Below are 276550 nucleotides of genomic sequence, written 5' to 3' on the forward strand. Positions count from 1 at the left end.
CATTTCTGATATCTGATTTGTGTGCATTTATTCTTTTACATAGAGATTGTCCAGTTTGTCTGATGTATATAGCAGAAGGGCATTGCTGGCACATGATGGCACAAATTATATTTGTAGATGTGCAGCTGAATGAAACCACGATGGTGTGGCTGATCTGGTTAGGTACTACAATGGTGTTGCCGGTATAGATATGTGGGCAGAGCTGGCAATGAGGTTTGTTGCATGGATGGGTCTCTGAGTTAGAGTGACTGTGGTGCGGTGTATAGTTGCTGGTTAGGATTTGCTTCAGGTTGGCAGGTTGTCTGTGGGCAAGGACTGGTCTGCCTCCCAAAGCCTGTGAAATTGGTGGGATCATTGTCCAGGATGGGTTGTAAAGCCCTGATGATGCGCTGTGCAGAGGTTTTAGCTGAGGACTGTAGGTGATGGCTAGTGGTGTTCTGTTGGTTTCTCTCTTGGGCTTGTCCTGTAGTAAGAGGCTTCGTGGCACAGGTCTGTCTCTGTTGATCTGTTTTTTCACTTCCTCAGGTGGGTATTGCAGTTTCAAGAATGCTTGGTAGGTCAGAGGGGGTTGGAGCAAATGCGGTTATATCGTAGTGCTTTGCTGTAGACAATGGACCGTGTGGTGTGTCCGGGATGGAAGCTGGAGGCGTGAAGGTAGGCGTAGCAGTCAGTGGGTTTACGGTACAGGGTGGGATTGATGTGGCCATCGTGTATTAGCACCGTGGTGTCCAGGAAGTGGATCTCCTGTGTGGACTGTTCCAGGCTGAGGTTCATGTTGGGGTGAAAATTGTTTAAGTCCCCTTGGAATTCCTCCATAGTCTCTCTAGAATGGACTAAAGGTGAAAAAGCCTTTGCAATCTACATACTGCACAGACTACAGTGAGAGATTATGCCATACGCTCTCGAAGAAACTGAGGAACCACCTAATCAGCATCCTGTACAACAAACAGGAGAACATCAAAAAAGAGCTCTGAAATCTGGAGTCTTTCATAAAAAACAAACTTCAACACAAACTTCAACACTACTGAACTTTACTAAAAAAAGACAGGAGATTTACATTAGACACTTCACTACTTTACATAGGAAAAAGGAGTGCAAGCTGTTTAAACTCCTGCCTGCCACACAGAGCCACAGCAGTGGTACCCCTAACTCAGCCAGCAATATTGTCAATCTGTCCAGCTACACACTCAGCTCAGCAGAAGTCATGCTCATGCTCAAAACTTTTCTGTTAGTCTATATGGAGCCACAGGCCCCTTCGTTGCTGTTATCTTATCTCCAGATTCCTCAGCGGGGATTGGAATGTGGTAATTACCGCTTCCCCGCTAGGAGCCCTCTCACAATAACTTGCCTCCCCTCCTATTGTGCTCTCCCAGAAACTAACATTTCAGATACAAGCCCAGAGCCTATACTTGTAACGCCACACATAAAAATGATACACACACGAGCAGCATAAGCAGATTCAGTGAATCACCAGCTGTTACCAGACACCTGACTTGCCACACTCGGCGCAAGATTGGTGCAAACATACGACAGTGATTGCAACGGTTTCCCATTCATCTTAAAACCCAATAACATCACATCCTCTCCATGCCCTTCCTGCCCATATTTGCCAGGGCAGCTGGCCATGGCGTCAGTGAGCTGGTATCTGGGGGTGGAAACCCCTGTGTAAGTGCCAGACATTACTGTGATGTATGGCCCCTGAGGTGGATTGCAATTTATTGGGGTTCTGGGCACAAAGAACATTTGGGCCCTCCACACCCATCGGACCCAGGGACACTGGCATGACTGGGACAAGAGAGGCCATGGGCCCCTGAACTTTTAAAATGGGAGGGCCATGCCTGCACGTTTTTATCATGGGGACAGCAGGCTGGGTTGGGCACAGAGCAGTTTGCAGCAGGGCAGGTAAGTAGGTGACCAGCTCCCCTGCCATGCAGCAGAGTCCCTGCTGGAAGTGTCATCCTCTTTGTGGTGGTAGGAAGTCTGGCGGGGGGGTGGGGGGTGGGGGCTGTAGACCCTCCTCACTACAGGGACCGGTGCCCCATGGAGCCCACCCTCTGCCAGGCTAGATGATAGAGTGGGCCTATGGTAAAAAAGCTGCCTTCCTTCTGCCCTGGGCAGTGCACCCCAGGAGGCAGGGATATAGGCAGGGCAAAGCTCTGGGTGCACCTTGGCCCCCTGCCCAGGGCAGATGGAAACTCCAGGGTTCCCCCTAGGCTACCTGGCCGGGTCTTAACATCGCCTGGCTCTGGCTTCCCGGGGGCAAGCCTTGGGGGGCATGAGGAGGCACCGGGGTCAGGGCCAGAGTTTCAGAGCCAGTGACTTCCCCACAGGCCTACACAGGTTCCAGTGGGCCTATGGGCAGGCCCTTGGGCTCTAATCTCCAAATGTCTACACAGGAGTGAACCCAAATGGAGCTTCCCCAGAACTGGCTCAATGTAACAACAGCTATTTTCCAGCCCCTACAGTGCCATCCAGCTCCCAGCATGCCAAGGGGAGAACCCGGGAGCCGAGACATGCCCTGGTGCTCTACCTCCTGGTGGCCATTTGCTTCCTCATGGAGCTAATCATCCTCATGGTCATGGTTGAGAATGGTGAGTCTGCCCCCAGGAAGCCCTGGGCACCCATGTGGGCTGGTGACCATTTGCAAAGGGTCTCAGAAGGGAGCTGTGTCGGGCTGTAACTTCAAAAACAAGAAGCAGTGTTATGGTACCTTGGAGACTAACAAATGCATAAGGTTGTGAGCTTTGGTGGTAAAACCCACTCCCTCAAAATGGAAATTACAGAATCCAGGGTATGTCTAGCAGGCGGGGAAAAAGGCAAAGCTGCCTCTCCTCAGTAGAACCAGTTAATGAACCTGGGGGTATCTCATTCATAACATATGATGCAGAGGTATAGATTCCATATTTAATATTCGCACTTCTACATCACGTGCTATGAGAAGACACACACCGCTTAATTTCCTTCATTAACTAGCCCTGTTTTTTCCTGCTCTACATAGCCTGGATTCGATAATTTCACTCCGTATGTCTCAGGACATTGCAATCCAAAGTACTTTCCAAAATAAGGATGAAAGTTATTAACTGAGCGTAACAAAATCAGACACGCTAAAAACAAATAAACACTCCATGGGGCCGAGTCAAGGCTCCAGTGTCAAGATGAAATACGTGTGTCCCAGCACTAGGTGTGATCGGTGGTTTTAGTGTTTCTTATGTGGCTGGGCTAATTAGATTGTGTTCAGCTAGGCAGTCCCTTGCTTAGGCTTGGTTGGAGTTTGTAAATGTCATGCTAGGTGAATACGACTGTCACTGCAGCCCTTCATTAGTAATCTCCCATCGCCCTGATTAACAAAACCCTTCAAATTTGGGGCAAGTGCAGACAAGCCCTCACTTAAACTGGAAGCTGCCTGAGGCAGGCCTCTAGGACCAAGTGGGCACGGAGCACTTGAACTACAATTCCCATGAGACATTGCGCTATCTAGCGCAGAGGCTGCACCCTGAATTCCCAGCCTGCATCTCCACTCCATTACCCTCAGTCCTCTCGTGGACTGTGCAGGTGGAATATCAAACCATTCTTAGTTCTGTGCCATTTGGATCTGGGATTGATTCATTGGTCCCATCTCCAACAGAAGCTTTATATACATTTCCTGGAGTTTCCCTGTTGTGAGTAGCCCCTCCACGTCTTCACCTCTCTAAGCAATCCCCTCGCAAATCAGTTATCCACAGCCCAGGACTTCAGCCAGGCTAGACACACAGGCAATAAAAAAAAAAAACAGCAAAAGTCGTGCCTCTTTAACGCATCACCAGCTCCAAAGCTATGAGCCCAGACCCTGGGAAATCAGGATATTGGCTGAAAATTCATGAGATCAACAAAAAAACCAATAATCACTTTGGTCTGTCTTTCTTTCTGGATTCTGAGCCTTGCAGAGTCATTTTTCCAGCTTTGCTCTGCTCAGGAAGAAAACATTCTTAAAAATATAAGCCAAGATTTTCCTTAAAACTACCATGACTCATGGAGCTGGGGCTTTAACACCAAACAGCATGAGGTTTGTTATGAAATCGTAACAATGAGGTTGCTTAGGAACTGGGATTTGCCGCTTGGGTCCAACTCTAGAGGAAACAAGCCCTGAGGGTGTGCCCTGGCTATTTCCTGGACACTTCTGTGCTATTGGAAACCCTTTTGAATTCACACCTTAACAACACCTCCCTGGCCCTACCCATCATGCCTTCTGGACAGACAGCCTCCAGGACTTGGACTAGTCCAGTCCCCTGGGGATTAGCATTAATTTTCGGTGCACTACAGTACCACTCAGAAGATCAGTCATGACCCCAGGCCCCATTCTGCTAGGTGCTGTACATTATTTTTTAGGTGTATTATGGTAACACCTGTGGTGTTGCAATCTTTCAATGTGTCCTGGCAGGAGATACTCTGGGCCTGGAAGAGGTGAGCCAAGGTGCCCAGACCAGGCCCTTAGAGCACAGCTACTTGCAGAAAAAGGATTTCCTGGTGAGCTCTGGGCCTCCCAGAGAACTGATCCCACATGGCTGAGATGCTCTTTCCCCCTGCTTGGGGACCTGTGAGGGACACACAGCCATTATTGCTGCAGGGAACTGGAAGTGCTGAGGGAGCCCTGCCCTCTGTGCACAGAACGCCTTGTGAGGGTGGATGCAGGTTCCCGTTAGCTTTAGTGTTAAACACCAGGACACCCAGGACACCCAATGGGAGCTAAATTCATGGGAACAAGGGACACCAGAGCATGATGGGAGATAGAAAGATTGTAGGTGTCACCACACCAAGGTTGACCACTTCCAACCTTACTGGCAGTCAGTGATACTCAGCACCTGGCCTGGATCTTACACGATCCACACAAGATCACACAGCAAGTGCAGAGCTCTGAGCTGGACTAGGGTCCGACAAGCTCTCCACTAGCCCTCTGGATTTTGCTTAGACTGGGGTGGGGAACCTATGACTGGCAACTTACCTCGATCCAGCCTGCTGTTGTCTTCATTTGTCCCACTAGACTTGGGGCTTGCACCTTGCCCCTTGCAGCAGGGTGACCTGGTGCTGGTCCTCCTGCGCCCCACCCCCCCTCCTACCCAGACCCATCACCCTCACCCTGCTCTTGCCCCCACGCCTAGAGCCCTACCCTCAGCCCACTCCTGCAGCCTTCCTCCCTCCTGCCCAGACCCACTGCCCCTACCTCATGCCTGCCCCTTCCCTCCCGCCCATAGGCACCATCCTCGGCCTGTTCTCCCCTGCCCATGCCCAGAGCCCCACCCTCAGCCCTCTTCTGTACCCTACCTCCCACCTAGATCTCACCCCCCCAACCCAAGCCCCCCACACAGGGAGCCCCTCATTTTTGCCCCACCCCCAGGGTCTGAGGGGCTCCACAAAACCTGCTAGTCCCAGGCCCCCAAAAGAGTAAATCAGGCCTCAGGACTGGAGGTTGAGGAGTGTCTTTTCTTTCTTGTATCTCAGTTTGGGGCCACATCTCTGAGGGGTTTTCTCCCTCCTCCTCGTTCAGGGGCCAGTTAAGCGAAGGTTGGGGTGATGGTTGTTTTGTTTGGATTTGCTTCTCACTTGTGCACGGTACCTGGCTGATTTGTTTGTGGCTCAGTGGGCCCCGCCCCCATAAAGGCTGCTCACCCCAGGCTGGACGGTTTAAGTCCTCTAGTTTCACTGTATTCATTAACTCAGGGCTTGTCTACTCTTGTGACCCAACTGGGCCACTGTAGCGCTTAGTGAAGATGTTAACTACTTCGATGGGAGAGTTTTCCACACCGCAAATTGGCATAGTGACATGGACACCATTTGTACAGGCAACCCAGGCTCAGACTCAGCCCCACTGTGCCCGAGGGGAGCGCTCGCCCTGGAAGGCTGCCAGATTGCTATTCGCTTTCAATGGCTGCTCAACGGGAAAAAACTAACAGCAAAAAAGACACAGTGTCCTCAGAGGTGCCAGTGACCTGCAAGAGGGCCCGGCCCTTTCACAAATAAGAGCTAATGAGCCTTGCACTGTGCACCATTCTGGTGAGAGGGGTGCAGGTTTCAGTGTTAGAAGAGGGGGCAGACCGAGAGCTGAGAGAGAAGAAGGGAAAGTTGCCAGCGGGTAGCACAGCACCTGGGAAATCCAGTCCAGTGAGAACCCTCCCCTGGGATTCAGCTGATCCACCCCTGTGATTTACAACAACAAAGTCTAAAATACACATCTGCACCACCTGTCATCTCCCATCTGTGCCCTCGCAGACCTGCCTGTCTGTCACTGCTTGTGCCATTTGCCTCCAAACACACCCATGGGTCTCCCATCCCCCCTGCCCACCTACTTTTATAATCTGCCTGTTAACCCCCACACACCCATCTATCCATCCGCAGCTGCTGGAATTAGGAGCACTGCGGGGCGGGGGCTGCTGCACCCCCAGCTTAAAAAGGTTCCCATCATATACAGTATTTAAAGTTTGATTCAATGGCTCTCAGCACCCCCATTATACAGACTGTTCCAGCCCCGACCCACCCCATTCACGCCTTCCTGTTCATCCCTATCCGCGCCCATAGAATCATGGAAATGTAGGACTGAAAGGAAGCCCTTTAGGTCAGTGCTCTCCTCAGGGGGAGGCCCGAGTATCCCTGGCAGGACTATGTTCTTAAACTTCCAGGGATTGGGATTTCACAACTGGTATTGGAAATGGTAGCCAGGCACAACTCTCCACTGGCACCTCCCCCTGGTTTCCTTGGGAATTAGCTCAGTTCAGCATCTGGACCATCCCCTTCAAGCTGACATCTCACCTGCTGTTACCTACTATCCCTTCTCCACCACCTTTTATCGGGACCCATGTCCCTCCCAGACCACAGTGCCCTCCCTTCCAGGCAGTGCCCCACACTCTGGGGTTCTCCCCTTCAAGGGAACCCCAAATCCTAACACCCACCTTGTCTCAGTGATCCACTGCTAGTCCTCATCTAACCCCTTACCTCAGGGGCAAAATGCCATCTGAAATGGCCACTCATCATTGGTGATGGGTTGTGGACCTGCTGCCTTCTGCTGCCCTGGTGGCTCTGCTGCAGCCCTGGTACCCTCAGGCCTTGTCTCAGGCCCTGCAGCCTGGGGTTTGTCTGACCAGAGCTCCCCCAGCTCTGCTGTGTCTCAGGAAGCCTCTGCAGCTTCCCTGGTAGCCAGGTCCCTCCTGTTCCACAGCTGGAGCAAGAGCCATCTCCCCTCTTCTCCTGCAGCCCCTATTTACACAGCCCCAGCTGGACCCTAATTGACAGCAGCTGCTGGCTCCTCAATCTCAGCCCTCTCCCAGGACTGGGAAACCCTTTATCCTCCTGGAGCGGGCTGACTGCCCCACTTACAGTAACCCAGTCCAGTGCTCACCCAGCTTTAAAATTAGACACTTTTTTCTTTCATTTGACCTAAACCTCCCTTGCTGCAGGTTAAGGTCATTACTTTACATCCTTCCTCCACGACTGAACAGTGTCCTCTTTATAGAAAGTCACTTAACATATCTGAAGATTACTGGGATGGTTTCCCCCAAGTTTTATGAAAATTGGCTTATGACTATAAATATGCATAATTTAGAGATGCTTTGTATAAAATAACTCATGTAACCTATCAATTTCAATGTCACCCTCATGTAACCTATTCATTTTACTGTTACAATCTACCGGGTCTGTGTATTCTATTTTGGAGCATGTATCATTCTTCTATGTGAAGTTAGAAATATGACATATAAGTCTGTTTATAGTTTTAAATGTGCCAGTGAGATTCCTGCCCCGAATCCCCACGACTGGGTGATCAACTTAATTATTTGTAAACAGCCTTGTGCTTCCTGTAAGTCTAGAAGGGGCTCAGCAATCTTTCCAAGGCAGAGTGCCAAGATTTGACCTTTTAACCTCTATGTACAGTCCAAGTGCCGGTGATATTTTTGAAAGTCTCTAAGGCTCTGGCCACACTTGGCCAAAACTTTGAAATGGTCATGCTAATAGCCAAATCAAAGAATACTAATGAGGAACTAAACTGAATATTTGGTGCCTCATTAGCACTCGCATGCTGCCGGCCACGGTGCTTTGAAAGCGCCGCTTTCTAATGCGCACGGCTCAGCACAGCTACATGGGGGTCCTTTTCTAAAGGACCCCATGCATTTCGAAATCCCCTTAGTCCCCTCAACTGAGAGGAGTATTCAATTCAGCACCTCATTAGTATTCTTCAATTTGGCCATTAGCAAGGCCATTTTGAAGTTTTGGCCAAGTGTGGCCACAGCCTAATAGTCATACTTACAACAGCTTCATTAATAAATAAATTAACATGCAGAGCTTTACCATGTAGGTGGTGGTTGGTAGCATTAGCTGGTCTTTTGTTAATCCACGGGCAGCCTGGTTTTGAACAAGCTCTTGGCTGCATGATGGAGGTGGGGTGAGGGCTGAGCTCCTGCTTTGTGTGCTGATGAAAACTGGCTCACATGCCACTGTTAGCACCTGTGCCGGGGGGTTGCTGACCCTGGTCTAGAAGGTGGTTGATTCTAGAAAGACATGTGACCATGCCACCAGGTGCTGAAAGTCGTTTTGATCCAGTGCTCTTTCATGGAAAGCGAGGTTATAGAACAAAGGTTTCCCACCCTATGGGAAAGTAAGCAATGGGAAGCTATCAGTTTTTGTCTTCAGCCTGCCTTGGCTGCTGCTTGACACACCCAAAGAGGAAACAAAGGCCTATGATAGGCTGTTGACCCAAATCAAAGTAAAGGAACAGCTCTGGTTTGAACATTTTACCTGACATGAGACCAGTTATTTAGAGTAAGAATAGACATGGGATAAGCTTCTTAGTGAAGTTAGAACTAGTTATGTATTTTCTTTTCATTGCAATTTAGTAATTTACTTTGATCTGTCTGTTTTCAGTTCTAACCACTTAACTCCTACTTTTTATGCTTACTGAAAACTATTTGGTTTATGATCAGATACAATGTAAATAACTGTTAGCTGGAGGAGGGGTGCCCACCACTGTGCATATCTTTTTTTGTTGATAAAGGGGACTTACCTTATGAACCATTTTTCTATATGCAAAACTTTTGCAGAAAGAGATGGATTTATATGGGGGTTTGATCCTCTTTTTGGAGGTTGGTTTCCTGGGTGCTGTGCTCTAGAACTGCATCATCCCAGACCTGAAGTGGATCACTGTCTTCATTGCTCTGCAGGGGGGTGATGACCCCAACTCTGTGCCTTGTCTGGTTGAGGAACTAGAGGATCTGGCCCAGTAGAACAGGCAGGGTTAGGGGAGCACCACAGAGCAAGAAGGCAGGTGTCAGTGGCATAATCAGCTCACCAGGGAACAATCCTTCGGTGTCTCCTGTGATCTCACTCCATCACAATTACTAACAGGACCCTTCTCGGGCTTCTTTTCTCAAGAATAAACTCGCCCAGTTCTTACATTTTTTTAAATGGAGCAGGCTTTCCCCGGCGCATAGAAACCTGTGCTGGTAACACCTCTGCACCCCAGCCCTCACGGGTCGGGTTTTCTAACCTCGTCCAGTTTTGTTGCTCTCCTCTGGACTCTCTCCGGTTGTCCCCATGTTTCCTAAGGGATGACACCCAGAACTGAACACAGTGCTCCAGCTGAGGCCTCACCAGCTCCTCACAAAACCTTTGATTTTTTTCTTCCTAAGTGTAGCGCTTTGCCCCTTTCTTTACTGAAGTTCATCTTGATTCCAGACCAGTTCACCAATCTGACAAGGCTGCTTTGAATTCTGATTCTGTCCTCCAAAGCCCTTGCAACCCCTCCCAGCTTGGTTTCCTCCGCAAACTTTGTACATATGTTCTCCACTCTGCTACCCTAGTCTTTAATGAAAATGTGAGCTAGTATGAAACCAAGACAGATCCACTACGTACATTCTCCTAGCGTGATGGCGAACCATGGATAAATACTCTTTTGAGAATATTTTTTCAACCGCTGAGTAGAGGGTCTTCACTTTCTTTTGTCTTGCTCTGGCTCCTGATGTGTTCATAGAACCCCTTCTTATTGCCTTGTGTGTTCCTTGCTAGGTGTAACACCCTTTGTGCCTTCGCAGGGGGCTGGTGGAAAGTGCAGGAGGAGCAGGAGAGTGGGGATGCTGCTGCTCCAACTCCTCCAACTTATTGTTGAGTACAGTCAGGTCTCCACTGTGGCCAAGGCACAACCTCCTGGCCTTTCTCCAGGTCATCTTTAGGGAAAAGAAAAAGTAGCTCTTCTTCTGTGCCTCCTCCCAGTCATGCGAACAGCACGGGGAGTCTGTGGGCAGCACAGGAACCCTGCAACATGGGGAGCAGGTTCACCCCGGGTGTAGAGACCTGAGCTGGTAACACTTCACTGACTCTGCCCAGGCTGGGCTCAGTGACTGTAGAGGCCAGTGGTTTGATCCCAGCCCTGTGGTTGTGCAGCTCCCAGCTGGTGCTGCCCACTCATTGGCTGGAGGTTCCCTCACTCCTGGCCTGGGCACAGCCAGTTACAGCGCCTCCACAGAAGGACCAGCTGGGAAACAAGGGCTTCTTTCAGTGGAAGGTTTTGACATTTGTTTTCATTCCAGTGCAAAGTGAAGCCAAGAGTGGCCCCGAATAACCAGTGGTACTGTGGCAAGGGCACCAACCAGGGACAGGCCTCTAGTGTGACTCACGTAAAGCAGGACTAGACTCAGTGCCCTATGTTGCCTGAGCACAAAACCTCAGTGCCCAGCTCGAGTCAGCGCTGGGCTGAGACATTCACTGTCGTTGCTGGAGCTGTGCTGCTGTCTGTTGATGAGCAGCTATTCCTCAGCCCTTCCAGGCAACCAAATAGGGTGACTGACTCGAGGGTCCCCTGGCTCACGCACTCACCTGTGTGGTAAAGAGGCCAGTCTGTGTCACTGCTGTGCCTGGTTTGGTGTAGCAGAGTGCCCCATGCCACAACCAGAATAGGGTGGGACTTCCTGTTGTGGGTTCCAACCAGTGCTTCCACCCCTGCCATGAGAGAACTTCCCATGGGACATTTAACCCAAACCGACCTGTTTCCGTTCGGAGGAATCGACATTCTCCTGAGTTAAAAGGTTTTGTCCAAAAATCTCCTGCCCAGCTGAGCCTTCCTCCAGGTGAGAACCAAGCCCCAAGTCTTCTCCACCAGCCCCCACCTCCCACAGTATCTGCCCAGGCCCTTTGGGAGCTTGTCTCCCTTCCCCAGTGGGAGGACCATGTGAGCTGTGATTGCAGAGTCCTGCTCTGAAGCTAACAGCCACCCTGCCCCTTCCCCAGTCACCATCTGGACACATCTGTTCCTGTTCTGCATCAGTCAGCTCTTGAGAAATTGGGATCCCAAGCAAGAGAGAAACAAGAAATTGTAAATGTGAGAAACCGGATCAGACAGAGCAAAACCACCACTGGGTAGGACAGGAGCCACCCTGGGGCGCCAGCCAGCCTGACTAATACCCAGGGTCTGGCAGCTGTGGCTGAGCTTGGTCATGAGCAGAACTGGACATGGCAGCATGAATAATACCTCCAGTGAGGAGTTAGACCCAGTGGCCATCAGTACCCTGCTCCAGCCAAGCGAGCTAAAAGAGATGTGGTGTTAGCCAGTGACAGTAGGAGGCCATTATCCTCCAGGCTGAGCAGGTGCTTCAGATGCAATGCAGGCAAAGGCAAAGTGATTTGGCCAGAATCTAAACGTCCCATGAGTCTGTCTGCGCCCAGGCTACACAAGAGTCCTGATCCAGGTTTCAGCTTTGGGTCTGTTGCAGGGCAGCCAGTCCTCCATGGAGACAACACTGCTCAGTCACCACCCCACCCTGCCCCCACCAAGAACCACCAGGCAACCAGCCCCAGGCTGGCACTCACACTTCAGGAGTATTAGCAAAGGGGAGAGAGCAGAGACGCCACCACCAGGAGGTGTGGGAGGGAGACAAAGGACCTTCTTCCACAGCCTCTCTGCTCTGCTCTGGCCCCTTAAGGGTGGAGAAAGGAGCAAAAAAAACAGTAACATCCGTGGCTAGAGCAAGAGTCAATCAAAGGACGACTTGTCCAACCTCTACTTACCGGCTGGCCCAGGGCAGGAGGAGGCTCTACCTGTGCAACAGCTGGTTGGAGAGGGACCTAGTCGGTTTGGGCAGGAGTGCACAAAGTGGGGAGAGGGGCCTTCAGGAGGCGCGACATTTCTGGGCCACCTTGAAAGAATGCTCAGTCTCTGGATCTCCCTCCCGGAGGTCTTCTGGCCTCCTGCATGACATCAGGGCTCCCTTGGTCTGGGTCATCTCCACAGAATCAGTCTCATACTAGCAGGGAGTGACCAATGTCTGTATTGTGCTGTGAGGCTTCTCCACAGTGGACTCAGGCTGGGCACTTGGAAAGCTCTGCCAGCTCCCCTCTGTCTCACAAACCACCGGGGCTAAAGGCCCCTGTCTTTAACCCCTTCTGTGCCATGGGCACAGCTCTGGCTCTTTAAAATCTCCACTGATTGGTGGAAGGAGATATCCAATACCACAAGGGTCGTGCAGCGGAGATGCGCCCTTCTGGTAGGAGGCTGGGGACATTGTTGTGAGCCGGGTGAAAGGAGAGGCTCTGTGACCACCTATGCTCAGAAGGTGGTGGAAGGGACCCTACCATTGATGGGGGGGCCCAGGAGGGGGCTCCCCAACCCCAAGGGAAACAGCACTATTTACAGTAATGGGCGGGGAGTTAATGATGTTTTACGGGAGGGTCCATACAACCTGCAGTGGCTTTTCTTTGTTTGCCCCTCTCTACTCGGTGCTATCACGATACCACCACCAAAGATCAGGACAGTCGTTGTGTCAGGTGCTGCACAGACCCCAATGGAGATGAGAGCTCTCATCATGCCAGGCACCACAAAGTGGCCCCCTCCCCGGGATGGGGCATCCTTTGGGCCGTTGGTGCACAGGCCGCAGCTTGGGGATCCCACGGTGCAGGGTGTGGCACAGCCCAAGAGATAGTCGTGGCCCTGAAGTGTTCCCTGTCGAAATGTCTCATGTCTCGTCCTACAGAGGTGAGGGCTTTTGGGGCTGAATTGTTGGCCTGATTGGAGAAGCAGCCGGTACCCAGGGCAGCACACGGAGCAGCCTCAAGTTGGTAGCATTTCCCCTGGTACTTGGCTGGCAGGGGACAGTGAGTTGGGGAGTGGACCCAGTTGTGGGTGTTGGTGGGCGTACAGCAGGGACAGCAGCAAACAGGTCACATCTTGCAGCGCTTGCCTTGTTTGCCGCATGGGATTGTGTCATTTAGTAACTGGGGAAGTACCTGGGGGTGCGGAGAGATGCTAAGATAAAACACCACCCTCTGACCCCCACCCAGGCCAAAATGGCATTCCCTGCCTATTATTTGTCTATTATGGTCTCTATGACCCCCAAGCCATGGGCCAGGGGAATCCCATTGGACTAGGCATTGTATATTATTAAGGGTATTACGGTAGCACCCAGGTGCCCCAGAAGCCAGGCAACTATTGTGCTTGGCGGTGTACAACTATAACAACAATCTAGTCTCTGCCTTGGAGAATTTCCAGTCTAAGCACAAGCTGATCCTCTCTAATCCAGAACCGTCTCGTCAGGCTGCGAAGAGGGTTCTGACTAAGCTGGGTCACTGTCCAATGAAATTCAAACTTAACAAATGCAAAACATTGAAAAACATAATCTCAGCTGTCTCCGTCCAGTGATGAGGTCTGAATTAGCTATTACTGCACGAGAGAGGGATCCTGGAGTCACTGGGGAGAGTTCTCTGAAAACAGGCCCTCGGTGTGCAGCAGCTGTCAGAAAAGCAAACAGAATGTTAGGCACCATAGGAAAGGGATAGATGCTATTGCTACCTATGCCTTGTACTCCCTGTGGAGCACAGGTCATCCACAAGTCTCTTCCACTTCACTCTGTCTTGGGACAAAACTTCCAGCTGGCTCCAGGAGCACCCCGCTTGTTGACCTTCAATCTCAGTACATCTTCTACACATTATCCAAGGTCTTTCTCTTTTGCGTTTTCCTTGTGGGTTCCATGTGGGAGCTTGATGGGCAATGCTGGACGATGGTTTTCTGAGAATGTGGCCTGGCCATACCCCCAGTCTTCTCTTGATTTGAATGTCAGTTGGTTCTCGTCCTGCCTGTTCCAAAGCTCCTCATTTGTGATCAAGTCTGGCCATCTGATGTGAAGGACGTACCTCAGGCATCTGTTTATGAATGTCTGTAGCTTGTGATGTGAAGACATTTAGTACTACAGGTCTTGCATTCGTACAAGAGCTCACTCTTCACACTTGTGTAGAACATTTCCAGCTTTGTCTTCAGGGATATGATTTGTGAACTCCATATGGGATGGAGAGTTTGAACGCAGATGTTGGTTTTCCTATCCCGGCTTTGATATCCTTATTTGTTCCTCCATCTCTGCCCATAATACTACCCAAGTAGGTGAACTGCTCCACATCTTCCAGGTCATCCCCTCTCAGTGTGATGGTGGTGGTGTTGGACTGGCTGATCCTCATTGTCTTGATCTTTCCCTTGTTAGTGCTCAGTCCAGTCATTGTGGCAGTTTTGTCTAGTGTTGTGACATTTTCTTCCCTGCTTCATGTTGGTGTGACAGGAGAGTGACACTGTCAACAAAATCAATGTCCTCTAACAGTTAGAAAAGTGTCCACTGAATGCTTTGTTGATGGCCATCTGTTGTCCTGCTCATAATCCAGTCCACTGTGATCAAGAACAGGAAAGGTGACAGTAGTCACTCTTGTCACACTCCTGAGAGTATGCTGAAGGATTCTGTCAAGAAACCATTGTGAACAACTTGGCATGTCCAGGGTTCGTACGTTGAATGAATCAAGTTAGTAATTTTGGATGGGATGCCATGGTGCTGCAGCAGTTTCTGCAAAGTATCTCTATCAACACTATCGAAGGCTGCTTCAAAATCTATGAAGGTTATGTACAGCAGGGAGTTCCACTCAAGCGACTGGTCTATGATCATTCTGAGAGCTGCTATTTGGTCAGTACAAGGTCTCTCTCTTTGGAAGCCAGCCTGTTCTTCCCTGGGCTGTCGATCGATTTCTGTCCTCATTCTCTCCAAGAGAATCCTCCTGAACACTTTTCTTGGCATAGACAGTCATGTGATGCCTCTCCAGTTCTTGCGTTCCTTCAGGTTGCCTTTCTTTGGAATCTTGATAAATCAGCCATATTTCCGATCTTGTGGGATCTCTTCAGTGTCCCAAATTTTCCCAAATCGATTATACAGCATGTTGACTGGTGTCTCACTACCTTGATTGCTTCTGTGGGAATGTTGTCTGGACCAGGTGCTTTTCCGCTTTTCAGATGGGCAATGGCTTTTCTGATTTCTTCTTCTGTAGGTCTGCTGCTGTTAATTTACAAAGGGGCATTTGCAGGTGGTAACTTGGAAAGTTCCATGTGTACAGGGTGGTTCAGTGGCTCTTCAAAGTGTTCCTTCCATCTACTGAACTTCTCACTTGGGTTCATTAGCACCCATGCCTCCTTATCCTGTATTTGCTGATCCACTGTACGCCACGACCCACCTAGCTTCTGTGAGATGCTATAGAGCTCTTTCAAGTTTCTGTCTTGCGGTTTGTTTGGCTTGTTGTGCAAGGGGATAGATAATAAGACAGAAAAATAACAACACTGTAGATTTTAGGACAGCAATTGATCACATTACTAGAAGATATTTCAATGACAAATAATAATTGATTGCAACTTTGCAATTTGTTTAAAACTTATTTTCTATTATCATTTTTATTTTTTTTTATATTTTTCGCAATCCCCATTGGAAGCCAGTGGCCTTGTGTGTGTGTGAGAGAGAGTGAGCAGGTGTGTCTATGTACATATGTGTATGGCAGTGGGTAAATCAGAAGTGGGAGCTCTGGCTGCTGTGTGGTTGTGGGTATGTGTCTGTTTGTCAGTATGCATTGGGGCGCGTGCTCTGTCCTCCCAGATCTGGGACCAGACCCTACCCATGTGTCACAAACCCTGCAGAGCTGGAGAGTCTCCATTAGACCATGTGCCCACCTTGGGCTACCCAATCAGGTGGGTTGGAGCCCCGGGCTCAGAGATGCTAACTGACCCTCGGAAGCCAAGTGTAAAGCAGTGGATGCAGGTGCACCTGGGCTAAAGCAAATTCAGTCTCATGACAGGCCCACCGAGCTGCCCACAAGTGGGCAGCAGGGCTCAGGTTCTGGGGCGCTCGGTCCCACAAGAGGGATACTCGTTCTGTCCCTGGCTGTGGGCCTTGCCACGTGGAACGGCCACAGATCCAGCAAACTCACTCCACACCCACCAGCCCCTCCTCCCCATGACGCTGCGCTGTTCCTGCTAAGACATAGCCCCAGTGTCTGGTCCTGGGAGCAGATTCTACCTCCTCCTGGTCCTGAGCCGCAGAGCCTATTACAGGACACAGTCACAGTAGGGAGGGAATGGAGTAATGGAGAGTGAATGTGCAGGAAAATTGCCTTCCTCTCACTTAGGGCCAGATCCTGCTGCTGCCAGCAGAGCACTGCCCAGGAGCTGTCCAGCACCGCCTGCGGCCCAGGAGCACCCACAGAGAGGCAGCACCTGTGCAGTGGAGTGAGGCCTCCTGGGGTGGCAAATGCAAGTGACACGTGGTCATTCAGTCTCTGCAATGACCATCTGGCTTCCAAGGATCTGAGACCAAAAGGTACCCCAGTTACCCCGGCTGTGCTGCTTCCTCAGGCTGCCCAGGTGACTGCCCTGGATCCCCTCCTGTCTGAACTCATAGCCAGCTGCCCCAAGCACCTTACAGACTAACAAATGAATTTATTAGGTAATGAGCTTTTGTGGCTAAGACCCACTTCCTCAGAACTGGAACAGAGACCTGAACTGGGGCAGCTCTGCTGGAAACTAGCCAGTCTGGGGTCCCCTGGGGAGTCACCACCAGTTAATTCCCTGCCACAGATCCGCACCTGACTCCCCAGCTGGATTTGTCAGGCTTCAGCTCCCAACCCTTGAATCATGTTAACCCTTCACCTGCCTGACTGAAGAGCCCGGCATTACCAAGGAGCAACTCCTCCAGCCAGCACGTCTGTGGGGCTGATTAGAGACGATCCCAAGTCCTTCCAGAGCCCTTGGCACCTGTTAGGGCTCTCAACAGCTCATCACTAAGGATCCTGTTTCATTAGGGAGTACTGGACCCCAGGGCTTCAGCCTCAGCTCCGAGAGGGAAAGTGACTTGCCCCAGCAGCCCAAAGGGGACAACCCCTTCTCTGCCCCCTGTCTCCTGTCTCTGGGCACCAGGCTGCAGCCAGCCAGCCTGCAGGGCTGATGGATGGACCCTATTCTAGGGCTCAGCTGCACCAAACCTGGCCCATCTCTCACCTCTGGCCAGCGATGCTGGAAGGACAATGTGCAGTCTGCTGAGAGCCAGGGAACCAAGGGGGATAGAATGGGAACTGCTGCAGCACCTCCCCTCCCCCACACCTCTAGCTCCAGCACCTGTGTGTACTTCCCGCTAGCCAGCTGCGTGGGGACCTCCAGCTGCCCCAGCCCAGTGCTGGAGCTTGGCATTGCAGAGGCCCTGCTGCCTGGCTGGGCGCTGCCGGATTAAAACCCACCGGTCTCTTTTCGTCCCTTCGTCTCACAGCAACAATCACCCCCCACCTGCTGCCTGGCACTGATGGGACCAAAACCTGGCACCCGGCAGGAGGCGGAACACACAGTAACTTCCTGTCTCGGGGCGAGAGTCACTTACACGGCAGCTCTGCCTCCCTACCCTCCGCCAGCCCTCGGCTTTCAGCCACAGCCACTCCACTGCCCAGGGCTCCCGGAGCAGCCCTGGTGCTGCTGGGGTGACACCCCCAGTCGGTACCGAGCCCCCCCATTCCATGCCCAGTGATTTGATTGAATAGGGATGGACAGAACAATGTGGGGGTGAACAGGAATGGAGAGAGCAGTATGGAGGTATAGGGATGTTTAGAACAATGTCAACGTGAACAGGGATGGACAAAACAATCTGTTGGGGGGTGAACAGAGCAATACGGGGGCACGGGGATGAACAGAGTGACACAGGGGTACAGGAGGATGGGTAGAGTGATTCAGGGGGGTAGGGGTGGATAGAGCAATACAGAGGGTGTGGAAAGAGCAATATGGGGGTGTGGAAGATTGAAGATTTGGGGGTGTTGGGGATTGTACGGGGGGGTGAATTGGGATGGATAGAGTGATATGGGGGTGAACAGGGATGGCTAGCCGGACGATGGGCTTTATGGTTAGTTAAGACTCAGAGAAAACAAGACAAATCTGCCGCATGCCCCCGCCCTGCCCTGCTCTGCGTGAGAGGGGGTGGAGGATGTCTCAGCACAATGGTCCTATGAGCTGCTTTCAAGCACCTTCCTGCCTCTTTTGTGCTTGTTCCTGTGAAGCCCTTGAGAGGCTCTGGCCTGTCCCTGAGGGCTGGCTCAGATCTCCTCGAGTTCGGTGTGTGCTGCGTGCTCGGCTGTCAGAAATCTTCCCCGTCTGCTACCCACTGAGTCGGCTGGGGAGCCCCCTGCAGTGATGCTGGTGCTGAGCCCTATATATGACCCTCCCGACCTTCCCACCCCTCAGTTCCTTCTTGCCAGCTACTCCCACAGTTGGGCAGAAGGCGGGAATCGAATAAGATGGGCAACACACCTCGCAGAGCAACAGTTACAGCAGTACCGAGCTGTTTTTCGTCTGCGAGTGCTTGCTCAGATCTACTCGAGTTCAGTGATTCACAAGCCAAACCCAGGAGGGGGTCAGAGTCCACACCTGGCGGACTCCAGGACAGTGGCCCCCAAGGCTGCGTCCCGCCTGGACAGCTGCACAACAGCACAGTGTGACACGAAAGTGCATCCAGAAGGCCACGTTGCAGCTCGACAGATTGCCTGCAGAGGCACATGAGCAGGAGGGCCGTGGAGGAGGCCTGAACTCACACAGAATGTGCCAGTGGCTGACCGTAGCCAGGTCGCAGCACGTTCCTACACAGGACGTGATCCAGGAAGAGATGCACTGCAAGGAGACCGGGAGCCCGTCCGTCCATCAGCCATGGGCACGAAGAGCTGGGAGGCCCTGTCCCACTGGACGCAGAGGCAGGTGCCCGGCTCACATGGGCAGAGCCCGGTCTCTGCTCTGCCGGGAGCTGTAAAATTTTCTGCCCCAAACAGGAAGGGAACTGCTCTGGCCAGTGTAAGAGCTGGAGACCACGTCTGGCTGGAAAGCTGAGTGAGGGCAGAGTTGAACCTGGTCCTAATGGAACACTATGTCTGAGGGCTCCGACATGCAGGCCTGGAGCTCAGAAACCCTTCTGGCAGAGGTGATGGCCAGTCCCCTGCCTCTCCTCTGGAGCCCCATCTGTGCTGACAGCCCCAGTGAGTTCAGCCACTGACGCTGCGGTCAGAGCTCCCTCACTGGTCTGTGGCTCTCACCCCACTGCCTAGCCATGGGGGATGCAGCAGAATGCGTTTGCTGACCCTGGGACCAGCCTGGTAAATCACACCCTTATTGCAAGGTATGGAGCAGAAACATAGGGCTAGATCCCCAGCTGGTGTAAGTCAGCTGTAGCTCCACAGGAGTGAATGAGAACAGATCCCCAGGTGGTGTAAGTTAGGTGTAGTGCTATGGGAATCAGTGGGGCCAGATTCCCAGGTGGTATAAATCAGCTGTAGTGCCATGGGAGTCAACAGAAACAGATCCCCAATTGGGGTGAGTTAGATGTAGCGCTATGGAAATCAGTGGGGCAAGATTCCCAGCTGGTGTAGATCAGCTGGAGTTCTATGGGAGTTGTGGGGGGGGGGGGGTGGGGCAGATCCTGAGCCGCTACAAGGCAGCTGTACTACCAAAGGTGTTAATGGGAACAGATCCCAGCTGGTGTAATTCAGCTGTAGCGCCCTGGGCGTCTATGAGAGCAGATGCCAAGTGGGTGTAAATCAGCTATAGCTCCATGGTAGGTAACTGGAACAGATCCCCACCTGGTGTATGTTAGCTGTAATGCTGAGGCAGTCAGTGGGGCCAGATTCCCAGCCCATCTAAATCAGCTGGAGGTCTATGGGAGTCAGTGGGGCCAGACCCCCCTCCCTGACAGTGGAGGCCAGGCAAGGAGCAGGCTGCTGCTGTCTCCCAGCCAGGATCTCTACCAACCCCATTCCCTGCCTGGCCCTCACAGAGAGCTGCTGATGTGCCAGGGGGACCCTCAATAGGGCCAGAAGGACTAAGCCCCTTTCCCACCCCAGCCTAGCTGGGGGATCCTGGGGGGTACTTGACCCTCCATGCCCTCCCCCCACACATCGCCTCTGCCTGTGGGGCTGGGCTCACCCACAGTGTGGGCTGGGGCAGTGGGGGAGCAGCCAGTGGGGAGAGCTGCAGGGATCAGCCTGCTGCAAAATCTGTGTGAGGGGATGAACGGCCTGTACCATCCCCAGGCTGCAAATGGCGTTTGGAAGGGGGCCCAGCTGCCCTCTTGGCTGGGCTCCTCCTTCCCCTTGCCACCAACTTTCCCTGTTCTCTCCCAGACCTCCAAGCCATGGCCTGGATGCCAGGGCTTTGTCAAGGGAGGGGCTGGCCTGGCCATCCAGGCCCCTGCTGGTGGTCTGGGGCCCCGGGGAGGCTGAGGTGGGTGACGGCAGAGCTGGAAGGATATAAAGGGCCAGGCCAATCTCATTCAGATCTTTATTCGGTTTCGCCAGCTAATGAGGAAGGGCCCCCAATTGCCCCTCCCCCTGGCTGCTGCAGGATCCCCACTGCCTAAATTCACACAGACCCCAGTGACCGCTGGGCTCTAATGGCTCCGTTGGAACCTGTGTGCTCCACACTCCCCTGGTCACATGGCCCCAGCCAGGGACCCAGCCGGCCCACGGCCTAGGGGAGTTCTGGGAGACGGGGGGTCTTTAACTACTAGCTGGTTTGGGGATCAAATGCACCTGCGGGCTGATGATAAGGGACTGGGGAGCTCCATTTCTGTGAAGGGGTAACCGAGTCAGTGCCCAGAAGTGCACCAGGCGAGACACGGTCGCTGCAGGCTGCTGAGAGCCAGGGAAGCTCACAGCACTGGGGGTTCTCTGTCAGAACACTGGCAGGGGCAGCCGGACCTGACCTGGGACAGAGGTCTCCATGGGTGAAATGGGAGGACGGTGGAGTTCTGCCCCATGGTCCCAGGTACCAGAGTGCTGGCGGGAAGGGGAAGAACAAATCCAGAGAAGTCAATCAGACCAGATCTGAGTTTATTGATTGCAGGGTGTGAGGGGCACAGCATGGGGCTGTGTCAGGGCCCAGAGCGATGAGGCAGCAGGGGCAGCAGGCCAGGCAGGGCTCTCTGGTACCCAGGCTATGTCACGAGTCACTCCAGCCCTACCCTGCAGCAGCGCGCGGCCGTCCAGTCCATGCCACGGCACTGGCAGTGGCAGATGGAGTCGGAGCGGATGTCCCAGGAGCCGCAGCCCATGCCGCAGGCACAGCCCGTGGGCTTGTACCCTGTGGGGAGACGGTGGAGGGGCAGGGTTAGGGGAGAGCTGGTGGCAGGCTGGGAGCCAGGGGGGCTGCAAAGTGCCCTGATCTCTGCTCCTCCCCAGCTCTGGGACTTGTCCCTGTGTCTCATGCAGATGAGCCAGTGACCAGACAAGGGAGGCCCCACAGACCCTCCAGGTCCCAGCTCTGCAGCGGCCAGTGCTCCAGGGACTCAGGAGTGGTGCACAAGCCATTGTACTGGCACTAGGCAGCACACGTAAAGAGGGGCCCGTGTAGGGTGGGGGACCATCCCTGCCCCAGCCCCTCACCTGACAAGGATAGCAGACGGGGTGGGCTCTGTGCACCGGGGTCCCTCCCTCCCTGGGCCTGTGGGCACTCAGGAGAGCGCTCTTACCTGCTGGGCAGGAGACAAGATCCCCACGTGCGAAAACATCCCGGCAGAGCAGCTTGACCTTGGCCAGGGTGGTGGACACTGCAAGGCAAGAGGCAGGGCCGTGGGAGCGGAAAGGGTTCCTCCTCCCCACCCCCATCCCCCTATGGGTAGAGAGGCTGCCCCTGCCCCAGCTGTTCCCGGGCCAGCTGTAACCCACCTTGGTTTGGCTCCCCTGCATGGTGGCTGGGCAACATACAGCTGGAGCTGGGTCCTGGAGCTGAGGCTATAGAGACCCCTGGCCTGAAATCTGCAGGTCTAGGGTTTGATGCCTGTTGCCTGGCAGCAGCAACCCGCCCCCCAGGCTCTGAGCACAGGGCAGGGATGGAGGCAGCAGAAACAGCTCCTGGCTGCTTTCCCTAGCCAATATACCCCTCAGGGCTGGAACTGGGGTCCTGCTGCACCCCCCAGGCCCCAGCTTGGAGAGATTTCCATTCTATGCAGTTTCCAGTTTGGGTCAGTGGCTCTATCTCCCCACAACACCCCCTCCCCATACAAATTGTTCCAGCCCCACTGAATACACCAGCCACCACCTGAGAGAGATGGGCAGAGTGCCCCTGAGTGAGCCCACCCAGGCCTGGGAGGAAGGCGGCACGAGCTGTGGAGGTGGCACCTCATGGACCAGAGGCTCCCATGGGGTCACTGAACAATCCAGCAGGTCTGTGGCTAAGGTCCAGGAAGGGTCACAGGTGATGTATGTTTAAATCCTGCCTCTGCCACTAACTCCCGGTGTGACCTTGAGTGAGTCACTTAGTCCCCCTGGGCTTTTCCCCTCTGTGTAATGGGGATGATCTCCTTGAGGCAGGGGGTGTCTCACCATGGCCAGTGCAGCTCCTAGAACGATCGGGCTCCAGAGCGCAGCTACCGTCCTAGAACTAACCCTTCGGTGTGCTGCATAAAAATAGCTCTGTTTGGGGTCTTTGGTTTCACAAAGTTTAAGAAACGCTGCCCTAAAGCTCCGTAGCGTCACAGCTTGGGGCACAGATAATGCTGCTTTTGTACGTGGCTGGTTCCACCTCCCTCCCAACTCTTAGGTCCCAGGACTTTTTGCGTAACATGCAGAAGATGGATCAGCCCCAGCCGTGGTTTGCTCTCAAGCCGGCTCCTTACACCCTGTGTCGGGTGGGGAGGGGGGCGCAGTGACAGTTACAACACAGAATGGGAATCAATCAGTTTGGAAGGAAAACTGCAGCTTGGGCAGCTCCCAGCATGAGGAGCTGTGAAAGCAGCATCCTTGCCCCATCGCGGGGCTCAGGTCAGAGCTTTGCCTTCCACAGTGAAATCCTGCCCCTGCCCCCCAGCTGTGAGCCCCATTCCTGGGGCAGCCATCCATGGTCCCACAGGCGGTACCTGTGTTTCTAACGGCTTCCTGCACCTTCGCATCAACCACACTGTCAATGATGCACTGAGCCCCAGTGTGATACGCTGGCACCAGGAGGGTGAACAGCAGGAACACGGCAGCCTTCATCGCGCCGAATGCTGAGCCACCTGCAGGGCAGAGACCCGGCCAACGCATGAGAGCCCAGGAGGGAGCCCTCTGGAGCCGAGATGCACACAGGGCAGTGGATTGGGGCCAGGGCAGTGTGTAGCACAGGTGAGGAGCGGGTGTGGGGGTGGAAATTGCCTTCCCAAGACTGCCTACGCTCTCTGGCCACCCAGGGAGGGCTGGGGCCATGTCCTGGCAGTGCGGCTCTCAGGCTACCCGGAGCTTTGGCCGGCAGGGAATGGTGGGGCCATGCTGCCCTCAGGGGCAGGGAACACTAAGGGAGAGGTCAGAGGATGGGGGCAGTAACTTGGGCAGGGGCTGGGCTGGGTTCCATGGGGTGGGGGGAGAGGGAGGTCTTAGAAGGGGCGGGGCCTTGGGTGGGAGTGTCAGGGCTGTGACCTGCCTTTCCCACCTGGGCCTTCATTCACCGCCCATGGAGTGGGGCCCAGCCATGAGGGAAAGCCCCAGTGCCAGGAAAGTGGGTGAGGCTCAGGGGAGGGGGACAGGTGGGCCCGAGGGTGCAGGGGATGTGGGGAGGAGAAGGCCGGGGCTGGAAGGGACACGGGGGTGGGGGAATGTAATGGCAGGGAAGAGGGAGGAAGGGTTGGGTGTGGGGACCCATGGGTGGGGGGTGGGGAGGCAGGCAGGTTGGTAAGGGGGCGCTTTGGGGAGGGCTGGAATGGCACCTCCATCCTAGGGGACAGCAGAGCAGCTCTGCCTCCACAATGCCGGTGGGGACCGAGTGCCTGGGGGCTGCATGTTCACACGCACACCCAGGAGGGGTTCCCAGTAAAGGTTTACACCCCTAGTGAGCTGACCCCCCGGCCCCTCCACAAAACCAAACGAAAGCCCCACAAATAGTCGCGTCTCTCTGCTCCGCCCTGCGGCTCTTTCGCTCCCAGCGCCTGGCAACCAGCGGGGTAAAGCCGTGTCCATTGCACGGCCGACACTTCACCCAGGAGCCTCCCTTGGGTAAGGGATCGATTCCAGCTAACCTGCCGTCCACGTCGCCTTCCACTGAGTTAACCAGGAAGGCTGAGCTCACTGGCCCCCGCCCGCTGGGGGGATGCAGCTCTCAGTGGTCCCAGATTCAAGGGGGTCTGGGGCCTCCAGCCACCACCACTGCTGCTGTGACAGCGGCCAGAGCTCCAGGCCCTTTAATCACTGCCGGAGCGTTGTGCGCGCTCCTTACGGCTCTGAGTGCTGGCGGGCGGGGGCCCTGCTTTGGACAGCCAGGAGGGCTGGCTGCCCTGGCCACACCCCTTCCACCCAAGGCCCCGCACCTTCCAGCAGTGCAGAGCCAGCTCCCTCTGCCCCACCGACACCTTGCCCAGGGGCCTGCAGAGGCTCTGGGCTCCTCTGCCCCCATTGACGTTCATTGAGCCAAGGCTCCTCAGGACCAAATAACCAAAGGCATTTAGGTGCCTCAAGATGCACATAGGCACCTAAGTCACTTTTGAGAGTGGAACACTGGCTCCTAAGTCCCTTAGCTGCTCTTCAGAACTTTACCTCCAGCTGATCCCTTGCTATATGGAGAGGAAGTCGCTTTGCCCTGGATTCAGAGCCTCCCCACCAGGCATGGAACCAGATGATGCCATTGGAAGTTACACCACAGGCACCCTGCTTACGGCCCAGGCCCTGGGAGCCGGGCTTATGTGGGAGCCATGGCCCCAACCTGCCCCCAGGCTCTGGAGCCTCCTGCCCGACCACTGGCACAAACTCACCGACTGACGCAATCCTACAGGTCGCTGCTTCCCCGTTCACAACCCATCCATTAAATAGGAGCCACCTGGAGATGAGGTGGTAAAATCTTCCCTCCCATTGGCTGCTTTGCAGTTACCTCCCTCGTCTGGGAAGTGTGGGGAAACTCTAGGGTTCCGCTTAACAGCTGTTTCTAAGACAGAATGTTTCTTTTGCAACTTCTGTGTTTGCCCAACTCCCTCCCACCTGTTCATTGCCAGGGACAAACAATCCCCTGGCCGAAGTCCATTTTCAGGTGATGTTTCACCTGCACAGTCTTTGTCTCCAATGGGCTGGACAGCGCTGGGCTCCTTCTATGCGGGAATTTCCTGGTTTTGTAAGAGGGCTGCTGGAAGGCAGGACAGCCTGGGTGTGCACCGGGCACCTGCGGCTAGGAGATTAAGGAAGCCAAGGGGAGGGCTGTGCTGAAGCTGCAGGGGAAATGAATTTGCTGGCACGAGCACAGTAAAACCAGCAGAGCAGCCAGGGTTGCACAGTAGGTGGGAGGGCCCCGTGCATGTACGCTGGGTCCCCAAAAGAAACGTATCCATGCGGCCAGCCCAGCTCACCTCCTGTGCTGCTGGAGCTCCTGAGCTGCCTTAGCCCATTGGTTCTGTGGGTCCCTGCACTTCACGTTCCACCTGTGGCTATGAGGCAGAAGGAAGTGGCCGAGATTGGCCGAAATGCACCAGCAGGACCAGCAGCCCAGCATGGCCCTGGGAAGGGACAGAGGCAGTCAGAGGCCAGTGTTCTGTGCTCTCTCTAGTTGCTGGTGAGAGCTTAAGCAAGGAGAGTCCATCAGACTATATAGTCTGTGTGGTACAGGCCATTGGACGTCACCCACCTGTCCCTAATGCTCACATTGAGGTGCCACCAACGACAGGCCCCTGGAAGGCTGGGAGGTGATTAGGAGAGATGCCCATGAGTCTTAGCAGGTGATGCACGCTCCATACTGGAGAAGAGGCAAATACACTCTAAGGTCCTTGCCGTTCTGACTTGGGGGGAGTTGAAGAGAGTCCAGTGGAGGGCAACCAAAATGGTGAGGGGGCTGGAGCACATGACCTAGGAGGAGAGGCTGAGGGATTTGGGCTTATTTAGTTTGCAGAAGAGAAGAGTGAGGGGCAATTTAACAGCAGCCTTCAACTTCCAGAAAGTGAGGCTCCAAAGAGGATGGAGAGAGGCTGTTCTCAATGGTGGCAGATAGAACAAGGAGCAATGGTCTGAAGTTACAGAGGGGGAAGTGTAGGTTGGATATTAGGAAAACTACTTCCCCAGGAGGGTGGCAAAGCACTGGGATGTGTTGCCTTGAGAGGTGGTTGAATCTCCATCCCTAGAGGTTTTTAAGTCCCAGCTTGACAAAGTCTTGGCTGGGATGATTTAGTTGGGGTGTATCCTGGTTTGGGCAGGGGGCTGGACAAGATGACTTCCTGAGGTCCCTTCTAGATCTAGGATTCTAAGGTGCACCGGGCCCTGCAGCGCAGACAGGTCTCTGACCAGGTCTCTGTCTCAGGAGGACTCATTCTTCCCCTATAGCCATTGAGACATGTGCTTGAGGAAGACGAGGGCCCCTTGGGAGAGCTGGCCCATGGCAGGGATTCCTTCCAGGGACTGTTTAAGAGCAGGGGCCTAGCACAGATCCTGTGGACCCAACAGATGCCCACTCCAATTGCACAGCTGGGAATGGAACCCAGGAGTCCGGACTCCCAGCCCCCTGCACTAATCCAATAGATGCAGGTGCCCTCCCGGAACCAGTGATGGACCCCAGAGGCCCAGATCCCCTCCCTGCCCCCTCACTCCAATGCACTAAACCTCACCCTCTTCCCAGAGCTAGGGAAGAGGGCCCAGGAGTCTGGCACCGACCACCAGCCCCTGCTGCCTTAAACCTTGGCCCAGGTGAACTCCCAGGAACTGACACTAGGCCCGGGCCACAGTCGCCGCTGAGAGAGAAGTGGGGGTGTGCACCTGCCCTAGACCTGCCAGGCGGTGCTCTGTGGGAGGGGTGGCTGTGCAGGGCCCCCTTCACTAGCGCTGAATGCGTAGGTCTCATTCACACAGACACCAGCTGGTCTCCTGCTGGACGAGGGAGGAGGAGGGGGGACAGGGAACACACCCATCCCCTCAGGGCAAGAAAGAGACCCTACGTTTCCCCAGCCCCAGGAAACAAAGCAAGGAGCCCTGTCACTCCTGAACAGCTAACCATGTTATTTATTAGGTCAGGAGCTTTGGTGCGTAACACCCCCTTCATCAGACCGAAGGAGCAGAAATGCAAATGGGGGAGATATTAATCTGAAGACGGGGGTGTTACCCATGAAAGCTCATTACTAATACATGAATTGTTAGTCTTTAAGGTGGGACAGGACTGCCTGCTTTGTCTGGTGAAGCTACGGGTAACATGGCGACCCCTCCGAGACTCTTTCCCAGCTCCAGGGCAGCCCCACACACAGCCCCACTCCCTCAGCAAACAGACATCACCTGCCTTGGAGCAGCCACAGACCAGCTGGAGCAGGTGTGGGATCGGCCCTTTCTGGCAGGGGCCATTGACAGCAGCAAAGGCCTGGGGCAACTAGCAGGGGAACCTGTTGTAACTGACACACAGGCCAGACACGCTCTTAGCTGGACATGGGAAAAGTAAACACTCCCCCGGGGTTCCCCAGCTGGCAAACATTCCTCTGCCCGAGCCAGGAGTCCTTGCGAGAAACACAGACGCTGTGTTTGGGAACTAGGCGCAGGGCTGGCCCTTGGGGAAACACAGGCACCCCAAATCACCTCAGTGCGTGCACCCCTTGTCCTCCTGCACTGCTCTGCGGCCCAGGGAGGGCCATGGCTCACTCTCCACGTGTCCCATACAACGTGTGCCTACAGCTAGTAACTAAACACTCACCCCACTGCCGGGCCTGTGGCCGGGCCCTTCCCTGCCATGTCCCTTCTGCAGGGTGAATGTCCGAGGCTCCCTACACTGCATAGTTTCTCACCTCTTTCATCTCTTTCTCTATGTCTAAACTTTCCTGTGGTGTAATGATCAGCACTCAGGACAGTGAATCCTGTGATCTGGGTTCAAATCCCAGTAGGACCTTGGTGTGGTTTATGTGGGGAGGGATAGCTCGGTGGTTTGAACGTTACCCTCCTAAACCTAGGACTGTGAGTGCAATCCTTGAGGAGGCCAATTTAGGGACTGGGGCAAATAGATGCCAGAGATGGTGCTTGGTTGTGCCAAGAGGGCAGGGGACTGGATTACATGACCTCTCGAGGTCCCTTCCAGTTCTAGGAGATGTGTATCTCCAATTACACATATGATTCTGTCCCAACCTTTGTTATCTGTTCCAATTTCATCCAATGATCAACACATCTCTTCCAGCATCTTTGTCAGGTCTTTATAGAATAACTTGATCTCTTCCTCCGTACTTTCCGATGTGGGTGCGGACTCCTGAAGGACCAAGATGTTGAATGGTTTCACTTTGAATCTACCATCATTCTCACACTCACCAATTTGTATCCTAACAGTGCTCCTCCAGCTCTTTTGCTAAGAAGGAATCCAACTCCTGCCTCGTGCTTTGTTTTGTTCCCTGACTAAATGACTTTGCAACCACACATCTCTCTTGATGACATTCAACACATCTCCACCAGTCCAAGTATATCACATCTGTATCTCTCCACCTCCTTTTGAAACAGCTCTAGCTTTCCAGTCACCCACAGCATTCAGATGTTCCATGTTCCGACTGACAATTTTCTTTCGGAAGCCAACTTTTCAATCAATCACTCAATTGGTGCCATGGATGTTGTTTATCCGGGCTACATCTGAAATGGCATCTTTTATCAGTTAGTCATACTGGCATCAGATTTCATTCATATTGTTGTTTTACAATCAGCACATTGACACTCATCTGACCAATCCTCCTCCTCTATCCAGGCTTGGGACTGGCATGCAACCCCTAGAGGCTTCATGGTAGAGTTCTTGAGCTCAAGGAAAGAACTGGGCATGGGACATCTACAACTGCTTTGTCAATTTTCAGAAGACATTTGACAGTACAGTCATACCCCAAGATACACCCATTCGGGTTATGAGAATTCAGGTTTACAAGGAGTTTGATTTAAAACCTCTACCCCATCTTACGAGGCATTTCCTCGAATTTATGAGGACTGATTTCAATTTCGTGCGCCTCAGCGGGACGCGGACGCCCTGCAGCGGGAGAAAGGCTGCGACTCCACGCAATGGCTGCCCGTAGCTGCATCCCACCTGGCGCATCTCTCCGCAGCGCCCGGCGGTGGTTTCCCAGAGCCCCCGGCCCAGCCTTTACCTGTGGCTGGTCTGGGTCTCCGCCTCGGCTCTGCAGCAGTGGCGTGCCCTGGCCCAGCCGGCGGCTGAGAGCTCCCATGTGCTCCTGTGAGATGTGGCTGCTGGGCGCACAGCAGCCCACCCCTGCCGCTTGCTCCCTGGGCGGCTGGGAGCCACTGCTGGCCGCCCTGCACAGCTGTGCCTTGGGTGCTGCTCGCTGCCTGTGGCGTTCCTTTGCATTAGTGCCTCGGCCGCTGCTGGGGGGCCTCTCCGCCATGCAGCCCTGCACGAGCGAGGCATCGCCCCTCGCCAACTGGGGGCCTCCTGTGCCTGCCTAGCTCCCCGTGCAGCCAGCACCTGACACCACCCCCTCCCTGCTTAACCTAAGCTGCGTTCAGGCCGGGCTGCCTCCCGGTGCCCTGCTTTGCCCTGCTCTGCCCTGCCTGACCCCTTGCACCAGCCCCGCTTCTGCAGCTGCGGGCAGCTACCCGGCTTTGTGCCCCCCTCACAGGCGCTCTTCAATTTCCATTCTCCTGTCTCTGCAGGTAAACAGACACATTGTAGAGTAATTAATGAAGGGGAAATGCCTTGTTAGGTTGTGTTATGATAACTAATGTTAACTATTGAAGTAATTGTGTTCATTTTAATGGGATTTGGTGTTGTTTTAGCGTAAATGGGTGTAAATTTTGGGGCTCAGGAATGCATAAAATTTTTTCCCATTGAAATTAATGATAATTACATTTTTGACTAACAAGAATTCGCCCTAAGAGGAGTTTTTCAGGAACGAATTGCCCTCACAAGGTAGGGGAAGACTGTATAGCTCAGAAAGTGACTTAGGCGGTGTTGGAGTCGTACAGAGGACTGACACATTTGTTGAAGGATACCAACGACAATGCCGAGGCAGTGGTAAGAACATGCAGAGGGTTGGGAAGTTAATTTAGAATGAGCAGAGGTACAAGACAAGGAGATCCAATATCACCAAATATCTTCATCATGCACCTAGACAGAGTGATGGATAAGACCAAGGAAGAGGTAGAAGGGATATCAGTGCATGGGACGAGAAATAACAACCTGAGGTTCACAGATGATATTTGGGCATATCTGCAGAATGAGCAATGAGCAAAAAGTCAAGACCCTGGTATTTGGCATAGTGAATGGCTCAATTAGGGGAGAGAGACCCCACAGGGAATGGGTAGGTGATATAGTAGATTGGCGCAGAGTTAGTCTACAGAAACTAAGCTGCTCCACACTGGACAGGGAAAGATGGAAGTAAATAGTGAGGGAAGCATTGGACACCAGTGAGTGCTGACCCTCTGGTTGTTGATGATGATGATGAAAGATGTATTGCAGCAGGACACGGCAAAGCCCATAGACTCAAATGAGAACTTACATATCTGAGAAGGAAAGCTCTTGCCATGGGAGTCTGGGTTCAGCCCTGCAAACCAAGCCTCAGAGAAGTCTCAGACGAATGCTGACTCCTCACTCAGTCAGCCTTGCATGGACTGGTAACTATGCACCATCTGCGGGATGTGTGTGTGTGTGTGAGAGAGAGAAAGAGAGAGAGACAGACAGACAGAATCACAGAATCAAACACCTGGAAGGGACCTCAGGAGGTCATCTAGTCCAGCCCCCTGCTTCAAGCAGGATCAACCCCCACTAAGTCATCCCAGCCAGGACCTTGTCAAACCAGGACTTAAGAACCTCGAGGGACTGAGAATCCACCACGTCTCTAGGCAATGCATTCCAATGATTCTCTACCCTCCTGGTGAAGTAGTTTTTCTTAATATGTAACCTTCACCTCTCCCTCTTCAACTTCAGACCATTACTCCTTGTTCTGCCATCTGACACCACTGAGAACAGTTTCTTACTCTCCTCTTTAGAGCTCCCCTTCAGGAAGTTGAAAGCTGCTATTAAATCACCCCTCAGTCTTCTCTTATGTAAACTAAACAGGCCCAAATCCCTCAGCCTACCCTCATAGGTCTTGTGCTCCAACCCCTTAGTCATTTTTGTTGCTCTTTGCTGAATCTGCTCCAGCACATCCACATCCCTCTTATACTCGGGTGCCCAAAACTGGACACAATATTCCAGATACAGCCTCACCAGTGCTGAATAGAGGGGAATAACTACTTCTCTAGATCTTCTTGAAATGCTCCTCCTAATGCACCCTAGTATGCCATTAGCCTTCTTTGCTACAAGGGCACACTGTTTACTCATATCCAGCCTTTCAGCCACCATAACCCCTAAGTCCCTTTCCATTGTACTGCTGCTGAGCCAGTCGGTTCCCAGCCTATAACAATGCCTGGGATTCTTCCACCCCAGCTGCAGGACTCTACACGTCTCCTTGTTGGACCACATCAGATTTCTTTTGGCCCAGTCCTCCAATTTATCCAGGTCCCTCTGGATGCTCTCTCTACCCTCCAACATATCGACCTCTCCCCCTAGTTTTGCGTCATCCGCAAACTTACTGAGGGTGCAATCCAGTCTCTCATCCAGGTCATTAATAAAGATGTTGAACAACACCAGCCCCAGAACTGAGCCTTGCGGCACTCCGCTTGAAACCAACCGCCATCCAAACATTGAGTCATTGCCCACTACTTGTTGGGCCCGACCTTCAAGCCAGCTTTCTATCCATCTCATAGTCCAAGAATCCAAACCATATTTCCTTAAATTATGGACTAGAATGTTGTGGGAGACTGTATCAAAAGCTTTGCTGAAGTCAAGGTCTATCACATCCACTGACTTCCCCATGTCCACAGAGCCTATGACCTTGTCATAGGAGCTAATCAGATTAGTCAGGCAGGACTTGCCCCTAGTGAATCTATGTTGGCTACTTTTGATTACTTTCCACTCTTCCAAGTGCTCCAAAATGGATTCCTTGAGGATCCCCTCCATTATTTTCCCAGGGATTGAGGTAAGGCTGACTGGTCTATAGTTCCCTGGATTATCCTTCTTTCTTTTTTAAAATAAGGGCACTACGTTTGCCTTTTTCCAGTCATCCAGAATCTCCCCAATCTCCAAGAATCTTCAAAGATAATGGCCAAAGCTTCAGCAATGACATCTGCCAATTCCCTCAGTACCCTCAGGTGCATTAAATCCAGACCCATGGATTTGTGTACATCTAGTTTTTCTAGATAGCTCAGAACCTGTTCCTTCGCCACAGATGGCTGCCCTCCACTTTCCCATAATGCATTGTATAGGACCGCTGTGTGGAAGTTGACTTTGTCCATGAAGACTGAGGCAGAAAAAGCATTGAGTACTTCAGCTTTTCCTACATCATCTGTCACTAGGTTACCTCCCTCATCCAGTAATGGCCCCACACGTTCTCTGATAACCCGTTTATTGTTAACATGCCTGTAGAAACCCTTCTTGTTACCCTTCACATCCCTTGCAAGCTGCAGTTCCAATTGTGCTTTCACTTTCCTGATTACTGCCCAGCATTCTCCAGCCATATGTTTATACTCCTCCTTAGTCAACTGTCCACATTTCCATTTCTTGTATGCATCTGAGTTTAAGCTGACTACAGATTTCCCTGTTAAGCCAAGCTGGTTGCCTACCCTCTTTGCATTTCTTACTATGCAGTGGGATGGTTTGTTCCTGTGACTTCAGTAAGACTTCTTTAAAATACTGCCAGTTCTCTTCAACTCTTTTTCCCTTCATCTTCATTTATGAAGGGATCCTGCTTATCAGTTCTCTCAGGGAGTCAAAGTCTGCTCTTTTGAAATTAAGGGTCTATATGTTACTGCTCACCTTTCGTCCAGATTCTGAAATCTACGATCTCATGGTTGCTGCAGCCCAGCTTTCCACACACTTCTATTTCTCCTACTAGTTCTTCCCTGTTTTGAGCAGCGGGTCAAGTTGTGCACGGCCCCTTGTCGGTTCCTTCAGCACTTGTACCAAGAAGTTATCCCCAACATTCTCCAAAAACTTCCTGTATTGTCTGTGTGCTGCTGCATTGGTCTCCCAACAAGTGTCTGGATGATTAAAGTCTCCCATGAGAACCAGGGCCTGTGATTTGGAAGCTTCACTTAGCTGCCCAAAGAAATCCTCATTTACCTCATCTCCCTGATCTGGCAGTCTGTAGCAGACATCAACTACATCACCTGTTACTTCCGCCTCTAAGCTTAACCCAAAGACGCTCAACTGGATTTTCTCCCTCCGTATAGTGGAGCTCTGAGCAATCGTACTTCTGCATCACATAGAGCACAACTTCTCCTCCTTTTCTCCCATCTGTATGTTGAATAGTAACACAGAGGTATCCCTGTTAGTCTGTATTCTAACAAAACAAACCAGCAGTCATGTAGGACTTTAAAGGCTAACAAAATGATTTATTAGGTGATGAGCTTTCGTAAGTGGGTCTGTCCCACAAAAACTCATTGCCTAGTAAATAATTCTGTTGGTCTTTAAACTACTACATGACGGCAGTTTTGTGTGTGCATGCGCGCGCGCATGTGTGTGTGTTTGCCTGTTAGTAAACTGCATATATTATATGCATATAGTATGACGGTGCTGGATTCCTAATAAACGCAGCATTTTTGCCTTATCCCTCTGAAGAGATCCTGTGTGCTTCTTAGAAGCATAACATAGTGATTTCAACTATACTCATGCTGGCAGGGGGGCGCTGTCCATAACCACCCCACCACCTCACCATTGCCCTCCCTCCACAGCAGCTCCTCAGCTGAGGTCCGCTGCGGGGCCAGCTACAGCAAGTAGAATGCTAGCAGCATGGGAAAAAAACAGCTCTCCGCACACAACCCGTGTTTCCACACCCTCACCCCTACTGAAAAATGAACCTGCTTGGTTTGTGCCCATGCACTACTCAGCCAAGCGAGGCAAAGCCTCTGGCTATGGCGACTCCTCGTGCAGGGCTTCCCAGGTGCACTTCTGCAGCAAGCTTGTCACGCAACAAGGAGACCCAGGTTTCGTCAGCCTGGCACCCACGCCGTACAATAATCGTAAACAAAACGGGCAAAATGGTCCCTGCGGGATGATGGGTAATAGACATGCAAATAAGGTCTGGCTGATTCTGTCTCTTTCTCAGGTTCATCACTCGGTGTCAGCAGAGGGATGTTCCCCCACCCCTACATTTTAGACCAGAGGTTCTCAGCTAGAGGTACACGTGACCCTGGTGGGGGATGAAGCTCTTCCCTGGAGTGCCTCAGTGCATCTAGATGCTTGCCTGGTTTTACAACAGGCTACATAAAAAGCACCAGCAAAGCCAATACACACTAACATTTCATACAGACAATGACTTGATTGTTCTGCTCGATAAACATTGAAATATAAGTACAATATTTGCATTCCAAATGATGATTTATTTTATAATTACATGGGAAAAACAGGAAAGTCAGCGCTGCGTCCGTAATGGCGGCTGAGACACATTTGTATTTTATGTTATAAGAACATAAGAACGGCCACACTGGGTCAGAGCAAAGGTCCACCTAGCCCAGTGTCCTGTCATCCAGGAATGGCCCATGCCAGATGCCCCAGAGGGAGTGAACAGACCAGGTAATCATCAGGCAATCCCTCTCCTGTCAGTGTCCTCCATTTCCAGGCTTTGGCAAACAGAGGCCAGGGACACCACTCCAACCCATCCTGGCTAATAGCCGTTGACGGGCTGATCCTCCATGACTCTATCTAGCGTGTCTGTCTGTGTCAGGTAGTTGCTTTTCAGTGACATGGAGCTATGCCAGACAAAGGGCTCCTCAAAGGGGTACAGATGTCTGGCAAGGGGAGCGGGCAGGCTGGCAGAACTGCTGGGCCCCCAGGGGATGTGGAGAGGGCAACACCATGCTCTCAACAGGGGTGGGCACTCTGGTGAAACGGGAGCTGGGGGCAGCCAGCTCTCAGCACTACCCAGACTGTACGGCACACACACCCCACAACCAGTCCCCAGTTCTCTCCTGTACCCTCCCTCCCAGCCCACTCCAGCACCCTACCTCTCACCCAGACTTCCTCTCACCCCCATCCCTATCCCACTCCCTGGCAGCACCCCCCTGCCCACACGCTGAACCCCTCGTTTGGCCTCACCCCACAGCCTGGGTGGGGGCTGACAAACTCTATTAACCCCTGAACCCCAAAAGAGTTAATCTGGCCTGTGGGAACCCCTGACGCTTGGCCCGTCTCCTTTCCCCCTCCCCTCCGTGGAGCTGGGGCACCAGGGGAGTGAGGTATCTTAGTCGGGGACCACATCAGGGTGGGTTGGTTTTTCGGTGGGGAGCCTCTCACCTGTGTGGCCTCTGACTGATTTTTCAGTGTTAGTGTCCCCCCAACCTAAAAAAGGTTCCACCCCATACAGCTTCCAGAGGTGCCTTCTGTACAACAGGTGGGGAGGGGGTTGGGCTGGGCTGAGTACACAGTTACTAGGTAGGGTGTTTGCTGCTTTGCTATTGCCCTAGAGTTCAAGGCTAAATACACTGACTACTATCTGGAGTTGTTTGTTAGCCTGAGGCCCAGTTTTCGGTCTGACTTTTGATATTTTTATATCCTTATTACTATGTGTAAACAAAGCCTGAGAACATTTCCTGCAACACGATGAGAAGAGTTACCGGGTAGAGGGAAGGGTAATAGATAAGAAGTCATTCTTCTGCTCTACTCTGCATTGATTAGGTCTCAGCTGGAGTATTGTGTCCAGTTCTGGCCACCACGTGTCAAGAAAGATGTGGAGAAACTGGAGACCGTCCAGAGAAGAGCAATAAGAATGATTAAAGGTCTAGACGACATGAGCTATGAGGGAAGGCTGAAAGAACTGGGTTTGTTTAGTTTAGAAAAGAGAAGATGGAGAGGCAATGTGAAAGCAGTTTACAAGTACCTATGAGAGGGTTACAAGGAGGAGGGAGAAAAATTGTTCTCCTTGGCCTCTGAGGATGGTACAAGGAGCAATGGGATTAAGATGCAGCCAGGGAGGTTTAGATTGAACATTAGGAAAACACTTCCTGTCAGGGTGGTTAAACAGTGGAATAAATTGCCAAAGGAGGTTGTGGAATCTCCATCACTGGAGGTATTTAAAACCAGGTCAGATAGACATTCTCAGGGATACTCTAAATGGAGCTTGGCTCTGCCATGAGGGCAGGGGATTGGACTCGATGGCCTCTCGAGGTCCCTTCCAGTTCTAGCGCTGTATATTTCCATGCAACGGCAAGGCCTTCCTGTAATTCACTTGGCGTGCAAACGAAGCTATGGGGGGGCCAAGTTCAGGGTTTGCAAGAGCTGGTAACAACCTCCGCTTTGGTCCTCGTGCCAGAACGGAACCTATGGGCAGGGCGACACGCAGCAGGGCACACGAGGGCACACGCCCCCCAAAAAATTCCATGGGGAGGTGGGGCAAGAGGCCAGCCAGCAGCCAGCAGGGCCAGAGTCCCTGAGAGGACTTGGGGGGTGGGGCAAGGAAGGCATCTGGTACCCACAAAATGCGTCCAGCCCTCCCAGACTCACTGTCAGAGTCAGGGCAAGAGGAGCAAGGCACCCAGCTCGCTCTGCTGCACTGAGCTTGTCACTCAGGAGAGGGGTGAGACCCCCCCCAACGCTCCCTGGGAGGGAGCAGAGCCATGAGGCTGGAGGAGCAGAGCAAGCTGGGGCCACGTTTCTTTGCTTCCCTGGCAAGTCCTGGGGGGAGGAGGTGGACTGCCTGGTCTCATTGCTCAGGGGAGAGGATGTAGGAAGGGGCAGAGCAAAGGTGGAGCAGGCTCAGAGAGAGGCCTGTAGCTATTAGCACCCCAGGACCCTTTACAGCTATTCTGAAGGAAAATGGTCCCTTCCCCTCCCCTCCCCGAAATGCTCTGTAAATAGCTGATTGAGACTTGCACATGCTGGGATGCAATCTGGGGCCAGCTGGGTAAAATCACTGATGCGACGCAGGGGATGTCAGGAAAAAGGTGGAGTGTGTGTGTGCACGTCTGTGATTACCAACCTGCAGCCCGAGGGTCACACGTGGCCCCTCAGGGTTCAATCTGTGGCCCAAGAGATATTTTGTTCGCTGTTGCCTGTGTGCAGAGCTGCCAAACACCACTAGTTTCCGTTCACATGGACTTTTCTTACCAGTATTCCCCAAGTGACACGCACATAAAGCAAGGGCACAGGACGTGAGGTGTGTGAGGCCTGCACACCTCACACAGGGTACGTCCACACGTTGAGATTAGATCAAATTTATTAAGGTCACTTTTTCAACACCCAGTTTCCTGATTACTGCCCAGCATTCTCCACCATGTATTTATACTCCTCCTTATACAACTGTCCACGTTTCTATTTCTTACGTGCACCCTTTTTGCGTTTAAATTGACTACAGATTTCCCTGTTAAGCCGAGCTGGTTGCCTACCATGTTTGCATTTCTTATTATGCAGCGGGATGGTTTGTTCCTGTGCCTTCAGTAAGTCTTCTTTAAAATACTGCCAGTTCTCTTCAACTCTTTTCCCCTTCATCTTTATTTCCCAAGGGATCCTGCTCATCAGTTCTCTCAGGGAGTCGAATTCTGCTCTTTTGAAAGCAAGGGTCTGTACTTTACTGCTCAGCTTCCTTCCTTTTGTCAGGATCCTCATTCACCTCTCCTGCAGCGTTGTTTTCCTCCATTCATTTAACTGCGCCCTGGCCACGTGGGCAGACTGCGTTTGCTCAAGGAACACGTCATCCCAAGTACATTTTCCCCCATTCGGATCTGTGATAGACAAAGAGCTGGAGGAGCCAGAGGCATGGGTAATGGGTTTGGTAATGTGCCAGCTGTAACAAAAAAGTAAATGAGAAGAGATACATTGTGAGCTTTATTGAGATGTATAGGGAGGGTTCCTCCTCCATCTCCACACATGTTAACAAACTGTTCCTGGGAGTCCCCATTGTGTAGGCAGAGCGACTGCTGCAGATCACACCTAACTGCATGATAAAAAATGTGAACTCACCAGAAGCGCCCTCCCCATCATCAGAGTCCAGCAGCAACCTGTCCCGGGAGGAGGTGATTGGCTCCAAAATTAAAAAAGGTCCTGGCTGCCGGTGAGATCTGCTGACCATTTTCCTCCTCCCGCTCAAAAGGCTTCCTGAAGAATCTCCGGAAAGCTTTGAGACTGTGGTTGGATCCCCCTCAAGAATCCTGTGCAGTTGCTCGTAAAAGTGGCATGTTTGCAGCGATAACCCAGTCTGTTTGCGTCTTTTGTCTTCTGGCACATTTGCCTGAGCACCATTTTTTTTTTTTTTTTTGCACAACACTGATGGGCATCCCTAATGTATCCTGCTTCCACCATGCACCATGCCATCTTGGCATAGATGGCTGCATTTCTTTTGCTGCTCCCTAATTCTGCCATCACAGCTTCATCCCCCCCGACAGAGACATCAGGTCCAGAATCTCATGCACACTCTAAGCTGCAGCTCATCTGCTACCCAGTGCATTCATGGCCAAGTATGCCACTGAGTGCTTTGCCTGCTCCGCTTACCAGGCTGGCCAAACACGAAATAAAATTCAGACTTTTCCAGCCCTGTTCCTGTGCACCTGGAGAGCAGCGGAGTTGGAAGTGCTGGCCAGAGCTGTCACATTGAGGCACTGTGGGACACCTTCAGGAGGTACGCAAATTCCAGGTACGCAAGCCCAGTTGGCAAAACTACACTATCCCAGGAGATATTCTTGGTTACAACAATCTTGTGGTCCACTGACATGAAGGAGGACCATACTTGGCCTTTAGCCTAGGTTGCCCATCACTGACCCATGGATGGTAAAAGCCTGTTTGTAGGCATCAGAGAACTTGTTTTTACAAACCAACAATGCCGCTAAAAGGCCATTTGAATATCTCAGTCAAATGTGCAGCACTGACAGGCCCTTCTGACTTTTGAGTTTTGCATTTAACCCTTTGGACACTGCCAAGGTTTTCTCAAGTTCACTGTCTTTTTAAATAAGGACCTGGGGCAGCCAGGACCTGGAGAACAGAGAGAAAGTGTGGACACTTTCTTTGGTAATAAGTAGCAGCTGAGAACATCAGAAAAAGAATAAAAGTTAACAGACAGGGATATCTATGAAGCACCGGGGTCGGGGCGGCGGGGGGGGTGGGTAATATATAAAAGAGGCAATCTCAGGAACTTGGAGTCATAAGGTGGCTCTAAGTAATCTGACTGTCACAATATGAAACCAGGGAATAAATGCTAGAATAATCCTGTAATGATGTGTAATATATATGATTCTGGAGAGCAATTTTTTAAGCCTGCTGAAAGTGGTAATTGAAAACAAATCTCATGCTTAAAGGTCCCATGGTAATGCTGCCTCTCAGTTATTCCCTGAGAATAATCTTAAACCTTGTCTGCTGCATAGGAAGGGAAGCAGGTACGTACACCACCTTGTGAATTTCACAGATGAACAGAGGGATAGTTCACCCTTTCTCTGACGAGTGGAGGCCATTCAATCCTGGGCCACCTATAGAACAGGAGCACAGGAAAGTATGGTGGTAATTTGTCCATTTTCCTGCAATCAGGAAGGAGATTAGTAAAAGTGAGGGGTATTTTAAGCAATAATCTGCTGCCTCTAAGGTGGGTAGAAAAATGGTCTTTTTGGCTTTCAGATTGTTCCCAGGCAATGGCCTGCTGAGGTGAACCTGCCTGGTATGACCTGCCTGGGGAGCACAATTGACCCAGCTGGCAGTCCAAGTGATATACGGGACTCCAGGAGAACACTATTCATTCCCCACTCCTAAATGGCCAAGCCCTAACCTCCTCCTTGCTCAGCTGGGGTCCAGCCTGCTGCTCTTGGGAACAGAGAACAAAGAGTGGGAATGGGCTCATAGTGCACAAATAAAAACGGGTTCCAGAGGGGGATATATACATTTTGTGGCATGCACCTCACAGGTGGAGCCACAAAGGAAAACAAGGACCACCCTGCCCTCCCGACTCAGGGTGGAACTGCTCGTCACAGTGTCACAGTCGTATGTCCTACCCAGATCCCACAAGGTGAGGTGGCCTGAGGATGAAATACGAGGACTTGCTACACCCCCACATTGCAGCAAGAAGGCAAATGAGGTCATTAAGGAGGCACCCATGGAAAATTGTACCTCTGAGCTTCCCATGGGAATCTGAGAATGTTGGAATGTGGTGTATGGATGAAGGTGGAGGGGTCGCGGGGAAAGGATCCCAACCTGGTGGAGAATATCAAAGATATCTGGAAACATTGCATGGTATTCCCTTGCTAAGGCCCATGTCGATGACAGTGGGAGATGATCATCCAGATGTGTGGTTTGCACTGCAGGGCCCCCAGGCCATGGGTTATGGGATCCCACAATTAGAGTGTGATGTTGTTATCACATATAATCGTAATGGTACCCCCCGGAAAAGCTCTGTGTGTGCAATTATGTCTGTGTGCTGCTGGGCATGAAATCTTCTCTGGGATGCTGAGGGCATGACCGTTTAACCACTTTGCAGAATGCAACCTTCCAGACAGGGTGGAAGCCAAGCCGGGAAAATCCAGATTTAAGCTCACCCAGCCTGGAGCCGGAAATATTCCCCAAGAGAGGAAGGTGTGGGGACCACTGCAGGGGCAGGTGCCATCAGCACTTTTCACTGTATCCTTTCAGTCCTTCACAGGAGTGGGATACCCCAGAGCTGGGGGTGGACGAGTAATCCCACCTGCAGCACCTATACAGAAGGGTTGAAGCAACAATTCCATGGCAGGAGGGTGACGGGACATGCCTGGAGTCTGCTCTGGAAAAGAGGTTTGTGGGCAGCGGGAAACACAGGGTTGGATGTATGGGATCCGGGGGACAATGGAGGAACTCAGCCACTGAGAAGGCAAAAATGTGAAATTTCCCCCCAGCAAGTTAATGACTGACTGACATGGCAACAGCAATCGTGATGGGACAGAGGAAGGGCAGAGGGGCCAAGCTGTAGTTAACTCAGTGGACACTGATGTGGGTGGGGGTTAGCTTCCAGCTAACCTGGGGAGAGGGAGGCATGGGGATACAGCACTCTACTAGCAATGTTCACAAGGGCAGGATGGGTGCGGCGATGGCCTTCAGTTTGCAGTCCTGACGTGCCCATATCCAGCCCCACTTGCAAACACCTATTGGCCCAGAAAATCACGTTCCCTGCCCGGTAGGCTAGCAGACATGTGACCGATCCTGGGGAGTTGTGGAACAGGCTGCCAGCTCCCGGCTCCAGAAGTCATAGAACGCGAGGACTGGAAGGGACCTTGAGAGGTCATTGTGTCCAGCCCCCTGCCCTCATGGCAGGACCAAGTACTGTCTAGACCATCCCCGACAGACACTTATCTAAGCTGGAAAAACTTATAGAACAGGGAGGTTGCTAAATGCATTCCACTCCCCTTTGAGCAGAACCAAGCACTACGTTCCCCCCTCTTTCTCTCTGTGCCCCAGATCCCTAAATGACCCCATCAATGATTGGGCTCACAATGGTGTGTTTAGAAGGCCAATGCACAGACCACTGAGCTAACCCTCCACCCCAAATCCTCTGGGAGAAGTAAGGAAGGAGTCGCTCTCTGGGACTCCCAGGGTAGAAGGCAGAGTGGAATGGGACAAACTGGAGAATAGTCAAGTTGAACAACTGTATGTCCATGAAAAGCATTTGGATGTGTCCCTCCCTGTCATGGGGTGGACTAAGCCCAACACCCTCTACAGGAGGCCAGAGGCCTTGCCACACCCCATCCAAGCCAGAGCAGCAGACAAGAGATCCTCCAGGCAAGACAGACCAGCTGTCTCTGCCTCATCCAATCAGGGCCCAGCAGGCCACTATAAAAGATGCTGCTGGGTTAGGGGGAGACTGTTCGTTTCAGGGGCTTGATGCAGCTGGATCTCTGGGAGACCAGCAGCACTTTGGACAGACTTTACAGGGCACCCCTTGGCCACAGAGGGGCGCTCCCAAGTGAGTTAGTTATTCAGACTGTAGCCAGCAGGGGGCAATGGGGGGATGTATACCCCTGCCTCCTCATGCCCATACAGCTCAGACCCATGGACACTCCCTTCAGTGGCCTCTGATTTGGGTGCCAAAGTTGAGGCTCCTGGGGCCTGGATTTCAGAGGCACCTCTTGATGTCAGCTGTGCTTGGGGCACTTATTGCTCTGCAGTTATCTGGACCAGCGGACTCCAGCTCCCGGGGCTTGGGCTAAGCAGCTTTTCCATTGCAGTGAAGGCGTTGTGGCTTGAACTGGAGACTGAGCTCTGGGACTCACCACCTCACAGGAGCCTGGAGCCCGGGATCCAGCACGAGCCCCAAGGCCTACATGACAGTAGACAGCCCCTTAGCCTGAGCCCCATGAGCCAGAGTCAACTCGCCTGAGTGAATAGTGGGCGTGTAATTGTAGGCACACCCTAAGTGCCTCTGAAATTCTGCTCCAGCTGTTTCTGGGTGGGCACCGACACCTGAAACCGCCACTGCTGCCTTTGACGCCCTACCAGATCCCCGGATCTGAACCCCAGCCAGCTCGCCTGCTGGCTTTCAGCTCCAGGCTGCATCCACTCTGAGATGGCAACTGCAGCAGCCTCGCAGGTCCAGGAGGGCTCAGTCATTGGAAGCGTCTGGTTGGTTACAAGGAGCTGCTCCTAGCCAGGTCAGCAGGTGGTGCCTGTGTTTTGTTTAGGTCTGTAACAGAATTAAATCAAAGTGGCTGGGGCAAGAACAGCAACAAACACGTTGTACGAATCAGTGACAAAGCTAATGAGGCCCCGTTTGGCAGCCTCCTGGTTCCACCACTCCTCCAAACGTAGCTTCCCTGGTGCTAAGAATCCAGAGTTCATTGAGCATGAAGAGAGGGCAGACAATTCCCTGGCTTGGAGAGCCCATGCTTTGCAACATGACAGATGGACTTTCATTCACCCAGTACGGAAATCCAGCTATTTCTGGTGGAGTGTAAAACAGCGTAAAACACAGGGTTTGCTCATTCAGTGCTGAAATGCAGGTACCTCTGGGGTGGAGCCCTGCAGCAGCATAGTAACACAGCGACACTATACAGGGTCACTCATATGGCACTGAAATATGGACATCTCTGGATGGAGCACAGGAGGTATGTTCCAACATGCTGCAATGCTAAAATGCAGCTATTTCTGGGGTAGAGTACAGCAGCTTTTTTGTACAGCGTGTACCACCCCTGCACTAGGATCACTGAGCCAGCACTGAACTGCAGCCCCCTCTGGGGTAGGAATGCAGCAGATGTTGAAGCGACCCTGCTCCCCATCTAGAGCAGGACTTGAAGAAGACTCCCCTGTCCATTTGGAAGCTCTGGGGGCATTTATAGAAACAGAATGGGCTGTTAACCTGAGCTGAGCAGCAGCTAGGACATAACAGCTTGAGTCTGCACTGTGGGTAACCAGACAACAGCTCTGCCATTAGGGAATTTGTTCCAACTGACTGAGGGAGGGATGTGGCAGGGAGCCAACCAGGGCCTGGGGAATAAATCCCTTCTGCAGGCTGTACAGTGCTTGAGAGCCATCCATTACTGCTCCACTGGGCAGGAAGGGAAAGCTGGGGCAGGTCTCTGTGCTCCACCTGTAACAAACAGATGGGGCAGAACAAACCAACGCTCAGCATGAATCAATTGTACAGCCTGGAATAGAACCCAGTAGTCCTGGCTCCCAGCCCCCTGTGCTAACCACTAGACATCACTCTTCTTGGAGTCAGGATGGAACCCAGAAATCCTGATTCTCAGCCTTCCCCACTGTGGCTGATGCCTGCAGGGGACAGATGGGGGGCATGTGGAGGCACCCTATTTAGCCATTATAATTTTGGCAGGGGCATAGGGGGGCAGTGCACGTCCTGAGTGACACCATGAGTTTGCTCACCCACATCTAAAACCCCATAGACCTCACTCCACTCCTACAGCTGGGCCTAGAACCCACAAGTTCTGACACCCAGCCCCCCCTGCTCTAACCATTGGACCCCGCCCCTTTCCCATTGAGATAGAACCCAGGACTCACTGCCCTGTATGCTGGGTGAATTCTTTCAGTGAGCTGATCTTTGGGGCCTCAGTGGAGAAGGTGTGTAGCCATTGGGTGCCCTCTGGTGGCTGGACTTAGATGTACATGCGGTGCTATGACACCTGGGATAGTGGAGGTCTTACACAGGCAGAGCACACCCACGACAGCTGGCAGGCCCATCCTGATGGGGGGACAAGGCCCGGGGCCAATTCCCCCAGGGTGTCCACCCACCCACCTTGTGTGGCAGGCTCCATCCCCCATTCTACCCCACTCCTGCCCCTCTACCTACTCCCCAGCCAACCAGGCTGGGGATTACCTGCAGCAGGGTGCAGGGGTGGGCGATGGCAGCAGCCAGGGGTCACCTCCCTTCAGCCTCCCCCGCCTCCCCGCATTGTGCAGAGTGAGTGGCCGCCTGCTCTGCTCTGCTCCACCACACTCTCCTGGCCTGCTGAGCTCCGCTTCTCTGGGGTTGGGTGGGGTGGGGAGTGGAGGCTGCTTCCCACTGCCATGGAGAAGGGGGCTCAACAGGCTGGGAGGGCTCGTGTGGCAGAGCAGAGTGGTGCTGTGTGGTGAGTGGGGGGGGCCCGCTGGGGGAGGCGACCCCCTGCTGCTGTCACTGCCCACTGCTGGACTCTCCCCCAGGTAACCCACCCCCATCCTGTCCATAGGGGGCTGGGGCAGCAGCCACAGGCCCCTAGAAGTGTGGGGCCCCACCTGGTCCTATGGACAGGATGACTCTGACGGCTAGACAGCCAGAGCCAGGGGAGTCCCCTGTGCCCAAGGAAGGTGAGCCGCTGGCTCTGACCACTGGGAAACATGGCCAGGAGTTCATGAGCAGCAGTAAGGGGCAAGCTAATGACTGAGCCAAGCATAGATCCAGTGTAGGCCCCTCAGTACTTGAGACCCAAGCCTCTCCCTCTCCAGCCAGAGGAGGAGATCCCTTGGATGCAAAGGAGCCATATCCTTATCCCTGTTACCCTTAAGCTGGCCATGAGGTACATGTGCACCAAACCAGAGCTTGTGGCTTCCAGGGCAGCCTAGGGCCAGCCCAGGCTAGAGGCCCATGTAGGATGTACACCAGCCCCCACAGAGGTGTGCCAGCTGCTGCCATGTAGCTCCCAGCTGCTGTCATGCCCAGAAAGGCAGTGGGCAGTGCATTGCTAGTGCCCGTTGCAGCTGTTCCAGGCCCTCTACTAGGGGAAGGGCTGGCTCAGCTGCAGGAGCCTGGCTGGCAGGGTTCTGGCTGATAAGATTGATGGGTTCAACGGTCCTGGGATTTTCTCGGGTTAGACATGACAGCCAAAGTGCCTGGAATCTCGCTACGGGAGAGTCATATCCAGTATGTCTGCATGGCTACGTCTACACGTGAAGCCTACATCGAGATAGCCTATTTCGATGAATAGCGTCTACACGTCCTCCAGGGCCGGCAACGTCGATGTTCAACTTCGACGTTGCGCAGCCCAACATCGAAATAGGCGCAGCGAGGGAATGTCTACACGCCCAGGTAGCACACATCGAAATAGGGATGCCAGTCACAGCTGCAGACAGGGTCACAGGGTGGACTAGCGCTTCCGGGGCAACAGCTAGCCGCTCCCTTAAAGGGCCCCTCCCAGACACACTCAGCCTGCACAGCACGTGGTGTGAGGAGCCATAGGCACACAGACCCCGAGCGCCGCAGTCATGGACCCCCAGCAGCAGCAGCAGCAGCAGCAGCTAGAGGTCCACCCAGCCCTCCCGGCAGGAGCAGGGCTTGCCCTGACCCATGCCATGTGGGAGGCAGCTGAGCACCTCCTTGCCCCAGGGGAGGAGATGCCACCAGGGCAGCAGGGCTCAACCCCTACCCCTGCAGCACCCCGCTCCACCCCCCCGCCTCACACGCCGGCGGCTGTGGAGCTACCCCACCAGCACCGACTGGTGGGAGCGGCTGGTGCTTGGGGAGTGGGACGATGACCACTGGCTCAGGAACTTCAGGATGAGCCGGCAGACATTCCTGGAGCTGTGCCAGTGGCTCACCCCTGCACTCAGGCACCAGGACACTGCCATGCGGTGTGCCCTCCCAGTGCAGAAACGGGTCGGCATCGCTGTCTGGAAGCTGGCCACTCCGGACAGCTACCGATCTGTGGGGCAGCAGTTTGGTGTTGGCAAGGCCACCGTCGGGGCTGTCTTCATGGAGGAAAGCGAACCCACGGGGGGAGGCCAGGGCAGGGGGGCCAGAGCAGGGCAGGGCAGGGCCACGCACACCCTGCTCACCCCTCATTGGTGCTGTCCCATGTGCTTTCTCTGCAGGTTGTGCGTGCCATCAACGCCATGCTCCTGCACAGGCTTGTGAGGCTGGGGGACCCAGATGCCACCATCGCCGCCTTTGCCACCCTGGGCTTCCCCAACTGCTTCGGGGCTCTGGATGGGACTCACATGCCCATCCGCGCCCCGCATCACAGTGGCGGACGATACCTCAATCGAAAGGGCTACCATTCTGTTGTCCTGCAGGCCTTGGTGGACAGCCGGGGACGTTTCCAGGACATTTACGTGGGCTGGCCTGGCAGCACCCACGACGCCCGGGTTTTCCGGAACTCGGGCCTGTGCCGCCGGCTGGAGGCGGGGACCTACATCCCCCAGCGGGAGATCCCTCTGGGGGACACCACCATGCCCTTCTGCATCATCGCAGATGCGGCCTACCCCCTCCGGCCGTGGCTCATGCACCCCTACACGGGCCATCTCTCCGCTAGCCAGGAGCGCTTCAATGAGCGCCTGAACCACGCGCGCCAGGTGGTGGAGCGCTCATTTGGCCACCTGAAGGGACGCTGGAGATGTCTCCTGACCCGCCTGGATGCGGGCCCCAACAACATCCCCCAGATTGTGGGTGCCTGCTGCGCCCTGCACAATTTGGTCGAGAGCAAGGGGGAGACCTTTCTCCAGGGCTGGGCTGCAGAGGCCGCCAGGGCACACGTCCAGCCACCTGCTGCCCCCAGTCGGCAGGTGGACCCCGAGGGGACCCGGGTCCAGGAGGCCCTGCGGGCCCACTTCGACGAACAGGCCGCGGGGTGAACTCTGCCCAGGCCCCCTACTGCCCGCCCCTTCCTCCCCCACACTCCTGCCCCAACGCCCACACCATGGAGCACCCCACCGCACCCCCCCTCCCACTTGTACTGGACACATGACAGCACGAACTTGTGGCTGAACGTACATTTTTTTTTTCCTTTCCGAAACTTTTTTTTTTCTTTCCGAATTTATTTTTTTGATGTAAATAAATATATGTGAACCACAAACAGAAAACAACGAGGTACAAATATTCAAGAAAAGCAATACGTACAAAAATAAAACAATCCAAAGAAACAACTGTCTGCCATAAATAATAAAAAGAAAACCAGGGAGGATAAAGGGGAGAACTATTTACATGGGGGGGACGGGGCAAACGGGGGGACCAAAAAAACAGGGTCCAACTATATACAAGGGGGGGGGCCACGTCCCGGGCCCCTCGCCCCTATAGCCCAGCACTGGGCGTGGCCGGCCGGGAGCCCCGCTGCGCTTGCAGCCTGATCCGTGGCTGGGTGGGAGCGGGCTGGACCGGAAGGTATGGGGGCCGGCAAGTGTCAGGTGGCTCCAGGGGTCCCTCGGCGCTCCGGCCCTCGCGGGTGGGTGGCGGGGCGACGGCGGACGGGCCGGCGATGGGCGGAGCAGCTGGTGGTGGGGCTGCAGGACCAGGCAGGGCGGGCGATGGTTCGGCCGGTGCGGCATGGGGGGCCAGGTAGTCCACCAGGCGGTTAAATGTCTGCATGTAGGCCCCTCATGCCTCCTGGCGCCAGGCCAGTGCCCGCTCCGCTGTGGGTCCGTCGCCGGCGGTGGTTGTAGGCGCGGGGTCCACCGTCTAGCCCGCGGTGGGGCCGGTCGGTCCTCGGCCGAGGGGCTGGCCTGGAGTGATGGTCCCGGAGGGCTCTCCGGGACGACTGACGCCTCGCTGGCGCTCTCTTCCGGTCCTTGTGATGGTGCAGGTGCAGGACACAGGAGAGGAGGGGGGGAAGAAGAATAGAGACAGGCGTTAGTGTGGGCCCCGAGCCGTGGCCTTTGTCCCCCCAGCCCTGTGCTGCAGGTTCCCCATCCCCGTCCCTGGGAGATGCTGCTGTGATGGATGGGGTTCAGGGGTCCCCCTGCCCTGCACCCCGTCCCCTGGTGGGAGCGACTCTCACTTCACCCCGCAGGGTCTGAGAGCAGGAGAGGTTTCTTAGGCCACAGATGCCCAGTTTCTGCCAGGAGTGACAGCACCAGCTGTCGGAAGAGACAGTCCTTCCAACCTGTTGTGGGGAGAAGACCCCAAGGGGGGCCCCTCTGGGATGCAGCTTTCCCCCTCCTCAGGCTGGCTGCCTTCCAGCTCTCCCTTCCCCTAGCCTCTACCTGTGGCCCCCGCCCTCGCCCCCCAATTCCAAGCCAGCTCGGCTGCTCCCTCCTGTTTGTTCAGGGTAGAGGTGTCACCTGCCAGCTGTAGCGCCAGGATCCTCCTTTGGCCCTGGGAGCTATTCGGCTCTTGTTGCTCATATGTAGCCTGAGTCTCCCTTTGGCACTCCCCGCACTCCATCACATGCTGCTGCTGCGGGGTGTCCCACCCCCTCCTCCCGGGGGCCCCTCGAGGTTCCGCTCCCCCCTGGCCCGGGGATGGGGCATGGCACTGTCATGCGGAGGGGGGTGGGCAGGGGCTGATGGCTGCAGTGCTGTGAGGGCCATGGCCCTGGTGTCCTTGGGGCCATGGCCATGTGAGCATGTGGGGGGCCCTGGACACATATCTCTTACCCCCGCCCCTCAAGCCCAGGGGTGTCCACCAGAGAGGGGTACCTACCTGTCGGTCCGCTCCCACGGTCCGGAGATCCCCGGGGGGCGGAGGCCCTGCTGCTGCTCCGGGATGGCAGGAGGAGGATCTGCAGGCTGGATTCTGCGGAGGAGGAGCCCCCCTCCTCCTCCTCCTCCTCCTCCTCCTGCCGCGATGTCCCGGGGGTGGCCTCCGGGGGGGGGGCCCCCAGGGTGCGGGGCTTGCCTCCGGGGCGGACTCCGGCTGCAGGGCCTGCTGGGGCTCGTCAGCCGAGGTGTCAAGGGTGGCCGGAGGGGAGGAGGTGTGCCGGGAGCCCAGGATGTCCCTGAGCTCCCTGTAAAAGGGGCAAGTGACGGGGGTGGCCCCAGATCAGCTGGCCGCATCCCGGACCCAGGAGTAACCCTGCCGCAGCTCCTTGACCTTACTCCTGACGTGGTCAGGAGTGCGGGCAGGGTGACCCCGGGCAGCCAGGCCGTCGGCCAGCCAAGCGAACGCATGCACGTTCCGCCTCTTGCTCCCCATTACCTGGAGCACCTCCTCCTCGCTCCAGAGCCCCAGCAGGTCCCGCAGCTCGGCCTCCGTCCAGGAGGGGCCCCGCTGCCGCTTGCCAGCCTGGCTGCCCCTCTGGCTGGGCTGGCTGCCCTGGCTCCCCTTGGGGGGGGTCCCCTGGGGGCGCTGGGGGGGCTGCCGGGCGGCCATCGCAGCTCTGTGGGGCTGAGGGTGGTGCCCTCAGCTTCCTGCAGAGGCAGGGAGCGGGAGGGGACCTTTAAGGGGCCGCTCCACGCGGCCACCAGTGAGCTGAGGGGCTGGAGAGAGCGTCTCTCAACCCCCCAGCTGATGGCCGCCATGGAGGACCCGGCAATTTCGACGTTGCGGGACGCGCAACGACTACACGGTCCCTACTTCGACGTTGAACGTCGAAGTAGGGCGCTATTCCCATCCCCTCATGAGGTTAGCGACTTCGACGTCTTGCCGCCTAACGTCGAAGTTAACTTCGAAATAGCGCCCGACGCGTGTAGCTGCGACGGGCGCTATTTCGAAGTTAGTGCCGCTACTTCGAAGTAGCGTGCACGTGTAGACACAGCTCATGTGAGCCAGGCCACACACCCAGCCAGGCTCTAAGCCCTCACCCCAGAAACCAGAGTGCTGGAAAAGGCTGAGGGTAGATGACCAGAATCCATAGGGCTCTGACTGGAGTGAGGGAGCAGGGCCCTGGCCCAGGGACTGGAAATAGAGGGTCAGTAGCCTGGGAGCTGGCTGCGAGTTGGTTTAGGGGCTTGGTGGGGGTGGGATTTGGCTGAAAAAGGCGGGGCCTGTCTAGAGTCTGCTGTTTAGAGTTGTGGGGGTGAGGGGCCTGATTGAGAAGACAAGGGGCCCAGTGACGGTGCAAGGAGAGGCTGGCTGCAGGTGGGGGGCCAGGGGTCCAACTGAGGGGGGGAAGCTGGTTGGAGGTGGAGGACGCGGGCCAGCTGAAAGGGCAAGATTGGTTGGAAGGAGGACAAGAGGCCAAGCTGAGAGGGGCTGGGTGGAAGTGAGGGGGTGAGGGGCCCTGCTGGGGGGCTGAGTGGAGGCGGGACAGAGCCCCGCGGAGCAGAGAGGCTGGTTGGAGGGAGGGCGAGAGGCCGGACTGTGGGTGGGCCTGGGTGATGACAGGGAGGGGCACTTCTGGGGGGAGGGGCAGCATCCCATGTGATGGGGGTTCAACGGGGAGCTGTGTGACCTATCACTAGGTTAGGGCCAGGCCCTGCGGTGACACAAGCGGGGCTACGGCAGCGCCAGCAGCCCGCTCACCACAGGGCTGGGCCAGGCCCGCCGTCTGCATCACCAGCGGCTGCGGCCCAGCACCACACCTGCAGGGGGCGTGGCCGAGCGTCGGTGGGCGGGGCGAATGGTGGGTGTGGCTCGGGCTCCGCGGGCGGGGGGGAGGGGCGGGCGCCGGGGTTGATGGGCGGGGTACGGAGGAGACAAGCCTCTTGTCCCCGCCCCGCGCTCAGACCCGGAAGCGGCGGCGGCGGCGGCGGCGGGGCAGCGGGAACCGGAGATGGCCCCGTCCGGGCTGAAGGCGGTGGTGGGCGAGAGTGAGTGTGGGGTGGGTGGGGGTCTGTTCCCTCGGAGGGCCCGGCCCGGGGGTCTGTTCCCTGGGCGGGGCCGGGCTCGGCTCGGGGCGCTCTCCGGGGGCGGGGTCGCGGATTAGGAGTCCCTCCCCGTCACACACCCTGGGGGGGGTCTGCCCCGCCTTCGGGATCCCCCCGTCCCGTGGGAGCCGCGCGTCGGCCTGGCGGGGGCGTCTCTTTCTCTGGGGGCGTGTCCCGGGCCGGCTCGCTCCGCATTGGCTGGGATGCTGCAGTGCCCGATGGTGGGCGGGCGCTTTCCTCGCCCCGGAGGATGATCAGGGAGGCCCCCCATGGCCTCTGGGGCAGAAGCCCCCCCGGGCCTCGAGCCGTGCCCGGGCCTCGCGTCCTCCCCGGAGGTGGGGCCGCTTCCTGCTTCACACCCCCCCTTCACCTCAGCTGCTTGGTCTCCCACGAGCCCAGCCGCTGAGCTGGAGGGTCTCGGGCCCGAAATCTCCTCTGCCCATGTTGTCCATCAGGTCCCTGGGCACCTCACACTCTTTAGTGCGTTGGGCCTCACCATTCCCCCACTCTGCCCCCTTGTGCGGAGGGCAGCTGAGGCACAGAGACACTCAGCTGCTTGCCCAGGGTTACACAGGGCATATGTGGCAGAGCAGGAAATGGAGCCCTTGGCCTCTGAGAGCAGGGGAGCTGGATCAGTTATTCTAGTGGGGGTGCTGAGAACCACTGTAGCAAACTGTAAATCCTGTATATAATGGAAACCCCATCAAATGTGAGAGTCAGGTTGACTGTTCCTCCCTACTGGGCTTGAAACTGACTCAGTCCTGTCTTCTCTCCCTCTGTGGATGGTAAATGTGCCACTGCACTTGGTGAGGCTTTGTTCTGTGCTGGGCAGAGGTGGTTGTGCTGAGCCCCAGAAGTGGCTGCATTTTCCGTAGTTCATAAAGAAATGAAGCTCTGTTCATAAATGTTAGGAAGGTCACAGTCATGCCAGGCCCAGAGGCAAACACTCAGGCAACTTACAAGCTGTAAGTTCTGAGTTTTGCATTGCTCAAGGCCACACACACTCAGCCACTTGACTGCCAATTTCCCCATCACTGAAAAGGAGATGACGACTGCCTGTGGGGAGGGGGATACTTAATCAGCTGCTACTTCTCTCTGTATAGTGTTTGCCATGTGCATGGTCCTGCACAAGTGCCGGTTTTATTGCTTTCACTGCTGCATTTTGTACCTGTCCATGATGGACTAGCTAGGTGTGGCTTCCCATTAAGGTAAACTCCACAATATGGAAGGACAAGGATCCATCATCCTCCATGATGGCATCTACTTAAGCTCCCTCTCCCATCTTGTCCTGCTTGGCTTTGGACTGGGGAAGCTCCTCTGAGCTCCAGACACAAGCAGACAAAGCAATCTGGTGCTTTGTGGAGGCTGTGACCTGGTTTAAAGCAATGTGTGGGGAAGGGGAAAGAGAAGAAACCAACAAGAAGTGATAGGGCAGCATTGATCCTGGACCATGACCCTGGACAACTCCTTAGCTTATCTGACACCCCAGTGAGGGAGGTGGACTGAGAAGAGAGCTAGGCAGAGCCAGGCTAGGCAGAGAAGCACCAGGTGAAGTGGGTTGTTATGTGGTATTTGCAGCTGTGTGGGGCAGAGACTGTTTTTTTTGTTCTATGTGCCCAGCACCTAGCAGCAGTGGGCAGCCTGAGCCATCTCTGTGGCTTCTGGCCTAGGTGATACTGTAATGTGCATAGCTAATACACCAGACAAGGCAGCTCCAGCTGGCCAGGTCTCTTCCAATAGCTGATTCTGACACAGCCCCTTTCCAAAGGGTTTGCAGCGCACTCACCTTGTCTCTCCGCCAGTAAGATCAGCACCTGATACGCCCCTTAGTCAGCCATCTTGGGAATGCTTTGCGGCAGGACACTGCTGGGTTGCATACTTTATCACCGGCAGTCTCCTCGCCTCTGTAGAAACCTAATAGCTGAGCAGCTGAGATTGTGTACCTGACAGTGAGACAATGACATAGGGAGGGGTCATTTCCCTAAGGCCTTGTCTCTGCTCGGGCTTCAGTTCAGTGGCCAGTTAGCGGTTCTCGTACAAATCCTACAAATGTCGGGAAAAGGTGTAATTTGAACTGCTTGGAATGCAGGTAAAGCACAGTTTAGTCCCAGGTAACTTTGGCTGCTTCTGTATGTTACATTCTTTTGCCCTCTCCCCCCCTCTTGTCACCAGGGACTGTCTGCTACTCTTTGTACAGCACCTAGCACAGCACCAGTTGTTGGCTGGTCCCCAGGCGCTACAGTGCTTGTGATCCTTAGCTCTCATATAGTGCTTTTCACAAGTGGAGTTCAGAGAGCTTTGCAAAAACCACTCTCATTATTCCCAGGTAGGAAAACTGAGGCATGGAGCTGGGGCATGACCTGCTCAGAGTCTCACAGCAGGCAAGTGCTAGAGCCAGGAATAGAAACTGTCTTTCCTAAGTTAGGTCCTGAATGTTCTTCCCTAGGCCACCCTCCCTGCACTTGATCTTTTAACCTCCTGCCGGTCACCAGTGGCTGAATCCCACCGTGTGAATCAGGCCTAAAACTTAACCTTCCCAAAATAGCCTAGGGAGCGTGCCCACACGCACACAGACCGGTCAAATGAAGCAAAGGGTAGATGATGGGATGCAGCCGGCTTCAACTTTTCTGGTCTCTGTAATGTTGATACTGTGCAGTGTAACAATTAAGCAGGCTGTGATGTGCTGCTTGTTTGTAACCAGGTCAGGAGAAATGGGTCACACTTGGTTCTCGGTATAAATTTCTAGAGAGTTATACATAAGATGATTTAATGATGGTAATGATTCAATTACAGTGTCTACTGGATGGACTTAGTCATATGAACCATGGTACTCAGGACTAACATGCTTAGAACTTATCATAGAATCCTAGGGCTGGAAGGGACCTGGGGAGGTCATCAAGTCCGGGCCTCTGCTCAAAGCTGAACCAACCCCAACTAAATCATCCCAGCCAGGGCTTAAAAACCTCTAGGGATGGAGATTCCACCATCTCTCTAGGCAACGTTTTCCAGTGCTTCACTACCCTCCTCATGGAATAACCTTTTTTCTAATACCCAACTTCTGTTAACCATTTGTACATGGAACCTTAAAATCCAGGCTGTCAAGTAACAGCTACCTGCAAACCATCTTCCACGTCCTTCTAGGTTTTGCTCTCGTGACTTTAGAAGAAAGAAAGTCTTAGTGAGAAGCACTGACATTAAGTATATGCAAAAAATTGAGTAGGTAGCCCCCTAAATAATCCATGTAGTGTAGGGTCTTGAATAACAAGCCTGGGCTGTAACTTTTCATTCCCTCTGTTGGGGAAGTCTCTGCAATACTTGAGGAGCTGGGAAAAAGCTTTGTTTTCAGTTGTTTGTTCTCTTCTTTGGAAAATGCGGTAACTTTCCAACTCTGTCCTGTGTGCTTGTAGCAGCTGTTATCAGAGCCAGGTGGCAAAAGGGGAGGAGGGAATGAAGAGGGAGTTTGGAAGAACATTCTGTCCAGAACCGGGGTTTGGTTTGGAGTAGCCAGGCTGGACTTAGAAAGTATCTTGATAGGCACTTCTGGGCCCAGGCCTCTGTGCTTTTGCACTCGGGTTTCTCCTCTTCTGCTTCAGAAAGGACAGCGGGGATGGGAGATGGTTTGGGGTGAATTTAGCTGTGGCTAGAGAGCCCAGAACTGGGAGTACTCAGCCTAGCAAGGAGACTGAGTCACAAAACCAAACCTCAACCAGGGCAGGGTCACCTCTGTGGCCTTTTCCATTCCGGGGCACTGAGATCCCAGTGTATCAAAGGCCCCAGTGCTGTCTACTGGCAGGGGGTCTGCAGGGTTCCCAGCAGCATGGGACCCTGGATCAGGACCCAGAGTTGGGAATTTGCATAGGAAGGAACTTTTCTAGCCAGATGCTGACAGAGGATGACGTGACTTCATGTAACAGGATGTCAGCAGACCAGAGGAGTTCCCCTTGTCCGCACAGCGAAGCGTTGCGCGGTTGGCCAGGCCCAGCTGAGCCTGACACACTTGTCACTGCTGGAGTGGAGGGACCCCAGGAGCTGGGTCCTGGTGTGGGTAAAATGCTGGAGGAAGGCAGCGAGTCAGACACCAGGCGCACTAGACGGTCTGAGTGAAGCAGGCCGGGGTTCAGTGCAGCGCAGATTTAGTTTTTCAATACAGCTCAGACCTCGCTGCAGTAGGGCCGTACTGATGCCTTCGTCTGAGGCACTGGGTCCAGCCCAGTCGCCTGTGTTCCAGGAAGTGGACTTCCAGCTGGAGCTGGTGCAGGAAGGGCTGTGAGGAGGAACGGAGGCCGCTGAATGAGCCTGGCATGTTAGTGAAGCACAGCGCAGGCTGAGGAGGGATCTGCCCCCTCTCGCAATGCACCGGGAGGGGCGTAGACACCAGGGACAGCAGAGCCGGTGTGGGGGAGGGGGAGATGGACCATGTTCCCCAAGAACTAATGGAGATAAATGGGCCAGGAGCGAACTGGGGCTGGTGATGGGAAGCAGGTTGGTAATGATCAGCGGAGGGAGGGTCAGAACAGCCTCCCCCAGGCGCAGTGGGGACAGGCTGGCTGGCTTTGTGGTGGGACGTGAGGGGTTTCTGCAGAGGGGTGTGCAGTAGCCAGGGACTGGGCTCGTGGAGCTGGGAGGCCCCTGCCGGACTAATGTCCCTGTGTGATTCACAAGGGGCGATAGCGTGGGAGTCTGGAGAGCTCTTTCTGCCCGAGCTCAGGGAGCCACGTGTGAGCTCAGAGGCCACCAGCCCAGGTGTGTCACCAGCTCCAGGGTCAGGCAATCAGCCTCTCTGGTGGTGGCCCCACAGAAAGGCAGCAGTGCCAGGGAAAGGCAGGGTAATTGCATTCACTTGCTAAAGCTCACCCAGCTCTGATGCCCTGGGGCAAGTCCCATGTCTCTGCCTCAGTTTCCCCATTGTCACATGGGCAGAGCACTTCCCGGGGTGGGCCGCCGCTCTGGAGTGGAGATGAGGCCCTCAGAGTTTCTGGTTCATGTCTAGACCGTTAAGCCGTGGCTGGCCGGGGTGAGTGGAAACACAACGGCTAGAGCATGGATTCCCAGACTGGGGGCCTTGAAGAAATTCCAGGGAGGGCGTGAGGTGACCCAGCCCTCCCCCACATCATTTCCCCGCACCCGAAGAAAAAGCTGGTCATTGCTTCCGGCTCTCAGCCCCTGCCATTTTACGTGCGTGACCCACTATAAAAGGCGGGCAGCTGGTGAAGACCACGTGGAGTTAGCTGCCTCTTGCAAAGGGGAGTGAGTGTGGGTTGGGGGGAGGAGGATGGGGTTAGATGGGGGGTGGGGGGTGTCTGGCTCGAGGGAGGGGAGTGGGGGGCTGGTGATGCCCGACTTTAGGGGGTGGGAGGGGCTCGGAAGAGGGGGCTCACGCCGCTGGCTTGCTGGACTCATGGGGCTTGGGTGGCTGGCCCGGACACACGGGGCTCAGCTGGCTCAGAGAGGTGACTCTGGCAGTGCAGGGCTCAGGCAGGTGGGCAGCTGGCACAGGGCTCAGGTGGCTGGCTCTGCACTAGGCACCCATGGGGTGTGGGGGGGTAAGAAAAACTGTGCGTATTTTTAACTTTAAATAACATTTTTATATCAAGTTTTTGTGTTTAAGTTATGAGTTGGTTTTTGTGCTAAAGGGGGGTTGGGTGATGGTAAAGAAGGGTCGGGGGCCTGAGGGTTCCTCAAAAATGAAAAGGGAGGCGGGATGCCGAAAAGTTTGGGAACGACTGGCCTCGAGGAAGGGAATGTGGGTGTCCTGAACCCAGCCCCCACCTATGACACAAGACTGGGGCAAAATGATCCGGCTCAGGGAGATAAGATGGCAGTGGTGCAACTCAAGACATGCCGTCCACGTGAGCGGGTGGCAGGAAGCCAGTGCTGTGTGTGCAGAGGCAGCGCGCTGCAGAACGAGGGGGCAAGTGGTCCGTCAGCCCAACTGCAGCGAGCTGGGGTGTGGCTGCTCTGGGAATGCCATGGGCGTTTCCAGAGATGCAGGGGCAAGGAGGCGGTTGGCAAACTGGCAGGCAGAACCAGCCCGATAGAACTGCCCCCTAGGGTGAAGCTGGTCCGTACAGGAGACGGGAGCTTCTCCGGGGCTGGTCCTAGCCTGGGGAACTGCCTGCCCCATGAACCATCCCACATGTCTCTACCTCCTGCTCCACTGCCAGGTTCTCGCCTCGGCCCCGACCAGCCTACCTCAGTGTCACTGCAGAGCAGGCTGTGCTTTAAAAACCAAACCCTCCTGGGTATGCTCAGCTCTCCCCTGCGGGGGAGACCAAACCCCGCCAGACTGATGTTAATCGCAGCCAATGCGGATGCAGGGGTGGGATAAGAACCAAACAGAAGGAAGGCGATTGAGGTTCGGGAGCGGGGCTGCCTGTGGCATCGCTTTGGCTGCTCACTGCGCTGGGGGAGAGGGTGCCAGGCCAAAGCCTTGTGTGCGTGGCAGTCAGGCAGGGAGCTGCGAGGGGCCTGCTCGCAGGACAAAGGCAGCCGAGCTCCAGCAGCGGGAGAGCTGTTACCTGGGGGTTAGTCACAGGCGGTGGAAATTGTCCAATTATGCCTGTTGCAGCTCGGGGTGGGGGGACAGAGCCCCCACCAGCTGCTTGTGTGTGTCACCCTGACCTGCTAGTGCGTGAGGGGGACTCAAGGGGCAGTTCTGGACTTCTCCTGTGGGGCAGGGTGTGGGGAGAAGCTCTGTGCCCCGGAAGGGGCGGGGACTTGGGCAGAAGGGGCAGGGACTAGAGCCATCAGCCCTTAGCCCCACCCAGACAGTGGCACAACCCCTGCTCAGCCCTCAGAGCGGCTCACTGCCATGCTCCAGTGATAGTTCAAAGAGCCTGGGGCTGCGGCTGTCGTTGCGGTGGCTGGAAGCTCCGGGTCCTTTGCGTCTCTGGGCTTCAGTGCAGTTGTCCCACTGCCCACCGTGGGTTGTATGTGCTCAGCCTTTGGGCTGGGACTCCCGTTCCCTGGCCCTGCTTTGCAGGGGACCCTGGAGAGCTCGAGGCTGGGGCCCAGGAAGGAAACCAGCTGCCCGGAAGAGGGAGCTAAGATTTATGCAGAAACCTGACAGATCAGATGCTGGTAGCTCTGCGCGTGCAGTCTCCTGCCCCACTGCCGTTGGGGGCTGAGCTGTGTCCATGGCAGGGTTTGTCCTCCCCAGCAAATAGCCCTGTTTGCGGAGCAGTGGGTGCTGTCCAGGGTCCTCTGCTTGGTGCCCCTCTCTGGTTCCTTCATTTTACACCCGTGACCGGCTCCCCGGTCCCTGTGTTCTCATCTGTTGTCCCCCATAATCAGTGGGGTCCTGGGTCCAGTAGCACCCCCACTAGGCTGGGGGAGGGGCCTCAGCCCACCACCCAACTAATGCAAACAGCTGGGGGTGGAGGAGTGTGAAAGTGACTCGGTCTGTGGTGGTCTCCCTGCCCCAAACTGGAGCCCAGCAGCAGGTGGCAAAGCCTGAGCAGCTGTAGAGGTGCTAGAGCTGACTCCAGATCAGCATGTGGGATAGGGCGTCTTTGCCACTGTGAGGGCACAGCCCTGAAGGCTCCAGAAATTCATGGTTGAGGCCCCAAGGTTTTCAAGAGTACGTGTCCCCACCACTGCTGGAGAAGGTGGTTTGCAGGTGCTGCCTTAGACTCTGCTCTGCCATTGGCTGTGAGGATAATTGCTTGCTCTCGTCATCCATAGACTGGGGCTGCTATCACTATTGTGCAGATGGGGAAACTGAGGCACAGAGGTGTGGCCGTGCTGGCTAGGTCACCCAGCCAGCCAATGGACAAGCTGGGACCAGAAACTGAGTCTCCCAGGTCCAGCACACTATCCACTAGGCCACACTGTCCTGGCATTTTCTGAAACCATCCCCCTGGAGGCGGTGCTTGTGCAGGCTGGCCCCTGACATGGCGCCAGAGCAATGCAGCTTCTGGCTCCCCCTGCACCTGGCTGTCTGAGTCCTGCTAAGACGCCAACAGCGGGCCAAGGGGCTTGTCGGTTGTGCCTTGGCAGGGCTGGCGCAGGGGCAACTGTTCAGGGAGGCTGATTGCGCCCCTCATCTCTTGAGCAGAAAGTAGTGTTCAGCCAGCTCGTCTCCTGCTCCAGCAGTGTCCAGGGTCGGAAATGAACTGCTCGAGGAGGCAGCTGGGAGGGCTGTTGCCCCAGGACTGGTGCAGGGCTACGGTGCAGGCAGATGCAGACGATGAGGGGACAGCTGCTCTGTGAGGGCACCAAGGTACTCATGCCCTGGCTTCCCGGCCTGGCGATTTAAGGCCAGAGCTGAGCCCAAGGTGCTGGAGTCCATAGAATCATAGAATTCTAGGGCAGGAAGAGACCTCAGGAGGTTATCAAGTCCAGTCCCCTGCCTAAAGCAGGATCAACCCCAAATAAATCATCCCAGCCAGGAATTAAAAGCCGGGACTTAAAAGACTGTAGGGATGGAGATTCCACTACCTCTCTCGGTAACACTTTCCAGTGCTTCACCACCCTCCTGGGGAAATAGTTTTTCCTAATATCCAACCTACACCTCCCTCTGTAACTTCAGACCATTGCTCCTTGTTCTGCCATCCATCTACTGAGAACAGCCTCTCTCCATCCTCTTTAGAGCTCCCCTTCAGGAAGTTGAAGGCTGTTATTAAATCACCCCTCACTCTTCTCTTCTGCAAACTAAATAAGCCCAGATCCCTCAGCCTCTCCTCATAGGTCACGTGCTCCAGCTCCTTAATCATTTTTGTTGCCCTCCGCTGGACCTGCTCCAATGCGTTCACATCCTTTCTATACTGGGGGGGTGCCCAGAACTGGACACAATACTCCAGATGCAGCCTCACCAGTGCCAAATAGAGGGGGAATAATAACTTCTCTAGATCTGCTGGAAATGCTGCTCCTAATGCACCGCAACTTGCCATTAGCCTTCTTGGCTACATGGACCAACTGTTGACTCATATCCAGCATCTCATCCACTGTAATCCCCAGGTCCTTTTCTGCTGCACTGCTACTTAGCCAGTTGGTCCCCAGCCTGTAACAGTGCTTGGGATTCTTCCATCCCAAGTGCAGGACTCTGCACTTCTTGTTGAACCTCATCAGATTTCTTTCAGCCCAATCTCCCAATTTGTCATGGTGACTCTGGACCTGATCCCTACCCTCCAGTGTATCCACCTGATCCCCTGTTGGGGCGCTCTGCTGTTGGCCACTGGGCTAGACAGCAGTCTCATTGTGGATTCAATGGCTGGGTCTCTGTTCCTTTGTTCAGCTGGGGAGGTGATCTCACCTTTCATTGTGACCCTTAGCTCTAAAACATTTCTAATACAGCTACACAGCCCATATCCATAACTTCACTTACGGCCACGGCACAGGCATACAATTTGCATAAACATGCAGCAGGCTGGCGTGTTTCCATGCGGGCGTGATTCCAGCCTGCTGCTCGGTGGGGGTTTCATGCTGCACATGCTACTGGTGCCTTCCCAGAAGCCCCTTGAAGGGAGAAAGGCAGCTGCTCCACAGGGGAGGAAGGTGCGATTTGAACTCGAGCCCTGTATCAGGGCAGAGGCAAATTCTTCCTCCCAATAGAGGTGCTCCCAGCCGGAACTAGCACCAGGCAATCCAGTCCTGTGCTAATTGCTTGGTCCACCCTGTGTTCCAGCCAAGTGGTGCTCAGGCCTCCTGGGTGCCAGTGCTGCCACCCTGGGCACGTCCACTCCCCACTCTGTGCCTCAGTTTCCCCAGTGAAGACAGGTGGGGCACAGGCAGCTCTGGACAGCACTTTGGAGCAGCTGCTGCAGAAGACGTTTGGAGAAGGGCAGCCAGCCCCGGTGCACCCTATGGCGTAAGGGACAGAGTCCCCAGATGCACCTGGTGAAGGAGTCACTAGAGCTGCCAGCCTGGGAGGTCCCCTTCAGCACAGCCAGAGCCCTGGGCCAGACACAGGACTCGCAGCCCAGTGACTGGTTCTCCCAGAAGTTCTGAGCACCTGCAGCTCCCCATTACTTCTGCTGGAACTGGAGGTGCTCAGCAGCATCTCAGGATGGGCCCCAGTCAAGGGACCGAGGGAATCAGGCTGAACTGAGAAGACGAGAGGACCACAGTGGGACTGGGGAGCCTTGCGGGGGCTGGGGGGAGGTCACATGACCGAATGGGCTCTGAGAGCGACCTCAGTTGGTCCGGGCTGGGGCACAGCTGCAGGGGGCTGCTGGGGAGCGTGCACGTGCGGTGCCGTGTTGCAGCCTGGGCCATGTCCGTGCCGTGGGGGATGGAGACCGTGGTCAGCGTGGCCCCTTTCGCCTGCTGGTGCCCACCCGAGACCCCCAGTGTCCTGCTGGCTGCGTGCCGAGCTGAGCACAGCCTCCTCCCTGTGCCGCAGCACCGGATCGGCAGCTCAGGGAGCCGCTTCTTCTCTTGGGCGTGTGCCATTGTGTTCCTTGACCTGGGAGGCCCCATTCCCACTGGCTCTAGGGGCAGCAATACGAGTCCCTCTGCGTGCCACGGGCCTGCTGCTCCCAGCTGCCTGGTGTTCCACGCTGGCTCGTGCTTTTAAGACTTGGGCCCCTCCTGGTCTCTGAGCTGGGTCCCAGCAGGCCCGGGAAGCGGAGAGCTGTGGGGCACCTCTGCGGAGATCAGTCTGAGCCCCAGCGGAGGGGCAGTGCCTGGGAGCTCTTCTCCCACCTGGCTCTGGGCAGAGGCCTTGCGGGGACAGCTGAGGGGGCCTCCAGTTAGCAGCCTGGCTGGGATCCCTGCGCCTAAGCATCCCTGAAGGCTCTGCCGCTGGGTGGGGGGAAGGCAGGTTGCCCTGGCATTGCCCATGCTGCACATGCTCAGTAGCTAGCAGCCTCCCCGGCTGCTACTGTGTGCCTGAGGCTGCAGCGGGCGGGTTGCCTGGGCGGGGTCCGTGCTGCGTGAAACAGGGGGGGGTTGTATGTGAGTTGGACCAGGGGGTCTCAGCTGCCCATTGGCTGTCCCCCAGATCTCAGCGCAAGGGCATCCAGCTGTGAGGGATCAGTGAGCGGCGCAGGCCCTGAGCAGCCGGGCGGGAGTGGGCTGCCCCCCACGTCTTGGACTATCACACTGACGCAAGCTGGCGGATGGAAGTTAGAGCCGCGTGCAAGGACCATGCCCCCCGTGCTGACAGTTGGGCCCTTGCACGGTTGATGCCTTGTGGATGCGCTCAGACTCCCCACACCCTCTGTGAGGGTCTGTTTTACTGGTGCGAACAGTAAAACAGAACCAGGAGTCCTGATGCCCAGCCCCCCTGCTCTAACCATTAGACCCTGCTCCCCTCCCAGAGCTGGGGAGAGAACCTAGGAGTGCTGGTTCCCAGTCATCCCTGGGCTGTGATCCCTGGATCCTAATTGTCCGTAGTGCTAGGAATAGAACAAAGGATTCCTAGCCCATGTCCCACTGCTCCAACCTATCGTCCAGCACAGGGAGGGCAACAACTTCATTAGAAGGAGCTTAGCATCATAGAATAGTAGAGCTGGAAGAGACCTAAAAAAGCCATTGAGTGCAGCCCCCTGCTCTAAGCAGGACCAAACCCATCAGATCAGCCCTGCCAGGGCTTTGTCAAGAAGAGACGTAAACACCTCCAGGGGTGGAGACTCCACCACTTCCCTGGGTAGACCGTTCCAATGCTTCACCACCCTCCTAGAGAAAAAGATTTTCCTAATGTTCAACCTGGACCTTCCCAACCACAACTTGAGACCATTGTTCCATGTTCTGCCGTCCGTGACCACTGTGAACAGCCTCTCTCCAGCCTCCTTGCAACCTTCCTTCAGTAAGTTGAAGGCTGTTATCAAGTCCCCCCTCAGTCTTCTCTTCTGCAGACCAAACAGTCCCAATTCCCTCAACCTTTCTTCATAAATCATATGCTCCAGCCCCCTAATTATTTTCGTCGCCTTCTGCTGGACCCTCGCCAGTGTAACCACATCCTTCCTATAATTGGGGGCCCAGAACTGGGCACAGTACTACAGATGCAGCCTCACCAAAGCCGAATAAAGAGGAATAATCACTTCTCTGGATCTACTGGCAACGCTCCTCTTGATGCGACCTAATATGCCATTAGCTTTCTTGGCTACAACAGCACACTGTTGACTCATGTCCAGCTTCTCGTCCACTACAACTCCCAGGTCCTTTTCTGCAGAACTACTACCAAGCCAGTCGCACCCCAGCCTGTTACAATGCTTGGGATTCTTCCAGCCCAAGTGCAGGACTCTGCACTTGTCCTAATTGAACGTCATCAGGTTTCTTGCAGCCCAGTCTTCCAATTTGTCTAAGTCACTCTGGACCCTGTCCCTACCCTCTAGGGTATCTACCTCTCCCCCTAGCTTAGTGTCATCTGCAAACTTGCTGAGGGTGCAATCCAGCCCCTCATCCAGGTTATTGATAAATATGTTGAACAGAACAGGACCCAGAACTGAACCTTGGGGCACTCCACTAGAACCAACCGCCATCCCGGCATCGAGCTGGGACTACCTGCTGGGCCTGACCTTCTAGCCATCTTTCTATCCATCTTGCCATCCATTTATCCAATCCACATTCCTTTAACTTGCCGACAAGAATATTGTGGGAGACCATATCAAAAGATTTGCCGAAGTCGAGATAGATCACATCCATTGATTTTCCCCTATCCACAGAGCCAGTTATCTCATTGTAGAGACTAATCAGATTGGTCAGGCATGACTTGCCCTTCATGAATCCATGCCGACTGTTCCTGATCACTTGCCTCTCTTCCAAGTGCCTCAAAATGACTTCCTCAAGGAGCCTCTCCATGATTTTTCCAGGGACTGATGTAAGACTGACTGGCCTATAGTTCCCTGGATCATCCTTCTTCCCTTTTTTAAAGATGGGCACTACATTTGCCTTTCTCCAATCATCCGGGATGTCTCCCGATCTCCACAACTTTTCAAAGGTAATGGCCAAGGGCTCGTCAACAACATACTCCAACTCTCTCAGAACCCTCGGATGAATTAGGTCCGGGCCCATGGATTTATGTACGTTTAGCTTTTTTAGATAGCTCCTGACCTGTTCTTTCCCCACCAAAGGCTGTCCACCTTCATCCCACAGTGCATCACTTATCGCATTAGTCCGGGAGCTGTCCTTGTCCGTGAAGACAGTGGCAAAGAAGGCATTAAGTACTTCAGCTTTCCCTACATCATCTGTCACTGGGTTACCTCCCTCATCCAGTAGGGGCCCCATGCCCTCTCTGATCACCTTCTTCTTACTAACGTGCCCGTAGAAACTTTTCTTGTTATCCTTCACATTCCTCACGAGTCGCAATTCCAGTTGCGCTTTCGCCTTCCTGATAACTGCCCTACATTCTCGAGCTGTACGTTTATATCCCTCCCTAGACATCTGCCCAAGTTTCCACTTTTTGTAAGCTCCCTTTTTGTGCCTACGTTTTCCAAGGATTTCCCCATTAAGCCAGTCTGGTCTCCTACAATATTTACTTCTCTTGCTGCGCATCGGGACGGTTTCTTTCTGCGCCTTCACTAGGGCTTCCTTAAAATACTTCCGGTCTGGACTCCTTTTCCTTTCATGGTAGCATCCCAGGGATTCTGCCCATCAGGTTCCTGAAGGAGTCAGTCTACTTTTCTGAAGTCCAAGGTATGTAATTTGCTGCTCTCTCTCCTTCCTTTGGTCAGGCTCCTGAAGTCTACCATCTCATGATCACTGTTTCCCAGGTTGTCACTCACCTCTACCTTCCCTGTTAGTTCCTCCCTGTTTGTAAGCAGCAGGTTGAGCCGCGCACAACCTCTGGTCAGGTCCTTCAGCACTTCAGCTTGACTGCTCTGAGGTGGGCTTGTGTGGTGAAGCTGCCTGTGGTGGAGGTGGCAGGACTCAGGTGCCCTGCAAGGCTGTCCCATCTGGTTCTCATTGCTTGTTCCTGAAGTCTCATGCTGCAAGGCGAGGGCCAGTCACCCGCAGGGGTCAGGAAGGGACTTTCCCGGACATGTTGTGGGTGGGTTTTGTTGGCCTCCTTCCCCCAAAGCATCTGGCATACCCCTAGCTGGGGGTGGGACTGGGCGGTCAGGCCAGGGCTCTGAGGTGGCCCTAGGAGGTCCTATCCCCCTGCTCAGGGTGGAGCTGACTGCCCATGTCAGCGAGGGACTGAGCGTGTGTCTGTATCCAGTGGGGCCAGGGGGGCCTGGCCAGCTCAGCAGGGTGGAGCTAGCCAGGAGTCAGGCCAGTAGTTCAGTGAGTTCTGTGCTGTGGCTCCCTGTGCCACCTCTTGGCAGCTCCCTGGAGATTTGGGGGGCCGGGGTGGGGGGAGCAGCAAATGGTCTCAGTGGATGCCTGAGTATGGCCAAATTGGTTACACTGCATTGCTGTGTGACCTCTGATGCCTCACCCCCTCGGCCTCCATTTCCCCATCTGGAAAAATGGCTCTTACTCCTTCCCTGGGTCAGGTGAGACCTCTGAATGAGCCCCTCTGCCCTGCTCTCTCCTGGAGTCCAGAGATTCAGGCTGAGCTGAAAGCGGGCTGGGGCTGTTGCCAGCTTCTGGCTCCTGCTAGGGTTCCCGGAAGTCAGTCTGAATCTGCTGGGGGCACTGAGCATGGCCCTGCCATCCCAGGCAGGCGTGTGTGTTGTGGGAGGTGTTTGCAGCTCTGGGCCATTCCAGAAGCGTGGGTGGAGTACACAGCTCCTGGCCGTTCTCTGTGATAGGTCTGGGTCTGGTCTGTGACCAGCTTCCTGCCACCGCTCTGCTGCAGCAGCGGGTTGCTGCGGTGCCTGGCGTACAGGGCTGGTCCATCTGTCCCCTCCCCACGCCCTGCACCAGGGGCCTGGCATGGATGGGTGTGAGGCTGGGGGCAGCTTGTTAGATCTTAGCCTTGCGCAGCTCTGGATCCGCGGCTGTAGGCAGCTGTCCCTGTTGCCTTTATCTCCGTGCTCTGCGGACTCCCCTCACTCCCCAGCCCACAGGAAGCGACTTGCTGACACACAGCTGAGTTGTGCTGCAAAGATAAAGTGTTCCCGGATGGGAGCAGCCCTCTAGCCACAGCCCAGACCAGCCCTGCTGGTCCGTGTGCCGCAGCTGCCCCTCTGTGCTGGCTCTTGGCTGTGAAGCAAATACACTTGTGTCCCCCAGTGGGTCAGGCCAAAGCCCAGGCTGGGGCTCCCTTGGGGCCTAGCCATGGCCGGCTGGGCCTCAGCTGCCGTGGGCATGAGGGGCTGGGGGCTCTACGTCCGTCGCTGTCTTCCAGCAACCCTCTGACCTGCAGTTGAGTTATCTGTGCTGGCTGCGCTACTTCAGGGCCAGCCAACAGCTGAGTCTGCAGCCCGGCCTGACACATGGCTTTGGAATACATAGGCCAGTCTGTGTGTCCCTGATTCCAGAGGGTCTGTGCATGGGAATAGCAGGGGGCTGCGCAGTGGGAACGACAGGCGTCTGCAGAGCTGTGGGGCAGGTGGGAACCCAGGACTGGAATAGCTGTGGGTTACGAATGAAGGCCCTGGCAGAGCTGGTGGGGGCAATCCAGGGCTGGGCTAGTGGGGCAGTGGGTGAGGAATGGGGGGCACTGGCAGAGCTGGTGAGGACAGTCCAAGGCAGACAGCAGGGGATGGAGGGCACCTCCAGTTCAGAGTTGAGATGCCCGGGCAGAGCTGCATGGAGGAAGCAAGTTTGTATCGGCCTCTACCGTGTCCGACTCCGGTCAGGGAAGTTGGCGGCATACAGTAAACGTGAGCCCCAGGTGCAGGCGCCAGTCCCAGCCTGGCGAGCGAGACGCTCGCGTACGGCAGGTCTACGTGGAACCACTTTCAGGGACCGGCGGGGACGCCAGCACGGCCGGATGCGAAATAACCCCTGGAGCCTTGTCAAGGCTGAGTCCTGAGGGGACCGGAGGTGGAGTGGGCGGGGTGCGCTCATACACCCCTGCTATGGGGGTGGGGTCTAGTGGGGAGAGCTCAGGGCTGTTCCCAGCTTTGCCATGGGCACTTGGCCCTTGATGCAAGGGCTCCCAGTGCCTCAGTTTGCCCACTTTAAAATGGGGATAGTGCCCCTTGCCGGGGGAGGGGCTGAGGTTCGCTGTGTTAACGCTCCTGTAGGCCTTGACAGTGTTCCTGCAGCTGCACCTGTGACCCCCCAGGGCAGCTGCTGCTGGGGTGGGCTGGCTGGTTTGGTTTGGCTGCAGCGAGCCAAGGCCAGGGCTCTGGGCTGCCCTCCCCCAGGGCTCGCCGTGGGCGGGCGCAGTGACTCCCAAGGGCGGCTGGGCAGATGCACTGTCTGCTCTCCTTGGTAACTGCACACAGCCACCCTTGATGCCGTCGGACTTGCTGAGCTGGGAACCCCTGGCAAGGCCAGGTCCAGCCAGCTGGGGGGTGCTCTAGATGGGGTGCATAGCTCTCCCCTCCCCCCCAAAGGGGTGGGGCTTCAGGAAGGTGGGGCAAGGCTGGGCTTGTCTCCCCTAGCCAGCCCTTTCATTGCAGGGTGCTTGCTGCCCGGGGCTCTGGCAGTGATATAAAGGGCACAAGGCCTCTCCTGTCACAGGCCTGGTCCCATCCATCGTGTCTGTTGGGAGCACCTGACCCTCTTGCCTCAAGGCAGTGAGAGACCCAGCAAAAGGCTCCCTGCTCCGTCCTCGGCTGGGTTCTTGGTAGCAGAGCTAGACCTGAATAGTACAACTGGCTAGTGGTCCTGGCGGCACAGCAAAGAGTCGTTTGTAGAGAATGTTTGTGTCGTTATCTTCCTGGGGAAACTAAGGCACTGAGAGGGGAAGTGACTTGTCCATGGTCACCTGGGGCAGGGCGAGCGCTAGAACCAGGGTCCCCTGAGTCCTAGTGCAGTGCTTCACCCCCTAGGCCATGCAGATCCTCTGCTTTTCTCTTCCCCACACCTCATCCCACTGACTTCCTTCAGAGTCCGTATGCTCTGGTCATGCCCAGAGCCTGGCAGGGTCACCTTCGCTTTCTTCTGGCCCCTGCCTGCAGAGCTGCCCTCTCTTCTCCTGCCCTGCTGCTCTGATGTCTCCATCCTCCCAGGGACAGGATTGGTGCTGTGCTGCTGTGGGGTCCTTCACCTGGCCTGCCCCTCCTCCGGGGCCCAGCGCTGCGGCCTCAGCCTTTCAAACTCCCCTTCCCAGTTTTTGCAAGGCTCCCTCACTGCCCACAGCAGCAACAGTCGCGGTGTCAGCTGGTTTGAGCTCTCGGCATCAAAGGGCCCATCTTCACATCCCGCCCAGTAGCGCTGTGCTGGAGACGCTCTGACGCTGAGCCTGTCGGCCTGGTTCAAAAACCTGCGACAGAGGCAGTGACTGTGTTGATGGGAGAAGCCTCCCCACCTGTCTGACCAGCGGCCCCAAGGGAAGGATGGAACCGGTTTGGGGAATGTAGTTGAGACCACTTGGGGTCTGCTCTATGCAATGCCCCAGCTGCTTTGGAAAAGACTCTGCCCTGGCTGTGCCACCGGCTCAAGTTTAGGGATGGGGCTGCAGGTGACCCCCCCCCTCCATTGGCTGGTGTGGGAATGTCCACTGCTCACCCACAGCCAAGCCCTATGGGACCAGCCCGAATTGGGTGCTACCTAGGACCAGAGCAGACAGGACTGTTACAGCAGTGCCGGGAGCCCCAGTCAGGTGGGCCCCATTGTCTGGGACTGAACACAACCAGTCCCCAAGAGCTGGCTGTTGAATTGCTTAGCTGAGCCTTGGGAGCTGCCCAGGAGACAGGCTGGCAGTTCCCTGCTAGGGGCCACATCTCAGAGGGGTCTTTGTAGTGCTGTGCCCCCCCCACCCAGAAGGGGGTCCAGGATCCCTGCCAGTTGCAAGGTGCTGGACAGGGATGGCTCACTTGCTGCCCAGGGAAGAGCCTTTGCTCAGCTGGCAGGAGGGATGGTGGGGGAGCCAAGCCAAGGGCCCATCTAGCCCAGTATCATCCTCCATGAAGATCCCTGAGGGGGGCTGTGCTGGGAGCGTGGTGCAAGCTGGCCTGAGAGCGCGAAGTAGAACCCCCTCCCTGAGGGTCCTTCACCCCAGGGGGGCCCGGCTCAGGGAGCAGCTGTCCCCTCTGGTTCTGCCCCTAACCCCTCTCCTTCCCACACAGAGATCCTCAGCGGCGTCATTCGCAACGTGAAGAAGGAGGGCGAGTGGAAGGTACGTGGGCTGGTGGCGTCTGGCAAACTCTGCCAGGGGCTGCAGCCTAACCTGACCCCCAGCCCCACGAGGGAAGAGGGAGGGGTGGCCACCATGAGCTGTCTTGGGGTGGCCCAGATCAGGGAGACCCACCTGCCTCTCCGCATATGTCCCGATAACCTGCCCTGCGCCCTCCTGCCTCCTCCGCTTCTCTTGGTTTCTTGCCTTCAGTTGTGGCCCACCCCCGAGACACCCCCACAGCCTGCAGAGCATCATGGGCCCCTGACGGCAGAGTTCAGACTCGCCCTGTCCCGCTCTGACCTGTGGCTGCCGAATGCTAAGGGGAGTTGGGCAGGCTGGGGACCCCTCCAGGCAGGGAGCTGGGAAGGTGGGGGGAGGGGTTGCCAGGCCTGCGGGGGGGGGGGGGGGGGGGGCACGTTCAAATGCTCATGATGTTGAGGGAGGCCCGAGACCCGTCTTGGAGCATCTGCTGCCTCTTGGTCTGACCAGAGCCAGCCTGGGTGGGAGGAGTTGGGGGCACCCAGCGAGGGGTAACCTGTGCCCTCGCGCGAAGGATATTGAGCTCCCGGCGTGGGGAGGGCTGGGCCAGGCAGTGCAGCAGAGGGGGCGCAGGGCCCAGCTTGCCCAGGGGCTGGGGCTTCTGCAGAGGGAGCTGGGTGGCTCGGAGCCAGGAGCAGGAGGGCAGTGGAGCAGCTGGGCTGAGGTCTCCAGGCACCCCTCCTTCCCTTTCTCCCTGCCCCGGTCCTGGGCCTGTCCCGGGGTGGGGGCTGGGAGCCAGGATTCCTGGGTTCTGTCCCTGCCTCTCACGCTGACTCCCTACATTACCGGGGGCACAACAGGCTGGTGCCACCCCTTGGAGTGGAGGAGCTCATTCGAATGGCTGGGATGTCCCGAGTTTGTCACGCCTCATACCAGCCGCTGGGCCCTGGGGCTGTTCCCGTAGCTCTTTTTCACTTGGCTGGCCTGGCAGCACTGGGGCCCTGGCGTGCGCTGGGCCAGGAGCTGGCCGGTCACTCTGCCCACTGGCCATGCTGGGGCCCTGGCACACACTGTACCAGGGCAGGACCGGGAGGCAGCCAGTTGCTCTGTCCTGCTGGAGGTGCTGAGGTCCTACTGTGTGCTGTGCCAGGGCTGGGCTGGGAGCCAGCTGGTTGCTCTGCCCCACTGGTGATGCTGGGGCCCTGGTGTGGGCTGGGCTGGAAGCTGGCCAGTTGCTCTGCCCCGCTGGGGGCGCTGGGGCCCTGCTGTGCGCTGTGTCGGGGCTGGGCTGGGAGCTGGCGGGTCGCTCTGCCCCTCTGGCAGTTCTGCGGGTACAGCTGGTGGGCACGGAACTAAGGGCAGAGACTGGCTGTTCTGAAACACGCACCCCTCTCGCTGCTCCAGGTGCTGATCATGGACCACCCCAGCATGCGCATGCTCTCCTCCTGCTGCAAGATGTCCGACATCCTGGCCGAAGGCATCACGAGTGAGTCCCTTGGGGCAGCCCTCCCTGCTCTGGGGACTCTGCCCACCGCGGGGGCAGGCTCCTGCAGCTGGAGGCACGTCGCTGTCGGGGAGCTGGGAACAGGAATGCGGACACAGCTCCTTGTTCCCCTTTGCTGCCCCTGGACACCCTCCTTGCTCTGGGACCTGCCCAGCCTGGCCCCTGGAGCCTCGTTGCTGCTTTCCCAGGCTCCCACAGAGAAACCTCAAGTTGAGAGGCCCCTGGCTGGGGCTTGTCCAGAGCTGGAGAGAGGCTCCGGGGGGGGGGACCCCTGGGATTTGGGGGTCAGAGCAGAGGGACGTTCCTCCCACAGCCCTGGGTCAAAGCAGTGGCTACACTGGATCCTGGAGCCCCCGACATCACCCTGGCCTGCTGCCAGCACTGGGGCCCTTTGGTGTCCCCTTCCCCCAGCATGCAGTGGGTGGCGAAAACCCCCCAGGCTGCTGCTGGCCTGACCCCTGCCCGGTGGCGGCTCTCTCCTAGTTGTGGAGGATATTAACAAGCGCCGGGAGCCGATCCCCAGCCTGGAGGCCATCTACCTGCTCAGCCCAGTGGAGAAGGTACGAACTGGGCCGCTGGAGGGGGCTGCTGCTGCCTGAGGAGGAGGGGAAGCCTGGGAGCAGCCCCCGCCCCCGCCCTGCTTGGCGATGGCACTGTCCCCGGGGAGTGCGCCACGCAGGCCGGGGTGGGAAAGGCACAGGACAGGGCGTCGTGTCTTTGCCACCTGCAGCACGAGCTCTGCCCCAGGTGGCCTCGCGGTACAGGCCAATGGGAGTGGGGGGAGGGAGGCGGGAGGAGCAACCTCAGCTGAGCCCAGGTGAAGGGGAATCACTGTAGCAGAGGCTCCAGAGGGGCTGCAGGTGAGGAGGCTCCTGTGTTTGCAGCAGGGAGGCCTTTGGGGAGAGACCCCGGGGCGGATGGTTCTGGCATAGTGGTGGGGGGGTCGGGTGATGCTCAGTGCCTGTAGGGAGATGACCACGGGGTGGATGGTGCTAGTAGAGCAGAGGGGGGCTGGTGGACGCTCTGCACCCGTGGGGACGGAGACCGTGGGGTGGGTGATGCTGGCAGAGTAGAGCGGGGCTGGGGGATGCTCTGTGCCTGCAGGGGGGCTGCCAGCAGAGGGGCCCTGTAGGAGAAGGCAGTGAGCTGAGCCTGGGACACAGCAGCTGGAGTCTCACCTGTCACTATGGCCCTGCCCGCCTAGCTGGCGTGGCAAAGCTGCCAGGGCCCTGTCGGGGGCTGCTCAGCCAGCTGTTCCCTAGGCTGTTCCAAGCCTGGTAAGTGCAGCGGCAAAGCCAGTGCCAGGCCCCCTCTGTGGCTGGGCAGATGCTTCTGCCCCAGCTAGAGAAGTTTCTGGGACCTGGGCACATGCCAGACCCCAGGTGGGGAGGAAGCCCAGAGACAGGGAGGGGTTGAAGTCTCTCATTGGCATCAGGCTGGGTCCTGGTCCCCCTGGGCAGGGGGCTGGAGGGAGGCCTGGTTGGCTTTGCTAACAGCCTCCCGTGCCCCCCTTTGCAGTCAGTGCAGGCTCTGATCAATGACTTCCGGGGCACCCCCACCTTCACCTACAAGGCAGCTCACGTCTTCTTCACCGACAGTGAGTATCAGGGCTGGGGGATCGCAGCCTGGGCAGCAGTGGTGGGGGGCCCTGGGGCAGCAGCCTGCGTTGCTCTCGGCCTCTCTGCCGGAGGAGCTGGCCTCCCATCTGGCCACAGCCCTGCAAGCCGGGATCGATCCAGCCTGCTGCAGTGGCAGCACAAGGCCAGAGGGACTGTCTGCCCCCGTGCCTGGCGTGCATTGACACCCCCCACCCCCCCATGTCAGGGCCACGTCAGTTTCTCCCCGTCACAGCAGCAAGGGGAGCCAGAGCCCCTCACTCCTGTGGGCCTCTGCCCTGTCGGCATCACGCCGCGGGTGACGGCTGAGGCCCTCCCGTCTCTGCCCCCCATGGTGCTGGGGGCAGGGGGCGAGACGGGGCCTGGTTATGGGCTGTGGCCCCTTCGCTGCTGAACACGGCATGCCCGGTTCGGGGGGGCGGGAGGATGCACGGACGAGTCCTACGTGGCCCCCTTGGCCTGCCTGTTTCACCCCCATGTGCAGCGGTTGTGTCCTGGTGGGGTCCATCCTGCTCCCGGTTGGCACTGTGCTGGGGGTGCTGGACTCTGCACCTGTCACTCTCACCAGCTGCCTTTGCCTTGCAGCCTGTCCTGAGCCGCTGTTCAACGACCTGGCCAAGTCGCGGATCACCAAGGTCATCAAAACCCTCAAGGAGATCAACGTGGCCTTTCTGCCCTATGAGAGCCAGGTGAGGGGCAGCCGGGCCAGGGGCAGGCTGGGCCGGGGGGGAGCTGGCTGGGAGCAGGCAGTGACGTATCGCACCCCAGTCTGCCCCTGCCCTACGAGAGTTGGTGAGGGGCAGATGGGTTTGGAGGGAGTTGGGCCAGGGGGCAGAGTGAAATGGGACACCCCACATGGTGCTTGGGAGCCTTTCCCTTCTAGGCACTGGGTGTCCAGGCAGCAGGCACCAACTGTGGCTCCCTGCCTGGCCCCGCCTCCCTGGCTCACCAGCTCTTATTGCTGGTCTCTGCCAGGCCTGCAAGACAGCCTGATACCTGCCCTTCCCTCAGCTGCCCCATCCTCTCCTCAGATCCTCAGTGGATTCCCCCCAGACCTCTGTGGGGAGGAGCCATGTTTAGTCCTATTGCAGTGAAGGGAAAACTGAGGCACAGAGGGGGGCATGCCTGGCCTCTCAGCGGGCATAGCTAAGTGCATTATAGGCGCGCGCGCGCACACACGCGCGCACACACACACACAGAGAAAAAACGCTGCTGCAGCTGATGCACGTACATGTGTAATCTGTAAGGTGCCCCGGGACGTGCCGATGTCAGAGCTGGCCCGGCTGCCGCCCATTGGCAGTGGGAGAAGAGGGCACGACTGCTGGGGAGGGGTCAGAGCCAGACCGACCTCTGGGGGGCAGCAGGGCCAGGACAGGCTCAGTGGAGGCCAGGGCTGCCTTCTGCTGCCAGGTCCCTTTGTGGCACCCCCTGGCTGGAGACTGGGGGGGATGCAAGAGGCCAGGGGCTGATCTCCCCTCCCCCACCCCCCAGGTGTACTCCCTGGACGCGCCGCAGACCTTCCACGCCTGCTTCAGCCCCTACCGCGCCGTGGACAAGAACAAGCAGGTGGAAACACTGGCGGAGCAGATAGCCACGTTGTGCGAGACCCTGAAGGAGTACCCGGCCATCCGCTACAGGAAGTGAGTGTGCCCCGGCGGGGGAGGGGGGGTACCCAGCCATCCGCTGCAGGAAGTGAGTGTGCCCCGGCGGGGGAGGGGGGGTACCCGGCCATCCGCTGCAGGAAGTGAGTGCGCCCCGGCGGGGAGGGGGGGTACCCGGCCATCCGCTACAGGAAGTGAGTGCGCCCCGGCGGGGAGGGGGGGTACCCGGCCATCCGCTACAGGAAGTGAGTGTGCCCCGGCGGGGAGGGGGGGTACCCGGCCATCCGCTACAGGAAGTGAGTGTGCGCCGGCGGGGGAGGGGGGGTACCCGGCCATCCGCTACAGGAAGTGAGTGTGCGCCGGCGGGGGAGGGGGGGTACCCGGCCATCCGCTACAGGAAGTGAGTGCGCCCCGGCGGGGGAGGGGAGGTACCCGGCCATCCGCTACAGGAAGTGAGTGCGCCCCGGCGGGGGAGGGGGGGTACCCGGCCATCCGCTACAGGAAGTGAGTGCGCCCTGGCGGGGGAGGGGGGGTACCCGGCCATCCGCTGCAGGAAGTGAGTGTGCCCCGGCGGGGAGGGGGGGTACCCGGCCATCCGCTACAGGAAGTGAGTGTGCGCCGGCGGGGGAGGCGGGTACCCGGCCATTCGCTACAGGAAGTGAGTGCGCCCCGGCGGGGGAGGGGAGGTACCCGGCCATCCGCTACAGGAAGTGAGTGCGCCCCGGCGGGGGAGGGGAGGTACCCGGCCATCCGCTACAGGAAGTGAGTGCGCCCCGGCGGGGGAGGGGGGGTACCCGGCCATCCGCTACAGGAAGTGAGTGCGCCCTGGCGGGGGAGGGGGGGTACCCGGCCATCCGCTACAGGAAGTGAGTGCGCCCCGGCGGGGGAGGGGGGTACCCGGCCATCCGCTACAGGAAGTGAGTGCGCCCCGGCGGGGGAGGGGGGTACCCGGCCATCCGCTACAGGAAGTGAGTGCGCCCTGGCGGGGGAGGGGGGTACCCGGCCATCTGCTACAGGAAGTGAGTGCGCCCCGGCGGGGGAGGGGAGGTACCCGGCCATCCGCTACAGGAAGTGAGTGCGCCCCGGCGGGGGAGGCGGGTACCCGGCCATTCGCTACAGGAAGTGAGTGCGCCCCGGCGGGGGAGGGGAGGTACCCGGCCATCCGCTACAGGAAGTGAGTGCGCCCCGGCGTGGGAGGCGGGTACCCGGCCATCCGCTACAGGAAGTGAGTGCGCCCCGGCGGGGGAGGGGAGGTACCCGGCCATCCGCTACAGGAAGTGAGTGCGCCCCGGCGGGGGAGGCGGGTACCCGGCCATTCGCTACAGGAAGTGAGTGCGGCCCGGCGGGGGAGGGGGGGTACCCGGCCATCCGCTACAGGAAGTGAGTGCGGCCCGGTGGGGGAGGGGGGGTACCCGGCCATCCGCTACAGGAAGTGAGTGCGCCCCGGCGGGGGAGGCGGGTACCTGGCCATTCGCTACAGGAAGTGAGTGCGCCCCGGCGGGGGAGGCGGGTACCCGGCCATTTGCTACAGGAAGTGAGTGCGCCCCGGCGGGGGAGGGGAGGTACCCGGCCATCCGCTACAGGAAGTGAGTGCGCCCCGGCGGGGGAGGCGGGTACCCGGCCATCCGCTACAGGAAGTGAGTGCGCCCCGGCGGGGGAGGGGGGGTACCCGGCCATCCGCTGCAGGAAGTGAGTGCGCCCCGGCGGGGAGGGGGGGTACCCGGCCATCCGCTACAGGAAGTGAGTGCGCCCCGGCGGGGAGGGGGGGTACCCGGCCATCCGCTACAGGAAGTGAGTGCGCCCCGGCGGGGGAGGGGGGGTACCCGGCCATCCGCTGCAGGAAGTGAGTGTGCCCCGGCGGGGGAGGGGGGGTACCCGGCCATCCGCTGCAGGAAGTGAGTGTGCCCCGGCGGGGGAGGGGGGGTACCCGGCCATCCGCTGCAGGAAGTGAGTGTGCCCCGGCGGGGAGGGGGGGTACCCGGCCATCCGCTGCAGGAAGTGAGTGTGCCCCGGCGGGGAGGGGGGGTACCCGGCCATCCGCTACAGGAAGTGAGTGTGCGCCGGCGGGGGAGGCGGGTACCCGGCCATTCGCTGCAGGAAGTGAGTGCGCCCCGGCGGGGGAGGGGAGGTACCCGGCCATCCGCTACAGGAAGTGAGTGCGCCCCGGCGGGGGAGGGGAGGTACCCGGCCATCCGCTACAGGAAGTGAGTGCGCCCCGGCGGGGGAGGGGGGGTACCCGGCCATCCGCTACAGGAAGTGAGTGCGCCCCGGCGGGGGAGGGGGGGTACCCGGCCATCCGCTACAGGAAGTGAGTGCGCCCCGGCGGGGGAGGGGGGTACCCGGCCATCCGCTACAGGAAGTGAGTGCGCCCCGGCGGGGGAGGGGGGTACCCGGCCATCCGCTACAGGAAGTGAGTGCGCCCCGGCGGGGGAGGGGAGGTACCCGGCCATCCGGTACAGGAAGTGAGTGCGCCCCGGCGGGGGAGGCGGGTACCCGGCCATTCGCTACAGGAAGTGAGTGCGCCCCGGCGGGGGAGGGGAGGTACCCGGTCATCCGCTACAGGAAGTGAGTGCGCCCCGGCGGGGGAGGCGGGTACCCGGCCATTCGCTACAGGAAGTGAGTGCGGCCCGGCGGGGGAGGGGGGGTACCCGGCCATCCGCTACAGGAAGTGAGTGCGGCCCGGCGGGGGAGGGGGGGTACTCGGCCATCCGCTACAGGAAGTGAGTGCGCCCCGGCGGGGGAGGCGGGTACCCGGCCATTCGCTACAGGAAGTGAGTGCGCCCCGGCGGGGGAGGGGAGGTACCCGGCCATCCGCTACAGGAAGTGAGTGCGCCCCGGCGGGGGAGGCGGGTACCCGGCCATTCGCTACAGGAAGTGAGTGCGGCCCGGCGGGGGAGGGGGGGTACCCGGCCATCCGCTACAGGAAGTGAGTGCGCCCCGGCGGGGGAGGGGAGGTACCCGGCCATTCGCTACAGGAAGTGAGTGCGCCCCGGCGGGGGAGGCGGGTACCCGGCCATTCGCTACAGGAAGTGAGTGCGCCCCGGCGGGGGAGGGGAGGTACCCGGCCATCCGCTACAGGAAGTGAGTGCGTCCCGGCGGGGGAGGCGGGTACCCGGCCATTCGCTACAGGAAGTGAGTGCGCCCCGGCGGGGGAGGCGGGTACCCGGCCATTCGCTACAGGAAGTGAGTGCGGCCCGGCGGGGGAGGGGGGGTACCCGGCCATCCGCTACAGGAAGTGAGTGCGGCCCGGCGGGGGAGGGGGGGTACCCGGCCATCCGCTACAGGAAGTGAGTGCGCCCCGGCAGGGGAGGGGGGTACCCGGCCATCCGCTACAGGAAGTGAGTGCGCCCCGGCGGGGGAGGGGGGTACCCGTCCATCCGCTACAGGAAGTGAGTGCGCCCCGGCGGGGGAGGGGGGTACCCGGCCATCCGCTACAGGAAGTGAGTGTGCCCCGGCGGGGGAGGGGGGTACCCGGCCATCCGCTACAGGAAGTGAGTGCGCCCCGGCGGGGGAGGGGGGTACCTGGCCATCCGCTACAGGAAGTGAGTGCGCCCCGGCGGGGGAGGGGGGTACCTGGCCATCCGCTACAGAAAACCTGGGGGTGTCGCTGTGCCGGAAGGTGAGGTAAGAAACTATTTTTCACCCACTGGGTTTGTCTTTGCTGCAGGGGCCATGAAGACAACTATCACCTGGCGCAGGCTGTGCTGGCCAAGCTCAACGCCTTCAAGGCAGACAACCCCAGCATGGGAGAGGTGAGCTGTGCCGGGAGGCCACGTGGGCCACCCCCTTGCCGTGCGACAGAGCCGGGTCGCGGGGCTGGCTTGTAAGGGGCTAGCTCCAGTGGGCGGAAGGCTGCTGGCAGAGAGTGTGCCAGGGACAGGACAGCGTTGCTGCCTGCACGAGGGGCAGGCAGCCTGTCCTTGCAGGGGGCCATTGCAGAGCAGCCAGGTGAGGGCAGGACCCCAGGGTACCGCTTGGCTTGCTGGGGGATCCCTGAGCATTAGGGGCCGGGCCCCGGGGGGGAGGGGAGATGGGTTCCCCCACGTAAGCCAGGCCAGGGATCCCCCCAGAACGGGGCTGACGTATCTTCCTGTGCCCCAGGGCCCTGACAAAGCTCGCTCGCAGCTGCTGATCGTGGACCGGAGCTACGACCTGGTGTCCCCACTGCTGCATGAGCTCACCTTCCAGGCCATGGCCTACGACCTGCTCAGCATCGAGAACGACACCTACAAGTAGGGCCCAGCAGGGGGCGCCCTGCTCTGTGTTCCCCAAGCTCAGGGGGAGGGGCGCCACAGCCTGACCACGACTCCCCACCCCCCAGGTACGAGACGACGGGCATCAGCGACTCGCGGGAGAAGGTGGCGCTGCTGGACGAGGACGACGACCTCTGGGTGCTGTTGCGCCACATGCACATAGCAGATGTCTCCAAGTGAGTGCGCTCAGTCCCGCCCTCCCTCCCAGTGCTGGGGCTGGCCCCTCAGACATGCTCCTTCCTGGGGCTGAGACCCCCTGGCCCCAAAGGACCCAAGTGCTCCCTCCCAGCACCGCTGCCTGCACCTGCTCCCAGGGTCACCCCAGGCACCTCGCTGGCCCCGGGCTGAGTCCCTTCCAGGGCTACTGCCAAGTTGCCCCCACCGGCTCCCCAGCCAGCTGCCAGGAACCCTCAGAGGGGCCCCAGCTCCCTGCCCTGGGTGCTAGGGAAGAGGCAGCTCCTCTGCAGGCCAAGGCCCTGTGCCGTGGGCCCGTCCCCTGGAGCCGCAGGGCAGGGCAGGGCAGGGCAGTACTGTCCGGGGTGGGGGCAGGGTGCTCGGGCCTGACCCCTCTTCCCGCTGCAGGAAGGTGACGGAGCTGCTGCGCACCTTCTGCGAGAGCAAGCGGCTGACCACAGACAAGGTGCGCAGGGCTGGGGGAGCAATGGGGACTCGGGGCAGGGGCTGGAAGTGTCGCTGCTGCTGCTGGGGCGGGGAAGCAGCCTGGTGCCCCTGGGTGGGAGGGCGGCAAGGGGGCGGTGGTTGTCCCCTTGCTCCCAGGGTTTGCTGGCAAAGGGCTAGGAACCGTCTGTGGAGCTGCCCACGGTGCGGGAGGCCGGCGCCCCCTGGTGCAAGGTTGGACAGCGCAGCCACAGGGAGCCCATGCTGGCGCCGAGGTGCCGCCTCCCCTGGGCAAGGGGATCGCTAGCTAACCTCAGGCTCCTCCCCGGCGCAGTGCTACCTTACAGCCCAGTGGCACTCGGGTGGCGAGGAGCCCAGCTTGTTCCAGCTGCCTGGAAGAGCAGGTCTAACACCAGCTGGGGCTGCACTGGCGCCCCGATTGTGCACATGGTCTGAGTGGCCACTCCGGCTCTGGCACACGTGGCTGGGCTGCTGCAGGGGGCTCCCGGGGCTCTCACCTCCGCTTCCCTCCGTCCAGGCGAACATCAAGGACCTGTCCCAGATCCTGAAGAAGATGCCGCAGTACCAGAAAGAGCTGAACAAGGTAGCGGGGGCAGGGCACTGGAAGGGGCAGCTGGGGAGGCTCTGTCTGTCTTCTCCAGCGCTAAGCGTGATCGAAGAGGGTCCCTGCCCCAGTGATGGGAGGGGCTCCACCTGCTGAGCTGGCCTGTTCTCTGGGCAGAGCGGTTCCCCCCAGCCGCCAGTGCCCAGAGGGGCCACGTTAGCCCCAGGGAACACAGCCCTTGGGTATACCTGTGCCTGGCTGCTGCAGCTCTTGGGAGGGGGCATCAGTGGGGTTTGGCTTCCAGGAGGGGAGCTGCACCCTGCCCCCAGGACGGGGCACCCAGGCAGCTGGGCAGCCGGCAGAGCAGCCCACAATCGGTGCTTGCTGCCTGGCGCCCGCGGCAGCAGAGTCAAGTGCCGAGCCAGCCCAGAGGAGCCATGGCAAAGCCGCTGGGCTCCAAGCCCCTGACCTCATGGTGACTAACAGGCTGGTTTGTGAGCTGCTCTCCCCTCCCGCTGCCCCACTCTACCCCAGAGGTGGCTGCATGCCGGCACCAGGCAAAATGCCCCCGCGGGCTCAGCTGGTTCTGTTGATCTGGGCTGCCCTCTGGGGGGCAGGAGGGTGCGTGTGGTCGGGAGCGCCAGCGATGCGGAGCCCGGTCTCTTCCCGCAGTACTCCACGCACCTGAACCTGGCCGAGAACTGCATGCAGCACTTCAAAGGGACGGTGGAGAAGCTCTGCGGGGTGGAGCAGGTGAGTCTGGGGGGGGTGGGGGCAGGCGGGTCTGTGGGGCGTGGGGACAGGCAGGTCTGGAACAGAACCTGGCTGCCGGAGGAGCCTGGCTTAATGACACGGCCAGGAGAGTGGGGTTCCAGACCCAGAGGCTCACTGCAGCTGAGGCTGCCCCCCTCCCCCCCCCCCCCCCCCCCCCGAACTCCACATAGCACCAGGGATGCAGAGGAGGTTGTGGCTTTGATTACTTGGGGGCCCATCACCCCACTCCTCTGGGAGGAGGAAGCCCTGGCACAGGGGCCGGCCAGCTGTGGGTCTAGGGGCGGTCCCAGCTCCCATCCTCCAGCAGGCAGCACGGGGCCTGACTTGGGCTCTGTGTGCACCACCCCCAGGACCTGGCCATGGGGACGGATGTAGACGGAGAGAAGATCAAGGACCCCATGAAGATCATTGTGCCCATTCTGCTGGACTCCAGCGTGCAGGCCTATGACAAGATCCGCATCATCCTGCTCTACATCTTCCTGAAGAACGGTACTGGGGCCTGCAGCTGCGGGGATGGGGGTATATCGCTGCCCAGACAGATGGGCATGGGCATGTCCCCCGCCCCGGCATGGCGCCTCCAGGCGTCACCACCCTGCCACCCCCGGTCGCCTCGAGCTGCCGGTGTGTTGTGGGGCGGCCCGGTCTGGCTGCCCCCACGCTCATGGGCGCTGGTTCCTTGCTGCTGCCTTCTGAGCCTGGTCTCCTGCCCCTCACCCTGCTGTTCCCCTCAGGAAGTGGGGGTGCAGATGTGCACCCTGACCGCCCCCAGGCTGTCCTCTGCAGGAAAGGGGGCAGACACCCCAGGAGTCCCCAGCCCAAGAATGAGGGTGTCTCCAGCCCCCCTTACCTGCAGACACCCACACTGCGAGCACCCCCCCAAGCCTGTTCTCTGCAGGAAGATGACAGGGGGAGGGGTCCTTCCCCCCCCCCCCCCCACTGTCTGCTCAGGTACTGTGCTCAGTGTCTGAGCTCCCTCCCCACCAGAGAGGCTGACACCACCAGCCCCCAACCCACTGTCACTCCCTCATCCCCGCACTGGTCCCTGTTTCTCGCTGCACCCAGCCCCATCCCCCAGCCTACCAGGCCCAGAACTGCCCCCCACTTCCAGACGCTTGGCATGGTCCCTCTGCCCCTCTGTTCCTACCCCCTCCGGGGCCCTTCCCATAACCCAGTTCAGGCCCTGCCCTGTGCTGAGGGGGTCTGTGCCCTCATGTGGCTCCTGGGGCTGGCTGGCTCCTGAGCAGGCCCCCTCCCTGCACTGAGCACTAGTAACTGATTACCAGATGGGTGGGGGGCAGTTCTCACCCCCCAGCTCAGCATCTCGCAGCTTAGAGCCAGGAGTTGGGTCTGATGCCGCACCTGCCTGGCCACGGGAGGGGCTCCCTCTGCACCGCCCATGCCCCTGAGAATCTGTGATGGGAAGAGCAGCAGGGACCTGACTTCAGTCCCCTGTTGCAGGGGTTCTGTGAGCTGGGGGTGCTGGGGCCAGGACTCCTGGGTCCCACCACCAGCTCTGGGCAGGGTGGGAGGAGTCGGATCTCCCAGCTGGATCAGGGCACTCTGACCCCTAAAGGGCTGAATCTCCTTCCCTCCCATGCCATGGGGCTTCCTCCCTCAGGCCTGCAGGGCTCAGCAGGGGGCTTCCCAGGGGCTGCGTGTTCGTGCAGCCAGCCAGCATCCCTGGTGCACAGGGCTGAACGTGTGTTGTGGGAGGGTCACCTGGGCTGGCGGCGGTCTCCCCTGCTCCCTGTCCTGAGGCCCAGCGTGTGAACAGAGGGTTCTGGCACTGACCTGTGGGTGTGGGTGGGCACCGCTGGCACTGACCTCTCTCTCCTGGTCAGGCGTGGGCGAGGAAAACCTCACCAAGCTGATCCAACATGCCAACATCCAGCAGCAGAGCAACATCATCCACAACATGCATTTCCTGGGCACCTCCCTGACACCCGAGGTAAGGCTGGGCCCCCGTGGCAGTGCCCATGCCAGGGAGCAGATCTGGGCAGCATGGGGAGCCCAGGCTGTGCGGCAGCACCTTCCTATGGCAGGAGCCTCTTCCCAACACAAGACTGGCCTCTGCCACTGTGCACTCTTACCCCTGCTCCCCACTGGGGTGGCTTGCACTTGCCGGGGGTTGGAGCTAGTGACCCCTGCCTGGGGCGACCCAGGCCAGCCTGGGCTCCTGCCCTCAGTCGCGCATCTGTGGGAAGTGGCTCTGTTCTCCCATCACTCTGTCCCTCCTCCGTCTCTCCACTCAGCGGTCCGTTCTCTTCTCTTCTTTTCTCTGCCTCTCCCCTGCCAGCCCGGCTGGAGCGATTCAGGTAGGCTGTGCTCTGCCCTCTGCCCCCGTTCCTACCCCGCACCCACCCTCTGCTGCCCCTCACGCCGCTCCCTTCTTCCCCTAGAGCGGGCAGCTGCGGCCCGAGAGGAAGGCGCGGCTGGAGTCCACCTACCAGCTCTCCCGCTGGACTCCTGTGCTCAAGGACGTCATGGAGGTACCGGATTCTGCACCCTGGGCTGGGGGTTGCACCTGGCAAGCTGGGCCCCAGGGGGAGGGGTTGGTTGGGATCTGCCTCCTGAGGGGTTTGTCAGAGCCCTTGGGCCAGCCAACGCCAGGGGTCTGAAACCATAGACAAGTGCAGAGGAGTTTGGTCTGGTGCTAAGATGCAGTCGCTTCTGGCGGAGGTGCAGGGGCAGCTCGTAGGGGGTCCCCCACCGGGGCGGAGAGATGGATTCTTGTGGAGGTGGGGCAGAGAGTCTCGGGCAGGGGGCACCACTGGGTGGAGCTGGAAGTGCAGAGAATCCCAGCAGCTGAACAGCAGCTCATCACTGGCCCTGGAACGGGGCTGGGGCACCAGGGCTCTCGCCTGTGGCCAGCAGGTCCTTGGCCAAAGCTCCTCAAGGAACAGCTCTTTGATAGTCACCTGAAAGCTGAGTATCTGCAGGGCAGAACCTGCTGGGCACCGACTGCTGGGGGGGGAGGGGAGCGCCCCCTGGTGGGGCCCCCCCCCAGCGCCAGCCCTGACTGCTGGGGGGGAGGGGAGCGCCCCCTGCTGAGCCTCCGCATCGCCCCCTAGCGCCAGTCCTGCCTGGCTGGCGAGAGGCGATATGCTCACTCCTTCCCCAGTCCCTGCCCTGTGGGGCTGCAGGGCAGGGGGGGCACTTGGCTGCCTTCAGTCTCCCAGTCAGGGCTTAGCTCCTCCCGGTGGAGCACTCGGTCCCTGTCCCTGGCAGCCCGCAGGGCCGGATGGGGGCTGGTGGTGGCTCCTGCAGCGGGTGGCTGCACTAGCCTCAGTCTGGTGCCTAAGCCAATCAGAGCCTGCCCCAGCCGCAGCTGGGCACCTTGTGCTGCGGCGAGCAAGCCCAGGCAGCGGATTACGTGAAAGCCCCTATTATGGGGCATTAGGGCGTATCGTGGCCGAGCGGGCGCACCCCACGGGGCACGGGCCAGGCCGGGGTCTGCTCCCAGCAGGGAGGGGTGCTGACGGCAGCAGCCTGGCATTCACCCTCCTCCCAGGGCGCTGAGCGAGTGCCCTCGCTTCTGACTCCCAGGGCTGCTCCCAAAGGGGCTGTCAATCATTCGGCGCAGAGCCTCCCAGCCCCCTCCCCCATGGGCTCTGGCCTGGCCCCCAGGGCTGAGGCCTCCCTGACCTTGCCTGCCCTGTCCCCCAGGATGCCATTGAGGACAAACTGGACAAGAAGCTGTGGCCCTTCATGTCAGACCCGGCGCCCACCTCCAGCTCCCAGGGTGTTGTCAGGTAAGGCTGTGCTCAGCTGGGCGGGAGGGGCGGAGCCCTCATGTCCCCCATCACGAGGCAGGTGCTTCTGGGACTGGCCAGGTGCCTCTGGGGGACAGGGCTGGCCCAGCAGCCCCTCAGCGCTCCGGGGCTGTCACTGGGGCCCTGGGCAGGTACCACCCAGCCCTACCCCCCACTTGCCATCTGCGGGTCTCCTGTCCTGCTCCCTTGGCAGGGCTGCCCCTCAACCTCTCTTATACCCTGTCTGCGCCCCTGGACAGGCAGTGCCCACCCCCCGCCTGGCATGGCCCCAGCATAGCTCCCCGACAGTGCCCAGCCCCTGCCTGGCACTTCCCCCAGGAGCCGCTCATATCCACCCTGCCCCCACACAAACCTGCTCCCAGCAGGGCCCACCTCTATGTCTGGCATCCCCCACCCCCCCCACCCAAGCCTCTGCTGTGCCCACTTCCCCCAGCCAGCCACCGGTGTGCCCAGCCTCTGTCTCTCCCCCAGCGCCCGCTTCGGGCATTGGCACAAGAACAAGCCAGCGGCTGAGTACCGCACTGGCCCCCGTCTCATCGTCTACGTGCTGGGCGGGGTGTCCATGGCCGAGATGCGTTGTGCCTACGAAGTGACCCGGGCCACCGAGGGCAAGTGGGAGGTGCTGATTGGTGAGTGGGACCAGCCCCAGGGGGAGGGGCTGCAGTGGGGCTCTGAACTGCCCCCCTCATCCCGCCAGGACCCCCATGCTACCCTCTGTCCTCACTGTACCTGGGAACCCAGGCTGAGGTGAGCACCATATAGCCCTGGTTCTGCAGACTGCTCGCTGCCCAGGAGCCTGGGGCCCGGTCAGATCTCGCCTCTAAGCCCTGGGGACAAGGAACACTCAGCAGTGGGAAGGGTGTGGGGGACTCTTGCCTAGCCGGAGAGGGTGCAGCAGCGTGTGGGGTGCTGGGCTGGGAGCAAGGGGCAGCCCCTTACCTCTTGCAGTGATGGGGGGATGGTGGTGCTGCCCCACTGCACCTCATGACCCACTGCCTCTCTGCCACCAGGTTCCACTCACATCCTGACCCCCAAGCGCTTCCTGGACGACGTGAAAGCCCTGGACCAGCCCGCTCCTGCGGAGGCCTAAAACCGCCTCTGACCCCAGCTCCGCCTGCTCTTCTCAGCAAGGCGCCTTCTCCCTTCTGGCAGTGGGGTTGGTTCTTGGCTGGGGGTGGGGCATGGGCAGGCCAAGGTGCCTCCCTCTGGCACCATGTCCTAGGGCTACTGCCCTTGTGTGCCATGGCCACCCTGCCCCCAGCCTCAGCGATTCCTGCCAGGGGCCAAACACAGCCGCTGCCTCAGCTGGCACCCCTCTGCCTGCATTCAGCACTGCGCCGAGGCTGCCACAAGTGATAGGGCCTGAGGCTCAGTGAGCGAATCTGTCCAGTCAGCGGAGAGAACCCCCCCCTGTGCTGCCCAGCCCTCGCTCCTGCCCCCTCTCCACCCAGCCTGGCCCCTGGCCTCTCTGTCCTGCCCCAAGTGGGGACCTTGGCTGCAGCATGGGGTGCCCAAATGGGAAGCTGCAGCCTGCTGGGCCTATTCCCTGGGCAGGGGGTGCCCCTGGGCACTGCAGGGCTGCTAGGTGGATATGGAGGCACGTCTAGGGCAGAGCAGGGCTGCAGCCAGGGCCCCGGAGGACCTGCACTGGGCTCCCATCCCCTTACCCCAATGGGCCCTTGCCCCTTGGCAGCCACCTCCCTAGTGTCTTGGCCTGGGAATCGGCCATCTTCCACACTCCAGCCACCTTCAGCTCAGGGCTTGGTCCTCCCAGGCCCCCTCCCCACGGCGCTGGCAGGAGTGACCCTGGAGCTGGGGTCGGGGGGGAGGGGTGTGCAAACAGGCTCATGTCTGTCTGTTTTCCCTGCCCTGAGACACACCCGGCCCTGGTATCACACAGCTGGTGCCAGCTCTGCCGCAAGCCTGCCTGGGCCAATAAAGCATGATGCCAAGGCTACCTGAGGACACTGCTGTTGTTCTGGGGGCAGGGGGTAGGTATCTGCCCAGGCCCCACTGCAGGTCCCCGCCCTCCCGAGTCAGCGGGATCTAGCTAGGGCTGCATAGGGGTCAGCAGGTAGGGCACTGGATGGGCACTTCACTGTTGGACCAGGGCCTGCAGCTCCCCCTGCTGGGGCAGTGCTGGCTCAGCTGTGCCACTCCTGCTGCCCAGCCCTGCGGGGCTCCAGCCAGGCTCGGGAGGGGAGGGTGGTGCTGTTCTTGCAGGCCCTTGGGGTGCAGGAGAACAGAAGGGCACAAGCTGGCCATGGCCTCGGAGGGCCTGGGCTCAGCCAGGCTTGGCCCAGGCCTGGCTGGCCCCACCCTTTTTGTATGATCAGCAGGGCCTGGCCTAGGCCAGGTCAGGTTTGCAGGCCTGTTCCCCCTGCCGGGTCATGGGGGGGCCTGGCAGCTGCTTCCCAGCACAGCTGACAGGCACAGCGAGACTGTACAGTTCCCTGCAGCAGCACTAGGGGGAGCCAGTCACTGTGAAACTAAGTGTCCCCCTGCAGCCCCCACGCTGGCTGCCAGCCTCAGCCTGCCCAGGCCTGGCAGAGACAAGGGGCGGCTGGAAAATGCCCAGCAGCACTGCTGGGTGCCCCCTGGTGAGGGCCTGTGTCATGCCATAGCCGTGACTTGCAGGAGGTGGGGGCAGGGTTGGCCATGGATCCCAGGAGTCCTGATTTCTCTCCCCCCCACCCCCTCTAACCCCTAGACATTACTCCCCTCCCCTAGCTCAGCCCAGAACCCAGGAGTCCTATCTCCCCCCAACGGCTGTGCCCACCCTTCTCTCCCCTTACCCCGCATGTGCTGCCAGCTGGGGAACAGGCCCTGGCTCAGGTCAGCTCCTCTGCCCTGTAGGCCTTGTTTCCCTGCCCCAGGGCCAGTCCCTCTCCCTGCTGGGCAAACCAGCACTGCGCATCTGCTGCAGCTGGTGTGAGGACCCTGCCATGCTGCTTGGGCGCAGCCCCCCTCTGCTCAGCGGTGGGGCTTCCTCTCTCTGATCCCAGGGGGGAATTAGCAGCTGCAATTAACAGCCATTTGGATAATTGCTGGGTGGCCACCCAGCAGGTGGGTGGCAGATTGAGGGCGTGGAATTAAATCCTACAGCAGCTGCACCTGCCCGCCTGTGGGTTTGCCAGCTTCCACCAGGGCAGCCCCTACAGCTGCACCACCACTGGGGCTCCCTGTGCACTCTGACCCTGCACTGTGAGCAAGGAGGGGCCCAGGGCGTGGGCCAAAGGCAAGCACCTCTGGGGATGTTTGGTGCCAGGCAGGGGAGCAAGCCCAGCAGAAGAGCCCAGCCTCAGGCTGGGGCCAGGATGCTGCCCTGCCTCTGCCACACTGCCCAAGGCTGGCGAGGGCAGCAGGAAAGAACTGCAGCTGCTTGGGGGAGCCGATCACACTGCTGCTCCCAGCTCTGGGACGGAGCTGGAATTCAGGGCCAGTCATGGGGGCCACAGCACGGAACAGACTCCATTAGGCACCAGGCCTGCAGGAGAAGCAAGAAGCAGACTCCACTGGGCACCTGCATCTCAGGAGAAGCAAGTCCCAGGGCCGGGCCTCCCTGGGGCAGGAGCATGTTTGGGGCACAGTGGAGTGATGGGGGGGGGGGTTACAGCAGGGCTGGGGGGGTGCAATGGGGGGGGTTACTGCTAAAGTAACTAGGCTGGCTGCAGTGCCCAGGGTATGGGGTTATTAGGGTCATGGGTTTCAGCAGGGGACAGGTGGTGGGGGGTCTGCATCCAACGTGCCTCAGGGCAAATATTGTCTAATGCCCAGGCTAAGCCAGCCCTGCCCTCCCACACCCACCCATTCCCTGGGGCCATGGCCTCGCCACCCTGAGCCTCCTGCCCTAGGCTAGGCCAGGCCAGGCTGGGGCTGAGTGACGACCAGCCTGAGCCAAGCTCACCATTATGCAACCTGCCCGGGTGATGCTGCTTATCATCTTAGCGCGAAGCCAAAGCTGCTCACCCGCCGCTTTACTGGCATTTCGTTGCCTGAAATTAAACCTCATTTCCTAATTACTGGATGGGCTCCAGCAGCTGGGAGGGGAGGGGGCTGGGAAAGCGGCAGCGTAGTGTGATCAGCACCAGTTACAGACTGCGCCTGCTGGAGAGCCCCCTGCAAAGCCCAAGGCCCGTGCACCACAGCCTGCCCCCCAGGCTAAGGGGAATCCTGCCCCCCTGCTGACTCCTAAACAACAGGGGCTGACCTATGGCCCAACAGGCCAGCACCCACTCCCCCACTACGCTGGCTCAGACCAGGGGTGACACCATGGGGAGCAGCTCAGGACGTGGGTGCCAGCCTCAGGAGAGACCCCAGACTGGCTGGGGTCTAGAAAGAGCTCCACCAGCCAGCTGCAGGTGTGAACTCCCCCCTGGTGTAACAGCTGCAGTGTGGTGAATAGCTGCCCCCGTGGCACCCTGTCTGGGCAGCCGGCCTGTGCAATAGAGGGGCCCAGGGCTAGGTCCCAAAAGGCAATAGAAGCGGCTGTTCTGTGCAAACTCTGTAGGTCCTTTAGGGCAAGCCCAAGCTGAGCTGCTCAGGGATCCTTTGCTCAGGCTTAGGCACCTTGCACTCCCTGGGGGCTGAGCCCCACTGTGCAGCAGAGCTTTCTGGCCAGGCGGCTTAATGCCCTTCCCTTCCAACACAGGCCACGTGGGGGCGAGGACAGCCAGGAAAGCCTGGTGGTTCATAGAGCTGACTTGCTTTCCAGGGGCTGGCCCAGCCCACTCCACTAATTCACACTTCTTCCCTGTTGGGGAAGGCCAGGCTGGGCTACAAATAAAATCGTGTATACACCCCTGGCTGCAGACAGCTGCTGCAACAGCTGCACTGCTTGTGCATGTGTACACCTGGCTCCTTGAGCCAGAGGTGTGTGACAGCTTCAGTTGATGTACGAAACAGTATCGACGCTGACACTACGTCATCCCACCGGCACTGCCCATGACACTGCGCCGCTCGGCAAGGTGGCAGGAGGAAGGCTGTGGGGCAGGCGCGTTACGGCAGCAGGCAGTGAATTTTCGTGTAGACGTTTGCAGCGGTGGGATGTCAGAAGCTGCTGTGTGAGCTCGGCAGTGTAGGCTGGCCCCGGTTACAGCAGTTTGCAATGCAGACGCTCTGCCGCTATAGCGTAGGCTGCAGAGCTGGGGAGAGACCCTCCCTCAAGCACTTCCACAAGGGAAAACCCTGCACACGGCTGCCAGGTGGGCCAGGCTGGCTGCTGCACTGCGATTATCCATGTTCAGAGAGGCCCAAAGGCCTGGGCATGAGCTGGCATCTGGTCTGCCTATGTCACAGAACCCGTCCAACCCAGTCACCTGCCTTCTCCCTGCTGCCCCCTCCCCCAACCAGCCCACTGGGGCCATGCACCCTGGCAGCAGCTGCTTCCAAGGAAGTGCAAGAACTCTCACGTGGAGGCTAATGCTGACATAACTGGGTGGAAGGGGGATTTCCCTCTCCCCAACACACAGCCTTATGCCCTATTTTCTAAAGTCTGTCCTGACACCCTTGCCCCTGCCCCAGAATCCCACCAGGCTTATAACATATTTTAATAAAGTAATTATAATAAAAATAAACAAATACAGTAAATAATAAAATGAAATCTAAAAATGCTCAGAGACAATTTTGAATAAATTGCAAAGTTACAATCAATTATTATTTGTAAATGAAACAGCTTCCAATAACGTTATTCACAGCTGCCCAAAAATCCATGTTGTGGTTTCCTTCTTCATTTAATGAAGTGTGCATAGCGGCTAGAACTGGCTTTTTCTTCTTCAAGTGATGTCCCTATAGGGGGTCTACTGTAGGTGCTGGGCTCATCCCAGGGCAGCAGATCAGAGACTCTTCAAAGCTGTATCTGACTGGTCTGTGCATTCATGGTTGCTGCGTTGCTCCATTCGCACTCTTTTGACCACACGGCAGCCGGCTCAACAGTTCCTCTCAACCGCTGCAGACCGCAGCTCAAGCTAGCTGCCTCTCCGCGAGTTCCACGTTCTAAGACTGTTACTTTCATTCTTGTTCTCATGAAGTTTACTCCCCGTGTCGATCTATTGCTAGTGATCCAAAAAAAAAAAAGAGTTTCAGATGAAGTTTGAAGATAAAGTTCTTTAAGTTTTCACAGTTGAAATTCAGACCAAATATTTCAGTGGACGATGCGTTTCTACTGTTACAGCATTAAGCAGTTACATAACTAATAGGTGAGCCAGACTGTGGTCAAGCTGCTTGCAATGCTCACCTCACAGGGGTTCAAAAAAGGTGAGCAATGCCCCAAGGCAATGCCTGCCTCAGATGGTTGTTCTGAGTGCATAAGGTGCCCAGGAGAGGGTCATATCCCTCCAAAATGCCAGCACTGTACTAAAGTCATGGCAAGAGCATGGCACAACTGTGAACTGCATCTTCAAGTGATTTTATTTGACAGGGCTCATCAGCCCTCTAATGGAGAGACCACAAAATCTGGGGAACAGCCCACATATAGGCGCAGGGCTTCTTCCTCAGTGGGTGTACCCACCAGAAAAACCCAGTACTTCACCAGCCGGATCATTGCCAGCTATCTCACAGGGCACATCTGATACAACAGTGAAGCCTGGCATTGCCTCTTCACATTCAAAGGCAACCGTGAACTCCAAGATGGCAAAATCCGTAAGGATGGCACCAAAGTCCTCAGGCCCAAAACACTCAGAACTGAGAGTGCTGGTTTCAGCGTCTTCTAAACATCCAGCGTGCAGAGCCCTGGCACCAGTACCATCCCAGGACTGACAGCCACACCAGTGGTGGCACTGACATCAGCATGGTTATCCCCAGCACCGACGATCTCTCCGCCTCGCTCTCCAGCACCGCCTGTACATGTACCGACGGCACCAGAAAGCCCTCATGATACAGCACCAAGGAAGGCACCGGCAAAATCCCAGCACCGTAGTCCTACTCCTCAGTCCCTGTCACCTACTTTTTCCCCAGCGCTCTCTCCAGCCCCAACAGTGCCGGCACCGAGGTCACCTCCTCCATGAGCGAGCAGATCAGGAACCTCACAGGCTACCATCACTCTTCTTAACTCCTCCTACACATGACAGCAATTCATATCGTAGACATGTATCACGTTTGCCATCCCCATCTTCTAGGAAGTCCAGCCGATCTTTTTCTTTGTACCTCAGGGATCCTTCCTGGGACTGGCATAGACATTCCTATGGGTCCGTATGCTCACGCTGCTCCAGAAGCTGCTGATACCATGATTACTGATGATATCATCCCCCCCCAGGTGATACCCCACTCAGCAGTGGTCCTACGACAGGCCTCCATCACGGGACCATTCCACTGCAGGCGACGTTTCTCCTCATTGGTCGTCTGCTCGGGATCCATCTCCACCACTGCAATCTCCATCACCCCAGCAGTTGGAGTCGGAGGTAGCACCCACATCGGATACAGAAGAGCAGTGACCAGATGCTTCTCCCACTGACTACTCATCCCCATCAGAGGACGAAGTCATCATACCAGGGGACCACTTGCCACTGGATGACACTGAATAATTCAATGAGCTTTTCAAAAGGGTGGCTGTCAGCCAGGATGTACAGCTAGCCGAGGGGCAGGAAAAAAGGCGCCAGTTTCTAAAGAACGCGCATCCTGCACAGTCCTCGAAAATAGCCATTCCTACAGAAGGCGACATTGTGGAGGCAGTGGGCACAATATGGCAAACCCCTGTCTCAGCCCCTCCTACTAGCAGAAAACTGGACAAGAAGTAGCTGGTGCCCCCGAAGGGGATGAAGTTCTTATTTACACATCTACAACCTAATTCGCTCATAGTGGACACTGCACTACATACATCACAATTTATGGGTGCACCAGCAGACAAGGATGCCAAAAGTGATTTGAAATCTTTGGGAGGAAACTGTTGTTACAGATAGCAAATTGTACTTCCTAACCACAACTTTGGTAACTATGCTAAGCTGACGCTCCTTTCAGACTACCTGCCTGAGTCCAAGAGGCCAGTCCTTAAGTTGGTGGTAAAAGAAGGCTATACTACATCCAGAACAACAGTCCAGAAAGCCCTAGACGTAGCAGACGCGGCAGCATGGGCCACAGCTACTTCTGTAGTAATGCGACGTGCCTCAGACCTGCAACTGCTGCCATTCCCTTTGACAAGAAAAATTTATTTGCAGAAAATACCGATGCAATTCTCCTTTCTATCAAAGACCCTCGACAACACTATGCACTTCGGGGAAGTACACCCCTCCCTCTAGGAGGCAGTGATCCCACCCTTACCAGAGATGTTATGATGCGCGGCTGCTAGACCTTATAACCAGCCTCATCCTCAGCAGAAACCACAAAGGTGTAGAAATCAGGGGGGATGTAATCAACACCCCCCCACCCCATCAAACAGGCAGCAAGTTTAACTTGTTGGTCGACAGCAGCAAAACGTCAGCCTTCCCCTCCAACCTTCTGGGGTTTTTCACCACCGCTTGAGGCCCTTTCTCCATCAATGGGCTTCCATCACTACTGACAGAGGGGTTCTGGAGTTAGTGAGATCCAGCCACGCCATCCTGTTTACCTCCACGTCACCCACCCCATCCCTCTTCAGGGACCGCTCTGGCGAGACGCTACTTCACAAGGAGGTAAAACATTTCCTATGCCTAGGAGCAGTAGAGCAAGTGCCAGACAAATTCAGGGGCAAAGACTTCTACTCCCACTATGTGCAGAAGCAGCAATTCAGAATGATGACCCTGGCCTTAGTAATCTGAATTCTGGACCTCGGCAATGGGTTTGCTGCTCTCAACCTCCAAGATACCTACTTTCACATTACCATTCCCCTGGCTCACAGATGGTTCCTCTGGTTCACCATCAGGACAGAGCATTTCCAATACAGGGTCCTTCCAGTCATACCCTAGTGCCCCCAGAGTGTTCTCCAAAACTCTGGCAGTGGTCACGGCATCCCTTCATCACCGGGGGTTACGATATTCCCCTACCTAGGTGACTGTTTAATAAAAGAACCCTCACCTACAGAGGTGGCACATACGGTGGACACTACAAAGATAGTTTTTCACTCTCTGGGCCTTCTCATCCACAAGAAGAAGACAACTCCCCAACCTACACAGGATCTGAAGCTCATCGGGGCTCGACTCGATGCAACTACAGCAAGAGCCTACTTGCCTCTTCACAGATTCCAGGTCATTCAGGACCTTATAAACATCCTCATGAGCAGTCCCATGACCCAAGTGGTGGTTACGCCTCAGACTCATGGGCCACACGGCAGCTGTGACTTTCGTGGTGCAGCTTCCAGGCTTCATTTTCACTTGCAACATTCGGTGGCCACTATTTACAACAGCTCACATCTCAGTGTTCACCACTCCGTGGTACTTCCGCCTCATGTACTCTCGTCTCTTCCATGGTGACAAAGCAGGGAAAATCTCCTGCTGGGGAGTCCCTTCCATCCCAGGCAACCTTCCCGACATATTACCATGGACGCTCCCTTACTGGGTGGGGAGCTCATGTGGATGCCCTCTCCATTCAGGGGCGATGGTCCCCTCAAGAACTCCTACTGCATATCAACCTGCTGCACCTCAGGGCTGTTCTCAGAGCCTGCCAACATTTCCAACAGTACCTTCAGGGCACCACAGTCCAAATATGAACAGACAATGTGGTGACAACGTACTATATCAGTCGCCAGGGACGGGCTCGATCACACTCTCTCTGTGTGAAGTCGATCTGACTTCGGAATTGGTGCATTCAGAATGACATCACACGTGTGGCATCTTACTTACCTGTGCTCAACAATGTTGCAGTGGATTCGTTGAGCAGGCACTTCGCACCAGATCGTGAATGGGAACTCCATGATGGAGTTGTCCAGTCACTGTTCCCGCGTCAGCACACGCTCCTCATCAACCTCTTCTCCACCTTCAGCGTCAGAACAAGAAGTGGCGTCATTACTGCTCGAGAGCAGGAGTGGGGCACAGATCGCTAGGTGACACGTTCTTAAGGATGTGGAAGGGCCCTCCCTTGTACGCCTTTCCTCCACAGTACTCCTCCCCAGAGTACTTCACAAGGCCAGAGTGCATGGGACCAACATGATATTAGAGGTCCCTCTGTGAACCCGGCAACACCGGTTTCCCCTCCTGCAGCAAATGTCGCCATATCCTCTGTCCCCTTTGCTGGATCTTATAACTCAGAACCAGGGAACTCTATAACGTCCGCAGATGCACCCGTTACACCTTACGGCTTGGTCGCTAATTGATTCAATGACTCTGAACTCCTCTGCTCCACACAGGTGAAGGAACTCCTAGAGTTCAGCAGGAGGCAAAATACCACTTACCTTTCCAAGTGGCGCAGATTTGCCATCTGGTGCTCAGTACAGCTCGTGGAGCCACTGATGTCTCCTGTTCATGCTATCTTGGACTGGGTGGTGCACCTAAAAGATTCGGGATTGGCACTGACCTCCCTAAGCGTGCATCCTGCGGCAACTACGGCATTCAGAGGGCACATAGATGGTATTTCAGTGTTCACCCACCCAACCACTAAAAGCTTTATCAAAGGGTTCATGAACATGTCCCCTCCACACAGACCGACTATTCCCCCATGGAGCCTTGACTCAGTACTCTGGGCATTGGTGAGGTGGCCATTTAAACCTATGGCTACTGTCCCCTTAAGGTACTTACTGTGAAGGTAGCTTTCCTTATTACCATCACGTCCGCCTGTAAAGTCAGTGAGATATCAGGCCTTATGGTGGGAACCCCGTACACGATCTTCACGAAGGATGGAGCGACCTTCAGAAGTCATCTGGCTTGTTCCGACTTCCACATTAATGAACCAATAGTCCTACCTGCCTTTTATCTGAAACCGCATTCATTGCTGCAGGAAGCGGTGCTACATCCTTTGGATGTGTGCAGGGTAATCACCTTCTATGTAGACTGGAAGAAAATGTTCGGGAAAAGAGACCGGCTCCTGATTTTGCCAGCGGAGCATTCCAGGGGTGAACCCCTGTCATCGCGATGGATAGCTCACACCATCACTGCATGGATCATCCTGCGCTGCTGTTCCAGGCAACCACCTCTTCCCAACCAACCGCGGGCCCACTCCACCAGAGCAGTGGTGTCTTCAACCGCTTTCCTGAGGGGAGTCCCCTTCAGAGAGATTTGCAAAGCGGCTACCTGGACATTTTTTATGAGAAATTTTAAAACAATCTTAGAAACAATATCCCTCCCTCCTCCAGGCAGAGAGAAAATTTCTCAATGCCTTAAATGACTGCTTCTTGGAACAGCTGGTGCAGGAGCCCACCAGCGGAGAGGCAATTCTCGATTTAGTACTGAGTGAAGCACAGGATCTGATCCAGGAGGTAACTGGTACAGGACCGCTTGGGAATAGTGACCATGAGATAATAGTGACCATGAGATAATAGCATTTAACATTCCTCTGGTGAGAAGAATATCTCAGCAGTCCAACATTCTGGCATTTACTTTCAAAAAGGGGAATTACACAAAAATACAGAGGTTAGTTAAACAGAAATTGAAAGGTATGGTGACTAGAGTAAAATCCCTACAAGCTGCGTGGAAACTTTTCAAGGACACCCTAATAAAGGCCCAACTATAAATGTATACCCAAATTAAAAAACATATCAAGAGACCTGAAAGAGAACCACCATGGCTTAATAACCATGTAAAAGAAGCAGTGAGAGATAAACAGGCATCTTTTAAAAAGTGAAAGTCCAATCCTAGCGGATAAATAGGAAGGAACATAAACACTGCCAAATTAAGTGTAAAAATATAGTAAGAAAAGCCAAAAAAGATTTTGAGGAATAGCTAGTCAAAAACTCAAAAAGTAATAGCAAAATGTTTTTTAAGTACATTAGAAGCAGGAAGCCTGCTAAAAAAAACCAGTGGCGCCCAGGACGATCAAGATACAAAAGTAGCAGTCGAGGATGATAAAGCCATTGTGGAGAGACTAGCTGATTTCTTTGCTTCAGTCTTCACAGCTGAGGATGTTAGGGAGATTCCCAAACCTCCACTGTCCTTTGTGAGTGATGAATCTGAGGAACTGTCCCAGACTGGTGTCATTAGGGGAGGTTTTGGAACAAATAGAAAAACTTAACACTAACAAATCACCGGCACCGGATGGATGATATTCACCCAAGGATTTTCAAAGAACTCAAATGTGAAATTGCAGAATTGACTGTGATTTGTGACCTACCCTTTACATCAGCTTCTGACCCTCAAAAAAGATATTTTGGCTTTAGAAAAGGTTCAGAAAAGGGCAACTAAAATGCTTAGGGGTTTGGAATGGGTCTCATATGAGGAAAGGCTAAAGAGACTGGGACTTTTCACTTTAGAAAAGAGGAGACTGAGGGGGGAGGTGATAGAGGTCTATAAAATCATGAGCAGTGGGGAGAGGGTGAATAAAGAAAAGTTGTTTACCTGTTCCCATAATATAAGAACTAGAGGACACCAAATGAAATTAATGGGTAGCAGGTTTAAAACCAATAAAAGAAAGTTATTTTGCACACAGCGCACAGTCAACCTGTGGAACTCCTTGCCAGAGGAGACTGTGAAGGCTGGGACTATAAGAGAGTTCAAAGAAGAGCTAGATAAATTCATGGAGGTTGGGTCCATAAAAGGCTATTAGCCAGGGGCTAGGAATGGCGTCCCTGGCTTCTATTTGTCAGAGGCTGGAGCGGGATGGCAGGAGGCAAGTTGCTTGATCATTGTCTTCAGTCCACCTCTTCTGGGGCACCTGTCACTGGCCACTGTCAGCAGATGAGATGCTGGGCTAGATGGAGCTTTGATCTGACCCAGTAGTGGCCATTTTTACGTTCTTATCCCGTCTCTTTCTCCTTCTCTTGTTTGCCAGTGGAAAGCAGATGGGAGTGGATGGGGGGAAAAAGCAACCCCTCCACCCCAACCCCCCCCCACCCCCCCCCACTTCTTTGGTGTTTAGAAAGGGCAAAGGGTGAAATCATACAGGTTTGTTTGTGTTTCACCAGATTTGCCAGGCAGCTGGGGTGTGGGGCCCTGCTTTTCCAGCTGCCCTCCTAGTGCCTGGCATGCTGTCACCCGTAAATTCCCAGCACTGCTCACATCACAGGGAGCCCAGCCGTTGGTGGGTGACTGTGTTGGCATCAGGTCAGTAACAAAGACTTTTGGCTTTCCTTATGTAAAGTGCCCGCGGCTGGCGTGGAGGAGAAGCCCCGGAACTCCCGACCAGCAGCATGAGAATGCAAACAAATATTACAAACGGGTGAGTTTTTTCGGAAGCAAATCTCCCAATTTCAGGGCCTGACTCGTGAGTGCTGAGCGTGGGGAGAGAGGAGTCAACAAAGCCGGTCGGTGCTCCTGCTGTGCCCTCATGCCACCTGCACAGAGGCACCTGGGTGGGACCCTTGTTGTACGGCAGGGAACTTGCCTCCCACGCTGCACACAGAAACATGTGTCCCCCTTGTTGGGGGGGGGAGGGGGATTGCACCCCAGCTGTGGCCACAGACCTAGGTGTGGGTCACTGGCCCATGAAGCGGCACCTAAACCACCCGCACAGAGAAAGAATGAGTCTCCTCTACAGCCTTGGCTGGCCGGCAGTGGGCTTTTAGCTCAAACTGTGGAGGCACCTGCACTGAGCCCCAGCGGTCCGAGCTCCGTGTCTGCCTGCGGGTGACTATGCTCTGGCCCCAGAGCCAAGGGACACAGTCTGGTCAAGTGCAGAGAGCACTAAACTGGGACTCGACAGACCAGGGTTCTCTTACTGGCTCTGGATGACCTGGAGCAAGTCCCTTCCCCCACCCTGTGCCTCAGTTTCCCCATGTGTGCAGTGGGGGCGATGGCACCAGCCTCCTTTGTGGAGTCTTGTGCTGGGCAATGCCACATATGATGAATAATAATATCGTGGCCTGGCCGTGGGTGGGGTGTTCCCGCCTCTGAGGGTCACAGGTTCAAATCTGGCCGAGGGGCTAGTGGCTGCTGGCTCTGGAAAGGGGCTTATTCCCATTCCAGTTGGGACAGCAGCACCCCCATTGGCTGCCTGCTGTGAGGCCAGGGGACATTGCAGAGCCTGAGCTCTGCTCTGCCCCAGATGAGTCTGTTGGCGTGGGGGATGGGGAGCTCGCCAGGCATGGGCTCTGGGGCAGCCCTGTACATGGCTGGGCCTGAATTCAACCCCACGGAGGCCAGGCTCAGGGGCTCCCACTCCGGTACAGCCACTCGCCTTGTGCCAGGGTCACAGGCCAGACCAGGGCTCTGCAGACATTTGGACCCAGCCTCTGCCCTGCTGGTCTAATGTCTCTCCAGCCGCGTTCCCATTCCCCACCCCATGGTGCTGCATCCATCTCTCCTCTTGCTGCGTCCTTCCCTCCTGCTCTCAGGAGCTAATCCCAGGGGAGCCAGGTGCCAAGGAAACCCGCTGCTGGCTGGGGAGCCATGGCTGCGGTTGGGCCCCAGGCTCCTGCCTGGCCGTAGCTAATGAGCCCCCTGGGAAGCAGCACCATGCAGCATGACCCTGGGGCCTCGACATGAGGCCTCACAGAGCACCAGTGGCAGAGCTGGCAGCGGAGGCTCCTCCAGTGCCTGGCAGGCAGAAGGAACTGGGGCCAGTGTCACAGCCGTAGGAGGTAGCAGCCAGGTAAGGGGCAGTCCCACCGCCAGGCTGGGGGTGCTGGCAGAGGGTCCCTGTGTTCATGCATAAGGGGGATCACAGAGGCCAGGCCCAGGGGGCTGCTGGGAGCACAGGGTGGGATCTGCATTCCACTCCCTTCTCCCTGCTCAGGGCTCTGATTCAGAAGGGCCTGGATGGAACACCTCCCCTGGCTGGTGCCAAATGCTGCCAGCCCCAGACACCGGGGGGCCTGAGCCCCACAGCAGCTCACACTACACCCCGCCCCCTGCCCTGCCCTCATGGGGGGCGTGGTTTGCCAGTCTTGGGCTGCCAGCTAATGCCTGGCACGCCTGGCTGAGTCCCCAGACTGCTGTCTCACACAGGCCTGAGGGCACTGGCGGTGGAGGGGCAATGTCCATCATGCCAGGGCCTGCTGGGTGAGGTGTTAGGGACAGCGGCTGCACCCTGCACAGTGGGAATGTAGGTCTGTAGTCCTGGTCAGGAGGGTCTAGTGTGGAGACTCGGTACGGTTGAGGCACAGGAAAGAACCTGCGAAGGTGGGAGACCTATTGAGCAGCACTTCCTGTGACTCAGAAGCCAGCTGGCATGAGGGGTTCCGAGAATGGGGAGGCCTGGGGGTGGGGGGTCACTGGGCTCCCAAAGTCAAAGGAACCACCTCCGTGGCCTTGCAGCACCCTGGCCCCAATCCCTGGTGAGGCCTTGCCCATGTGACCAGCAAGGGACCCTGCAGCCCTGGTCATTCCCAGGATTAGAGTCACTGAGCGCATGCCCAGGGCTGAGATGCAGCCACCTCTGGGGTGATGTGCAGGGGCTGTTTGTACAGGGAGTTTTTGCCTAGCACTGATGTACAGCCACCTCTGGGGTGGGGTGCAGCCTCTGCTTAACAGCTGCATAGCACAGTAGATTAGGGTATGTGAGGAATCCCACATCTACTTCCACCACATTGCCCTGAGCATGGGGAGCTGTGGCTGGGCTGGACATCAGGGCTGCACTACATGTGTCTGCCTTACAGTGTTCCCCCACTGCCTTGTCGGTTATCCTGGAAAGAAGCAAGGCTAAGGGAGTAAACCCTGCCAGAAAATCCAGAGGGGAGTCCTAAGGCGGTTCTATGCCAACTTCTGGCATTGACCCAGCAACTCCTGCAGCTGAGCTGGTACCAGACGTGGAGGTTCTCCTCTCCTTTGGACTACATCAGTAAAGCCGAGAGGGGAACATTGGCGTCTGGGCAGCCCAGGGTCCCAAAAAATTGCCCAGGCTCGCGACTGGAGAGGTACTCCAGCATCGCTGACAGCGTTGAACCAACATGGGAGGTAACAGATACCGGTTATAAGCTCTTGCTCGATTGGCATAGAGAACGAGCGCCAGGGGATGCCTCCGACGGTGGGAGAGATCATCGCACCTCACTGGACAGTCACCGCCTGCCTCAAGCTGGGCAGCCCCCAGCCAATAGGGTACTGTCCTGCCACAGTTCACCTGCCTCACTGGCTGCATGAGGCTTAAGGTTCCCATACCTGACAAGTGACTGAAATTAGAGCACCAGGCAAACCAATAAGAAAATCAACAAGAAAAGGAAACCATCAAAGTTTTAAGCTTGCTTGCTGGCATGTGCGGCCCACGCTGACTGGTTTGACCGAAGATCTTCAGGACACCAGCGACACACAAAAGACCGCTGTCATCGATGAGGAACTGAAGAGGCTCCAAGTTGACATTGCTGCTCTGCAAGAGATGCGACTCGCAGATTTGGGATCTCTAAAGGAAAAGGACTACACCTTTTTCTGGCAGGGTAAAGCCCAAGAAGAACCCAGGGAGCATGGTGTTGGTTTCAGCATCAGAAACACCTTTCTACAAATGGTGGAATTAGTCATGGATGGATCAGAAAGACTCCTTCAGGTCATACTTCAAACTTACGCCAGTCCTGTCCACCTGATCAGCGCTTACGTTCCAACCCTGTACGCCACACCAGAAGTAAAAGACAAGTTCTATGACGTGCTTAGTGCTGCCATAGCACAAATACCTGCTCGTGAACAACTGTACATTTTGGGTGACTTCAATGCAAGAGCTGGAGCTGATCGTGACTCATGGCCTTCCTGCTTAGGCCACTTCGGTGTGGGAAAAATGAATGAAACCGGACAGTGTCTTCTTGAACTTTGCACGTACCACAATCTGTGCATCACTAACACATTTTTCCAAACTAAGCCACAGCACAGAGTGTCATGGAGACACCCACACTCAAAGCACTGGCATCAACTAGACGTGGTCATCGCTAGATGTGATAACCTCAAAAACGTCCTTCTGACACGCAGCTATCATAGTGCCGACTGCGATACAGATCACTCGCTAGTTTGCTCTAAACTCAAGGTGATTCCCAAGAAGCTGTACCGCTCTAAACCAACTGGAAGGCCCCGCAATGATGCCAGAAAGACAGCAAACTCAGAGAGAGCCAATTCAGATGGCAGCATCTGAGGGATACAATTTACAACACGGCCTTGTCGGTATTTGGAAGAAGAGCTAGAAACACAAATGACTGGTTCGAAGCTAACTCCGATGAGATGATTCCAGCCATCGAAAAGAAGCGCTCTGCACTCCTGGAGTACAAACGCTCACCGAGCCAGAGTACCCAGCAAGCACTCAGAGCAGCCAGAAAAACAGTACAGCAGACGGCCAGGCACTGTGCCAACAACTACTGGCTCAAGCTATGCAGCAGCATCCAGACCTGTGCTGACTTTGGTAATCTCAGGGGAATGTACGAGGGTATGAGGAAGGCATTAGGACCCACCCAGAACAAGATGGCACCTCTGAAATCCAAATCTGGTGAAGTCATCACTGACAAAGCCAAACAGATGGAGCGCTGGGTTGAGCACTATTCCGAGCTGTACTCACGCGAAAACGTTGTGGTTGACGCAGCCCTTGATGCCGTCGAGCTCCTACCAGTAATGGACGAACTGGATCAGGAACCAACTGTGGATGAACTGAAGAAAGCCATCGACAGCATTGCAGCAGGAAAGGCCCCTGGCCAGGATGGTACCACCAGAGGTAATCAAGTGTGCCACAGACACTCTCCTGGAACCCCTACATGAGCTACTGTGCCTGTGCTGGAGAGAGGGTGAGTTTCCACAGGATATGCGCAATGCTAACATCGTTACCTTGTATAAGAACAAAGGAGACAGAAGCGACTGCAACAATTACCGTGGAATCTCCTTCCTAAGCATCACTGGTAAACTGTTCGCTTGTGTCATCCTCGGCAGACTCCAGAAGATTGCTGAGAGAGTGTATCCCGAATCACAGTGTGGATTCCACACAGAGAGATGTACCGTTGACATGGTCTTCTCTCTGAGGCAGCTGCAGGAGAAATGCAGGCAGCAGAGGAAGCCACTCTATGTCACCTTCGTCGACCTGATCAAGGCCTTAGACTTGGTCAGCAGGGATGGACTGTTCAAACTGCTTCACAAGATAGGCTGTCGTCCACGGTTACTCAAGATGATCCAGTCTTTCCACGAAGACATGAGAGGAACCATCCAATATGACGGCACATTATCGGATGTTTTCAGTATCAGGAGCAGCGTCAAACAAGGATGCGTCCTTGCTCCGACATTTTTCGGGATCTTCTTCGCGCTCCTCCTGAAGCACGCCTTTGGATCTTCAGCAGAGGGCATCTTTTTGCACACAAGATCTGATGGGAAACTGTTTAATCTTGCAAGGCTGAAAGCTAAATCTAAGGTGCGGGAAGTCCTCATCAGAGAGATGCTGTTCGCAGATGACGCTGCTGTAGTGTCACACACAGAAGACCAGCTTCAGAAACTGCTGGATTGGTTCTCCAAAGCATGCAAGGACTTCGGGCTTTCCATCAGCCTAAATAAGACAAATACACTTGCCCAGGACGTTGCTGAACCTCCATCAGCCAGCACTGACAACTATACATTAGAGGTCGTCCACGAGTTCATTTACCTCAGGTCCACCATCACTGACAACCTGTCATTGAAGTCTGAGCTAAATAGGAGGATCAGAAAAGCAGCCACAACTCTTTCCAGACTCAGCAAGAGAGTGTGGAATAACAACAAGCTGTACACCCACACCAAAATGCAAGTCTACAGAGCCTGCATCCTCAGCACCCTCCTTTACAGCAGCGAGTCTTGGACCCCGTACGCCCGCCAGGAAAAGAGGCTGAACGTCTTCCACTTGTGCTGCCTCAGACGCATCCTTGGAATATCATGGAAGGACAGAGTGTCCAACACCACCGTCCTTGAGCAAGCTGGAATCCCAACCATACACACCCTCCTCAGGCAGCGGTGGCTCCGCTGGCTTGGCTACGTCCACAGGATGAATGATGGAAGGATGCCAAAAGACATCCTGTATGGTGAGCTAGCCTCTGGCAAAAGACCTCCCGGACTCCCCCAGTTGTGCTACAAAGATGTTTGCAAGAGGGACCTCAGGGAGGTAGACATTGAGCCGGACAGCTGGGAGGAGCCGGCAGATGATCGCAGCAGATGAAGGCAGGAACTACACAAGGGCCTTCAGAAGGGTGAGACGAGGATCAGACAGCTAGCAGAGGAGAAGCAAGCCCACAGAAAGCACAATAAGGACCTGCCAGACACCCATTACACATGCAACAGATGCAGCAAGGACTGTCACTCTCATGTGGGCCTTCACAGTCACAGTCGACACTGCAAATGACGATCCCAAATGGAACTACGAAGGGCGCGATCGATAGTCTACGTAGACTGAAGGATGCTACTATTACTGCTACTACAGTGTTCCCCCGAAGGTTTTTATGTCCGTGAGCAGAAGGAAGGCTGTTATGTGCACCAATATGGCAAACACAGCAAAGTGCATCTTCATGCAGAGGTGGGGCTAAGAGGTTTGGAGGGGGCTCGGGGCCAGCACATGGGGTGCAGGGTGAGGGATCTGGCTGGGGGTGCAGGCTCTGGGGTAGGGGTTTGTGGTGCACACAGCCCTGGGGGAAAGGACTAACCCCCAGCCATCTCTCATCACAGCAGCTCAGGACAAGGTGAGAGGAGCCTCTCCCCAGCCCCCTCAGGGCCATGCTGGGGGATCGCCACAGCTCTGAGCCCCTGCAGGACACTTGACAGGCAACTACACAACTCCATGGCCAGGCAGCTTAGAGGGAATTCAGGGCCAGACTGTCAGGGAGACGTTGTGGAGGAGCACAGGAAATGGGATGAAATGGAACAACGCAAGTTCCTGTATCTTGGGACCAACAAGAAGTTTTGCTATAAGCTGGGGGCTGAGAGGTTGGAGGTGCTGGAGGAGGAGAAAGGCCTGGGTGTGCGGGCTGATCACAGGCAGACGAGGAGCTGTCGCTGGGATATTCCTGTGAAAAGGCCAATGCAGTTCTAGGCTGCACCAGGGGAGGTGTTTCCAGCAGGGAAGGGGACGTTTTGGTGCCATTGTACAGGGCCCTGGCGAGCCCTGGTCTGGAACGCTGTGAGCGGGTCTGGTCTCCCGGGTTTCAGAAAGGTAAATTCAAACTGGGGCAGGTGCCGAGGAGGGCAACCGGGGGGCCCACGGGACGGAACCCAGCCTGGGGCAAGGAGACACAGAGCGCTCGGCTTGTTCAGCCCGACCACACAGCAGCCGGTGAGAGGGACAATTGCTCGGTGTAAATCCCTCAGCAGGATCACTACTGGCGAGGGAGGAGTTAGCCAAGTGACGGCCAATGGTGGCCCCAGAACAAATGGCTCTACATGGCCCAGCCCCAAATTTAGGTATGAAATGGGAGGAAGGCTTCTCAGCATTGGAGGGTGATGTTCTGGAGCAGCTGCCCAAGGGGAGCCAGGATGGTGGGGAGGCAAACACCCAACCGGCTGCAGGATGGAGCCCGATGGTTTTTGGGGAGGAGTGAGGATGGATCCCCCTAGGACGGCACGTAGCCGATCGGCGACTGCTAGCAGCAAACATCCCCAGTGGGAGGGGGACGGGACGCTCCTTGGGGAGGGCTCTGGGCTGCTGCAGAGAATTCCTTCCCAGGGGTCTGGCCGGTGGCTCTTACCCACCTGCTGAGGGTCTAGCTGAGGGCCAGATTTGGGGCTGGAAAGGAAGTTCCCTGGCTCAGACTGGTAGAGCCCCTGGGAGCCAATGGGACAGTTTATCTTCCTCTACAGCAAGGGCCTGGGTCGCTGGCAGGTTTAAACTAGTGTAAGTGGGGGGTTCTCTATAACTTTAAGTCTTTAAATCCTGAATCGGGTGCGTCGGGGTCTCAGCCAGATGTTCTGGGCCTGCTGCAGGAGGGGGTGGGTGAGGGTCTGTGGCTTTTGACATCTTGCAGGTCTATGAGCAGGCTGGTCCCTTCTGGTTCCTTTAGCCTGTGTGCGCAGAGCTCAGCCAGCAGCGGGTGCCAGTCATGTTGCTCATTGGCCCAGAGGCCACCCCAGAGACCCAACCCCCTTTTCCAGTCTGCCCCCTCCCTACTAGCCTGGCTGCCTTTCTCCCAGACCCACCTGTCCCAGGGGCTCTCCCACCTCTGGGGCATCCTCAGCAGGAGGGAGCCGGGGCCAGATCTGCTGGCACTGGTTCCTTTCTGCCCCAGGAGGTGCCCCAGGGCCCTGGTGTTGGCAGCTGCTCATCATGCCAGGCCCTGCAGACCCCAACCCAGAGCAGAGCCCCATTGTGCACAGCTACACAGCAACCAACAGCCCCTCTGGCCCAAACAGCCAAGGCAAATGCAGGTGTAACCCTCCCGCCTGGGTGTGCTGACTGGCCCACACAGTGGCACCTGGCCCACGTAAACAGAGAAAGACAAGTCCTCTACAGCCTGAGCCTGAGCCGGCGTTTAGCTCAAACTGCAGCGGCGCCTGCGCTGAGCTCCTGAGGGCCCAGGCTTGAGGCTGCCTGTGGCAGGATTGTGCTGGTAGGTGCAGGGAGCAGGCAGTTGTCTGGGACCCTGATCTGGTTTCTGGGCCTTGCACAATGGGGCTCTGAGCTGGGTTGGCGTCTGCAGAGCCAGGCAGTACCTAGCTGTGTTCCTCTCCCCCCAGGTGCAACCTGCTGTCCGTGGCGCTGTAGGACCATGTCTGCCCAGGTAGGAGCAATGTGGGACAGAGGCACGGGGGGCAGGAGGGTGGGCAGTAACTCCAGGTAGTGCACCTGGGGGCGGGGGGTATGGGAGTGCTGGGGTAGGTGGACAGCGGGGTGCCAGCAGGGTCAGTGGGGCTGTGGGGGCAGGGCCACAGAGTCAAGGCAGTGATGTGTGGGGTGGGAGCTGGCAAGGCAGTGTCTCAGGATGGGGGCACTGAGGTGGGAGCTGGGGGCAGGATGACGGGGTAGTGGGCGGCAGTGGGGTGGGGGCTGGGTCACAGGTGCTGGGCAGTGGGGTGGGGGTGTGAGCTGCAGGGGCAGAACAGGGGCACTGGGGTGTGAACTCAGGGGACAGGGTCCCGGGATGGGGGATGGACCGTGCTCAGGAGCCCCGGCCCTGCCCCACCCTCCCCTCCCCACCATCCGCTGTCCCCCGCTCAGTTGCTGAAGAGGAGGCCACGGCGCCCGCGGCCGCAGCTCCTGTGCTCGCTCCGCACCCTGGCCCTGTGGGGCCGGCAGTACCAGAGCCTGCCCACCGCCTTCCTGGACGATGAGGATGCCAGCGCCCACTATGCCAAAGCCAGCACCAGCCAGGCACCCCTCCAGGTATCTGACCCCCCGGCTCCCCCACGGGCATGAGTCTGTGCAGAGCTCTGCCTGGGTGTGCCGCCCCCCCAGGGCCCCTGTGACCCTCAGGACTCGCTGTCTCCCTACCCCATGGGGGGGCCCCCACAGAGCCAAGCAGCACCCCTGGACCCAGCCTGTCCTCCGGAGCCAGGGCTGCCGCGGACCCCTTGTGACCGCCCCCCCCCCGCCTCAGGGGGATTCGCTCCCAGCTGTTCCCACGAGCCCCATTGCTGGCCAGGGTGGGGGAGGAAGGAGGAGAAATGCCCCCTCCCCGCCCCCAACACCTGCTGCTCTGGCTGCCCCGTGCCAGTGAGAGCCCCAGCCCCCTTCACACGAGGCAGCAGTGGGCTCAAACAGCCCCAGGAGCCCTGATCCGGGCCCTCCCCCCGGCCGGCTGTGCCCTGGTTGGGATCGGGCAGGGGCAAGGCCCAGCTGTGGGCTCAGTGCAGCTGCCTGGACCTGGGTGGTGCTTTCCGCTCACCCCGGGCCAGACCAGCTCTCCCCGGGCAGGGCAGGCTGGGGCTGCCATCCTGCGAGGGAGCCCTGCACACCCTGCTCCGCTGGAGCCTGGCAAAGGGCTGGGAGCAGTGGGCTCTGAGCAGGGGGCCTGGCGGCCTCAGCCCCAGAACTGAGGGGGACGCCAGGCTGTGGACTCACTCCCCAAGCAGCCGAGCAGGTGCCAGGCCCAAGAGATGGGCAGGGAGCTGGGGCAGCTGGCTCAGGCCTGGCACCGGGGTGGAGGGGTGCTGGTTGGACTGCAGGGGCCTAGTCACCTCCTCAGGAGCTGGGGCACTATGGCTGGGGCTGGGGCCTGGGGCCTGGGCTGGGTCACACCGGGGACAGAGCTGGAGCTGGGGTCAGGGGCTGGTGCCAGATGTGAATGTGGGGGTGCTGGTGCCGGATGTCAGTGGGGGGCTTGGGGCCCACAGTCCTGTCAGCAGTGCTGACTCTGACCGGCCGCCCCAGCTGCTGCTTGCGGGACTGCCCCCCCCCGCCCCCCCGCATGCTAACGAAGCGCCCGGGTGGCTTTTCTGAGACAATTATCCGGGATAATCTTTATGCAGATTACACAGATCTGATGGAGGAGCAGATCGGACGCCTGTTTATTAAAATATGGATTTGATCCGGGTGCGCACAGCCAGGCCAGGGGGAGGGAGGTGGCCGGGGGTGGCATCGGGCCGGCCAGGGAGGGGGCAGCTGCGCTCTATAAATCGCTGTCACTGGCAGGCACTGGGGCTGTGGCAGCGGGCGCGGCGGGGCAGGGCTCTGTGGACACTCACCTGGGGGTGAACAGCAGCAGTGGGGTGAGGCGCCGGCAAGGCAGAGTTTGGGGCCCTGGCAGGCAGCAGTGCCAGGCTCAGGATGAGCACAGTAGAGACCAAAGCCGAGGAAGAGGAGAAACCAGAGCCATTGCCGGCCTCCGAGCCATCCAGTGGGGTGAGTGAGGGGCCCTGGGCACCAGCTCCTGGGGGCTTTACATTGTGCCCCGGGGGGTACTGGGTGCTCCAGAGCCCCTTTGGCGTGGGGCTCCAGGGCGAGGTTGGTCAGTACAGGGGGGCTCCAAGGGGTCAAGTCTGATCACAAGGTGTTTGGAGGGGAGCGGCTGGGACCAGGGAAGGGGTTGGAGGGAGCATTACTGGGGGACGCTGGAGAGATTTACATGGAGAAAACGTTTACACTCTATTGGCTGCACCGTGCCCCCCACTGCCTTTGTCGTGCCCCCCACTGCCTGTGCCCCCCACTGCCTGCCCTGTGCCCCCCACTGCCTGTGCCTGCGCTGTGCCTGCGCTGTGCCCCCCCGCCTGCGCTGTGCCCCCCGCCTGCGCTGTGCCCCCCTGTGCCTGCGCTGTGCCCCCCTGTGCCTGCGCTGTGCCCCTCTGTGCTGTTCCCTGCCCAAGCCGACTTTACCCTTCCATGGGCTCCAGCATAACCCAGTTGATACAGGGACTGATTCTGTGCCCAGCCAGAACCCAGCCCCTTGGCGGGTTGACACCTTGCACTACTAGTTATGTGAGAGGCAGAATCCATCAAAGAACCGGACAGGAACCTCACAGGTGATGAATGGTGACGTGGGGACCGTGTGGGTAAAGCAATACCCTAGCTGAGATTTCATCACCCCGTTGCGACATGAGTTGGCGCAGCCAGGCCACCGTCAGTGTGTCCTTTGAACACCTGCGTTCGGTTTCTTTGCCGGGGGCGGCAGGGGCTGCGAGGACAGAAGTGCCACAGCCCAGTGGGGCGTCGTGTTCAGATGGGATGTGAGGCTGTGACTTCCTGCTCTGGGGGCTCGTGGCTGCTGTTCCTAATATGGCTGCAGATAAAAGGCCTCCAACGCTACAGTGCCAGCTCTGTTCCCATCTCTGCCCTTGCCAGGCCCAGTTTACTTGGTCCCCTGCCCACCTCTGCCCAGGCTGTCCTGGCCCCATGCCCACTTTTACCCTCCCCAGCTCCCAGCTGCTCCATGGTGCTGTATGGGAGTCCATTCTGCCCACCAAGCAGCACATGGTTTCCTGCTGGGTCCAGGGCAGGGAATGGATCATGGGGCCTTTCCCTTCTAGGGGGTCACCCAGAACCCATCACTAACTTAAGCCATGTGACTTCCTCCCCAGCCATTTAGCATCCAGCCCCTCCTGCCAGGGCTCTGAAGCCAGGATCCCACTGGCCATGGCCAAGGTACCTTGCACATTTCCCACTGGAGGATGCTGACCAAGATCAGGGGCCCCTGTTCCCAGGCACCACACAGACCCTGACTGAGATCAGGGCCCCATTGTGCCAGAAACCACACAGACCATGGCTGAGATCAAGGCCCCATTGTGCAGGTGCTGTACAGACCCAGACCGAGATCCAGGCCCTAACCCCTGCACAGTTGCTCAGGGAGCACCCAGCTGAGAACAATGCAGACTGAGAACAGATAATTCCCGCCCCTGCCTCTTATGCCAACGGAAGAGCCAGGTGCTGAGATCTTTCCAAATCTGTCACTTTGAGAGTATTCTGGCAGTTTCTGGCTTCTACTGAAGCAGAGGGAAGGGGAAAACACAGTGACAATTTTTGGGGTACCCAGGACGTGCGTGATCTCCCCACCCCCCTGGATTTCAGCATGAGGGAATTTCACTTGTTCTTAGCTGTTGACAGCTCCCTGACACCGCCAGACCACCATTCTAGCTGTGCAGCCCTGGGCCCAGCTCCCTGCAGGAATACCCGTGTTGCACCCAGCCCCTGACACTGGCTACCCACGGGGGCAGTACATGCCAGCCTATCAGGTTCAGTTCCAGGTCACACCGCAGCTTGGGGACGTGTATCTATCCTGAAAGCCAGAGTCAGGCGACCATCAAAGCTGCAAGTTGAGCTGTTCTCAGGCTGCATTGCTCTCAGCTGGTCTCTCCCTGAGCACCTGTGGCCAGATAGTTTCCCAGGCCAGAACATGCTCTCTAGGCACTGAGCTCACAGGCTAATCTGTGGGCAGAACCCAAGTCCTCTGCACCATTTCCAACCCAGACTGCCTGAGCTCCAGCTTGCTGAATGGCAACATACCATTATGTGGGCTCAAGGTGCTCAGGCACCATGAATAATCAAGCCTGGGGGCTCAGCCCCAGCGGTGTTAAAAGACTGGGTGTGAATGTGATGAATTCAGGGGCAGGGAGTTTGTGTACAGAGACAGGATGTTTTACATAACAAAAGGGTCATCATTAAAGCTCTTGGCAGCCGCTGGATAACAAATAGAATATCTTCCTATTTGTGAGTCCGTTGATGGCTGGAGCCGCAGGTCTTACCACAGAATGGGCGAGTGTTGGTAGCTCTTGGGAGGGGCACGGGACAGTTTTTGCTGTTCTTTTCTCCTTCTCCACCTCTGCTCATCTGCACTGCAGTGGGATTTCTCCTTGTGCCACCCCCTCCTGGATTACCACTCTCCACTGGGGACAGTGCTGAGCAAGGTTCTCCCAAGTGTCGACACTGATGCTGAATATTTTCATGTGTGCTTTCAGCACATCCTTATGTCATTTCTGCTGGCCCCCAGTACCCCGCCATCCTTCCTTCAACGTGCCTCTTCCAGGGCACTGGTGTTCGTGCAGCTATCCTCCCAAGAGATATTTAGGAGTCACCTGGGACAGTGTTGATGATATTGTTCGAGTGCATTCAGGTGATGCTGGTCAGTTGTCCAGGTTTCACACATGTACAGTAATGTTGAAACAACTACTGCTTAGTATACAAGCAGCTTTGTCTTGGCACAGATGTCCCAGTTCTTGAAGACCCTTTGTCTCAGCTGGGTGAAAGCAGAGCTGCACAGCTCAGACAATGCCGCGCTTCTGCGTCAGTATTCACTTTAACAGAATGATGACTTCCAAGGTAGAGGAAATGCTCCACATTTTCCAGCAGGTCGCTGTTGACTTCAGTGAAAGGTAACTGATATTGTCCCATCAGCGAGGGTTGATGGAGCACTTTGGTCTTTTTGCTCTTCACTGTGAGGCCAAGATTCTAGCACACTTTGGTGAAGGCACTTAAGATGCTCTGAAGAGCTAGAGGAGGAAGAGCAGCAACCATGTTGTCATCCATGTACTGGAGCTCCATTACGGAGGTCGTAGAGCTCTTGCTTTTAGCCTTCAGTTTCCTGAGACTGAAAAGCTTCCCATTCATTCTATAGACAATCTTCACTCCCTCTGTAAGCTTGCCCTCAAAGAGGTGGAAGGTCATGGCAATGGAGACGCAGAAGAGTTCTGGGGCAATGATACAGCCTTGTTTGACTCCCATTTTGACCTCAAAGGGGTCACTTTGGAATCCAATGGCCAAACGAAGACAGAACCACATGCCAAGGCCAAGGCAGAAGTCCTACGTAAAATAAGGGCTCTGAAAAACAAATGGGGGACTGAGAAGGTGCGAGAACTCCAATATCTCACAGACATCAACGATACAAGAGGTTTCTTCAATGCCACCAAAGCTGTTTATGGACTGAGAAACCAATCAGTCCCCTGAGATCAAAGGACGGTGCCTAACTCTTGAAAGACAATGGAGCCATTACTTCTTGATGGAGGGAGCAGTGTAATGAGCTCTTGAACCACCTCTCCACTGTGATCCTAGAATCCCCTGACCAAATCCCTCAGCAACCACCTAGGGATGATCTGGCAATACTTCCTACCCTGAATGAGGTCCAAGCTGCCATCAAAGTGATGAAGAATAACAAGGCAACCAGACTAGACAGAACCCCCACCGAAGTTTTCAAAGAAGGTGGCCAGAGCTCCACAAACAACTCCACCTCCTGATTCTCTAGATCTGGGATAAGGAGCAGATGCCAAAAGAGTTCAGAGATACACTGAAGAATGGCGACAAGTCGGACTGTGGAAACTATCATGGCATCTCCCTCCTGTCAACAGCAGGGAAGATCTTAGCTTGAATCCTTGCGAACTGACTTCTGCCTTTTTAAAAGAAATTCTTCCAGCATCCCAATGTGTAGACATGATCTTCACCTCCCGGCAACTGCCACCACGTGTACTGCAAATAAGGTCTGGAATTGGTTCGGCTGTGAGGCCGAGTGCCCAGACTCAGTGAGGGTTGGTTGTAGGGAGAGGCGTGGGGCTGTGCTGGCACATCCAATAGAGGATCAAAATTCAGGAGCCCTTTGGTCACTTCAAACTGCAGAGAAATGGTCCCTCTGTCCTGGCCCAGTGCAGGCAAATCTCTTGGGCCAGGCTCCGGCTGCTGTAAATCAGCCTCACTGCCTTAGAGCCAGTGTGGTCAATCCGCTGGACTACAGCGGTAACCCCTCAGGTCCCTGACCAGCACTGCAATGTGCCTCCGGGGCCTGTGGGCCGAGCCCTCCTGTTCTCTGTCCCCTCAGTTCGCTCAGCGCTCCTGCCAGGTCCTGGCTGGAGATGGGCCTGCCTGGGCCACCCTCTGGCTGCTCTGGCCTTTTGCTGCTCCCCACAGCCACCTCCCACTCTGTTCCACAGGCCCCCGCCCCTCGGCTCAGCTGGGCCTTGAACCTCAGGTGCCTGAGCATAGCTTGGGGAGGTTGGACCTTCCAGAGAAGCCCAGCCTGGCTCTACTGTCTCCTTTACTGTTGACTCCTCTGCTCAGCTCCGTCCTCCCAAGCCCACTGGCCTCAGGGCTGGCATCTGCCTCCTCCTCACCCATGCCCCAGGGATGGCAGCGAGCTCAGCAGTTGGAGGGTGGGGAAACGGCGAGTGGTTTGGAACAGGCTCCATATGAAGAGAAATTAGAAAGCCTGGGGCTTTTCAGCTTAGAAAAGATCAGACTAAGGTGGCTAGGACAGAAGCCTATGAAATCGCAACAGGTGTGGATAAAATGAATAAGGAAAAGTTATTTACTTGTTTCCATAAGATAAGAACGAGGGGCCACCAAACGAAATGAGTAGGTGGGAGATTTAGAACAAACGAAAGGGAGGATTTCTCCGCAGCGGGCACAGTCGGCCCGTGGAGCTGCTGGACAGGAGATGTGGTGAAGAGCAGGACCTCCTCAGGGTTCAGCAAACAGCTAAACGAAGTCATTGAGGTTCAGTCCATCAATGCTTGTTAGCCGGGATGGGTAGGGGTGGTGCCCCGGCCTCTGTTTGTCAGAAGGTGAAAATGAGTGACAGGAGGAGGCTCACTCAGTGACTTCCTGTTCTGTTCACTCCCTCTGAGGATCAGGCACTGGCCGCTGTTGGAAGACAGGATCTTGGGCTAGAAGGTCTGACCCAGCATGGCCCTGCTTATGTTCTTATTTGGGGTGCTTCCCCCACGGCCCAGAGCGTTGGGGTCTCAGAGGAGTGGGGCCTGCCAGGAGCTCCCCTTTCTGCCTAGATCCAGGGCAGGATCTGCAGTTTTGTTTGCCACCATCCATGTGGTGGTGCCAGCCCCCAGCCCCAAGCTCCCTGGATAGAAAAGGAGCTGATCCACAGCAAACCCCTCTCCCAGCCACAGCCGATGGGGGGCTTGGAGCAGAGACGCCCCTTCCTGAGCTGCTTGCAGCACAGTCCTTGGCCCACGCTGTTCCCAAGGCCCAGAGAGCAAGGCCAGGAAAATCTCATGCCTCAGTGTGGCGCTCAGACGCCTGCTGCAGCCAGGCGATCTCCCAGCCTCTGCACAGCCTACTCTGGTACAGCCAGGGCGGGTGTCACGCACTCACTCTGAGAGCAGGGTGGAAAAGTCACTGGCTCAGGCGCCAACGCCCCTGAGGTGCCGGAGACTTCCCAGGGGGCTTTGCACAGAGGTGGGCATGGGAGGCAGTGGCAGAAGCAGCAGCACAGCCTGGGTGAGGTGGTTACCAGGACAGCCTCACCACAGGCCTGGCTTGTTGTAAGGGAATACTGACTTTGGCTTGGTGCAGTAGGAGGCACCTGGGTCCAATCCTCAAAGGGATTTAGGCACTTCATTGAAATCAATGGGAGTTAGGGGCCTAAGTCCCTTTGAGGAGCTGGCCCCTAGTCCTTTTTGTGTTTTGACAAATATGAAAATAAGTAGATCCCTAGGCTGGGATTTCCCACCACTGGCAAACTCTGCCGCTTCGGGTCAGCTAGCCTCTACCTGGGATGGGGCAGTTTGGCCCAGGGGATGGAGCAGGTGCCTGGGACTCAGCATTCTAACTCCAGCTTGACCACTGGCCTCCTGAGCAAGTCACAGCACTGTCCCTGCCCCAGTGTCCCCATCTATATAGTGGGGGTAATGCTACTTCCCCGCTTTGTAAAGTGACTTTAGCACAGTTGCTGACCAGAGCTGAAGCATCTGCTCCGTTGCCCAATCACCTCTCCCCTGCAGGCCAGTGCAGGATTATGGGTGTCTGTAATATGCAAAACCAGTGCAGTCCGTATTAAATGGATTAAAAAATCCTGGTCAGTCTCCACAAGTAATTGCAAATGGGGCTCAGTGTTTTTAGTGGCATGGCTCTGATCTCAGCGCCGGGCTAGTCAATGTCACACTCTGGGAGCTGGACAATGTAAAATCCTGGCTCAGGTAGCTTGCAGCTGACTTCCAGACTGTATAGGAGAGATACCATAGACGTCAGGTCAGTTATATAGGGCATGCTATGTCTCTTGGGGGGCTGGGCTTGTGACCAATGCACCTTTTAATGCTGCCAAATGCAAAGTCATGTGTAACCACCCCTGGGCAGGGTTGAACTTACAACCTCTGGAGCTCAGTGGAGGAGCATTTCCAGTAGGAGCTAAAAGCCAGATGGCACTCAGCTAAACCTGCAGAGGAGACTTGTTCTTTCTCTGTGTAAGAGGGCTAAGTGCCACTACATGGGACAGTGACCCATATCCATAGGTACCCAGGAAGCAGAGCATGCAGGGCACAAGCAAAGCTTTGGCAGGGGCATAGGTTCATGGGGGAACCAATGGGGTGGTGCAGGGAAATCTCAGTAGCGGAGGTGGGGGGTTATATTGGTGTGACCACCCGTGGATCCTGAGGGCTACTGCAGCTGCCCTGGGGTAGTGCTTTCAGGACAGGAGAGCTCTCCAGCCGGTCTAGCTAATCCACCATCCCAAGGGGCAGTGGCTGTGTGGACAGAAGCCCTCCCCAGGCACAGCACTGGCTACGCAGGGGCTTAGCTCTGTGTCGCCACGTCGATTGGGGTGGGATTTTACACCCCGAGCAACGTAGGTATCTCAGTGTAGGTCTGCTGTGTAGATCTGGTCTGGTAGCTCTCACGGCCAAAAGGAGAGGGACAAATTGGCAAGGGCTCAGACTGGAGAGACAAGTTGGAAGCCTGCCCCGGTGTAGGTGACTCAGGCCATTCCGTTTCTCAGGCTACATACCCCTCCAGGTGGAGGAGCACTAGGGGAGCCCAGGGCCCTTCAATAGGGCAGAAAAGGGCAGAATATGATTTGGGGCTAGAAGCTGGAGCAAGACAAACTCAACACTAACTAGCCATGGGAGAACCAGGGGAGCAGCTGGCCCAGGGATACAATGGATTCTCTTTCCTTCAGAGGCTTCAGCTCGAGACTGGGTGTCATTTGCAGCAATTGGCTCCTCTCCAGCTCTGGTAAAGTTCTGGCCAGGATACAGCACCTCTGGGACACAGAAGGAAGATCAGGGTAGTCCCTTCTGGGCCAGCTAGGTGGTGAGACCAAAGCAAAACCTCCACAAATGCTGCTTGAGCCGTTTGTCCACCAGCTGTCGCCAGTTCTCCAGGTTTTGTCACGAGTCTCAGGGTGTTTGGTGCTTCTCTGAAATGCTCAGCTCCAAGGAGCTGATGAGTATCCAAGTCTCAATGAGCTCTCTTGGCAGTCACTAGATAACAAGTAGGGTGCCTTCAGGGCAGTTTTTCAAAGGGACATTATTAAGGGCCCAAAAATCAAGCTATACCAGGGCCTGATGAAATGCATCCTAGAATACTGAAAGAGCTGATAGAGGAGGTATCGGAACCTTTAGCTATTATCTTTGAAAAGTCCTGGAACTCAGGAGAGATTCCAGAGGACTGGAAAAGGGCAAACATAGTGCCCAGCTGTATAAAGGGAAAAAAGAACACAGGAAACTACAGACGGATCAGTTTAACTTCTGTGCCAGGAAAGATAATGGAGCAAGTAATTAAGGAATTCATTTGCAAATATCTGGAAGAAAATAAGGTGATAGGAAACAGCCAGCATGGATTTGTGAAGAACAAATCATGCCAGACCAATCCGATAACTTCATCAATGATTTAGATTTTGGCATAGTGAGTACGCTTACTAAGTTTGCGGATGATACCAAGCTGGGAGGGGTTGCAACTGCTTAGGAGGATAGGGTCAGAATTCAAAATGATCTGGACAAACAGGAGAAATGGTCTGAGGTAAACAGGATGAAGTTGAATAAGGACAAATGCAAAGTGCTCCACTTAGGAAGGAACAATCAGCTTCATAGAGACAAAAGGAGAGAGTACTGAGCAAAGGGATTTAGGGGTCATAATGAACCACAAACTAAATATGGGTCAGCAGTGTGATGCTTTTGCAAAAAAAGCAAACACGATTCTGGGATGCGTTAACAACAGTGTTGAGAGCAAGACATGGGAAGTCATTCTTCTGCTCTGCTAGTGCTCATGACTCTTCACCTGAAGCTTGCCAAAAACCAACCGGCAACTGTCATCAGTGCTTATGTACCAGCTCTAGACGCCGAAGATGATGTGCAGGAGAAGTTCTACACGTAACTGGACACAGTCGTGAAAGACATCCCCAAAGAAGACAAGATTGTTCTCTTGGGGGTTTTCAATGCCAGGGTTGGAAGAGATTCAGCCCTCTGGCAGACTACCATTGGGAAAGAAGGAGTTGGCAACAGCAACTCCAATGGAAGTGCTCCTCCATACGATATATGTGGAACACGAGCTAGTTGTCATGAACACCCTCTTCCACCAGAAAAACAAATTTAAGACCTCGTGGCAACATCCTTGATCGAAGCACTGGCACCTCATAGACTATGTCATTATCCGCGCTCAGGAAGGCCATGCTCTCCTTCTCACACATGCAATGACTAGCGCTGACAACTGCTGGACTTATCACGGCCTTATTCGATCCACAATGGTGATTAGGATTGTCACCAAACAGAGAAGTCAGAGGAAACAGATCCAACAAAAGATCAATTTACAAGGCTTGAAGGACCCCATCAGATGAAGTGAAAAGGATGCTGCCAACAGTACACCCTGAAGATGTGGAAGAACACTGCTGTCAATTAAAAAACACCATCAATGAAGCCTGTGGAGAAGCCATTGGCTACCAGACCAGGAAGCATCAGGACTGCTCTGATGAGAATGATGTGGAAATTGAATGCTTGACTGAGGCAAAAAGGAAAGCCTTTATGGTCTGGCAAAGTGACATCAATTGCACGACAAAGAGAGAAGCACATGCCAAGGCCAAGGTGGAAGTCCAACGTAAAACAAAGACTCTAAAAAACCAGTTGTGATCTGAGAAGGCGCAAGAACTCCAGCATCTCCAGTATCAACGATACAAGAGGTTTCTTCAATGCCACCAAAGATGTTCATGGACCGAGAAACACGGAATCAGTCCCCTGAGATCAAAGGATGGTGCCCAACTCTTGAAAGACAACGAGCCTTGCTTCTCGCTGGAGGGAGCACTATAAGGAGCTCTTGAACCGCCCCTCCACCGTGGTCCTAGAATCCCTTGACCAAAGCCCTCAGCAACTGCCTGGAGACAATCTTGCAACACTTCTTGCCTTGATTGAGGTCCAAGCTGCCATCAAAACAATGAAGTGCAAAAAGACAACTGGACTAGATGGAATCCCCACTGAAGTCTTCAAAGAAGATGGGCCAGAGCTCCCCAAACAGCTCCACCTCCTGATTCAACCAGATCTGGGATAGGAAGCAGATGCCACAAGATTTCAGAGACTGTCAGTCTTTCCAAGAAGGGTGAAAAGTCAGACTGTGGAAACTACCATGGCATCTCCCTCCTGGCAACGGCAGTGAAAATCTTAGCTCGAATCCTCGCAAACCAGCTCCTGCCACTCTCAGAATAAATTCTTCCAGAATCTCAGTGTGGCTTGTGACCATTCTGAGAAAAAGCAGCTATGATTTTCACCGCCCAGCAACTGCAAGAAAAATGTGAACAAAATAAAGCCTTATATATGAGTTTCATCGACCTGACTAAAGCATTCAACTCAGTCAATAGTAGTGCCTTGTGGACCATCCTCTCAAAGATCGGCTGCCCCAAAAAAATTCATTAGCATGTTAAGGCTGATTCACGGCAACATGACTGCCACAGTATTGAGCAACAACAGGTCCCAAAGCAACCCCTTTGAGGTCAACACAGGAGTCAAGCAAGACTGCATCATTGTCCCATCACTGTCCTGCATCTTCATCGCCATGACCCTTCACTTCGTTGATGGTAAGCTTCCAGATGGCGTGAATATTGTCTATAGAATGAACAGGAAGCTTTTCAATCTCAGGAGACTGAAGGCTAAGAGCCAAGACCTCCACAACCTCGATCATGGAGCTCCAGTACGCAGATGACAATATGGTTGGTGCTATTTCTCCCACAGCCCTTCAGACCATCTTAGGTGCCTTTTCTGAAGCATACAAGAATCTCAGGCTCACAATGAACATCAAAAAGACCAAGGTGCTCCACCAACCTTCACCAAGTGGATGACCTCAATGATACAGGCAGTTTCTAGCCTTCAACACTAGAAAATGAACTTAATAGGTCAGAACCCAGCAGGAAATAAACCAGAACAAACCAGTGACTAGTTGGGAAACCTCAGGATGCCTAAGTTTCATCAATCCTAAGGCCACCACTGGGATCACCTAAGAAACCACTGGGATCACCCATTCTGCCCTGTGTGTAACAGACCCAGGACCTGCCTGCATGAATTCCTATGTCGACCAGAACAGATCCTGGCAGACGGCGCATGGTTTTGCATCTCAGTTTGTCCAGTTCAGCTCCCAGCTGGTTTTGGTGCCTGTGGCTGGCAAGGGCTGCATCTGTCTCTAGCGGTGGACAAGGATGAGGACATACAGGTAACCGAAATGTCAGCATTGCAGCACACGCCTGTTGCACAACACCCAGAGACAGCTCCAGCTCTGTGCCAGAGGGAACTCCAGTGCAGATAAATGCTCAAACGCCCTACACACGAAAATCCCCAAGTGGGTGTGTTCAAGATTCATCATAAGCCAAAGTAGCAGATCCAGCCACAGAGGCTGAGGCAAGAAAGACTGATCAGACCAGCTGCTCTGGCTTCCTGGGTTGAGCCCAGCCACCTGTTATACAGTAGTGTTTCAGCCCAGAGAAGACTACACAGCTGTGTGTCACAGGCGGAGAATGGGGGGGGGCTAAGGGGATCCCCACACCAGGACCCCTGAAACAGCAGAGAATCAATGAGGAAACATGCCCAATGGTGGCAGCGGGCAAGAAAGGGGAAAGCCATCCCCAGACTCCTGCCAAGCTGCGCTGGGGAAGGTTCTTCCTGATGTCAAAGTAGGTAATAGGGGAGACCACAAGCAAGACCCAGGCAGGCAGCTGGAGGATGTCACTGGGGAGCAGCTGTAGCAGGGGCAGCAGATACCAGCTGGGCAGTGAGTGGCAGGGGAGCAGTGGGGAGGGGGCAGCTGTAGCACACCCCCGCCCCCGGCATTGTATTCCAGTCCAGGGCCCTCATTACTGCTAAGCTTTTGGCAAAGGCTGGTGGAAGTTGCACTTGGGGGTGGGGGAGGTCAGATGCCGCATGCCAGGGTCGAAGAGCGTTGGTGCTGAGTGCAGGGTGTGTGATGGCACAAGTGAGGGCACAGGCCGGGGCAGTGGAAACACAAAGGAACAGGCACCTTGTTGGGCCTGTGACTCTCCTTCTGGCCCCCATGCTGCTGACTGCAATGGGGCAGGGGCTGGGGGCTATGCATGGGCTGCATGGGAAAGGAGATCCGGAGCAGGATGTGGACTCGAGGGGGTGGGAATTGGGCTTGCATGGTGGTCCCACCCCAGAGGGTAGGCATGGACCCTTCTTCTAGCATGGGCTAAGCCACTGGCAGCCCCTGCCCGCCATCCACCAATCACCCCCAAACATGCCAGTCCCCCGGCTGGGTCCAAAGTGACCTAAAAAAATTGGAGGATTGGGCCGAAAGAAATCTGGGGAAGTTCAGCCAGGATAAATGCAGAGTCCTGCACTTGGGAGGGAACAATCCCAAGCATTGTTATTGGCTGGGGACTAACTGGCTAAGTAGCAGTGCAGCAGAAAAGGACCTGGGGATTACAGTGGATGAGAGGCTGGATATGAGTCCATAGTGTGCCCTTGTAGCCAAGAAGGCTAATGGCATATTTGGGTGCATTAGGAGGAGCATTTCCAGCAGATCTATTGAAGTTAGTATTCTCCTCTACTCTGCATTGGTGTGGCCACATCTGGAGCACTGTGTCCATTTCTGAGCACCCCAGTATAGAAAGGATGTGTACGCATTGAAGCAGGTTCAGTGGAGGGCAATGAAAATGAGTAAGGGGCTGGAGCACATGACCTATGAGGAGAGGCTGAGGGATCTGGCCGTATTTACTTTGAAGAAGAGAAGAGTGAGGGGGGATTTAATAGCAGCCTTCAGCTTCCTGAAGGGGGGCTCTAAAGAGAATGGAGAGAGGCTGTTCTCAGTAGTGACTGATGGCAGAACAAGGAGCAAGGTCTCAAGTTACAAAGGGAGAGGTGTAGGTTAGATAGTATGGAAAACTGTTTCACCAGGAGGGTGGTGAAGCACTGGAATTCACTAGAGAGGTGGTGGAATCTCCATCCCTAGAGGTTTCTAAGTCCTGGCTTGACATCATCCTGGCTGGGATGACTTAGTTGGGGTTGAGCCTGCTTGAAGCAGGGGGCTGGAGAAGATAACCTCCTGAGGTCCCTTCCAGACCTAGGATTCTATGATTCTGCCCCCCTGTGACACAGATCCTGGCTAGAGATTCCACCACCGTAGAGGAAGGCACTGCTAGCTAGTGGTTAGAGCAGTGCAGGCTGAGAGTCAGGACAGCTGGGTTCCTGCTCACCACCCAGGGTGGGCAGTTATTCCCCTGCTCTGTTGCCACAGCTCTATGCATGGCTTATGCCACTGGCCCCAGAAATAGATGCCAGAGCAGTGCCAAGGAAGGGTTGTAGCAGGGCCATGTGTTAGCCCCACCCCCAATCCCCTGCCCCAGCTGCGCTCCCCTAGGACTGGTTTCCCTACCACTGGGGTAGCTCTGTGACAGGGATTTAACCCATTGCCTGCCAGAGGCAGAGCCTGTATTTCAAAGGAGGCGGCTCTGAGATCTTTGGCTATAAGCTGCTCTGCCCTCGCAGTCCCTGCTGGCCCCAGGGGCTCTGGGCAGGCAGCTGGAGATGCTGGAGGTGAACCATCACATCAAGGCCCTCGCCCCCACCCAGCAATTATAGCCCGACACTCACTGGTAGGAACCAGCCCAGCCCCCACTCACCTGGCCCCAGCCCCCTTGGCTGTTGCACTCCAGCCACACCTGAGAGCTCTGCACCAGGGCTGGGGGCGGCAGGAAGAGACCATGAGCCACATCTGACTCAACACCCTCCCAGAGCATCCAGGTCCAGGAAGCTCAACAGCCCTGAGTGCAGGCGTTTGCTTTTAATTGCCTCCGGTTATTCCTTGCAGGGGTTCTGCATAGGGCAGGGGCACTGGCTGGGCAGAGCTGGATTAGCAACCCACAGTCACCCCGGAGGGCCTGGAAATTAGCTCAAATGTCCTGCGGTGGGAGGGGGTGGGGGGGTGCCCAGCTGGGGCCTTTGCTCCATGCCCAGGGAAGGGAACAGAACCTGCTGGCTTTGCCCTGGAAGACAGGGCTGGGCAGAGGCAGTGCTCTGGGATGGGGATGGGGACACCCACCCACGGCCGCTATCCAGGCTTTAAGAGGGGGCCCAAGAGGCTGTGACCCCACAACACTGAGCTGGTTGCGGGGGGCTCCCAGCTCCACTCTGCCATGGGCTGCTCTGATGACTGTAGGTTTGGAGGGCCCTGGGGCTGGGCTGGTGGAGGGGGACCAGAGGCCCTGGTGGGTGGTGGCTGGGGAGGGTCTGCAGCTTACAGGGGGTGTAATCTTGGTGGGGAATGAGGTGCTGCTGGGATGGGGCCGAGCCCCCGTATCAGGTGGTGAGCTGGATCCCTGCAGGAGTCCCCTGGGGGCCTGTGAGCACCCCCTAGTGCTGTAACTCTGCAGCGGGGTGGCCCCAGGGCTGAATGGTGGGGCCTCAGGCTCCAGGGGTGCTGCAGAAGAGACATTACCAGCAGGGCTGGGGGAGCAGCCGGCGGCAGGTCGCACAGCCGTACATTGTGTCACCGGGGGATCTCTCCTCCACCCTCCATCTTGCCCCCCTCCCCTTGCAGTCAGTCTCCCCGGAGCAGGAAGGCTTCTTCAACCTCCTGAGCCACGTGCAGGGTGGGCGCATGGACGAGCAGCGCTGCACCCTCCAGACGACGCACGGCAAGGGCGGCGCAGGCCCCGAGACACGTGAGTCCTGGCAGGGGCAGTGTGGTTCTGGCAGTTCCTGGGCTTACAGCCAGAGGTCACAGCTTCCAGCCCCACACCCACCCGCTTGCCCACCAGCAGACCTGGCTGCCATCGTGCTGCCCTGGGGAGAGAGCACTAGTCATCTCTAGCACAGCATGGGTGCCCGAAGGCGAGCGACCTGTGCAACTCCCTGCTGCAGGAAAGTGAGGAGGCCAGGGCTGGGGCTGGCTTGAGGTTTGGAAACTTTGTCCCTAAGCAGAGCCCTGTGTGGTTCTGCCAAGCTGGGGTGGACAGGTCAGCAAGGAGCCGCCAGTGCCCCAAGCACCATCACACACGGGGAGATTTACGGCTCCCTCTGCAAGTAAGGGGAGGGGCATGGTTGGCACCGTTGTGGTGGGAGGCGGGTGCAGGGCTGGAGACACTCATGGCCATGTCCTGGGGGGAAGGAAACAGCCCCAGCATCATGGGCCCCTCTGGCTCACGCCTGACCCGGTCCCGCCCGCAGAGGACAGCCCGAGCCCCCCACCGGAGATGGACAGTTTCCTGGACATGCTGGCGCAGATGCAGAGCCGGCGGATGGACGACCAGCGCGTCAGCTTTAGCTACCTCCCTGGCTTCCAGAACACCGACCGCAGCGCCTCCAGCAAGGCAGCCAAGGTGAGAGCGGGCGACCGCGTGGGAGCTCTCTGCCTGCCTGTGCCTCCTGCGGCATCATGGGCAGGCCTGGGAGCTGGGTGCCCAGCCGGCTAAGCCCCAGTCGGGTCAAGCAGCGTGGAGTAGGGGACTTGGAGCATTGCTGAGCAAAGCCAGTGGGTGTGGCCATGCCAGGAGTGCCCCTGTGGGCAACACGTGGCAAGTGCTGTCCGGGGGCAGCTGTGGGGTCAGGGCAGAGAGGGCAGCGCGCAGCGGGGGCAGGGTGACAGCTCATGGGGGAGGCTCTCCAGAATGATCTGTGGCTGCACCACTCACGGGTGAGGCCCCCATCCCCTGTGGGGCTCATCCCCAAGCCAGGCCACACAAGGCCCCAGACAACCCGGCGACTCACTGGTGCCGGGAGCAAGACATGGGGGGCAGAGCCAGACTCCCCCAGTGAGTGCCCCTCGCCACTCCTGGCCCTTCCGCCCCACCTGCACAGCCCCCAACGCAAGGGCTCCTCGCCCTGCAAGGGGATCTCCTCTGCCCCACTTCAGCAATGCAATGACAGAAGGGACCCGGCTCCTGGGCAATGGGGCCGGATCTAAAGCTCCCCAGAGGGTGCAGGGCCCATTGGTGTCACTGGGTAACAGGCTCAGGGCTCCAGCCCCAGGAAAAAGCAGCTGGCAGATGCACCCCCCCCCATGCCAATTCACTCCCTCATCAGCCACAGTTGTGCCTCCCTGGTGTGGGCAGCCCCGAGTCTCTTCCCACCCCACTTTCCCTCACCCAAGCAGAGCCCAGCCCTGGTAATGTAGGCAGCCACTAGCAGGCTGCCAATGGCTAACACTCAGAGTTGATTGGCGGATGTGGCACACCAAATTGGTTCCTGGTACAGCCACATGGCATCTGTTTGTCTGTAGTTCCTTTGCCAGCAGCTCAATTGGCTAAAGTCCCTTGGAGCAGCCACGGCCCAGCCCCACCCACGGCCCTGCAGGGTGGCCCCCTCCCCAGCGACTGGCCTGTAGCCTCCTCCACCCCAAGGCCTCCATGTTCACCAGCCCATTCAGTGCCATTCTCTACGTGCCCAGAATTACTGGAGAAGCCCCCGCCCCGGCAGTCAGTGCAGTATAATGGCACCGTGCTGCCCCTGCCAGCCTGCTGGTTAACTGTCTGGCTGCAGGGGTTGCTAGCCCCACTTTGCAGATGGGGAAACTGAGTCATGGAGCATGTAAGGTTCTGGCTCAAAGTCAGAGTGAGTCAGCCAAACAGCCAGGGGTAGAATTCAGGAGTCCTGGCTCCCAGCCCCTCCCCAGAGCTGGGGATACCTGCCCCTGCCTCCCCGAGACCCCTGGGCAGCTGGTTCCCTCAGAGAGAGCAGGCGGCCCAGGCTGCGGGGAGGGATTGTTGCTGTCCCAGCCCCAGCGCCCCTGGGAGCCCTCCCCTGCCATGAGGGCCTGGTCTGAGGCTGGGGCATGGCAGTCTGTGTCTGGCGCCCCCTGGCTGCTGCAGCCCCAGACCAAAGTTCCCTTTGGGGAGGGACAGACATTCGCTTGCAGAAGCAGGAACAGACTGAGGGCTCCTAGCACCGCCCGCTGCGAGTGGCCCCCACGCCCCCCCAGAGCTGGGAACAGAACCCAGGAGTCCTGCCTCTCAGTACCACACCCTTCCCACTGGGCCAGTCCCACTTGCGTGGGTCAGAGCTGAGTGAGGGGCCCAGGCTGCAGCCCAGGGGAGTCAGCTTGGTCTCACTGGGAACCCCAGTCAGGGATACATCCCTGGGCCGGCTGGCAGCCCACCCCCAGCCAGCCGAGCGCTGTCGTGGCCTTGCTGTCCCCCGGTCCCTATTCTGCACCCCCACCCCTCCCAGGCTCTGTCTTGTGACTGCTCCACTGGTCCGTACCCTCATGTCCTGCATGAATCAGTCCCAATCCCTGTTCTCTGCCTGAAGAACGACCATGTGTCTGGGTTGTGACTGTGCCCCCGTTCCACCCCGCTTGGCACGTGTCCTCATCAGGCTGTGACGTAACACAACTAACAACAGGCAGTGAAGTAACACGACTAACACTCTCTCTCTCTCTCTCTGTCTCTCTCTCTCCCTCCCGCCCGGTTTTCTCTCATGTGCCGGGCTGGAGTTTCGTCTGCAGGGGGAAAGCCTTGCTGGCTGGCCGTAGGGAGGGGGGATGTTGCTGGCTGTGCCCATCTCTGCCACGTGTCCACATGAGGCTTCTCCAGGCTGCACGAGCTGTTGCCGTGCCCAGGGTGTAGGCCAGGAGTTCACTGGTGGCCAACACACACAGGAAGGAGGGGGCGTTAGCCAGCTCTCTGGCAGAGGGGGTGGGAGTGGAGGCTCATGTTCGGGGGGGCACAAGAGCACCTCCTGGGGGCTGGGGAACACCTTGGGGTACAGGGAGAAAGGGCTGCAGAGTAAGACAAACAAAGCAGGGTGGCTTCAGCACCCAGCCTCCATCAAGAGCAGCTCCAGTCTCTGCGAGTCAGTGAGTGGGGGCAGACCCAGCAGCTGCACTTTCCTTAGCGACAGAACCTCTCCAGGTCAGACCGACCACAGCCCCAAGGCCAGCAGGGGGTTAGCGACTTCGACGTCTCGCCACCTAACGTCGATTTCAACTCCGAAATAGCGCCCAACACGTGTAGCCGCGACGGGCGCTACTTCGAAGTAGCCGGCACGTGTAGACGCGGCCCAGGTGAGGATGTGTGCCACTGGCAGAAGGGAGCAGTGTGGGCACCAGACACCGCAGTGAGCTGATCTAACAGAGGTCGCCTTCAGGCTGTAGTATAGACCAGCAGTGAAAGTCAGCGTGTGCACCCTGGTGCACAGCTCCGGCAAGAGCAGGCTGAGCTGCGGCAAAAGCCAGGCGGGAGCTATGGAAAGAACGGGCAGGGCCCCAGGTTGCAATAGGACAGCGCCTGTAAGAAATGTTAAGTTGCTTTCCCCTGTGGTGCAGACACACCCTGAGTACCTATGTAGAGACCAGCTGCCGAACATGGGCTCTTCACTCTGCAGAGAAAGGTCTGGCACCATTGTCCAGGGCTAGCCATTGAAGTGAGGCAGTTCAGAGGAGCAGGCCGGTGCACATTTGTCACAGGGAGGGGAAAGAACCGCTGGAACAATTTCCAACGCTTCCCTCGCACAGGCCATGTTTAAAGCAAGACAAGAAGTTTTTTGAGTGGCTCTGCCCTAATTCAAACAGGAATTCAGGCCGTGCACACAGGGACACACATAACACGTGGGGAGGTCATGTAGCAGATGAGAGATACACCCAGCAGGGTAGGGGGCCCAGTGCTGCTTCAGCCCCTGCCTCTGGGAAGAAGCTTCATGTGCATGTGTCTGGAGAGCATGGGCAGGGCCTGGGGGATTTGACCAGGGTCCTTCCTCACCCCCCCACACTCCCAATGCCATCTCTTCCTCTTTGCAGAAGTGAGTGCGCCCATAGTGGGTGGAGGAGCCGACATGCCCACTGGTCACGCTAGCGCCCGGGCCCTGCTGCACCTGCCCTGCCCATTCTGTACAACCCCAGCGCCCCAATAAAGGCCTGGCTGGTTTCCCACTGGTCTGTGTCCATATCGGGGACCCACTGTGTGCTGCGGAGGGGGACGAGGGTGGAAGTCTGGGGGAAGGGGACAGGACTCTTACCAGGGCCAGGCAGGTGTCTTGTGGCACAAGCAGAAAATGGACCAGAGTTCAGGAGGGTACAGACAGTGCTGGATGTGCACAGCGAGCCATGGGCATGGGAGTCCTGGACTGGCACCAGCTGGATGGGGATGGATCTCTTATCCATGTGCACACACACACACATGATGGACACACACAAGGGACACAGGCAGAGCATGGACATGGCTCTCACCCACGTGTACGAGCACACACCAGGTACCTGCACAGGGGCTCACACACACAAGGGATATCAGTACAGGGGGATAAAACACTTGGGCTGCTGGGAGGCCAAACCAAAACGCACCTCCGGATTGGTCGGATCAGAGACTCACACACACAAAGCAGGTCGATCACACACACATCCATCTGCACAGGGACGCAAAGGGATTGCGCACTCGGGGCTGACTCCAGGGAATCTCACACAGGCAGTGGGATCACATTAGGAGGGCAGGGCAGAACAGAGCCACGCAGAGAGTAGCACACAGGGACCACACACGTGCTCATGTGCAGTGCTTTTTATCTAGGGGGAAAAAAAGTGCCAGAACTCAAGTCTGATGACTCCTCATAGGTGCTGGGGTGTTCGGTTTTAATGTCCTGATCCCCACGCTGCTGCGGGACCAGCAGTGAAAATTTTTCCGGTGTTCTAAGAGAAACAAAGGTGCCGGAGCTCCCGTGCAGCGCGTTCTGCCAGGAGAAAAGCCCTGCTCTTGGCTGCCGAGAACATACAACCAGCCAGTAGGTCAGCCCAAAGGCCCGTCTAGCCCAGTGTCCAATCTGCTGACAGGGCAGTGCTGGTGCCCCAGAGGGACTAATGCAGCAGGATCTCACACACGCTCAGGTGTGTGTCTGTGCAGTGAGACTAATGCATTTGCAGTGAGGTATTAGCAAAAAGGAGATCTCACACACACACACCTGGGGGTAAGTAAAAGTGTGGGTGTTAGCACAGGGGGCTCGTCCACATGCGGGGGCATAAATGTGCTCAGAGCACACGTCTGTGGCATAGAGTGCAGGCAGCTCACCGCCCCCCCAGCTATAAAGGCACGGGGGTCATGCTCAGACACTGACACGTCCCCTGGGTACCCCCATTTCTGAGGAGCTCCCTCACCATGAGGGAGCCTGGCTGGTCTTGCTCAGCTTCCTGTCTTCATCAGTCTCTGGCACCCCACCCCTGGCCTTCCAGCCCCCCAACCCCACCCCAGGCCACATTCCTCCTGTCCAGGAGCAGCAGATACAGTACTCCTGGGGGCTCAGCTTCGGGTGTGCACGCAGCCCTGGGACAGATACAGAGCAAACAAGACCCAGGTCAGAAGAGAACAGAGATTCCAAGGACAGATGATTTAGCCATTGGAAACAAAGGGGTGAAATAAGGAGTCCACGAGGTAACTGACAAGGCTGCCCCCAGGTGACACCATTCCTGGTGTTTTGCTCCATTTTCCCATGAGTGGGAGCCCAGCTTGTCTTCACAGACTGACAGGCTCCCAGGGGCCCTCTGTGCCCTTGATTGACTTTCAAAAGTTCGTTGTCTGAGGTTAGTTCTGCCCTCAGCCCCGGCTGCCTGTTGATTAGCATTTTGCTCAGACTGTCCAGGGATGCCATTGTGCCCTGGACAATAGCCAGTCTGCATGTGACCGGCCAGCATGAGATCAGTGTCCCGCCCTCCCGCCTGACCAGTCTGTGCCTCTGCTCCAGGGTCCGTCTCACCTCGCAGCATGAGGCTGGATGGCTCGATAACTCCTCACATACTGCCCAGCGCTCCATCTCACATGGGTAGTTGTGAGCGTCCTAGAGCCCTCCCTTGGCATTCGTTGGAGATCCCTGTACCCTGTCTGCCCCGTGCCTGCTGCTCATTGGCATCGAAGCCCTTAGAGCTCCCTCACACACGCTCAGGGAGTGTGAGCACAGGTGGAACCTCACACACACAGACATGGGGTATGAGTGCAGGTAGCTCACAAACACACCCACTCGTGTGAGAAAGACGTGCCCCTGGACTTAGAGCCCTGGCTGTAAGTGTGATCCTACAGCCCCAATAGCTGCGTGTGTGAGAGAGAGCAATGTGTCCCCAGGCCAAGAGCCCTGTGTGTAAGTGGGACCCTCCTGTTCTAACACCTGTGGGTGTGAGAGAGAACTCGTGTGAGCATCCGTCCCATACAAGGCGGGACGGTCCTGTATTTGAGATGCCAAAAAGGCATCCTGCCTTGTTTTTTTAAAGGGACAAATTGTCCCGTATTTGGGCTATCCCCATCCCACCCTTTTCTGCCAGCAGCTGCTGGTGGAAGTCACTTCCCTGAGCCTTGGGGAAGCTCTATGCGAGGGATCATTTTGATTGCTCAGAGCTCCAGTATAAGGAGGGAGAAAAGCCAGTTGAGTGTCTTTGGGTTAAGGTTAGAGGCGGAAGCAACAGAGGTGGTGTTTTAGTTGGTGTCTGCTACAGACTGCCAGATCAGGGAGATGAGGTAGATGAGGATTTCTTCAAACAACTAAGAGAAGCTTCTGAATCACAGGCTCTGCTTCTCGTGGGAGACTTTAAGTACCCAGACATTTGTTGGGAGACCAATACAGCAGCACACAAACAATCCAGAAAGTTTTTGGAGAATGTTGGGGATAACTTCCTGGTACAAGTGCTGAGGGAACCGACCAGGGGCCATGCACAGCTTGACCTGCTGCTCACAAACAGGGAAGAACTAGTAGGAGAAATAGAAGTGGGTGGCAAGCAGGGCTGCAGTGATCATATGATGGTAGATTTCAGGATCTGGACAAAAGGAAGAAGGGTGAGCAGTAATATACAGACCCTTGATTTCAAAGGAGCAGACTTCAGCTCCCTGGGGTACTGATGGGCAGGATCCCTTGGGAAACGAAGATGAAGGGGAAAGTTGTGCGGGAGAACTGGCAGTATTTTAAAGAAGTCTTGCTAAAGGCACAGGAACAAACCATCCCGCTGCATAGTAAGAAATGCAAATATGGTAGGCAACCAGCTCGGCTTAACAGGGAGATCTTTAGTCAGCTTAAACTCAAAAAGAACATGTACAAGAAGTGGAAACTTGAACAGATGACGAAGGAGGAGTATAAACATACGGCTGGAAAATACTGAGCAGTAATCAGGACAGCAAAGGCGCCATTGGAACTGCAGCTGGCAAGGGATGTGAAGGGTAACAAGAAGGATTTCTAGAGGCATGTTAACAGTAAGAGAGTTATCAGGGAAGGTGTGGGGCTGTTACTGGACAAGAGAGGTAACCTAGTGACCAATGGCGTAAGAGAAGCTGCAGTGCTCAATGCTTTTTTTGCCTCAGTGTTCACAGGCACCGACAGCTCCCACTCTATGGTACTAGATGATGCAGTGTGGGAAGGTGGAGGGCAGCCATCGCTGGGGAAGGAACTAGTTAAGAGCTACTTAGAAAAATTAGATGTACGCAGATCCATGGGTCTGGATTTAATGCACCCAAGGGTACTGAGGGAATTGGCAGATGTCATTGCCGAGCCTTTGGCCATTATCTTCAAAGACACTTGGAGATCGGGAGAGATTCCGGGTGACTGGAAAAAGGCAAACGTAATGCCCATCTTTAAAGAAAGAAAGGACAATCCAGGGAACTATAGAGCAGTCAGCCTTACCTCAGTACCTGGGAAAATAATGGAGGGAATCCTCAAGGAATCCATTCTGGAGCACTTGGAAGAGGGGAAAGTGATCAAAAGTAGTTAACATGGATTCATCAAGGGCAAGACCTGCCTGACCAATCTGATTAGCTTCTTTGATGAGGTGACAGGCTCTGTAGACATGGGGAAGTCAGTGGATGTGATATACCTTGGCTTCAGTAGTGCTTTTGGTACAATATCTCACAACATTCTTACCCATAAGTTAAGATAGTACGGATTAGATCCATGGACTATAAGATGGATAGAAAGATGGCTTGACGGTTGGGCCCAACGGATAGTGGTCAGTGGCTCAATATCTTGATGGCATTTGGTTTCAAGTGGAGTGCCGCAACGCTCGGTTCTGGGGCCGGTGTTGTTCAACATCTTTATTAATGACGTGGATGAGGCACTGGATTGCACCCTCAGCAAGTTTGTAGATGACACCAAGCTAGGGGGAGAGGTAGATACGTTGGAGGGTGGAGATAGGATCCAGAGTGACCTGGATAAATTGGAGGACTGGGCCAAAAGAAATGTGACGTGGTTCAACAAGGAGAAGTGTAGAGTCCTGCACTTAGGACAGCAGAATCCCAAGCATTGTTACAGTCTGGGGACCGGCTGGCTAAGCAGTAGTACAGCAGAAAGGGACCTAGGGATTATAGCGGATGACAGGCTGGATATGAGCAAACAGTGCCCTTGTAGCCAAGAAGGCCAATGGCATATTGGGCTGCATTAGGAGTAGGAGAAGCATTTTGAGCAGATGTAGAGAAGTTGTTATTCCCCTCTATTCAGCACTGGTGAGGCCACGTCTGGAGTATTGCGTCCAGTTTTGGGTCCCCCAGTTCAGAAAGGATGTGGATGTGCTGGAGCAGGTTCAGTGGAAGGTAACGAAAATGATTAAGGGTCTGGAGCACATGACCTATGAGGAGACGCTGAGGGATTTGGGCTTGTTTGGTTTACAGAAGAAAACACTGAGGGGTGATTTAATAGCAGCCTGCAACTTCCTGAAGGGGGGCTCTAAAAAGGATGGAGAGAAACTGCTCTCTGCAGTGACAGACAGCAGAACAAGGGGTAATGATCTGAAGTTACAGAGGGAGAGGTGTAGGTTGGATATTAGGAAAAAGCTACTTCACCAGGCAGGTGGTGAAGCACTGGAATGTGTTGCCTGGAGAAGTGGTGGAATCTCCATCCCTAGAGGTTTTTTAAGTCCTGGCTTGACATAGTCCTGGCTGGGATGACTTAATTGGGGTTGATCCTGCTTGGGGCAGGGGGCTGCACTCAGTGACCTCTTGAAGTTCCTTCCAGCTCTGTGATCTATGAAGTGTGGGAAGCTGCAGCTTCCCCGGGGCTCCGAGGGAGGGCCAGCAGCTGCCGCCTCCTTCCCGGCTCTCTGTGGCTTGGAGAAGCGACCCCTCCCCCCATATCGCCCTTCCCATATTTGGGATTGGGGGATATGGTTGCCCTAGATAGAGAGAGAGCTGTGCCTGGGCTTAGAGCCCTGTAAGTGCAACCCTTCTGCACTAGTAGGTAGAGGTGTGTGAGTGTGAGTGAGCGAGAGAGCGCTGTCCCTGGGCTTAGAGCCCTCTCTGTTCATGTGATCCTCCTGCACTAATACCTGTGTGTGAGCGAGATCTTCCTGTGATTGTAGTCCATGTGTCTGACCCCCTGCTCTAGTAGCAATGCGTGTATGCGTGTGTATGCGCGCGTGCCACTTGTGTTAATACCTTGTGTGTGCATCATCCTCTTCCACTCATTCCCCCACTTGTGTGGGTGCATGTGAGATCCCCCTGTGCCACTCTGCATGCATGTGCGTGCTCCCCAGGTACATTGCCTGTGCCCTGGTGCCCACGCTGTGTTCATGTGTGTTCCCTGCCTTTAACTCCCCTGGAGGGGACGTCATGACAAGTCTATAAGAAGATAAGAACGGCCACACTGGGTCAGGCCAAAGGTCCATCTAGCCCAGGATCCTGCTGTCCGACAAAGGCCAATGCCAGGCATCGCAGAGGGCGTGAACAGACCAGGTGATCATCAGAGCGATTCCTGTCCCAACATCCATTTCCAACCTTTGACGACCAGAAGCGGGGGAGCCCATTCCTACCCCTCCTGGCTAATAGCCATTGATGGACCGAACCCCATGGGCTTAGCTAGCTCTTTGTTGAGCCCTGTTAAAGTCTGAGCCTTCGCCACGCCCTCTGGTGAGGATTTGCCTGGGTCGACCACGTGCAGTGTGAAGAAAAACTTTTGTTAGTTTTTAAACCTGCTGCCCATTAAGTTCCTTGGGTGACTCCCAGTTCTTGTGTTATGGGACCAAGTAAATAACTTTTCCTTATTCACTTTTCCACACCCCTCATGATTTTATAGACATCCATCAACCCCCCCCTTGACCTCCTCTTTACTAAGCTGAAAAGTCCCAGCCGTTTTACCCTTTCTTCTGTCTAGCCCTGTGTACACAGACTAACACACCTATCTCCGTCTCTGTTTTGAAGTGTGATCTCCCTGCATTAGTGCCCTCCAGCTATCATTCCCCCAAGGCTCATATTCACGTGTGTTTGGGGTTCGGGGACTGAGTGTGTTAACACCCTGGTGTGTTTAGGCATGTGACCCCCTCTGCACTAATACTCCATGTGGGGGTGTGATTACCCCAGCTTACACGCCCCCTCGGTGTGTGTATATGTGTGCTCGCACACTTGTATGGGTTGGATCCCTGACACTAATGCCTGTATGGGTGTGTGATTTGCCTTACACTTAAACCCGTATGTGTGTGTGTGCGTGTGTGCTCTTCCCGTGCTATTATCCCAGACTGTGTGTGTGTTATCCCCGGCCCTGTACCGTATACATGTAAGCTATCTCTGCACTTATTGTGTGTGTGTGTGTGTGTGTAAGAGCCCTTTGTGCTAATGCGTAAGAAAAAGAGAAAGCGAGAGCCCACCAAGGCTGTCTGGAGGGGGGTGGGGTCCAGGGCAAATCCCCACACCACAGGTCCTGCTTCACCCCCGTCTGCCCCTGACCCCCTCCGCAGCCAGCCTGGCCAGGGAGAAGCTGGAGCAGGGCGCAGGCAGTGGAGGACAGCAGCAGAAGGGAGTTGCCTCCCCTCGCCCCCCCCCGGCCCCCACCTGGGCAGCCTTAGGGCAGCCCGAGGGCCGCTGTGCTCCTGCTGCGGGGAGTGTGCAGGGGCATGAGGTGAGAGGAGGTGACCTTTTGCTACTGCTGCCTCCTGCCCCACATAATCCTCTCCCCTCACCTCCATAGGACAGCTGGGGCGGTCGCTGTGGGGCTCACATGCAGGCGAGGCCTGGGTCAGCTGCCCCCCAGCATCCTATGGAGAGGATGGCTCTGGAGACCGCCAGGCGTTCACTCCTGTGTGATGGTGTGTGTTTGCGTCCCCCCGTGCTAACAGATCACTGTGTGTATAACCCTGTGTGCATGTGATCCCCCTGTTCTCACACACTCATTCCACAGAGGGGTGGGTGTGCGTCTGTGTGTGAGATGGTGGTAGTTCCCTCTGTAGGGGGTGTGGTCTTATGTTAAATCCGGAGGGGGTCACACACCTACACATATGAGGGGAATAAGTACAGGGACACAGCTCTCATTCGCACAGACACACACACAGCAAGGATATAAGCACAGGTGGAAAATGCGCCTTCACACACACACACACACACACACACACACACACACCCCTGGGAGGTCTAAATGCAGGGAGATCATACACACAGGGTCTGAGACGGGGCCATCTCTCTCACGCACACGCAGCTATCAGTGCATGGGATCTGCACACAGACCCAGCTGGGAGCACAAGCACAAGGGGATCAAACACAGAGGTGAGTGTCAGAACCAGGGGAGAACACACGGGATGGGTGTGACGGGTTGGCTCACAGAAATCTCCTTGGGGTTGTACCCTGGTGTGCCAGTGGAGCCACAGCCACCCACCTTCCTGCCCTTGGGTTTCCCCACCACCCTTTCCTGCTGGGCCAGAGCCCCTGGTCTCTCCCTGCCAAGCCCAGAGCAGGTGTCTCATCTCCCATACACAGCAACACAGACGCTGAACCAACTCAGCTCCCGGATAGCCCAGCCCGAAGAACTCAGCACCCAGGAACAACCCCCCCGCCCCCCAAAGGGCCCGAACCCCCAGACAACTCCATTGACGCCGCGTACGAGTTTTACACAGAGAAAGGTCATAAGGACTCCGCTGCCTTTGGGAGTGAGCGAGAGCTGTACAGGGGCTGCTGCCCCTCAGGTGACAGTTACTTACACTGGGCTTGACAATAAACAGAAGTGTTTTATTGAGTAGAAAGGTGGGATTTAAGTGGGTGCAAGTGAAAAACTGATCAACTTGCACTGCTCAATGACAGCAAGGAAGCCAGCGAGCTCGTCCTAATCCACGAACAAACTCCTTACATCCAATTCCTTGTCATAAACAGCTGTTCTAATTACCTCTTTCACAAGCTAACCGCCTCCGGCCTAGGCCCAACCTTTCCCCCTGGTCAGGCTTATATGTTGCCATCAGGTGTCTTTGGTGAATATGGGGCGTCTCCTGGCATCTGGCAACTTTCCCTATTGCTCGTCGCCCTCCCACTTGGATCCCTTGTGCCCAAGGCGGGAATTCTTTCCGTTCCATTCCACCTTCGTACTTTAAGTGGAAAAGTACAAGATCCAAAATGGGTTTCAGCATCAGGCGGCCTGGCCACGGCTGAGCTCCCACATGAACGGTGGTGCGTCTGCTCAGCTTTCCATGCCCTTCTCTCCCTCCCTCACCCACACAATACCCGGTGCCCATCTCCTGTGGCCGGGCGAGTTACTATCACTTAGCTCATGAGCCTGTCTGCCCCCTCGTGCTCTAGCTGGTCACAGCTCTCCCAGCCACGGTCCTGGGGCTGCCCTTTGCCGTTCGGTTTCTACGCCTGCCCCGGAGCTATCCCTCATGCCCTCAAATCCGAGCTTGACTGTCAGACATTTTCTGTGCCATAGGCCACAGGCTGTCTCTACTTGGTGTACGTAGGGTGATGTGTATCAGAGAGGGAGCCGTGTTAGTCTGTAGCTTCGAGAATAACAAGAAGTCTTGTGGCACCTTATAGACTAACAGATATTTTGGAGCATGAGCTTTTGTGGGCAAAGACCCGCTTCAGGCTAATGCCTTACAGGGTACAGACCTATTGGTAACTGTGTTACAGTGGGATATAATAAAGGGCAAAGTAGCCCAGTGGACTGCAGGACTTCTGCCCAGCTCCTGCTTTTCTTGGGGCTTGGGATGGGGGTGCCCCGAAGGAACAGGGAGCCCTCAAATGCAAAGGGTAGCAGCTGGCAACAGGCCCCTTCCTGACCTTCCCCCCATGGACACCCTGTGCGTGCCAGCTGGCATCAGCACCATGACGCCAGCGTCAAAGGAGGCGGCAAGGCCAATGGCAGCTGGAGAGCGAGGCAGCGGACAGCAGAGATGAGGGGGTTCACTTGCTAGCTGGATTTCTGGGTGTTTCAGTATTGGGCAAGGTAGGGACCCAGATTCCAGGGCCAGTCTGCTGAGGATCAGAGTCAGTCACCTTCTGCCACCTGGGAGCAGTGATCTGGGCGCACACACCTGTGGAGCAAACATCCCTCTCAAGAGTCCTGCTGGCGCCCTCAGGTCTCCCTGTCCTCTGGCAGATGAGGGACACTGGCTGCTCATACATTCGAAAGGGGGTTCCAGCCCTGGTGGCTGCGGAGACCAGCTGGGGATGGGCTCTCCGGCACAAGCCAGAGGGCAAGAGAGCTAGAACCCAGGGGAGTTCATGCACAACCACTGACTGGGGTCTGGCTCACAAGGTTTGAATGTTGGAGGCTGGCAAGAGGGGGGAGACCAGGCCTCAGCTAGGCTCGGCTCTGGGAGGAGAGGCAGAGATATACCAGGGCCATACAGATCACCGTAAAGGTTGTAAAGGAAACCCGCCGGCGTCTGGAGGCACAGGAACAGAGCAGAAAGCTGAGAGCCAGGCGGAACACCCAACACTTGCTCAGGAAACCAGTAACGTGTAAGTTACCAGGGGTTGTCACAATATCTCGGTGTGTCCCCCTGAGAGGAACAGGCTCCATCCGCCCAGCAGCCACAGCCAGCATCAGCCCTGCTGTCCTGCCTCTGCCCACTCTGGTCTGTGATGCCCCTTGGCTTCCCCGCTGCATGGACCACTCCAAGCTGCAGCCCTCTGCCAGTGTCCTACCATCACCCTCCCCACTGGGATCCTTGCCACGGCCCTTCCCAGTCCAGCTTGCAGTGGGGGCCAGGGCCAGGGTGACTAAGTCCATCCCTTGGATCCAGATCTTGCTAAAAGAGCTGCTCCCATTCAGACAGGAGCTCCTGAGTTCATTGCCAAACTCTGAGCACCAGTCTTTGGCCCGGGCAATGCAGCAGGTCAGGAACCATGACTGTGCCATCCAGACAGTCACAGCCAATGAAGGGGGAGGAGGCTCTGGGAGCTCTGGGTTGCTGGGCTGAGACACAGGCCCTGGTTTGCAGGTTCCAAGGCCAAGGGATCCATGTGCTGCTGCAGCTGCTCAGCACTGAGAATCCAGGGAGTGCTACTTGGTCCCCGGAAATGCAGACAGCCACAATCAATGACTGCTCTGGAAAATGTCAACCTGAAAGAGCAGTCCCCTGCCCCTCACCCTGGTGTCTGGGCACCTCGCACAGACACCAGTGGCCCATCATAGCCAGCCCAGGGTGTATCAGGCCACTGGGTATAAAGAGGGGCGTGAATGGATGGCAGGCATCAGGAGGTGTGCAGCCACTGCTCTCAACAGGATGCAGCCAGAATGGCCTTGCTGTGTGTTATAGTCCCTATACTGCTAACATGTAACGGAGATTCTCCTAGCTCAAGGGCCTGGGTTTTGGGTCCATGGGATCCAAGCTGTACCACGCTGGTGGTGATGTGATTTTTTGAGTGGCCACAGGCTGAAGCTCTGGGCAGCTCTGGGTACCGATGGGCTGATTGGCAGTGCCGGGATCCTGGGGAGAGCCAGGGCTGCCATAGGTCCCATAGACTAAAGCTGAGGCTGGAGCTGGGCCTGGGGCTGGAAGCTGGAGGGGGGTTCTGGTGGCAGGCCGCCTGGGTGGGGAAGAGGAGGGACTGGCCAGGCGAGGATGATGGGGTGTAGGCCTGTGGGTGAGGCTGGGAGGGGCATTAGGGTGAGGCTAGTGGCAGGGTTAGGCAGGCTGGGAGGGGAACGTCGGGCGTGTCACTCTTTGAAGTGGCTCATGGCCGGATGTGTCAGCTTCAGGGCAGACTGTCACCTCCCTGCCCTCCCCCCCCACCGCTGGTGTGGTCTGGACTTAGCTTTCACCTGTCAGCTCCTGGACTGCACCTGGGCTTGGCCTGTCACAGATAACCCCCCCTTAGACTCTCCACTCGGCTTTGTCACCCAGACAAACTGGCCTTGGGGATAGTCACCCCCAGGCAGCCTCCTGTCCCAAGACACCAGCCAGCTGGTACCCTGGATCCTGCACCAAGGAGAGCAGCTGTAGTCACCCCTGTAATAGTCAGCAGCAGCCAGGTTCAGTGTTAGGGACTCCTTTTTATCCAGTTCACACAGAACCAGCTCGAGCCTCCGCCCAGTAGCCTGGGAAATTCACACACCCCTGGGTGCCTCAAAGGGGCAATGCTTCCCCACTCCAAGCACAGAGTCTGAATGTAGAAAAGAAACATTTAATAAAAGAGGTGGAGAAGTCACACGGCGTTAGCTTGGGAACATATCACACCCAGCGTTCAGAACCAACCCTCAAGGAACTGTCCTAGCTCACATGGACCGAGCAGTGCCCTTTGCCTCTCAGGCTCACCAGTCCAATACTGTAAGGGTCCCATTCACACAGCCAAACTTTCTCTGCAACCCCCTTCAAATGCCCACAACTCGGTCCAGTCTGGGCAGGCCCTGACACATCACCCTGATGCGTTTCCTCATTGAGTCTGAGGCAATGCCACCTTTGTGGCAGTCACACATTCTGCTTGCTAGCAGCCCACAGCTGCCCTCCTGCCACATAGCGGGCTTGGTTTGAGGCAAAACCCTGTGATTTCAGCTCTTAATCTCAAAATCCAGAAACATAGATTTTCACTCCAACATCCAGCTTTTAGTTCTGTCTTTGAACGGTGAGATAAAGACTAGTCAGCCCAGATTTATGCCTCTAGAACCAAACCAGTAAACTCCATGAGCACCTACTGACCCTGGCTGCCTGAGGTTGCTCAGATTAGGGGAGCCCTGTGTGAGCCATATTGTACACTGTGATGATGACCACTGTGTACCCCCGCAACAACTTCAAGCATTGGTGAGACTCCACAATTCTTACACTGGGTGATAGCATAAACTGTGACTTTATAACAACATGTTGTTTACAATAGATGAAACTGCCATTGCTTCACCTGCTACCCATCAGGCTTTGTTTGCAAGACATTACATATGCCCTATACACTATGGCCCCTTTTTGTCTCGAGAGAGGTGTTCAGCAGCGGCGGTGAGGATCTGTGGGCAGTGTTTGAGTCTGTAGCTTCTCTCATGGCTTACCTATCCAATATTGGATTTGCATGGTTGATTGCAATAGCCACGTCAGTCTATTTCCAAATTCTTGAGTCTGAGAGTTTTTCCTCCTAAGATGAAGTTCTTGCGTGGCTTGCACACACGCTATCAAAGGATGATGGGCCTTGTCGTAGCAATCGTCACCAGGTATTTCAATCTGATAATGTAGATTCCCAGGAGTTTGGATTGATGTTGAATTTTTTCATAGTGTTTTTGCATACATCCTTGAATTTTAGCTTTGGTCTTCCTCTTGTTTTCAACCCACATGACAGTTCACCAAAGAGGATTTCTTTGGGAAGACGTTCATCGCCCATTCTTCTCTCATGACCAAGCCATCGTATTCTTCTGCTGTTGAGGATCGCTTTGAGGTTGGGTATGCCAGATCTTGAGAGGACATCTGCATTTGAAACTTTATCTTGCCAGTCGATATTCATAATTCTGTGGAGGCAGCAAAGATGGAAACTGTTTGAGTTTTTCTCCTGGCTCGAGTAGGTGGTCCACACCTCACAACCATATAGCAGGATACTCAATACACATGCCTGGTAGATTAGTATCTTTGTGTTCACTAGTAACAGAGGGTAAGCCGTGCTAGTCTATACACCATCAAAACACAAAGCAGTCAAGTAGCACTTTAAAGACTAGTAAAATAGTTTATTAGGTGAGCTTTCATGGGACAGACCCACTTCTTCAGACCATAGCCAGACCAGAACAGACTCAATATTTAAGACACAGAGAACCAAAAACAGTAAGCAAGGAGGACAAATCAGAAAAAGATAATCAAGGTGAGCAAATCAGAGAGTGGAGGGGTGGGGGGGGGGAGATCAAGAATCAGATTGAGTCAAGTATGCAGACGAGCCCCTATAGTGACTCAGAAAGTTCCCATCACGATTTAAACCATGCGTTAATGTGCCGAATTTGAATATAAATGTCAGTTCGTCCACTTCTCTTTCTAAAACGGTGCGATAATGTCTCTTCAGTAACACACATACCTTGAGGTCATTGACAGAATGTCCCATTCCATTAAAATGTTGACTAACTGGTTTGTGGATCTGGAGTGTTTTGATGTCTGTTTTGTGCCCGTTGACCCTTTGTCTAAGGGAGTTAGAAGTCTGTCCAATATACAAAGCATCTGGGCATTGTTGGCACATGATGGCATATATGATGTTAGTAGAGGAGCATGAGAAAGTGCCCGTGATTCTGTGAGTAACCTGGTTAGGTCCAGTGATGGTATTTCCAGAAAAGATATGTGGACAAAGCTGGCATATCCATATGTGGACATATGGCATGTCCATATATCTTCTCTGCAAATACCATCACTGGACCTAACCAGGTTACTCACAGAATCACGGGCACTTTCTCATGTTCCTCTACCAACATCGTATATGCCATCATGTGCCAACAATGCCCAGATGCTTTGTATATTGGACAGACTTCTAACTCCCTTAGACAAAGGGTCAACGGGCACAAAACAGACATCAAAACACTCCAGATCCACAAACCAGTTAGTCAACATTTTAATGGAATGGGTCATTCTGTCAATGACCTCAAGGTATGTGTGTTACTGAAGAGACATTATCGCACCGTTTTAGAAAGAGAAGTGGACGAACTGACATTTATATTCAAATTCGGCACATTAACGCATGGTTTAAATCGTGATGGGAACTTTCTGAGTCACTATAGGGGCTCGTCTGCATACTTGACTCAATCTGATTCTTGATCTCCCCCCCCCCAACCCCTCCACTCTCTGATTTGCTCACCTTGATTATCTTTTTCTGATTTGTCCTCCTTGCTTACTGTTTTTGGTTCTCTGTGCCTTAAATATTGAGTCTGTTCTGGTCTGGCTATGGTCTGAAGAAGTGGGTCTGTCCCACGAAAGCTCACCTAATAAACTATTTTGCTAGTCTTTAAAGTGCTACTTGACTGCTTTGTGTTTTGATTTGTGTTCACTGTTCGCTTAGGATTGTTCCACGCTCATTTTGTAAGTCTGCCAAAAATCGTAGCTGCCTTCCCAATTTTGATGTTCGGTTCTTCGCCTATGGATAGGTTTGCAGTGACAGTAGATCCAATGTAACAGAATTGTTGAACCACTTCTAATGGGCTGTTATCCAGAATGACACTGGGTCGCTGAGGTATACCTAGAGTGAATACAACAGTTTTTTTCATGCTTATGTCAAGGGAAAACAACTTGCAGGCTGTGGACAGAGAATTCATCAGTGACTGTAACGTGTCTTCATTATGAGCAAGGCAAGCTGCATCATCTGCGAAGAGGAGTTCCCTGATGAGGATACCTTTGCATTTTCCTGCAAATGATCTCTGCAGGACACATTCCTCAAATCCTTCAGCAGCATTGAGCTCCTGCTGGCACATTCCTTACAGACTAGCTAAAGGGTTATTGACTAGGAGCAAGGAATAAGAGGGTCATTTACAGCTAGTGAATAGTCCCCACCATGTAACTCCTCCCAGTGACAGTCGCAGGGATCTGTCAGTTCTTGGTGTCTCAGGGAAGTCCAGGAGGAAGCCCCTCAGGCTCTTTGACCTTTTGAAGTTACAACAGCTATAAAAAAAAGACAATTTTCCTGCGGCCTTGTTTTATTTCAGGGTGTCTTAAACTGGGAGTTGTGAGGTCACCACGTGAGGCCCATGAGGTGCGAGCCAGGTGCACAGCAGGGCTGGCAGCCTGAACGGAGCCAGCCCACCTCCACCTCAGCCTGCTCCGCTGCCAAAGAAAGGGGGCCAAAAGAGCGGTTTGCCCAGGGCGTCACTTCCCCAAAGGGCAGCCCTGGGGCAGAGGTGGCATTGGAGGAATTGATTGACAAGGGACTGGCGCACACAGCCCTGCTGGGCAACAGGGGTTGTCACAGGACAAACAGCTGGAGAACCAGTTTCATGTCCTTCGTTCTGCGCTGCAGTCAGGTGAGGTAAAGCTGCTCTCCTCTGCCAAGCTCCGTACATGTGCCCGCTACCGCGCTGCTCCCATCCATGCACAGCACCCGCCCGGCCCTTCGACTCCACCACCCGGACAGGCAGAAGGGCCAGGTCAGCACAGCCAGAGCGACGCAGTGTCTGTGCAGACTCTGTTCCCCACCTGGTGCGCAGAGCTCACCATGGGTGCCCTGTTCCCTGGGGCTGCCTGTGCCCACAGGGACTCAGCTGAGGGCTCCCAGCAGGGCTGACACAACCCCAGGAACCCCAGTTGGAGTCAGTCCCTGCACTCCTATGCACACACCCCACCAGCCACCCCAGGGACATGAAAAACCGCAGCAGCAATTCCTTCAGTGCCTGTACGTCAACCTGACATACGTTGGCCCCATTGCACCATGTACACATGGCCACAGCGTCCGAGCCCACAGGAGCCACTTCCTGGCGGGCAGCATTCCCCAGGCACGACCAGGAGAGCGACCAACCCTTTGCCCCGCAGTGATGCTGTGTGGCCCATTGCTTGTCATGGTGTGGCTGGGTGGCTGAGGCAGGGCCGGGGGCTGAGTCTGAGGTCACTAGCTGTGGGCAAACCCCTGGAAGGTTAGCCAGCCACATGTCCACATCTCGCCCGAGCCCGGGGCTGATGGTGGGCGTGGGATTATTGTGCAGCGACTGCCAAGCAGTGCAGAGGCTAAGCCCTGCGCCGAGCCAGGCCCGTCTCCAGCGATGAGTTAGACAGTTCCTAGCCAGTGCCTGCAGCCTGGGCAAGAGCTGGCATCTGGCCTGCTGCTGCCACATGGGATAGGCCTATAGGGCAGGGATCGGGGCTGCAGGCCAGCTGGTTGGGGATGGTGTGTGGTGGGGGTAGGTCTGTGAGGAGGAGTAGGGGCAAGCCTCCCTGGGGAGGATGGTGTGTGGGTGGGGGGAGCATAGGCCTGCTGGAGATGTTCGGGGCAGGGGTAGTCTTACGACTGGGGATGGTGTGTAGGTGGGTGTAGGCCTGTGGGGAGGTGTGTGGGGAACAGCTGTAAGCCCATGGACAGGGATGGGAGGAGGCAGTGCCTATGGGGAAGGATCTGGGGAGGTGGAAACCTATAGGGAGAAGATGGTCTAGGGGAGAGGCATGGGCCTGCTGGGGGTCAGGGGGAGAGGAATACAGGCCTATGGGGATGGGTGTGTGTGTTGTGGGGGGATAGGCCTCTGGGCAGGAATAGGGGGGACAAATGCCCCTGGGGAAGAGATGCTGTGTGTGTGGAGGGGAAGTAGACCTATGGGGAGAGGAGGGGAGGGGAGGGGATGGTGGATGAGGGGTCTAGGCCTCTGGGGAGGCAGTGGTCTGTGGGAACTGGTGTATGCCTTCCAGGCTGGGCTGGTAGCTGCGGATAAAGCTCCATGGGACTGGGCTGGGGGCGGTGATGAAGCTCCGTGGGGGCTGGGCTGGGGGGGGGCTGAAGGCCTACGGGCCAGGGATGGGTGGCTGTGGGCTGTCCAGGCAGAGGACAGACCTGGGCAGGGATTGGGGGTGAAGGCCTACAGAGAGGCGCTGGCATGTGGGACTGGACCTGCTCTGTGGGGCCAGCGCGGTAGGGGTGGGCCTTGGCCTGCTGGGCAGGGAAAGGGGCAGGCACCGTGGGCACCATGGACATTTCTGTTTGCCCCTGCAGGAGGGTGAGGAGCCAGCCCTGCCCGAAGCCGCCCTGTCTCCACTTGCTCCTCTCAGCCCCACGGACAACTACTGCTCCCTGGTTAACCTCAGCCATGGGCGCCACTTGGACAGCACCAGCACCGAGCCCAAAAGCCCCCAACCCGGTGCTAGCCAGCCCTAGCGCCCAAACCACCCTGCTCCCCCTGCCCCAGTATCCTGGACCCCTCCAGTGTTCAAGGCCCCAGGCTACCCCGACCCCCAAACTATCCTGGGGGGGTGGAGGTCCCAGCTCCCCAGCCCAGCATCCAGAACCCCCCCAAACTGCTCCCAGACCCAGTGCCTGGGACCCACTAAAGTCCCCAGCCCCCACAGTTGAGCCACCCTTGCCTTAGCTCCCCCCACTCTCCCCAGCCTTTCCGGACCCCAGCACGCCCTAGTCCCAGGGCCCCAAGAACTTGAGCCCTGGCCACCCCCAACTCTCCCTTGACCCAGTGCTCTGAGAACCTCCAGCCCCACTGCCCGCAAGCCCGGGGACACTCTCCCTGATCCCTCATCTAGAGCTCCAGGGCCCTCTGCCCTCAGCCCACCAAGACCCCTCCCAGGCCCCCTCCAACCCAGGCCCACTCCTAAACCCATTCAGCCCCAGCTCCCAAGATGTCCCTCAAGTGCCCCCTGCCCAAGGCTCCCAAGTCCTCACCCTATTCAGCAGCCCAACCACACATAGGGAGTCCCCATGCCCAGCAGCCCCACCCTACCCCCTCTGTAAAGCCCTGACAACTGCCTGCTCCTACGCCCCTGAGCCAGCCTCTGGATCCCTCACCCCAGCCCGCCCACCACCTCACACCCCAAGTGACCCCTCCACCTGAGAGCTGCTGAGCTCTAATGCTGGGCCCCCTCCCTCCAGGCCAAAGGCCCCAGCAGCCACTCACCCCAAACTTGCCCAGATGGGCCTAGGGCCTCAGAGCCCCTTGCTTTGGCCTCAGCCAGGACACACTTACCCCAGCCCCAGGAAAGGCTCTCCTGGGACCCCGGAGCTGCAGCAAGGGGCAGGCAGCAGGGCATGAACACAGGTGGCTCCAAGGTAGCCCCTCCATTCACCCCGAGAAGGGGGCAGCAGCCATTGGGGGGGGGGTGCATGGACTAGATCAGCCAGTCTGATCCCTGTCCCAGCTGGCAGCAGGCACCGGCCAGGCACTTGGCTTCCGCACTTGCCCCGCCCCCACCCCAGCCTACGTGTCCTGCAGCTAGAGGCAGAGGGGCCCAGTTTGTGCAATGGGTCCCCCCTTCCCCCCCGCAGGCCTCAGGGCCGCTCTGCATGGCCTGCCCTGCCCAGGCTTGTGGGAGTGTAGAACCCTGTACCCCTGCCCCCACCCTACGCCAGTCAGGCAGGGCTCCCACCAGGGCCTGAGTGATTTCAAGGGGGCTTCCCCACCAAGCCTGACGCTGCAGGGACCGCAAGGCTCCCCCTCCTTTGCTGTTCGTGTCCCTATTCATGTGCCCTGCCCCCACAAGGCACAACTGCAATAAAAAGAGCTTTCATAAGAGCAGGCCTGTGCTGGGCGCTCACTGAAAGGCCTCAAGGGTGGGGGGGGCTATAGCAGAGTTGGGGGTCCCACCCACAGGCATGGGGGGGTGAGTGGGTTCTGTCTACAGGCCCAGTTCTCAGCGGAGTCCCAGGATCCGGGGGCAGGCACTTGGAGCGTCCCAGCTGCTCGGTCTGGATAGGGCTGGTGGGTGCTAATCTGGGGGGAGCCCTGGAGAGGGGCTGGAAGAGATGTGCAGGGGCAAAGCCTGGCACAGATCGGTGCGCTAGGCTTAGAGGGACACATGGGTACAGGGTTCCTGGTGCCCAGTCAGGCGGGCGGGACCGAGGCTGGGGGGTTCTTCAGAACACCACAGCTTGGAAAGATGCCAGAGCAGCCTGAGAGCAGACACTGAGCAAGAGCCAAACCCCTGGGAGCCAGGGATGGTCAGGGCTCCCCTCACAGGGGAGGAGGAGGTCTCCAGCCATGGAGGGGAGCAGGGGGACATGGGCGCAAGGTGGCAGAAGAGGAAGCAGAGCTCTACCAGCTGCCCATGCCTATAGCGCAGGCTCTTTGACATGCTTGGAGTGGGGCACTGGGGGTGGGGTGGGGGGCAGCTCAACTGCCTCAACACAAAAGTGCTGCCTCTCCCCCCCACAACCCACCCCCCCAAGCAGCAACGCAGCTTGGTCCCGTGGGTGCAGGTAGAGTTCTCACTGCATGCTGGGACCTGCAGCTCTGCAACCCGCTCCATTTCTTACACAACCTGACACCTTCCCAGCCCAGCCCCTCAGGTGGTGGGGAGCGGTGGCCTGGCAGAGTCACAGCTCTACCCCAGCTCCACCCACAACTCCGCCCTCTCACCCGTAACCCCCACAACAGCCCACGGGATCGGCACTCCCGGAAGTGTCAGTAATGACTCTACTTCCAGGGGTTTTAGTTTGTAACGTAAATTCTTCTGCAGCCCAAGGCCTTTGCCTGCAGCCCCTCCCAGCTGTCTTCTCTGGGGGGGAGGGGGAAATCTCCTGCTTCATGGAGCGCCCCGGAAAGGTGGCGGGGGCATATCTGGAACCACCAGGTAGGTCATGGCTTTCCCAGGAATCCCTCCCTCTTTCTGCTCCCAGCCAGGAACTGGCAGAGCTCCTGCTCTCTGGGGCGTGCCCAAGAGGAGAGGTTGGGGCCACAGGACAAGTTTGGAAAGTGGGAGCCCAGCTCTCCACCTCCCTAACCACACACGACTTCAGCTGTGCCCAGGTGGCCCCAGGGCTCTGCAGAGTGAGCCCGGCTCTTTGGAACGTTCCTGTCCAGCTGCTAAGGAACAGGAACAAGAAAAAGGAAGGGACATTACAGCCTGGGTTTCCCGGGGCAAAGCAGCCAGCCTCCTAACCCAGCGGCTCTCTCCCAATCACGTCTCAAAGGCCTGCCACAAACAACAGAACTCCGCAGAGCTGCCTGCAGGCTCAGGCAGACATAGGGAGAGGGACGAGCAGCTGCTGTGGCTGGAGCCCAAAGGCAAGTGACTTGTCCACACCCAAACGGCAGGTCAGTGGCTAAGGGCAGCACAGAGAGGCTAGCACCGTGTCACATGCCAGGGCCTCAAGAGCGGTGGGAGAACACGCACAGAAACACTCCTCTAAGCTCCAGCGTTCAGCATATGTACAGCCAGTCAGGCCAATACCTCAAGCCCAGCCCACTGTCCCAGGGTTGACACAGCCCAGGGGAACCGCTGGGTATCTAATACCGTATACAGGTGGCCTCAGCCCAGAGAAGAGGGTGCGAAGACGCTGCGCCCAGAGACTTGTCTGCAGCCGTGAGATCAGGCCAAAAGAGAGGAGTCCAGAGGCAAAGCGAGGTCAGCACACAACTCACGGTCGAGGGTTTCATTAGTTAGTTCATCAAGTAGGAAGCCGGCTAGGTGAGGACAGACCCAAAGGAAGTGCCTCCAGGGGATGCATCTACTGGAGGATTCTTCTGCACACGGCGCCCCATGCAGACCAAATCGGCAGAGCTGCCACCTTAGCAGAGTCCCCGTGGAACAGGGTGTCGGCTCCTCCCAGATGCTGCATTTGAGCAGGACACGCGACAACACACAGCAGAGTCTGGCAGAGCCACATCGTCCCGGCGGGTCTCAGCGGGAGGGAACCGTGGAGTCAGACAGCACCAGAACAATCCTAGCGGCTCACTCCCGGAGCCCGTGTTCTCCAGAGGGCCTGCACATCCCTACCTCTACAGAACTAAAAGGGGCTCCGTCGTCTTTCCAGCTCAGGCCCCACCACTCTCTCCCAGAGTGCAGCCACCTGGTGCAAGAGCTCCGGCTCCCTGCCTCCCTCGCCAGCCTGTCAAGACAGGCAGCACAAGACAACACAAGGTGAAACCCAGCTCCTTGGTGCCAAGCCCCTGTGCCTGACACCACCCCAGGCCCCTGCACTGCTCATGCAACATAAGGCCTTGCCCAGACTGCTCCTAGCCAAGCCCCTCACAGAACTTTACCGAGCTGCACCGCCCCCTTTACTGGTGGAGAAAACTGGCAGTGTGAAGGGACAGTGTCCTTCTGAGCCTCCTCCCTCCCACCCAGAAGGCCTGCGAGGGTTAATTAATGAACACCTGCAAAGCCCCGACCCCAAGAGTAGACAGCAGGTCACTATTTGCTATTAACCCCCACCCCCCTCCCCGTTATATCCACAGCTCCCTTGCCCCATGTGCCTGGAGCTCTCCATGGAGAACAGCCAACTGCAGCTGTGCCAGTGCCAAGGGGCCAGCATCCCCCAAAGCCCCTTGGTGGTAACTTGCACAGAGGGTGTGTGAAGCCATGTGTTGGAGGGGGGTGTCCTTCCCCCACCCTGGCCATGGTCCCCCACCTCCCCTCAGTCCAGCTTGCTGTCACTCCTGAGCTGTGCGCAAGAGCCGCTCTTCACGCTTCTTCCGCATCCGCTCCTTGAAATCTTCCAGCTCCTTCCTCTGAGACACAGAGGGAGAGAAGAGGGTCAGGGTCAGTCAGCATCACTGTGCACCTACTTCATCTCCCTCCCTCATCTCCTCAGAGCCAGCTGCACAGCTGGTGGAGGTGGGAGAGATCCTGCTGCCTCCTAGTGATTAGAGCCTGACTCAAGAAATCAGCTCTGATGCTGCTGCTGATAATGGAGCCTGGAATGCACTTAATGTGGATCTCTTACTGGTGGAGAAGGACGGACTCCTAGAACCTCTTATGTTGGTCTGAAGCCCTCCAGGGGCTGGGCAAACTGCTTCTTCAAATACCAGACAAGTCATGGGATGGGGGGAGGGGGAGCCTCAGACTGGGACAGCTACACCAGGCAACCTCCTTGTTGCAGTACCACAGCTAGGAAGGGTCAAAGCAGCTAGGCTTTGGCTCCATGATGCTCTGAAGGCAATGGGAAGGAGCGCTTCATCTTTCTGGTCAAGGCCTCCCAGGTGATGGCACAGGCCTGTGCATAGCTAGGCAGGAAGATCTGACCCCACAATGGCTGTTAACCCAAATGACCTGCTGGGGGCAGGTTACCTGATGTCATCAGGGGGAAGGGCTCATGAGAGGCCTCCCGAGCTGGGACACATTCTCAACAAGGTTCATGTATGGGGCGGAGGACAGCACGCTTACCTGGCGGTCATCATCAGGTGGGTAAATCTCCCTCTGAGGAAACAGAAAAGTGGGTCTCAGTGAGCATTACCAACTGGGGGATGCCCAGGTCAGTGACTCGGCAGGGGAATGAGCACCATTACTGGCACAGATGGCAAGGAGAAACTAATCCAACAGACCCTGCTGGGTTGCCTACCACTCCTTCCTTCCCCATAGCAACTGCTGCTGGGCAGGTGTCTCTCCTAAGACAGGTGGGCTAGAAGCAGGGCATGGCAACGGAGGTGCACCTGCCTAGTCTGCTCCAGGAAATGCCCACTACAGACATCATCCCTAACTCCCTTCCATGAGCTTTGACTGAATTACTGTCCCTGTTGTTGTAACCTCTAGCTCACAATACACTCCTAGAGCTGGAAACAACCCTAGAGTCCTCCCCGTAGTACCTGCCCAAATCGCTATCTGGCACTCCCCTGGGAGAGGAGAACACCATGCTCACCTTCCTTTTGATGACATATTCTTCAAAGTACTCAGCTTGGTTGGAGATCCAGAACATGGCAACGGGGAAGGTCAAATACAGAACCATCTGCAGAGGAGAAGCAGAAAGAGGGCATGCCAAGCTAAGGTGCACCATTTAAACACCTTAAAGATGGCCTTGCACGAAATCACAAATAGCGTGAAGCCGCATTAAGCAAAGCCCCTGCAAAGAACATGCCAATGATTAATTCAACAGTTTCATCCACATGACAGACCGTAGGCCAGCACTGCTCCTAGCACAGAATGAATACATCAGCTGATGTTGGAATAACAACTTCTCAGCAACATTAGGTCTGATAACAGATAACAGAGGAGTAGCTGTGTTAGTCTGTAGCCATAAAAACAAAAAGACATGCATCTGATTAAGTAGGTCTTTGCCTATGAAAGCTTATGCTCCAAAAAAAATCTGTTTGTCTATAAGGTGCCACAGGACTTCTCAATGTTTCTGCTAACAGAGGCTTTCTTCCACCGACATAGCTGATTCTGCACTGGAGTTTTATGGGCATAGCTCTGTCACTGAGGGGAGGGATTTTTTTCACGTCCTTGTCAGACACAGCTATGCAAGTGTAAGCTTCAATTGTAGGCCAGGACTTCACTTTGAGCAGGTTCCATTAAAATCTATTGATCCAAGATCTTTATGTGCATGTGTAGCTCTTTTAAAGTGCCCTCCTTTCCTCTGAGTCCAGAAAATACCTAAGGATAGCATAAATAACTCACACTTTTGGAAGTGGTTTGCAAAGCTGTTGCCCAAGCACTTTCACTTAACAGGGAGGACCTGACTGCATGTGTTTGCAGGACACATTTTACGTACTTGCTGAATAGTGCCTTAAATTTGAGGGCGGGTAGGGGGTGTCCTCTGCTGCCACACTCCCTCACTGCAAGGCCACCCCTTGCAAAGGTGGAGTCCCCTCCCTCTCCTACCATAAAGGCACATGACCTCTTGGGATAAGAGGCACAGTGTAGAAGAATTCCTACAATCCTTCTACTGTGCTGTCCAACATCTCAGATCATGTTGGATCCTGACTCTCTACTACCAAACAGCCCCATTTTCAGGGTTGCCACTGAGCTGTCAGTGATTCAGCCTGGCAACATGGACTCTTTGCTTCGACCTGCAGATCTATCTCCTGCTTCTCTGGGGTGCCCCATAATGGCCACTTTCAATTTTAATGTTTTAACCATCTCTGCACTCGGCAGCAGACCCTGGGCTCCCCTTCCCTTCAGGGAGACTCAGTGCAGGTCCCTTGACTCCAGCTAGTCGCTCTGGTACCCAGCACCGCCCAGCCCAGCACTAAGGGGCAGAGGCAGCACCCCAAATGGGGGTGGGGTGTGTATCACAGGGAAAGCTCACGCTGGGCTACCTGGCCGAGGGGAGCAACCGTGCATGAGCCGGGTCTGCCAGGGCACACAGGCAGAGATGACAACAGCTGCCACCGGGGCACCAGCCACAGTCCAGACGCTGGCCAGGGAGTCACACCGCCCAGTGGGGGAGGAGGGGATCACAGCGGGCCCCGCCCCTGAGCCAGCCACAGACCCCGCCCCAATTATCGACCCGCCCACGTACCTCTCTGTCCCCTCAGCCCACTCTCTTCCCCCCACCCCGGCCGCTCGCACCACGCAGACTCCGCTCCTGCCACTGACCCGAAACACCTCCAGCTTTACCCCCATCCTGCTCGTTGCGCCCCAGCCACTTCCGCCCTCTCCTCAAGAGACAGAGGCATCCACTTCCGGCCTCCCACTCAGCAATAAACTCGATAGTTATTGGCCACCGGGAGTAGCAGCGTCACCCAGTGGTTGAAATTCGGCAGGGAGAGAAATCCTTCCCCCCGTCGCCGGAGTAAAGATGGCGCCTGGCCGGAAGTGGTCCGCTCAAGTGGGGATACACCGGAAGTACACTCATACCTCCCTCAGAGGCGGGTTCCCCCTTGTGCTGACGGGAGGTTTGTGACGCAGTGGCGTGTATAGCTACGTCATCACCGAGCGCCGTGGCCTGTCAGAGTCCGAGTCCTGGGAGTAGCGTCTGGGGCTGCCGAGATGCCGGAGCTGGAGGAGGCGCCGGTGGGCGCCAGCGCAGGGAAGCCGGACCTGTTCTTCGTGAGTGCCCGGCCCCTTGCGGCCACCGTACCCCCCCCCAGTGCAACCCCCTCGGCGCCCCCACAACCCTGCCCCTCAGACCCAGCTCCGCCCCCCCCACCAGAGCCCCCAGCGCTACCCGCATCCATCCAGCTCCACCTCCACCTCCCGACTTCCCACGGTCCCTGCGCTCCCCACTGCTGTGTCCCGAGGAACCCGCCTTGCCCCCAACTCCCCACAGACCCCTCCCAGCTGCCTCCCATGGCCCCAGCCCTGCCACCTGCCCCCCACGCACCAGAGCCCCCAGCGCTGCTCCCGTTGATCCAGCAGCGGCCCCTAACTCCTCCCGCACGAGAGCCCCCAGCGCTGTTCCCTATGCACACCCCATCCCCCTCCCCATTCACCAGAGCCCCCCATCGATCCAGCTCCACCCCCTAACTCCACACAGGCCCCCTTCCCTGCAGCTGCCTCCCATGGACTCAGCCCTGCCCCCTTCCTCCCCATGGACTCCTGAGGCTGCCCCCTAACTCCCCATGGACCCAGAGCCCTCCAGTGCTGTTCCTCATAGGGGACTAGGCTAAGTCTGTCAGCCCCAGGGTCTCCAGGTCTTCTCCCTACTGTTGCCTCCTTCTTAAGGTGGCACAGTGGCAGTTCGTGCCCGGTGTGCAACGCTGGCCCAATAACACACCGAGAGTGGAAGAAGAATCTTTATTTGTCATGCCAAGTAAGGTGCAGGGGGATCTCTCCTCAAAGCCTGCACACCTTGCAACAAGCAGTGTGCAATACTTATACCTCTCTCCTCCTTTGTTCACCCCCTCCCAACAAACCAGGGGAGAGTTTCTTATAATTCCCTTATCCACTCCCCCAGCTCAAACTGAATTCTTACTGGTCTTATGCCATTCCGCTCTGGTAATTCCCTATTGAGCAGGAGGTCAAGTACCAATAGATTATTAACAAAAAGTAAAATACAGGAAGGTAGAGTTATTCGGTCGTATAGAACATGAACAGGATCTCATTAACAAAACAATACTGAAAATTAAGGAGGATTCACTAACAATGCTAAATTCAATATTGAACCTTATGGAGAACATCAATAAGCATTCATTTACAAAACAATGTCTATGAGATCAGAATATAATAACGTTTTTCGTGCCAACACTACCATGCAAAGTAGGGTTTGGTCATCCTCATCCTGCCAGAGCTGTGGATTTGCAAAGTTGGACCCTAGAAAACTCAGGTTCCCTCAGTCTGTCATTACTAGGTGCTGGAGCAACTCTCATGTCATGATTCCTCACCCAGGCCTCTGCCTCAGAGTGGGCATTTGGCTTTTGATGTCTCAGCTTTGTTCTTTTTCTGGTTTCAGACTCTACAGCAGTAAGCTAGCATAGGTGCAGTTCTGAGCGGTTTTGCTGTAAAAACTACTGTACTGGTTCAGCCGTATCTTTCCCGAACAACCCTGTGGTGACCAAAAAAAAAAAAAAAAATGCAAAGCTCTGGCCCTTCCAGGCAACCCCACATTAATGAGCCAGTAAAGTTTGCATTTCAAGCCCCTGATCAAGTCCATGTGGACCATACAGGGTTTCAGTATGGAGGGGGCAAATGCTGAGTAAGAAAACATTGCGTTCAATACATAGAGGAAAATGTGGTTTTGGCATTTGGATTCCCTTGGTGGTTTCCCCACTAAACTGTTTTTAAGTCCTGGAAGCAGTATTGCTAGTGCTCCGAACTTCTGGGCATGAAGGAAAGGCCTGTACTCTGTCTCTAACCCCTGCCACCCATGTGCAGGAGGAAGAGGATCTGCAGTACGAGGAAGAAATCCTGCGCAATCCTTTCTCTGTCAAGTGCTGGATCCGCTACATTGAGTTCAAGCAGAATGCCCCCCGCCAAGTGCTGAACCTCATCTATGAGCGAGCCCTCAAGGAGCTGCCAGGCAGGTATGTGGCTGGGAGCACAGACCTGGAGAACTCTTCAAGCATGTCTATATTGCCATGAGAGATGTGACAGCACATGTCGAGGCAGCCAAGCTGGTGAGCTCAAATAATGGCGGGAAAGATGCTTGTCACCTGAGTATGTTATGAAGAAAGATTAAAAGGACTGGGACTTTTCAGCTTAGAAAAAATGAGACTTAGGGAGATATGATATAGGTCTATAAAGTCATGACTGGTGTGGAAAAAGCGAATAAGGAAAAGTTAGTTACTTGTTCCCATAACACAAGAACTATGGGTCACCCAGTGAAATTAATGGGTACCAAAAACTAACAAGAGGAAGGTTTGCTTCGTGCAGTGTGTGGATAGCCAGGGCAGGCTGTGAAGATCAAGTTTAACAGGGTTCCAAAAAGAACTAGATAAATCCATAGAAGTTCGGTCTGTCAATGGCTATGAGCCAGGCTGGGTTGGTGTGGTGTCCCTGGCCTCTGTTTGTCAGTAGCTGAAATGGATGACAGGAAAGGGATCACTCTGGTGATTACTCGTTCTGTTCACTTCCTTTGGGGCATCTGGCATTGGCTTCTGTCAGAAGACGGGATCCTGGACTAGATGGACCTTTGGTCTGACCCAGCATAGCCATTCTAATGTTCTTGTGTACATTCATGGGCTCGCTTGTACTGCTGTCTGCTGTCAGTCAGCCTCGTTAGATGGAAGGTAGTTCGTCTTTGTTGGCACAGTCTGCAGTCACACCTCAGATTGCAGAGTAGATGCACCCGTTAGGAGCTCAGCGCTTTTATGAGAAGCACTGCAGAGAAGTGCGGGAGCACCAGGTATCAGCAGCTCCTGGCTCCTGCACACTTAACCCCTCCCAGCAGGAGGCCAGGAGGCTCTGGGAGGGCTGGGACAGGAGTTCAGCCTATAGAAATCTTTGGTGGTGATGGCTCCATGGTGTTTGCAGTTACAAGCTGTGGTACAACTACCTCAAGCAGCGCCGGAAGCAGGTGAAGAACAAGTGTGTGACTGACCCCAGCTATGAGGAGGTGAACAACTGCCACGAACGTGCCCTCGTCTTCATGCACAAGGTATGGGGAGGCCTGAGACGGCCGAGTGGCAAAGCTGCTGGGCTTGAGGGTAGTAGATGAAGACCCCTCGCTAACATGGGAAGGGGTGTGGGCCTTCTGCATAGCCCAGTCCTCAACTGCGGGCAGCCTCTGCCCCAGGTTCTGCACACTCCTCCCCCTATAGATCACCCAACCATGGGCCCCCCCACACATCTTAGACCCCTGCCTGCCTGGGTCCCATGTGTGTCTCCAGAGCGGGCATAGCCTGGGCAGCTGCTGAGCCAGCTCCCCATGCCGTCACTAGCCAGCATGCATCAGCACTGATCAGGCCTCTTGTGCTCAGCTTGTCAGTGAGCTGAGGGGCGGGGGAGCCAGTGGGAAGCAGCCTAGGACCTAGCCAGCTCATTTCCTGCTAGCTGCTGGCAATGGCTTTCCTGCTGCAAGTGGCAGCTGGTATTTAAGCCCAGATTGCTGATCTGATGGGCAATTTTCCCTCTAATTTGTTCCATTCATGCGCAGAATAACTTTTGTTACATGCATTGGCATGAGCTGATGTGCACCACCAGCAGAAGCACATGCTGCTAGTTGTGGGCACTCTGCTGATCAGCCAAGCAGCATTTGAATCTCTCCTGAGTGGCCCCCAAGTGCTCAGCTAACAGGAAACATGGCCGGGGAGTGCAGGGGTTAGAGGTCCAGGGGCAGTAATCCCACTGGTGGCTGCCACTCACTTCTGGCCTTTGCATGGCTTGGAACCAGCCACTTGAAGAGGCGAGGCTCTCTAGGTTTTCTTGACTATCCACAGCCCTCCCTTGCGCCTGTCTGCCCGCTGATCCAATCAGCATAAAACACACGAGGAGCAGGGAAAATCTAAATACCCGGTGAGGTTCCCTTGCTGTCAGGCATAGGGCTCCCTTCTTTTGGGAGAATGGTTTGTCCTTGGGGACAGCTGTACCACATCGCAGTGGCAATACAGCCATAGTGGGAGCAGTCAGGTCTTCCCCCAGAGGCCTGCCCTGGTAACCAGTCCTGCCTCTTGCACTGGCAGATGCCACGGATCTGGCTGGATTACTGCCAGTTCCTCATGGACCAGTGCCGGATCACCCGCACACGCCGGACCTTTGACCGGGCACTCCGGGCACTGCCCATCACTCAGCACCATCGCATCTGGCCCCTTTACCTGAAGTTTGTGCGCTTGTACCCCCTGCCTGAGACAGCTGTGCGAGTCTACCGCAGGTATCTAAAGGTAAGGATGTCCGCCTCCCTGCGGAGCTGCTCCTTCGTGAGCCCTCTCCTTGGGGTTTCCCTGTCTCTGCACCATGGATCTGGAAATCAGAACAAAGACCTTGGAGCTTCTGCTCCTCATAGGGTCAAACACCAGCCCTCACCCTGCCCACAGCCGCATGGTGCATACGCAGTGGAGGCAGACGGATTTGAGGGGATGGCTTGGACGTTCTGATCAGGGGCTGAGTGACCTGCAAGGGACTGGCAGAGCAGGGAGTTGAGTCTTTGTCCCCCACTGAGTTCTGCACTGTCCTTCCACTCGCCCTTGCCCCAGCCAGCACATCTCTCCCCTGTCTGTGCCCTTGGTTCCCTGCAGAAGGGGGCTAGTGAACTGTGGTGGGCTTGGAGAGCAGGGCATGTGTGCGCACCCTGGGACAGTATTAACCTGCAAAACCCTGGAGGCAGGTTTACCGATTTAGCTGCCACATGGACATCCCTGGAAACGCCATAATTACATCTGCCGAATGGCGATGGTTCTGTGAGTGTCTGTGCAGCTGCCCCTGCTCTAGGGCAGCACCACGGAGGCAGGGGGTGCTCGGTGGCTGGCGATGCTCATCCTTGCTGTGTGTGCTGCAGCTGAGCCCCGAGAACGCCGAGGAGTACATAGAATATCTGCGCTCCATCGACCGACTGGACGAGGCCGCCGTCCGCCTGGCCGTCATAGTCAATGATGAGAGATTTGTCTCCAAGGAGGGGAAATCCAACTACCAGGTGAGGCCCCAGGCTGCTGGGGTGGAGCTGTGCCAGTTGCCCACCCCATTGCTCAGCACTGTCCCACGCAGGGTCTCCAAGCCTGGACGGTGCCAGGTGGGCTGGCAGGAGCGAATGGGGGCTGGGCCCATGGTGATGGTGGGAGGTAGCGGGGATGGGCAAAGAAGACAGGCCAGCCTAGAGGGGGAGCTGGAGTAGCGTCCTGGAGTGTGCTCTCACATGGGCACAGCAGTCCTGGCAGGTGGGCGAGGGAGGCCCCGGTGGGCGCTGAGTGGTGCACGTCGCCATACCCGGCTGCTGGATGTCTTGTCTCTCCCCAGCTGTGGCACGAGCTGTGTGACCTCATTTCCCAGAACCCCGACAAGGTGAGGTCCCTCAATGTCGGGGCCATCATCCGCGGGGGCCTCACCCGCTTCACCGACCAGCTGGGCAAGCTCTGGTGCTCCCTGGCGGACTACTACATCCGCAGTGGGCACTTCGAAAAGGTACTGCGGGGGTTGGGCAGGACAGCCGCTGTGCTGTGGGTGGTGCTAGCTGCTGGCCATGGCTTTCCCACTGGTCTGGTGGGTGCAGGGGTTAAAGGTCTAGGAGAAGGGAAGTGGGCTGGGGAAGTCCTCCCAGGGCTGGTCGTTCTCCTCCTCCTCCCCACTCCCCACTATGCTGCCCTGGCTGCAGAGTGCTGGAGATGGGGGCGTTGGCCAGGCCAGCTGTGGTGGGGTGTCTGAGTGCACTGCCCCAATATGGAAAACAGCTGGGCTTCTCCACTCACTCAGGCACCGGGGTGACTGCTGTTTGCTGAGGAAGACACCCAGGGCACATTTGCGGAGGGATGGCTGCCCTGGTTCTGGAGCGTGCCTGCCTCTGGGGTGTGAGGGGTTAAACAGTGTGCAGGACTCTATGGGGTCACTGACAAGCTCACCCCAGAGGCAGCATCCGCTCTGCGCCAGGCAAGGGACGACAGCCCCACGCCCACCCCAGAGACGGCTATGTCGGCCCTGGGCGACGGATCCCGGTATAAACTGGCCGCCATTCCCTATCCTAGCTGCACCTTGGACGTGCTTATCAGGATGGCGTCTGCATAGCTCCCATGTCTCTGCTGGGGCCTGGCTGGGGCGCCCCTTTGTGGGGCGGGGCAGGGGCTTTGCTGACAGTGCCATGTGTCCCAGGCCCGGGATGTGTACGAGGAGGCCATCCAGACGGTGATGACGGTGCGGGATTTCACCCAGGTGTTCGACAGCTATGCCCAATTCGAGGAGAGCATGATCGCAGCGAAGATGGAGACCACCTCCGAGCTGGGGCAGGAGGAGGACGGTGAGTCGGGGGCTGGGCTCTGCTGGGGTAACATGCAGCACTCTGGGGCTCCCAGCAGGGGTCAGCTGGCCTTTGCCTGGGAGGCAAAGCCCCGAGTGTAGCCCTGGAGGGCAGAGGAGTAATGCTGAGCTCTGCACTTACACCACTTACACCAGGGCTGCAGTTGGCCTCCAAACTCTGGCAGCTAATTGCTCTTCATGGGCAGCTCTAATGATGGCTCTGGAGGGGCGGAGGCTCTGCTGGTGCCGCTCGGCCCGGGGAGGGCTGGACTCATGGGCTACGTCTACACGTGCACCCAACTTCGAAATAGCTTATTTCGATGTTGCGACATCGAAATAGGCTATTTCGATGAATAACGTCTACACGTCCTCCAGGGCTGGCAACGTCGATGTTCAACTTCGACGTTGCTCAGCCCAACATCGAAATAGGCACAGCGAGGGAACGTCTACACGCCAAAGTAGCACACATCGAAATAAGGGAGCCAGGCACAGCTGCAGACAGGGTCACGGGGCGGACTCAACAGCAAGTCGCTCCCTTAAAGGGCCCCTCCCAGACACACTTTCATTAAACAGTGCAAGATACACAGAGCCAACAACTAGTTGCAGACCCTGTATATGCAGCACAGACCCCCAGCTGCAGCAGCAGCAGCCAGAAGCCCTGGGCTAAGGGCTGCTGCCCACGGTGACCACAGAGCCCCGCAAGGGCTGGAGAGAGAGTATCTCTCAACCCCACAGCTGATGGCCGCCATGGAGGACCCCGCTATTTCGATGTTGCGGGACGCGGATCGTCTACACGTCCCTACTTCGATGTTGAACGTCGAAGTAGGGCGCTATTCCCATCCCCTCATGGGGTTAGCGACTTCGACGTCTCGCCGCCTAACGTCGATTTCAACTTCGAAATAGCGCCCAACACGTGTAGACGTGACGGGCGCTATTTCGAAGTTACTGCCGCTACTTCGAAGTAGCGTGCACGTGTAGACGCAGCTATGGCTAGTCTCTGCTTCGGCCCCACGTGAGAGCAAACGAGCCCCCCCCCTCGGCATCCCTGCCCGGGGCAGCTGCTTTCCCTCTGCCTGTGCCTGTTCTAGTCAGAGGGGGTAGAAGTGGGAGGACTATTAAACCCCTTCCCCGCCCCCCCATGTGCCCCCACTGCCTTGGAGAGCTGCTGGGCCCTTGCACTCTGGGGCCAATCCAGGGCTGGTGGCCTCGGGCCTGCTGCATCTGAGGCAGGTCACAGCCCGGGTGCGTGGTGGGTGGAGAGGGGTCCCTGCTGAGCTGTCCTGAGGGACTGGGGGTTCTTGGGGACCAGCGGCTGATCGGCCGGTGCCTCTCCCCACTGCAGATGATGTGGACCTGGAGCTGCGCCTGGCTCGCTTTGAGCAGCTGATCACACGCCGCCCCCTGCTGCTCAACAGCGTTCTCCTGCGCCAGAACCCCCACAACGTGCACGAATGGCACAAGCGTGTGAAGCTGTACGAGGGCAAGCCCCGAGAGGTGGGGACGGCCAAGCCCCCGGCCACCTGCTCACTCTGCAGCCCTGACCCCTGGGCAGCCCTGGGCAGTGGGCATAGGTGCAGCTGCCTCTGGGGTGAGGCACACGGGGAGCTCTCATGGGGTGCGGAGATGCAGGAGTTTCGGAGGTGGGGGTGGGATCTGTTTTCTACCGGGATGTGCAGCCATCTCTGGGCAGGACAGATCTCTGTAGCCCATGCTCTTGGGGCTGACGTACGCTGCAGCATGGCAGGATCGCCCCGCTCCCTACAGAGCCTGTCCCTCAGGGAGAGGTTCTGAGACGCCCCACGGGGCAGGGCTGGGCCCTCTAGTGGGAAAGAGCCCCAGGCAGAGGCTGGCGCATGGCGGGGTGAGTCAGGACACCTGGGTTCCATTCCCTGCTCTGCCCCATGCAGTTCCCTCTGGCAAGTGGCAGCGTGAAGCTCTTCTTTGGGGGATGAACAGGGTGCAGCCGGGCTGCAGGCACCGGCTCTGCTCAGGCCCCGGAGCTGGGTGCTGGAGTCGCTGCTTCCTGTCTGGTCTTGGGAACCCGGGTTCCGGTCGGGGCTGGGAATGACTGCCGGCTACTCCGTCTCGTGACTGTGGTGTGGGTGGGTTTCCGTCCTTTGCCTCGGCAGTGGGATCCCCATAGAGACTAGCTTGTCCCAGCGGGGAATGGAGGGAGACTGAACTCTGCCCTCGTCCTGGGGAGGCGCCCGCTGGGACAGGGTGGGCACGTGGGGGCTGGGGGTGCCCTGCTGTGGCTGTTTGGCAAAGGCCATTAGCAGAGCTTGCCTCTCTGCTGCCACTGGGTCTAACGCCGGCCCCCACCTGCCCCCAGATCATCAACACCTACACCGAGGCCGTGCAGACTGTGGACCCCTTCAAGGCCACCGGCAAGACGCACACGCTCTGGGTCTCCTTTGCCAAGTTCTACGAGGACAACGGGCAGATCGAGGATGTGAGTGCTGGGCGTGTGGAGTGAGACCAGTCAGAAACTGCTGCTTTCCCTGCCCTGGCCCAGGGCTGGGAGCCTCAGCCTGGGGTGGTGTCCAGGCAGAGCGTGGTGCTAGCAGTGGATGCTAGTGGGCAGGAGCATCTCTCAGGCAGCTGGAGAAAGAGTGCAGAGAGCCATGGAGCAGGGGAGGCCAGGTGGGGAGGGGGCTGGACTCCCTCTGATTCTGCCTCCCTTTGCTTCCCAGGCAAGAACCATCTTCGAGAAGGCCACCAAGGTGAACTTCAAGCAGGTGGATGACCTGGCCAGCGTGTGGTGCGAGTATGGGGAGATGGAGCTGCGCCATGAGAACTACGACCAGGCCCTGCGCATCCTGCGGGTGAGTGGGGTGTGGGAGCCCATGGGTGGGGCTGGGCTGCCAGCCCGCCAGCAGCTGAAGAGCCCTGGGCAGGAAGAGGCCCATACTCTGGGGGGTTCCCCTCCCACCTCTGGAAAGGGCAGTGGGTCTAGTGGTTAGAGTGGGTGCTGTGCTCTGCTGTTGACTCCAAGTGATGGCGGGGAGCTGCCTGTGTGGTCCCTGAACAGCACTGCCTGTCCTGCGTGCTGCTGGACACTGAGTGCCTCCCCCTCCCGCCCCACAGAAAGCCACAGCCATCCCAGCCAAGAAGGCCGAGTACTTCGACGCCTCGGAGCCTGTCCAGAACCGGGTGTACAAGTCCCTCAAGGTCTGGTCCATGCTGGCTGACCTGGAAGAGAGTCTGGGCACCTTCAAGGTGAGGCTACCAGCCCCTTTAAGGAGCCAGGTCCCCAGGGGAGGCTGTGGAACTGGGCCGAAGCTGCTGACTGGGGGGACTCCTGGGCCCCCGGATTCCTGCAGTGGGCGGCCCTCCTGCCCACAATCCACCTAATTCCTCTGCCCACCCGGGGCTCTCTCCTAGTCCACCAAGGCCGTGTACGACCGCATCCTGGACCTGCGCATCGCCACGCCCCAGATCATCATCAACTATGCCCTGTTCCTGGAGGAGCACGCCTACTTCGAGGAGAGCTTCAAGGTGGGGGTGGCTGGCAGAGAGCCCTGATTGGCTGGGCACACACCAGCCACGTCAGCGCAAGGCTGTGGCGCTGGGTGGGTCACACAGGCTCTGAGTGGCTCTGTGGGGATGGAAGGGTTGATGTGCAGAGGCAGGACGAAGGGGGGCTGTGATTGCTCATGGGGTGGGAGGTGTCATGGGACTCGCTCCAGAGGGGACTGGGCAGCCACGCTCCCCCTGCTCCCTCGGCAGGCCTACGAGAGGGGCATCTCCCTGTTCCGCTGGCCGAACGTGTATGACATCTGGAACACCTACCTGACCAAGTTCATCGACCGCTACGGCGGCAAGAAGCTGGAGCGCGCCCGTGACCTCTTCGAGCAGGCGCTGGACGGCTGCCCCCAGAAATACGCCAAGAGTACGTGGGGGGGCGGGTCCCCGGTCTGAGGACGTCCGTCTGTCAACTCCCCTGGGGTGCTGACAGGCCGGGGTCCACCCCCGCTGGTGCGCAGTCCCGGCCCACGCCGCCGTGTGGAAGCCTACTGCTGTGTGGCAAAGAGGGTCTGAGGCCCTGGGCAGTGGTGGGGTCAGCTCCGTGTTCTGCCTGGCTGGCTTTGCCTCTGCCCCCGTAGCAGGGGGGTTTGTGACATGACTCCTGTGGCTTGGCAGCCCCGTGCCAGCCACCATCACACACCCTGTCCCTGCAGCCATATACCTGCTGTATGCCAAGCTGGAGGAGGAGTTCGGGCTGGCGCGGCACGCCATGGCGGTGTACGAGCGGGCCACCCGGGCTGTGCAGCCCTCGGAGCAGTACGAGATGTACAACATCTACATCAAGCGGGCAGCAGAAATTTACGGGGTCACCCACACCCGCAGCATCTACGAGAAGGCCATCGAGGTGAAGTGTGGGCAGGGCTGGCACAGTTCTTCCCCTCCCCCCTGCACGCACTGGCCAGGAGCAGTACCCCCACCCCTCTGTGCCAGGGCCATGGGCTGTCCTGGGCACCTTCCTGCTGTTCAGCAGCAGACACCGCTCCGGCGTCCTGCGCCCAAATCCCATAGGCTGGGGAGGTGCAATTGTCTGAGCGCCAGTCTGTGGGTCCGGGCTGTGTGGCGTCCTGCCTCTCCCCTGGAGCATGACGGTCTGCAAGGCTGAGCTCTTAGATCAGGGTGGGGGGTGGGCCCACGGGGTCGAGGGTTGCTCACAGTCTCCCCCCCAGGTGCTGTCGGACGAGCACGCCCGTGAGATGTGCCAGCGCTTTGCCGACATGGAGTGCAAGCTGGGCGAGATCGACCGGGCCCGGGCCATCTACTCCTACTGCTCCCAGATCTGCGACCCCCGGGTGAGGGCCCCTGGTTGAACTTGGGGGGCCAAGCAGGCCAGGGTTGCAGAGGCCCTGGGGGTGGGATCGTCCCCGGTGCCCCTGTTCCCAGGCCCGCACTCCAGCCCTGGTTTCCCTGCTGCTCTGCCCAGCCAGATGGTCAGCTGCCACCGTCACTCCTGGGGCTGGGGCTTTGGGCTCTGCCCTGTGCTGGCACTGGAGGGCTCCACCCTTTGACACCCTGGCTATGAGGGGGCTGCAGAGGTGCTGCACCCAGGCCTCCTGCCTGCCTGGCATAGGGCCTGCCAGTCTCACCAGAGCCAAGGGAGGGGGTGGGGGGCTGCCTTGCTCTGAGTGCTGGGACCTGCAGCCCTAGGGTGAGTGGGGAGCGGGTTTGCTGTGATATGGCCTCTGTGAATGAGTGCGGGGCTCCCCCTTCTGCCCCACACCTGTGCTCTGGGCGCTGCTGCATCCGCAGTCCCAGGGCAGCCTGGAGCTAAACTGGGCTGTAGGAGCAGGGTTCCCACTCGGGGTTTGTCTTGCAGATGGTGGAGTCGGCCGGGCGGCTTGGTTTAGAGGCACACGGTTGGCCCTGCAGTGGGGGAGATGGTCTTTGAGCTGGGGGGAGGGCCAGGCTGGCAGCAAGCAGGTACTGGTGGGAGGATGGGGAGGGCACCACAACTCACCTCCCCCTCCCCCCAGACCACGGGCTCCTTCTGGCAGACGTGGAAGGACTTTGAGATCCGGCATGGGAACGAGGACACCATCCGGGAGATGCTGCGCATCAAGCGCAGCGTCCAGGCCACCTACAACACCCAGGTCAACTTCATGGCCTCTCAGATGCTCAAGGTCTCCAGCAATGCCACGGGCACAGGTAAGCAGCCCCCTCCCTACCTGTGCTGGGAGCTTTGGGGCCACAGGGGGTTTCCTGGCTTCACTCTGCTGTCTGGTTCCAGTGTCGGACCTGGCGCCGGGGCAGAGCGGCATGGACGACATGAAGCTACTGGAGCAGCGGGCAGAGCAGCTGGCAGCCGAGGCAGAGCGGGACAAGCCCTGGCCCAAGGAGAAGATCCTTTTTGTCAGGTCTGTGCCAGGGCAGCTTGTGGGGACTACACATCGCAGCTGGCCCTGGCCTCTTGGTGTGCCTGTGCTGGTGGCAGGGCTGGTTTCTCACGGGTGAGCCTGTAACCAGGGGTCCCTGTGAGCTGGGGGGCTGTGCCGCTGGCTGATACGCCCCACGTGGACTTGGCTGCGGAAACTGAAGAAGCCCCTCGCCCCAGGGCAGGCCCAGCTGAAGAAAGGGGCTTTAGGGACTCTGGTCGGGCCACCCTTCTGGGGGCGGGGCGCTCTGGAGCCACAGCAGCAGTGTGGGAAAGACCTGTTCCCATGCAGCTGACACCTGTAGGCTCTCATAGGCCGGGAACTGCAGCCAATGAGAGCGTAGGTGGCATGATCCCAGCTCTCTCTTCCCCCCCCCCCCCCAACCAAACTGGAGTTGCCCCAGGTAAGTGCCCTGCACTGCTCCCACCCCCCCAGTGTGGAACGATGGCTGGTAGGTGCACTAGTGATGTGGCACATCTCCTCGCTGCGTGGAGCGGCCCTTGGCCCTGCACGGCGCGAAGGAATGCTGCCATCTCGGCCTGGAGCAGCAGCTGCCTCACCCCCATCTCACCCCCCCCCCCCCCCCCCCCCGGCCCTGTCTTGGCAGGAGCGACACGTCGCGGGGCGAGCTGGCCGCGCTCTCCCGGCAGGCCAACCCCGACGAGATCGACATTGACGAGGAGGAAGGCGAGAGTGCGGAGAATGAACCCGATGGTAAGGGCGGGGGGGTGAATGGTGGGAGGGGCTGTGGCCTGGCTGGTGAGATTCCCCCAGCACTGACATCCCCCTTCTCCCTGCAGAGGTGCAGCTGGAGCAGCAGAGCATCCCCTCGGCCGTCTTTGGGGGGCTGAAGGAGGCTGACTGAGGAGCTGGGGGTGCACCAGACCTGTTCCCCTCCTGGACTGAGTGCGGGACCCGCGCTGGTGCCCTGCGGCACAGCAGAGTGGCTCTGGCTGCTGTGTCTCACTTGAGAATGGGGCCCGGTGCAGGTCAAGTGGAACTGCACACCCCTCCCCTGCAGCAGTGCACAGGCTGGGGGGACTCCAGCGGCTTGTGAACCCCTCGCCTGGAGCACTGGGGGAGTCTGGCTGCCCTTCAGCCAGGGCTGGGCCCTGCTGCCCTCAGATACTGTCTGTCAGGCAGCATGTTTGCTATAAATGTGTTTTTTCTAACCCTGGCTGGGCTCTCAGTGCTCAGGGAGGGCCCAGCTCCAGGCTATGGCGCCTAGGGCAAGGGCAGGGGCCTGCTGGCTGGGCAGGAAGGGCAAGGGGCTGCTCATGGCTGGTTCAGGCTCCCATAAGAGGGACAGGTGAAGAGACCCCCTCTGCTGCCTCTGCCCTGGACACCAGCCCACTCTTGGCCCAGCTAGGGCATTGCTGGGGGGGGGGGGGGGGGCAGCCTCACTTTTTCTATGAGTGACAGGGAAATTTTGCCAGTTGGGATTTAAGTGAACCAGAGCAGCCCTAGAGCCCCAGGCTCCCTGCTGCTCTTCCACCAACAAATCAGACACAGGCAGTAGCTTCTTTAAGTTACTTTATTCAGTGACCAGGTGAGGGCCCTGCCAGCTCCTTACAGCATTGCCCAGCACCATGGGGGGCAGGGGGCATCAGTGCCTGAGAAGGGAGCAGGTGCTGAGGACAGGACAGGGCTGGCAGAGACAGCACCCTCAAGGCACCCCCCACTGGGAACAGCCAGCTGGGCAGGGGGAGTCATGCTCCCTAGCGCAGGGGCAAGAGACTTAGAGCCCAGTTGTCTCCCTCCCCACAGCCCAGGCCCCCCACTGCCAGGGCAAATGGGACGTAATTCACCTGTGCCAGAAGCTCAGAAAATACAAAAGAGACAAGACGAAGAGACAGACACAACCCCCAGCCCCTCCCCCGCTGGTTTATCAAATGCAATTCACCTTATATACAAATTGGTGCAAAATCATTTAAATAGCTCGATCTCTGTATAGGTATGTATAATATACACAGCTCCACCCCGCAGCGAGGGCAGGGGACACCCCTGGGGTGCAGTCTGACATTCAAATGGGTAGGGGACAGAGCAGAGTAGCCAGCCTGGGGTACCTAGCTCCTCCCCTCTGCCCTTTGACCCCATAGCTTATTGGTGGATTTGGCAGTTCCCCAGCTGAGCCCTCCTGCCTTGCTGGGGCCCAAAGCAGGGGCCCAGGGCCAAAGCTCATTCTCAGGCCCCAACAGGCCTGTGCCCCCACGGCAGCCACGGCTCCCACCAGGAGAAGTTATTTAGGGGTGCCTGGTTTCTTAGGGGTGCCCGGCTTCTTGCTCTGCCAGAGGTGGCCCTGGATGGTGATGGCATCCACACTCATGGACATGGTCTTGGTGGGGATCTGGGTGAAGCGCTTGCGGTCCGAGTTGTACTTGTAGATGCCCTCAATCATGGGCCGGGTGATGGTGCGGGGGCCGTAGCCAGTGAGACGAGTCAGCTCCTCCGTCTCCCCCGCTGGCGTGTAGAGTGCCCGGAACTGGCAGCTGGAGTCGCGGAACAGGATCAGGAAGTGATGGGCCTTGCTCTTCTCCATCTCCTGGGGGCAAGAAAGGGGTTAGAGCTGGGGCCCCTCCCTACCCCACCCCAGCAGAGCTCACACCCCCACCCTGCACAAGGAGTCAGGCCTGTCCGCCCACCCTCCCACCCCTGCACGCTCACCTCCAGGATCTTGTTCTTGTGGGGCTCATTGACCCGGCCGGCCAGGCAGCAGTGGGAAAGTGCATTGTGGATGATGTGCTTGTTGGACTTGGCACTTGGCTCCTTGTACAGCTTGGGCCCTGCCGGGGGGGAGTGAGGGTTAGAGCTAGAGCCAGGGAGGGAGGAGGGGGACACAGCACATGGTCTATGCAGTGCACTGTGCTGCCTGGGGGACAGGATACTTCTGCCATTATGACAAAGGGAAACTTTTTAGAAGCCCCCCGTACCTCAGTTTCCTCTGTGTTCTGCACGGAGGGGAGGAGGACTGCTTGGAGCGTGGTAAGAGACGGGGCCAAGTGGCACTGAGCTGGCAGCCATCAAGGGCTTAGCCTCAGCCCATCCTTAGCACCCACTGGACAGGGATCTCTCAGCCGAGGGGCCAAGCACAGACCCAGCTTGTAGAGGGTGGGTGGGTGGGGGGGGCATGCTGGCCACTGGACAGAGCCAGGGCTCCCACCTGGGACTGGCCCAAGGGTATCACAACCTGAACATGGGAGCTGGGCCAGGCCCTGGGCTGTTCCAGTCCTTGCTGGGGGCTGCCCTGGACTCCCCCAGGTGGGATCCAGCTGACTACTAAACCTGACCATTTGATGCCAGGGTGTCCCTGTGACCCAGGGGAGGGGGGCAGAGCTCAGGACCTGTCTCATGGACTCATGGGTGCAGCTTGACTGTTTGGTATCTAGCAGCTGTGTGAGCTGCCTTGGAAAAATGGTGAGTCCTGTCCCCTCCACGCCCTTGGGGGGCTTCCACAGCTGGGGGGCCTGGGCCTGGGCCTGCAGCTCCTTAACACCCGCTAGGCAGGGCTGGAGCTCGAGGCAGCGAGGGCAGCCCGGATCTTACCTGCAGACGGTGAGGGAGGGGAATGGGCAGCCAAGGCATCTCACCTGTGTACTCCGGTACAGAGGCGGGCGATGAGGCAGTTGATGTGTTCTCCCAGTCCCGCTCCCGACTCTGGCTGCCCAGCAGGCGGCTGGGGGACATCAGGCCCGAGGGAGAGGCAGCTCTGGGGGGAAGGGGGCAGTTAGAGATGGAGCAGGAGTTTCTATGCAGGTGAGAGACAGACACCCCCCCCCCCGTCCCCACACACTCCCCAGCTCCCTGGGGGGAGGGGTCACACCCAAACCTTCCATCTCTGCCCCCCAGGGGACTTTACCCCCAAAAAAGGGAGGAAGGGCCCCAGCCCAACCCAGGGCTCTCTACCCCACTGGGGTCCAGGCCACCTCCTCCCCACTCACCTGGAGGGTCTCTTGACAGTCAGGGAGTTCCCAGGGTCATTGGCCACGGTGGAGAGGGACAGAGTGGACTGGGAGTACACCTTGCTGAGCCTGGAGCCTGGGGGCAGAGGGCTCAGTCAAACAGACCCTTCCCGTGTTCCCTGTGAGCTGACTGCGGGGCAGCCACCCAGCCGGCGGCTGCATTCCTACTGATGGTGCACAGCCGCCCACGGCTGGAAAAATTAGAGGGAACACTGGACACCCCCACCCCCGTTCAGTCAGACATAGCTCCTAGGCCCTTCCACAGGGGCCTCAGCACTGTGGGACCCAGCTGGGCAAGGGGTGTCCCCCTTGAGCCCTTCTCTAAACTCCCCTCCACTGTCCACAAGCCACCCTCTGCCTCTACCCGCTCACCACTGTACCACACCCCCCCACCGCAGCAGGGCCCAGCCACCCTCTGCCTCCACCAAACCACAGCGCAGCTACCCTCTGCGCCCCACCCCCACGGCTGTACCAAGGAGCCCCTTGACCGGGCTGCGGGCCAGGGCCGAGTCGTCACAGAACACGGTCTTGGGCCGTCCCTTCTTGAGGGCCCGCACAGTGGTGGGCTTCTGCCGCAGCACTTTGTCCAGGTCCTCCATAAGCTTCAGCTGGTGGCGCCGCAAGTACTCCTGGCGTGTGAAGTCACCGCGCCGGGGGCTCGCCTCCTCCACCAGCAGCCTGGCACAGGGAGTGCAGCCATCAGGGTGGGGCTCCAGCCCAACGCCACCCAGCCGGCCCTCCTGCGGGGCTCCCCGCTGCCCCACCCCAGCTGCCTGCATCCCACCGTGGTCCAGCCCAGCCAGGCAACGCCCTGGCAACAGGGGCTCCTTCCCCAACACAATCCCCTACCTGGCTGCCTCCTCCTTCTGCTCCTTCTCAGCCTCCAGCCACTGCTTCCGCTGCCGCGCCTCCTCACTGCGCCGCTGCTGGCGCTCCAGCAGGCTGGCCCGCTTCTGGGCCATCTCGTCCTCCGGCTGCTCATCGTCCTGGGCAGAGACGGAGCTGTTAAGTGGAGAGCCGGCCGCAGGATGGGGCATGGGCCGATGGCAGCCACCCGCCACCCCTGGTAACACAGGGCAGCACTGGACAGGAGGGCACGTCCCCCTAAGGCAGACCAGGCCTCAGCCCCCTGGGCTTGCCGCAGAAACCCACCCACCCACCCACCAACTCCACTGACCTCAGCCGAAGCCCCTGGGGTCTTAGAGAGCTGCATGGCTGAGGGCAGGGCCCAGCCATCCTAGCCCATGACCAAGCTGAGCCCCCATGGTGCTGCTTCGGAGGGAGGCAGAAAGCCAGGTGGAGCTGGGGGACTCCGGTAGCAGCAGTGATGCCACCTTGACTCCCATCCAATCCTGGAGCATGCTGGGCTCCTGCCCTGGGCCCCAGCCCAAAGCAAGGTGCTCCCCAGGGCAAGCGTCACATCGTAGGCAGCCCCAAGCTCTGGCTCATGGGCGCCGGGTGCAGCACTGCTGCTGCCCGGTCAGGGAAACGCCCTGCAACGGCCCCGCACAGCCCCAGCACATCAGCAGAGCAACGCGCCCACCACCGGAGCCATCCAGACCCATAGGCGCCCGGCTCCTGGGACTCTACCTCCACCCCCCACACCACAGCATAACGGCGGGTAGATGGGGCCATGGGCTGAGAGGTGACCTCCCCAGCACTGCCCTCTCAGCTCAGCCACAGCCAGGCAGGGCTGGGGCCCAAGCAGCAGGACTCAACCCTGGGGGAGCTCTGTGCCCACAGCTTTGGCCCCAGGGTTTCCTCACACGGAGCCTGGGGGAGAGGAGACGACACCCAGCAAATGGAGCCAGCCCTTTCCGCAGTGCGGAGGCTGCACCTCTAGAGGGGAAAAGCCCCACGTGCCCTTCCCAACCCCCCAGCTGGCCAGATCCCTGCCCAGGGGCTGACTCAGGGCAGTTGTCCCAGCCCATTAGCCACCCCCCAGACAGGCCAGGGGCTGTGATGGGACCGCAGGTTGCAGACAAGATGGGCTCCGCGCAGACGTGAATGGCTGTGGCAGGCCACCAGCGCTGGGCCATGGGAGGGGCACCAGGGGCCCAGCTCTCACCTTGAAGAAGAAGCCCAGGCCAGGCCGCCGGTCGGTGTCCAGCACCTCGGCCAGCGACTCCTCCAGAGAGTCGTCCCCGTCCCCATCGCCCTCCTCAGCCTGAAGGCTGGACAGCGGGATCTCGATGAGGCTGCTCCGCCGCTCGCCCGGTGAGGACACGTCGCTGGTGCCATCGCCAGACACCCGGGCGCTGCCCGCCCCTCCCTGCACCGCCCCAGGGCGCAAGTTGCCCTGGCTCTCCAGCTCCGGGGACTCCAGTGGCGGCTCCGGCACAGGGGCCTCCTCCGAGAAGTGGATGGAGGAGCGGGTCTGCACGGGCACCTGGCTGGGTGAGAACTTGCGCAGGTGGGGCAGGGTGTCCACGTTGTTGGGGGGAGTCAGCACTCGCATCAGGGGGGGCAGCTTCAGCTCCGCAGGCCGGGCATGCTTGGGGCTCTTGGGGGGGGTGGGCGCAGCCTTCTTGGGGGTGGGCTGGGGTGAGCGGGGCGCAATGGGGGCAGGGGGCTTGCGGGAGGGCGAGGCGGAGGGGGAGGAGGACGAGAGCTCCACGGAGCGGGGCGGCACAAACTCCCGGCTGGCCCGTGGGCCGGGGCCCTTGGGCGCCGGGATGACCCAGGCCTGGCTGGGTTTCTTCTCCTGGAGCAGCCGCTGCTGCTGCTGGCTTAGGCGCTGCATGTCCAGCTGCAGGGAGCTCAGCGCCGTGTTCAGCTTGGCCACGGCCCGGTTGTAATCACCCAGGTTCTCGTCCAGCGGGGCACCTTTGATCTCTGGCGAGAAGGTCACCTGCTTTTCCAGGCGGCCCTGGCCTGGGCCCTCCTCTTCAGCCCCTCGCTGGGGGCTGCCCCCCTCTTCCTCCGCCTCCAGCCGGGCCAGCCGCTCTTCCAGCGACAGCTTGGCCTCCCCCTCGCCCTCCTCCTCCTCCTCCTCGCCCTCGCGCCGCTTGAGCTGCAGGAAGGCGCTCTTGCCCAGGCGCTGGCGGTGCTTGGCGAAGATGGCCTCGATACGCTTCTTCTGAGCCTCAATGGCACGCCGCTTCTCCTCCAGCCGGGCCCCCAGCTGGCTCATCTCCGAGCTGAGGGCAGGGCTGCGGCCGGGGCTGTCCTCAGGGGGCCCAGTGCCCACCTCGGAACTCTCACTGGTGCTCCTCTGTGAGGCCTTGCCCTCGGGGGCCGCCAGCTTCTTCTTCCGCTCGGCAAAGCTGGTCATGCGCACGCCAGGGCCTGAGGAGCCGGCACTGTCGGGCTGGGAGCTCAGGGAGCTCAGGCCCGACGAGGTGTCATCTTTGGTGCCCGGCGGGCGGGCGGGGTCCTCAGCATCCGAGTCCAGGCTGCCATCCCCCGGGGGGGTGGGGCCCTCACCACGCCCGTTGGGGGGCCCACTGTGGAAGTGGTAGACCGCCATTGCTGGCATGGGCTCCGGCGGCCGGGGGGGCTTGGGGGGCTCTGGTGAGTGCAGGTAGAAGCCGTCAGCTGCCCCCTCGGGGTGCAGCCGCTCGCTGCTGTGGATGATCTGCAGGGCCTCCTCGATGGTGGGCAGGTCGGGGTAGCCGTCCGCCAGCCCATTCTCCACCGGGGTGCCCTCGCGCTCCGGAAGCCCCTTGGCTGACAGTGCCACCTTGTGCACTGTCCGGTGCGGCGCCACCAGCCCGTTGGGAGTCTTGTCCTTGGCCAGCTGCTGAGCAGCATCCTCGGGGGGCAGGCCGGGCGAGCGGGCGGGCCCCGGTGCCAGGCTGTCGGAGCTGACGGAGCGCAGCATGCCCACGGGGTTCCCCATCACGATGTCCACATCGCTGTCCAGGCCAAAGGGGATACTGAAGGACACAGCCTGCGACAGCGGGTGGCTGCAGGGAGAGGAAGGGTGAGGGGCGGGGCAGGGATGGGTCCTGCCCACCCTGGAGGGGAAACGGCCCCGCCCACCCGCACAGAGCACAACCAGGGGGCCAGGATCAGACTGTGGCACAAGAAGCCACACCCCTTAACAGGACAGTGCCCCCCCCACATGTGCCAGCCCTGGGGGAAGGTCCCACCTCCCCTTCTCCTGCCTTGTGCACAGGAAGCAGGGAACTTTGGGCCCAACACCCCAATTCCCACACCCAGGCGACACAGCCCCCTGCTGGAAGATATCCCAAGGAACCAGGGGGTCCCTGCCCCCAGGAGCAATTAGCCCAGACCCCACTGCCCCCTCACTGCCTCACCTCAGCTGTTTCTTACTCCAGGCTTTACCAAAGCCGCCCTCCACGTGGGACATTGAGGTAGAGTGGTGCATGGAGCCTGGGGCACAGAGATACAGTCACGCCCAACCTCGCCTCTGACAGCCCCAAACACCCCACAGGGACCTCCCAGAATACTCCGATCTACCCCATCTGTGACCTCATCCTGCCACTCACCCTCTCCCCCACCCCCCAAACGCACAACAGATCCACTCCTGGGACCCCAAATGGAGTCAGAGCTGCTCCAGCCCCCTCCAGGCTGGCTTGGGGCAGGGAGCATTACGATGGGCCAGCACAGGGGCCTGGATGCCCCCTTGAAGGGTTCAAGGCCAGAACAAGCTGGGTGGGCTTTGGAGACCCGCCCCTATTTCTGCTCCCTTCCATGGGGGCAGGAGCTCCTAGCTGGGGTCCTCCCAGGCAGCCGGCATCTGTCAGAGGAATGAGACTCACCAGCTAAGTTCACACTAGGCGTGACCCCCCACCCCCACCCCAACCCCGGTAACAGCTGGAGCCTTTCCCGACCCCCCCCCCTCACAGAGAGCAGGGCACCTCCCCCAGCAAAGCTCTGAGCGGGGATTGCGGCTGCCCACCTGGCAGGAGCGGGTGCAGGAAGCTGAACGCTGGGGAACCACTGCAAGAGAGAGACGGACAGCGTGTGAGGCTGCTCAGGCCCTTCCTTTCCGCCCAGCGCCACCCAGCCCCAGAGGAGAGGGCTGAGCAGCAGCCCACAGGCAGGCATAGCTCTGGGGATGTCATGGGCAGGCACCACCCGGGGAAGCTTTGCCTGCGTCACAGCCTGGAAGTGGCAAAACCCAGCCGGGCGCCATTGGATTTTACAAATTAATTTCATCCAATTTCTGCGCTGGACTGGAGTGTGGGCTAGTGGTTAGAGCAGCAAGTGGGAGCCAGGACTCCTGGATCTCAGCCAGGGACCCGCACAGCTACCTGGGGCCAATACCCTGTGAGCAGAGACCCAGGGTAAGGGAACTCAAGCAGCAATCAGTGTTGGGCGGGGGAGGGGGTCATCTGACCTTCCTCCTCCTCCCAGGAAGGGAAACATGCAGCAGAAATTCCCCCCAGCCCCACCCTGCCAAAATCCCGCCCCCCCCCCCCCCCCCCGCCTCCTCCCCAGCCACCGTACACTAGCTGTCCCTGGAGCCAATGGCAGCGGGTGGCTCAGAGCTGTTCCTGTCCAGGTGCCACAGCCCAGGGGGTGCCCCAAAGAACCCCCCCAACTCCCCCTACCACCCCCCACAGTCACAGACCTGACCCCCTCCCTCACCAGCCCCTAGGGAGCTGCCCACCCTGCCAGGCTGCTGAGACTCACCTGTTGCTGTTCCCGCTGCCGGGCGTCAGGGCATCACTTGTGGCAGGCGGCTCTGGGAGGCAGGCAGAGCGTAAGTCTCCCCCAGCCACAGCCCGCGCCCGCCCCAGCCATGCCGCTGCCCCCGACCTGAGCAGCTGCCAAGGTCCTTCCAAGGGCTGTGCCGACACGGGCTGTCTTGGGACTGGGCTGAGCCAGCTCCCAGCATGCCCCACTCCCACGCCTCCCCCAGCCTGACCTTGTGTAGGAGCAGTCGGGGCAAGGTGGCCCCCCCGGCTGGGGATACAGTGACCCCACACGCACCCCTAGAGCAGTCAGTCAGCATGACTGTCCCCTGCCTGGGTTGCAGCACAGGAGAGGTCCCCCTCTGACAGGGCACCCCAGTCCCTGCACCCATCTGTGACCAGGCGTCTGGCACGAGCCAGGGAGTCAGACAGCTTTCTCCAGGGCGCTGGCTGCAGAAGAGAACTCACTCCCTGGCCCCCAATGGGACTGACGGGGCCTGGTACCTTTGAGTGCCCCCAGCTCCTTGGGGCGAACGAAGGCCGGCTTGAGCACCTCGAAGCACAGGAAGAGCTCAGCCAGGAACACTCCGATGTTGATCTGCTGGGGGGGGCGGGGGGCAGAACAGCTGCTGACATGCTCCAAAGGGCTGACACCCCAGCACTCCCTAGCCACCCCCCAGCACATGCAGGCGGCTGGGGGAGCAGCTGCCCCCCAGAACAAGGCGCTGGTGAGCACAGCAGGACTCGGGGGTGCTGGTCGCAGGCACATCCCAGAGGGGCTCTTCGTGCCAGGCTGCAGAGCTCAATTAGAGCAGCCGAAGGCACCAGCCAGGCTGGGTAAGGGCCGGGCAGGCTAATGCGCACCTCCTGCGGGAATGGGAGCAGGGGCGCAGGCCCGGGCAGGCCGCAGCCAGTGAGCAAGCTGGGCGGAGCCTCCCACCTCCAGAGTTTGCTCCAGGATGGGGCAGTGTCCTGAGCTGGGCTCCCCCTGCCACTGGCAGGGCAAAGGCCCCAAGCTCCCACCCCAGCAGGGGGACAACAAGCCCCAGTCCATCCCCCACCCCACCATCCAGGCAAGTCTCCCTTGGGCTCCTATGCAGGGGGCACCTGGCTCTGCCCCCTGCCCCCCACTCACCCTCAGCACCGGGGGCACATAGAGCAAGTCCTCCAGTGCCAGGGGGCAGCAGCCACCTAGGTACTTAGTGCAGAACTCCTGGATGAGCTGCAGGTTGTACAGGCTGTCGGCCACGGACATGGTCTCCTTCAGGCACACGTCTGCAGGGAGGGCAGTCAGAGCTGTCCCAGGCTCCCGGCCTGGCCCACCCCGCCCAACCCCCGGCTCCCACCCTAGCTCATGTGCCCCAGCCCCAGCTCCCATTGCCTGGCCCACCCCTGCCCCACCCCCAGCCCCCACCCTGGCTCATGTGCCCCACCCCACAGGCTCCCGCTGCCCAGCATGCTCACCCCCCTCCCTCCCCTCATTCCTGCCCCACCCAGCGGGGCACCCCCACCTCACCCCACCCCCAGCTCTACCTCACAGGTACGCTTCCCAGGCTCCCTGCCCACGGCCCCGCTCCCCCTCCCAGGCCCCCTGCCCGCACTCACCCTCCAGGCGCACCACCTCAGGGCAGTAATAGTGGATGGTGGCGGCGATGGCCCCACCGTTGGCCAGGTCCTTCATGCTAGCGACAGGCGGGAAGCAGGGCGTCTGTTTGGGCAGCGCCTTGTCCTTCCGGTAGCGGATCTGCCCGCAGCAGAGACGGGGGGTGGGTGAACGTCAGGAGATGGGGGGCCTGTCCCACAGCAAAGCCAGCAGCCCCATATGCTGCTCAGCTCTACAGGTCAGGGCCCTAACTACCTAGTGCCCCATCCCCCGTCCTGCCCCCCAGGAATCTCTATGGCTCTGCAGACCCCCCGTGTCCCATTCACCCCCAGCCTTGGGCTCCTCTCGCCCGTGTCCCCAGCCCCCCAGGGAGAAAAGTCTAACATAGGTTCCCCCACCATGGGGCATCAGGAACAGGCTTCATGCTGCCAGGACCAGGCTCCCTCAGGGCAGGGGGGCTGTGGCTGGGGTCCCACAGGGCAGAGCAGCCAGGATGAGCTGGGACCTGGGGAGGCCCCTTCCAGAGCACAGCACCCTCTCTGCCCACCATGGGGAGGAAGGAGTTTGGGGGCAGCTCAATGCAGAAGCCCTGCCCCTCAGTCTAGGGCTGCCCTATTGCCCCACAGGCCTGGCAAAAGGGGAGGAAGCAGGAAAGACAAGCTAGAAGCCCCTGCTCTGGGCCAGACCCCCCTGCACTGAGAGGCCCCAGCTGGGCAAACAGGACTCCCCTTCCTGTCCTGTCCTGGGGTCACGGCAGCACTTGCCAGTCGAGCACAAGAGACAGACAACAGCCAGCAGCCCAGCGCAGGGATGGGCACACAGAGCCAAGCAGGGCAGGCACGCACAGCTACAGCCGGAGAGATGCACATCCAGAGACAGACGGCCAGCAGGCCACACAGCCAGACAGCCTCAAGAGCCGTGAAAAAGGGGGGCAAAAAGAGGTTGTGGGATTCCATGTTATTCCTCTTGCAATGAGCCCCTGGCAGGGCCTGGGGGCGGGGGCAGAGCCGTCCCCCCTGACAACACTAAGACGAATCCCTGCCTCCTGCAACAGGCCAAGGCCCAGACTCCAAGGGATGAGAGCGATGGGGAGTGGTCTGGTCCCAGCAGCAGCTCAATCGCCCTCAGACCAGACTCCCGCACCAAGAATGAGGGGTGCCTGTCTGTCCTGTGCTGCTCCTTTACAGTGACAAAGAACCACAGGACTCTCAGTTCCCCGGCAGGAGGACACTTCAGCCTGGCTCCAGCATGGGGCAGCTCCTCCAGGGCCACCCCACATCCAGCCTGGGGTGAGGGAGCATATCGGGACGTATGCTAGCAGGGGGAATCAAACCCAGGCCCCTCAGAAAATGCGGGGGGTGGGGGGGCCACTGGTGAGATGCTGGCTCTTGGCCACCAAGCAGGCTGTAACCACTAGATGGCTCTGACACTAGGCCTGTACAAAAGCCCCCCAGGGGCACCTTTGGGGGCAAGCTGCCTTAGCACACACTGTTCCATGGGCCTCTTGTTCCCTGTGGAGTCAGGCATAGGAGCTATGAAAAGTCAAAGGTGCCAGCCAGGATCTGGAGGAAATGACCCCTCTGCCTTATAGCCAGCGATGCCCTGTAGCTGTCAGTGCATGTCCCAACCCCCCAGCCTAGGCAGCACAGGGGCAGCAGCATTGCAGGAAGAATAACCAGCCCCTTGGGCAAGGGCTGGGGCCGTGAGCCCCCCTGGGTCTGGTGGGCACGCAGGAGCGGGCGCAGCAGGGGCACAGGCACTGAGTGATACGTTACCACAGGAGGTTTACTCCCCGACTCCTTCAAACAAAAAGCGATGGCATGCTGGATGCAACAGCAAAGGAAAGAGAAAGCCTGGTCAATGCGGGGGCCCAGCGGCTGCAGGAGAGAGTGCCGCAGGGAGGGAGCCGCTGCCTGGCCAGGCCTGTGGGGGGCGCCACTCTACAGCCCTCGCCTCGGGGAGGGGAGTCCCTGAGCCTGCCCCAGAGCTGCTCTCTCCTAGCGCGCAGCCAGCGTCATTGCACGGATGCCCCCCACCATCCCCAGTCTAACTCCACTCTGGGGTGCCCTTCAAACCTAGTTCTAACCTAACCCTGGGGGGTGCAGCCTCCTGCTCAAGCCGGACCCCAGAGCACCAGGGACCCTAACCCTGGGAGAGGAGGGGGGAAGAGCAACCAAACAGAAAGGAGGTGGAGGAAGAGGTGTCATGTGAGCAGCATGCTGCTGTTGATTGGCTGTCTGACTCCCCCACTCCTGGGTCTCTTAGCTCGTTACTGAACCCGGCTCTCCCCAGTGCAGAGACAGAATGGGTTCGGGTGCCACGGGCTGGACAGTCCCGGGCACCCCCCTCTGACACACCTGCCCCAGCCCCACAGATCCTGGCCGTTGCAAGCACCAAGCACAGCCCCTCACTTTCCAGCCTCTGGGAGGAAGTGTCCCCCCGGCCCCCCCCCAGCAGGGCAGATGCCACAGACCTGTGTGTAAGAAGCTAAGAGACTGAAGAAGGGGGTGCATGGGAGGTAGGGGGAGTGGAGAGCAAAGGATGCTGGGATGCATTACCATGACTGGTTGGCCTTTAGCAACACGCACCCCACCCCAGCAGAGATCCCTCACAACGGGGCCCGACAGGGCATCTTCGGCTCTGGGCCCAGCTCTAAGCCTGGGTCACCCCTGAGAAACCCCCACCCGACTCTCCTCCCCCAGAAGAAAAGGCCTCCTCACAGCAGTCAGCTTCCCTTGAGACTCTGGGGCCACACACCCCACACCCCCAACTACCACTGCCCACAACAGGCATCACCCTTCCCACAGTGCCCTGGGGCCTGCCACCTTCCCCCTCCCCCGCCCACAGGCATCACCCTTCCCACAGTGCCCTGGGGCCTGCCACCTTCCCCCTCCCCCGCCTCCCTCCCCACAGGCATCACCCTTCCCACAGTGCCCTGGGGCCTGCCACCTTCCCCCTCCCCCCGCCTCCTGCCCACAGGCTTCACCCTTCCCACAGTGCCCTGGGGCCTGCCACCTTCCCCCTCCCCCGCCTCCCTCCCCACAGGCATCACCCTTCCCACAGTGCCCTGGGGCCTGCCACCTTCCCCCTCCCCCGCCTCCCTCCCCACAGGCATCACCCTTCCCACAGTGCCCTGGGGCCTGCCACCTTCCCCCTCCCCCGCCTCCCTCCCCACAGGCATCACCCTTCCCACAGTGCCCTGGGGCCTGCCACCTTCCCCCTCCCCCGCCTCCCTCCCCACAGGCATCACCCTTCCCACAGTGCCCTGGGGCCTGCCACCTTCCCCCTCCCCTCCCCCTCCCGCCCACAGGCTTCACCCTTCCCACAGTGCCCTGGGGCCTGCCACCTTCCCCCTCCCCCCCCTCCCCCCCCACAGGCTTCACCCTTCCCACAGTGCCCTGGGGCCTGCCACCTTCCCCCTCCCCCGCCTCCCCCCCCACGGGCATCACCCTTCCCACAGTGCCCTGGGGCCTGCCACCTTCCCCCTCCCCCGCCTCCCTCCCCACAGGCATCACCCTTCCCACAGTGCCCTGGGGCCTGCCACCTTCCCCCTCCCCCGCCTCCCTCCCCACAGGCATCACCCTTCCCACAGTGCCCTGGGGCCTGCCACCTTCCCCCTCCCCTCCCCCTCCCGCCCACAGGCTTCACCCTTCCCACAGTGCCCTGGGGCCTGCCACCTTCCCCCTCCCCCCCCTCCCCCCCCACAGGCTTCACCCTTCCCACAGTGCCCTGGGGCCTGCCACCTTCCCCCTCCCCCGCCTCCCCCCCCACGGGCATCACCCTTCCCACAGTGCCCTGGGGCCTGCCACCTTCCCCCTCCACCCCACAGGCATCACCCTTCCCACAGTGCCCTGGGGCCTGCCACCTTCCCCCTCCATCCCCATAGGGACCATACTTCCCACACTGCCCTGGTGTCCCAGCATCCTTTGCTCAGGGGTGGAGGTATCTCCTGGCATGCAGACTCAAAGCCACCTGCCCGCCCAGCAGCGCTGGCAGGACATGGCCCCGGCCGTCAGTCGGCTCGGGGGAGGGGAGAGTAAATAAACCACCCACTTACAGGAACCAGTTTCCAGTACCACCTCGTGGGACCCTGACGAGGAGGAAGGAGAAAGGCCACAGGAAGGAGGAGAGAGAGACGCAGAAGAGAAGAGTCACACAGCGAACCTCTATGGCCCACGGGCAGCCATGCCAGCTGCCTAGGGCAGCACTGCAGCAGGAGAGGGCAGAGTGCATGCCCAGCAGTGGGAGGGGGCTCCTGTCCTGAGTGCAGGAGGGGTGTATGAATACCCGTGTCTTTGCTCATCCCCAGGCAAGGGGCCACCCTTTGTGTACCCAGCAGCCACCAGGGCAGCACCAGGGGACGGGGAGCGCTGCCCAGACAGGGGAAGCATGGGGTGGGACTGAAGCGCATGGGGGCAGCACCTAGATTGGGATCCATTATCACCAAAGAGGCAGAGCACATTGGAGCCCCCTGGCCTCCCAACACACACACAGCACAGCCAAGAAAAGGCCAACCAGCAGCAGACTTGAGGATGGACAGTGGAGGCTTCCCTTCCCAGCAGAGCAGGACTGGACAGGTCTCCCCAGGGGACAGGTTTGCCCAGGACCTCCAGGGACCAGCCACAGCCCCTCCTGGAAGGAGCTAATGCCACCAAGCTCCAGAAATAGTCATGGCTCCATCACACCACACCACTCCACTCGCCAGAGTGCAGCGGCCCTGCCCGCTCACCCTGCTTCAAGTTCAAGGGCCCCCATGCAAGCTTCCCCCAAGACAACCTCAGCACCGTGCTAGAGGGACCCACCTTTGGGCCACTTGTCGGGGGCTGGGCCTGGGGCTGGCCCTCTGTGCCCGGGGCTGGACGCTGTGAGCTCTCACACTCAGTGCTCTCCTGCAGCTTGCGGTTCACCTGTGGGAGGTAGGGATGGATTAGTCTGTGCTGGGGGCAGGGAGAGCCCCCAGGCTTGGGGACAGCTCCCTGCCCCATTGCTGCAGCAAGAGGGCAGCTCAGCAGGAGCCTGAGGCTGGAGTCTGTAGGGTAGCAGGAAGGCTGCTGCCAATGGCAGAAGAGGACACCCACCAAGACCAGTGTCCTAGTGCCCTCAGCATCCCAACAGTAGGGAACATCTGGGACATGGATCCCCTCCCAGTTCCCCCAACAGCCCCAAGAACCCACCATCATACCATGTCCACCCAGCAGAGAAGTTTCTGCTCCCAGGAGCTAGCGCCCAGCTCAGTGCCAGGAGGGACGCTCAGTGAGAGGGTGGATTCCACAGCAAAGGCCATCATCAGGGAGTCGATCACTGCCAGGTGCGCACCCTGTGGGGAAAAGGGACCATCAGACACTGCGCTTGGCCACCTGACCACCTCAACTCCACGGCCAGGCCCAGCCCAGAGACTCGTCCTCTCCTACTGCCAACCTCACCCCCACATGACCTGGCAGAGCCTGATGTGTCGATGGGGGGAGGCACGCAAAACCCCACCGCTGCTTTCCTCTTACCTGAGGCACCTTTGGGGTAATCACATAATTGTTACCCTCCCACCCCAACCGAAGCAGACCTTGGCCACAACACCAGCACATCCACAGGCTCAACTTGGCCAGCCAATCCAGTCAGCACAGACTCGAAGTCTGAGCAGGCCCTGCACCAGGCCCATTGTTGGCCACAGGGCTAGCAGTCCCCACAGCTCACCCCACAGGCAGAGGCTAGGACATGCACCCAGCCCATGGGCAGGGAGCAAACAGCAGATGTTCTCTAAGAGCCAAAGGGAGGGCCCCAAGGATAGCCTCAGACCTCAAGGTGCCTGCAGAGGGGCCGGGCTCTCTGACAGCTCAATGCCAAGGGTCAAGTAGGTTCAAGAGAGGGGAGTGAGAGGTTGAATGGCCCCCAGTCTGGGTCTATGCACGTACTAGACTTTCAGGGCACTGCTGCCAGGCCCAGCCCAGATATCACTGCTGGGGCAGGGCCTGCATGTGACTCCTGACACAGCAGCACCAGCCCTGCCATGCAAGACATAGGGCCTGGCACCCCAACAAGTCTAGACCCTGGGGGAAGCGGCCAGTGGTGACAGCAGACTGGCACCAGTATGCCTGGGTTCCAGACCCAGCTCTGAGGGGAGTGGGGGTCCTGTGATTAGAGCAAGGGAATCAAAGCCCTTCTGCCTCTGTGCCTCAGTTTCCCCCTCTTCTATATGGGGCCAGTGACTCCACCCTGATCCAAGAGGGACACTCCCAGGTCTGGCTAAGCAACGCCCCCACTGTCCCATTTCCCAGAGTGGAAGCAGCTCCCTCATACCCCAGCAGGAACCATCCAAGAGGTGCCCCTGCTGTCACCCTCCCTGGAGCACAGGGAACCTGGGGCCAATGACAAAAGCAGAGCCCACTGCAGGCGAGGCTGAGGATGGGCCTGCGCTGCTCCCAGCACCTCAGGGCTGTTGGATGAGCCAGCTGGAGCCCTGCGGGGAGGGGGTGGCAGGGCCCTGGGGGGACTGGGCTCCCAGGTCCCAGGGTTCACACCAATACCACAGACCTCAAGCAGAGGAGCCCACTCGTCCCCAGCCTGACGAGGGTAATAGGATCCTCCCACAAGCCAATTATCCCTGCTCAGATCCCCAGGCATCCCATCCCGGCTAATGTTTAACCTGATTAACCCTGGTCCCGGAGCTTCCAGCTCTCCCCCAGCCCAGCCAGCAGAGCAGCTCGCCAATCATTAACATAATCCCAGCTCCCATAGGCCACCCCAGGGGCACCTCTGGGTGCTACAGAGGCCCTGAGGGCAGGAGTCTCCTGGGAGCTGGGGAGCTGCTCTGGGCAGACAGCAGGGCCCCCCCAGCAGGGCTGGATCCCAGACACAGCCAGCCACTCAGGCTCCCCAGAGAGCATGTGGGTCAGATGGAGCCTATCCAGAAACTCCCAGTGGCGGGTGGAGAATCCCAGTACCCAGGCCTGGGGGAATCCAGGGAGCCGGGGGCAGAAGCAGTGTCACACCTGCAGCAAGGAGCTACCAAGGGCACAACCGCAGGGTGCCAGGAGAGGGCGCTGGGGAGCAGGCAGCGACTGCACAAGGAGCATGTGTCTTTCTGGGGGAGGCAGGCCAAGCAGGGCTTGTTTTGCTAAGCTGGGGAGGCCAGTTAGGCAGGGGAGCTAACGCCCACTGAGCCAGCTCAGCCTTCCCAGGCCCAGAGGGGGAGAGGTCTGAGCAAGATGGGAAAGGAAGACATGTTCACCCCTCCCCCAGCACAGGACCCAGCAGGGGCAGGGGCAAGGGCTTTGGGGCGGCTGAAGGAAACGCTGGCTGGGCCCCAGGTCACCCGTGGAACTCCCTGCCACTGGCTTTCAGCACAGCAGCAGCTCCATTCACTGGGAGAGATGCTCAAAGGGTCCTAAGACCCCGCACCTACTTAAGGCAGAGTCACCCTCACCCCCAGCCAATTCCTCACCAGCAGGAGAACTCTCCCTCCCCCCAGTGTAAACAGCCCCCCATCCAATGAGAGTCTCTTCTCAGCTAGCAGCCACCACCTGGGACCTGGACAGTCTGGGCTAGGGGGACACTGACTGGCTCCCACAGCCAGGCCCAACAAGCCAGTGCCTCTCTAGGCTGAGCCATGCAGCAGGGGAGGGGGTGACAGTCTGCTCCCCCACCCTGTGGGATTTAGGGATGGACATCCAAGGCCCTGGCAGCAGGCACCTGGCCAGGCTCCACCAGGGCTGGTGACCAGGCGCTGCTCTGACTGGCCATGGGGAACCAGGCCAAGGAACAGGGCCCTGGACCAGCTAGGCTGCCTGGCACAGCAGCTGGGATTGGAGGGAGCCACTTTCCCTCCCAACAGCCACAGAGCCTAAACTAGCCACGATGGGGACTCTCAGCAGGTTCTTAGCCTGGTAACACCCCTTGGAGCTGGGCTGAACAGCTGGTGTTGGGACTTGGAGACCCCCCTCCGCCAGAACCCCAGCCCAAAGGGCAAGGGAGGGCTTCCCCCAGCAGGCACAGAGATGCCCACTGCCGGAATCAGGGCAGGGCAGGTCCCTGCAGCCCAGCCCCCACCTCCCAGCAGTGCTGTGAAATACACACACACACACGCCCATCCCGGTGCAGGGACAGCTGCGTCTGAAGTCAGCATGCCAGTGCAGCAGCCCTCGAGACAGGCACTGGGTGGGTGGGGGCAGGACATGATGCTGCCCCTGATCGTTAACCCAGTAACAAGGGACACACCTCACTCCTCATGGGCGCAGGCTGAGCAGACATCCCCATTTTATCAGGAAAAAGCCCTGGATACCAGGACTGTCCCTACACACCCAACGCCCCTGCCCCCATCTGTCTGTCTTGCTACCTGGTCATCCTACCGCCGTGGGGCTAGAACTCCCCCACCTCCACCCAGAGCCGCATGGGGCCCAGGGAACTGGACTGTGCACAACCCCGCCTCCCCCCCAGGCTCTGAACCAGCCACCCCACACTGTATAACACACACCCCTCCCAGAATGAGCCAGAGCCCTACAGCCAAATCACAGAGTAGCATTAATAGCAAATCAGCATCACAATCTCATCGGGCACTTGCTGGCAGAGCTGCCCCAGCTGCTGGGCCCCCAGCCACGCCACACATGCAGGTTTAGCATCTCCCCAGGCTGGCGAGACACCCCCACCACCACTCGCAGCCTCTGAGACCTCACCAGCCCAGATGGCAGCTGCTCCTAGCAGGGTGACCTGACTTCTCAGCGCTCCGGGGCTCACAGACCCCCTCGGGCAAGGGATCCCCCCGCAAGGCAAGATTAACCCCACATAGGGCACCAGCCCCTCTTTGCCTTTCACACCAGGACACCTGGCAACATGGCTCAGCCTGAAGCAGGGAGGACCCCTCTCCCAACTAGAAGGCCCCCCAGGAGGGACACAGACGACAGGGCTCCCAGTTCAGCACCAAGCCTGCAGACAGGCAGCGTCCTGGGGGCCATGTCCCACCCATGCCCGAGAGGGTGGTGCCAGTGCTAGCTGGGCTCCCAGCTTGTAAAGGCCCCACCCCAAAGCCAAAGTACTTCTCAGGCTTCTGCCCAGCACCTGCAGCGCCAGGTGGGAGCCAGGCTTGACAGGAGAAGGGGAGGGGGAGACCTGCCCAATGCAGGTGCAAGCCCCCTCCCCCACTTAAAAAAAATCCATCAGCCTTCCCCTGCACTGGGCTCACGCCTCCCCCGTAAGATGTCTGCTCCCACCCCCTGCCCTGGCACCTGCCCATTCCACCATCCAACACCCAGCCAGGGCCCCAGGCACCCTCCTGCCCTAGGCCAGCCAAAGCCCTGCTGGGCCCCTCCTGAAACTGGGCACCCCATAGCCATGGGTCCCTATCCACACGCTGCAGAGAAAGGTCCCTGGACAGACACACCAGCACACAGGGTGGCACCCTACAGGCAAGGCCAGTCATCAGGCTCCCCTGCTCCCCCCAGCCTCATTTATTGGCCTGGAACCTGCACCTCTGAACGAGTCCCCAGGAGGGATCCCCGCCTGGCCCTCACCATCTTGATGGGCTTCTGGCGCAGGTCAGCCTCCTTGACAGGCTTGTCCTGGTAGATGGGGGCCAGACCACGGCGCCCCAGCAGCGCCAGCAGGGCAGCGTTGTCCTTGGGAGCAGGCGCAGCCACGTCATCAGGGGGCAGCACCTGCCGGCAGACCCGGCAGTAGATGTCTGAGGAGAGCAGCAGGCGCGTCACCGGTGGCTTGATGTGCTCCTGCTCGTACTGGTCTGTGTAGAAGGGGTCACGCAGCTCCTCTGGCACATTCTCTGCGAGCAGAAGGGGGTGAGAAGCAGCCGGGGGCTCTTGCTCTCCCTAGAATCCCCACAGATCTCCCCCCACCCCCAAAAGCCCCTCACAGTTCCTCCATGATCCAGCCCACAGCCCCCTGGACCACCACTGCCTCACTGGCCTGCCCCCCCCAAATTCCCATAGCCCCCTGCTCGCCCAACCCAGAAAAACAGCCCCTGGGAAAGGAACAGGTTTTCCATCAGTCAATCCAGCAGAAAGGGACCCCCAGCCTCGAGGGGCCTCCCAGCCACAGCCCTGCCCCCCCCCATTCCCAGCTCCCAAAAAAGTGCGGCCTCCTCCCACATGGCGCCTGTACAGACTCGTTGTGGGAATGAGAAGCAGGGGCCAGCTCATCCTCCCACAGGCCATGGCCCCGCTGCCTCCCTCGCCCAGGGCCACCAGGGTGCTGGGCAGGGTGGGTGGAACTCACAGGCTTCCCAGGTGTGGGGAGGGGCAGGCAGGTTGTTGGGAAGACAGGGACACAGCAACCATCATGAGACAGACCAGAGCGGGGGGCAATCCCAACCCTCTGCAGCCCCCAAGAGGTCGCTCATGCCCCTGCCAGCCTCTCCAATGGCAGGGCGCCCATGGTCTGCAGTTTCCCTTCGAACAGCAGGCAGGAGAGCCTGTAGGCAGCCCAGCCCAGCCCAGCCCAGCGCCCCCCGGTCCCCGCCCACCAGCGCTCTCCATCTGCAGCCCTGATGCCATCTCAGCTGGCAGGGCCCTGTCCCCTGCCCCTATGCCAGATCCCAGGGCTCTTCCCGGCCCGCTGGGGCACCCAGCTCTTCCAGTCTCTGCACAGCCCATAGCCCCTCCACACCCCCGAGTCCCCATGGCCTGATGAGAGCCCCCCCCCATTCCAACCCCCCTCACATGCCCCCAGTGCCTGTGGCCTGGTGAGGGCCCCCCAATCCAACCCCCCCTCCACACACACACCCCAGTCCCCATGGCCTGACATGGGCCCTGTCGCACGGGAGCCAGGCAGTCAGAGGTTCCAGAGGAGCTGGCTGGGTCAGGGCCCAGCTTGGCTTTGTGCTGAGACCACATGGCCATGGCGTCCCAGACATGGAGCTGGGAGGATCTCAACTGCAGCCCAGTGAGGCTCCTTGGCCCTGGAGGATCCCTGTGCTGGCCCCTGGAAGCCCAGGATGCCCCCCAAAGAGCAGAGTTCAGCCCCTCCCCCCAGACTGCTCCCACACACGCACAGCTCCAGACTCTGCATTTCCTTCCCCACACACACCCCTGCGGTGAGCAACAGCCATTGGGCCCCCCTCCCCTCCAGGCCTGCCTGCTCCTTTAACCCCGGCAGTGCCAACCCACTCCCATGCCCATGCGGTTTACCCCGGGAAGTGGGCAGGGCATGGCACAAAACTAACTACAGAGCTCCCAGCTACCCAAGAGCCTTCATTCTAATGCCACCTGCCTTCCGGACACGGCCTCCGCCCCCTCTCAGTGGAACCCATTCGCCACGATGCCAGACCAGGGCCCTGGCTAACTAGGGGAGAATCCCCACTGGCAGCATAGGGGCTATGCCACTAGTGGGCTGTTCCAGCTGCCCCACTGCCAGCCGAGTCTCTGTCCCAGACGCCTCTAGGTGGGCTCCCCCAGGACTGAGGCAGGCTTTTCCAGGTCCCCAGCAGCAAGCTCCCCCCGGAGGGGCTAAGCCCCAGGGCCTGGCACTGGCCTAGGCTCCCACTCTACGCTGGGGGGAGCGAAATCAGACTGTGCTCCCCCAGTCATGTGGTCATGTCTGACCTTCTGGGTGCTGCTATCTTGGAGCTCAATGTGGGGGGGTTCAGGAGCTAAGATCCCCAAGCCCTGGAGGTGCTGCAGCCAGCAGAGAGGGAGGGCCCCCCCGCCACCGGCACCAGGCTGCCATGGCTGAGCCCCTCCGCACCATCCCCAGCAGGAAGCAACACAGGTAAGCCAAGCCTTGGGGGACTCAAGGCGAGTCCCCCATCCAAGCTCTGACCAACCTTCCTGCACCTCAAGCCCTCCTCTCCAGCCCCACCCCAATGCCGACACCCCCACCCCACAGCCCGAACCTCTCCTGAACCCCAACCCCCAGCCCAGAGTCCTTCACCAAGCCTGCAGCCCCCCGTATCCCCCTCCACATTCCCCACCCAGAGCCCACACCCCCAGCTAGAGCCCTTGCGCCCCAGCCCTGAGCCCCTCAGCCCCACTCCCGCCACTCCAAGTTTGTTATGTGCACCAGTGGGAAGGTGATGTGTGATGCGTCACCTCCATGTAAGAAAACGTGTTTCGCTCAGGAAAGGAACCCTGGCCATGAGAGAGCCAAGAGTTCCCTGCCACGGATCAGACCCTCGCTCCTGCACTGCCCCCCGCCTCCGTCCCCATCATCAACAGCAGGGCCTGCTGCCCCCTCTAACCCTTCCCCGCAGTGTCCCTTCCGGCAGGCAGATGCGAACTCCCTTGCCTGACTGGGGGCACTTGAGGTGCCCCTTGAGGGCCACGGAGCTGGTACAATTCTCCCCCCACGCGACACTCAAGAGTTCGTCTTTGCGCTAAGGGCACCTACATTCCGGGTGCTCCTGCCTGGAACCCCCAGCCATCCTGCCACGGTCACTCCCAGCGCAAGCACCCCCAGCCCCTCACACCATGTTCCCCACCACCATCACCCGCAAGGTGGGGTGCCAGGATCCTCTCACACCTCTGCAACATGACCTCTGGCAGGAGCAATTGAAGGGAAAGGAAACTGGCTAAGCCGGCTGCTCCTGGCCCAGCCCCAGCCAAGTTGTCAGCACCCAGCCCCATCCCAGGCACCCGCAGAACAGATCCTGGGGCTGGGGAACAGCACTAACCCCATTCCTTTCTTGGGGGTGGGGGGGCTGCCGGCTGGGAAGCAACAGGGAGGGGGCTCACCAAGGCAGAGAATCCCCATAGCATCTGGGAGATGGGTGCAGGGGTCACTGTGCCAGCACCCAGCCCCAGATGACTACTGGAGGAGGTGGGGTCATGGCTGGGCATGGAGACACCAACCTCACCTCGGGGAACGAGACCGATCAATAATCCAGACAGGCCCATCCGCTCCCACCAGCATCAGCCAGTGAGGGCAGCCAGGGAGCTAGAAGTGACGTGCAATCCAGTGGGCTAGAGCAGAAGGCTGGGAGCCTGGACTCCCAGGTTCCCTCCTCAGCTCTGCCCCCTCCCTGGTGGTGACCCCACTAAGGCAGCATGGGGCAGGTGCACACACCCGGACAGCCCCCTCTCCCACCCGCACAGAGGGCAGGAGAAGGGCCCTGCTCCCACCACTTTCCGTGCAGAAAGGACGTGAAACAAGAGATTTCCACACCAGCTCCTCCCCCACACGCAGGGGGAGGGGGGCATTCCTGAGCAGGAAAAGTGCCCCCCCCCAACCCGAGGGAACAGGTGGAGCCACCCCTGCTGCTGAGTCAGCATCACCTGACAGCGGAGTCTCTACTGTGCATGGGACTAGCGGCTCCACCGCAGAGAAGCCCTGCCCGCCCCCCCAGTGCCCAACACTGGGAACGGCCCGATCCCAGGACGGGGCGGGGGCAGGCAGACACCCAGCCCCCCCCCCGCCCCCGGGTGGAGTGACGCGGGCCAGGCTTAGCACAACGGGGCTCAGCCCCACCACACTTCTCGTGTCCCCCAGCGGTGGCTCTGCTCCAGAGGCGAGGAGCTGCGCATCAGGCTGGAGAGGAGGAAAGAGCAGACTGGGATTAAGGGGCCCTGGCAAAGCTGCTGGGAGCAGGGGGCCGCGGGACTCCTGATGTCGCAGATGGGCAGATCCCACCCAGGGGGCAGAGTGGGGACGGTCCCAGGGCAAGGCAGCCCCCAGGGAGGGAGAACAGGCCCGGGACAGTCACGGCAGTGACCGCCTGGCACAGGGAGAAGGAGCAGCTGGCAGGAAAAGCACGCAGGGGCTGCAGGGCAGGGCTGAGTTGTGCTGCCCTGTTCCTGCACCGTGGGGGCCTGGCTGACACCAGGCCCCAAGGAATCGGTGTGGGCTGACAGCAGCAGAGAAACAAGAGTCCGATGGGCCCTCCCGGCCACCACTGGGACCAGTCCCTGCCACAGACAGCAGAGCAGCTGCCACCTCCCACCCCAGAGGTGGCTGCCTCCCTGCACTGGGAACCCCACGCCGCTGCACCCAGCCCTGTGGATGAGGGCCAGTGAGCTAATCCCACCCCACGCCTGAGCCGCTTATCTGGGCAAGGCCAGGAGGAGACCAGGGCAGGGCTGGGCGGGTGCCAGGCCTCCCTCGCCCCCAGCAGTCTGCCTGGCTTTATCGAGAATCAGCAGAGCTGGGAGGCTGCCCCTCCCCCAGCAGGCCGACCTGCTCGTGGGAGCCCCGCACTTTCACCCTACAGGGGGGAAGCCCAGGGCCCTGGGCTTGGCACCATCCTCTCACCCCATTCCCCAGCCCCCCAGGCTCACTCGCTGCCACAGGAGCACGGGGGTGGGAACAGCTCTGGCCCAGCCCACAGCAGCGCATAGGGGGGATCCTGGGACGGCGGGGGCAGGAACAGGCTCCAAGGCCGCACAATCACTCAGTCACTGTGCCAGGGCAGGTGGGCTCATCTGCAGAGGGCCCAGGGTGGGCCAGGCTGCAGCGGGGCTAGGACCAGCGCACAGTGCGATCCAGGCTCCCGGAAGCCATGAGGCAGGGACACAGCCCCCAGCACAGGCCCAGATCTAGGCACAGCATCGGAGCTCCCTGCAGACCCCACACCCCCAGCCAGGCTAACAGGCTCCAAGGCCAAAAGGGACCACTGGGATCATCCAGCCAGACTCCTGGCTTGCCAGGCCCCGAGCCCACCTGGCTCATGCCTCAAGGCAAGGGCTGGGCCGACACAGAGAGAGAGACCGTCAGCCTTGCCGTGGCAGCCAGCCAGCACTGGAGCATCACCCACCCCCTGGGCGAGCGGCTCTCCCCAGTCAAAACATGCACGTTAGTCCCAGGCTGAATTTGTCCCATTGCAGCCTGGCTCAGTGGCGCCCCTTGTCTGCCGGACAGACGAGCCCCTCCGCCAACAGGTGCTCCCCATCCCCACAGAGAGGCTCAGCCTGGGAACAAGTCGCCCAAGAGGAGCTCAATCTAGTCAGTCTGCCACCACTGGGCCTTGGCCAGCGCTCCCCCCGCCATGGTCGGCCACTCCCAGGGCAGCAGGAGACGCAAGCAGACCCCCACAGGCCCAGCATGCGTCCTCTCGCGTCCAGTGGGTAGCAGCTTGTGTTCCTGCTCCAGGGCTGCCAATGCCTTGCATGGAGCCAGGGGCCATAGGCACAGCTGCCAAGGAGGGCTTCCGACCTCCCCGCTGCTCCATCTCCATGGGCAGGCCCACGGAGGGGTGCAGACATGGTCACTCAGAGCGTGTCAGCAGCAGGGAGACCCACACAGCCTCTTGCCCTGGGCTCGCCGCCAGCTGCATGCTGGGAACTCTCTGGCACTCACCCAAATCAGGCAACTGGAATGAGACCTTCCCGACCAAATCAGCCAACCCCGCTACAGTGGTGCCCAGCCAGCAGCCCTCCCAGGGCCCCCACCCTGCCCGGGCCCCCCAACACAGGCACAGCCCAGCCACAAAGGGGCACCTTGCAGGGTGGGCACAGCCTGGCCTCCACGGCCCGGCCCCACTGGGAAAGCAACCGCAGCAGCCTCCTCCGTTCCCAGCACCATTGCCAGGCACAGAGCAGGCGTTTAGATACATGCCTAGCTGGCAGTCTCCCCCCACCCACACCCTACCAGCCAATGCCCTGCTCCACCACACAGGCCTCCCCGCACAGCCTCCCCATGGGCCACCAGCTTCCCCGCCCTCCAGGGAGCACGTGCAGGTGCTCAGGGAGCCGCAGCACGAGACGGGGGGGGTCGCACACGCACACGTGAAGGGAGACACCCAGCCGCTTGGCAGGAACCCAGCCTGAAACTCGCTCCGAGGTGGAGACAACTGGCTCCAACATGCCGTGCCGCCCAATGGCTGAAGGCCAGCGCAACAGGGCCTGCTGGAGCCCGTAGGCCATGCAGCACGTGGGCGACTGGAACGAGGATAGCTGGCATGAGAACGGGGCATGGCCTGCCCGACCCAACGAACCTCACACAGGGAGCTGTGCGGGGGGCAGTCAGGGAGGAAGCCCCCAAGATGGGATGGGCTGGCACAGCCCCGACATGGGCCCTGGGGAGTAGGGCTCGCTCAGAGCTGGGCGCCCAGGCTGCATCAGGAAAGGGGAAAGCAGATGGCCCCAGCAAAGAGGAGGTGGGCAACAGGCATAGTATCCGGGGGGCTGGGGTTAAGGCAATGCCAGCGGCTGTTCAGACCTGTTGCACATGGCCAAGCAGCCAGGACTGCAGCAAAACACAGGCAGAGTGGCCCTCCCTTCCCCTGCCCAACCACAGAGGTCAGTGCCAAGGGGCCAGCAGCAGAGCGCCCCACTCCCAAGAGCATGCAGCACCAGACAAGGTTTTGTGAGAGACCAGGCGGACAGGGCTGGGCTATGCTAGGCAGGTGAAGCTGCAAGGACCCCCGCTCCCCCCTCCCTCCCGGTCTACCCCACTGCAGGGAGGACCCTCCAAAAGGTCCCTTGACGTTCCAGGATGAAGGACTCTTGGGCAGCATCTATCCCAGATTCCCTGGGGAGCCGCTCCGCACCTGCCTCATGCTCAGGGCAGCGGCAGCCCCATGGTGGGCTGGGGGGCTAGGGTCCCGCTCAGCTGCATGGCTTCCCATTACACCCACCCAGGGGCAATGGAGCCCTACACAAGGGCTCAGGGCTGCAGTGGAGAGACAGGTCTCTCCAATCCCCAACGCTGCTCCAGACAAAGGGGTTGCATCTCTCCCCACCAGCCCCATGGGGAGCAGCTGCAGCCAGAGCACCTCCACGCTGGGGCCAACTGGGAGGTCCCCCTCTGCCCCAAGCGGGAAGTGGCCAGGTCCTAGGCAGGGGGACAATTGGGCTCTGCTCCGGAACCTAATCTCCGCCTCACCCCCTCCAAGGACCCGGACCTGCCGGCTGATACTGAGGCCTTGCGCAGTGCCTAGGACAGGCAACTGCCCTGGTAAGCCCAATGCCCCCCCGACTCCACCCCAAACCTGGAACCAGCTGTACCATCCCAAATTCCTCAGCCCCACTCCCAGCCTGGAGCACCCTCCAAAACCCCAAGGCCCTCATCCGCAGAGCCCTCGAACCCCAACCCTCTGTCCCAGCCCTGAGCCCCTCACCCCTGACCCCAGCCAGAGCCCTCACACCCTTACATGCCAACCCTCCACGCCACAAACACCTCAGTCCATTCACAGGAGGGAAGTATAAAGGGAACACGGATGGGGGGCCTGAGAAAGGGCAAAGGGGACCCCTCCTCTTCTCCAGCCATTCAAGGGCCAGGCCAGAAGCCACAGCCGGGTAGTAAGAGCTACTTGGGGAGTCCAGGCTGCTGTGGGCCGCACCAGACCCTGGCCCCAGGCCCCACGATGGGCCTAGTGCCTCCATGGTAAAGAAGGACAGAAGCTCCCATTGGCAGGGTACCCCAAAACCCTAGAAATCCATGGTCCCGGAATGCACTGCTGTAGCCACTGCTGAGCACCAGGAAATCCTGAAGGAATGAAAGACCACTGGGATCAGCTAGTCTGAACTTCTCTACAGCCAGGGACCTGCCCCAGCTAATTCCAGACACAGCTTTCAGAACAACTCTCAGGCTTCAGCCAAAAATGGTCAGTGATGGATGGAGAAGCCACCACACCCCTCTGTGTATCATCCAAACAGCTACTCATGTTCCCCAACCAAGTCATGTGCCCAATTCTCACACTGAACCTGGCTCCACTTTCCACCCATTGGGCAGAGTTAGACCTTGGCCAGGTGGAAGAGCCCAACAGGAAAGGGCTCTGGCCATGTAGGCTCTTCCTGGCTAACCTGGTCACCCCTCAGCCTCCTCTTTGTTCAGCCCAGTGCTGTGACAGATTCTGTCTATGGCACATTTTAACCTCTCCATTGTCCCCAGGACTCTTCTCTGACCCCTCTCCAATTTACCAACATCCTTCCTGAATTCTGGGCACTGGATCCCAGCAGCAACCACCCCAGTGCCAAACACAAAGGCCCAATAGCCTCCCTGCGCCTACTCAGGATTCCCCCATTCATGCATGCTGGGGTCACAGCAGCCTCTTTGGCCACACACGATGATCTGCCAAGACCCTCCCATTCACTGCTCCCCAGGCCAGAGTGCTGGCGTATGCCTCGTTCCTAGAGGTCCACCTTCGCGTTTAGCCAGATCGAAACACAGAGGGGGCGCATGTGTCCAGTTTGACTGAGCGCGATCTGGTTCACTTGGTAGTGACGAGGGGCAGCCACCCCAGAGGAGGTCGTCCAGCTGGGCAAGACAGAGACAGTGAAGGGTCAGGTGACCCCAGCGACACTGGGACAGCCACGGGGGTGGAGGGAGCTTGTCCCGTTGCTCTGAGAAGATGCCCAGGTCCCACTCCCAAAGGAGCCAGACAACATGGAGGAGGGGCCTGTGGGCTACAGAGACACCCTGCTCCCTCCAGCAGGTAGCAGAGCCACCCGTGGCACGGCTTGCTAGAGAGGCTCAGTGGGACACACCCCCACCCCCAGCAGACTGCCTGTGATGGAAGGGGACAACAGGGCATCTCAAGGACCAGTGTGACCAGGGAGCAGGCTCTGGGGTGGGACACACACACCTACCTGCCTTGGCTCTCCCAACCTGCCCAGACCACCACCAAGCCCAGCTGGCTTCGCTTCCCACACAGGAATTCAGCAGCCAGGAGTCACCAGGTTTGAACATGGGCCTGGAGCAGCTGGGCCAGGATCCTGTCTGGACTTGTCCTGCGCTGGCGCTGCTGCCAGTGTTGACATCTGCATGCCAAGGAACGTGTATCCCAGGCCTCGTCCCTGCAGACTCCACTGGCCCCTGGAAGCGGGAGGGGGACTGTGCTAGCCTTTGGAACGCAGTGGGGACTACTGGTTACAGTCCACACTGGGAAAAAGGATTGCACGGTTCAAGCCCCAGCTGCGCCCTTCAGCAGCCAACTTTAATTACTGGGGTCTCTCTAGGGCATCGACTGCCTCTTGTTAGGGGTCCACAAAGTTCCCAGGGCCTTTAATCTCAGCTGGGGGAACCCATGCAGTAGCCAACAGAACAGCTCCCCCCAGCCCCACGCAGACTCTGAAGTCACTCCTGTCAGATACCAACAGCAGCTACCAGGGCCTTGGGAACCCAGCTAACTGGTTCCGGTGCATAGGACTGATGGGACCTGACTCACTCCACAGCCAGCCCAGTCCCACCCAGGCCTCAGCACTGGAATGCACACAGCCCAGGGTCAGGCAGAGCAGGCACCATGTGTACATTCCCAGCTCAGTACAGTAGGGTAGCAGGCAGGTGTTGGCATTGCTCGGGTGGAAGTATGCAGTTCCCTGGACTATGAACCTGCTCCATCAGGGCCACCCTGGCGTGGGTCCAAAGTAGATGACGCAGTCTCCCAGCCTGGGCTGTTTGCGTGTGACACAGAAGGGCAGGGACAGGGGGAACCTGTTCTCAGCTGGGCCCCCTCCCTCATTCCACGTACAGCAGCAGGCTGGTCAACCCAGCCCAGACCCTACTGTCAGAAACTCCATCCTGCCCTGCACCCTGTAACACCCAGCTGGGCCAAGACCAGTCTTCACTTCCTATGAACCTCTGAGCCTCAACCCGAGAGCCAGCTGCATTCTAGCAGCCAAAGAACAATTCCCGCACTCTGCAGGCCACAAGCCACTAGCTCCTTATTCTCCCATGGCCTTGGCAGTGCTCACTCCCACCAGGGAAGGGCCCACGCAGAGTGCCAGCCCCTAGTCCAGCAGCATTCGCCTGGGCTGCAGCCCAGCTTCCAAGCCCTCCCACATTACTTCCAGGTCAGCAACCTCAGCAAAAATGTCCACCTCCCCCCATGCTGGCTGCTCAGTAAATGGGGCTTACTTCCCCGGTCACCAGGCTGTGCCTGTGATGGGCTCCTAGCTCGCAACAGGCTTACACTACCCACTCCTGCACCCTTCGCCTTCCCAGCCACCCAACTCTAGAAGGGGAATGGAATTCCCCCACCTGCCAGCGGGCAGTGGGGTTGTCCGCCCTGTCCCCAGCCTGCATGAAAGACAGTTGTTCTCAGCCAGGCTTCTGGGAAAGATCGAAGGCAGGAGACCCCCCCTCACGGCTGGCTGAGGGCCAAGGACATCGGGGCTTAGGGTAAAAGCATGGGCAGTGAGGAAGATGACACCAGAGAGCCCTGCCTGGAGTGTCGCTTGCCCCCCCCGCCACCACCACCCGGCTTCTGGGACATCAGGTCAGACTGAGTTTGGTGTGGGACCCCACAGAGAGAGGGGTGACCCTGTTGGGCAACTGCTGCCCTGTCAAAGGGCCACCCGGGGAAGGTGGTGGCAGAGCTGGGCAGTGTTCCCTGGAAGCTGAGCACCGGGGCAGCCACCCAGGAGAGATTAGCAGAGTGCCCACAGCCGGCAGCGTGTTTCAATTGGCGGTGCACATAAAGTTTATTCTGCCTACGGACGGACAAAATGAGAGCGAACCCTGGCACTGGGTAAGGCCAAGGAAACCAAAACACCCTGGATCTAGGAACCTTTCCCCCAGCCCTGCGCATGAGACCTAACTCCATTGATGGGAGGGGGTAATTTGGGTTCCCCTGTGATGCTCCCACTCCCAGGGGAGCCCTCCTCAAACCCCAATTCAGCCTCTGGGCCCCCCCAGGCAATGGCTGTGGTCACCTTTCACTCACAGGGTCTGGCCAGCCCAGGCTTCCTTGAGCCGCCCATCCCAGGGCAGCTGCCAGCCCTAGCTGGGCACAGGGACACAGCCTGGAAGGCACATCAGCCCATCCAGCAGGCACCCCATGGCTGGGGGCAGGGCCCCAGGGCATTGAGAACAATTCCCTCATGGGGCTTTTCCAGTTCCAGTGTCACCATACAGAGATCAAAGTCTGAGAGCAACACCCGCCAAAGCCCCCAGGCAGCCGGTATCACAGCCTCGCAGGGCGGGGCAAAGCACCAGCCAGCCGCCTGTGGCCCTGGCACGCAGTAGCAGCAAGCAAAGTGTTAATGCAGCGTGAGCTCACCTAGCCACACACGTCACCACACAGCTCCCACCATCCCGGCCCTGCGACTGCAACAAAAGGGCCTTGCTGCTCGGGGACACAATGCAGAGCAGCCCAAGGGCTGGAGAACAAGGCGCTGGGGGTGTTAAGCACAGCAGGCCTCCCCCCACCCCAAAACAGGCCTCTGCCCACCCAAAATTGGACACAAGCTGAGGAACAAACGCGGCCCTCAGTCCAACCCCTCGGCCCACTGGGTCCTCAGCGGGAAGAGCGACACCTGCCTGCCCTGGGCCCCGGAATGAGCCAGACAGGGAGAGAAAAATACATGGAGATTAAATCGCAGCCCTTCTCCCTCCCACTTGCAATCACAGAGCAGGCCTGGGAACAGATTGCAGGCTGGGCTCGGGGGGGGGGGGGACCAGCACAACAACCCCCTCTCCAAGTCCCCATCTTCCTGAATATTCAGGCAGCCCTATCACAGTCACAGCTGGTGGGTGGGAGGGTGGGGTGCTGGAGGGGTGCACTGCAGGTGACAGACATTTCCCCCCCCCACACCCCACTGCCCTATCCCTGGATCACCCACCCTGCCAGGGCCAGAAAGAGCCACTCTGGGCACTGAGATGGAGGGCAAAAGCCCCAGCCTATTGTTCACGCTGGGCGTTCACCCAGCCAGCCAAATGCCAGGCCAGACAGCAGTCACTCCCCGAAACAAGGGCCCTGATACGGAGGAACGTGGGGAAGGGATCCCTCTGCCCCCCACCCCCACACACCCTCAGGCAGGCCAGTGGAGTCTCTGTTCCCTTCCCCCAGCAACAAGAGACCCTTTCACCCCCACCGCAGTGGCTAAGTGCTCCCCCACTGCAGTAGTGGGGAACGGGGACCCTGGACGTCTCCCATACCCAGCGAGGGACCTTCCTCGGGGAGCAACCTAGAGGCCTTTGTCAATAAGCAGGGGGTGTGACCAGCAGTGCCCAAATCCCCCCCCAAGCCTGGCCCAGGGGTGGTTTCACCCCCTGGAGGGCCTCACACCAGCCACCTGCATCTGACAGCCAACAGAGAAGGGGAAATTCTCTTGGAGTCTCATCCGTCCCCCCCCCCCAACCTCCCGTTACAGTTCACCTCTCACCCGCCCCCGCACCCCCCCCCCCCACCGAGTCCAGACTGCCCAGTCTCCCTCTTCCTCCTTCCACCTGGGAAGCAGGCCCCTCTGGCCTCCGCCTGCCCCCGCCCCTTGCAGCCCAGCCCAGCCCAGCATCCCCCTGAACTCCCCCCTCCCACCCCCAATGCTTTCAGATCCCCACTCAGTACCTACCCCAACCTCTATCCCCAGGCCCCTCTGCCTCCACCCACCCCCCACAGCCTGATAATCCAGAGCCCCTTCTTCCCAGGTGCCCCTCGTGTGCCTCCCCCCAACACTCCCCCACCCCAGCATTAACCTCTTCAACACCCCCATAATACAGGCCTCCAATCAGATCCCTGCACGCTTCTAGCTCCACCTGACCCCATAAGCCAGAACCCCCTCTTCCCAGCTGCCCCCAGCCTCTCCCACCTCCAAGCCCCCATAGCCAGGCCCCGAGCCCCCCCATATCCAGTCCCTCCATCCCCAAGCCCCCCATAGCCACCCCCACCCCATAGCCAGCCCCCCAGCCCTTCCAAGCCCCCCAGAGCCAGCCCCCCAGCCACCGCATAGCCCAGAGCCCCTCTGCGGCCCGCGGTACCTGCGCCCCCGTAGCCCTTGGCCAGCGCCCAGGCCAGGCTGGCGGCGCTGCGCGCCCGGGGGAAATCATACTGATCCAGGGGCTTGATCTCCGGCACCAGGAAGCTCTTCCTCATGGCCGCGGCGGCAGCGGGGGCGGCGGCCACCATGGCCCGGCCCGGCGGCTCAGCAGCCCCGCTCCATGGGGAAGGGGGCCGGCGCCCCGCCCGCGGCCAATGCAGAAGCGGCCAGCGGCGAGCGCATCCCCAGCGCGTCTCCTCCCCCGGCCGCGACCGCGGCGGCGCCCAGGTGGCGAGCCCAGTGCCCGCCCCCCATGTGATCCCTCGGCTGTCACTCAGCGCAGGGGGCGGGGCTCGCGGCCAGGTAATTACCCCGGGCGGCGGGGGGGTCCGGCCGCGGTGCATAGACACCCCCCTCGGGCAGGCGGCTCCCCCAGGGCCCCGGGCCGGCACCTGCCGCGCTGAGGCGAAAGGCTGGGAACCAGCTAGGCTCGGCAGATCCCCTCCCCCCGCAATGGGGGCTCGGCAGATCCCCCACCCCCGCAATGGGGGCTCTTACAGAATCTATCACTCATCTCCCCCCGCCATGCAGGGAAATGGATGTGCCCGCCCCCAGCTGCTGCTGTCTGGGCCGCACATGTCGGGAGGGGACAGGCTCATTCTGCTGGGAAGAGACACAAAGGGGTTGCAGGAGAACAGCTCCAAGGTCCTGCGGCCTCGGTTGTGTGAGCCGGAGCGACTCCCCTGCAGCCCCGCCTCTGTGTGTGTGTGTGTGTGTGTGCGCGCGTGCGCGCACACTCGGCCCAGCCTGCCTGCAGGTCCTGAGGTCCATGTGTACATGGAGCGTCCGGCTAGTGACTGCAGGGCTTGGGCCTGGCTGAATGTGCTGGGGAAGTACACCCAATGCAAAAGAGCTGAGCTGCCCTGCCCTGCCCTGCAGGGAGGTGTGTGTCACTTCTGTTCCATGCACCCTCCCCCCACCCTGGGGGGCAGGGCCAGTGCCCCAAATCAGTGCCAACCCCACCCCCCACTTAACTGTGCCTTCCATAGTACCTGGCAAGGAAACAAACTGCATGGCCTTTAAATGCCCCATCACATTGTAACCAGCACCCGTGAGGCACAGCCAGGGTAACCAGCACCCCATGGGGCTGGACTACGGTAACCAGCACCCCTGGGGCACAGCCATGGTGATCAGCACGCTGTGGGGCAGGCCTATTTGCCCCTTTGCTGAGGGCAGTAAGTAGCAAGGTGCAGAGCAGGCCACAGAGCAATCTATCTGGCTCGCCACTTCTCTGCAGGGTGGGGCAGGGGGACAGTGGCAGGGAGGAGGTGCTGCTGGAGATGTTGGAAGCATTTATGAGCTTGGAAGTGGGTGTCAGGCTTAGCTCCCACCTGCCAAGCCTGGCACTTACTTTATTTGTGTCCCCAGATATTTGTGGCTTCGCCCTCTGCCCAGGCTGTGGCTTGGAGCTGGGTGCAGCGCTGCAGGGCAGGCAGGTACAGGGGTTTGAACACATTAACCCCCTAGTTGGCTGATGAAATAACTGCAGGGGAACTGTGGATCCCCATGCCCTCCCTCTGCCTGAACTACTGGACCTTTCAGCACTAGACTACTGAGCCCACGAATCCTGGCTCCCAGTCCCCTGCTCTAGCCACTAGGACTCACTCCCCTCCTAGAGCTGGGACGAGAAGCCAGGAATTCTGGTTCTAAATAACCCCTTCATAACACAAGATCCCACTCACTTCCTGGAATAGGGACTAGATCCCAGGAGTCCCAGTTCCTAGCTACCCCATGCTAACCACTAGACCCCATGCCCTCCTGGTCCATGCACTTACAATCCCTGTCAGGGGTCTGATCCTGCACTCCTGGACCAATGGGAGCCTGAGGGTCCATCACTAAAGCACCAGGGGGCTGAGAGAGCAAGCGCACATCCCCTGGGACCAGCCTTGTGTCCACAGTGGGGTGAACAGTTTGTCTGGGTCATATGTGGGTGCTGACAGGATGAGGCTCGTCACATGCTCCCTTTGCTCCCCTGTGGAAAATAAAATGAAACCGGTGAACTGGGGTGGGGCAGCCCTCAGGGTCTCGCCTAAGTGACTGGCAATGGGAGAGCTCCCAAGACGGGAGATTAGTCTGCATCCGTGAAGCATCTCCCAGAGCTACCCCCACCTCCCAGCTGCATGACAACATACACAGCAGCTTCCAAAGGGGAAAGGCCGATCAGTTTGCAGGGGCAGTTGCACCAGCACCTGTGTGGACTTGCTTAATCCAGATTGGTCTAGCCCTCTGCACCAGCCTCAGCTCAGCTGCATGGTGTGCCCCCCTACGCTTAGAGCGCTGCATCGGTGCAGCTGGGCTGCAGGAACACTTCCATGAGACATTGCACGCCCAGAGGAGAGAGCTCACCGATCTGTGTAGTCAACCCGCATCCCCAAGAGGGGGTGGAAGCGCTGGCTGCACAGGGGATAGGTCAGTATAACTGCGTCGCTTGGGGGGTGGGAGTAGGGGTTGGATTTTTCTCATCCCTGAGTGCAGTCGTTATGAAGGTATGGGTCTGCCACATAGACCAGGCCTCCGGCCCAATCCATCCTCAGAAGTGTTTGGTGGCCTAGCCCTATCTGCCCAGTGCTAGCAGTAAACCCGGGAAAAATAGCTGGGTCTCCAACAGGGCTTTCATCAGTGCACAAAAATATCCCGCCCCCACCAACCAACATCTGCCTGCAAAGGCATCTAGAACAGATGGGGCCTGTGGGTTTGTCCACATACAAATGCTGGATCATGTGAACTCTCCCAGGATACCTGTAGAGTTAGGATCCGTGAAGTGTGAGGGCAGCTGTACCCAGCTCAGTGGGTGGTTAGCAGATTAGCAAGGCCCATATGGCGGGGGGTGGGTGGAACACACCAGAACAATGCCGGGTGTCCATACACCAATGCAACCATGCCCATACTCAGGGCTGGACTGGAACACGCACAGCACACAACACAGCTATACTGTACAAAAGCCAAGCTGACCCAGGTAATTATAGGCCTGGCAGCCTGACTGGGATCTGGGCATGATAATGGAGCAGCTCATAAAGAAGGGTACTGTAATTAATGCAAATCAACTTGGCTTATGGAAAATAGAGCCTCTCATACTAACTTGGTACCACTTTGTTATGTGATTCAAGTTTGGTTGATGCAGGTTAGAATGCTGTTGTAATAACTTCTGTGTTTGACTTGCTACCATATAACATTTTGATTGAAAAATGAGAACAATGTAAAAATTAACAATTAAATACGGACTGATTGAAAGGTCTCAGAACATAGCTATGGAGGGGAATCATCACCAAGGGGTTCTGTTTCCAGTGGGGTCATACTTGGCCACATACTATTAAACAGTTTTATCACTGACCTGGAAAAAAGCCATAAAGATCATCACCAATAAAGTTTGCAAATGACACAATGACTGGGGGTGTGGTAAATACTAGAGTCACTAGATTGCTTGGTAAACTGGGCACCAGCAAACAATATGCATTATGATACAGCTAAATGTCAATGTCTCTGGAGAATAACAAGAATGGTGGGCCAGAGACTTACAGGAGTGGGGAGAATTCAGTCCAGGGAAGCAGTGACTCTGAAAAAGCTTTGAGGGCCACGATGGGTAATCAGCTCCCAGGATGACGCTTCTTCCAAAGGACTAATGCAACCCTGGGCTACAGAAGCGGGGGTGTCTCCAGTAGGAGCAGAGAGGTCATGTTACCTCTACATTTGGTGTTTCTGGAATCCTGTGTCCATGGTTCCAGGATGTTGCTGAATTGGAGAAGAGTCAGGGACGAGCCTGGGAATGATGAATATAGCAGAAAACCTGGCTTGGAGCAATAGACACAAGGAGCTCAATCTATTCAGCTTAACAAAGAGAAGATTACAGCCCAGGAGAACTGACCTGAGGAACAAAGACTTAAACTCGGGCTGCTCAGTCTAGCAGAGAGGGGTCTTGACTATAACATGATTTAACGCTGGAAGCTGATGCTAGATAAATTCAGGCTGAAAATCAGATGCATATTTTTAAGGGTGAGAGTGGTCACTTTGGGAACAGTTTACACAGGGTCATGGGTGGCTTCCCCACCACTGATTGTTTTTAAAGCCAGACTGGGGGGTGGGTTCTGAAAGCTCTGCCCTAGGAATTATTTTGGGGCAGGTCTCTGGCCTGTGTGGTGCAAGAGGTCAGAGTGGATGGGGACAACAGTACCTTCCCGCCTCAGAAACTGGGCATCAGTGTGCGAACAGGGCATGCTCCTCTACAGAGACGTCCATCTAGGTGTCTGTGCTGCCTCCACCGGCCCAGTTGGAATTCACACCCACATAGCACCATGTAGGACCTCCAAGTCGCACTGGGGAAATGTTTATATATGAAGGCCCAGAGCCCAAAGGCCATGGAACCTTAGGGCTGGATGTTCTGGGTGAGGTGGGGGGTATTGGTGACTGGGGTGTTACGGCTGAGGTGGGGGGTGTTGGTGGCTGGCGTGATAGTGGTGAGATGGGGGTGTTGGTGACGGGGGCGTTATGGCTGAGGTGGGGGGGTTCATGGCTGGGGTGTTATGGCTGTGGTGGGGGGCGTTGGTGGCTTGGGTATTATGGCTAAGGTGGGGGGTGTCGGTGGCTGGGGTGTTATGGCTGTGTTGGGGGTGGGCGTGTTATGGCTGAGGTTGGGGATGGTGGTGGTGGGGGTGTTATGGGTGAGGTGGGGGGTGTTGGTGGCTGGGGCGTTATGGCTGAGGTGGTGGGCCTTGGTGGCGGGCTTGTTATGGCTTAGGTGGGGGGTATTGGTGACTGGGGTGTTACGGCTGAGGTGGGGGGTGTTGGTGGCTGGGGTGATATGGGTAAAGTGGGCGGTGTTGGTGGCGGGGGTGTTATGGATGAGTTGGGTGGTATTAGTGACTGGTGTGTTACGGCTGAGGTGGGGGGTGTTGGTGGCTGGGGTGATATGGGTAAAGTGGGCGGTGTTGGTGGCGGGGGTGTTATGGATGAGTTGGGTGGTATTAGTGACTGGTGTGTTACGGCTGAGGTGGGGGGTGTTGGTGGCTGGGTGATATGGATGAGGTGGGCGGTGTTGGTGGTGGGTGTGTGATGAATGAGTTTGGGGGGTATTGGTGGCTGGGTTGTTATGGTTGGGGTTGGTGGGTATTGGACGCTGGGGTGTTATGGCTGAACTGGGGGGTATTGGAGGCTGGGGTTTTATGGGTGAGATGCGTGGTGTTGGTGGCTGGGATGTTATGATAGAGGTGGGGGCTCTTAGCGAGTGGGGTGTAATGGCTTTGGTGTAGGGTGTTGGTGGTGGGTTTGTTATGGCTGAGGTGGGGCCTGTTGGTAGCTGGGGTGTTAAGGCTGAGGTGGGGGGGTTCTTGGCTGGGGTGTTATGTCTGAGGTGGGGGTGTCGGTAGGTGGGGTGTTATGGCTGAGGTGGTGGGTGTTGGTGGCTGGGGTGTTATGGCTGAGGTGGGGGGTTTTGGTGGCGCGGTTGTTATGGCTGAGGTTGGAGGGTGTTGGGGGCAGGGGTGTTATGGGTGAGGTGGGGGGTGTTGGTGACTGGGGTGGTATGGGTGACGTGGGGGGTGTTGGTGCTGGGGTGTTATGCCTGAGGTGGGGGGTGTTGGTGGCGGGGGTGTTATGGCTGAGGTCAGGGGTATTGGTCGGTGGGGTGTTATTGCTGAGGTTGGTGGGTGTTTTTGCCAGGGGTGTTATGCCTGAGGTGGGGGGTGTTGGTGGCGGGGGTGTTATGGCTGAGGTCAGGGGTATTGGTCGGTGGGGTGTTATTGCTGAGGTTGGTGGGTGTTTTTGCCAGGGGTGTTATGCCTGAGGTGGGGGGTGTTGGTGGCGGGGGTGTTATGGCTGAGGTCAGGGGTATTGGTCAGTGGGGTGTGATTGCTGAGGTTGGTGGGTGTTTTTGCCAGGGGTGTTATGGGTGAGGCGTGGTTGTCGGTGTTGGGGGTGTTATGGCTGAGGTTTGGGGTTCTTGGTTGGGCTGTTATGGCTGAGGTGGGGGGCTTCGTGGCTGGGATGTTATGGGTGAGGTGGGAGTGTTGGTGGCTGGGTTTTTATTTGTGATGTGGGGGGTGTTGGTGACGAGGGTGTTGTGGGTGAGTTGGGGGGTGTTGTTGGCTGGGATGTTATGGCTGAGGTGGGGTGTGTTGGTGGCAGGGGTCTTATGGCTGAATTGGGGGTTTCTTCGCTAGGGTGTTATGGCTGAGGTGGGGGGAGTTGGTGGGTGGGGTGTTATGGCTGAGGTGGGGGGTGTTGGTGGGTGGGTGTTATGGCTGAGGTGGGGGGTGATGATGGTTGGGCTCTTTGGGTGAGATGGGGGTTGTTGGTGGCTGGGATGTTATGGCTGAGTTTGGAGGGTGTTGATGGGTGGGTGTTAAGGCTGAGGTGGGGGGTGATGATGGCTGGGCTCTTATGGGTGAGATGTGGCGTGTTGGTGGGTGGGGGTGTTATGGCTGAGGTGGGGGGTGTTGGTGTCTGAGGTGTTATGGCTGAGGTCGGGGGTATTGGAGGCTGGGGTGTTATGGCTGAGGTGGGGGTTGGTGGAGTGGGTATTATAGCTGAGGTGGGGAGGTTGGCGGCAGGGATGTTATCGCTGATTTCAGGGGTTGGTGGAGGGGTGGTATGCCTGAGGTAGGGGCGATTCTGTCCTGGGCTATTATGGCCGAGGTGGGGGGAGTTGGTGGCTGAGATATTATGGGTGAGATGGACGGTGTTGGTGGCTGGGATGTTATGGCTGAGGTGGGTATTGTTGGTGCCTGGGATGTTATGGCTGATATGGGGGGTGTTGGTGGTGGGGTGTTATGGGTGAGCTAGGGGGTATTGGAGGCTGGGGTGTTTTGGGTGAGGTGGGGGGTGTTGGTGGCTGGGGTGTTTTGGGTCAGGTGGGGGGTGTTGGTGGCTGGGGCGTTATAGCTGAGTTGGTGGGCATTGGTGGCGGGCTTGTTATGGCTTAGGTAGGGGGTATTGGTGACTGGGGTGTTGTGGCTGAGGTGGCGGGTGTTGGTGGCTGGGGTGATATGGGTGAGGTGGGGGGTGTTGGTGGCGGGCGTGTTATGGGTCAGGTGGGGGGGTGTTCTTGGCTGGTGTGTTATGGCTGAGGTGGGGGGTGTTGGTGGGGGGTGTTATGGCTGAAGTGGGGGGGTTCTTGGCTGAGGTGTTATGGCTGAGGTGGGGGTGTTGGTGGGTGGGGTGTTTTGGCTCAGGTGGGGGGTATTGGAGGCTGGGGTGTTATGGCTGAGATGGGGGTTGTTGGTGGCTGGGATGTTATGGCTGAGGTCGGGGGTGTTGGTGGGTGGGTGTTAAAGCTGAGGTGGGGGGCAATGATGGCTGGGCTCTTATTGGTGAGAAGGGGGGTGTTGGTGGGTGGGGGTGTTATGGCTGAGGTGCGGGGTGTTGGTGTGTGAGGTGTTATAGCTGAGGTCGGGGGTATTGGAGGCTGGGGTGTTATGGCTGAGGTGTGGGTTGGTGGCGGGGGTATTATAGTTGAGGTGAGGGGGTTGGTGGCAGGGGTGTTTTGGCTGATTTCGGCAGTTGGTGGCAGGGTAGTATGGCTGAGGTGGGGGCGGTTCTTGCCTGGGCTTTAATGGCAAAGGTGTGGGGAGGTGGTGGCTGAGATGTTATGGGTGAGATGGGCGGTGTTGGTGGTGGGGTGTTATGGGTGACGTGGGGGGTATGGGAGGCTGGGGTGTTATGGGTGAGATTGGGGGTGTTGGTGGCTGGGGTGTTATTAGTGAGGTGGGGAGTGTTGGTGGGTAGGGCATTATGGCTGAGGCGGTGGGTGTTGGTGGCGGGCTTGTTATGGCTTAGGTAGGGGGTATTGGTGACTGGGGTGTTACGGCTGAGGTGGGGGGTGTTTGTGGCTAGGGTGATATGGGTGAGGTGGGTGGTGTTGGTGGCGGGGGTGTTATGGATGAGTTGGGGGGTATTGGTGGCTGGGGTGTTATGGTTGGGTTTCGTGGGAATTGGAGGCTGGGGTGTTATGGGTGAGATGCATGGTGTTGGTGGCTGGGATGTTATGGCAGAGGTGGGGGCTGTTAGCGAGTGGGGTGTTATGGCTTTGGTGGGGGGTGTTGGTGGTGGGGGTGTTATGGCTGAGGTGGAGAGGTTCTTGGCTGGGGTGGTATGTCTGAGGTGGGGGTGTCAGTATGTGGGGTGTTATGGGTGAGGTGGTGGGTGTTGGTGGCGGGGGGTGTTATGGCTGAGGTGGGCGTGTGTTGGTGGGTGGGGTGTTATAGCTGAGGTGGGGGTTTCTTGGCTGGGATGTTATGGCTGAGGTGGGGGGTGTTTGTAGCTCGTGTGTTATGGCTGATGTGGGGGGTGTTGGTGGCTGGGGTGTTATGGCTGAGGTGGGGTGTCGGAAGCTGGGGTATTATGGCTGAGGTGGGGGGTTTTGGTGACACAGTTGTTATGGCTGAGGTTGGAGGGTGTTGGGGGCGGGGGTGTTATGGGTGAGGTGGGGGTTGTTGGTCGCTGGGGTGGTATGGGTGACATAGGGGGTGTTGGTGTCTGGGGTGTTATGCCTGAGGTTGGGGGTGTTGGTGGCGGGGGTGTTATGGCTGAGGACAGGGATATTGGTTGGTGGGGTGTTATTGCTGAGGTTGGTGGGTGTTTTTGCTGGTGGTGTTATGGGTGAGGTGGGGGGTTTTGGTGGGAGAGGTGTCATGGGTGAGGTAGGGGGTGTTGGTGGGTGGGGTGTTATGGGTGAGGTGGGGTGTGTTTGTGGGAGGGGTGTTATGGGTGGGGGGGTGTTGGTGGGTGGGGTGTTTTGGGTGAGGTCGGGGGTGTTGGTGGGAGGGGTGTTATGGGTGGGGGGTGTTGGTGGGTGGGGTGTTATCGGTGAGGTGGGGGGTGTTGGTATGAGGGGTGTTATGGGTTAGGTGGGGGGTGTTGGTGGGAGGGGTGTCATGGGTGGGGTGAGGGGTGTTGGTGGGTGGGGTATTATGGGTGAGGTGGGGGGTGTTGGTGGGAGGGGTGTTATGAGTGAGGTGGGGGGTGTTGGAGGGTGGGGTGTTATGGGTGAGGTGGGCGGTCTTGGTGGGAGGTGTGTTATTGGTGAGGTGGGGGGTGCTCGTGTGTGGGTTGTTATGGGTGCAGTGGGGGGTCTTGGTGTGAGGGGTGTTATGGGTGAGGTAGGGGGTGTTGGTGGGAGGGGTGCTATGGTGAGGTGGGGGGTGTTGGATGGAGGGGTGTTATGGGTGAGGTGGGGGGTGTTGGAGGGTGGGGTGTTATGGGTGAGGAGGGCGGTCTTGGTGGGAGGTGTGTTATTGGTGAGGTGGGGGGTGCTCGTGGGTGGGTTGTTATGGGTGCAGTGGGGGGGTCTTGGTGTGAGGGGTGGTATGGGTGAGGTAGGGGGTGCTGGTGGGAGGGGTGTTATGGGTGAGGTGGGTGGTGTTGGCGGGAGGGGTGTTATCGTGAGGTGGGGGGTGTTGGTGGGAGGGGTGTTATGGGTGAAGTGGGTGGTGTTGGTTTGAGGGGTGTTATGGGTAAGGTGGGGAGTGTTGGTGGGTTTGGTGTTACGGCTGAGGTTGGGGGGGGTTGGGGGGCGGGGTGTTATGAGTAAGGTGGGGGTGTTAGTGGAAGGGCTGTTATGGGTGAGGTGGGGGGTGTTGGTGGGAGGGGTGTTATGGGTGAGGTGGGGAGTGTTAGTGGTTGTGGTGTTATATCTGAGATGGGGGGTGTTGGTGGTAGGGGTGTTATGGGAGAGGTGGGGGGTGTTGGTGAAAGGGGTATTAAGGCTGAGGAGGGGGGTGTTGGGTGGAGGGGTGTTTTGGCTGAGGTGGGGGGTGTTGGAGGGTAGGGTGTTATGGGTGACGTGGGGGGTGTTGGTGGGTAGGGTGTTCTGGGGAGGTGGTGGGTGGTGGTGGGTGGGCTGTTATGGTAGAGGTGGGGGGTGTTGGTGGGAGGGGTGTTGTTGCTGAGGTGGGGGGTTTTGGTGGGTGGGGTGTTATGGGAGAGATGGGGGGTGTTGGTGGGAGGGGTTTTATGGGTGAGGTGGGTGGTGTTGATGGGAGGGGTGGTATGGGTGTGTTGGGGGATGTTGGTGGGAGGGGTATTGTGGGTGAGGTGGGAGGTGTTCGTGCATGGGGTGTTATGGGTGAGGTCGGGGGTCTTGGTGGGAGAGGTGTCATGTGTGAGGTGGGGGGTGTTGGTGGGTCGGGTGTTATGGGTAAGGTGGGGGGTGTGGGTTGAAGGGTGTTATGGGTGAGGTGGGGGTTGTTGGTGGTAGGGGTGTTATGGTTGAGGGGGTGTTGGTGGTGGGGTGTTTTGGGTGAGGTCAGGGGTGTTGGTGGGTGGGGTGTTAGGGGTGAGGTGGGGAGTGTTGGTATGAGGGGTGTTATGGGTGGGGTGAGGGGTGTTGGTGGGTGGGGTGTTATGGATGAGGTGGGGGGTGTTGGAGGGAGGAGTATTATGGGTGAGGTGGGGGGTGTTGGTGGGTGGGTTGTTATGGGTGAGGTGGGAGGTCTCGATGGGAGGGGTGTTATGGGTGAGATGGAGGGTGTTGGTGGGTGGGGTGTTATGGGTGAGGTGAGGGGTGTTGGTGGGAGCGGTGTTATGGGTGAAGTGGGGGATGTTGGTGGGTGAGGTGGGGGGTATTGGTGGAGGGGTGTTATGGGTGAGGTCTGGGGGTGTTGGTGGGAGGGGTGTTATGGGTGAGGTGGGGGTGTTGGTGTGAGGGGTGTTATGGGTGGGGTGCTGATGGTGGGTGGGGTGTTTTGGGTGAGGTCGGGGGTGTTGGTGGGTGGGGTGTTATGGATGAGGTGGGGGAGTTGGAGTGAGGAGTGTTATGGGTGAGGTGGGGCATGTTGGTGGGTGGGGTGTTATGGGTGAGATGGAGGGTGTTGGTGGATGGGGTGTTATGGGTAAGGTGGAGGGTGCTGGTGGGTGGATAGTTATGGTTGAGGTGGGGGGTCTTGGTGGGAGGAGTGTTATGGGTGAGGTGGGGGGTCTTGGTGGGAGAGGTGTCATGTTTGAGGTGGAGGGTGTTGGTGGGTCAGGTGTTATGGGTAAGGTGGGGGCTGTGGGTGGGTGGGGTATTATGGGAGAGATGGGTGGTGTTGGTGTGAGGGGTGTTATGGGTGAGGTGGGGGGTGTTGGTTGGTGGGGTGTTATGGGTGAAGTGGACAGTGTTGGTGGGTGGGGTGTTATGGGTGAGGTGGGGGGTGTTGGTTGGTGGGGTGTTATGGGTGAAGTGGACAGTGTTGGTGGGTGGGGTGTTATGGGTGAGGTGGGGGCTGTTGATGGGTTGGGTCTTATGGGTGATGTTGTGGGTGTTGGTGGGAGGGGTGTTATGGGTGAGGTGGGTCATCTTGGTGGGAGAGCTGTCGTGTGAGGTGGGGGGTGTTGGTGGGTCGGGCGTTATGTGTGAGGTGGGTCATGTTGGTGGGAGAGGTGTCGTGTGAGGTGGGGGGTGTTGGTGGGTCGGGTGTTATGGGTAAGTGGGGGGTGTGGGTGGAGGGGTGTTATGGGTGAGGTGGGGAGTGTTGGTATGCGGGGTGTTATGGGTTAGGCGGGGGGTGTCGGTGGGAGGAGTGTTATGGATGAGGTGGGGGGTGTTGGAGGGAGGAGTATTATGGGTGAGGTGGGGGTGTTGGTGGGTGGGTTGTTATGCGTGAGGTGGGGGGTCTCGATGGGAGGGGTGTTATGGGTGAGATGGAGGGTGTTGGTGGGTGGGGTGTTATGGGTGAGGTGAGGGGTGTTGGTGGGAGCGGTGTTATGGGTGAAGTGGGGGATGTTGGTGGGTGAGGTGGGGGGTATTGGTGGGAGGGGTGTTATGGGTGAGGTGGGGGGTGTGGGTGGGTGGGGTGTTATGGGTGAGGTGGGGGTGTTGGTGTGAGGGGTGTTATGGGTGGGGGGCTGATGGTGGGTGGGGTGTTTTGGGTGAGGTCGGGGGTGTTGGTGGGTGGGGTGTTATGGATGAGGTGGGGGAGTTGGAGTGAGGAGTGTTATGGGTGAGGTGGGGCGTGTTGGTGGGTGGGGTGTTATGGGTGAGATGGAGGGTGTTGGTGGATGGGGTGTTATGGGTAAGGTGGAGGGTGCTGGTGGGTGGATAGTTATGGTTGAGGTGGGGGGTCTTGGTGGGAGGAGTGTTATGGGTGAGGTTGGGGGTCTCGATGGGAGGGGTGTTATGGGTGAGATGGAGGGTGTTGGTGGGTGGGGTGTTATGGGTAAGGTGGAGGGTGCTGGTGGGTGGATAGTTATGGTTGAGGTGGGGGGTCTTGGTGGGAGAGGTGTCATGTTTGAGGTTGAGGGTGTTGGTGGGTCGGGTGTTATGGGTAAGGTGGGGGCTGTGGGTGGGTGGGGTATTATGGGAGAGATGGGTGGTGTTGGTGTGAGGGGTGTTATGGGTGAGGTGGGGGGTGTTGGTTGGTGGGGTGTTATGGGTGAAGTGGACGGTGTTGGTGGGTGGGGTGTTATGGGTGAGGTGGGGGGTGCTGGTGGGTGGGGTGTTTTGGGTAAGGTGGGGGGTGTTGGTGGGTGGGGTGTTATGTGTGAGGTGGGGCCTGTTGATGGGTTGGGTCTTATGGGTGATGTTGTGGGTGTTGTTGGGAGGGGTGTTATTGGTGAGGTGGGTCATCTTGGTGGGAGAGCTGTCGTGTGAGGTGGGGGGTGTTGGTGGGTCGGGCGTTATGTGTGAGGTGGGTCGTCTTGGTGGGAGAGGTGTCGTGTGAGGTGGGGGGTGTTGGTGGGTCGGGTGTTATGGGTAAGTGGGGGGTGTGGGTGGAGGGGTGTTATGGGTGAGGTGGGGAGTGTTGGTATGAGGGGTGTTATGGGTTAGGCGGGGGGTGTCGGTGGGAGGAGTGTTATGGGAAAGATGGGGGGTTTTGGTGTGAGGGGTACTATGGGTAAGGTGGGGGTGTTGGTTGGTGGGGTGTTTTGGGTGAGGTGGGCGAATATTGTTGGGAGGGGTGTTGTGGCTGAGGTGGGGGGTGTTGGTGGGAGGAGTATTATGGGTGAGGTGTGGGGTGTTGGTAGGAGGGTTGTTATCGGTTTGTTGAGGAATATTAGTGGGAGGGGTGTTCTGGATGAGGTCGGGAGTGTTGGAGGGTAGGGTGTTATGGGTGAGGTTGTGTGTGTTGTTGGAAGGGGTGTTATGGCTGAGGTGGGGGGTGTTGGAGGGTAGGGTGTTATGGGGAGGTGGGGGTTGGTGGTGGTTGGGCTGTTATGGTAGAGGTAGGGGGTGCTGGTGGGAGGGGTGTTATGGCTTAGGTGGGGGGTGTTGGTGGGAGGGGTGTTATTGCTGAGGTAGGGGGTGTTGGTGTGTGGGGTATTATGGGTAAGGTGGGGGGTCTTGGTGGGAGAGGTGTCATGTGTGAGGTGCGTGGTGTTGGTGGGTCGGGTGTTATGGGTAAGGTGGGGGGTGTGGGTGGGTGGGTTGTTATGGGAGAGATGGGGGGTGTTGGTGTGAGGGGTTTTATGGGTGAGGTGGGGGGTGTTGGTTGGTGGGGTGTTATGGGTGAAGTGGGCAGTGTTGGAGGGTGGTGTGTTATGGGTGAGGTGGGGGGTGTTGGTGGGAGGGGTGTTATGGGTGAGGTGGGCTGTGTTGGTGGGAGGGGTGTTATGGGTGAGTTGGGGGTTCTGGTGGGAGGGGTATTATGTGTGAGGTGGGGGTTCTCGTGGGTGGGGTGTTATCGGTGTGTTGGGGAATGTTGGTGGGAGGGGTGTTGTGGGTGAGGTGGGGGGTGTTGGTGGGTGGGGTGTTATGGGTGAGGTGGGGGGTCTTGGTGGGAGAGGTTTCGTGTGAGCTCGGGGGTGTTGGTGGGTCGGGTGTTATGGGTAAATGGGGGCTGTGTGTGGAGTGGTGTTATGGGTGAGGTCCGGAGTGTTGGTATGAGGGTTGTTATGGGTGAGGTGGGGGGTGTTGTTGGGATGGGTTTTATGGGTGGGGTGAGGGGTGTTGGTGGGTGGTGTGTTATGGATGAGGTGTGGGATGTTGGAGGGAGGAGTGTTATGGGTGAGGTGGGGGGTGTTGGTGGATGGGGTGTTATCAGTGAGGTGGTTGGTGTTGGTGGGTGGGGTGTTATGAGTGAGGTGGGGGGTGCTGGTGGATGGGTTGTTATAGGAGAAGTGGGGGGTCTTGTTGGGAGGGGTGTTCTGGGTGAGGTGGAGGGTGTTGGTTGGTGGAGTGTTTTGGGTGAGGTGAGGGGTGTTGTTGGGAGCGGTGTTATGGGTGAGGTGGTGGGTGGGGTGATATCGGTGAGGTGGGGTTGTTGGTGGGTTGGGTGTTATGGGTGAGGTGCTGGGTGTTGGTGGGTGGGGTGTTATGTGTGAGGTTGGGGGATTTAGTAGGAGGGATATTATGGGTGAGGTGGAGGGTTTTGGTGGGTGGCGTGTTATGGGTGAGGTGGGGGGTGATGGTGGGTGAGGTGGGCGGTGTTGGTGGGTGGGGTGTTATGGGTGAGGTGGGGGGTGTTAGTGGGTGGGGTGTTATCGGTGAGGTGGTTGGTGGTGGTGCGTGGGGTGTTATGGGTGTGGTGGGGGGTGCTGGTGGGTGGGTTTTTATGTGTGAGGTGTGGGGTCTTGATGGGAGGGGTGTTGTGAGTGAGATGGAGGGTGTTGGTGTGAGGGGTGTTATGGGTAAGGTGAGGGGTGTTGGTGGGAGCGGTGTTATGGGTGAGTTGGGGGGTGCTGTTTGGTGGGGTGATATGGGTGAGGTAGGGGGTGTTGGTGGGAGGGGTGTCATGTGTGAGGTGAGGGATGTTGGTGGGTGGGGTGTTATGGGTGAGGTGGGGGGTGTTGGTATGGTTGGTGTTATGGTTGAGGTGGGGGGTGTTGGTGGGAGGGGTGTTATGGGTGGGGTAAGGGGTGTTGGTGGCTGGGTGATATGCATGAGGTGGGTGGTGTTGGAGGGAGGAGTGTTATGGGTGAGGTGGGGGGTGTTGGTTGGTGGGGTGAGATGGGTGAGGTAGGGGGTGTTGGTGGGAGGGGTGTCATGTGTGAGGTGAGGGATGTTGGTGGGTGGGGTGTTATGGGTGAGGTGGGGGGTGTTGGTATGATTGGTGTCATGGTTGAGGTGGGGGGTGTTGGTGGGAAGGGTGTTATGGGAGGGGTGAGGGGTGTTGGTGGCTGGGTGATATGCATGAGGTGGGTGGTGTTGGAGGGAGGAGTTTTATGGGTGAGGTGGGGGGTGTTGGTTGGTGGGGTGATATGGGTGAGATGGGGTTCTTGGTGGGAGGAGTGTTATGGGTGGGGTGAGGGGTGTTGGTGGCTGGGGTGATATGCATTAGGTGGGGGGTGTTGGAGGGAGGAGTGTTATGGGTGAGGTGGGTGTTGGTGGGTTGGGTGTTATGGGTGAGGTGCTTGGTGTTGGTGGGTGGGGTGTTATGGGCGAGGTGGGTGGGTGTTGGTGGGTTGGGTGTTATGGGTGAGGTGCTGGGTGTTGGTGGGTGGGGTGTTATGGGCGAGGTAGGTGGGTGTTAGCGGGAGGGGTGTCATAGGTGAGGTGGAGGGATTTCGTAGGTGCGGTGTTATGGGTGAAGTGGGGGATGTTGGTGGGTGAGGTGGAGGGTATTGGTGCGAGGGGTGTTATGGGTGAGGTCTGGGGGTGTTGGTGGGAGGGGTGTTAAGGGTGAGGTTGGGGTGTGTGGGTAGGTGGGGTGTTCTGGGTGAGTTGGGGGTGTTGGTGGGTGGGGTGTTATCGGTGAGGTGGTTGGTGTTCGTGGGTTGGGTGTTATGGGTGAGATGGAGGGTGTTGGTGGGTGGGGTGTTATGGGTGAGGTGAGGGGTGTTGGTGGGAGCGGTGTTATGGGTGAAGTGGGGGATGTTGGTGGGTGAGGTGGGGGGTATTGGTGGAGGGGTGTTATGGGTGAGGTCTGGGGGTGTTGGTGGGAGGGGTGTTAAGGGTGAGGTGGGGGGTGTGGGTGGGTGGGGTGTTATGGGTGAGGTGGGGGTGTTGGTGTGAGGGGTTTTATGGGTGGGGGGCTGATGGTGGGTGGGGTGTTTTGGGTGAGGTCGGGGGTGTTGGTGGGTGGGGTGTTATGGATGAGGTGGGGGAGTTGGAGGGAGGAGTGTTATGGGTGAGGTGGGGCGTGTTGGTGGCTGGGGTGTTATGGGTGAGATGGAGGGTGTTGGTGGATGGGGTGTTATGGGTAAGGTGGAGGGTGCTGGTGGGTGGATAGTTATGGTTAAGGTGGGGGGTCTTGGTGGGAGGAGTGTTATGGGTGAGGTGGGGGGTCTTGGTGGGAGAGGTGTCATGTTTGAGTTGGAGGGTGTTGGTGGGTCGGGTGTTATGGGTGAGGTGGGGGCTGTGGGTGGGTGGGGTATTATGGGAGAGATGGGTGGTGTTGGTGTGAGGGGTGTTATGGGTGAGGTGGGGGGTGTTGGTTGGTGGGGTGTTATGGTTGAAGTGGACAGTGTTGGTGGGTGGGGTGTTATGGGTGATGTGGGGGGTGTTGGTTGGTGGGGTGTTATGGGTGAAGTGGACAGTGTTGGTGGGTGGGGTGTTATGGGTGAGGTGGGGGGTGTTGGTTGGTGGGGTGTTATTATTGAGGTCGGGGTTTTTGATCGGTTGGGTCTTATGGGTGATGTTGGGGGTGTTGGTGGGAGGGGTGTTATGGGTGAGGTGGGGGTGCTGGTGGGTGGGGTGTTTTGGGTAAGGTGGGGGGTGTTGGTGGGTGGGGTGTTATGTGTGAGGTGGGGGCTGTTGATGGCTTGGGTCTTATGGGTGATGTTGTGGGTGTTGTTGGGAGGGGTGTTATTGGTGAGGTGGGTCGGTCATCTTGGTGGGAGAGCTGTCGTGTGAGGTGGGGGGTGTTGGTGGGTCGGGCGTTATGTGTGAGGTGGGTCGTCTTGGTGGGAGAGGTGTCGTGTGAGGTGGGGGGTGTTGGTGGGTCGGGTGTTATGGGTAAGTGGGGGGTGTGGGTGGAGGGGTGTTATGGGTGAGGTGGGGAGTGTTGGTATGAGGGGTGTTATGGGTTAGGCGGGGGGTGTCGGTGGGAAGAGTGTTATGGGAAAGATGGGGGGTTTTGGTGTGAGGGGTACTATGGGTAAGGTGGGGGTGTTGGTTGGTGGGGTGTTTTGGGTGAGGTGGGCGAATATTGTTGGGAGGGGTGTTATGGCTGAGGTGGGGGGTGTTGGTGGGAGGAGTATTATGGGTGAGGTGTGGGGTGTTGGTAGGAGGGTTGTTATCGGTTTGTTGAGGAATATTAGTGGGAGGGGTGTTCTGGATGAGGTCGGGAGTGTTGGAGGGTAGGGTTTTATGGGTGAGGTTGTGTGTGTTGTTGGAAGGGGTGTTATGGCTGAGGTGGGGGGTGTTGGAGGGTAGGGTGTTATGGGGAGGTGGGGGTTGGTGGTGGTTGGGCTGTTATGGTAGAGGTAGGGGGTGCTGGTGGGAGGGGTGTTATGGCTTAGGTGGGGGGTGTTGGTGGGAGGGGTGTTATTGCTGAGGTAGGGGGTGTTGGTGTGTGGGGTATTATGGGTAAGGTGGGGGGTCTTGGTGGGAGAGGTGTCATGTGTGAGGTGAGTGGTGTTGGTGGGTCGGGTGTTATGGGTAAGGTGGGGGGTGTGGGTGGGTGGGTTGTTATGGGAGAGATGGGGGGTGTTGGTGGGAGGGGTGTTATGGGTGAGGTGGGCTGTGTTGGTGGGAGGGGTGTTATGGGTGAGTTGGGGGTTCTGGTGGGAGGGGTATTATGTGTGAGGTGGGGGTTCTCGTGGGTGGGGTGTTATCGGTGTGTTGGGGAATGTTGGTGGGAGGGGTGTTGTGGGTGAGGTGGGGGGTGTTGGTGGGTGGGGTGTTATGGGTGAGGTGGGGGGTCTTGGTGGGAGGAGTGTTATGGGTGGTGTGAGGGGTATTGGTGGCTGGGGTGATATGCATTAGGTGGGGGGTGTTGGAGGGAGGAGTGTTATGGGTGAGGTCGGTGTTGGTGGGTTGGGTGTTATGGGTGAGGTGCTGGGTGTTGGTGGGTGGGGTGTTATGGGCGAGGTAGGTGGGTGTTAGCGGGAGGGGTGTCATAGGTGAGGTGGAGGGTTTTCGTGGGTGCCGTGTTATGGGTGAAGTGGGGGATGTTGGTGGGTGAGGTGGAGGGTATTGGTGGGAGGGGTGTTATGGGTGAGGTCTGGGGGTGTTGGTGGGAGGGGTGTTAAGGGTGAGGTTGGGGGGTGTGGGTAGGTGGGGTGTTATGGGTGAGTTGGGGGTGTTGGTGGGTGGGTTGTTATCGGTGAGGTGGTTGGTGTTCGTGGGTTGGGTGTTATGGGTGAGGTGGGGGGTGCTGGTGGGTGGGTTGTTGTAGGAGAGGTGAGGGGTCTTGGTGGGAGTGGTGTTATGGGTGAGGTGGAGGGTGTTTGTGGGTGAGGTGTTATGTGTGAGGTGAGGGGTGCTGGTGGTAGCAGTGTTATGGGTGACGTGGGGGGTGCTGGTGGGTGGGAAGATATGGGTGAGGTGGGGGGTGTTGGTGAGTTGGGTGTTATGGGTGAGGTGCTGGGTGTTGGTGGGTGGGGTGTTATGTGTTAGTTGGGGGTGTGTTAGTGGGAGGGGTGTTTTGGGTGAGGTTGGGTTGTGTTGGTGGGTGGGGTGTTATGGGTGAAGTGGGGGGTGTGGGTTGGAGGGGTGTTATGACTGAGGTGAGGGGTGTTGGTGGGTGAGATGGGGGGTGTTGGTGGGAGGTTTGTTATGGGTAAGGTGGGGGGTGTGGGTGGATGGGTGTTATGGGTGAGGTGGGGCTTGTTGGTGGTAGGGGTGTGATTTGTGAGGTCAGGGGTGTTGGGGGAGAGGTGTGAAGTCTTGGTATGAGGGGTGTTATGGTTGAGGTGGGGGGTTTTGGTGGGAGGGGTGTTATGGATGAGGTGGGGGGTGTTGGAGGAAGTAGTGTTACGGGTGAGGTGGGTGGTGTTGGTGGGTGGGGTGTTATGGGTGAAGTGGGGGGTTTGATGACTGAGTTGGGGGGTGTTGGTGGGTGAGATGGGGGGTGTTGGTGGGAGGGGTGTTATGATTGAGGTGGGGGGTGTTGGTGGGTGGGGTGTTATGGGTGAAGTGGTGGGTGTGAGTGGGAGGGGGTGTTATGACTGAGGTGGGGGGGTGTTAGTGGGACAGGTGTTATAGGTGAGGTGGAGGGTTTTTTGGTGGGTGGGGTGTTATGGATGAGGTAGGGGTGTGGGTGGGAGGGGTGTTATGAGTGTGGTGGGGGTGTTTGTGGGCGAGGAGGAGGTGTTGGTGGGAGGGGTGTTATGGGTGAGGTGGGGGGTGTGGGTGGGAGGGGTGTTTTGAGTGAGGTGGGGGGTGTTGGTGGGCGAAGAGGGGGTGTTGGTGGGAGGGGTGTTATGGGTCCGGTGAGGGGTGTTGGAGGGTGGGGTGTTATGGATAAGGTGGGGGGTGTTAGTGGGTAGCGTGTTTTGGAAAGGTGGGGGGTGATGGTGGGTGGGCTGTTATGGTAGAAGTGGGGGGTGCTGGTGGGAGGGGTGTTATGGATGAGGTGGCGGGTCTTGGTGGGAGAGGTGTCATGTGAGAGGTGGGGGTTGTTGGTGGGTCGGGTGTTATGGGTAAGAAGGGGGGTGTGGGTGGATGGGTGTAATGGGTGAGGTGGGGGTTGTTGGTGGTAGAGGTGTTATGGTTGAGGGGGTGTTGGTGGTGGGTTTTTTTGGGTGAGGTCAGGGGTGTTGGTGGGTGTGGTGTTAGGGGTGAGGTGGGGAGTGTTGGTATGATGTGGGGGGGTGTTGGAGGGAGGAGTGTTATGGGTGAGTTTGGGGGGTGTTAGTGGGTGGGGTGTTATCGGTGAGGTGGTTGGTGTTGGTGAGTGGGTTGTTATGGGTGAGGTGGGGGGTCTTGACGGGAGGGGTGTTATGGGTGAGATGGAGGGTGTTGGTAGGTGGGGTGTTATGGGTGAGGGGAGGGGTGTTGGTGGGAGCGGTGTTATGGGTGAGGTGGGGGTGCTGGTGGGTGGGGTAATATGGGTTAGGTGGGTGGGTGTTATTGGGATGGGTGTTATAGGTGAGGTGGAGTTTTTTGGTGGGTGGGGTGTTATGGGTGAAGTGGGGGGTGTTGGTGGGTGGGGTGTTATGGGTGAGGTGCTGGGTGTTGGTGGGTGAGGTGTTATGTGTGAGGTGAGGGGTGCTGGTGGGAGCAGTGTTATGGGTGACGTGGGGGGTGCTGGTGGGTGGGGAGATATGGGTGAGGTGGGGGGTGTTGGTGAGTTGGGTGTTATGGGTGAGGTGCTGGGTGTTGGTGGGTGGGGTGTTATGTGTTAGTTGGGTGTGTGTTAGTGGGAGGGGTGTTTTGGGTGAGGTTGGGGGGTGTTGGTGGGTGGGGTGTTATGGGTGAAGTGGGGGGTGTGGGTTGGAGGGGTGTTATGACTGAGGTGAGGGGTGTTGGTGGGTGAGATGGGGGGTGTTGGTGGGAGGTTTGTTATGGGTAAGGTGGGGGGGTGTGGGTGGATGGGTGTTATGGGTGAGGTGGGGCTTGTTGGCGGTAGGGATGTGATTTGTGAGGTCAGGGGTGTTGGGGGAGAGGTGTGGAGTCTTGGTATGAGGGGTGTTATGGTTGAGGTGGGGGGTTTTGGTGGGAGGGGTGTTATGGATGAGGTGGGGGGTGTTGGAGGAAGTAGTGTTACGGGTGAGGTGGGGGGTGTTGGTGGGTGGGGTGTTATGGGTGAAGTGGTGGGTGTGAGTGGGAGGGGGTGTTATGACTGAGGTGGGGGGGTGTTAGTGGGACAGGTGTTATAGGTGAGGTGGAGGGTTTTTTGGTGGGTGGGGTGTTATGGATGACGTGGGGGGTGTGGGTGGGAGGGGTGTTATGAGTGTGGTGGGGGTGTTGGTGGGCGAGGAGGAGGTGTTGGTGGGAGGGGTGTTATGGGTGAGGTGGGTGGTGTGGGTGGGAGGGGTGTTTTGAGTGAGGTGGGGGGTGTTGGTGGGCGAAGAGGGGGTGTTGGTGGGAGGGGTGTTATGGGTCCGGTGAGGGGTGTTGGAGGGTGGGGTGTTATGGATGAGGTGGGGGGTGTTAGTGGGTAGCGTGTTTTGGAAAGGTGGGGGGTGATGGTGGGTGGGCTGTTATGGTAGAAGTGGGGGGTGCTGGTGGGAGGGGTGTTATGGATGAGGTGGCGGGTCTTGGTGGGAGAGGTGTCATGTGAGAGGTGGGGGTTGTTGGTGGGTCGGGTGTTATGGGTAAGAAGGGGGGTGTGGGTGGATGGGTGTAATGGGTGAGGTGGGGGTTGTTGGTGGTAGGGGTGTTATGGTTGAGGGGGTGTTGGTGGTGGGTTTTTTTGGGTGAGGTCAGGGGTGTTGGTGGGTGTGGTGTTGGGGTGAGGTGGGGAGTGTTGGTATGATGTGGGGGTTGTTGGAGGGAGGAGTGTTATGGGTGAGTTTGGGGGGTGTTAGTGGGTGGGGTGTTATCGGTGAGGTGGTTGGTGTTGGTGGGTGGGTTGTTATTGGTGAGGTGGGGGGTCTTGACGGGAGGGGTGTTATGGGTGAGATGGAGGGTGTTGGTAGGTGGGGTGTTATGGGTGAGGTGAGGGGTGTTGGTGGGAGCGGTGTTATGGGTGAGGTGGGGGTGCTGGTGGGTGGGGTAATATGGGTTAGGTGGGTGGGTGTTATTGGGATGGGTGTTATAGGTGAGGTGGAGTTTTTTGGTGGGTGGGGTGTTATGGGTGAAGTGGGGGGTGTTGGTGGGTGGGGTGTTATGGGTGAGGTGCTGGGTGTTGGTGGGTGGGGTGTTATGGGTGTGGTGGGGGGGTGTTGGTGGGAGGGATGTTATGGGTGAGGTGGGAGGTCTTACAGGGTGGGGTGTTATGGATGAGGTGGGGGGTGTTGGTGGGAGAGGAGCGGGGTGTTGTAGGCAGGGGTGTTATGGGTGAGGTGGGGGGTGTTGGTGGTAGGTGTGTTATGGTAGAGGTGGGGAGTGTTAGTGGGTGTGGTGTTATATCTGAGGTGTGGGTTGTTGGTTTTAGGGTTGTTATGGGTGAGGTGGGGGTTGTTGGTGGGAGGGGTGTTAAGGCTGAGGTGGGGGATGTTGTGTGGAGGGGTGTTTTGGCTGAGTTGGGGGGTGTTGGAGGGTAGGGTGTTAAGGGTGAGGTTGGGTGTGTTGATGGTAAGGGTGTTATGGCTGAGGTGGTGGGTGTTGGTGGATAGGGTGTTATGGAGAGGTGGGGTGTGGTGGTGGGTGGGCTGTTATGGTAGAGGTGGGGGGTGCGGGTGGGAGGGGTGTTGTGGGTGAGGTGGGGAGTGTTAGTGGGTGTGGTGTTATATCTAAGGTGGGGGGTGTTGGCGTTTGGGGTGTTACGGGTGAGGTGAGGGGTGTTGGTGGGAGCAGTGGTATGGGTGAGGTAGGGGGTCTTGGTGGGAGGAGTGTTATGGTTGTGGTGGGGGGTGTTGGTGGGTGGGGTGTTCTGGGTGAGGTGGAGTGTGCTGGTGGGTGGGGTGTTATGGATGAGGTGGGGGGTGCTTGTGGGTGGGTTGGTATGGTTGCGGTGCTGGGTCTTGGTGTGAGGGTTGTTATGGGTGTGGGGGTGTGGGTGGGAGGGGTGTTATGAGTGAGGTGGAGGGTGTTTGTGGGCGAGGAAGGGGGTGTTGGTGGGAGGTTTGTTATGGGTGAGGTGGGGGGTGTTGGTGAGAGGGGTGTTGTGGGTGAGGTGGGGAGTGTTAGTGGGTGTGGTGTTATATCTGAGGTGGGGGGTGTTGGTGTTAGGGTTGTTTTGGGTGAGGTGAGGGGTGTTGGTGGGAGGGGTATAAAGGCTGAGGTGGGGGGTGTTGGGTGAAGGGATGTTTTGGCTGAGGTTGGGGGGTGTTGGAGGATAGGGTGTGATGGGTTAGGTTGGGTGTGTTGGTTGTAGGGGTGTTATGGCTGAGGTGGGGGGTGTTAGTGGGTAGCGTGTTTTGGGAAGGTGGGGGGTGGTGGTGGGTGGGCTGTTATGGTAGAAGTGGGGGGTGCTGGTGGGAGGGGTGTTATGGATGAGGTGGCGGGTCTTGGTGGGAGAGGTGTCATGTGAGAGGTGGGGGTTGTTGGTGGGTCGGGTGTTATGGGTAAGAAGGGGGGTGTGGGTGGATGGGTGTAATGGGTGAGGTTTGGGTTGTTGGTGGTAGGGGTGTTATGGTTGAGGGGGTGTTGGTGGTGGGGTTTTTTGGGTGAGGTCAGGGGTGTTGGTGGGTGTGGTGTTAGGGGTGAGGTGGGGAGTGTTGGTATGAGGGGTGTTATGGTTGAGGTGGGGGGTGTTGGTTGGAGGGGTGTTATGGGTGGGGTGAGGGGTGTTGGTTGGTGGGGTGTTATGGATAAGATGGGGGGTGTTGGAGGCACAAGTGTTTTGGTTGAAGTGGGGGATGTTGGTGGGTGTGTTGTTATGGGTGAGGTGCAGGGTCTTTATGGGAGGGGTGTTATGGGTGAGATGGAAGGTGTTGGTGGGTGGGGTGTTATGGGTGAGGTGAGGGGTGTTGGAGGGAGGAGTGTTATGGGTGAATTGGGGGGGTGTCAGTGGGTGGGGTGTTATCGGTGAGGTGGTTGGTGTTGGTGGGTGGGGGGTTATGGGTGAGGTCGGGGGTGGTGGTGGGTGGGTTGTTATGGGTGAGGTGGGGGGTCTTGACGGGAGGGGTGTTATGGGTGAGATGGAGGGTGTTGGTAGGTGGGGTGTTATGGGTGAGGTTGGGGGATGTTGGTGGGAGGGGAGTTATGGCTGAGGTGGGGGGTGTTGGTGGGAGGGGTGTTATGTGTGGGGTGAGGTGTGTTGGTGGGTTGGGTCTTATGGATGAGGTGGGGGGTGTTGGAGGGAGGAGTGTTATGGGTGAATTTGGGGGGTGTTAATGGGTGGGGTGTTATCGGTGAGGTGGTTGGTGTTGGTGGGTGGGGGGTTATGGGTGAGGTGGGTGGTGCTGGTGGGAGCGGTGTTATGGGTGAGGTGGGGGTTGCTGGTGGGTGGGGTAATATGGGTGAGGTGGGGGGTGTTCGTCGGTTGGGTGTTATGGTTGAGGTGCTGGGTGTTGGTGGGTGGGGTGTTATGGCTGAGGTGGGTGGGTGTTATTGGGATGGGTGTTATAGGTGAGGTGGAGGTTTTTGGTGGGTGGGGTGTTATGGGTGAAGTGGGGGGTGTTGGTGGGTGGGGTGTTATGGGTGTGTCGGGGGGTGTTGGTGGGAGGGATGTTATGGGTGAGGTGGGAGGTGTTGGTGGGAGGGGTGTTATGGGTGAGGTGGGGGGTGTTGTTGGGAGGTGTGTTATGGTAGAGGTGGGGAGTGTTAGTGGGTGTGGTGTTGTATCTGAGGTGGGGTATGTTGTTGTTAGGGTTGTTATGGGTGAGGTGGGGGGTGTTGGTGGGAGGGGTGTTTAGGCTGAGGTGGGGGTGTTGGGTGGAGGGGTGTTTTGGCTGAGGTGGGGGGTGTTGGAGGGTAGGGTGTTAAGGGTGAGGTTGGGTGTGTTGATGGTAGGGGTGTTATGGCTGAGGTGGTGGGTGTTGGTGGGTAGGGTGTTATGGAGAGGTGGGGTGTGGTGGTGGGTGGGCTCTTATGGTAGAGGTGGGGGGTGCTGGTGGGAGGGGTGTTGTGGGTGAGGTGGGGGGTGTTTGTGGGAGGGGTGTCGTGTGAGGTGGGGGATGTTGGTGGGTCTGGTGTTCTGGGTAAGGTGGGGGCTCTGGTTGGGTGGGGTGTTATGGGAGAGATTTGGGGTGTTGGTGTGAGGGGTGTTATGGGTGAGGTGGGGGGCGTTGGTGGGTTGGGTGTTATGGGTGATGTGGGGGGTGGTGATGGGAGGGGTGTTATGGGTGAGGTGGGGGCTGTTGGTGGGAGGGTTGTTATGGGTGAGGTGGGGGTGCTGGTGGGTGGGGTGTTATGGGAGAGATGGGGTGTTGGTGTGAGGGGTGTTATGGGTAAGGTGGGGGTGTTGGTGGGTGGGGTGTTATGGGTGAGGTGGGTAGTCTTGGTGGGAGAGGTGTCGTGTGAGGTGGGGGGTGTTGGTGTGTCGGGTGTTATGGGTAAGTGGGGGGTGTTGGTGGGAAGGGTTTCATAGGTGGGGGGGTGATGGTGGGTGGGGTGTTTTGCGCGAGGTCGGAGGTTTTGGTGTGTGGGGAGTTATGGGTGAGGTGGGGGGTTTTGGAGGGATGAGTGTTATGGATGAGGTGGGGGGTGTTCGTGTGTGGGGTGTTATTGGTGAGGTGGTTGGTGTTAGTGGGTTGGGTGTTATGGGTGAGGTAGCGGGGGTTGGTGGGTGGGGTGCAATGGGTAAGGTGGGGGGTGCTGGTGGGTGGGTTGTTATGGGTGAGGTGGGGGGTCTTGGTGGGAGGAGTGGTATCGGTGAGGTGCGTGGTGTTGGTGGGTGGGGTGTTCTAGGTAAGGTGGGGGGGTGTTGGTGGGAGGGGTGTAATGTGTGAGGTGGGGGGTGTTGGTATGAGGAGTGTGATGAATGAGGTGGGGGGTATTGGAGGGAGGGGTGTTATGGGTGAGGTGAGGAGTGTTGGTATGAGGGGTGTTATGTGTGAGGTGGGGGGTGTTGGGTGGAGGGTTGTTTTGGCTGAGGTCGGGGGGTGGTGGTGGGTAGGTTGTTACGGGTGAGGCAGGGTGTCTTGGTGGGAGAGGTTTCATGGGTGAGGTGGGTGGTGCTGGTGGTTGGGGTATTATGGCTGAGGTGGGTGGTGTTGGTGGGAGGGGTGTTATGGGTGGGGGGGGTGATGGTGGGTGGGGTGTTTTGGGGGAGGTCGGAGGTGTTGGTGGGAGGGGAGTTATGGGTGAGGTTGGAGGTTTTGGAGGGAGGAGTGTTATGCGTGAGGTAGGGGATGTTCGTGGTTGGGGTGTTATCGGTGAGGTGGTTGGTGTTACTGGGTTGGGTGTTATGTGTGATGTAAGGGGGGTTGGTGGGTGGGTTGTTATGGGTGAGGGGGGGTCTTGGTGGGAGGAGTGCTATGTTTGAGGTGGGGGGTGTTGGTGGGTCGGGTGTTCTGGGTAAGGTGGGGGGTGTTGGTGGGAGGGGTGTCGTGTGAGGTCGAGGGTGTTGGTATGAGGGGTGTTATGGTTGAGGTTGGGGGTGTCGTTGGGAGGGGTTTTAGGGGTGTGGGGTGTTGATGGTGGGGTGTTTTGGGTGAAGTCGGGGGTGTTGGTGGGTGGGGTGTTATGGGTGAAGTGTGTGGTGTATGTGGGTGAGGTGGGGGGGTTGGTGGAAGGGGTGTTATGGGTGATGTGGGGGGTGTTGGTGGGAGGGGTGTCATGTGTGAGGTGGGGGGTGTTGGTGGGTCGGGTGTTATGGGTAAGATGGGGGGTGTGGGTGGAGGGATGTTATGGGTGAGGTTGGGGTTGTTGGTGGGAGGGGTGTTAGGGGTGGAGGGTGTTGATGGTGGGGTGTTTTGGGTGAGGTCGGGGGTGTTGGTGGGTGGGGTATTATGGGTGGGGTGGGGGGTGTTGATATGAGGGGTGTTATGGTTGGGGTGGGGGGTGTTGGTGGTTGGGGTGTTATGGGTGAGTTGGGGGGGTGTTGGAGGGAGGCATGTTAAGGCTGAGCTGGAGGTATTGGGTGCAGGGGTGTTTTGGCTGAGGTGGGGGGTGTTGGTGGGTAGGGTGTTATGGGTGAGGTAGGGGGTGTTGGTAGGAGGGGTGTTATGGGTGGGGGGTGTTGATGGTGGGGTGTTTTGGATGAAGTCGGGGGTGTTGGTGGGTGGGGTGTTATGGGTGAAGTGTGTGGTGTTGGTGGGTGAGGTGGGGGGTTGGTGGAAGGGGTGTAATGGGTGAGGTGGGGGGTGTGGGTGGGTTGGGTGTTATGGGTGATGTGGGGGGTGTTGGTGGGAGGGGTGTTATGGGTGGGGTGAGGGGTGTTGGTGGGTGGGGTGTTATTGGTGACGTGAGGGGTGTTGGAGGGAGGAGTGTTATGGGTGAGGTGGAGGGTGCTGGTGGGTGGGTTGTTGTAGGAGAGGTGGGGGTTCTTGGTGGGAGGGGTGTTATGGGTGAGGTGGAGAGTGTTGGTGGGTGGGGTGTTATGGGTGAGGTGGGGGGTGTTGTTGGTTGGGGTGTTATGGGTGAGATGGGTGGATGTTGGTGGGAGGCGTGTTATAGGTGAGGTGGAGGGTTTTGGTGGGTGGGGTGTTAAGGGTGAAGTTGGTGGGCAAGGAGGGGGTTGTTTTTGGGAGAGATGTTGTGGGTCAGGTGGGGGGTGTTAGTAGGAGGGGTGTTATGGGTGAGGTGGGGAGTGTTAGTGGGTGTGGTTTTATATCTGAGGTGGGGGGTGTTTGTGTTAGGGGTGTTATGGGTGAGGTGGGGGTTGTTGATGGGAGGGGTGTTAATGTTGAGGTGGGAGGTGGTGGGTGGAGGTTTGTTTTGGCTGAGGTCGGGGGTGTTGGTGGGTAGGGTGTTAGGGGTGAGGCGGGGGGTCTTGGTGGGAGAGGTGTCATGGGTAAGGTGGGTGGTGTTGGTAGTTGGGGTGTTATGGGTGAGTTGGGGGGTGTTGGTGGGAGGGGTGTTATGGGTGGGGGGGTGATGATGGGTGGGGTGTTTTGGGGGTGGGCGGAGGTGTTGGTGGGAGGGGAGTTATGGGTGGGGTGGGAGGTTTTGGAGGGAGGATTGTTTTGGGTGAGGTAGGCGATGTTCGTGGTTGGGGTGTTATCGGTGAGGTGGTTGGTGTTAGTGGGTTGGGTGTTATGTGTGAGGTAAGGGGGGTTGGTGGTGTGGGGTGTTATGGGTAAGGTGGGGGGTGCTGGTGGGTGGGTTGTTGTGGTTGAGGTGGGGGGTCTTGGGGGTAGGAGTGTTATGGGTGAGGTGGGGGAGTGTTGGTGGGTGGGGTGTTCCGGGTGAGGTGAGGGGTGTTGGTCGGAGCAGTGTCATGTGGGAGGCGGGGGGTGTTGGTGGGTCGGGTGTTATGGCTAAGGTCGGGGGTGTGGGGGGAGGGGTGTTATGATTGAGGTGGGGGTTGTTGGTGAGTGGGGTGTTATCGGTGAGGTGGTTGGTGTTGGTGGGTTGGGTGTTATGGGTGAGGTAGCGGGGGTTGGTGGGTGGGATGTTATGGGTGAGGTGGGGGGTGCTGGTGGGTGGGTTGTTATAGGTGAGGTGTTGATTCTTGGTGGGAGGGTTGTTATGGGTGAGGTGGGGGGTGTTTTCTGGAGGGGTGTTTTGGCTGAGTTGGGGGGTGTTGGAGGGTAGGGTGTTAAGGGTGAGGTTGGGTGTGTTGATGGTAAGTGTGTTATGGCTGAGGTGGTGGGTGTTGGTGGATAGGGTGTTATGGAGAGGTGGGGTTTGGTGGTGGGTGGGCTGTTATGGTAGAGGTGGGGGGTGCGGGTGGGAGGGGTGTTGTGGGTGAGGTGGGGAGTGTTAGTGGGTGTGGTGTTATATCTAAGGTGGGGGGTGTTGGCGGTTGGGGTGTTACGGGTGAGGTGAGGGGTGTTGGTGGGAGCAGTGTTATGGGTGAGGTGGGGGGTCTTGGTGGGAGGAGTGTTATGGTTGTGGTGGGGGGTGTTGGTGGGTGGGGTGTTCTGGGTGAGGTGGAGTGTGCTGGTGGGTGGGGTGTTATGGATGAGGTGGGGGGTGCTTGTGGGTGGGTTGGTATGGTTGCGGTGCGGGGTCTTGGTGTGAGGGTTGTTATGGGTGTGGGGGTGTGGGTGGGAGGGGTGTTATGAGTGAGGTATAGGGTGTTTGTGGGCGAGGAAGGGAGTGTTGGTGGGAGGTTTGTTATGGGTGAGGTGGGGGGTGTTGGTGAGAGGGGTGTTGTGGGTGAGGTGGGGAGTGTTAGTGGGTGTGGTGTTATATCTGAGGTGGGGGGTGTTGGTGTTAGGGTTGTTTTGGGTGAGGTGAGGGGTGTTGGTGGGAGGGGTATAAAGGCTGAGGTGGGGGGTGTTGGGTGAAGGGATGTTTTGGCTGAGGTTGGGGGGTGTTGGAGGATAGGGTGTGATGGGTTAGGTTGGGTGTGTTGGTTGTAGGGGTGTTATGGCTGAGGTGGGGGGTGTTAGTGGGTAGCGTGTTTTGGGAAGGTGGGGGGTGGTGGTGGGTGGGCTGTTATGGTAGAAGTGGGGGGTGCTGGTGGGAGGGGTGTTATGGATGAGGTGGCGGGTCTTGGTGGGAGAGGTGTCATGTGAGAGGTGGGGGTTGTTGGTGGGTCGGGTGTTATGGGTAAGAAGGGGGGTGTGGGTGGATGGGTGTAATGGGTGAGGTTTGGGTTGTTGGTAGGGGTGTTATGGTTGAGGGGGTGTTGGTGGTGGGGTTTTTTGGGTGAGGTCAGGGGTGTTGGTGTGTGTGGTGTTAGTGGTGAGGTGGGGAGTGTTGGTATGAGGGGTGTTATGGTTGAGGTGGGGGGTGTTGGTTGGAGGGGTGTTATGGGTGGGGTGAGGGGTGTTGGTTGGTGGGGTGTTATGGATAAGATGGGGGGTGTTGGAGGCACAAGTGTTATGGTTGAAGTGGGGTGTGTTGGTGGGTGTGTTGTTATGGGTGAGGTGCAGGGTCTTTATGGGAGGGGTGTTATGGGTGAGATGGAGGGTGTTGGTGGGTGGGGTGTTATGGGTGAGGTGAGGGGTGTTGGAGGGAGGAGTGTTATGGGTGAATTGGGGGGGTGTCAGTGGGTGGGGTGTTATCGGTGAGGTGGTTGGTGTTGGTGTGTGGGCGGTTATGGGTGAGGTCGGGGGTGGTGGTGGGTGGGTTGTTATGGGTGAGGTGGGGGGTCTTGACGGGAGGGGTGTTATGGGTGAGGTGGGGGGTGTTGGTGGGAGGGGTGTTATGTGTGGGGTGAGGTGTGTTGGTGGGTTGGGTCTTATGGATGAGGTGGGGGGTGTTGGAGGGAGGAGTGTTATGGGTGAATTTGGGGGGTGTTAATGGGTGGGGTGTTATCGGTGAGGTGGTTGGTGTTGGTGGGTGGGGGGTTATGGGTGAGGTGGGTGGTGCTGGTGGGAGCGGTGTTATGGGTGAGGTGGGGGGTGCTGGTGGGTGGGGTAATATGGGTGAGGTGGGGGGTGTTCGTCGGTTGGGTGTTATGGTTGTGTAGCCAGACAGCCAGCCCCCTCTCAGACCAGCATTGCTGGGAACACAAGGGAGCCAAAACAACAGGGCACTTAACATAAATTCCAGCACAGCCTTTGAAGCTGTGAGAAGCACAGGTGTGCTGCTGCAATGTGCCTCTGGGAACATATACAACGATTAGGCTCACAGCAGACAGAGAAGCTGTGACAGACATGGCTCTTAGCCCCTACTAAATAACGTGATGCACACACACCCACATCCTAGGTGGGAAAATATTTACCCTAATAAAAGAATGTCCAGTAGTCGAAACTTATTGTTTCTCTCCCTTGCAAGTGTAAACTACTCTTGCGAGAGCTGGCGTCGCCCAGACAGACCAGCCCCAATTTGGCATAAGAAAGGAGAAAGAGAATAAAGGAGTACAGAGGTATAAGTATGGGACCTACAGCACCATGATTTTTGAGTGCTTTTCACTATCTATCTGCTGGTCAGATAAGTGACAGCCTCCCAAGGCTTCTGCAGCTAAGAGGGTCCCTGAGCCTTGTCCCTTATTCGTCTTTCCGCGGAATTGAGTGACCGATCCTGGCTTGGCACCGCTGGAATCGAGAGATGCAAGGAGGGTAAGAAGCACCCACACCTGATCTCCTATCTTTAGTGTACACATATTTTGACATAGAGCTCTATACTTTGTTTTCTTTCTTTGGGATTGTGGCTTCAGCTTTGTAACTTGTTTGTGTGTATGTAACATCTATACATTTAAATAAGTAGGCACTAGCAATTTTGTAACCACATGATTAGAATCTAGTTTAATAAATTTTGGTAACCATTTGTGCATAAGCCTGACTTGTTTCTCTGGTGTACTGTAAAGCAGCCAACACAATTAAAGAACCTCAGCCGTTTTGGCTATAAAGCCTGGCCATTAGGTGAGAGTACTAAGAGCCTAGCGTTGAGTTGTGCCGCCTCCACGGGGCAAACTCTTGGGGCGCCTGTCAGTCAATCCTGACTGCCCACTGCGAAGGAGCTCTGAGCTCTAGCAGTTAAAGTCACGGGTGTGGAAAGGCTCTTAGTGCTGCCATTGGGGCACCCGTCAGTCAGCGTTGACTGCCCACTGCGAAGGGACTCTGAGCTCTAGCAGTTAAAGTCACGGGTGTGGAAAGGCTCTTAGTGCTGCCATTGGGGCACCTGTCAGTCAGTGTTGACTGCCCACTGCGAAGGAGCTCTGAGCTCTAGCAGTTAAAGTCACGGGTGGTTAGGACCTTGGGGCATCCGTCAGCCTAGCCCGGGCTGCCCGCCGCGAAGGGACAGTGCGTCCTAGCGGTTAAAGTCACGGATGGTATAAAACGGGCATAGCTGGCACCTCACCAAACATCCTTGGCCATCGGCTAACAGATTTGGCGTAGTCGAAGCAGGATTGTGATATAGGCTGCACTACAGTAACACAATGAAACCAGTCATGATAAACACCACAGAATTCCCTGAGCTAGAGAAAAGTTTGACCCAAGAGGGATGGGGAAATCCTCTGTGGAGCAAAGAACTGCTGGAGAAATATTGGGGAAAACCAGCAGAGATCTGGCAGCATTTCTGTAACTGGAGAACTGCCTGCAAGATGAAGAAAGGAAAAGGAAAAGGTGCTTGTATATGGCTGCTTACTAACATTTGGCAAGCTGCCTGTAAGGATTATCATAGTCTGGCAATAGAATTTAATAGGCTACAACAGGAAAGGGACACACTGCGCAAGGAATGCCAGAATTTAGATACCAGAGTAAGAACACTGAATAGGGATATGGAGCATCTTCAGAAAAGATTACTTCCCTTAATTGAGAAAGAAGGGATAGAACGAAGGGAAAAGCTGGAGACTAAAACACGCAGAATCAACCAGGCTAAAGTTGAGACTGCTCTCTGGCTAGACCCTGAGGAATGGGACGGAGACATTTGGGATTCAGCAGATGAGTCCCCCTCCTCTGAGGAGGAAGGTCCCTCTGTAAAATTAAGACCAGCTATCACACATCACAAATCAGAAGAACATGAGGGAAATTTGAGTGGGGCAGAGCTGGATGAGGAAGGGGATGACAATGATCCATCCACCTCTTCAAAAACAAAGAAGGGAGGTAAAAAGGGAAAAGGGAGTAAAGCTCCAACACACTTTACCAAAATTACCACCCGCCAATACACTCCCATGGAGTTAAAAACAATCCAGGGAGATTTTGCTAAAAAGCCTGAGGAAGGTATAATAGAGTGGCTGGTCCGCCTCTGGGACACTGGGGGTGGATATATACGCCTGACAGCCCAAGAAACTGAGCGCCTTAACTTAGGTGCAGGAATATTCCTGGAACATTCAGAGGGGAACACCCCTAAAACACTTTGGTCTCTGGCTTGTCGATGGGCAAGAGGAATTTACCCAGCAGACCGAGATGAACCCACAGTAATGCACTGGACCAGCATAGATGAGGTAAAAACAGCTCTATTAACTGTGGCTGTCATTAGCATGCTTGGCCAAAACCCTCAAGATTTAGCCTATGAAAGTCCATGGGAGGGTCGGGTAGATGTAGATGATCTCAGACCCCTGCTTAAGGGAGCTCCGAGTAATCATAGGGCTATGGCACTGTCCCTTAGATCAGAAGCTGCAGCAGATAACAGAACCTTTCGGGCACTGCTAAACCGTCTGGTGTCATACTTTAGAGAATTTGGAGACATCAGAGCACTGACAGGCAAAGCTAAGATGCGTTCCCTTCAGGGAAACAAGGGGGCACCATCTAAAGGATATAAAAACAGGCGAGAACCAACCCAGGAGGAAAAGGAGCTTAGAGCCAAGTTGTGGAGACAATGTCTGGCTTTAGGTTATCCCAGAGATGTGATAAATGGACTGCCCACTGAGCGGCTAAAATTATTAACCACCTTTAAAAGAGCTGACTGGGAGAAAACTAATGCTACTCCCAGTGCACCTCCGCAGCTCTCACCTCCTCCCCCTCCTGCAGACACCCTGTACACACCATTGCGGCAGCAACTGCAAGAGTTACCAGAGCAGGGAAACTAGCTTGCGGGGGTCAATCTCCTCTCCTAATAAACCAGCTTAAATCCAAAAAGGAGAAAACAACAGCAAAAGACCCCCGGATACATGTAACTGTAAATGACAAACACATTGTTCCTTTCTTAATGGACACAGGGGCTCAAATGTCCATGATTAAGCGAGAAAGTTTTCAGGGCCCGCCACCTACTGGCCGAAAGCAGGTACTTGTTACAGGAGTAAATGGCAGTACCATAACTTACCCATTAGTTAAGATAAAACTAGATATCCCATTGCAACCCCACCATCAGCCCCGAAAATATGAGGTGATTTTGGGCAATGCCAATATACTGGGCATGGACATTTTAAGAGGAAAGGAGGGAAGGATTAATGGGGAAAGATGGGCTTTTGGAGTCAGTTCTGTTCCTCATGCCACTCACCTGGAAGAGGAAAGCCCTCCCCACTATTCTGTAAACTTACTTAGCAGCGCGCCTGCTCTCCCGCCCTCAACAGTAACAAACATAAAGCAGTATAATGTCCCAGCTGAGGCCATAAGCCCTGTTACTGACCTGATCAAAGATTTGGAACAGCGAGGAATTTTAATTCGTACCCACTCTCGCTTTAATTCTCCTGTGTGGCCCATCAAGAAACCAAATGGCAAATGGAGACTCACTATAGACTATAGGAAGCTAAACGGTAACACTGGACCATTAACTGCAGCAGTCCCTAGCATAACAGATATTGTAAACACCATACAAACCTGGGATAAACCCTGGCTAGCAGTATTAGATGTAAAGGACATGTTCTTCATGGTCCCTTTGCAACCAGCTGACCAGGAAAGATTTGCTTTTACTTGGAGAGGTGTACAATACACTTTTACCCGAATGCCACAAGGGTTTAAGCACTCACCCACTATTTGCCATGGGGCACTGGCAAAGGTCCTAGATGACCTTATACTGCCACCCAATGTACAAACTGTGCAATACATTGATGACATCTTAATAGGTGGGAAAAACTCAGAAGAGGTACAGGAGGCTATGAATCAAATCAAAGGAGCACTAGAAGCCCTTAATTTAGAGTTACCAGCTGAGAAATGCCAAGGTCCCTCCCAAGAGATAAAATTCTTAGGTACTGTATGGATGGGAGGTAGGAGGTCTGTGCCTAATGACACTGTGCAAGAGCTAAATCAGGCACCCTCCCCTGAAAGTAAAGATCAATTGAGACAGATTTTGGGAACCCTGGGGTTTTGGAGAAAACATGTACCTGGCTTTGCCATTGTAGCCAGACCATTGTACAATTTGTTAAAGAAAAGTGCTGCCTGGGAATGGGCTCCTGCCCATGAGGAAGCCCTCAGGCAACTGATAGGGGAGATACACACCTATCAGGCTTTGGGTCCCATACATCCTGAAGCCCCATTCCATTTGTACCTAACTGTGGGAGCCACTGGAATGTCTTATGCTCTCTGGCAAGAAAGTGACACTGCTCCCAGACGACCAATTCAGTTTGGTTCCAAGTCATGGCAAGGGTCACAGGCTAACTACACGCCTTATGAGAAGGTGCTTCTGGCAGCTTACACAGCCTTGAGAGAAACTGAGGAATTAACTCAGGATAAGGACATCACAATTCACACTCCTCTTCCAATCATTAAACCTATATTGGAAGGGAAAGAGTTACCACCTGGTGTAGCACAGAAAATGACTATCCACAGATGGGCACTTTACATACACCACAGGGTAGGTGGTGCAGACACTGCACAAAACCCCACTATGATTCAGGAATCCCTATGGAAAGTAGGAATGCCTGATGAATACCGCCTACCTCCACAGCAGTCTCCCATTAAGGATGCTGCCCCATTTGATCCTTCTAAGCCTGAGGGAGTATGGTTCACTGATGGCAGTGCCAGGCTGGTTAAAGGAAAATGGAAGGGGAAAGCTGCAGCAGTGCCTGCAGACGCCTCTGCAGCACCCCTAACTGCTGAAATTGATGGGTCAGCACAACTTGCAGAATTGGCTGCAATTAAACTGGCCTGTGAAGCAGGAGCCACCGCAGTATATACGGACTCCTATGCGGTGTGGGCAGGTGCCACTCAGTGGATCACTAACTGGAAAAATAACCACTGGGAAGTAGGAGGTAAACCAGTATGGGGACTGGAATACTGGAAGTGGTTATATCAGCATGCCCTGCAACAACCCCTGTCTATAGGACATGTCTCAGCTCATCAGAGGAACAATACCCCAGCTGCACAGTTAAACAATTTAGCCGATGCAGCTGCCCAGCTCTTTACCACACAAGTAGAATGGGAACGCTTATATTCATGGTTACATGATAATTTAGGACACACAGGAAGTGATGAGTTAGTGCGGCAAGCACATATCAGGGGGTGGCCTATCACCCACAGACAGGCTAGAGACCTGGTGCAAGCCTGCGCTATTTGTGCTGAGACTAGAAAACATATAGCAGAAGGACAAAGGTTTGCCAGGCTAAGAGATGGAAAAACACTATGGGCAACCTGGCAGGTCGACTATGTCGGACCACTGCCCACTACAAGGCAGAGGTGGAAATACATCTTGACTGGGGTAGAAATTGTTTCAGGGATTGGTTTTGCATATCCAACCCGATTGGCAACAGGGTTGTCCACAGTTATGGGACTAAACCGCTTAACAGCAATTGTCCCAATGCCTCAAGAAATCCAATCAGATAATGGTTCGCATTTTAAGAATAAACTTGTAAGGGAATGGACCCTTAACCATGGAGTCCAATGGACCTTCCACCTTCCATATCGACCTCAATCTAATGGCATGGTCGAGCGCTGGAATGGGTTGCTAAAGAATCACTTGAAGCCTACTGATGGCACATGGGGAGACAGACTGGACGAAGTGGTGCAGAGATTAAACAACAGACAGACTCCTACAGGAAGTCCAATCAGCAGGGGATTCTTCCCTACAGGGAAAGCTATCTCCCCTGCCAGAACACCACTGCACCGTTCCAAGTATGCTCCTGGAGACACTGTTGTGATTAAACACCCAGCCCTGGGAACCTTTACCTGTGTTTTGCACGCCTATAAAGAGAAAGGCATATGGAGTGCCTTAAATGCTGATAAAAGGCTAATAACCATTACAGAGGCTTGGATCGCATCCAAGACCGGCTGACCATGTGATTTATTGCAGGAATGGTCCCATGGTTCCGAGCAACCTGCCAGCTAACCTGTCAGCAAAATGGACAGTGCAGCAGATCTGTTTGATCACTAGAGACTACTATGAACTGTTAATATATTTGCCATTGCTTATAATAGCAGGTATAATTATTGCTTTTGGTTTTAAAATAAGTTTTTTTAGCTAGAACCCGACCCACCAGAGATATGTTCCTGCAAGCCCTCATGATCCTTCTGTTGGCTCCAGTCACCTTGGCAATACCAGAACATCCTCTTCGGGGAGCAATCCAAACCATCGCCTCAGCTGCTGGTGCTACAAATTGCTGGATGTGCACCTTGCTAAATTCAACCAATGGACTGGGAATTGAATTTGTACCACTCAGCCTAAATGATTGGTGGAACAAAAGCGACATCTTTCGGTGGGGACCAGCATGGTACACCAACAACCCTCGCATTGACTCGGGGTGGGTGGGACAATGGCATCGCACTGTTTGGGGACGGCCTGTGGAATATGTAACGGGATCATCTAAAGAAGTATACCCTATTTGTTTTGAAACTCAGGGTGACATACAAATGGGTAGTCTAGGTAAGCAGCAATGTGCCCATACAATTGTATTTGATAAAAGAAGTGGGGATTGGACTACCTACCCACCCATAAATGACAAAAGAACTTTAAAATGTTGGAAAGGTCCCATCAATGGCACACTTGAACATAGACCCCTTTTTAGAATATATAATGCCACAATTGTTCCCCTGAATATGAGTAGATACCCTGAAAGCAGAGATTGGTATGACCAATCACTGTTCTTTATTCCCAGTTCCGGACACATTTATAACCCATTGCTAATCAAATCTATTAACTCCTTATTAGATCAGTGTAATGAAGATGGACTTTTTCGCTCAGATCAAATTTTAGAAGATTTGTTAATGGTTTTGCTCTATACTAACATTAAGATGGGATATTGTGTTCCATATCACCAACCCATACCTAAACCTGAGGGGGGCGGGTGGCACAGAGGACCTTATTCACCTATTCTTAGTAAAGAACCTGGCTTGTTCTTTATTTGTGGGGACAAGGCATATAAATATCTGCCTGTAGGTTGGACTGGAAGGTGTTCACTGGGACATGCAGTACCCGAGGGACTAACAGTACACCCTCATGTTGATGCCCCCAGAATAACAAATCTGGGAAGTTTTATACACCGATCCAAACGAAAGTTCACCTACAACCCCCTGATTAAACGGCCCTCTGGTTTTCACCGATTTACACGTGCACTTATACCTTGGTTAGGTATAACTGAGCTCGAGATGGCGATAGCAAACGTTTCTGGACAATTGGAAATTGCTCTTAATCATACTGCTGATGCATTAGGGCTTTTAAATGAACAACTTCAGTCTGTGGCCCGATATGCTCTGCAGAACAGAATAGCACTAGACGCTACCCTAGCCCAGCAAGGAGGAGTGTGTGCTGTCATCAACCAATCTTGTTGTTTTTATGTAAATCATTCAGGGCAAATAGAGCAAGATGTGGTTGCTATTAAAGGTGCAGTTAAAATTTTACATGCAGTGGCTGAGGATGGACAAACCTCATGGATGCAATGGTTAGCTCAACACTTGGGATTTTCCCTCTCCCCGTTTTTACATTCGGTTGTAAATACTGTTTTAACCATTTTAATTATTGTAATTGTTTTTTGTGTAACTTTATGTATTATGAAGCGTTTGATTCAAACTGCTCTTTCCTCCACACAAATCAGATACCTAGAGCTAAAAAGGGATCCTAACCAATTCCGCGAACCCTCATCCTCTAATTCGTTCGTCGGGTATTTCTAGATTTCCCCAAGGAGGGCAAAAGGTGCTGGCATCACCGCCACCTTGCAATCTGGGATGTAGTGTGGTGCATCAGGGGGTGGAATGTAGCCAGACAGCCAGCCCCCTCTCAGACCAGCATTGCTGGGAACACAAGGGAGCCAAAACAACAGGGCACTTAACATAAATTCCAGCACAGCCTTTGAAGCTGTGAGAAGCACAGGTGTGCTGCTGCAATGTGCCTCTGGGAACATATACAACGATTAGGCTCACAGCAGACAGAGAAGCTGTGACAGACATGGCTCTTAGCCCCTACTAAATAACGTGATGCACACACACCCACATCCTAGGTGGGAAAATATTTACCCTAATAAAAGAATGTCCAGTAGTCGAAACTTATTGTTTCTCTCCCTTGCAAGTGTAAACTACTCTTGCGAGAGCTGGCGTCACCCAGACAGACCAGCCCCAATTTGGCATAAGAAAGGAGAAAGAGAATAAAGGAGTACAGAGGTATAAGTATGGGACCTACAGCACCATGATTTTTGAGTGCTTTTCACTATCTATCTGCTGGTCAGATAAGTGACAGCCTCCCAAGGCTTCTGCAGCTAAGAGGGTCCCTGAGCCTTGTCCCTTATTCGTCTTTCCGCGGAATTGAGTGACCGATCCTGGCTTGGCACCGCTGGAATCGAGAGATGCAAGGAGGGTAAGAAGCACCCACACCTGATCTCCTATCTTTAGTGTACACATATTTTGACATAGAGCTCTATACTTTGTTTTCTTTCTTTGGGATTGTGGCTTCAGCTTTGTAACTTGTTTGTGTGTGTAACATCTATACATTTAAATAAGTAGGCACTAGCAATTTTGTAACCACATGATTAGAATCTAGTTTAATAAATTTTGGTAACCATTTGTGCATAAGCCTGACTTGTTTCTCTGGTGTACTGTAAAGCAGCCAACACAATTAAAGAACCTCAGCCGTTTTGGCTATAAAGCCTGGCCATTAGGTGAGAGTACTAAGAGCCTAGCGTTGAGTTGTGCCGCCTCCACGGGGCAAACTCTTGGGGCGCCTGTCAGTCAATCCTGACTGCCCACTGCGAAGGAGCTCTGAGCTCTAGCAGTTAAAGTCACGGGTGTGGAAAGGCTCTTAGTGCTGCCATTGGGGCACCCGTCAGTCAGCGTTGACTGCCCACTGCGAAGGAGCTCTGAGCTCTAGCAGTTAAAGTCACGGGTGGTTAGGACCTTGGGGCATCCGTCAGCCTAGCCCGGGCTGCCCGCCGCGAAGGGACAGTGCGTCCTAGCGGTTAAAGTCACGGATGGTATAAAACGGGCATAGCTGGCACCTCACCAAACATCCTTGGCCATCGGCTAACAGGTTGAGGTGCTGGGTGTTGGTGGGTGGGGTGTTATGGCTGAGGTGGGTGGGTGTTATTGGGATGGGTGTTATAGGTGAGGTGGAGGTTTTTGGTGGGTGGGGTGTTATGGGTGAAGTGGGGGGTGTTGGTGGGTGGGGTGTTATGGGTATGTCGGGGGGTGTTGGTGGGAGGGATGTTATGGGTGAGGTGGGAGGTGTTGGTGGGAGGGGTGTTATGGGTGAGGTGGGGGGTGTTGTTGGGAGGTGTGTTATGGTAGAGGTGGGGAGTGTTAGTGGGTGTGGTGTTATATCTGAGGTGGGGTATGTTGTTGTTAGGGTTGTTATGGGTGAGGTGGGGGGTGTTGGTGGGAGGGGTGTTTAGGCTGAGGTGGGGGTGTTGGGTGGAGGGGTGTTTTGGCTGAGGTGGGGGGTGTTGGAGGGTAGGGTGTTAAGGGTGAGGTTGGGTGTGTTGATGGTAGGGGTGTTATGGCTGAGGTGGTGGGTGTTGGTGGGTAGGGTGTTATGGAGAGGTGGGGTGTGGTGGTGGGTGGGCTGTTATGGTAGAGGTGGGGGGTGCTGGTGGGAGGGGTGTCATGTGTGAGGTGGGGGATGTTGGTGGGTCTGGTGTTCTGGGTAAGGTGGGGGCTCTGGTTGGGTGGGGTGTTATGGGAGAGATTTGGGTTGTTGGTGTGAGGGGTGTTATGGGTGAGGTGGGGGGTGTTGGTTGGTGGGGTGTTATTGGTGAAGTGGGGGGCGTTGGTGGGTTGGGTGTTTTGGGTGATGTGGGTGGTGGTGATGGGAGGGGTGTTATGGGTGAGGTGGGGGTGCTGGTGGGTGGGGTGTCATGGGAGAGATGGGGGTGTTGGTGTGAGGGGTGTTTTGGTAAGGTGGGGGTGTTGGTGGGTGGGGTGTTATGGGTGAGGTTGGTCGTCTTGGTGGGAGAGGTGTTGTCTGAGGTGGGGGGTGTTGGTGTGTCGGGTGTTATCGGTAAGTGGGGGGTGTTGGTGGGAAGGGTTTCATAGGTGGGGGGGTGATGGTGGGTGGGGTGTTTTGCGCGAGGTCGGAGGTTTTGGTGTGTGGGGGTTATGGGTGAGGTGGGGGGTTTTGGAGGGATGAGTGTTATGGATGAGGTGGGGGGTGTTCGTGTGTGGGGTGTTATCGGTGAGGTGGTAGGTGTTAGTGGGTTGGGTGTTATGGGTGAGGTAGGGGGGGTTGGTGGGTGGGGTGCAATGGGTAAGGTGGGGGGTGCTGGTGGGTGGGTTGTTATGGGTGAGGTGGGGGGTCTTGGTGGGAAGAGTGTTATCGGTGAGGTGGGTGGTGTTGTTGGGTGGGGTGTTCTAGGTAAGGTGGGGGGTGTTGGTGGGAGGGGTGTAATGTGTGAGGTGGGGGGTGTTGGTATGAGGGGTGTGATGGATGAGGTGGGGGGTATTGGAGGGAGGGGTGTTATGGGTGAGGTGAGGAGTGTTGGTATGAGGGGTGTTATGTGTGAGGTGGGGGGTGTTGGGTGGAGGGTTGTTTTGACTGAGGTCGGGGGGTGGTGGTGGGTAGGTTGTTACGGGTGAGGCAGGGTGTCTTGGTGGGAGAGGTGTCATGGGTGAGGAGGGGGGTGTTGGTGGTTGGGGTATTATGGCTGAGGTGGGTGGTGTTGGTTGGAGGGGTGTTATGGGTGGGGGGGGTGATGGTGGGTGGGGTGTTTTGGGGGAGGTCGGAGGTGTTGGTGGGAGGGGAGTTATGGGTGAGGTTGGAGGTTTTGGAGGGAGGAGTGTTATGCGTGAGGTAGGGGATGTTCGTGGTTGGGGTGTTATCGGTGAGGTGGTTGGTGTTACTGGGTTGGGTGTTATGTGTTGGGTAAGGGGGGTTGGTGGGTGGGTTGTTATGGGTGAGGGGGGGTCTTGGTGGGAGGAGTGCTATGTTTGAGGTGGGGGGTGTTGGTGGGTCGGGTGTTCTGGGTAAGGTGGGGGGTGTTGGTGGGAGGGGTGTCATGTGTGAGGTCGAGGGTGTTGGTAAGAGGGGTGTTATGGTTGAGGTTGGGGGTGTCGGTGGGAGGGGTTTTAGGGGTGGGGGGTGTTGATGGTGGGGTGTTTTGGGTGAAGTCGGGGGTGTTGTTGGGTGGGGTGTTATGGGTGAAGTGTGTGGTGTATGTGGGTGAGGTGGGGGGGTTGGTGGAAGGGGTGTTATGGGTGAGGTGGGGGGTGTGGGTGGGTTGGGTGTTATGGGTGATGGGGGGGTGTTGGTGGGAGGGGTGTCATGTGTGAGGTGGGGGGTGTGGGTGGGTCGAGTGTTATGGGTAAGATGGGGGGTGTGGGTGGAGGGATGTTATGGGTGAGGTTGGGGTTGTTGGTGGGAGGGGTGTTAGGGGTGGAGGGTGTTGATGGTGGGGTGTTTTGGGTGAGGTCGGGGGTGTTGGTGGGTGGGGTATTATGGGAGGGGTGGGGGGTGTTGGTATGAGGGGTGTTATGGTTGGGGTGGGGGGTGTTGGTGGTTGGGGTGTTATGGGTGAGGTGGGGGGGTGTTGGAGGGAGGCGTGTTAAGGCTGAGCTGGGGGTATTGGGTGCAGGGGTGTTTTGGCTGAGGTGGGGGGTTTTGGTGGGTAGGGTGTTATGGGTGAGGTAGGGGGTGTTGGTAGGAGGGGTGTTATGGGTGGGGGGTGTTGGTGGGTGGGGTGTTTTGGGTGAGATCGGAGGTTTTGTTCGGTTGGGTGTTATGGGTGAAGTCAGGCGTGTTGGTGGGTGGGTGTTATGCTTGAGGTGGGGGGTGTTGTTATGAGGGGTTTTATGGGTGAGGTGGGGGGTGTTGGTGGGAGGGGTGTTATGGGTGGGGTGAGGGGTGTTGGTGGGTGGGGTGTTATCAGTGAGGTGAGGGGTGTTGGAGGGAGGAGTGTTATGGGTGAGGTGGAGGGTGCTGGTGGGTGGGTTGTTATAGGAGAGGTGGGGGTTCTTGGTGGGAGGGGTGTTATGTTTGAGGTGGAGGGTGTTGGTGGTTGGGGTGTTATGGGTGAGGTAGGGGGTGTTGGTGGGAGGGGTGTTATGGGTGGGGGGGTGATGGTGGGTGGGGTGTTTTGGGGGAGGGCGGAGGTGTTGTTGGGAGGGGAGTTATGGGTGGGGTGGGAGGTTTTGGAGGGAGGATTGTTTTGGGTGAGGTAGGCGATGTTCGTGGTTGGGGTGTTATCGGTGAGGTGGTTAGTGTTAGTGGGTTGGGTGTTATGTGTGAGGTAAGGGGGGTTGGTGGTGTGGGGCGTTATGGGTAAGGTGGGGGGGTGTTGGTGGGTGGGGTGTTCCGGGTGAGGTGGGGGGTGTTGGGGGGTGGGGTCTTATGGCTAAAGTGGGGCGTGTTGGTGGGTGGGGTGTTATTGGTGAGGTGCGGAGTGTGGGTGGGAGGGGTGTTATCGGTGTGTTGGGGGATGTTGGAGGGAGGGGTGTTTTGGGTGAGGTGGGGGGTGTTGGTGGGTGGAGTGTTAAGAGTGAGGTGGGGAGTGTTGGTGGGAGGGGTGTTATGGGTGAGGTGGGGTGTGTTGTTGGGAGGGGTGTTATCGGTGAGGTGGTTGGTGTTGGTGGGTTGGGTGTTTTGGGTGAAGTAGAGAGGGTTGGTGGGTGGGGTGTTATGGGTGTGGTGGTGGGTGCTGGTGGGTAGGGTGTTATGGGTGAGGAGGGTGGGTGTTGGTGGGAGGGGTGTTATCGATGAGGTGGGGTGTGTTGGTGGGAGAGGTTTTATGGGAAAGTGGGGGGTTTTGGTGGGGGGTGTGGTATGTGTGAGGTGGGGGGTGCTGCTGGGTGGGGTTTTATGGGTGAGGTGGGGGGTGTTGATGGGAGGGGTTTTATGGGTGAGGTGGGGGGTGTTGGTGGGAAGGGTGTTACGGGTGAGGTGGGGGTTGTTGGTGGGTGTGGTGTTATGGGTGATGTGGGGGTGTTGGTAGGTGGGATGTTATTGGTGATGTGAGGGGTGTTGGTGGGTGAGGTTGGGGGTGTTGGTGGGAGGGGTGTTATGGGTGAGGTGGGGGTTGTTGGTGGGTGGGGTGTCATGCATGAGGTGGGGGATGTTGGTGGGAGGGGTGTTATCAGCGAGTTGGGGGGTGTTGGTTGTGGGGTCTAATGGCTGAGTTGGGGGGTTTTCGTTTGTGCAGTGTTATGCCTGAGGTAGGGAGTGTTGGGGGGAGGGGTGTTTTCGGTGAGGTCGGGGGTGTTGGTGGGTGTGGTGTTATGGGTGAGGTTGGTGGTGTTTGTGGGAGGGGTGTTATGGGTGAGGTGAGTGGTGTTGGTGTGAGGGGTGTTATGGGTGAGGTGAGGGGTGGTTGTTGGTGGATTGTTATGGTTGCGGTGGAGGGTCTTGGTGTGAGGAGTGTTATGGATGAGGTGGGGGGTGTGGGTGGGAGGGGTGTTATGATTGAGGTGGGGGGTGTTGGTGGGCTAGGAGGGGGTGTTGGTGGGAGGGGTGTTATGGGTGAGGTGGGTGGTGTTGGTTGGAGGGTTGTTACGGTTGAGGTGGGGAGTGCTAGTGGGTGTGGTGTTATATCTGAGGTGGGCGGTGTTGGTGGGAGGGGTGTTATTGTGAGGTGGGGGTTGTTGGTGTGTGGGGTGTTGTGGGGGGTGTTGGTGTGAGGGGTGTTACGGGTGAGGTGAAGTGTGGTTGTTGGTGGATTATTATGGTTGCGGTGGAGGGTCTTGGTGTGAGGAGTGTTATGGATGAGGTGTGGGGTGTGGGTGGGAGGGTTGTTATGATTGAGGTGGGGGGTGTTGGTGGGCGAGGAGGGGGTGTTGGTGGGAGGGGTGTTATGGGTGAGGTGGGGGGTGTTGGTTGGAGGGTTGTTACGGTTGAGGTGGGGAATGCTAGTGGGTGTGGTGTTATATCTGAGGTGGACGGTGTTGGTGGTAGGGGTGTTATGGGTGAGTTGGGGGATGTTGATGTAAGGGGTGTTCAGGCTGAGGTGGGGGGTGTTACTAGGAGGGATGTTTTGGCTGAGGTGGGGGGTGTTGGTGGGAGGGGTGTTATGTGTGAGGTGAGTGTTGTTGGTGGGAGGGGTGTTATGGTGAGGTTGGGGGTGTTGGTGGGAGGGGTGTTATGGGAGAGGTGGTGGGTGCTCCTGGGTGGGTTGTTATGGGTGTAGTTGTGGGGTCTTGGAGTGAGGGGTGTTATGGGTGAGGTAGAGGGTTTTGGTGGGAGGGTTGTTATGATAGAGGTGGGGGTTGTAGATGGGTGAGGTGGATGGTGTTGGTGGGAGGGGTGTTATGTTGAGTTGGGGGGTGTTGGTGTGAGGGGTGTTCTGGTTGAGGTAGGCGGTGTGGGTGGGAGGGGTGTTATGAGTTATGTGGGGGGTGTTGGTGGGCGAGGAGGGAGGTGTTGGTAGGAGGGGTGTAATGGGTGAGGTGGGGAGTGTTGGTGGAAGGGGTGGTATGGGTGAGGTGGGGTTTGTTGGTGGGTGGGGTGTCATGCATGAGGTGGGGGATGTTGGTGGGAGGGAGTTATCAGCGAGGTGGGGGGTGTTGGGGGTGGGGTCTAATGGCTGAGTTGGGGGGTGTTCGTGGGTGCAGTGTTATGCCTGAGGTAGGGAGTGTTGGGGGGCGGGGTGTTTTCGGTGAGGTCGGGGGTGTTGGTGGGTGTGGTGTTATGGGTGAGGTGGGTGGTGTTTGTGGGAGGGGTGTTATGGGTGAGGTGAGTGGTGTTGGTGTGAGGGGTGTTATGGGTGAGGTGAGGGGTGGTTGTTGGTGGATTGTTATGGTTGCGGTGGAGGGTCTTGGTGTGAGGAGTGTTATGTATGAGGTGGGGGGTGTGGGTGGGAGGGGTGTTATGAGTGAAGTGGGGGGTGTTGGTGGGCGAGGAGGGGGTGTTGGTGGAAGGGGTGTTATGGGTGAGGTGGGGGGTGTTGTTTGGAGGGTTGTTACGGTTGAGGTGGGGAGTGCTAGTGGGTGTGGTGTTATATCTGAGGTGGGGGGTGTTGGTGGTAGGGGTGTTATGGGTGAGGTGGGGGGTGTTGGTGGGAGGGGTGTAATGGGTGAGGTGGGGGGTGTTCGTGGGAGGGGTGTAATGGGTGAGGCGGGGAGTGTTGGTGGGAGGGGTGTTATGGGTGAGGTGGGGGGTGTTTGTGGGTGTGGTGTTATGGGTAATGTGGGGTTTTTGGTAGGTGGGGTTTTATGGTGATGTGGGGGGTGTTGGTGGGAGCGGTGGTATGGGTGAGGTGAGGGGTGCTGGTGGGTGAGGTCGGGGTGTTGGTGGTAGGGGTGTTATGGGTGAGGTGAGTGTTGTTGGTGGGAGGGGTGTTATGGTGAGGTTGGGGGTGTTGGTGGGAGGGGTGTTATGGGAAAGTTGGTGGGTGCTCTTGGGTGGGTTGTTATGTGTGTAGTGGGGGGTCTTGGAGTGAGGGGTGTTATGGGTGAGGTAGAGGGTGTTGTTGGAAGGGATGTTATGATAGAGGTGGGGGTTGTGGATGGGTGAGGTGGGTGGTGTTGGTGGGAGGGATGTTAGGGGTGAGATGGATGGTGTTGGTGGGAGGGGTGTTATGTTGAGTTAGGGGGTGTTAGTGGGAGGGGTGTTATGGGTGAGGTGGGTGGTGTTGGTGTGAGGCGTGTTATGGGTGAGGTGTGGGGTGCTTGTAGGTGGGTTGTTATGGTTGTGGTTAGGGTCTTGGTGTGAGGGGTGTTCTGGTTGAGGTAGGCGGCGTGGGTGGGAGAGGTGTTATGAGTTAGGTGGGGGGTGTTGGTGGGCGAGGAGGGAGGTGTTGGTAGGAGGGGTCTAATGGGATAGGTGGGGGGTGTTGGTGGGAGGGGTGTAATGGGTGAGGCGGGGAGTGTTAGTGGGAGGGGTGTTATGGGTGAGGTGGTGGGTGTTTGTGGGTGTGGTGTTATGGGTGATGTGGGGTTGTTGGTAGGTGGGGTGTTATGGTGATGTGGGGGGTATTGGTGGGAGAGGTGGTATGGGTGAGGTGAGGGGTTCTGGTGGGTGAGGTCGGGGTTTTGGTGGGAGGGGTGTTATGGGTGAGGTGGGGGGTGTTGGTGGGTTGGGTGTTATGCATGATGTGGGGGGTGTTGGTGGTAGGGGTTTTATGGTTGAGGTGGGGAGTGCTTTTGGGTGTGGTGTTGTATCTGAGGTGGGTGATGTTGGTGGAGGGGAGTTATGGGTGAGGAGGGGGATGTTGGTGGGAGGGGTGTTCAGGCTGACATGGGGGGTGTTTTGTAGAGGGATTATTTGGCTGAGGTGGGGGGTGTTGGTGGGAGGGGTGTTTTCGGTGAGGTCGGGGGTATTGGTTTGCCGGTTGTTATGGATGAGGTGGTGGGTGTTGGTGGTCGGGGTGTTATGCCTGAGGTGGGTGGTGTTGGTGCGTGGAGTGTTATGAGTGAGGTGGGGGGTGTTGGTAAGAGGGGTGTTATAGGTGAGGTGGAGGGTGTTGGTGGGAGGGGTCTTATGGGTGGGGTGAGGGATGTTGGTGGGTGGGGTGTTATGGATGAGGTGGAGGATGTTGGTGGGTGGGTTGTTATGGGTGAGGTGGGGGGTGTTGGTGGGTGGGGTGTTATGGGTGAGGTGTGGGTGTGAGGGGTGTTATGAGTGAGGTGGCGGTTGTTGGTGGGCGAGGGGGGGGTGTTGGTGGGAGAGGTGTTATAGATTAGGTGGGGGGTGTTGGTTGGAGGGGTGTTATGGGTGAGGTGGGGGGTGTTGGTGGGTAGGGTGTTATGGGGAGGTGGGTGGTTGTGGTGGGTGGGCTGTTATGGCTGAGGTGGGGGGTGTTGGTGGGTAGGGTGTTATGGGGAGGTGGGTGGTTGTGGTGGGTGCGGTGTTATGGCTGAGGTGGTTGGTGTTGGTGGGGGTGTGTTATGGCTGAGGTGGGGGGTGTTGTTGGTAGGGGTGTTATGGGTGAGGACGGGGGTGTTAGAGGGAGGAGTGTTTTGGGTGAGGTGAGGGGTGTTGGTGGGTGGGGTGTTATCGGTGAGATGGGGGGTGTTGTAGGGAGGACTGTTATGGGTGAGGTGGGGGTGTTGGTGGGTTGGGTGTTATGGGTGAGGTGGGGGGGGTTGGTGGGTGGGGTATTATGGGTGAGGTGGGGGGTGCTGGTGGGTGGGTTGTTATGGTGAGGTAGGGGGTCTTGGTGGGAGGGGTGTTATGAGTGAGGTAGGGTGTGTTGGTGGGTGGGGTGTTCTGGGTGAGGTGGGGGGTGTTGATGGGAGGGGTGTTATGGGTGAGGTGGGGGTGTTCGTGGATGGGGTGTTATGGGTGAGGTGGGGGGTGTTGGTAGGTGGGGTGTTATTGGTGAGGTGATGGGTGTTGTTGGGAGCGGTGTTATGGGTGAGGAGGGGGGTGGTGGGGGGTGGGGTGTTATGGGTGAGATTGGGGGGGTGTTTGTGGGAGGGTTGTTATAGGTGAGGTTGGGGGTTTTGGTATTTTGGGTGTTATGGGTGAGGTGCGAGGTGTTGGTGGGTGAGGTGGGGTGTGTTGGTGGGAGGGGTGTTATGGGTGAGGTGGGGGGTGTTGGTGAGTATTTTGTTATGCATGAGGTGGCGGGTGTTGGTGGGAGGGGTGTTATTGGTGAGGTGGGGGTTTTGGGGGATGGGGTCTTATGGTTGAGGTGGGGGGTGTTTTTGGGTGGGGTGTTATGGCTCAGGTGGGGGGTGTTGGGGGGAGGGGTGTTTTGGGTGAGGTGGGGGGTGTGGGTGGGTGGGGTGTTATGGGTGAGGTGGTGGTTGTTGGTGAAAGGGATGTTTTGGTTGAGGTGGGGGGTGTTGGGGGGAGGGGTGTTTTGGGTGAGGTGGGGGGTGTGGGTGGGTGGGGTGTTGTGGGTGAGGTGGTGGTTGTTGGTGAAAGGGATGTTTTGGTTGAGGTGGGGGGTGTTAGTGGGAGGAGAGTTATGGGTGAGGTGGGGAGTGTTGGTGGGTGTGGTGTTATATCTGAGGTCGGGGGTGTTGGTGTGAGGAGTGTTATGCCTGAGGTGGGGGGTGTTGGGTGGAGGGGTGTTATGGCTTAGGTGGAGGGTGTTGGTGGGCAGTGTGTTATGGATGAGGTGGTGGGTGTTGGTGGTAGGGGTGTTATGCCTGAGGTGGGTGGTGTTGGTGCGTGGGGTGTTATGAGTGAGGTTGGGGGTGTTGGTTTGAGGGGTGTTATAGGTGAGGTGGAGGGTGTTGGTGGGAAGGGTCTTATGGGTGGGGTGAGGGATGTTGGTGGGTGGGGTGTTATGGATGAGGTGGAGGATGTTGGTGGGCGGGGTGTTATCGGTGAGGTGGCTGCTGTTAGTGGGTGGGGTGTTATGGGTGAGGTGGGGTGTGCCGCTGGGTGGGTTGTTATGGGTGAGGTGGGGGGTCTTGTTGGAAGGGGTGTTCTGGGTGAGGTGGGGGGTGTTGGTGGGTGGGGTGTTCTGGGTGAGGTGGGGGGTGATGGTGGGAGGGGTGTTATGGGTGAGGTGGGAGGTGTTGGTGGGTGCAGTGTTATGGTGAGGTGAGGGGTGTTGGTGGGAGCGGTATTATGGTTGAGGTGGGGGGTGCTGGTGGGTGGGGTGATATGTGTGAGGTGGGAGGTGTCGGTCGCTTGGGTGTTATGGTTCAGGTGCTGGTTGTAGGTGGGTGGGGTGTTATGGGTGAGGTGGGGGGTGTTGGTGGGAGGGGTGTTTTGGGTGAGGTGGGTGGTGTTGGTGGGTGGGGTGTTATGCAAGAGATGGGGAGTGTTGGTGGGAGGGGTGTTATCGGTGAGGTGGGGTGGTTTGGGAGTGGGGTCTTATGGCTGAGGTGGGGGGTGTTGTTGGGTGGGGTGTTATGGCTGAATTGGGGGGTGTTGGGGGCAGGGGTGTTTTGGGTGAGGTGGGTGGTGTTGGTAGGTGGGGTGTAATGGGTGAGGTGGGGGGAGTTGGTGGGTATGGTGTTATGCATGAGGCGGCGGGTGTTGGTGGGAGGGGTTTTATCGGTGAGGTGGGGGGTGTTTGTGGGTGGGGTGTTATGGCTGAGGTGGGGGGTGTTGGGGGAGGGGTTTTTAGGTGAGGTGGGGGGTGTTGGTTTGTGGGGTTTTATGGGTTATGTGCGGGTTGTTTTTGGGTGGGGTCTTTTGGCTGAGGTGGGGGGTGTTAGTGGGTGTGGTGTTATGGGTGAGGTGGGTGGTGTTGGTGGGAGGGGTTTTATGGGAGATGTGGGTTGTGTTGGTGGGTGGGGTGTTATGGCTGTGGTGGGGTGTGCTGGTGGGTGGGTTTTTATGGGTGAGGTGGGAGGTCTTGGTGGACGGGGTGTTATGGGTGAGGTGGGCGGTGTTGGTGCTTAGGGTGTTCTGCGTGATGTGGGGGTGTTGGTGGGAGGGGTGTTATGGGTGAGGTGGGGGGTTTTGGTTGGTGGGGTGGTATGGGTGAGGTGAGGAGTGTTGGTGGGAGCGGTGTTATACTTGAGGTGGGGGCTGCTGGTGGGTGGGGTGATATGGGTGAGGTGGTTGGTGTTCGTGGGATGGGTGTTATGGGAGAGATGGGTGGTGTTGGGGGGGGTTTATTGGGTGAGGTGGGGGGGTCGTGGGTGGGGTGTTATGGGTGAGGTGGGGGTCGTGGGTGGGAGGGGTCTTATGGATTATGTGGGGGGTGTTAGAGGGTGGGGTGTTATGTGTGAAGTGGGCGGTGCTCGTGGGTGGGTTGTTATGGTTACAGTGGGGGGTCTTGGTGTTTGAGGTGTGATGGGCGAGGTGGGGGGTGTGGGTTGGAGGGGTGTTATGAGTGTGGTGGGGGGTGTTGGTGGGCGAGGAGGCAGGTGTTGGTGGGAGAGGTGTTGTGGATTAGGTGGGGGGTGTTTGTGGTAGCGGAGTTATGGGTTAGGTGGGGAGTGTTGGGTGGAGGTTTTTTATGGCTGAGGTGGGTGGTTGTGGTGGGTTGGCTGTTATGCCTGAGGTGGGGGGTGTTAGTGGGTGCGGTGTTATGGCTGAGGTGGTGGGTGTTGGTGGGGGGGTGTTATGGCTGAGGTGGGGGTTTTGTTGGTTGGGGTGTTATGGGTGAGGTGCGGGGTGTTGGAGGGAGGAGTGTTATGGGTGAGGTGAGGGTTATTGGTGGGTGGGGTGTTATAGTTGAGGCGGGGGGTGTTGGAGGGAGGAGTGTTATGGGTGAGGTGGGCTTTGTTGGTGGGTGGGGTGTTGTGGGTGAGGTGGGGGGTGTTGGTGGGTGGGTTGTTATTGGTGAGGTGGGGGGTCTTTGTGGGAGGGTGTTATGGGTGAGGTAGGAGGTGTTGGTGGGTGGGGTGTTCTGGGTGAGGTGGAAGGTGTTGATAGGAGGGGTGTTATGGGTGAGGTGGGGGGTGTTGGTGGGAGGGGTGTTATTGGTGAGGTGGGGGTTTTGGGGGATGGGGTCTTATGGTTGAAGTGGGGGCTGTTTTTGGGTGGGGTGTTATGGCTCAGGTGGGGGGTGTTGGGGGGAGGGGTGTTTTGGGTGAGGTGGGGGGTGTGGGTGGGTGGGGTGTTATGGGTGAGGTGGTGGTTGTTGGTGAAAGGGATGTTTTGGTTGAGGTGGGGGTGTTTGTGGGTGGGGTGTTATGGCTGAGGTGGGGGGTGTTGGGGGGAGGGTTTTTTTAGGTGAGGTGGGGGGTGTTGGTTTGTGGGGTTTTATGGGGTATGTGCGGGTTGTTTTTGGGTGGGGTCTTTTGGCTGAGGTGGGGGGTGTTAGTGGGTTTGGTGTTATGGGTGAGGTGGGTGGTGTTGGTGGGAGGGGTTTTATGGGAGATGTGGGTTGTGTTGGTGGGTGGGGTGTTATGGCTGTGGTGGGGTGTGCTGGTCGGTGGGTTGTTATGGGTGAGGTGGGAGGTCTTGGTGGAAGGGGTGTTATGGGTGAGGTGGGCGGTGTTGGTGCTTAGGGTGTTCTGCGTGAGGTGGGGGTGTTGGTGGGAGGGGTGTTATGGGTGAGGTGGGGGGTTTTGGTTGGTGGGGTGGTATGGGTGAGGTGAGGAGTGTTGGTGGGAGCGGTGTTATACGTGAGGTGGGGGGTGCTGGTGGGTGGGGTGATATTGGTGAGGTGGTTGGTGTTCGTGGGATGGGTGTTATGGGAGAGATGGGTGGTGTTGGGGGGGGTTTATTGGGTGAGGTGGGGGGGTCGTGGGTGGGGTGTTATGGGTGAGGTGGGGGTCGTGGGTGGGAGGGGTCTTATGGATTATGTGGGGGGTGTTGGAGGGTGGGGTGTTATGTGTGAAGTGGGCGGTGCTCGTGGGTGGGTTGTTATGGTTACAGTGGGGGGTCTTGGTGTTTGGGGTGTGATGGGCGAGGTGGGGGGTGTGGGTTGGAGGGGTGTTATGAGTGAGGTGGGGGGTGTTGGTGGGCGAGGAGGCAGGTGTTGGTGGGAAAGGTGTTATGGATTAGGTGGGGGGTGTTTGTGGTAGGGGAGTTATGGGTTAGGTGGGGACTGTTGGGTGGAGGGTTTTTCTGGCTGAGGTGGGTGGTTGTGGTGGGTTGGCTGTTATGCCTGAGGTGGGGGGTGTTAGTGGGTGCGGTGTTATGGCTGAGGTGGTGGGTGTTGGTGGGGGGGTGTTATGGCTGAGGTGGGGGTTTTGTTGGTTGGGGTGTTATGGGTGAGGTGCGGGGTGTTGGAGGGAGGAGTGTTATGGGTGAGGTGAGGGTTGTTGGTGGGTGGGGTGTTATAGGTGAGGCGGGGGGTGTTGGAGGGAGGAGTGTTATGAGTGAGGTGGGCTTTGTTGGTGGGTGGGGTGTTGTGGGTGAGGTGGGGGGTGTTGGTGGGTTGGTTGTTATTGGTGAGGTGGGGGGTCTTTGTGGGAGGGGTGTTATGGGTGAGGTAGGAGGTGTTGGTGGGTGGGGTGTTCTGGGTGAGGTGGGGGGTGTTGATGGGAGGGGTGTTATGGGTGCGGTGGGGGGTGTTGGTGGGAGGGGTGTTATTGGTGAGGTGGGGGTTTTGGGGGATGGGGTCTTATGGTTGAGGTGGGGGGTGTTTTTGGGTGGGGTGTTATGGCTCAGGTGGGGGGTGTTGGGGGGAGGGGTGTTTTGGGTGAGGTGGGGGGTGTGGGTGGGTGGGGTGTTATGGGTGAGGTGGTTGTTGTTGGTGAAAGGGATGTTTTGGTTGAGGTGGGGGGTGTTTGTGGGTGGGGTGTTATGGCTGAGGTGGGGGGTGTTGGGGGGAGGGGTTTTTTAGGTGAGGTGGGGGGTGTTGGTTTGTTGGGTTTTATGGGTTATGTGCGGGTTGTTTTTGGGTGGGGTCTTTTGGCTGAGGTGGGGGGTGTTAGTGGGTGTGGTGTTATGGGTGAGGTGGGTGGTGTTGGTGGGAGGGGTTTTATGGGAGATGTGGGTTGTGTTGGTGGGTGGGGTGTTATGGCTGTGGTGGGGTGTGCTGGTGGGTGGGTTGTTATGGGTGAGGTGAGAGGTCTTGGTGGAAGCGGTGTTATGGGTGAGGTGGGCGGTGTTGGTGCTTAGGGTGTTCTGCGTGAGGTGGGGGTGTTGGTGGGAGGGGTGTTATGGGTGAGGTGGGGGGTTTTGGTTGGTGGGGTGGTATGGGTGAGGTGAGGAGTGTTGGTGGGAGCGGTGTTATACGTGAGGTGGGGGGTGCTGGTGGGTGGGGTGATATGGGTGAGGTGGTTGGTGTTCGTGGGATGGGTGTTATGGGAGAGATGGGTGGTGTTGGGGGGAGGGGTTTATTGGGTGAGGTGGGGGGGTCGTGGGTGGGGTGTTATGGGTGAGTTGGGGGTCGTGGGTGGGAGGGGTCTTATGGATTATGTGGGGGGTGTTGCAGGGTGGGGTGTTATGTGTGAAGTGGGCGGTGTTCGTGGGTGGGTTGTTATGGTTACAGTGGAGGGTCTTGGTGTTTGGGGTGTGATGGGCGAGGTGGGGGGTGTGGGTTGGAGGGGTGTTATGAGTGAGGTGGGGGGTGTTGGTGGGCGAGGAGGCAGATGTTGGTGGGAGAGGTATTATGGATTAGGTGGGGGGTGTTTGTGGTAGGGGAGTAATGGGTTAGGTGGGGAGTGTTGGGTGGAGGGTTTTTCTGGCTGAGGTGGGTGGTTGTGGTGGGTTGGCTGTTATGCCTGAGGTGGGGGGTGTTAGTGGGTGCGGTGTTATGGCTGAGGTGGTGGGTGTTGGTGGGGGGGTGTTATGGCTGAGGTGGGGGTTTTGTTGGTTGGGGTGTTATGGGTGAGGTGCGGGGTGTTGGAGGGAGGAGTGTTATGGGTGAGGTGAGGGTTGTTGGTGGGTGGGGTGTTATAGGTGAGGCGGGGGGTGTTGGAGGGAGGAGTGTTATGGGTGAGGTGGGCTTTGTTGGTGGGTGGGGTGTTGTGGGTGAGGTGGGGGGTGTTGGTGGGTGGGTTGTTATTGGTGAGGTGGGGGGTCTTTGTGGGAGGGGTGTTATGGGTGAGGTAGGAGGTGTTGGTGGGTGGGGTGTTCTGGGTGAGGTGGGGGGTGTTGATGGGAGGGGTGTTATGGGTGAGGTGGGGGGTGTTGGTGGGAGGGGTGTTATTGGTGAGGTGGGGGTTTTGGGGGATGGGGTCTTATGGTTGAGGTGGGGGGTGTTTTTGGGTTGGGTGTTATGGCTCAGGTGGAGGGTGTTGGGGGGACTGGTGTTTTGGGTGAGGTGGGGGGTGTGGGTGGGTGGGGTGTTATGGGTGAGGTGGTGGTTGTTGGTGAAAGGGATGTTTTGGTTGAGGTGGGGGGTGTTGGTGGGAGGGGTGTTATGGGTGAGGTGTTGGGTGTTAGTGGGAGGGGAGTTATGGGTGAGGTGGGGAGTGTTGGTGGGTGTGGTGTTATATCTGAGGTCGGGGGTGTTGGTGTGAGGAGTGTTATGCCTGAGGTGGGGGGTGTTGGGTGGAGGGGTGTTATGGCTTAGGTGGAGGGTGTTGGTGGGCAGGGTGTTATGGATGAGGTGTTGGGTGTTGGTGGTAGGGGTGTTATGCCTGAGGTGGGTGGTGTTGGTGCGTGGGGTGTTATGAGTGAGGTTGGGGGTGTTGGTATGAGGGGTGTTATAGGTGAGGTGGAGGGTGTTGGTGGGAAGGGTCTTATGGGTGGGGTGAGGGATGTTGGTGGGAGGGGTGTTATGGGTGAGGTAGGAGGTGTTGGTGGGTGGGGTGTTGTGGGGGGTGTTGAGGGGAGGGGTATTATGGGTGAGGTGGGGGGTGTTTGTGGGTGGGGTGTTATGGGTGAGGTGGGGGGTGTTGGTAGGTGCGGTGTAATTTTTGAAGTGAGGGGTGTTGGTGGGAGCGGTGTTATGGGTGAGGTGGGGGGTGGGGGTGAGTGGGGTGAGATGGGGGGTGTTGCTGAGTTTGGGTGTTATGGGTGAGGTGCTGGGTGTTTGTGGGTGGGGTGTTATGGGTGAGGTGGGGGCGTGTTGGTGGGAGGGGTGTTATAGTTGAGGTTGGGGGTTTTGGTGTTTGGGGTGGTATGGGTGAGGTGGGGGGTGTTGGTGGGTATGGTGTTATGCATGAGGCGGCTGGTGTTGGTGGGAGGGGTTTTATCGGTGAGGTTGGGGGATGTTTGTGGGTGGGGTGTTATTTCTGAGGTGGGGGGTGTTTCGGGGAGGGGTTTTTTAGGTGTGGTGGGGTGTGCTGGTGGGTGGGGTGTTATGGGTTATGTGGGGGTTGTTTTTGGGTGGGGTCTTTTGGCTGAGGTGGGGGGTGTTGGTGGGTGTGGTGTTATGGGTGAGGTGGGTGGTGTTATTGGGAGGGGTGTTATGGGAGACGTGGGTGGTGTTGGTGGGTGGGGGTGTTGTGGCTGAGGTGGGGTGTGCTGGTGGGTGGGTTGTTATGGGTGAGGTGGGAGGTCTTGGTGGAAGGGGTGTTATGGGTGAGGTGGGCGGTGTTGGTGGTGGGGTGTTCTGTGTGAGGTGGGGGGTGTTGGTGGGAGGGGTGTTATGGTTGTGGAGGGGGGTGTTGGTTGTTGAGGTATTATGGGTGAGGTGAGGAGTGTTGGTGGGAGCGGTTTTATGGGTGAGGTGGGGGTGCTGGTGGGTGGGGTGATATGGATGAGGTGGTTGGTGTTCGTGGGAGGGTGTTATGGGAGAGATGGGTGGTGTTGGGGGGAGGGGTTTATTGGGTGAGATGGTGGGGTCGTGGGTGGGGTGTTATGGGTTAGGTGGGGGTCGTGGGTGGGTGGGGTCTTATCGGTGAGGTGGGGGGTGTTGGTGGGTGGGGTGTTATGGGTGAGGTGGTGAGGTGTTGGTGGGAGGGTTCTTATGGAATAGGAGGCGGGTGTTGGAGGGTGGGGTGTTATGTGTGAAGTGGGGGGTGCTCGTGGGTTGGTTGTTATGGTTGCAGTGGGGGTCTTGGTGTTTGGGGTGTAATGGGCGAGATGGGGGGTGTTTGTGGGTGGGGTGTTATGGTGAGGCAGGGGCTGTTGGTGAGAGTGGTGTTATGAGTGAGGTGGGGTTGTTGGTGGGTGAGGTGCGGGGTGTTGGTGGGAGGGGTGTTATTGTGAGGTGGGGGGTGTTGGTGGGTGGGGTGTTGTGGGGGGTGTTGTTGGGAGGGGTGTTATGGGTGAGGTGGGGGGTGTTGGTGGTAGGGGTGTTGTTCCTGAGGTGCGGGGTGTTAGTTGGAAGGGTGTTATGGGGAGGTGGGTGGTTGTGGTGGGTGCGCTGTTATGGCTGAGGTGGGAGGTGTTGTTGGGTGCGGTGTTATGGCTGAGGTGGTTGGTGTTGGTGGGTGGGGTGTTATGGCTGTGGTGGGGGGTGTTGTTGGGAGGGGTGTAATGGGTGAGATGGGGGGTGTTGGTGGGTGGGGTGTTATCGGTGAGGTGGGGGGTGTTGGAGGGAGGAGTGTTATGGGTGAGGTGAGGGGGTTGGTGGGTGGGGTGTTATGGGTGAGGTGGTGGGTGGGATGTTATTGGTGAGGTGGGGGGTCTAGCTGGGAGGGATTTTATGGGTGAGGTAGGGGGTGTTGGTGGGTGGGGTGTTCTGGGTGAGGTGGGGGCTGTTGTTGGGAGGGGTGTTATGGGTGAGGTGGGGAGTGTTTATGGGTGGGGTGTTATGGGTGAGTTGGGGGGTGTTGGTAGGTGCGGTGTTATTGGTGAGGTGGGGTGGTGGTGGAAGGGGTGTTATCGGTTAGGTGGGGGGTTTTGGGAGTGGGGTCTTATGGCTGAGGTGGGGGATGTTGTTGGTTGGGGTGTTATTGCTGAGGTGGGGGGTGTTGCAGAGTGGGGTGTTATGGGTGAGGTGGGGGGTGTTGGTTCGTGGCGTGTTACGGATGAGGTGGGGGGTGTGGGTTTGAGGGGTGTTATGAATGAGGTGGCGGTTGTTGGTGGGTGAGGAGGGGGGTGTTGGTGGGAGAGGTGTTTTAGATTAGGTGGCGGGTGTTGGTGGGAGGGGTGGTATGGGTGAGGTGGGGGTGTTGGTAGGTGCGGTGTTATTTTTGAGGTGAGGGGTGTTGGTGGGAGCGGTGTTATGGGGAGGTGGGGGGTGGTGGTGGGTGGGGTGTTATGGGTGAGGTGGGGGGTGTTGCTGAGTTGGGTGTTATGGGTGAGGTGCTGGGTGTTGGTGGGCGGGGTGTTATGGGTGAGGTATGGGGGGTGTTGGTGGGAGGGGTGTTATAGGTGAGGGTGGGGGTTTTGGTGTTTGGGGTGTTATGGGTGAGGTGGGGGGTGTTGGTGGGTATGGTGTTATGCATTAGGCGGCGGGTGTTGGTGGGAGGGGTTTTATCGGTGAGGTGGGGGGTGTTTGTGGGTGGGGTGTTATGGCTGAGGTGGGGGGTGTTGGGTGGAGGGGTTTTTTAGGTGAGGTGGGGGGTGTTGGTGGGTGGGGTTTTATGGGTTATGTGTGGGTTGTTTTTGGGTGGGGTCTTTTGGCTGAGGTGGGGGGTGTTAGTCGGTGTGGTGTTATGGGTGAGGTGGGTGGTGTTGGTGGGAGGGGTTTTATGGGAGATGTGGGTGGTGTTGGTGGGTGGGTTGTTATGGCTGTGGTGGGGTGTGCTGGTGGGTGGGTTGTTATGGGTGAGGTGGGAGGTCTTGGTGGAAGGGGTGTTATGGGTGAGGTGGGCGGTGTTGGTGGTTGGGGTGTTCTGCGTGAGATGGGGGTGTTGGTGGGAGGCGTGTTATGGGTGTGGTGGGGGGTTTTGGTTGGTGGGGTGTTATGGGTGAGGTGAGGAGTGTTGGTGGGGGGGTTCTATGGGTGAGGTGGTAGGTGCTGGTGGGTGGGGTGATATGGGTGAGGTGGGTGGTGTTCTTCGGATGGGTGTTATGGGTGATGTGGGTGGTGTTGGGGGGAGGGGTTTATTGGGTGAGATGGGGGGTCGTGGGTGGGGTGTTATGGGTAAGGTGGGGGTCGTGGGTGGGAGGGGTCTTATGGATTATGTGGGGGGTGTTGGAGGGTGGGGTGTTATGTGTGAAGTGGGCGGTGCTCGTGGGTTGGTTTTTATGGTTGTAGTGGGGGGTCTTGGTGTTTGGGGTGTGATGAGCGAGGTGGGGGTGTGGGTGGGAGTGGTGTTATGAGTGAGGTGGGGGGTGTTGGTGGGCGCGGTGTTATTTTTGAGGTGAGGGGTGTTGGTGAGAGCAGTCTTATGGGTGAGGTGGGGGGTGGTGGTGGGTGGGGTGAGGTGGGGGGTGTTGCTGAGTTTGGGTGTTAAGGATGAGGTGCTGGGTGATTGTGGGTGGGGTGTTATGGGTGAAGTTGGGGGGGTGTTGGTGGGAGGGGTGTTGTTGGGGGTTTTGGTGTTTGGGGTGTTATGGGTGAGGTGGGTGGTGTTGGTGTGTATGGTGTTATGCATGAGGCGGCTGGTGTTGGTGGGAGGGGTTTTATCGGTGAAGTTGGGGGGTATTTGTGGGTGGGGTGTTATGGCTGAGGTGGGGGGTGTCTCGGGGAGGGGTTTTTTAGGTGTGGTGCGGGGTGTTGGTTTGTGGGGTGTTATGGGTTATGTGGGGGTTCTTTTTGGGTGAGGTCTTTTGGCTGAGGTGGGGGGTGTTGGTGGTTGTGGTGTTATGGGTGAAGTGGGTAGTGTTGGTGTGAGGGGTGTTATGGGAGATGTGGGTGGTGTTGGTGGGTGGGGGTGTTGTGGCTGAGGTGGGGTGTGCTGGTGGGTGGATTGTTATGGGTGAGGTGGGAGGTCTTGGTGGAAGGGGTGTTATGGGTGAGGTGGGCGGTGTTGGTGGTGGAATGTTCTGTGTGAGGTGGGGAGTGTTGGTGGGAGGGGTGTTATGGGTGTGGAGGGGGGTGTTGGTTGGTGAGTTTTATGGGTGAGGGGAGGAGTGTTGGTGGGAGTGGTGTTATGGGTGAGGTGGGGGGTGCTGGTGGGTTGGGTGATATATGTGAGGTGGGTGGTGTTCGTGGGAGGGTGTTATGGGAGAGATGGGTGGTGTTGGGGGGAGGAGTTTATTGGGTGAGATGGTGGGGTCGTGGGTGGGGTGTTATGGGTGAGGTGGGGGTCGTGGGTGGGTGGGGTCTTATCGGTGAGGTGGGAGGTGTTGTTGGGTGGGGTGTTGTGGGTGAGGTGGTGAGGTGTTGGTGGGAGGGTTCTTATAGATTAGGAGGGGGGTGTTGGAGGTTGGGGTGTTATGTGTGAAGTGGGGGGTGCTCTTGGGTGGGTTGTTATGGTTGCAGTGGGGGGTCTTGGTGTTTGCGGTGTGATGGGCGAGATGGGGGGTGTTTGTGGGTGGGGTGTTATGGTGAGGCAGGGGCTGTTGGTGGGAGTGGTGTTATGAGTGAGGTGGGGGTTGTTGGTGGGTGAGGTTCGGGGTGTTGGTGGAATTGGTGTTATTGTGAGGTGGGGGGTGTTGGTGGGTGGGGTGTTGTGGGGGGTGTTGGTGGGAGGGGTGTTATGGGTGAGGTGGGGGGTGTTGGTGGTAGGGGTGTTGTTCCTGAGGTGCGGGGTGTTAGTCGGAAGGGTGTTATGGGGAGGTGGGTGGTTGTGGTGGGTGGGCTGTTATGGCTGAGGTGGGAGGTGTTGTTGGGTGCGGTGTTATGGCTGAGGTGGTTGGTGTTGGTGGGTGGGGTGTTATGGCTGAGGTGGGGGGTGTTGTTGGGAGGGGTGTTATGGGTGAGGTGGGGGGTGTTGCTGGGTGGGGTGTTATCGGTGAGGTGGGGGGTGTTGGAGGGAGGAGTGTTATGGGTGAGGTGGGGGGTGTTGGTAGGTTGGGTGTTATGGGTGAGGTGAGGGGGTTGGTCGATGGGGTTTTATGGGTGAGGTGGTGGGTGCTGGTGGGTGGGATGTTATTGGTGAGGTGGAGGGTCTTGGTGGGAGGGGTTTTATGGGTGAGGTAGGGGGTATTGGTGGGTGGGATGTTCTGGGTGAGGTGTGGGCTGTTGTTGGGAGGGGTGTTATGGGTGAGGTGGGGGTTGTTTATGGGTGGGGTGTTATGGGTGAGTTGGGGTGTGTTGGTAAGTGCGGTGTTATTGGTGAGGTGGGGGTGGTGGTGGGAGGGATGTTATCGGTGAGGTGGGGGGTGTTGGAGGGAGGAGTGTTTTGGGTGAGGTGGGGGTGTTGGTGGATTGGGTGTTATGGGTGAGGTGGGGGGTGCTGGTGGGTGGGTTGTTATGGTGAGGTAGGGGGTCTTGGTGGGAGGGGTGTTATGAGTGAGGTAGGGTGTGTTGGTGGGTGGGGTGTTCTGGGTGAGGTGGGGGTGTTGATGGGAGGGGTGTTATGGGTGAGGTGGGGGGTGTTCGTGGATGGGGTGTTATGGGTGAGGTGAGGGGTGTTGGTGGGTGGGGTGTTATCGGTGAGACGGGGAGTGTTGGAGGGAGGAGTGTTATGGGTGAGTTGGGGGTTGTTGGAGGGTGGGGTGTTGTGGGTGAGGTGGGGGGTCTTGGTGGGTGGGTTGTTATTGGTGAGGTGGGGGGTCTTGGTGGGAGGGGTGTTATGGGTGAGGTAGGTGGTGTTGGTGGGTGGGGTGTTGTGGGTGAGGTGGGGGGTGTTGGTGGGTATGGTGTTATGCATGAAGTGGCGGGTGTTGGTGGGAGGGGTGTTATTGGTGAGGTGGGGGTTTTGGGGGGTGGGGTCTTATGGCTGAGGTGGGAGTTGTTGTTGGGTGCGGTGTTATGTCTGAGGTGGGGGGTGTTGTTGGGAGGGGTGTTATGGGTGAGGTGGGGGGTGTTGGTGGGTTGGGTGTTATGGGTGAGGTGAGGGGGTTGGTCGGTGGGGTGTTATGGGTGAGGTGGTGGGTTCTGGTGGGTGGGATGTTATTGGTGAGGTGGAGGGTCTTGGTGGGAGGGGTTTTATGGGTGAGGTAGGGGGTGTTGGTGGGTGGGATGTTCTGGGTGAGGTGTGGGCTGTTGTTGGGAGGGGTGTTATGGGTGAGGTGGGGGTTGTTTATGGGTGGGGTGTTATGGGTGAGTTGGGGGGTGTTGGTAGGTGCAGTGTTATTGGTGAGGTGGGGGTGGTGGTGGGAGGGGTGTTATCGGTGAGGTGGGGGGTGTTGGAGGGAGGAGTTTTTTGGTTGAGGTGAGGGGTGTTGGTGGGTGGGGTTTTATCGGTGAGGTGGGGGGTGTTGGAGGGAGGAGTGTTATGGGTGAGGTGGGGGTGTTGGTGGGTTGGGTGTTATGGGTGAGGTGGGGGGTGTTGGTGGGTGGGTTGTTATGGTGAGGTAGGGGGTCTTGGTGGGAGGGGTGTTATGAGTGAGCTAGGGTGTGTTGGTGGGTGCGGTGTTCTGGGTGAGGTGTGGGGTGTTGATGGGAGGGGTGTTATGGGTGAGGTGGGGGGTGTTCGTGGATGGGGTGTTATGGGTGAGGTGGGGGGTGTTGGTAGGTGGGGTGTTATTGGTTAGGTGAGGGGTGTTGGTGGGAGCGGTGTTATGGGTGAGGAGGGGGGTGGTGGTGGGTGGGGTGTTATGGGTGAGATTGGGGGGGTGTTTGTCGGAGGGTTCTCATAGGTGAGGTTGGGGTTTTTTGTATTTTGGGTATTATGGGTGAGGTGCGAGGTGTTGGTGGGTGAGGTGGGGTGTGTTGGTGGGAGGGGTGTTATGGGTGAGGTGGGGGGTGTTGGTGGGTATGGTGTTATGCATGAGGTGGCGGGTGTTGGTGGGAGGGGTGTTATTGGTGAGGTGGGGGTTTTGGGGGGTGGGGTCTTATGGCTGAGGTGGGGGGTGTTGTTGGGTGTGGTGTTATATCTGAGATGGGGGGTGTTGGTGGGTGGGGTGTTGTTGGGGGGTGTTGTTGGGAGGGGTGTTATGGGTGAGGTGGGGGGTGTTGGTGGTAGGGGTGTTGTTCCTGAGGTGCGGGGTGTTAGTTGGAAGGGTGTTATGGGGAGGTGGGTGGTTGTGGTGGGTGCGCTGTTATGGCTGAGGTGGGAGGTGTTGTTGGGTGCGGTGTTATGGCTGAGGTGGTTGGTGTTGGTGGGTGGGGTGTTATGGCTGTGGTGGGGGGTGTTGTTGGGAGGGGTGTAATGGGTGAGATGGGGGGTGTTGGTGGGTGGGGTGTTATCGGTGAGGTGGGGGGTGTTGGAGGGAGGAGTGTTATGGGTGAGGTGAGGGGGTTGGTGGGTGGGGTGTTATGGGTGAGGTGGTGGGTGGGATGTTATTGGTGAGGTGGGGGGTCTAGCTGGGAGGGATTTTATGGGTGAGGTAGGGGGTGTTGGTGGGTGGGGTGTTCTGGGTGAGGTGGGGGCTGTTGTTGGGAGGGGTGTTATGGGTGAGGTGGGGAGTGTTTATGGGTGGGGTGTTATGGGTGAGTTGGGGGGTGTTGGTAGGTGCGGTGTTATTGGTGATGTGGGGTGGTGGTGGAAGGGGTGTTATCGGTGAGGTGGGGGGGTTTGGGAGTGGGGTCTTATGGCTGAGGTGGGGGATGTTGTTGGTTGGGGTGTTATTGCTGAGGTGGGGGGTGTTGCAGAGTGGGGTGTTATGGGTGAGGTGGGGGGTGTTGGTTCGTGGCGTATTACGGATGAGGTGGGGGGTGTGGGTTTGAGGGGTGTTATGAATGAGGTGGCGGTTGTTGGTGGGTGAGGAGGGGGGTGTTGGTGGGAGAGGTGTTTTAGATTAGGTGGCGGGTGTTGGTGGGAGGGGTGGTATGGGTGAGGTGGGGGTGTTGGTAGGTGCGGTGTTATTTTTGAGGTGAGGGGTGTTGGTGGGAGCGGTGTTATGGGGAGGTGGGGGGTGGTGGTGTGTGGGGTGATATGGGTGAGGTGGGTGGTGTTCGTGGGAGGGTGTTATGGGAGAGATGGGTGGTGTTGGGGGGAGGGGTTTATTGGGTGAGATGGTGGGGTCGTGGGTGGGGTGTTATGGGTGAGGTGGGGGTTGTGGTTGGGTGGGGTCTTATCGGTGAGGTGGGGGGTGTTGTTGGGTGGGGTGTTATTGGTGAGGTGGTGAGGTGTTGGTGGGAGGGTTCTTATGGATTAGGAGGGGGGTGGTGGACGGTGGGGTGTTATTTGTGAAGTGGGTGGTGCTCGTGGGTGGGTTGTTATGGGTCCAGTGTGGGGTCTTGGTGTTTGGGGTGTGATGGGAGAGATGGGGGGTGTTTGTGGGTGGGGTGTTATGGTGAGTCAGGGGCTGTTGGTGGGAGTGGTGTTATGAGTGAGGTGGGGGTTGTTGGTGGGTGAGGTGCCGGGTGTTGGTGGGAGGGGTGTTATTGTGAGGTGGGGGGTGTTGGTGTGTGCAGTGTTGTGGGGGGTGTTGGTGGGAGGGGTGTTCTGGGTGAGGTGGGTGGTGCTTCTGGGTGGGTTGTTATGGGTGCAGGGGGAGTCTTTGTGAGAGGGGTGTTATGTGTGAAGTGGGGGGTGTTGGTCGGTGTGGTGTTATGGGTGAGGTGGGGGTTGTTGGTGGGTGGGGTCTTATGGCTGAGGTGGGGGGTGTTGGTGGGTGGGGTGTTATGGCTGTGTTGGGGAGAGGTACGTTTTGGGTGAGATGGGGGGTGTTGGTGGGAGGGGGGTTATGGCTGAGTTGGGGGGTGTTGGGTGGAGGGGTGTTATGTCTGATGTTGGGGGTGTTGGTGCGTAGGGTTTTACGGGTGTGGTGGGGGGTGTTGGTGGTAGGGGTGTTATGCTTGAGGTGGGGGGTGTTGATGGGTAGGGTGTTATCAGGAGGTGGGTGGTGGTGGTGGGTGGGCTTTTATGGCTGAGGTGGTGAGGTGTTGGTGGGTGGGCAATTATGGGAGAGATGGGGGGTGTTGGTGTGAGGGGTGTTATGGGTGAGGGGGGTGTTGGTGGGTGGGGTGTTATGGGTGAGGTGGTGGGTGTTGGTGGGAGGGGTGTTATGGTTCACGTGGGGGGTGTTATTGGGAGGGGAGTTTTGAGTGAGGTTGCCGGTGTTGGGGGCTGGGGTGTTATGGGTGAGGTGGGGGGTGTTGGTGAGAGGGGTGTTATGAATGAGATGGAGGTTGTTGGTGGGTTGGGTCTTATGGGTGATGTGGTGGGTGTTGGTGGGAGGGGTTTGATGGGTGAGTTGGGGGTGTGGGTGGGTGGGTTGTTATGATTCAGGTTGGGGGTCAGGGTGGGAGAGGTGTCATGGGTGAGGTGGGAGGTGTTGGTGGGTCGGGTGCTATGGGTAAGGTGGGGGTTGTGGGTGGAGAGGTGTTATGGGTGAGGTGGGTTTTGTTCGTGGAGGGGTGTTATGGTTGGGGGACGTTGGTGGGTGGGGTGTTATGGATGAGGTGCGGGGTGTTGGAGGGAGGAGTGTTTTGAGTGAGGTGGAGGGTGTTGGTGGGTGGGGTGTTATCGGTGAGTTGGTTGGTGTTGGTGGGTGGGGTGTTATGGGTGAGGTGGGGTATGCTGGTGATTGGGTTGTTATGGGTGAGGTGGGGGTTGTTGATGGAAGGCGAGTTATGGGTGAGGTGGGTGGTGTTGATGGTTGGGTTGTTCTGGGTGAGGTGGGGAGTGTTGGTGGGAGGGGTGTTATGGGGGAGGTGGGGGTGTTGGTGGGTGGGGTGTTATCGGTGAGGTGAGGGGTGTTGGTGGGAGTGGTCCTATGGGTGAGGTGGGGTTGCTGGTGGGAGGGGTGATATGGGTGAGGAGGAGTGTGTTGGTGGGTTGGGTGTTATGGATGAGGTGCGGGGTGTTGAAGGGAGGAGTGTTATGGGTGAGGTGGAGGGTGTTGATGGGTGGGGTGTTATGGATGAGGTGCGGAGTGGTGGGGGGAGGAGTGTTATGGCTGAGGTGGAGGGTGTTGGTGGGTGGGGTGTTATCGGTGAGGTGGTTGGTGTTGGTGGGTTGGGTGTTATGGGTGAGGTGGGGGTTGTTGATTGAAGGGGTGTTATTGGTGAGGTGGGGGTTGTTGATGGGTGGGGTTTTCTGGGTGAGGTGGGGGGTGTTGGTGGTTGGGGTGATATGGGTGAGGTGGAGGGTGTTGGTGGGTTGGGTGTTATGGATGAGGTGGGGGGTGTTGGTGGTAGGGTTTTTATGCCTGAGATGGGTGGTGTTAGTGGGTGGGGTGTTATGGGAGAGATGGGGGGTATTGGTGTGAGGGGTGTTATGGGTGAGGTGGGGGGTGTTGGTGGGTCGGGTGTTATTGGTAAAGTGGGGAGTGTGGGTGGAGGGGTGTTATGGGTGAAGTGTGGGTTGTTGGTGGGAGGGTTGTTATGGTTGGGGGGGTCTTGGTTTTGGTCTGTTTTGGGTGAGGTCGGGGTGGTTGGTGGGTGCGTTGTTATGGATGAGGTGGGGGGTGTTGGTAAGAGGGGTGTTATGGGTCAGGTGGAGGGTGTTGGTGGGAGGGGTCTTATGGGTGGGGTAAGGGGTGTTGGTGGGTGGGGTGTTATGGATGAGGTGCGGGGATTTGGAGGGAGGAGTGTTGTGGGTGAGGTGGAGGGTGTTGGTGGGTGGGGTGTTATCGGTGAGGTGGTTGGTGTTGGTGGGTGGTGTATTATGGGTGAGGTGGGGTGTAATGGTGGGTGGGTTGTTATGGGTGAGGTGGGTGGTGTTGGTGGGAGGGGAGTTATGGGTGAGGTGAGGTGTGTTGGTTGGAACGGTGTTATGGGTGAGGTGGAGGTTGCTGGTGGGTGGGGAGATATGGGTGAGGTGGGGGGTGTTGTTGGGAGGGGTGTTAAGGGTGAGGTGGGGGGTGTTGGTGGTTGGGGTGTTATGCATGAGGTGGGGGTGTTCGTGGGAGGGGTGTTATGGCTGAGGTGGGGGTGTTGGTGTGGTGTTATTAGTGAGGTGGGAGTGTTGGTGGGAGGGGTGTTAAGGGTGAGGTGGGGGGTGTTGCTTGGATTGTTCTTATGCGTGAGTTGGGGGGTGTTGGTGGGTGGGGTGTTATTAGTGAATTGGGGGTGTTGGTGCGTATGGTGTTATGGGTGAGGTGGGGGTTGTTGGTGGCTGGGGTTTTATGGCTGAGGTGGGGGGTGTTGTTGGGAGGGGTTGTATGGGTGAGGTTTGGGGTGTTGGTGTTTGGGGTGTTATGGTGAGGTGGGAGGTGTTGATGGGAGGGATGTTATATGTGAGGTTGAGGGTGTTGGTTTGCGGGGTGTTATGGGTGAGGTGGGGGGCGTTGATGGGCGGGGTATTATGGGTGAGATGGGGGGTGTTGGTGAGAGAGGTGTTATGGGTGAGGTGGGGTGTGTTTCTTGGAGGAGTTTTATGGGTGAGGTGGGGGGTTTTGGTGGGTGGGGTGTTATTAGTGAGGTGTGGTGTGTTGGTGGGAGGGGAGTTATGGATGAGGTGGGGGGTGATGTTGGGTGGAGTGTTGTGGTGAGGTGGGGGTGTTGTTGGGAGGGGTGGTATGGGTGAGGTTTGGGGTGTTTGTGGGTGGGGTGTTATGGTGAGGTGGGAGGTGTTGATGGGAGGGATGTTATGGGTGAGGTTGAGGGTGTTGGTTTGCGGGGTGTTATGGGTGAGGTGGGGGGTGTTGGTGGGTGGAGTGTTATGAGTTAGGTGGGGGGTGTTGGTGGGAGAGGTGTTATGGGTTAAGTCCGGGGTGTTGGTGGGAGGCGTCTTATGGGTGAGTTGGGGGATGTTGGTGGTTGGGCTGTTATGGGTGAGGTGAGGGGTGTTCGTGGGTGGGGTGTTCTAGTTGCGTTGTGGTGTGTTGGTGGGAGGGGTGTTATGGCTAAGGTGGGGGGTGTTGGTGGGAGGGGTGTTATTGCTGTGGTGTGGGGGGTGTTGGTGGGTGTAGTTTTATGAGTCAGGTGGGGGGTATTGGTGGTAAGGGTTTTATGGGTGAGGTGGGGGTTTTTGTGGGAGTGGATTTATTGCTGAGGTGGCGGCTGTTGGTGGGAGGAGTTTTGGTGGGTGGGGTGTTATGGATGAAGTTGGGGGTGGTGGTGGGAGGGGTGTCATGGGTGATTTAGAGGGTGTTAGTGGGAGGGGTGTTATGGTTGAGGTTGGGGTGTTGGTGCGCTGGGTGTTAAGGGTGAGGTGGGGGGTGTTGGTGGGAGAGTGTTATGGGTGCAGTGGGTTGTGTTGCTGGGAGGGGTGTTATGGCTGAGGTGGGGGGTGTTGGGGGGAGGGGTGTTAAGGGTGAGGTGGGGGGTGTTGCTTGGGAAGTTGTTATGGGTGAGGTGGGGAGTGTTGGTGGGTGGGGTGTTATTAGTGAGGTGGGGGTGTTGGTGGGTGGGGTGTTATGGGTGAGGTGGGGTATGCTGGTGGGTGGGTTGTTATGGGTGAGGTGGGGGTTGTTGATTGAAGGGGTTTTATGGGTGAGGTGGGTGGTGTTGATGTTTGGGTTGTTCTGGGTGAGGTGGGGAGTGTTGGTGGGAGGGGTGTTATGGGGGAGTGGGTGTGTTGGTGGGTGGGGTGTTATCGGTGAGGTGAGGGGTGTTGGTGGGAGTGGTCCTATGGGTGAGGTGGGGTTGCTGGTGGGCGGGGTGATATGGGTGAGGAGGAGTGTGTTGGTGGGTTGGGTGTTATGGATGAGGTGCGGTGTGTTGAAGGGAGGAGTGTTATGGGTGAAGTGGAGGGTGTTGGTGGGTGGGGTGTTATGGATGAGGTGCGGGGTGGTGTCGGGAGGAATGTTATGGCTCAGGTGGAGGGTGTTGGTGGGTGGGGTGTTATCGGTGAGGTGGTTGGTGTTGGTGGGTTGGGTGTTATGGGTGAGGTGTGGTATGCTGGTGGGTGGCGTGTTTTGGGTGAGGTGGGGGTTGTTGATGGAAGGGGTGTTATGGGTGAGGTGGGGGTTGTTAATGGGTGGGGTGTTCTGGGTGAGGTGGGGGGTGTTGGTAGGAGGGGTGTTATGGGTGGTGGGGGTCTTGGTTTTGGTCTGTTTTGGATGAGGTCGGGGTGGTTGGTGGGTGGGTTGTTATGGGTGAGGTGGGGGGTGTTGGTAAGAGGGGTGTTATAGGTCAAATGGAGGGTGTTGGTGGGAGGGGTCTTATGGGTAGGGTAAGGGGTGTTCGTGGGTGGGGTGTTATGGATGAGATGCGGGGTTTTGGAGGGACTAGTGTTGTGGGTGAGGTGGAGTGTTATCGATGAGGTGGTTGGTGTTGGTGGGTGGTGTATTATGGGTGAGGTGGGGTGTAATGGTGGGTGGGTTGTTATGGGTGAGGTGGGTGGTGTTGGTGGGAGGGGAGTTATGGGTGAGGTGGGGGGTGTTGGTTGGTGGGGTGTTATGGGTGAGGTGAGGGGTGTTGGTGGGAGCGGTGTTATGGGTGAGGTGGGGGGTGTTGGTGGGTGGGGTGTTTTGGGTGAGGTGAGGGGTGTTTGTTGGAACGGTGTTATGGGTGAGGTGGAGGTTGCTGGTGGGTGGGGTGATATGGGTGAGGTAGGGGGTGTTGGTGGGAGGGGTGTTAAGGGTGAGGTTGGTGGTAAGGGTTTTATGGGTGAGGTGGGGGGTGTTGGTCGGTGGTGTGTTATGGCTGAGGTGGAGGGTTTTGGTGGGAGGGGTGTTATGGGTGAGGTGGGGGTTTTTGTGGGACTGGTATTATTGCTGAGGTTTCGGCTGTTGGTGGGAGGAGTGTTGGTGGGTGGGGTGTTATGGATGAAGTTGGGGGTGGTGGTGGGAGAGTGTTATGGGTGATTTAGAGGGTGTTGGTGGGAAGGGTGTTATGGTTGAGGTTGGGGTGTTGGTGCGCTGGGTGTTAAGGATGAGGTGGGGGGTGTTGGTGGGAGAGTGTTATGGGTGCAGTGGGTTGTGTTGGTGGGAGGGGTGTTATGGCTGAGGTGGGGGGTGTTGCTTGGAGGGTTGTTATGGGTGAGGTGGGGGGTGTTGGTGGGTGGGGTGTTATTAGTGAGGTGGGGGTGTTGGTGGGTGGGGTGTAACTGGTGAGGAGGGGGATGTTTGTGGGAGTGTTATTATGGCTGAGGTGGGGGGTGTTGGTGGGATGGTGTCATGGGTGAGGTGGGTGGTGTTGGTCGGAGCGGTATTAGGGTGAGGTGCGGGGTGTTGGTGCATATGGTGTTATGGGTGAGGTGTGGGTTTTTGGTGGCTGGGGTTTTATGGCTGAGGTGGGGGGTGTTGTTGGGAGGGGTCGTATGGGTGAGGTGGGGGGTGTTGGTGGGAGGGATGTTATGGGTGAGGTTGAGGGTGTTGGTTTGCGGGGTGTTATGGGTGATGTGGGGGGCGTTGATGGGCGGGGTGTTATGAGTGAGATGGGGGTGTTGGTGAGAGGGGTGTTATGGGTGAGGTGGAGGGTGTTTCTTGAGGAGTTTTATGGGTGAGGTTGGGGGGTTTTGTTGGGTGGGGTGTAATTAGTGAGGTGTGGTGTGTTAGTGGGAGGGGAGTTACGGATGAGGTGGGGGGTGATGTTGGGTGGAATGTTATGGTGAGGTGGGGGGTGTTGTTGGGAGGGGTGTTATGATTGAGGTGGGGGGTGTTGTTGGGTGGGGTGTTGTGGGTGAGCTCAGGGGTGTTGGTGGGACGGGTGTTATGGGTGAGGTGGGGCGTGTTGGTGGCAGGGGTGCTATGGCTGAGGTGGGGGGTGTTGGTGGGTGGGGTGTTATGAGTTAGGTGCGGGGTGTTGGTGGGAGATGTGTTATGGCTTAAGTCGGGGGTGTTGATGGGACGCGTATTATGGGTGAGTTGGGGGATGTTGGTGGTTGGGCTGTTATGGGCGAGGTGAGGGGTGTTGGTGGGTGGGGTGTTATAGTTGCGGTAGGGTGTTTTGGTGGAAGAGGTGTGATGCCTTAGGTGGGGGGTGTTGGTGGGAGGGGTGTTATTGCTGTGGGGTGGGGGGTGTTGGTGGGTGGAGTTTTATGAGTCAGGTGGGGGGTGTTGGTGGTAAGGGTTTTATGGGTGAGGTGGGGTTGTTGGTCGGTGGGTGTTATGCCTGAGGTGGAGGGTTTTGGTGGGAGGGGTGTTATGGGTGAGGTGGGGGGTGTTGGTGGGTTGTGTTTTATGGGTGAGGTGGGGGGTGTTGGTGCGAGGGGTGTTGTGGGGGGGTGTTGGTGGGTGGGGTGTTATTAGTGAGGTGGGGTGTGTTGGTGGAGGGGAGTTAAGAACATAAGAACATAAGAACATAAGAATGGCCATACTGGGTCAGACCAAAGGTCCATCAAGCCCAGCATCCCATCTGCCGACGGTGGCCAATGCCAGGTGCCCCAGAGAAGGAGAACAGAAGACAAAGATCAAGTGATTTATCTCCTGCCATCCATCTCCTGCCCTTGTTCTGAAGGCTAGGGCACCATACTTTATCCCTGGCTAATAGCCATTTATGGACCTAACCTGCAAAAATTTATCAAGCTCTTTTTTGAACCCTAATAGAGTCCTGGCCTTCACAGCCTGCTCGGGCAAGGAGTTCCACAGGTTGACTGTGCGCTGTGTGAAGAAAAATTTCCTTTTATTAGTTTTGAACCTACTACCCATCAATTTCATTTGGTGTCCCCTAGTTCTTGTATTATGCGAAAAGGTAAATAATTTTTCTATATTCACTTTCTCCACACCATTCATGATTTTATATACCTCTATCATATCGCCCCTCAATCGCCTTTTTTCCAAACTGAAAAGTCCCAGTCTCTCTAGCCTCTCCCCATATGGGACCCTTTCCAAGCCCCTAATCATCTTAGTCGCCCTTTTCTGAACCTTTTCTAATGCCAATATATCTTTTTTGAGGTGAGGAGACCACATCTGCACGCAGTACTCGAGATGTGGGCGTACCATAGTTTTATATAGGGGAAGTATGATATCTTTTGTCTTATTATCGATCCCTTTTTTAATAATTGCTAACATCCTATTTGCCTTACTAACTGCCGCTGCCCACTGCGTGGATGTCTTCAGAGAACTATCCACTATAACTCCAAGATCCCTTTCCTGATCTGTCGTAGCTAAATTTGACCCCATCATATAGTACGTGTAATTTGGGTTATTTTTTCCAACATGCATTACCTTACACTTACCCACATTAAATTTCATTTGCCATTTTGCTGCCCAATCACTCAGTTTGCTGAGATCTTTTTGTAGTTCTTCACAATCCCTTTTGCTTTTGACTGTCCTGAACAACTTGGTGTCATCTGCAAACTTTGCCACCTCACTGCTTACCTCATTTTCTAGATCATTGATGAACAAGTTGAACAGGATCGGTCCCAGGACTGAGCCCTGGGGAACACCACTAGTTACCCCCCTCCATTGTGAAAATTTACCATTTATTCCAACCCTTTGTTTTCTGTCTTTTAACCAATTCCCGATCCATGAAAGGACCTTTCCTCCTATCCCATGACCACCTAATTTACATAAAAGCCTTTGGTGTGGGACCGTGTCAAAGGCTTTCTGGAAATCTAGGTATATTATGTCCACTGGGTGCCCCTTGTCCGCATGTTTATTAACCCCTTCAAAGAATTCTAATAGATTAGACAGACACGACTTCCCTCTGCAGAAACCATGCTGACTTTTGCCCAACAATTCATGCTCTTCTATGTGCCTTGCAATTTTACTCTTTACTAGTGTTTCTACTAATTTGCCTGGTACTGATGTTAAACTTATCAGTCTATAATTGCCAGGATCTCCTCTAGAGCCTTTTTTAAATATTGGTGTTATATTGGCCATCTTCCAGTCATTTGGTACCAAAGTGGATTTAAAGGATAGGTTACAAACCACTGTTAATAACTCCGCAATTTCACATTTGAGTTCTTTCAGAATCCTTGGGTGAATGCCGTCTGGTCCTGGAGACTTGTTACTATTCAGCTTATCAATTAATTCCAAAACCTCCTCTAATGTCACTTCAATCTGAGTGAGTTCCTCAGATTTGTTGCCTAAAAAGGCTGGCTCAGATTTAGGAACCTCTGTAACATCTTCAGCCGTGAAGACTGAAGCAAAGAAATCATTTAATCGCTCCGCAATGGCACTGTCTTCCTTGATCGCTCCTTTTATATCTTTATCATCCAAGGGCCCCACTGCTTTTTTAGCAGGCTTCCTGCTTCTAATGTATTTAAAAAACATTTTACTATTGTTTTTTGAATTTTTGGCTAGCTGTTCCTCAAACTCTTTTTTGGCTTTTCTTACTACATTATGACACTTAATTTGGGAGTGTTTATGTTCCTTTCTATTTTCCTCACTAGGATTTGACTTCCACTTTTTAAAAGCTGCCCTTTTCTCTCTCACTGCCTTTTTAACATGGCTGTTTAGCCATGGTGGTTCTTTGTTAGGTCTCTTACTGTGTTTTTTTATTTGGGGTATACATTTAAGTTGGGCCTCTAGTATGGTGTCTTTAAACAGTTTCCATGCAGCTTCCAGGGATTTTAGTTTAATTACTCTACCTTTTAGTTTCTGTTTAACTAGCTTCCTCATTTTAGTGTAATTCCCCTTTTTGAAATTAAATGCCAGAGTGTTTGACCGCTGCGGTGTTCTTCCCAACACAGGAATATTAAAAGTTATTATATTGTGGTCACTATTTCCAAGCGGTCCAGTAACAGTTACCTCTTGGACCAGATCCTGTGTTCCAGTCAAGACTAGATCGAGAATCGACTCTCCCCTTGTGGGTTCCTGTACTAGCTGCTCCAAGAAGCAGTCATTTAAGGCATCAAGAAATTTAATCTCTGAATCCCGTCCTGAGGTGACATGCACCCAATCAATATGGGGATAATTGAAATCTCCTATTATTACTGTGTTTTTTATTTTGATAGCCTCTCTAATCTCCCTCATCATTTCAGCATCACTATCACTGTCCTGGTTAGGTGGTCGGTAATATATTCCTAATGCCATATTCATATTAGAGGAATGAATTGTTATCCATAATGATTCTATGGAACATTTTGATTCCTTTAGGATTTTTACTTCATTTGATTCTATATTATCCTTCACATATAGTACCACTCCGCCACCCGCACGACCTGTTCTGTCTTTCCGATATAATTTATATCCCGGTATGATAGTGTCCCACTGATTTTCCTCATTCCACCATGTTTCTGAGATGCCTATTATGTCAACTTCCTCCTTTGATATGAGGTACTCCAGTTCACCCATCTTATTAGACAGACTCCTAGAATTAGTGTAAAAGCATGTTAGAAAACTACCACTATTTATATGTCCGCCTTTCACAGACGCGTTGGATATTTTTATGCACGATTGTTTCACATCTGATCTTGCCCATATATTATTTCCCACGTTCCCTATCTGACTAACTTCTAGGGAATCCCTGTCTATGGAGCCTCGTGTAAGAGAAGTCTCCGTCCGATCCAGGTGCTCCCCCGCACCAATCGGCTTTCCCCCACCTCTTAGTTTAAAAACTGCTCTATGACCTTTTTAATGTTTAATGCCAGCAGAGTTATGGTTGAGGAGGGGAGTGATGTTGGGGGGAGTGTTATGGTGAGGTGGGGGGTGTTGTTGGGAGGGGTGTTATGGGTGAGGTGGGGTGTGTTGGTGGGAGGGGTGTTATGGTGAGGTGGGGGGTGTTGGTTTCTGTCGTGTTATGGGTGAGGTGGGGGGTGTTGGTTTGTGGGGTGTTATGGGTGAGGTGGGGGGCGTTGATGGGCGGGGTATTATGGGTGAGATGGGGGGTGTTGTTGAGAGAGGTGTTATGGGTGAGGTGGGGGGTGTTTCTTGGAGGAGTTTTATGGGTGAAGTGGGGGGTTTTGGTGGGTGGGGTGTAATTAGTGAGTTGGGGTGTGTTGTTGGGTGGGGAGTTACGGATGAGGTGGGGGGTGATGTTGGGTGGAGTGTTATGGTGAGGTGGTGGGTGTTGTTGGGAGGGGTGGTATGGGTGAGGTGGGGGTGTTGGTGGGTGGGGTGTTATGGTGAGGTGGGGGGTGTTGATGGGAGGGATGTTATGGTTGAGGTTGAGGGTGTTGGTTTGTGGGGTGTTATGGGTGAGGTGGGGGGGTGTTGGTGGGTGGGGTGTTATGGTGAGGTGGGGGATGTTTGTGGGAGTGTTATTATGGCTGAGGTGGGGGGTGTTGGTGGGAGGGTGTCATGGGTGAGGTGGGTGGTGTTGGTCGGAGCGGTATTAGGGTGAGGTGGTGGGTGTTGGTGCGTATGGTGTTATGGGTGAGGTGGGGGTTGTTGGTGGCTGGGGTTTTATGGCTGAGGTGGGGGGTGTTGTTGGGAGGGGTCGTATGGGTGAGGTGGGGGGTGTTGGTGGGAGGGGTGTAATGGGTGAGGTGGGGGGTGTTTCTTGAGGAGTTTTATGGGTGAGGTGGGGGGTTTTGGTGGGTGGGGTGTAATTAGTGAGGTGTGGTGTGTTAGTGGGAGGGGAGTTACGGATGAGGTGGGGGGTGATGTTGAGTGGAGTGTTATGGTGGGGGGTGTTGTTGGGATGGGTGTTATGATTGAGGTGTGGGGTGTTGTTGGGTGGGGTGTTATGGGTGAGGTTGAGGGTGTTGGTTTGCAGGGTGTTATGGGTGATGTGGGGGGCATTGATGGGCGGGGTGTTATGGGTGAGATGGGGGTGTTGGTGAGAGGGGTGTTATGGGTGAGGTGGGGGGTGTTTCTTGAGGAGTTTTATGGGTGAGGTGGGGGGTTTTGGTGGGTGGGGTGTAATTAGTGAGGTGTGGTGTGTTAGTGGGAGGGGAGTTACGTATGAGGTGGGCGGTGATGTTGATTGGAGTGTTATGGTGGGGGGTGTTGTTGGGAGGGGTGTTATGATTGAGGTGGGGGGTGTTGTTGGGTGGGGTGGTGTGGGTGAGCTGAGGGGTGTTGGTGGGACGGGTGTTATGGGTGAGGTGGGGCGTGTTGGTGGCAGGGGTGCTATGGCTGAGGTGGGGGGTGTTGGTGGGTGGGGTGTTATTAGTGAGGTGGGGTGTGTTGGTGGAGGGGAATTATGGTTGAGGAGGGGAGTGATGTTGGGGGGAGTATTATGGTGAGGTGGGGGGTGTTGGTAGTTGGGGTGTTATGGCTGAGGTGGGGGTTGTTGATGGGAGGGTTGTTATGGCTGTGGTGGTGGGTGTTGGTGGGTGGGGTGTTATAGGTGTTGGGGGGGGGCTTTGGTCGGAGGGGTGTTATGGGCGAAGTTGGAGGGTGTTGGTGGGTGGGATGTTATGGGTGAGGTGGGGGTGTTTGTGGGAGTGGTATTATTGCTGAGGTGGCATCTGTTGGTGGGAGGGGTGTTATGTGTGAGGTGGGGGGTGTTGGTGGGAGGGTGTAATGGGTGCAGTGGGTTGTGTTGGTGGGAGGGGTGTTATGGTTGAGGTGGGGGGTGTTGGTGGGAGGGTGATAAGGGTGAGGTGGGGGGTGATGGTGGTTGGGGTGTTATTAGTGAGGTGGGGGTATTGGTTTGTGGGGTGTTATGGGTGAGGTGGGGGGTTTTGGTGGGAGGGGTGTTATGGGTGAGGTGGGGCGTTTTGGTAGCAGGGGTGTTATGGGTGAGGTGGGGGGTGTTGGTGCGAGGGTTGTTGTGGGGGGGTGTTGGTGGGTGGGGTGTTATTAGTGAGGTGGGGTGTGTTGGTGGAGGGGAGTTATGGTTGAGGAGGGGAGTGATGTTGGGGGGAGTGTTATGGTGAGGTGGGGGGTGTTGTTGGGAGGGGTGTTATGGGTGAGGTGGGGTGTGGTGGTGGTAGGGGTGTTATGGTGAGGTGGGGGGTGTTGGTTTCTGTCGTGTTATGGGTGAGGTGGGGGGTGTTGGTGGTTGGGGTGTTATGGGTGAGGTGGGGGGTGTTGGTGGTTGGGGTGTTATGGCTGAGGTGGGGGTTGTTGATGGGAGGGTTGTTATTGCTGTGGTGGTGGGTGTTGGTGGGTGGGGTGTTATAGGTGTGGTGGGGGGGCTTTGGTCGGAGGGGTGTTATGGGCGAAGTTGGAGGGTGTTGGTGGGTGGGATGTTATGGGTGAGGTGGGGGTGTTTGTGGGAGTGGTATTATTGCTGAGGTGGCAGCTGTTGGTGGGAGGGGTGTTATGTGTTAGGTGGGGGGTGTTGTTGGGAGGGTGTTATGGGTGCAGTGGGTTGTGTTGGTGGGAGGGGTGTTATGGCTGAGGTGGGGGGTGTTGGTGGGAGGGTGTTAAGGGTGAGGTGGGGGGTGTTGGTGGGTGGGGTGTTATGGGTGAGGTGGGGGATGTTTGTGGGAGGGGTGTTATGGCTGATGTGGTCGGTGTTGGATATAGGGGTGTTATGGGTGAGGTGGGTGGTGTTAGTGGGAGCGGTTTTAGGGTGAGGTGGTGGTTTTGGTGGGAGGGGTGTTATGTATGAGGTTGAGGGTCTTGGTGGGTCGGGAGCTATGGCTGAGGTGGGGGGTGTTGGTGGGAGGGGTGTTTTGGGTGGGGCGGTGGGTTTTGGTGGGTGGGGTGTTGTCGGGAGGTTTTGGTGGGAGGGGTGTTATGGTTGAGGAATGGGGTGTTGGTGGGTGGGGTGTTCTGGGTGATGTGGGGGGTGTTTGTGGGAGGGGTGTTTTTGCTGAGCTGGCGGCTGTTGGTGGGAGGGGTGTTATTGGTGAGGTCGCGGATGTTGGTAGGAGGGTTGTTGTGGGTGAGATGGGGGTGTTGGTGAGAGGGGTGTTATGGGTGAGGTGGGGGGTGTTTCTTGAGGAGTTTTATGGGTGAGGTGGGGGGTTTTGGTGGGTGGGGTGTAATTAGCGAGGTGTGGTGTGTTAGTGGGAGGGGAGTTTCGGATGAGGTGGGGGGTGATGTTGGGTGGAGTGTTATGGTGAGGTGGGGGGTGTTGTTGGGAGGGGTGTTATGATTGAGGTGGGGGGTGTTGTTGGGTGGGGTGTTGTGGGTGAGCTGAGGGGTGTTGGTGGGTTGGGTTTTATGGGTGAGGTGGGGGGTGTTGGTGCGAGGGGTGTTGTGGGTGGGGTATTATTAGTGAGGTGGGGTGTGTTGGTGGAGGGGAGTTATGGTTGAGGAGGGGAGTGATGTTGGGGGGAGTGTTATGGTGAGGTGGGGGGTGTGGTTGGGAGGGGTGTTATGGGTGAGGTGGGGTGTGTTGGTAGGAGGGGTGTTATGGTGAGGTGGGGGGTGTTGGTTTCTGTCGTGTTATGGGTGAGGTGGGGGGTGTTGGTGGTTGGGGTGTTATGGCTGAGGTGGGGGTTGTTGGTGGGAGGGTGTTATGGGTGCACTGGGTTGTGTTGGTGGGAGGGGTGTTATGGCTGAGGTGGGGGGTGTTGGTGGGAGGGTGTTAAGGGTGAGGTGGGGGGTGATGGTGGTTGGGGTGTTATTAGTGAGGTGGGGGTGTTGGTGGGTGGGGTGTTATTAGTGAGGTGGGGTGTGTTGGTGGAGGGGAATTATGGTTGAGGAGGGGAGTGATGTTGGGGGGAGTATTATGGTGAGGTGGGGGGTGTTGGTAGTAGGGGTGTTATGGCTGAGGTGGGGGTTGTTGATGGGAGGGTTGTTATGGCTGTGGTGGTGGGTGTTGGTGGGTGGGGTGTTATAGGTGTTGGGGGGGGGCTTTGGTCGGAGGGGTGTTATGGGCGAAGTTGGAGGGTGTTGGTGGGTGGGATGTTATGGGTGAGGTGGGGGTGTTTGTGGGAGTGGTATTATTGCTGAGGTGGCATCTGTTGGTGGGAGGGGTGTTATGTGTGAGGTGGGGGGTGTTGGTGGGAGGGTGTAATGGGTGCAGTGGGTTGTGTTGGTGGGAGGGGTGTTATGGTTGAGGTGGGGGGTGTTGGTGGGAGGGTGATAAGGGTGAGGTGGGTGGTGATGGTGGTTGGGGTGTTATTAGTGAGGTGGGGGTATTGGTTTGTGGGGTGTTATGGGTGAGGTGGGGGGTTTTGGTGGGAGGGGTGTTATGGGTGAGGTGGGGGGTGTTGGTGCGAGGGTTGTTGTGGGGGGGTGTTGGTGGGTGGGGTGTTATTAGTGAGGTGGGGTGTGTTGGTGGAGGGGAGTTATGGTTGAGGAGGGGAGTGATGTTGGGGGGAGTGTTATGGTGAGGTGGGGGGTGTTGTTGGGAGGGGTGTTATGGGTGAGGTGGGGTGTGGTGGTGGTAGGGGTGTTATGGTGAGGTGGGGGGTGTTGGTTTCTGTCGTGTTATGGGTGAGGTGGGGGGTGTTGGTGGTTGGGGTGTTATGGGTGAGGTGGGGGGTGTTGGTGGTTGGGGTGTTATGGCTGAGGTGGGGGTTGTTGATGGGAGGGTTGTTATTGCTGTGGTGGTGGGTGTTGGTGGGTGGGGTGTTATAGGTGTGGTGGGGGGGCTTTGGTCGGAGGGGTGTTATGGGCGAAGTTGGAGGGTGTTGGTGGGTGGGATGTTATGGGTGAGGTGGGGGTGTTTGTGGGAGTGGTATTATTGCTGAGGTGGCAGCTGTTGGTGGGAGGGGTGTTATGTGTTAGGTGGGGGGTGTTGTTGGGAGGGTGTTATGGGTGCAGTGGGTTGTGTTGGTGGGAGGGGTGTTATGGCTGAGGTGGGGGGTGTTGGTGGGAGGGTGTTAAGGGTGAGGTGGGGGGTGATGGTGGTTGGGGTGTTATTAGTGAGGTGGTGGTGTTGGTGGGTGGGGTGTTATGGGTGAGGTGGGGGATGTTTTATGGGAGGGGTGTTATGGCTGATGTGGTCGGTGTTGGATATAGGGGTGTTATGGGTGAGGTGGGTGGTGTTAGTGGAAGCGGTTTTAGGGTGAGGTGGGGGTTTTGGTGGGAGGGGTGTTATGGATGAGGTTGAGGGTCTTGGTGGGTCGGGAGCTATGGCTGAGGTGGGGGGTGTTGGTGGGAGGGGTGTTTTGGGTGGGGTGGTGGGTTTTGGTGGGTGGGGTGTTGTCGGGAGGTTTTGGTGGGAGGGGTGTTATGGTTGAGGAATGGGGTGTTGGTGGGTGGGGTGTTCTGGGTGATGTGGGGGGTGTTTGTGGGAGGGGTGTTTTTGCTGAGCTGGCGGCTATTGGTGGGAGGGGTGTTATTGGTGAGGTCGCGGATGTTGGTAGGAGGGTTGTTGTGGGTGAGGTGGGGGATGTTGGTTGGTGGGTTGTTATGGCTGAGGTGGGGGGTGTTGGTGGGAGGGGTGTTAAGGGTGAGGTGGGGGGTGTTGGTGGGTGGAGTGTTATGGGTGAGGTGGGGGGTGTGGTCGGTGGTGTGTTATGGTTGAGGTGGAGGGTTTTGGTGGGAGGGGTGTTATGGGTGAGGTGGGGCGTTTTGGTGGCAGGGGTGTTATGGGTGAGGTGAGGGGTGTTGGTGGGTTGGGTTTTATGGGTGAGGTGGGGGGTGTTGGTGCGAAGGGTGTTGTGGTTGGGTGTTGGTGGGTGGGGTATTATTAGTGAGGTGGGGTGTGTTGGTGGAGGGGAGTTATGGTTGAGGAGGGGAGTGATGTTGGGGGGAGTGTTATGGTGAGGTGGGGGGTGTTGTTGGGAGGGGTGTTATGGGTGAGGTGGGGTGTGTTTTTGGGAGGGGTGTTATGATGAGGTGGGGGGTGTTGATTTCTGTCGTGTTATGGGTGAGGTGGGGGGTGTTGGTGGTTGGGGTGTTATGGTTGAGGTGGGGGTTCTTGATCGGAGGGTTGTTATGGCTGTGGTGGTGGGTGTTGGTGGATGGGGTGTTATAGGTGTGGTGGGGGGGCTTTGGTCGGAGGGGTGTTATGGGCGAAGTTGGAGGGTGTTGGTGGGTGGGATGTTATGGGTGAGGTGGGGGTGTTTGTGGGAGTGGTATTATTGCTGAGGTGGCAGCTGTTGGTGGGAGGGGTGTTATGTGTGAGTTGGGGGGTGTTGGTGGGAGGGTGTTATGGGTGCAGTGGTTTGTGTTGGTGGGAGGGGTTTTATGGCTGAGGTTGGGGGGTGTTGGTGGGAGGGTGTTAAGGGTGAGGTGGGGGGTGATGGTGGTTGAGGTGTTATTAGTGAGGTGGGGGTGTTGGTGGGTGGGGTGTTATGGGTGAGGTGGAGGGTTTTGGTGGGAGAGGTGTAATGGGTGAGGTGGGGCGTTTTGGTAGCAGGGGTGTTATGGGTGAGGTGGGGGGTGTTGGTGGATTGGGTTTTATGGGTGAGGTGGGGGGTGTTGGTGCGAGGGGTGTTGTTGGGGGGTGTTGGTGGGTGGGGTGTTATTAGTGAGGTGGGGTGTGTTGGTGGGTGGGGTGTTATGGGTGAGGTGGAGGGTTTTGGTGGGAGAGGTGTAATGGGTGAGGTGGGGCGTTTTGGTAGCAGGGGTGTTATGGGTGAGGTGGGGGGTGTTGGTGGATTGGGTTTTATGGGTGAGGTGGGGGGTGTTGGTGCGAGGGGTGTTGTTGGGGGGTGTTGGTGGGTGGGGTGTTATTAGTGAGGTGGGGTGTGTTGGTGGAGGGGAGTTATGGTTGAGGAGGGGAGTGATGTTGGGGGGAGTGTTATGGTGAGGTGGGGGGTGTTGGTGGTTGGGGTGTTATGGCTGAGGTGGGGGTTGTTGATGGGAGGGTTGTTATGGCTGTGGTGGTGGGTGTTGGTGGGTGGGGTGTTATAGGTGTGGTGGGGGGGCTTTGGTCGGAGGGGTGTTATGGGCGAAGTTGGAGGGTGTTGGTGGGTGGGATGTTATGGGTGAGGTGGGGGTGTTTGTGGGAGTGGTATTATTGCTGAGGTGGCAGCTGTTGGTGGGAGGGGTGTTATTTGTGAGGTGGGGGGTGTTGGTGGGAGGGTGTTATGGGTGCAGTGGGTTGTGTTGGTGGAAGGGGTGTTATGGCTGAGGTGGGGGATGTTGGTGGGAGGGTGTTAAGGGTGAGGTGGGGGGTGATGGTGGTTGGGGTGTTATTAGTGAGGTGGGGGTGTTGGTGGGTGGGGTGTTGTGGGGGATGGTTGTGGGAGGGGTGTTATG

At 57.5% G+C, this 276550-nt stretch overlaps 5 protein-coding genes and 1 pseudogene across 7 annotated transcripts; 3 read left to right on the top strand and 3 right to left on the bottom strand.

Moving 5' to 3' along the window:
* Positions 1-21133: 21133 nt before the first annotated feature.
* On the bottom strand, positions 21134-29168 carry LOC142003442 (resistin-like; annotated as a pseudogene).
* Positions 29169-50975: 21807 nt separating this feature from the next.
* On the top strand, positions 50976-85841 carry STXBP2 (syntaxin binding protein 2). 2 transcript variants are annotated; one of them, XM_074979918.1, is made up of 20 exons: positions 50976-51082; positions 69154-69203; positions 70587-70668; positions 71170-71246; positions 72205-72283; positions 72888-72991; positions 73794-73942; positions 77571-77655; positions 78005-78135; positions 78225-78332; positions 78739-78796; positions 79313-79378; positions 80012-80092; positions 80464-80602; positions 81955-82061; positions 82366-82428; positions 82513-82602; positions 83780-83865; positions 84358-84515; positions 84897-85841. In XM_074979918.1, the coding sequence occupies exons 1-20, from the start codon at positions 51046-51048 to the stop codon at positions 84974-84976; spliced, it is 1830 nt and encodes a 609-aa protein (XP_074836019.1). In that variant the 5' UTR covers positions 50976-51045; the 3' UTR covers positions 84977-85841. The 2 variants fall into 2 exon arrangements, with proteins under 2 accessions (XP_074836019.1, XP_074836020.1); XM_074979919.1 differs by lacking the exon at positions 82366-82428.
* Positions 85842-96922: 11081 nt separating this feature from the next.
* PCP2 (Purkinje cell protein 2) lies at positions 96923-143224 on the top strand. The gene is made up of 6 exons (XM_074980401.1): positions 96923-97098; positions 105456-105499; positions 105937-106101; positions 121891-122014; positions 122520-122671; positions 143063-143224. The coding sequence occupies exons 2-6, from the start codon at positions 105488-105490 to the stop codon at positions 143222-143224; spliced, it is 615 nt and encodes a 204-aa protein (XP_074836502.1). The 5' UTR covers positions 96923-97098; positions 105456-105487.
* Positions 143225-146414: 3190 nt separating this feature from the next.
* PET100 (PET100 cytochrome c oxidase chaperone) lies at positions 146415-150456 on the bottom strand. Its single transcript, XM_074979788.1, has 4 exons — positions 150328-150456; positions 148652-148738; positions 148180-148212; positions 146415-147524 (listed from the first exon to the last, which is right to left on the bottom strand). Exons 1-4 carry the CDS (start codon positions 150352-150354, stop codon positions 147447-147449), a joined length of 225 nt encoding a protein of 74 aa, XP_074835889.1. The 5' UTR covers positions 150355-150456; the 3' UTR covers positions 146415-147446.
* A 194-nt stretch (positions 150457-150650) lies between these two features.
* XAB2 (XPA binding protein 2) lies at positions 150651-164178 on the top strand. Of its 2 annotated transcripts, XM_074979636.1 has the most exons (19): positions 150651-150780; positions 152545-152693; positions 153643-153766; positions 154791-154988; positions 155603-155737; positions 156058-156222; positions 156904-157048; positions 158390-158541; positions 159380-159499; positions 159741-159872; positions 160135-160266; positions 160432-160545; positions 160777-160939; positions 161229-161419; positions 161742-161864; positions 162546-162717; positions 162800-162926; positions 163552-163658; positions 163745-164178. In XM_074979636.1, the coding sequence occupies exons 1-19, from the start codon at positions 150721-150723 to the stop codon at positions 163807-163809; spliced, it is 2574 nt and encodes an 857-aa protein (XP_074835737.1). In that variant the 5' UTR covers positions 150651-150720; the 3' UTR covers positions 163810-164178. The 2 variants fall into 2 exon arrangements, 1 of the variants encoding a protein (XP_074835737.1); XR_012642780.1 differs by lacking the exons at positions 160777-160939; positions 163745-164178.
* A 285-nt stretch (positions 164179-164463) lies between these two features.
* CAMSAP3 (calmodulin regulated spectrin associated protein family member 3) lies at positions 164464-196913 on the bottom strand. Its single transcript, XM_074979956.1, has 18 exons — positions 196679-196913; positions 183610-183875; positions 179295-179429; positions 178915-179019; positions 178170-178202; positions 174115-174253; positions 173645-173784; positions 173014-173110; positions 172508-172559; positions 171771-171811; positions 171166-171241; positions 168972-170811; positions 167753-167889; positions 167376-167581; positions 166883-166979; positions 166532-166650; positions 165609-165727; positions 164464-165486 (listed from the first exon to the last, which is right to left on the bottom strand). The coding sequence occupies exons 1-18, from the start codon at positions 196824-196826 to the stop codon at positions 165184-165186; spliced, it is 4053 nt and encodes a 1350-aa protein (XP_074836057.1). The 5' UTR covers positions 196827-196913; the 3' UTR covers positions 164464-165183.
* Between the last annotated feature and the right edge of the window lie 79637 nt (positions 196914-276550).

This window comes from Carettochelys insculpta, chromosome 29, assembly GCF_033958435.1.
Source record: "Carettochelys insculpta isolate YL-2023 chromosome 29, ASM3395843v1, whole genome shotgun sequence".
NCBI lineage: Eukaryota > Metazoa > Chordata > Testudines > Carettochelyidae > Carettochelys > Carettochelys insculpta.

Coding starts and splice junctions, on each gene's coding strand:
- PCP2 (XM_074980401.1), top strand. Junction 122,015..122,519: donor CGGCGCAGGCCCCGAGACAC/GTGAGTCCTGGC, acceptor TCCCGCCCGCAG/AGGACAGCCCGAGCCCCCCA. Junction 122,672..143,062: donor CCTCCAGCAAGGCAGCCAAG/GTGAGAGCGGGC, acceptor TTGCCCCTGCAG/GAGGGTGAGGAGCCAGCCCT.
- STXBP2 (XM_074979918.1), top strand. CDS start 51,046: ATGGCCCCGTCCGGGCTGAAGGCGGTGGTGGGCGAGA. Junction 69,204..70,586: donor AGAAGGAGGGCGAGTGGAAG/GTACGTGGGCTG, acceptor TCGCTGCTCCAG/GTGCTGATCATGGACCACCC. Junction 70,669..71,169: donor CCTGGCCGAAGGCATCACGA/GTGAGTCCCTTG, acceptor GCTCTCTCCTAG/TTGTGGAGGATATTAACAAG.
- CAMSAP3 (XM_074979956.1), bottom strand. CDS start 196,826: ATGGTGGCCGCCGCCCCCGCTGCCGCCGCGGCCATGAGGAAGAGCTTC. Junction 179,020..179,294: donor TTCTCTGCTGGGTGGACATG/GTATGATGGTGG, acceptor TACCTCCCACAG/GTGAACCGCAAGCTGCAGGA. Junction 172,560..173,013: donor GGAGCTGGGGGCACTCAAAG/GTACCAGGCCCC, acceptor CCTGCCTCCCAG/AGCCGCCTGCCACAAGTGAT.
- XAB2 (XM_074979636.1), top strand. CDS start 150,721: ATGCCGGAGCTGGAGGAGGCGCCGGTGGGCGCCAGCGCAGGGAAGCCG. Junction 158,542..159,379: donor ACGAGGGCAAGCCCCGAGAG/GTGGGGACGGCC, acceptor ACCTGCCCCCAG/ATCATCAACACCTACACCGA. Junction 162,927..163,551: donor GAGAAGATCCTTTTTGTCAG/GTCTGTGCCAGG, acceptor CTGTCTTGGCAG/GAGCGACACGTCGCGGGGCG.
- PET100 (XM_074979788.1), bottom strand. CDS start 150,354: ATGGGGGTAAAGCTGGAGGTGTTTCGG. Junction 148,739..150,327: donor TAAAGCTGGAGGTGTTTCGG/GTCAGTGGCAGG, acceptor TCTCCTCTGCAG/ATGGTTCTGTATTTGACCTT. Junction 147,525..148,179: donor CACCTGATGATGACCGCCAG/GTAAGCGTGCTG, acceptor TCTGTGTCTCAG/AGGAAGGAGCTGGAAGATTT.